The following is a 204,634-nucleotide window of genomic DNA, read 5'->3' as shown; positions in this document are numbered from 1 at the left end:
TTCTTAAGATTGTTGAAATTAAAATAAAAATGGAAATGTGAAACAGACTGGCTTACTAAATTTGTTGAACAATATTGTTGTTCAATGTTAAGAATGTCAGCCAAGGTCGGCCCCCCGACATTTTACCACATAAAATCTAGCCCCCTTGTCAAAAAGTTTGGACACCCCTGTTTTAAACAAAGGAGATTGGATGAGAGACGTTTTCAGGCCTAACCAATGAAAAACATTTTTTGACAAAAATATTCGTCATTGGTAGTGAATGGTCAGATTCCATCGGACAAATATAAACGTCAAAGATGCGATGGGGGGGGGGTATCTAAAAAGCGTATTAATTTATTTTTCCCTCCCGGTATCCAAATCTGGCGAGGCAAAAGAAGAGTTTTGAGGTCCACCTGAATTCTCAAGATGGCAGGTTGCAGGTAGCAATTTCCTGGCCGCTAATGCGACTGCTCCATTCATTCATTCACTCACTCACGCCGGCGCTTGTGGCTCTGGCCTCTAAGTTGCTTTATGTTTGATGTGAAGGCATGAAAGGACGTTGCCGCTCCTCAAAGCTGCCATTTTCTCCCCCAGACCCCCCAAAGGACAAATAATGAGTACGAGTAGCGCCGCCGAGTATTCAGGTGGACGCCGCCCCCACACTTGAAAGGGTGGCATTGCGTCCTTCAGGTGACTTCCTGTTGTTTTTCCATCACCTTGTCAGGGTTGGCCCCCAGTCAGTCTGCCCCCCCCCCCACACCCTTGAACATTTCTCAGATGGTGTTTTGCTTGCCGTAAAAGTCGAAGATGCAGGGAAATCTGCGGAAGAAATTACGGGCCGAGGGGGAGGGGGGGCGGGGGGGTGCGCTTGCTCGCAGATGACGCACCCGCCATCACCATCTCGCCGGCCTCCTACACTTTCGGCGCTTTTCCGAGTGCGTCATGAACGTTGACACATGCGAAGTCCATCACGCCCCCCCTTGAAAAACGCCTCTTCTCCTTTTTTTTTTTGTTCCAAACCCGCAGGAATCATTTGATTTGATTCTTTGTTTTTTTTTTTTTTCCTGAACGCTCCTTTCTGTTGAGTTGTGGACCAGAATGTCCCCCCCCGGGCTGCGTTTTATTTCAACGACGTTCTAATGATCCCGACTTTGTCAAAGAGCGGGACGAGCTGGATCTTCCCATGGCTGCTTCCGCATCATTTCCTCTCTGCAATCGACGTTCTTCCTCCAAAACTTGCCGAGTTCCAATTCCCTTTTTGGCAATGCCGTTCTATTTATTCCCCCCCGCGCCCCCCCTGTTCCCCTCGAGGCTGCAAATCGAACATCTTGCCGTCACATGTTTTTTTTTTTCTGGGGTAGTAAGTCATGTCGGGGAAATGTCAAGCAACGTCTGCGGCGAAGCCTCAAAACAATCGGCTCGCTTGAATCGTTTGTGCTTCCTTCGCGTGGCTTTCGGGGGGGGGCGACGTGTCACTGTCACGCCACCCCCCCCCCCCCACCAAATCCCGAGATGAAAACCAGACTTAGGACAGGAAGCAAAAGTGGAAATGTATGCAAATCCCCCCTCGGCGTCAGCGGCCGTTCACCGGCATGAGTGGGGGGGGCCCGCAGGCAACATCTGGATTTGCCCCGGCATCTGTTTGCAAGTCGAGAGAACTTTGCTGATTCACGCTATTAAACTGCAGAGCAACACGTTACTCATCTCGGCGTGCGTCGGAGAGTTCCGGACAATCAATCGGGCCTGGGAACTGTTGCCGCTTCTCTTTATTCACAGCAAATCATTTTGGGGGCCTTCTCCGCTTCATCCTCGAAAGCAGGGGTTGGTCGCACCTTTTTGTTTGGGGGGGGGGGCGCCGAGCGAAAAAATTGAAGCGTGAAAGAGTCGTTTTAAAAGGGGCTCGACTTTTTGAAGTCGGTGAAGAAAGCAGAAGCGGTGACTTGACGATCGTTTATGCGATGTTGTCGTCAAGCAGCCATCTTGCGCAAAGTGGCAGAAAAAAACTATTTTTGCCTCCAAAATGGACTCGGTTTTATTCATCTTGGTGTTGAAAGTTCCATTGGGTTATATCGTCGAATTTAGTTCGATAGTACACCTTCCCTTCTGACCATCTTTTGTTTTGTTTTTTTGACTAATCAAGTCAAATATCGTTTTTAGTGTGTGTGTGTGTGTGTGTGTGTGTGTGTGTGTGTGTTTTTATTTGGGGTCATGTTGTGAAAAAGTCGAGCTTTTAAGGCCAAATTTCCAATGGCCGCGCTTCATTTTCAGGAAGGGAGAACAGACAGACAGCCAGCAATGTCATCAGCAGCTGTCCAAACACAAAGCGGAAGGTCTCCATCACCTGCCATCAGTCACCGAGTTCCAACCGAATTGAAAAAAAAAAAAAAACGAACACGAATGAGGACGTTTACGGGCATGCGGAAATGTTTACTTTCTTTCTTTCTTTCGGCACATGTAAACATGCCGCTTTCTGTCATTCAGTCGCCGGCTGCGGCAGAAAAGCATTTTGTTGCGCTTATTGTTGCCGTTGACAAATTTATGGGCCGATAAAATACAGGTCTTGGCGCCAGGCCCTCAAACGGGAGCCGCTGTCGTTTTTCATGCGCGTCGAACGGAACCGCGGCTGCCTCGGCGCAGTTACGACTCGGCTAAGCTCGCTTTAACTCGGCGGTCGTTGAAATCCCCAAACGCAGAGACAAAATAGGCGTCGCCTTTCACTCTTTGCCGCTGACCCGGCGCTAACTCCGATGGGTCGATTGCACGCCAAGTGCTCCCGTAAGCCTTGCTCTTAGTCGACCGTGTCTGGATTGCAGGTGCGGGAGAGTCGCGCTCCGTCAAATGCAAAAGCGGGTCAATGATTTGTCAAAGCGGCCTAAGCCTTGGCTGGTAGAGTTCAAACACTCGGAATGTCAGATTGATTTGAAGAGAATTCTGTGCAGGCGTGATCAAAGTCAAGCTATTGAAGGAACATATTAGCCCATTTCGTTAAAAAAAATTGGGTTTGAAAAGGCGAAAAGGCGGATTGATTGAAGATTTGATTAGATTTTCCGCACTCTCTTCCGGTGTCATTTCTAATGAGACTTGGGGAGGAGGGGGCGGGGCGAGGCAACCTAGCTAGTTGATGTTGTGATTTTTGTGGATGGTGCTTGGTGAAGATGCAGCAAGCACATCCCATCTTCGAGATGGGTCCAGTTAGCAGCTCGGTAAGCTTCAGGAGTCATTTCCACGAAAAACGCTGACAAGTCTGACAATTGAAGCTGCGTTCTCCGAAAGCGCCACTAGGAGGCGACTCTTTGCCACTTCTTCATCTTCTCAAGGCTTTGGAAGCCAAGAGGTGGGTGGTGGGTGGGTGGTGGTGGTGGGTGGGGAGGCATCACCCTCCTTTGGATTGAAGGACTGTACATTTTTTTTTACATTACGTTTCATACGTTTCTATTTTTTTTGTACTTTGAATTATTATTTTGAAATTTCACACACACACACACACACACGCCTCCATGAAAGAAGAGGGGACTAGGAGAGAAATGCCAATGTTGAACATTTTTGCTCAGTCACCAAGTTTCTGTTTTCTTCAATTTTTTTTGGGGGGGGGGGTTATCATCTGTTTTATCTTTTACAATTCTTTAGGGTTGAATCTATCATTATTACTTCCACCCACAACCCCCGCGTGTGTGTGTGTGTGTGTGTGCGTGTACACACTTTGTACATCTCTATAATTAGGTATGTCATTGTTTTCCAAAATAAAAGCATATTTTATTATGATTCGGTCAGTCTGCTACATTGATGGAGGATGCCAGAAATGGGATCAGCATTACTGTGGAGAAGCTGAAATTCCGAGCACTGTTCTACATGAGAATTTCGGATTGGATTGAGACTTTTGATGCTGGGAAGAGGCGCTATTATAACGACGCCATTTCACATGATTGTCAATGCGATCGATGTTAGGGACCGTTTCGGACCCGTCATACAGCGTCGTTGAGGAAACCGAAAACCTTTCGGCGACACGTGTTTGTGGTTTAATTTGTGCTGTGAGATCATGACGCAGGTGCAAGCGACAGCCTCGCCGACGGCCGCCATATTGAGAGCAGTTACCGCGTCATCTGTTTATCGAGACCGCGATCACTAACGGAGGGATTTTGCTCCATTCCTCTCGTCCGAGCACATTCGCATGATATCGTTTTGTCTCTTATCACGATTTTGACCGAGCGCTTTATCGGCCGTGAGCTGCTGCTCGGCGTTGACGGGCCTTTTTGGGGAAACGTCCTGTTTGATTTTCACCAGCTGTGTTTTTTGTTTGGCGACCGCCAACTGTATAAATTTGTCTTTGACGCGCAGCCAACGGCGAAGATGAATGTGAGATAGCATCAGGTAGCGTAGCGCATGCTATTGCCACCGTAGCAAGTTGCCACCTCATCCGTGCCACACGCAAAGCGGTCTACTTACGCCTTCAACTGTGGTCGGTTAAAAAACAAACTATTAAAAAACATTCCTTGATTCACTGACTCACACCATTTATTACTTTTCAAAATATGTTTGCGCCGAATGAAGTAAATTCAAGTGTCTTAATCTGTGAGACAAAAACAAGTCAGTGTGTATGGAAGGGTTGTTGAGAAAATGTATGGTGAGTTTGAAATGAGTATAAAATGTCTTGGGATTTGAGTTTGTCATGTCCAGTATAATCTGATGTATGCGGCAAGGATGACAATTTTTTGGGAGGGTGTCAATTGCGGCACAATAGCGCAGCCTTGCTGCATCGCTCATTTTGAACAAGGTCAAGCGGGCATTCCCGGTGGTGTACTTGAGAAGGGCTGGTTGTGAACAGCAGAGGGCGCCATTTCCCCACACGCATCAACTTGCCTTTGTGCTTCAACTGTCACCCCGAGTGTGATACACTTGAGGGGTCGCTAGTTTGTCAGTTGGTACGGATGCTTTAAAACCGACGGTTTCAAACAAACCAATCGGGGGGGGGGGGGGGACACTTGATGATATTTGAGACTGGATGATATTTTTCCCCATTTGGCCCAATGCTAGTTTGGACATGCTGTGGCAAATGACCTGTTTGGTCCCTGCGGGGCCTCCGTGTCGGAAAGTGGAATATTTCTTTCATTTCCAGCATGACTAAAAAAACAGCTGTTAACACTGCGAGGGCTCACCCGAATACAACGCTTGTCCGTCAATTGTCTCAAAGCCGGCGGGCGCCGCTTCGACAAACATCCTCTTGTCACGTACTTCAGTCAATCAGCTTTTTGTCTTTGACCGCCGTTGACGGGGCTCGGACGGAAATAATGACGAGGTTGGATATTGTTTGTGAAGCCTTTTCAAACGCGGGCCGCCGTCTTGTTGTATGTGGAATGAATCTCTTGAGTCTGTGGCCGCCATCTTTGTGGGATTTTCTCATCATTTGGCTGAACTGACATACTGCCGCAGACGGTGGCAGATCTTCACCTTGTCTAGCTGCCAAGTCAGAGGCGAAGCAAGAGTGAGAAGATTATTTTGTCACATGAACGAGGAATGATTTTCATCGTCCCGAAAACGCACGGCATTAGCCCGTCCACGCGGTTTGGGCCCCCGCAGGCCGCGCATCCCCCTGTTGTTCGGGAATGTGTCTTATTCACACAGACAGCCAAGCTGTCGCTGCTTGTCTGAGTGGGACCGTGGGGGAACCCTGCGGCGCTCCGTCTCTTCCCAAACAGGATGGTCGATTATTCGCTGAAAAAGCCCGAAGGACTCAGTCTGGTGGTTTCCAAGGGCAATGCCCCAGGAAAGCAAGCGGCTAATTAGAAAAAGGGCTCATGAGTAATGCGTCATTTGTCTGCAACGAGTTGTCGAAGGTTCGTTTTCATTCACCAATGACTCAAGATGTTTCTCCTTCTTGTGATCAAATATTTGAACCCTCCTGTTGTGTCCGACGCTTCGGAACAGCAGCGATGTTCCTGGGTTACTTTGGAGATTTTTCATTTCATTAAAAAATTGTATGAATTTGACCGATGACGTCTTCACAAAAAGTTGACAATTTTGGACAGAGTTCCGCGTCTGGAGTCCAGGCGGGCGTGTGACGCTTTGTGTTGCAACTTGCAAGCATATGGTCCCAAAAACGCTGCCGTGATTCAGTGTGGACGCCGCAGCTGCGATGTGCTGTGCGATTGCAGTTGGACTTTTGTTTGTGCGCCTCTCCGTGCGGCCACTCGCACGAGTGGCTGCTTTGCGTGCGTCATTTCAAAGCGGGGAGCCTCGGAGCTCGTAAAAGGAGGTGACTTGGCGCAAGAGGTCGATGACCTTGGCTTGCTGAAATAACAGCGCTAACGTTGCAGGAGGTCCGGAGATGGCCCTAAAGCTTTGTGGATCAAGTGCCCCGGGGATTTGGGGGATTTGCAATCTTCGTAACCTCTGTCTAGGTTCATACGTCTGTTTCTGTTTGGACAGCGGTTCCTCTTGCTGAGTGCAGGACACTTACTGAAGAGGGTGCAGATGACAATTTCGAGTGCTCCATTAACCTGCCGTGCATCTTTTTGGAATGTGGGAGGATACCAGAGTACCCGGAGAAAACCCGCGCAGGCACGGACCTCTGCTGGATGATCTTGGCGAGCTTCTGTTGCTTGTTGTATTTAGACAGTCATTGACCGCGTTCCAGGTTCTTAAGTTTTCAGAGTTTTAGGCCAATCATTACCAACCGAGCAGTGTACTGAATTTAGTACCGAAAGGTTTATTAAGCGTTGCCACTCTTCGGCGACTTTGTTGATTTAGGTTAACACACTGACAAATGATGATGCGGATCATTGAGTGCGCCCACGGGCAAGTTGTGCTGACTGCTGTCTGTTTTGTCTCACTCTTGCCCAATTGGAAGTCAGCCTCTGGCGTTAAAAAAATGTTTTCAAGTCATCCATTTTCAAAGTCAACATCTAAAGAAATGCCTTGAACACCAAAAACCATGTATGTCATGATGTTGGTGGATTACGTTACATGTTTCCAGATATCCTTGTTAAGTCAGGATTTCACGAGTCCATTTTTGACGGTTGTGGAATCGGTATTGCTCTGTAGAATGTTGTCTCATGATTCCTTTCAAGTATCTGAATCTAATGAACAAAAAAAGGCCTTATCGTGCAATTAAAACCAAGCTAAGATCCAGTTTCTTTGACATTTGCAGCATTGTGACATCTCACTTGCTTACGTGCCCTCATTTTATTCAGCTTTGGAACAATCTTCAAGTCTTTCCGATCATGATCGACCCCAGACTGAGATCTGAAGGACAACCTGGCATTAAAGTCCAGAGGCTGGATTATTCCAGCGGATCCTGGATGTCCAATTGAGTTCAGTTCCTATCGTGGCCAATTTGCGCAGAAGTCGAAACGTGTCGCGGTTAAGTCAATGTTTCAATGAAAAATGTCCCTCGCCAGCCAGGACTGGCGGATTCCGAGGGGCCCCTTGTACATGATCATGCGTGTCAGCATTTGCGTCTGAACGCTCACAATTCCGATTCATGTGATGGAAACATTTGCTGAAAGGAACTTCAGATGGCTGGAATGGCCGATGTTGAGGGTCTCTGTCAACTCCTCCCAAGGGCCGCATGAGAAACCGGTCCGGACAAGAACGTGGGGCCCGCGTTACATGTGATGTCAGAGCACTTCAGACTTGAATGGCTCGTTTGGACTGTGTTGCTTTTACACCTCCGACAGCGGGAAAACATGAAAGTCATTCCACAATGAGCGTCCGTTGCAGTTGGAGTCTTGTCTTGCTTCTTAGTTGACATTTTTTACCACGTAGCTTTCAAGAGAGTGAGTCAGGGGGAACCGATGCCCCCTTTGCTTTCACAACTGAGAGCATCAGTAGTGCTGCCATAATTGGATGGTCAAAGAGCTCACTTTTCATCGCTTGGACAAAAGGAGGAGGAGTCGCGAGAGGAAACACGGTGTGGGCAGCCAATGAGGAGCACAACTCCTCCTGCTCTCTCCCCCCCTTAACTATTTTGAACGGGGTGCCCTCTTCATTGGTCTTCTCTGCCGAGCGGTGCGTGAAGAGACGCTGGCGGGTGTGTGCTCGTGTGTGCGGCTTGTGCGCGTGGAGCCGAGAGGCTGCCGGGACATGTCACGGTTGACTCGGGGAGTCTGAGGATCAGAACAGGTGGAGGTGCTCAACAGCGTAGCCGAGATGAGGACCCATTGTAACATGTTGGTTTTGTTGACCCTGTGTGTGGTCAACTCGGATGCTTGGTTTTGGTCCTGGACCGGGACCACCACTCCGGCCCCGCTAGCGGATCGCGAGGGCTCGGGCACTCCCGCGGGTAGTGGGGAAATACCAGCTGATAGTATTGCAAGTACTGGGCCGGAGATCATGGAAGACCGACGTGGACATGGTCAGGAAAGTGTCGGGAGGACTTGGCAGGAGACGACCGAAGCTCTTCAACTGCTTACAGTTGCACCCACAGCGGAGCTTGAGCGTACATCAGCCGATGGCACGACAGAGATCTCGCCCAGGACAAGTCAACCTGGCCATGAAACGTCTTCGCTAACAGGTACGCCTCTTGGGGGATCTAATCATGAAGGTCTTGAATGTCGAGCCCGCGTTTGGACTTTCGAAATCTGCTCTTGTGTCTGAATCCGAATTTGCAAAAACAGAGGGAATTTGTGAGGCGTCTGCATTGGAAAAGCCAGGCTCTTTTGTGGGAAAGCCCAAAAAGTCGTTCATATGTAGCTTTGACAGGAGTGACAGTGCACTTTCGCCAAAAGTGTCCGTACTTGAACTGAAGAAAGGAATCATTTCGCTGGCGGTAGCTTGAGTCCCGCCGTGTTGAATCGTCAACCACATACAAATGACACCAAATCAGACGCAAGACTTTTCGTCCTTACAAGCCAAGGCCGGCTCAATACTCGTGTATGAACAACGAGCCAGTCTGTCAGACCTCGCCACGCCGCGACACAAACTTCGAAACACAGTCCAACTTTTGAAGCTAACCATGCTGAGGGTGATAGATGATTGCTCAAAGCCCACATTGTTTATTGGTGGATCCTGCTCTTCCGTTCTGCTCCTCCGTGGCTGGCGAAAGCTTTGCTGTGCCTAATCATCTCAACCAGACCGGCTCGAACCAAATCCAAGACCTCCTGAAGGACTGGGCTTGGTTGTTGAGGTCAAATTGAGTTCTTCTGCCTTCTGTTGATGCCCAAGTGCGGCTCTCCGATGACGTACTGCCTTGCTGAGGCTTTTGTGAAGGTCTAAGGGACAGTTGCTGGATGCTCCTGGACGGGGGACGCCTCCCTTTGAAGTGCCAGTGACTTCCAGGGTAGGACGACGTTGGCGATCAGTACTTGTCGGTTTTTAATCGCAAAGGTAACGGCTGGCTTGACTGAACACCGATTTGGGCATTGATTTGAACCAGGTTTCAAAACCTCAACCTCCCCAGTTTGTCTGCGCTGATAACCCAATATTCACACGCTTCCCACAAGATGCTTGATGGAAACATTTTGTTGGAAGTCATTTTTGTTCTGCGGGTTCTGAGTGCAGCCGCGGGTGTCTCTGGCCGTTTGGAAGTGAGCCCGCTTGAAATATTAGCTCAGGATGAGGCGTCCGGGTTGATCTGTGGCAACTTTTCGTCATCACTCTGTTCTTTGTGGCGTAGTGCATGAATTCCATTTCTAGGTTTAGTCGATTGAAGACCCTCATTGTCACCAAATGGAAGGTATCTGCTGGTTGGGGGTCATGAGTGCCGCTCATTGCATTTTAGAGCGGCACCGTGATTCAGACCATTGATGCCAGTTGACTGATGTTGGGTTTCTTTTATTTGGGGGTAGGGGAGGGGGGGCAAATATGCATCCTACTTGAGTAGAGTCTGTTTCTGTGATGAAGATGTGCCTCCTCTGTGTGCAGTCACACAGCCCCGCCTTCCTCCTTCACTTCATATCAGTGAGTGTTCACGAGGGGCTTTTTACAGCGTCGGTATCATTGTGACGCCTCGCCGTGCTGACAGACCGAGCGGTCAGTCCGTTCCTCATATAAGACGCTCAAGTTTGGCAATACCTGTTGGTCTTGTCCGAACGGTCCGTCAACGTCATCGATGACCGAGATGGAAACGTCCGAATTCAAGTTTTGATTTTGATGGCAGGCATTGCTTCACTCTCAACAGCTGTCGTTGTCGGCTTTCGGGCCTTAATAAGCACCTAACGACACATCATTTAATTATAACCCATCATGGAAGAATGTGACCCGATAGGCGTACCTTTTTTGGGGGTCGACAATCATATTGTAGGGCCACCGAGAACAAACCTTTTTTATCAGTCAGTCTGCAGATGTGAGAGCGTTATGATCGCAACAATATTCAGCAATATGTTTAGATGGCAGTCGTAAGGAATCTGCGAATGTAATCGCTTTCCTCTTGGGGGGGCTGTAAAACAGGATCTTTAAGTAACCTGAGCTTTTAACATGATTTTTTATGTGGTGCCTCGTGTGTTTGAAAGATGGGGAGTTCCTCAGATCTTGCTCTCAAGGTACACGTTCACCTTCCTGAAGCTGAAAACTTTTATAAAAATAAGATAAGATATCCTTTATTCGTCCCACACTGGGGAAATTTACAGCCTCCAGCAGCAAGAATGTATGTAGAAAGAAGAAAGAAGAAAGACTTAAGACTGGGGATAGCTAGAGGGGGGTGGAGAAGGGTCCGGACAAGGTCGGTAAGGGCGCGCATCCGGGTGGAGCGGCCATGCTTGTCCACTCTGCACAGAGTCGGAGGGTATGGACGTGAAGCTTTGGAAGCCACGGGTAGCTACCAGCCCGGGGTTCAGTCCCCGAATGGCGCGATAGTGGGAATCTGGTGGAGAAGGAGGGGTGTCGTTTGCTCCTTCCCCGCCGAGGGAGAGTACGCGTTCATTCGTCTCACGTACAGCACTTAGGTGACCACTCACTCGACGGCTGAGCCTAAAAATGCCGCAACGTGTCCTGGAGACCTAGTCATGCGGATCCCTTCTCACTAGGTAATGTTAGTATCGGCTGAGCCTGTTAATTAAGTCTCATTATCTTGCTGAACTCAGTCGCCCGTTGTCATTTTTAGAAGGTGCATCCTATCCGGGTATATATTATGTAGCCAGGACACTCTGGATATTCACCGGGGTTGAGGGCGCACGCATGGTGCAGCGTGAACTTTTTGCTGCCAGAATCGCATCTGACCCCAGGGCTCATGTCGAAGTCATGACAAGTGATCTTGCTGATGAGAGTTGCCTTTATTTGACTGATAAATCAACTGGTTAACATCCAGCTGTTTCCTTTTGGCTCACATTTGTCGGGCAGCAAGGAATCACCAATTTTTGGTATTATCCGTGAAAGAATTATTGCCTTTACCAGCAGGTGGTCACCATATTTTCCACCATACAGAGATTCATAATTCTGAATCTGTAAACTTTGCCGCTGCCGTGAGCTTTTCCCACGGATTCGGCTCCGTTCCGACGCCGCTACGTATGCACTCTCGCGCCGCAGGCATCTTTTCTTCACTTGGTGGAGCCCCGTCTTGGAATGTTGTCAGAATAGGAAGAGGCTTTATCGCCAAGATAAACGAGCGCCATAAACTTGGCACGACCCCATTCAATGACCTTGGGCCTGTCATTGGTTAACAAAGGTTCTTGAGAATGCAAGAATGTGGTGAAAGCGCTTCTCCTCACAAGGTCGCGCCGCCCTGGAAGACGTAGATTGGGCTGAAATGTGTTTTGACTTTTGCATCTGCGTCTTAGCTGGTGCTGCGGATCCATCAATGATATATTTTCTTTTCCGGTGTCTAAAAAGAACAAAATGTCAGATAGTGCGGGCAATGGTATCGCTTGATAACAGCGGAAAGGGATTTTTTGCTCTCCTGTTCAAGCTTGACTTGATCCAAAAATTTGGTTTTGGAGCAGCACGCGAATATATTGCGACTCGTGTCGAGGGCAATTGAGCACAAAGCGGGACCCCCGGGCCGGGGCGAAGGCCTCGTGTGTTTAGGCTCTCAAAGCAAGCCCACCGCCGACTCGGCTGATCTTCCGCCCTCACAGCGGCGGGGAGGCTTTGAACCCGCCGACGGAGCTTGAAGACCAGTCAACGGGCGGTAAACCAAAGCTTGTCTTCAAAGGAGGAGACAGCCTTCAAGTGCAGCATGTTTTGGGAAAACACGGGGAGGCATCACTCCTTGTAACGAGTAATACCCGTTTGTTTGAAGTCTCGATGTCAGACACGTCCACGCCATGCTCGCTAAATATTTTGTTAGCTTAAGCCCGCTTCATTTCTGATGCCTGAAGTCACCCAGGGAGATGAAGGAATGAGGTCATGCGCGCAAGGGGCCTCCGCTGATGCACTCTGAACAATGGCGTCCTGTCGTTCAGTCAATGTTGCGCCAAATCCGGGGACTCATTTACTTAAGTCTCGAGGCAACGTGTTTGAACAAAAGTGGACTGCGGATGTCAGATGCAAGCGCTGTTTTTTCTTCGGAACTAGTCAGCCGGCAGTCTCCTGCGTTTGTTTGTTTGGACTTGAAAAGTTCCAGGAACAAAAGTCGTTTGACGTTGCGTTTCTGCGCCCCGCAATGCCGGACCGATCCAAATGTAAAACTGTCGGCTTGACTGCAGCTACCCGCGTCTCGCTCGCTCTCTCGCTGAAACCAATGCCTGATTTTGACGTGAGTCCGAACATCCTCAAACATGTCTGCAGTCTTGTTAAAATGGTTCCGGTCGTGCTTGTTCCTGCATAAATACGCGCTTTGGTTGAATTTGCAAAACCACCGACGACCTATCGTCCTGACACAATTCCACCACAATACCAAAACACCCGATCAAAGCTCGATCCTAACATTTTGCCCTGCCATGCTGCCCTCCCCTTTTAAGAAGGTTTTCGCGCAAATTGTGGTCTGACTTCGGTATTTTTAATTACATTTTATTTTATTTTTTGTAGAAGACAGCGGCGTCTCCCTGCTGCAGCTGATCGGGGACCCTCCTCCAAATGAGATTACGCGAGTTTACGGGCCCGACGGCAGTCCCGGCTACATGTTTGGCCCCGACGCCAGCACGGGCCAGTTGGCCCGCGCCCACCTGCCGAGCCCATTCTACCGGGACTTTTCGCTCATCTTCAACTTGAAACCGGCGTCGGAACGGGGCGGCGTGATCTTCTCTGTCACAGACGCCACGCAGCAGATCATGTATGTGGGCGTCAAACTGTCAGCCGTGCAGGGCGGCAACCAGAACGTGATCCTGTACTACACCGAGCCCGACTCGGAGACGTCATACGAGGCCGCCAGGTTCCTCGTACCCTCTCTGAGGGACACCTGGACCCGTTTTGCTATCGCGGTAAAGGATGACCAGGTCAAGTTCTACCTGAACTGTGCCATCGATCCTCAAGTGAAGCGCATCGAAAGGTCCCCCGATGAGATGGCGCTGGAAGCCGGCGCCGGCGTCTTTGTTGGGCAGGCTGGAGGCTCGGATCCCAGCAAGTTCCTGGTATGTATGAAAGATCTTATGTCAGAATCCGGGATTCTAAATGTGAAGGACAGTCATGCCTAAAATGTTTCTGTCATCGTCTTGAACCGGAAGCAACTTTTGGTGTCGCCGCAAGCGCCGGCGCTGGTTTACACCAATTTTCAAGCGCGCGAGACTTTGCAGCTGAATAGCTCATTTGATTTCATTGCTCAAATTGGCCCGATCCAAAGCATCAGACCACAGTTCTAAATCACCCCAGCAGCCCCCACTGCCGCTCCCCCTGCCCCTGAACATTGTCTGCAAGAAGTAATTGGATGTCCTCGGCTCGGGCATATAATGGACGTCTTTCATTTGTCTGGAGCAAATCACCTCATTTGACCCGGCCATGCGCATGAACTCAGTTGTTGGGCAGTTACTCTTCCGTTGCGCACCCAAAGGTGGACTTTCAGCGAGTTCAGTTCAAGTTCATTTCTATGAAAAATGAATGGCTGAACGAGAGTCAGGTTCTATTCAGATTCCCAATATCCTCAGTAGAAAGTCAGAGTGTTACAAAGTCGCTTTTTATTTGTATTTTTTTTACTCTGTTGATTATTTCGGGTACATCAGCCCCGGAGCTTTGCCAAAACTGTACATGTCATGTGATCAGCGATCGAGTCTGCTGATCACATGACATGTACAGTTTTTTTTTGTAGCCATGCGTGACGGAGTGTGCCATGGATTTCCTTTTTCGGTCCTCGTTTTAGTCATCTGTGATATTCTGCTGTGACTCAATCATCATCGAGCGTCAAGGCCTTGTGCGCCTGTCATCTTCCCAGGGCGTGATCAGCGAGCTGAGGGTGGTGGGAGACCCCCGTGCCGCCGAAAGGCACTGCGAAGACGCCGACGACGACGACGACTCGGACATGGTGAGCGTTAACGCCAGCCGACTATTTCATGTGCCATTCTGTATAACATTTCCAAATCCTCGTCAAAGCGGTTTGCCGCATGTATTTGGACGAGTAAGCCACGGAAGTGAAAATAACGAGGCCAGAGTGTAGCCAAACATTGGACTTTCTCAATAGGCTATTTCGTCTTAACAGTATTTTTATAGCAACACTGCCACCTCGTATGCAGCCAGAGAACATAACAAAGTGCCTACGGACACCCATTTCGCTCACGATCGATCCAGCCGATGAAGAAAGCTGGCTACGTTTCTCAGGACCCGCCCAACATGCTGATGGCTAGGACTTTGAATGGTTTTTATGATAATTATCTTGGTAACTATTTTTGTGTTGTGCAATACGAATGTTAATTGCTTATCACTAAGACGTTAAAAATATAAAGAAACAGTGATGTCAGTTTTGTTTGATTCATGGCCAGTCTTATCTGCAAGTTCTCAGCCATTAGCAGCAACGTTTGCAGCATCCTAGTCGGCGTTGACCACCCAGACTCAAACACAGGTGCCTCACTGCAGGCTGCCAATGAGCTTGTTTGATCAAACTGTTGATGAAACACACACACACACGCCATTTGGAGCACTAAACACAGCACTTGAAGGTCTAAGGAAGGGCACGTTGAGCGAGCTTCACATGTTGTTTGTATTAGATCGCGTGGGGGTGGGTGGGGGGTAATCACATTCCGAGAGGAAATGACAGGCTTGGGATTTACAGGATGTTTCTTTCATTGACTCCCAGCTGTTTTCCAGGAGAAGTTCCACATCGTGACTTTCAAAACTCTCTCCTGTCTGGCAGGAGCGTCTTATCGCAGCAGTCTGCTCGCGCATCATTTTAGAAGCAGTTGGGAGTGACAGTGGCAGCTTCCATTTTAGCATTATGAAGAAAAACTGCTCGCTATCTTCATGGGGAAAAATGCATAAGCATAGAACCTACCAAAAGAAGTATTTCACCCTCTTCTTTGATCAAGGAAATAAAAGCACAATTCTACTTTTTACAAATTCTTGAGTAAACAGCAGTTGAGCAATGGTAAACTCGTTTCCAAGGAAAAGCCTGAGAAGAGCTTTTTGTGAAAGGATCCATTTCGGGCAGAACTTTCACTTTGATGCTATTGTTTTGCATTTGTGATACCACGAAGATCTAAATAATGCTTTGCTCCTAAATAACAACATAAACAAATCACGTTTTTTTTCAAGGACGTTATCCATTTTCTCACCACCACACTGCTTTCGCACGCCACCTGGCAGCGTAGGATCGGTGCTGGATAACACACTCACACACACCATATGTGGACCAAGATCCGATCAAAGCCGCGTCTGCCATCTAGTGGTGATTTATCATACTTCCCACAGCCTGGATGTGTGAAGCCCTTTTTTTTTTTTTATTTAAAAAATGTACGCTTGTTTTTCTCAGACTTCAGGAGAGGGAAGTGGTGATGCGGAAAGCAGACCTTCTAAACCAGCCGTAGAAAAACGCACATGGACGGTAAGGGCCCATTTTCATTTGGTATGGAGACGAGATGAATTTGATAACCGTGGTCATCTCGACTGTGAATTTTTCGCAAGCGCTTTTGTATTTTATATTGATATTGTCAGTGAGTTCAAAAAGGCTTTGCAAATGTGGTGGGCGGGGCTTGCTGTGCCGCCAGAAATTTTCCAGTCTGGACATTAATGACTGGGAATTGATGTTCTGTCACTTTTACAGGTGGGGTTTCCCTCCGTCCAACATGTGTTTATTCGCGTCATAATCAGCACAGGTTGTGTTCAAGGCAACAGCTGGTACCAAATACCTGGCCAGAAATGTTTCCACACATCTGTTCACAGGCATTAGAACCGATCCAGTCTGTACAACTCAGACGTGTCGGGGCAAAATGCAAAGTCGAGAGGGCAGTCAAGTGAAACTTTCCATTTTGGCATGCAGGTATTTGTTGGGAGGATCGCTCGCTTGTGACATCTTTGACAATGTTGTTGAAGTGTCCACCGCAAGAGGAAGCCCCCCCCCCCCCCATCCTCTGCCCCCATTTTTATAAGGGCCGCAGGGGGTGAATGAAATGAGACATATTATGAAGAAAAAAAACACACTGAATGTGAGCATGTTTTCATGCCTCATGAGGACCACCACATCTTCATGATTTGCCTTGAGATTCGAAAACCTCCACTAAGGCCAAACCGGGATTTCTGTCACCAAGGAAACCGGATGTGTGCTTTTAAACTTTGAAGGTCATAAGGGTCAGTTCTGCCAGTCGGCACATCGAAGGGCCCCCCCTCTGACCGCATGAGGAATGCATGAATGAGTCGCTTATCGTGTTAGTAATTGTATGTCAAGCTTTGTCATTAATTGTTCTGTGGAATTCTTAGTGTAGCCATTGCTACGCGACTCGTGGGGGGTTGGGGGGGGGGGTGCAGCCTCTGAGAAGACAACTGGTTAATTATCAACTTGGTGTTGCCGCCTTGGGCTGCATGCGCATTCTTTGCAGGTGACACTCAACTGTGTCATCGGTCAAGAATGAGCTGTCTGTCTGTGTTTGGGAGGCGGGGGGCCAGGGGCAAGGGGGCCCGTGGGGCTCCATAATTTCCACAAAGGAGCCAAAATGAGTCATCGGTTGCTTCTGTTGCTGGCAGGCTTGTTTACATGAGGCTGATTTAAATTTCTGCAAAAAGTTTGGTTTTTTTTGGGCGGGGGCTGTCGTTTTTTGTGTTTTTGTGGTTGCTGCAGCAAAGTGTACATGTACGAAATTGTCACTGGAGGGACTTTATTGCATTGCAATGATGGGGAAAAAGAAACTTCATGAAGCACTAGTGATATTTTTTGACTCATCGAGATGGTGCTCTTGTTTTATACATAAAGGTTAGTGCGAATATTCCGCCGCATCTTTACACCCAGAGTGCCATCTAGAGGACTCAAAAACTATCACAAGTACTTCATGACGCTTCAGTTGGCCAGCACTATTGGTTTAGTGTACCCTGACTGTATGCGAGTTGTATGAGGCATTAGTCTCGTCGGGTGAACGGTGATGCGTTTGTTTGATTGCAGCAAGGCTTCCTAATATTTATAGTTAAGGCTTAGCTTTAGCAACAGGTGGATTTTTTTTTTTTTCTGAAACGCTAAAGCTATGAATGACAACGCATCTGCATTGCGAAAGCTTTCACAGGTCAAACTTAAAGACAAATAAAAAAAAGATAGAGAGAGAATATCTGAAAATCCGGTCGATCTACCTTTAGGGACACATGAAGCCATGTCTGATTCAAATGACGTCCTTTATTCAAATCGAGGGAACTGAGAAGACGCTCCTCAGAATGAATCGTCATTGCTCGATGGAAGGCCTGATCCCGTTTATCTGTTGTCACCAGACGGCTCCGCCTCCTTTGAGGCCCATTCAGCAACCACCGGTCGCCAGGCAAGAGGAGACGTCGACTGTGAGACACACAGGTGAAGCGCGTCCTCGCACGACCACGCCCAAACCTTCACGAGAAGGCAGAACGCCACTTTTCACATTGACCCTCGCGGCGCAAGCTAGTGGCAAATCTCTCCATCTAGTGGGCAAGACGATTATTGCATGTAACCCTGAGCAGATTTTTCAAACACTGGGCCAAAATATTTGCCAGGATCGGGCTGAGCCCTGCTACAATAAGTGAGTCAACCCTTAAAATGTTTCGAATGGCATATTTTCACAGTTTACGCCACAAACTGTGATTCCAAAGCATTTGAATCTGACTCTGCACCCGGCTTGCAACATTACCGCTGAAAATAAAACAGACTACTTTGAAAGAAACGCTTCTCCATCTTGTTTTCTGCTGGATTATAGCAACATCTTTTTTTCCCCTCAATATCTTGGGCAGCCCAAGTTGACAGTGTGCGATGTGATTGTCCCATTAGCATCCGTCGGGGCCAAAGGAGAGAAAGGAGAGCGAGGAGAGAAAGGGGACCGCGGCGTGGCGGGCCCAAAAGGAGAGACTGGTTACAGCACGGCAGGGAGCTCGCAGGGCGGTGCTCGAGGGGGGAAGGTGGGACCATGCCATCATTTGTGCACTCTTTGATATATGTGTGTGTGTGTGGAGGGGGGGGGCTGCAATTTGATGACTTCAAATATGAACATTGAAAAACGAAGGAAGCCCTCAAAGTCCAAGCTTGTGTGTGATGAAGAGACTCAACAGCGCCCCCTACTCACATTTAGAAGATTGACCGTAGTTGATCGTTATTGTCATCGTGATGATTTTCTACACGTGCTTCAAACCAACGACAGTGTTTTGAATGTGAATGCTTGGTAAAAGTGTTGGATGGAATTGAGGATGAAACATTTTCAAGCGTGATGCAGTACATATTGCAAAGAATCCATCCAAAGCAACGACTATTCCGTATATTTGCGTCAACGTCAATGCTGTTTTATTCTTCTTTTTTTTTCAGGGGGAACCTGGAGAAAAGGGAGCGAAGGTGAGTCGAATCTCCGCTCCATACCACCTTTCCTTCTCACGTGTCTCAGGTTCTTTGTCTCCTCACCACAATAAGTATTTCTCGTTTACTCTGTAGGGCAACGCTGGTTTTGGCTACCAAGGAAAGAAGGGAGAACCGGGCCCCCCCGGACCGCCGGGGCCCCCCGGGTCTGCAGGACTGCCGTCAGACGTCTCGGTGTGCCAAGAGGGCTCCGATGCTTCCTGCGTTCCGGGTGCTCGAGGACCACCCGGGCCGCCGGGTGTCCCTGGTGCCCAGGGACCGCCGGGAGAGGACGGAGAACCAGTTAGTGCGCCGTCTCCTGAATATTTCTCAAGAGAGTCAATTTGGGGGGGACGCGAGGGGAAATCCTCTGCTTTGCAGTCCAACAATGTACCAAAAAGCAGTTGAACACAGATCAATAGGAGTTGTGGAACGGAAGGATAAAATTGCTCCAAGCGGACACTAGAAAGCTGCTCCGTCAGTGCGACCTGTTAAACAGAAGTGGGCGAGTCCAGTCCTGGAGGGCCGCCGCCGTCTTGCATGTTTTCCATCTCTCCCTGTCGCAACACACCCAATTCAAATGAGAACAAACCATTTGCAGACACGCAATGAAAGACTCATTTTTGTCATCAGCTCTCCACTTTCATGTTCTTTTTATCGGGCCAAATGATCCGCAGCTCGGAAAATGATCTGGACCGCTATGTTTTGTGTCATTGCGCAGGGCGATCCCGGTGAAGATGGCAAACGAGTGAGTTGCTTTGTCCAAGGCGTGCGGCATATTTCGCCCCTCGCTTTACATGGATTGACTCCACCCCCCGACCCCCCTTTGAACTTTGAATCCCCTTTTCGCCACGCAGGGTGTTGATGGACCCCCGGGCTTCCCAGGAACCCCCGGAAATCCCGGACCGAAAGGAGAGAAGGTGAGATCGAGTGGACCTGGCGTCCGCGCCGTCGGTAATAAAGTTGAGTGGAAACTGGACAACTAATGGGAGCGATGCATGCAGGGAGAGCGCGGCGATGGTCAGCCCGGTGCCAGAGGGCCACCGGGTCCTCCCGGACCGCCGGGACCAGGAAGCAGATCTGTGAGTCAAGCTCCAGTTTTATTCTGAGGAAGTGACAATTGGTTGGACGGAACTGTGTGCCATGGATGTTTTACTTTGTTCAGACTTATGTGGACATGGAGGGCTCAGGATTCCCTGATCTGGAATCAGTTCGGGTAAGTGCGGTACCAGCGCAATACGTGAAAGGGTTGTTGTTTTTCCTGACATGTTTCACTTTGTTGTTTGGTGTTTGTTTTTGTTTTAGGGCCTGCCAGGGCCACCGGGCCCACCAGGTCCACCTGGGGTTCCCGGTCCTGCTCCACCAAACACAGCTTCGAGCTTAGGAGCAGTCGGACCACCGGGACAAGATGGGGCGCCTGGTCAACCTGTAAGTGGCAACGTGACGCTTTCATAATTGGTTTCCACTTTGGTTATGATGATCCACGCGTGACCTGAACTTCTGGCCCGCAGGGCTTGCCCGGTCTACCGGGTATCGATGGCCAACCGGGAGCGCCTGGCCCGAGGGGAGAAAAGGTCATTTCCTACACGTTTACATTGATGCCTCCATTTTTAGCACATTCGAGCTCATGGTAGCAAGTCGCCACTGCATTCAACCCACTTTTTTTTAAAATTCAACATCTCATACAAAGTGATCACTTGAACAAGATTTGTTATATTTTGTCTTATTCTAGGGTGACTCCGGTGTGCTTGGTCACCCAGGACCAGTTGGACAGAAGGTGACAATTTCGCCTTTTTTATGCATGAGTAATTGCATGTTTCCTTTTCTTATTTTTTCATTTCCCATTTCCTTTTGTCCACCGCAAAGGGCGCTCAAGGAGATTCCGGCTTACCCGGACCGACGGGTGAGCCCGGATTGGCTGGTTTGCCCGGACCAATGGGACCGGCAGGGCCGCCCGGACCTCCCGGGCCTCCTGGTCCAAGATACCGTGTTGGATTTGTAAGTTGTCGCCGAACAATACTTGGTGCTTGTATTACTGCAGCTCATTGATTCAGATCAAAATATGATTTTGAATTCATTCCATATCCCAGCGGCTGCCACATGACACAATATGTCCCTTCACTTCTTGCTGGTTTTCGTTGCACTATGCATCGTTCAATATTTTAGAAAACACGGAAATCAGACAATCAATACCTGATCGTGACTTCTTGGACTACGCTCAATGTGCAAGAAGGAACGCTTCAAGGTTTTGTTGCGGTTTGCAGGATGACATGGAGGGATCTGGTGAGATTTTCTCCAACGGGCTCCCTGGCGTCCGAGGACCTGAAGGAAGACAGGTTAGTCGCTTGATGCGTTTCAAAAAGGCATAAAAAGTCTACGAATTGAGCGGCGCGCCATCGGCCCAGTGTGCCCACTCCCAGTCGGGCTAATTTGGCTGAATCATACTCCAAGCTTACAAGCCCGGGAATCGGCTCATAGTGACTGCGTCGATCAACTTATTCACTGCACGAAAATGGACAGCCTCGATGCAAGGTGGAATGTTTTCCGGTCTGTCTAACTCAATCAAACGTGTGCTCTTAGGGTCCACCTGGCTTCCCTGGACTTCCAGTAAGTAACCGAGCATCTGATGCAGTCATCACATAACTGGGATGGACAGCATGCCGTCCTAAAGTGTTGCCGCATTCTAAATTGAAGGCATGAATCCCCGCAGGGTAAACCAGGCTTGCCCGGCCTTGCCGGTCAGAAGGGCAGCGAGGGTCCTGAAGGAAGAGACGGGCAACCGGGATTGGACGGATTCCCCGGAGTTCAGGTCTGGAATCCTTTTGATTGCTCTCGCGCTAGCTTGCACCTGCGTGGACATGCTACGAAATGTATCGTTTGTTCCGAATTGCCTCCAATTTAGACCGTCGTGACAAGCTTATCCAAACAGTCGCTCCCATGAATCTTCTCAATTTGAGAACCACATTGCTCAACGCGCCCTGCTTCCAAGTGGTAACGACGAGGAGATCAGAAGCCAACAATCAGCGAATCCAAACTGTGCTAACGATGCAGCTCTGCTTACCTTTTGGGTTTGAACGAGAATTGCTTTTTGACGTCTGCTGTCTGATTCTTGGATGTTACAGGGACCAAAGGGAGAAAGAGGGGACAGAGGAGAGAGGGTGAATATCATTTTCACATGCTATTCGTATCTTGATTTTGATCAATGCCAAATAGATCCCGCATGTTGTTTGGATTCTTCATTAGGTTGACTAGTCATGATATTGTTTTGAATCGAACGCATTCTAATCATTTCACACGCATGCTTTGTTTAAGGGTGAACCAGGCCGCGATGGAACCGGAGTCCCCGGACCGCCGGGCCCACCTGGACCACCAGGACAAATCGTCTACCAACCATCGAACAACGTATTGTAGATTCCCCAAATGTTGCTGGCAAATACGCAGGACATTTTCATCCTTATCTTACCTTTATTCTTTTTTTTTCTGCTGCTACAGTTTGATGGTGTTGTTGGCAGTGTTGGACATCAGGTGTGTATTCAAAATGTTCACAAGAGTGACTGGAGGTGGTCCTAACATTGGTTGATAATCAGTCCAGGGTATACCTCATCTAATCAAATATTTATTATTTTTTTCTGGCAAGGGAGGACCTGGTGTGCCGGGTAGAGCTGGATTCCCTGTAAGTCCCTTCAGTCACGACTAATTGGCTTCTTCCCAGCACTCCTCCCTTCCTCTATTATGGCGCACCTGCAGAAGGGATGTGGTGGCGCCCTGTTGGCTGTTGATGCATGCCTGTTTGCTGAAGGGAGGGGGGGTCTGTCAAATCCAAACTGCGCTCCCATTCCAGGAGCCCAGTCTGGGCATGAATGACTGTTTCAACGTGCTCTTGAGGAAGGAGAGATTTGACTTTTGCCAGCGAATAAAGTGACAGTGATTCTCACTCTGATGTCAAAACACACTAATTGTATTTCTGTGGTCCCGTTAGGGTCCTATGGGTCCAAAGGGCGACACGGGACATCCCGGACCTCCAGGTTTTGGCATCAAGGTGCAGTCAAAGCTTAATGCTGCGCTTAGCCTTGGTTGTGGAGCTAATGGCGGTTCTCTCCGCAGGGCGAGAAAGGCGAGCCTGGTCTGATCATTGGCCCCGATGGGGGGCCCCTCTTTTCGGCGGGACTAACAGCTTTCAAAGTAAGCATCGGTGCATTTGACAGGCTGCATTTGTCTCGAGTGAGTTTTTGCTTTGCTTTTCTGACATTTCTACTGTGCCGTTAGGGAGATCGAGGCCCTCCTGGACCTGTGGGACCCCCTGTAAGTATTTTCAAATATCAACAACAATCCTTTCCAAAATGGCGAAAGTTTGTTTTACAAGCCAGCAATAAGTCACGTCTCTGGATATGTTTTCCACGTAGGGACAATATGGACCTCACGGAATCAAGGGTGAAATTGGAATGCCTGGGAGACCTGTAAGTAAAGTCCAGTGGTTTTGGTTTTTGTTTTGAATGCCATCTGAACACAGCCATTCAAATAAAAAAAATGTCACTTCCGTTAGGGTCGGCCTGGTGTAAACGGTTACAAGGGGGAGAAAGGAGAGCCAGGCTCTGGCTTTGGCTACCCAGTAAGTCACTTTTCAAGCCATCTCATGAAGATTTCTCCGGTTGAGATCGACAGTCTGACTCTTTTCAGCATTCTCAAGTCTAATCCATTCAGCACATATATTGGCCCCAGTTAGCTCAGTTGTTAGACTTGTTACATACAACGTATGAGTCTCCTTCTTCCATCAGGGGGTTCCTGGCCCACCGGGACCACCAGGGCCACCAGGACCGGCCGGACCCTACGATCGCTTCAGCGTGAGTTGACCAAACCCGTTGAAGCTACAACCGGCTCACTAACTCGGCTGTCTAAGGTCAATCTTGCGCTGTGTGTCGTTCACAGCACACCGATGGAACCTCCAGGAACTATCCAGGTACCGGATGAGCCCTTTGCCAGACACGCATGTGAACTTTCAAAATGATCAAGTTCAAAATGAGCAGGTTCTCTCATTAGGCAGGCGTAAATGCTCCTGTCAAAGAAGTAAGATTTAAGAAAGCTTTAAAGTTTCTGGAGACAAAGACGTTCCTCATTTCAGCTTCTTTCAGGTAGCTTCGCCTGAGGCGAGGGAGGAGGTAGGGGAGGTGGGGGAGTCACCATTGTCGCAAGATTAATCCGTCGAGTCTTACTAGATTTGAGAAGGGAGCTGATAAAACACAAAGTATGTGACGCTGGGAAATGGCAATTCCAAAGTCACGCTTCTCTCATGCTGCAGTGTTTCTGTCTTGTTTTACGACAGCAATCAAAGGAGAAAAGGGTGAACGCGGCCTTCCGGGCGCGCCCGGTAAATCCTTGATTTTATATGCAGATTAGAACATTCTTGATGACTGCCTCTTGAGCTCGTTGGTGTGTTCACCAAAATGCATTCTTGTTCTTAGGAACGGGCTCCAATTTTGACATTCACACACTCAGGGTAAGCGCACAAAGTCAAGGTTTGGGATCTGAGCCATCGACCACATTCATCAACAGGTCGGCATTCAAGGCAGCGCTGTGAGAATGCTAAACTCGTTTATTTTATTTTTTTAACAGAATGACCTAAAGGGACAGCATGGCGACCCGGGAGTGAAGGGAGAAAAGGGGGAACCCGGTGGCTATTATGACCCTCGATTTGGAGGACCTCTTGGCCCACAAGGGCCTCCTGGCAAACCGGGTTTACCTGTGAGTTGTAGAATAGGACGTGAACGTCCCCCATGTCACGCTCGAGACAGGTTGCTCAGGTGCTTTCTTTGCATTAGGGTCCAAAAGGAGATTCTGTCATGGGTCCACCCGGACCTCAAGGTCCAACTGGTCCAGCAGGGATTGGTTATGATGGCCGCCCAGGTCCTCCGGGACCGCCCGGACCACCCGGACCGGCGTCATCCCCTTCGCAGCCCGGCGCCTTTTGGCCCAGTCAAAGTGAGTCGCTTTGGTTCTGCGCCTCAGTGTATCAAAATGAAGCAGAGGTGTGAAAGTGATGCAGTCGAACCTCTTTTCAACGTACGCGGTTTACGTTTCCGCCTCTCGATGAAGTCGGAACACTACTCCAACACTATGTCTTCTAAAATCTTTTTTTTGTCTTCATATACACAAATTTGAGATTGACATGTTTATATTTGATTTTCTGGTCTGATTTTCAATTGAAGCTGCCAATGTACCCGGACCTCCTGGTCCTCCTGGCCCACCTGGAAGTCCTGGACACTCATCTGGAGTAAGTCTTTTATCTTTTTTTTTTTTCTTTTGCCTGCGTGAAGCAGCTCATTCGGTAGCATACCAAAGCCACTGCTTGGTTCGCCTTGCACAGGTCACAGTTCTCAGGTCCTACGACACCATGATCGCGACCGCCAGACGGCAGGCAGAAGGCAGCCTCATCTACGTCATCGACAAAGCCGACCTGTATTTAAGAGTCCGCGAAGGACTGCGGCAAGTCATGGTAAAGTTCTTTTGCTGTCTCTCCAATCCTGTTCAAAAAGCGTTTCTCGAAAGGTCAACTGTGAACTAATTTGAGAAAATGTCAAACATATTTTTACGTCACAAGTAAAGTAAAAATGTTGCCCGGATCGGCCGGACATGGAGTGGAGACGAGAGCCATGGGGATTGGAAGAACTGTAAACTCACAAATCCAAATCGTTTTTTTTTCCTTTCGCCACAGCTCGGAGATTACACCCCCTTCTTCCGAGATTTGGTGAGTCCAATGACCCAGAATGGACCGAGCTTAATGGCCCTCTTGAAACTCAGTCGATCGTTGTTTATGTTTCTTTCAAGGAAAACGAGGTGGCCGAGGTTCAGCCTCCGCCTGTCATCTTGTACCCGCAGTCCCACGACAACAACGGAGCCGGCCACTACTCCCAGAGCGTTTCCGACGTGCGGCCCGTCGAGCCGCCGTCACGCCCGCCCGCGGAGTCCCCGCACCCTTCGCGGTATGATCCCAGGTTCCCGGACTGGAGGCAGTCGGGTCAGACGGACGGCAGACGGGCGACGGGACAGGCTGAGAACAGATACCCCGTCACTCCCCAACGACGACCCAGCCCACCTTTAGTGCAACCTGCGGTCCACGCCGACAAGTCGGGATCGGGTGTAAATGCCGCCGAGTAACCGGAGGGCAATCGTTTGTTTCTTTTCAAGGTCTTTGACCAACCCGCGGATGGTTCTCTCTTTCGGCCGTTGTAGCTCCATCTCATCGCCCTGAACGCCCCTCAAAGTGGGAACATGCGAGGAATTCGTGGGGCCGACTTCCTGTGTTTCCAGCAGGCCCGTAGCGTGGGCCTGAAGGGGACCTTCAGAGCCTTCCTATCCTCCAAGCTCCAAGACCTTTACACCATTGTCCGCAGGTCGGACAGGGACACCTTGCCCATTGTCAACCTTAAGGTGAGACACTTGAAGGCAGCCCGTGTCCAAACCTTTGGCCACTCCAAAAACCCCGGGGGGAAGAAATCTTTTCAACGACCTTGCCACCTTGAACAGAAAGCTAAAGAAATTAAACAGACAACACAAACAATCTAGAATTGCTTTCTCGTCCGACTTTAGCCTGTTCTTAAGGTGGCCCTTTCATCCTTGCATTTTTTTTTTGGTAGGTGGCCCTCAAACAAAAAAGTTTTAAGGTCATATCAAACCCGTCTTACGGCATTATCCTTACCCACTCGTGGCTTACAGTCAATTTGTTTTGGATTAAAAAAAACGCATAAGCTGTCAAATACAAATGCAATTTTTGGTGGTGGGGTGGGGGCGCTAAATCCAAATCTGCTGTCATTTTTTTTTTCTCTCACAGATCAGATTTTGAAAGTATTTTGACTTCACTATTTTCAGTTTTTAGTCATAAAAATAGGTTCCCAACAGGCACTTGTTGTTTTTTTGCCTCTTCCAGTACAACCAAAAAACAGCTCAAACTTCTTGTCCGTTACACCCGACCACTGTTCACCAATTGCTAGAATGTTTTCTGAAACCTCAGAACTATAAATTACAATGCACGGCAAGGTCCGGATTGCGCAAGATTTTATAGGGCCAAAAGTCAAACCTGATGTGCTTGAAAAATAGTCTTTTTTTTCTTCTTTTTTTAATTAGCTTCAAAAATATGTTGAGGGCCCGGTGGTCCAGTGGTTAGCACATCGGCTTCACAGTGCAGAGGTACCGGGTTCGATTCCAGCTCCGGCCTCCCTGTGTGAAGTTTGCATGTTCTCCCCGGGCCTGCGTGGGTTTTCCCCGGGTGCTCCGGTTTCCTCCCGCATTCCAAAAACATGCGTGGCAGGCTGATTGAACACTCTAAATTGTTCCTAGGTGTGAGTGTGAGTGCGAATGGTTGTTCGTTTCTGTGTGCCCTGCGATTGGCTGGCAACCGATTCAGGGTATCCCCCGCCTACTGCCCGAAGACAGCTGGGATAGGCTCCAGCACCCCCCGCGACCCTAGTGAGCTCGGAAGATGAATGAATGAATGAATATGTTGAGGCACGCACACAAAGCCATTAAAATTCTTCCGATTTCGGTAAAAGTTGCCGAGAGCGGGCAGAAAGTGTCCCAATGTAATCGGTACAATTCGGCACTCCCGACATTTTTGTTTCTTTCTCTCCCACGCAGGATCAAGTTCTATTTGACAGTTGGGAATCCATCTTTGATGACAACGCCAGAGAAATGAGGAGCGGCGTACCAATTTACTCCTTCGATGGCAGGGACGTTCTCAGGGACAGCACGTGGTGAGTGTTCCGACGTCGACGGACGGCGAATGTCCCGCACGTCCTCACGCGCGTGGCGCCATCTGCCCCCCCCCCCCCCCCCCCGCCCCCCGTGCGCTTCACCAGGCCCCACAAAATGCTGTGGCACGGCTCCAGCGAGAAAGGTCACCGGCAAACGGACCACTACTGCGAAACGTGGCGGGCGGGCGAGCAGGCCGTGACGGGGCTGGCGTCGGACCTGCAGAGCGGCCACCTCCTGCGGCGCCACTCCCGCAGCTGCTCCAACGCCCACGTCGTCCTGTGCATCGAGAACGCCTCCACGTCGCACTAACAAAAATAAGGACCATTCTCCAGGTTGTCGTTTTTGTTTTTTTTTTTTGGTATCATTTTAATTCTCACCTAATATTCTTTGGCGTCCAATGAACTTGCCCAGCAGCTTTTTTTTTTTGGCCTTTGCGTGGCATGCTTCTTCCCTCCACGAAGGCCAAAGAGGTTGGGTTGGACGGAGGGTTCCTTTTGTCTCGAGGGCACATTTTATTTTCTTCTAAGGGTTGAACGAGCGTTTAAAAAAAAAAAACGTTCACAATCTGTATCCCTTTTTTGTTTCACTCGCCATTCTCATTTATGCTGTGAGTGATTTACTTTAATGTATTGATCATTTCCACTTTTTTTTTTTTCGGGGTGGGGGGTGGGGGTACTTTTGGGTACAGCAAAGACTATTTGAAATCTAAAGAAAATATTTATTTTTAGATGAAGTTATATTAGGACAAACATAGAGTTGAGTGAAAATACAGCTTGCCCAAATACTCCCAATTTATTGAGAATGTTTTTTTTTTTAATTCCAAAGGGGCTTTCCACTCCCGTGCCTTAGAATAAAAGCAGGCTGCTTTCCATGACGCAACGGACCGCTTCCCTCTTGATGTCGATTTCTATTGTAGCCGCGTGCTGTGCTGCTCCAAGTGCTTTCTCGGGCGGCGTTGGCCTTCATTGTCCACCGCGCGCGGACAAAAACGAGACCGAGGACCGTATTTCTTCAGTGAGATTTAACCACCCAAATCATTGACTTAGCTGAGAGTGTACGGCAAGTGATTGACTCTAATCTGCGTTGAGATTTTGTATAAAGAAGTTTTAAACATTTAAAAAGGAAAAAAAATCCAAGCAATATTTTGTTTATAAGCCGACTTTAGTGCAACGGATGCCTGACTGAACCTGCGGTTTTCCTTCTTCCTTTTCATCTTGAGCTGTACTGATCTTCAAGGCACTGAATAAATGTCTTTTTAAACGCCACTGTAACAATTTGATCTCACTCGACATTACTAAGCACAGATTTTGGGGGTGGGGGAGTCACGTCGCGGGCCGCTGAAAAAGGGATGGCGAGCCGCAAACGGCCTGCGGGCTCTAATTTCGACACACTGCTACTTAGCTTAACTTGCGGCGAAACAACTTTGCGTGCTGATTTCATGGCGAGCAAATTCCTAGCGAAGACGGCAACAGCAGCGGCAACGCGCTCGTCAATTTGTCTGTAAATCTCTCCAGTGATCGGAAAGGGCCGCCCGTCTTCAAAATGAAGCGGATTTTCAAAGAGAACTGAATTAGGTCACTAGTCATTGGCGAACGCCGACGAAATCCCCTTAAATCTCCACTTAAAAGTTGCTAGGGCTTCCGTGATCATATTTGATTAAGAAGATTAATTTGAATTATTCAGAGGTGGCCTCATTTGCCGGAAAACTGGAAGACGACGTCGGCCGTCACGGCGGCGCATTCACGTGATTACCGGACTTCTCGGCTGCTTTGGCTTTGACGCCAGACCCCATCCAAGCGATTTCTGGAGACGAATGCCAGGGAACGCTCGCTGACGTTGACGTCTCACGAAGAACAAAGGAACTTAGCAAAATACCGAGTCGGGTGGCGTTGATGAAGACGTGACTCTCCGTCTCAAGGAGCCCACGGGCAGCAGCGAACCACAAAATGGGGACTATCGAACAGTTTTTCCAGCTTTGCCATCCGATGTGGGGTGAAAATTGAGACCCGGCTGATCGTTTTGAGGCTGCGCCGTGAAGAAGAAGGCGCGCACTAGCTCAGCCGAGGCTCCGGTTTCACGCTCCCCGTCACGGGATGGTCCGGCGTGCGCTAAAATAAATCGGTCGATAGGCTTGCCAGTTCATTCGACGTGCCGATCAAAAATCTCCGGCCGGCGGAAAACCCGATCAAAGCGGCGTGGCTTATATTAATCGAGTCGGGGTCTCAGTGTCACAGCAGCATCGCAACTTCTGGAGCAGTTCTTGAACGTCTTTGCTTACTTCAATCTTGAGGAGACGCAGCACTCGCCGAGTGGCGTCTTTTAGCTTTTGACATGGTCTCAACCGGCTGGGGTGAGAGAGCGGCCCCCGGAGGCTGCCGTGTAATCGCCCACATCTGGCTTTAGTGGCAAGCGTGATCATGCCGGCAGCCTGGGGGAAAGCTATATTTAGCCCCCGCTAAGTAATAACTAAGTAGAGAGAGAGAGGGTGGAAAAAAAGGCCACCATAGCACAAGGTGACGAGCAGATACTGGGGGAGTTAATTACAGTAACGGAGGAAGCCAAAAGACGAGCTTGTCAGTGCTGCGCTTTGTGATTTACTCTCACCCCAAATAGAAAAGGCAAAAACATGACTCCTGAAGCCATTTTGTAGAGGTGTGTGTTTGGAGGGGGGTGGGCCCAGGGGGGTGGGGGGGGGGGGGTACAGAATGGAAAATTCACTTTTTGTGGGCTTGATTATAAACACGGGCGGCCCGGTAATCCAGTGGTTAGCACGTGGGCTTCACAGTGCAGAGGTACCGGGTTCGATTCCAGCTCCGGCCTCCCTGTGTGGAGTTTGCATGTTCTCCCCGGGCCTGCGTGGGTTTTCTGCGGGTGCTCCGGTTTCCTCCCACATTCCAAAAACATGCGTGGCAGGCTGATTGAACACTCGAAATTGTCCCTAGGTGTGAGTGTGAGTGCGAATGGTTGTTCGTCTCTGTGTGCCCTGCGATTGGCTGGCAACCGATTCAGGGTGTCCCCCGCCTACTGCCCGAAGACAGCTGGGATAGGCTCCAGCACGCCCGCGACGCTAGTGAGGATCAAGCGGCTCGGAAGATGAATGAATGAATGAATGATTATAAACACAGCAGTGCCCTAAGATAGGCTTTAAATTGATTCCATGAACATTTCCACTCAAAAGATTGAAAGAGTGCCCCAACCCCCCGCGCCATTCATCTTCCATGGATACAGTAATCTGCAGTAATAGTAGTTGGGGGGGGGGGGGGGGGTCGCAGGAAATAAAAAAAATATTTTCCTGTGGTGGGTATTATGTTGCCTGTCTACATGTGTTGATGCCCCGTTTGTGTCCGTATAGCTCTTGCTTAAAACTATTGATGGGAAACGGAAGCGCTTGTGATATATTTTTTTTAATCCTTGAGATTATAGGTCTTGGTTTAAAGATCACGGCGTTTAAAGATAACCTACTCCATTTCCACTGCTACTTTAATCATCAAGATGAGGCAAAAAGGATCACAAAGCGCTTCGCGAAGCTTCATTTGGCCAACGATGTCACCACACCGCAAAGAAATGGGAAAACGGGCTCATTTTGGCAATCATCATTCTTGAGCCTACAATTATTTTGGAAATGGGTTGATTTGTGGAAAATTTGCAGGATTTGCGTTAATTACGTGTAGAATCCTGACCTTACGATGAATAAAAATAACCTTTAGCAAATGGCCTTCTGGGTGACTTCCAACTGGCCCGACGTGTGTTTGGACAGCGCGTGGATTGTTTGGGATCGGCGAGGCGTGCACGTTTCGCTGACATTTCGATAGATAACGAGTAACGCTCGCCCGCTCGTTAAATGCGTACGTGATCTTCTGGCATTTAAGAGCCTTTTATTTCTCTCTCTCTCTCTCTCTCCTACCTTTAAATATTTGATTAGCCGAGTGTTACGGAGACGAGATATTTCCGGCAATGTGAAGAGAGGCTATGAGGTGAGAAGAATGTGAAAATAAATCAATGGATCGATTTGATAGAAAAGCAGAGGATCCTCTTAAGTGGACCTTATTTGATTGACGGATTTTCTAATTCCCTGAAGATCAATATCTTGAGCTTTTATCTGGGAATGAAGAAATTTGTGGCTTGCACTTTTTGAAAATTACTTATCTTAAAATTGTTTTTTGTAACTTTGCAGGACAATTGCATACGATTCTGGTCATTTGATCGCAAAATCTCAAGATTTGTCATTTGTAATGCAGAATTTGATGGTCATGACATTTTGTTTTGTTTTTTTACATGAGGAAAATCATAATAATAAGCTTTTTCTTTTTAGAGGGGTGGTCACTTGTTTTAGCTGTTATTCGAGACTCGCGATACAGTGTCGCTCAGTCTTTGTAAAGGAAAGAAACTAGATTGGGTTCTAATCCGGAAGCAGCTCCTTAACCTTCCACGGCTCACTAGCCGCGCTCATCAGCGCGGCCAGCAACATATTGGATGTGACGTGTGCCTCTATCGCGCCATGAATTTTTGATGACTCTCGCCGTGGCACTCGCACGCCAACGGGGCGCGTATCAGCGGCAGGCTGTAAAAACCGCGACGCTGGAAATGACAGAGAAGCTCTCTGACCCTTCCGCCGCCGCGTTACCACGTTGGCTTGTGCCTCCGCGACGTCTCTTGGCAGCACTTTGCTAAACGAGAAGCCGGCGGGGTGGGGGTGGGGGGCTCTGCTATGCGCGCTTTGTGTACAAGTATTGGGGACAATTGGTGAGAAAAACAAAACAGAGCTTTGGACACAGAAGAAGAAGATATTGAAGCCAAACTGCACCAAAGGCTTCCGCAGCCCCCTGCTGAGAATATTAACCGTTTGCGTTGCTCTTAATAGCAAGCTATCATTGACTGCTCATGAGTTTGGAAGCTTTCCGGCGGCGCGGGTACCCGCAGCGGCTCCTCTCTCTCTCTCGCTCTCTCTCTTGTGGTTGCAGTGTGGAAAGAAATTCATACCCGTCAACTCATACGGTTTAGCCATAGTTCATACGGATTTTGTGGTGAATCTTACGTATATGGCCGTATCGCACAAATCATACGGATTCTGAAAATTTCCGGATTTTTTCCCCCTAACAGGTAGTTGCGTTTGCTTTTGCCCAGAATGGTGCTAGTCTACTCAAATGCTTTCATTTTCGGTAACTTTCCAGTAAATCACGTCTATATTGGAGATCTACAATAAATATCATTGAAAATTTCGTGGGTTTTTTTTTTCCTGCCGTTACATTGACATATAAAATGCTTTGGTATGTTATAAGGATTTTTGGGGGGTAGTTTATACAGGTTGGCGCTCGGAAAAGTTGACAGGTATGGAAATGTCCTCTTTGCTTTATGGGGCACGTACGGCATATTTGACAATGGAGCTGACTTGACTTTCCAGGTTTCTTTCTTCTCCAAAGTGCTGTACGCGGAGCAAAAAAGCTCTTTCTTATTCCTATTGAACCTTAAAATAAAAGCTCTCTGACATGTTTTTGTCTGTCAAAATGCACAAAGGAGACGCTACGGCACAAATGGTATGTAACGGTAAACAAACAAATAAATAGATATAACCATAGATAGATAAATAACTTGTTCTTTCTGCTTTTTGGGGTTTTTTTTTTTGTGAAACCAATTCATGATCTCAGTAAGAATGAAAAAAAAACCTGGCCGTGCGTTCCATCCGGGTTTGCACAAGAGAAGGACTTGCTTTCACTCGCATTGTGCTGGAGTGACAAAAGTTATTTGAACGCAAAACGGGGCCGCGTTTGATGAAACGATGCAAAGTTCTCTAACTTGGCTTTGTCAGAATTCACATTTATTCGATGATTCGGCACAATTGGATCGGAGCTTTTCATGGGCACAAAGTTTTTGTTTTTTGCATTTCTGAAAAGAAAAGAATCAGAATGGAATACAATAGTAATTGTATTGCAAAGGACTTTGTGAACCACCGAGGACCACTGAGGACCCCACTTTGAGATCCGTTGTTCAAAATGATTCCGCTCGGTGATCAATGCTGGAAGGGGAAGCGCGCGTGACCCCCGTCCATCACGCCGACGGCTCCCCGTCTGGATGCGAGCCGGCTATCGCCCGCTCTCATTGGCTACATGAGGGACGACTCTGCGCCCGCTCCCATTGGCTGCCCGGAGGTGAGAGGGAGGCGGAGCTCGCCCCATCCTTCCCCCCCACACTCCCCCCGTGGCTGCGTGCGTAAATGTAAAGAATCTTGTCGGTTGCCAGTGATGTGAGCGACTCTGAGCGCGGAGATCGAGCGCAAGAGGGAGAGAAAGAGAAGAGGAAAGAGAAGCCACCGCCGCGTCTTCACCCCCCCTTCCGTCTCCCCGCTCCTCGTCACCCCCATCCTTCTTCCCCTGGCGCGGAGCCGCTTCGAGGCCAGAGCGGCAAAACCTCCGCGCCCCCCCCCCCACCCTTCCCGCCTCTCCTACTGCCCCAGGACCCTTTGACTCTCCTCACTTCTTTCCCACAAAGTGTCACTTTGGGCAAAGGTAAGATCCTGCTTTTTATTCCAACAACTCTTTTTCAATCTTTCCGTCCCCCCAAAGTGGTTGAATGAAGTTTTGCGGGCGATTTTTCTTTCGCCACTCCTTTCTCGACTTTGTAATCCGTTTGTCTGATCCGGTCGCTCCCGGGCAAAGCGGTCCGTCTTTGATTCTTATCCGGGAACGCGGGTGAACAAAGACGGCGTGTTCTTTCCGCAAGAAAATGGATTTGTTATGCTTCAGAGGTAGTTGCTGAAGGCTATTTATAGATGCTGACAGGCCAGCCCCCGCCCCCCCTCGACCCAGCGGTCACTTCCTCCCCAAATGCCGGTTCAGGACAGAAGCACATCCACTGAGTGTAGAAAGCATGACATTGCAGCAAGTGCTGATGACTTGACAAGACATGGACGAGCTTGATTGAATCACGGGAAAGGAAAGTCGGCACGGCCCATCGAGCATTCCTGGCAATGGCGGAGGGGAAAACTGCTTAGTCCTCCATCCGCACATCCTGTACTTTACCAGGAAATGTGTGTGTGTATGTGTGTGTGTGTGTGTGTGTGTTAGCGTTCTGCTAAAGTGGTTGAGACATCAATACCGCCTTGCCTGCACAGAGCTTGAACGCCGTTCTGTCAAACATTTGGAGCTCACCGCATGTCAACAACTCGGGAAAATGATTTTTTTTTTTAGTACGAAAGTAGAAATGCTGTATCAAACCCCCACACCCCACCCCCTCTACCAAATTTGAAACAAAAACCCCATCTGTGGAAATATCCTTTGGGAATTTATAAGCAGCATCCAGTCTCGTCAATGAGTTCCAAAGCCGGCACTCCCCTGACACGTTTCGAAAGTACGCAGGGTCGACCGTACTGTAAAAAACTGTCGTCTTCGTTTACCAAGCATGAACCGAGGCCTCTAAATGATCCAAAGGTCACTCCTTTTTTTTTTTTTTACATAGCGGCTCTGATTTTCGAATCATAATCATCAGCTGCTATTTGACAGATTCTCGAACGCACTTACTTAACACAACTAAGCTTTGAAGAATGTACCAAAAATCTCAGTCAAAAAGTTGACGCATTTGCGCTCTGCTGCTTGTGCCTTTTGGTGCTCGCAAAATCTACCGCGTTACACGTATACGTGTGAAGTGACTGGAACAAAATGAATGCAAACACATCACACGTGCACAACACGTGTGTTGTCAGCGTGTCAAATGAAAGTCGACCTCAGCCTGCACCCCCACCTCCCCGCAAACAATCGTGACAATTATTTTGCGCTTCTTTACACATTTAGTGTATTTCCACGCGTTCTACGGCCACGTTCGCTGAAAATTTAGCACAAAGACTAGCGGAGAGGTTGCTGGATCAATCCCCGGCCATTGCCACAGTGTTGAAGTGTCCTACGAATGTTGGCCAAAGAGGAGAACGAATTGGTTGAAACTGGACAAGGTTGAATCTCACCCCCCCCACCCCCCGCCTATTGCTTCCCTGGGCCGCTTAAGTGCGCTCATAAATAGGGCAGCCGGTTGACCCCTGCGCGAGAGCTATTTTTATAGCCGCTAATACACGCTGGCGCGTGCTAAAGTGACATGTCAATGTTATTGTTGCTTCCAAGATGAGATCAAAGAGCCGGACGAGTGCGTTCCGCGGCAGAACCACCGACGCATATTAGGGCCTCCGGTCGAACAAAAATGCATCCGAACGCAGCACTCCACAAATTGAGTGTGCACGTTTTCTATTTTTTTTCCGCCGATGGCCAAACCGGTGCAGGTCGGTACCAGTGTTAAGGCTCGCTGCCCATCTTTAAAGCCCTCCTCCAAACTCACTTGTATTCTTTGGCGTTCGACTCAGCATGACTTAGATTTGTTCTTGATTTTACTGCTTGGTGCTTTCTACCGCCTTTATTACGGATTCGACTTACTGTTTGTGGTGCATGTTGGATCGCTCCGTGTACAGCACTTTGTATGCAGCGATGGCTGTTTGAAAGTGCTCGAGAAATACTCTTGACTTGACTTGACTCAAACACGGTTACCTTCGTTGAAATTAATCCAAGGTAATTATACACGTTTACTGTATATTTAGTTGAAAACGAAGTAGCGTCATATCGTCGTTCCAGCATTTCTCCTGGAAACAGATTTAGCTAAAGACGCAGTGTTAAGTGGGGGGGGGGGTCTTGAGCGTTCAACGACACTTTCAAATAGCTCTTCTACCTTTCTGTGTAAAGTTCAAGTCAAGTCAAGTCAAGAGTATTTCTCGAGCACTTTCAAACAGCCATAAGATAAGATAAGATAAGATATCCTTTATTCGTCCCACACTGGGGAAATTTACATGCCATGGCTGCATACAAAGTGCTGTACACGGAGCGATTTAACATACACAATAAACAGTAAGACGAATCGGTAATAAAGGCGGTAGAAAGCACCAAGCAGTAAAATCAAGAACAAATCTAAGTCTAAATAGCGACTGTGTTGATGATGAGTTGTGTGGACTGAAACTAAAAATACAATCAGGCCACTTAATTAGGACTAAAACTTGAATTAATTGTCGTCTAAACACTATAGCGAGAAAAAAATGTGTCATTTATTTGTCAAAATCAACACCGGTTGGGGACTAGCTTGAAACGTGAGATTTAAGACTTTTAAATTGATGAGCAGGCAGTAGTAACCCCCCCCTCACCCCCCCCCCCCCCCCCCCAACAGCGGGCACATTGTTAATCATACAAATTGTTCATCTGAGTCGTCTCCCAAAAAAAAAATCCAGGAGCCAAAAGCGATGATTCACGAGTAACAAAACTGGGAATGTTAGCGCGCGCGCGCGTGTGTCTGTTAGCTGCTGACTGTTAGTCAAATCGTGTCTGATGATGTCAGGAAAAAAAAAAAAAAAGAGATTGAATATGTCGGCTCTTGGCACCCGCCGCTGCCGCTCTGCATTTCCACTTGATTAAAAAGCGTCCGGGAGTTTGTAAGCGAGCGGTAGGTGAGCGCGCGCGTACGCCCCGGCGGCTTAACGTACTGCTTCATTCGTCAAGCCTCTTAGGCTAAGCCGCGGCGCTCGGGCGAGGAGCGCCGTCTCCGCTTCCTTCGCCGTTCCTCTCGCTTTCTCCTTCATTCCGTCTCTCAAAGAGCGGCGGGCCCGCTGACAGCTCGCGCGAGGCAAACCTGTTGTCTGGCGAAGCAGAGACGGGGGGGGGGGGGGGGGGGGGATCAGTGACACAGTGATTCCGACGGCGCAGCCCGGGGGGCTTAATTTCCACGTAATCCGCCCAGCCTCGCCTTCTCGACTTCTTTGACGGACTTTCAGAACAGTAGCCGGAGTGCCGTTGTCCGAGACCGCCGTCGTGTTCTGTTTGTTTTGTTTCCCGGTTCCGGCTCGGTAAGCGTTCCCTTCAGAGGCGCACCTGTCTTGCGTCATGACGGGCTCACTACTTAAGGACCGCCAAACAGGCAACCCGGCGTCGGATAATTCGACTTTGTTCCCAAGTGCAATTCTCGAAACGCTCCGTGTTTTTTTTTTGCTCCGGAGCTTTCTTGTCACGTTTTGTAGTGGGGGGGGGGGGGGGGGGGGGGGGTTCCCCCCTCATGTGAGTGTTGTCTTAGTTTCTATTATTATCCTCGATTGCGTGTTTTGGGTACTCTTGTCCTTTTGAGACGAGCTATTTCCATTGATCTACTTCTTGCCTCTCGCAAGGGTTTTTGGTTGCTCCCGTTTTATCCTGGTCTACTAAAACCCGATTGATCAGTTCTACTTTTCGATGTTTCCTGTCCAGGTCTCTCCAGGCATCCTGACAACCGCAAGGCGTACGACGTGTGATAGAAACGTGTCCTCGCCGATGCGGTCCCCCGCGTGTTTAGTTCTGGTTCCGGGCAAAGACGGGCAGCTCCAGCAAAACCCCAAAACACCGTTTCATGAGGCCCTCTGCCATCTCGTGGAAGCGCACCCGACACGTCAGCCAGTCGAAACATTCCTTGTGGTAAATGCTCATCATTTGCGGTTGATTTTCAAGCCGCCCCCCCCCCCCCCCCCCCTCCTTCGTCCATGTGTTTGGGAGTCCTCTCAGCACGCCGGCCAGGTTGCGGAGGCGAGCGGCGCACGAACAACAGATTGGCCCCAGCAGGTCCTCGAGAAAGCGAGCCACAAAATTTGGCGGCAGCGCACGCGACGGACGCTTTCTTGTCCACCTTTTCACGCATCTCTGCGACGTCCCAATTTAGAATTTAGTCATCACGGACTGGCAAAATGCAAACGTTTGGCTATTTTTCCTGATCGTCGTCGCATCTCGCCGGCCAAAGACACGTCCTGAATCGCTGAACCGGAAAGAAAAAAAAAATCGCCCTCTTATTTTTAGCCGCCAAGTCAGCAAGAGTGCAGCCGCGTGTGCTTAAGCAGACGTCATAAAAAGCCGCATGTGTACTTTGGGGAGGGGGGGGGGGCCTTGAGAAAAACCGCCTCTGCTGTGTAGTCAGCGAAGGGGAGCTTAAAATCCCATTAGCCTCCCCCCCCTCACCCCCTGTGTGCGTGGTCTAATTCATTAATCACTAAAAAATTTCTGCGACGTGTCTCTGGGGTGCGTTTAAGAAATGTTGTGCGATTAGGAGCGCGGTTTGAATGACGGGATTGGCCGAAAATCCTGCAGAAAAAGCCCGCCGACTTCTCGTGGTACCGTTTTCTGGTTTTCCTGCATGGTTCTTCTCCACCTGCTTGCTCTCATCTCTTCTGTTGTACTTGGCAAAATAGAAGCTTTTTTTTTTTTTTTGTAGCCACCAGCCGTTGCGCATGATTAATTGAAGAGGCAGAAAGTGTGTCAGAGCTGCCAGCGAGCTATTGCACAGGACCTTGCCGTGCAACGCTGGAATTTTGCTTTTCTACACCGGTGCCATTGTCCACTTTATCAAATGTGTCCCAAAATATAACTTGAGAAAATAAAATGGAGTCAATTTCCGTCGCGGCGGCCCGGTAGTCCAGTGGTTAGCACGTGGGCTTCACAGTGCAGAGGTACCGGGTTCGATTCCAGCTCCGGCCTCCCTGTGTGGAGTTTGCATGTTCTCCCCGGGCCTGCGTGGGTTTTCTCCGGGTGCTCCGGTTTCCTCCCACATTCCAAAAACATGCATGGCAGGCTGATTGAACACTCTAAATTGTCCCTAGGTGGGAGTGTGAGTGCGAATGGTTGTTCGTCTCTGTGTGCCCTGTGATTGGCTGGCAACCGATTCAGGGTGTCCCCCGCCTACTGCCCGAAGACAGCTGGGATGGGCTCCAGCACCCCCCGCGACCCTAGTGAGGATCAAGCGGCTCGGAAGATGAATGAATGAATGAATTTCCGTTGCTTGCTTTCCGACCTCGGGTACTCAACGCGCTTCAGCACTGTTAGGTCATTCGCCTAGCGATGACGCAGCATCAGGAGCGACTGGGGGTTCGCTCTCTTGCTCGCGGCTGATCCACGCCGCCCCAAAAGGCCATAACACGGGTGTCCAAACTTTAGTTTGAGGTCCGCCGACAGAAATTTTTTGGGGTTGGGTTGCAGAAAAATGGATGGCGGGCCACAAATGGTCCCACGGGCCGTGGTTTGGATAACACCGTCTATAACCTGAGTCCATCCTGTGAAAATAACACATTTGCATGTAGGAGGTTGCTCATTGCTCCCCCCCACCCCCCCTACCCGTCTTTGGGATTAAGGGATTCTAAGACTGAGACTTCAAAGCCGAGTCGTCTCTTTACTGAAGGTGTGAGGATGTCAAACGCTGCTTAGTCGAAAGGCGATATCAGGTTTTCCCTGACGCGCGCACGCACATGCACACCGAAACCCATCATGACTTTGTGCCATTTTCTTTTTTTTTTTTGGCGGTACATTAACGCTCAAACGGAGAAATGTTATCAATTGGAAACAGTCCGCAGGTTATCTTAGAAACGTCTCCGTTCGTGCTTTCGTCACATTAGCGCAAAGATCAAAATTCGGAGTCAACTTCATACGCCTGCCAGAACCGAAGGTGGCGTTTTTGGTTTTTTTTGTCTCCTTAAAATAAGCAAGTGCTCGTACAGCTTTCGTCACCCAGGCAACCGGGCTGAACGATGTAAGCGGCTTTTCCAGGCGTAAGGAGATATGGCGGTCGAAACAAAAAAAAAAATAAAAAAATTCCAAGTAACCATAGAAGGCAAGGAGAGCATTTTCACTTGCAGTTGCAGCACTTCATGCAAGTGTCGGTGACTGTGCGGATCTTTGCCTGCATCATGTCTGTGAAAATAGCCAACTTTTGCTTTTCGTGATATTATGAGGATTTTTTTTTTTGCGTATCTTTAATTAGGAGATAGTTTGCAGTTAGAGGTCATCATGTGGTGCAGGACAAGCATGAGTGCCGAGCATCATCTTTGCACCGCACTTAAGACCCAACCGCCCCCCCCCCCCTCCCCCAAAAAAAGAGCTTATGGGCTCACCTTTATCATGATGTCATTGGAAGATGACAGGCTACCGTGTACGACGATTTCCCAGCAGGCGCGCGCAGCGGAAGCGCAATCCCGGATGCCCGCCGCTCGCTCTTGAGCGTTAGCCGCTAGCTGCGATTAGCCGGCACAACGAGGCGGCCTATCCTGGGCAAAAATGTGTCCGGCCGGCATCAAGATATATAACTGGCAATTCCATCTACGCTTGAAGCCTGGCCGATTGCCCCGACCGGCGTAGATGTGTGGCGCTAATCAAAGGGTCACAGAAAGGAGATCAGTGTTGAAAAGGACGACATGCAGAGAATTTGGTCTCATGGCCAAGCAGGACCAACGAGTACTTCTTCTTAGAGAGAACTTTGGCGCCATCTAGGAGAATCTTGGTCTGCGACAGAGTCTGTGGCGAGCTGCAATATACATTGAGGGTAGGTTAAAAAAACAAACGAAAAAAATCCGCTACAGTTTGAACGCTGTCTAGGTCAGGCCTTTATCGTCGTTTATTGAATTGGGAGGCGGTTGTGACTTGGAAAGCAAAAAAAAAAAAAAAAAAAAAAAAAGTCCTTCAAAGCCAGCAACGTGTAAGCTGATGCATCTGAAATCCAGCATGACGAATGCCTCATCATCAGCGACGAGGCCCAGTCATCTTGTGCGCAATCAATCTCTTCACTCCCAATGACTTCAAAGCAGACCACCAGCCCGACTTGAGCGATGCCCTCTGTGCTGCGCTCAGGGTTACAATTCGAGCGGGCGCCGTTCGCTCGGCTTGATGATTCCGGCTAAGCTCCCGTCAGTGGCTTTTGTGAGCGGAAAATGGCCGTGAACTGCCGCGTGGCTACTTTGGGATGCGGCTGGTCCACGACAAGCACTTCTTTTGCCCGTTTGCTTGCCGGCTCTCAGCTTTGGCTCGGTGCGAATGTACTGCTGTGTGCGCATACGTTTCCCTGTCTGGCATGGCAGACATTTTGCACGCCGTGAATCTATTTTTTTTTTTTTTTTTGCTAAATACAGCAATCCCTCTTTCATCGCGGGGGTTGCGTTCAAGATGCCCGATGTAATGCGCGAAATCAGCCAGTTGCGCTTTGCAAGAAGAACATTGCACTTGAGCTTCGATGATGACAAATTTGTCGTGAATATTAGCAATGGCAATTTCCCGAGTTCGTCAAGTTGGGGTCAATCCATTAAAAGAAAATTTAAAAAATTCATGTGAGCATCCCACAGATGATGACAAAGGAATCGTGTTTTCTTGTACTGTGTGTCACAGTACCGAGACTGACCTTTGGGAGGCAGTGTGTTGCCACAGGGCATCCAAGATGGCAGAATAGAAGAAGAAGCAGGCTAATTATCGGCTAACTGGGATCTGGTAGCGACCGTGCATTGCAAGTTTTGCGTTTTTCACGAGAATGTGTGTTTTTGGATTGGGGGGGGTTGGGGGGGTGTGAGTGAAGGGCGCAAGAGCTTCAAGGAGACGAAATGTGAGGTGAAGATACTGTCAAGAGATTTAATGAGAGCATAAGAGCCACGCTAAGGAGAAGGAGCATTAGCCTTTTTCATCATTAAATATTCAAAAGTGTGCTGGCACCTCAGCGGGGGGGAGGGGGGGGGGGCTGGCCCTTTCCATTGACTTTCCCGCTGCGTGATAAGAGACTTTTTTTTTGGCCCAGAGGGACCTCCGCATGGAAACCACTCCTCTGCTGCAGCGCAAAAGCTGAGGGGAAATCTGATTGCTGCTTCTGAGGATTATCTTTTGCCGGGGGGGGGGGGCAAAGATTATTCTCGCCTACTGTCCTCTGCTTTTGGAGGAAAAGGTCACAGTGGACCAGGAGAAAAGCACTTCAATGCTTATTTCTGACTTGACACTGGGATTGTGTTGCGGGTCAAATTGACCCATTTAATTTAAAAAAAACTGTTTTTTTTTTCCCTCCATAGACAATGAACAATATTTTGGGAATATTTTGCTGTTTATTCCACATTTGGATTATCAAATAAGCCCCGAGGTCAAAAAGACGGGGCTAGAATGTTAGTCACATTATTGGTGTTTGTTGTCGATCTTGTAGAAATGAAAAACATTTGTCATTGTCATATTTTTTTGTTCTCCATATGACAATACGTGACGTCACAGCGTGACATATTACGTCACGATGAGGGGAAATAAAAAAGAAATCAAAGTTGCGTTTTGGTTAAAAGGCCAAAAGAGGGCAGCAAGCTGCCGCTGCAAAATGCAAAAGGCTTCCTTCCGTGTTGAGGGGGGGCGGGGGTGCCGCAGCAGCCGACACTACTGTACGTGGAGCTTGAAAGTGGCCGGCAGATGGCGCTGAGACGAAGGCATAAATTGCAAAAAGGAAGGCCTTGACTTTTTGCCAGCTGCCTAAAATGAAAGAAGGCGGATCGGACAAGGGCAAGGTTCCCTTTTCTTCATGTGGTCAAGAAAAAAAAGGCCCGAGAGCGCTGGGTGTATTGATCTGCGGAGTTCATACGGGGGGGGGGTTCTGAAAGGCCTAATGTGCAGAATCCTAAAATCCACATGGAGCTCGCCAGTCATCCATTAAATATGCGAAATTGTTGCTACGAGCATGGCTGTGTGTTTTCAGGTGACGGGCGTCAACATGGGCTGCTCGTCGACTTGAGAAGAAGAAGAAGAAGAAGAAGAGCGCCGGCGGATGGACCAGTCGTTGTGGGAGTGACATCCGGTCGCCTCTCCTCTGCTGCCCTTTATGACCTTGGAAAACGCCACCTTCGGAACATCCGGTGAGTAGCGGCGTTGCTTTGAGATCCTTTTGCGCAGCAAAGCGAAGCGACAGCGTGCAACATGGCGCACGCGGCCATCCTGTTGAATTTGACCTTTTTGGTCCCAGGTCTCTTAACGGCAAAGAAAATACGTAAGAAGAAATGAAAATTTTGTATTTCCACTGTGCCCCGTCCATCAAAAGTTTCAATTGTCGGCGGGGATGCGACCCCCCTCATTTGCTTCCCAAACGTGTGATGTTTGGCAGGTGGCCGGCTGGCGTATCCCATTTCCTTTTGAGGAGCCTCCCCCTCCTCCGCCGCCCTCGCCCCGATTCCAGCATCGTCGTCCGCTCTCGCCATGGAGTCCAACCAAGTCCAGTCGGAGGGCGGCCTCAACGTCACGCTCACCATCCGCCTCCTCATGCACGGAAAAGTAAGCAAACGCCACCGATAGGACTTTCGTCGGCGCCCGCCGCATTGCAGACCTTCGCGCTATTTGATGAGCGGATGAAGCGCCGCTACTACAAGTGAAAACGCTTTCATCGGCCGTGGCCGGCCTCTCGTTTGTGTCGTCAATTTTGCATTTGAGGCTTTCTCGTGGAGTTTCTTGTCTTTACCGTTCAGCTTCCTTCATGCAAACGAGGTGCTCGATATGCATAGCGCACGCTGACGCCGACGGGTGGGCAACGCAGGAAAGAAAGAAGCGGCAGGCGGCCGCGCACGGAGGTCAAAGGGAACGGTCGGGGGTCAAATGACCGCAGTCCGCGTCACGCCTCCGCCTTGGCGTCTTGTTCTTGAGCAGTCACTTCTCGTGTATTTGACTAAAAGCAGGATTTGCCGTTCATTATTAGCCCCGCCCCCCCAAAAAAACACGCTAATCACTTTCCATTCCAGATTAAAGAGATGGAAGATGGAAATTAAGAGCCCCCCACACACACACCCCAAAATGACTTTTTTTTGGCCCTTTTATTTCTGTTATATTTATGTTAAAAATCATTTATAGTCTATTTTACGCAAACATGTACTTGGAAATTGTGAAAGAAGCGTTTGGGGGGATTATTTTTAATGATGTTTTTGCCAGTGCGTATCAGTGTTGAGGTCCTCGCCGATGAAAAACTTTTTTTTTTCAACTGTCCCGTTAATGAACTGGCCCAGTGGCCCAGAGTAAATTCCGCTAACGCTTGTCCGGCTGAAGCTGATGGATGAGCAAAAATATTGGTCCTTCCGCGCCCGCTTGCGCCGTCGAGTCCGGCGGATCACATTGAGGATGCTACTGGTTCATCTTCCGACAACTTTAAAAAGGAGCCTGATGGCTAATTTATGAATATGAATATCGCCTCGGGGAGCGTGGTGGCCTGCGGCTTTCAAGTGAGACTGGAAATCCACAAGCCGTCGGTATGTTGACACGCAGCCGGAGCCGTTTCGCCGCCTTTACCCAGAGCTCATGGAGAGTGATTGCGTGAAAATGGCCGGGGGACCTCGGCGCCCCCCTGTGCGACCACGGCAGCAAAGCTTCAACTTCCATTTGTACTGACACTTTCTCGTTTTGTGTGTTTTTTTTGTATTTTAGGAAGTCGGAAGCATAATTGGAAAGGTACGTGTTCCTTCACGCCCCCCGTACATCCTGGACCTTTGATGCAGATCATGACTTTGTTGCTTTATTTCAACCAGAAAGGAGAAACGGTGAAAAAAATGCGCGAAGAGGTAAGTTTGGTGTCACATTTCCATTTCTCGCCATTTAGTCACGGACAAAACGTATTCACAAATTGTTCTCCTCATGCAGTCGTGCACAAATGTTTTAGGGGCCATTGTACCCAATGACTGTCATCCATCCGCACCTCCGGGATATAAAATGTATAAGTGCCCACTAAGATTAACTGTAAAATGTGTTTTTGTTTTTTTTTTAATTCAGCAAAGCGTCCTGCACACCGATCAGAGTGCAAATTTAATGGATTCAATTTAAAAGATGCAATTAAAGTATCATGAAATAACATCAGGCGACCCCCCCCCCCCCACCCCTCGCTGACTAAAATGGCATTTTGCCATTCCATTTAAATGAATGCCATTTTTGGATTTTTATTTACTTACTTTTAACTTTTTTGTGTTACTCCAATGACTTCGGAAAGCAAAGTTTTCCACGCCGATATGTTTCCAACTCTTTGAAAAACAAGCGACATAAATGCAGTCCAATCACGATTTTCTTCTTCAGGTCTTTTCACGAATGTGTGTGTTTGCATTCCATAGATCTGCTTGTGTGCACGACACTGCCCCTTAGAGGCCAAGCCCGGCACAGCGAGAACAGCACCGTCCACTGTTTATTGCACATGCAACACAAACCGGGGTGGTATAAAGCCCATTAGAATGTTGTGCGTTAATTGTGTGTGTAAAAAAAAAATAAAAAATAATAATAAAGTGTTTTAGTTTAGCTTAATGTGAACATGGTATTAGCATAATCGCTAGGTGGCTATATTTCATGGTGCCTTTGTTAAATCCAGCTCCTTTCAGCTCAGGCACCTGGCTCAGGTCAAGCCTCTCCTCTCTCAAGAACAATTTGAAACAGTCCTTCATGCCTTCATCGCATCCCATGCAATTGACTTTGGAGTCAGCCAATCCTCCATCAAGCTTGTCCAGTTGGTCCACAACGCCGTCGCTGACATCAATCCTACTCCGGCATCCCTTCACCGGCTCATTTTAGAGTTCTTTTGAAGATTCTTTGATTTCTTTTCAAATCTTGAATTGGCCCCGCCCCACCTGACGTCTCGGAGCTCCTCATTCATTTTTGGGACGATACGTCTGACCGTTTTTTCAGTGGATGGAAGCGGCATGATGCAACGCACTGTTTTTTTTTTTCCAGAGTGGCGCGCGAATCAACATCTCCGAAGGCAACTGCCCGGAAAGGATCGTCACCATTACCGGACCGACGGACACGATCTTCAAGGCTTTTGCCATGATTGCCTACAAATTTGAGGAGGTGAGCGTGTCGTGGCTCAAGCGAGACACTTGACGCCCGCTGTCGATCGATCAGGTGTGAAAATGTCGATTGTTCCATCCATTCATCCATCCATCATCTACCGCTTATCCGGGGCCGGGTCGCGGGGGCAACAGCTTTAGCAGGGAACCCCAGACTTCCCTCTCCCTAGCTACTTCTTCCAGCTCTCCCCGGGGGATCCCGAGTCGTTCCCAGGCAAGCTGGGTGACATAGTCTCTCCAGCGTGTCCTGGGTCTTCCTCGGGGTCTCCTCCGGTGGGACATGACCGGAACACCTCACCGGGGAGGCGCTCAGGAGGCATCCGAATCAGATGCCCAAGCCACCTCATCTGGCTCCTCTCGATGTGGAGGAGAAGTGGCTCGACTCTGAGCCCCTCCCGGATGACTGAGCTTCTCACCTTATCTCTAAGGGAGAGCCCGGACACCCTGCGGAGAAAACTCATTTCAGCCGCTTGTATCTGGGATCTCGTTCTTTCGGTCACGACCCATAGCTCGTGACCATAGGTGAGGTTTGGGACGTAGATCGACCGGTAAATTGAGAGCTTCGCCTTTTGGCTCAGCTCCTTCTTCACCACGACAGACCGATACAACGTCCGCATCACAGCAGACGCTGCACCGATCCGCCTGTCGATCTCCCGCTCCCTCCTACCCCCACTCGTGAACAAGACCCCAAGATACTTGAACTCATCCACTTGGGGTAAGATCTCCTCCCCGACCCGATTGTTGTTTCCAGGATATCATCAATTCCATGAGCAACAGCCCGGCAACCAGCAAGCCTCCGGTCACCTTACGGCTCGTCGTGCCAGCCAGCCAGTGCGGCTCCCTCATCGGAAAAGGAGGTTCCAAAATCAAAGAAATGAGAGAGGTAGGAGACTCTTTCTGTGCAATATGACGCTTGTTGTTGGTTTTGACGTGGTGTTTGTCAACATTAAAAAGGCCCTCCCGGCGTCTCTAGTCCACAGGGGCTCAGGTTCAGGTGGCGGGGGACATGCTCCCCAACTCCACAGAGCGCGCCGTGACAATCTCCGGGACCCCGGAAGCCATCATCCAGTGTGTCAAACAGATATGTGTCGTCATGCTGGAGGTAAGAGAAGAGAAGAAAACCTTTGTCTCACAATGGAGAAATGTGCAATGTCCAGTAATGTCCAGTTACTTCTGCGACACCTTCTAAGATGGAAATTTGGGATTGAGCAAAGTCAATCCCAAATTTCCGCAGTCTCAATTTGGTCAAGCCTCTCACTGTGGTTCTCGCTCTCCTCTAGTCGCCGCCCAAAGGTGCCACGATTCCTTATCGCCCCAAGCCTGCTTCCACCCCTGTCATTTTTTCAGGGGGCCAGGTAAGCTCGTTGAAATGGATCGTTTCATCCCGAGACCATAAAACTATCTTAGTTGTACGTGCCGGCACAATATGGACGCCGAGCAAAAACAATTGCAGCTGCGAGGAGCAGTAAACGGGACCCTTCCACCACATTTGGAAGGGGCAGTCCTCAAACTGATCAGGACGTTCTCTGCCATTTGTTGGCAAAGGCGAGCAAAAACAAAACAAAGCGTCAGTTTGGATCCGTGTTTCAGATCGGGGAGGATTTGGACTAATTGCCTCTGCCCCGCGATTTGCCCCAAATTGCTGCTGCAAAGCAAAAATGGCCGACGTCCTGTTAAACTTTCTGCGCGGTTGGCTCCTTGAGACTTTATTCGGGTGTCCTGTTGTGACGGGCCCGTCGGCCGAATTTCATCTCGGTGGTTGAAAATGTTGCGGGTTTCCTTTGGGACCCCTTCAAGTATGGGCAAAATTTTGAATAATGACAATAAACGCAAAGGTTCCGAGAGTCCATAGTCCAGTTCAGTGGTTCTTAGACTGGAATGTAATACATCCATCCATTTTCCGAAGCGCTTGATCCTCACTAGGGTCGCGGGGGTTGCTGGAGCCTATCACAGCCGTCTCCGGGCAGTAGGGGGGGGACACCCTGAATCAGTTGCCAGCCAATCGCAGGGCACACAGAGACAAACGACCATCCACTCCCACACTCACACCCTCGGGACAATTTAGAGCGTCCAATCACGCCACGCATGTTTTTTGGAATGTGGGAGGAAACCGGAGCACCCGGAGAAAACCCACGCAGGCCCGGGGAAAACATGCAAACTCCACACAGGGAGGCCGGAGCTGGAATCGAACCCGGTACCTCTGCACTGTGAAGCCGAACGCGCTAACCACTGGGCTCCCGATGTAATACATACGTATGCAAAATACAAACGCCTGAAAAAAGAAAAATCGGCGGTTGCTAACGTTCCAAAGGCATTTGCGATTCACTCGCCTGTCTTCTTTTTCCCACGGCCTCAATTGACGACATCTCTTTTCACTCTTCCCCACAGGCCTACACCATTCAGGGACAGTATGCCATTCCACACCCAGATGTGAGTTTTGATTCTCTTCCTCGAATAAAATCGGGAAATAATCCGAAAGATTGAGGATGTGGCAACAAAAAAAGACAAAAAGTGACACCTCATCTCTGACATTCTTGAAAGGCAGTCGAAGGAAAGCGCCAGGCCTTCCTTTCCATCGTATCATATCGCGGCCCGGTCCTAATCCTCCATCCTCTTATCCTTGTCGCCGGTCCATCTCGAGAGCTCACTCGCGAGCGTTAGGTTGACTGATTCTGAGTTGGGCGCTGGTACATGCGCTTGAAGGTTCAATCGCTCAAGAGCAGACTTGACATGGTCTGTGCCCATTAAAAGTCTGTCAGGAGGGAGAATCGGAATTGAAAGCACAACACGTAGCTTATCTGCGGCGAGTGAACCAGGAAAGGCAACTCCGCACACGCCGAAAACTTTTCTTGCCTTTATGAAGTTCGCTTGTCCTCGCAGGCAACAAAATGCCAAAAAAAAAAAAAAAAAGGGATAGCCGGATGTGTGTGTTTTGGTAAAAAAGACATAAGTCTTCCAAGTATTTGGAGTCCACTCACTGCAACTTGAATTTATTTTACAGATGAGAAATATGCCAAAGATCTACTATTAAATGAGACGCTCTTACATTACTAAGAAGTCAAACGATCAACAAATACAAGAGGTCTTATTCTGACTTTTTTTTTTTGCTCCATCCACTATGAAATAGTCAATCCAAAAGCAACTTCATTCGGATCAAAGATGATCTTATTGACATCTTTTCTCTTCCCGCCAAGACGTGACACACAAGCCCTCCCACTGCCGCACCGGAACGATAACCCGGATCCGTCCGTGGAGCTCTTACTCCAATAATGAAAAGGAAAAAAAAAAAAAAAGCCTCACGACCGTTCCTGTTTTTTTTTTAAAGCCTCATGACCATTCCTGTTTTTTTAATATTTTTTTTAAATATTATGGATTAACATGTATACACCGAGTGCAGTTATCACGCAAATCCGAAATCAATGGGTTGTTGCGAGCTCCGTGGCCAAAAGCAGCCTCCTCCTTTCTCTGTCCTCCTCATGTTTATTTTTCTTCCCACCCCCCCTCGCCCCGCCCCCCCCCCCCCCCCCCACCTATCCTCACCATCTCTTCTTCTTGAATTGACTACATTCTCTTGGTGTAAAGAGTAACCTGTTAGTTGTACTTTCCCTCCTAACCCTTCAGCAGCTGACCAAGCTCCACCAGCTGGCTATGCAGCAACAAACCCCCTTTACCCCTCTCGGACAGACCACCCCCGCTTTCCCCGGTACGTACCCACGAGACCCTCGTCCTTCCCCTTCTCTCACCTCCCACCTTTTCTCCTTTCCTTTTCATTTCGGCGCGATTTGCTCTCTTTTTTTTTTGGTTTCCAGAGAACAAAAACGATAAGGCGGACGCTTCATATCGCCGCGTCATCGGCAAAGGCGACGCGTCCGTCCTTGAAAACACTTGAGCGTCTTTCGTTTGCCATATAGGATGAGGGTTTAATCGCATACTGGATCACTTAGGGTTGAAAAGTGAGGCATAATGCATACAAATTGATACGTGCCTAAAGAGCCGCTGCTTTGTGGCGAATAGCTAAACGGCGCGCGACGGCCATCTTGTAGCGCTTGCTGGAGGTCGCCGCTGTGCTCAGACCCTGATGGTTGAATTTTCTGTCGCGACATTGAGCAAATTTGTCGACGGCACCCTAACACGCTGCCGCGCACGTGGCGCCAATTTGTCACTTGCAGAAATGTGGGAAACTTTTGACCCGAGGTATGTGCATCCAAGAGGTGGCCACAGAGCGACTAATACTTGCCCACGTGCCGGGATGGCACTTTGATGTGCTCAATCATGATTGGGCGTCGCTCACTTTGAAACGTTGGCTCACGGTCGCATTTTAGGAAGTAGAAAACGAAAAAGGGGCTTGTTTCATTTCACACCGAATGCTTGCAGGCACTCCGGAGAAGCAAATAGTTTGAGCTGGAAAAAGTTTTCATCTCAAATTAAGCAAACGCCGCCAGCCTCCATTCAGACTTTCAGCAAGTGAAGCGAGAACGTCGACATCATCGAGCAAGCAAGTCGCAGGCCAGGAGCAACTTCCTCCCCGGGTTTGCGGCCTGAGCGACGTGACCTTCGTTATTCGTCAGGCTACGAGCATGTTATCCGAATGTTTGCTAATGCCTGCAAATCCAAACGGGAAGTTGACATTTTCAAGCATTTCTTGTATTTTTGTTGTTGTTGTTGTGTTTGATCGCTTCAGGTTTGGATGCCGGTCCAGCAGCCAGCACCCATGAGCTCACCATTCCTAATGATGTGAGCAAGCTCCGAATGTATTCGCTAATCCACGGGTGTTCCTTTTAATCCAGGGGTGTGCAAACTTTTTAGTTTAGTTTGTCTCGACGGCATTTCTAAATTGTTTGTATTGTCCAGTTAATTTCATCAGCTTTCTGTTCAAGACGTTAAGGCAAATCGTTGAGGATTTTGGGGAGGTTTTGGGGTGGCCACCGGCCCTCTATCTCACGGCATAGATCCGGCCCTGCACTTAACACCCAGTCGCATTCGGGCCCCAAAATGAGAACAAATTAGACCAAAGTGAGCATTTTTCAAACCGTCACTTGAGACTCGTTCCCGCGATGTCTTCAGAAATCAGCCGCGGAGCCGAAAATGGAAGAAATTCAATTTAGAATTTCTCCCGCCCGCTGTCGTTGCAGCTCATAGGCTGCATCATCGGGCGTCAAGGAACCAAAATCAACGAGATCCGACAGATGTCAGGGGCCCAGATCAAAATCGCAAATGCCACGGAAGGCTCGTCCGAGCGCCAGATCACCATCAGCGGGACGCCGGCGAACATCAGCCTGGCCCAGTATCTCATCAACGCCAGGTAACTGCCACGCACTCGCTCGGGCCCGTTTGAACAAAGCCCAAAGACGCCGAGTGTTTTGAAACACTTCTGATACTGAATTTGAATGAATATCAAGTTTTATAAAGGATCGTCGGAGATAGGCACTCAGAAATAACGACAAGACACTTCTGGCTACCAATAGGCACTTTATTGGTCCCACACAGAAATGATAACACAGTTCAAACAAGTTGTATGAAGCTAAAGAACTCTTACCGTGTGCCAGTAGGGTGGAGAGCCAACACCCTCAGCAGAGTGAGCTTCAATACGAGCTGGGCGTTCGTACGGTAACCCACAGCGGACTCTGCTGAAGTAGCATCGCTCCCCTCCTTTTATCCTCTAAAGTGTGTGCATCGGGAGGGGTGAGCGGCCATTCTCATCCCTCCCTACGCCACACTGTTTGTTGTGTAACCAAGTGGGATTGATCTCAATCAAGTTTTGACAATTCAAGTCAGACTATGAAGTCGTCAAAGCAGGCTCCAGAATCCATCTCTGAAATTGCTTAGGCAAGCAAGTCACCAAGTCATGCAATCATCTCAAAGCAGTGTTTCACTGAGAAGAAATACATTGATTAAAGAAAACATCACAAAATATCTTAATATACCACCGAGTGATTCTTTTTGGAACCTCATCGAGCAAAATAAAAACGGCTCACGCCATGATGTCATTGGATTCGTCAGACAATGACAATGTTTCAAGGGATCGCATATTTCAGTTCAAAGATATCGGGGGGTGGGGAGGGGTGTTGTCAACGCTGACATCCGAGAGGCTGCAATTTTATTTTTTCTTGGCGTGACCAATAAAATGTTCAAAACAACCCGAAAAGACAATTGGCCAATCTGCTTTCCAAACTTGTCGTGCAAAAGTGATCCGATCGCAGATCAGGCGATCGCAAGAGGAAACGGGTTCCAAGTCCCGACGGCCCTCCGAGGGAAACCGCCACAAAAATGCGCCCTGACGCCTTTGGATAAGCCAAATGACTGCGGGTCAATTTGACCCAGTGACATGATTGCTCTCTTGTGAAATGAATACGACGGTGGGGGGGGGGGGTGTGAAGGAAGCACAGAATGAGCATCTGTATCATTATTTTCTCCTCCACTGCACACCTTTTTCTTCCGTTGCACTTGTTTTCTTTTCTTGAATTTCTTTTGTACTCTTCTAGGTTGACATCGGAAGTCACCGGAATGGCCGCACTCTAATTTGCACCCACCTGGCCATCGCGTGACTCACCTTGAGATGCACCCGTCGACCGGCTCCTCTGTATTAGCTCGTCTTGATATTTCCAGTGAGTGATGTTCCAACGTTTGCCGTCGACGCCGCTCGACTCGACTCCTCTTTTCTTTCTATCGCCACTTGAGGATGACAAGATTCACGGCCGCGATCCCTTTTGCCTTGGATTTCACCTTTTTTTCTTCTTGACGTGCACAAAGAGCCGTTTGCGGTTTGAGAGCTTTTATTCGCTCTTTTCCTTTCTGGATTTGCATTCAAAAATGATTTGATAGTGCGTAGCTGCAGATTTATTTTTTCTTTTTATATTGAATGGTTATTGTGTTGTAGCCGTGCACTTTTTCAAGAGGTCGCTTTGCCTCGCGACACAACGGCAGAGAGAAATCTCGGCGCACGTCGACAAGAGCCATTTTGTTCAGCCAAGAACACAAAACAACACCGAGTCGTGTTGCGGATGACGTGAGGCGAAAACAGGGCCGCGTACGTTCCAACATTGAAAGAACTCCATCTGCTGTCAAGAGATGGAATTGCAGGCGAAAACGTTTTTTTGTACATTTTCAGGTGTTCGTATTTGACAAGCCATTCGCCAGTTTTCAACCGCAGGCGACGCCAGACTTCTATGCAAGACTGTAGCAAGCGTTTCAATTGGCTTATTTTTTTTTTTTGCACCCCTGTGGATCCCCCTTGATTGCTTTTTCAAAATCCCCGAGGCTGGATTGACACGGCGGGTCCAAGTGCCCAATTGCCATCCAACATCTGACAAGACGAGGATGTGGCGAAATGTTTACGCGGGAGGTCTTGATATCGGAATCGATATCGGAGATCTCCGTTGGCTTTTCACGTTCACATATATGCAACACCCGCGCTGCTTTTGTCACGTTAGCCGGGACGCGTTCAGTCAAAGCGAGCACGAGCCAAGCGACCGCGTTTGAGTCAACGTTGAAGGTCTTTGTATTGAGGTTGACGGTGGATTGTTTCGTAAAAAGAAAATAAAGTTTCAGATCCTTTGCTGTTCCTCTTATGTCCTTGTGATGTTTGCGCAACACGGAAATGATTCAAGGTACACCCACAAAAAAGCAACCAAAAAAAACCCAGGACAGATGACGTACGGATGAAGTCTTTGTCAAAGTAATTCCACATCACAGGGACGTCCAAACACGAGAGAAAAAGCTTCCGTATGCACCCAAGGCCAATCGTCCTCAATGGCACCCAACGTTGAAATAAATGAAGAAATAAATAAGCGTCCTTCTGCAAAAACAAAAAAAAAGGAAAGCTATTTATCTCCTGTTTGCCTCGCCATCACCCGGCACTTTTCTGAAAATGCTTCAAGCTTGGCAACGTTCACCCGCGTCCCCATTTTGCAAAGCATTTCATTAGCGGGCTCCGAACAACAAAAGGCGGCCTTTCCCCGTAGACCGCCGTCAAAGGGGCTGCGCGTCGCGCGTCGGTCCGGAATGGAATAGAAATTGCCGTCGCTCGCGATTGCGGATTTGGACGTCGGCGAGCCGAGGGCTCGAGCGACGCGGCAACTCGGGAAGCCTTAGCATCGCGCGGGTCACCTTGCGCGGCCGCTCTGGTTGAATGGCAACGCAGTCGCGCGTATACCGCCGGGCTCCGTGATTGCATTTAGTCACAAAGCGCCGCATGATGGAAGAGGACGCGCAATCGAATCAAGTTTGGATTTCAGAGCCGCGCAGTTGAAGCGCACAACCCAAGGAATGCTCTGCAGACATTTTACAGGTCAGGAAAAACCTACAGAAGAGGCGCCAAACGACGGCTTTTTCATGGAGAAATTCCGCATTTTGGTGACGCGCGGAGCAAATGTGGCAAAGGAAAAGCTTCCGCTTGCCTCAATTTGACCTACTTGAATAAGAACCAGGGCGGCCCGGTAGTCCAGTGGTTAGCACGTCGGCTTCACAGTGCAGAGGTACCGGGTTCGATTCCAGCTCCGGCCTCCCTGTGTGGAGTTTGCATGTTCTCCCTGCGTGGGTGTTCTCCGGGTGCTCCGGTTTCCTCCCACATTCCAAAAACATGCGTGGCAGGCTGATTGAACACTCTAAATTGTCCCTAGGTGTGAGTGTGGGTGCGAATGGTTGTTTGTTTCTGTGTGCCCTGCGATTGGCTGGCAACCGATTCAGGGTGTCCCCCGCCTACTGCCCGGAGACAGCTGGGATAGGCTCCAGCACCCCCCGCGACCCTAGTGAGGATCAAGCGGCTCGGAAGATGAATGAATGAATGAATAAGAACCGACCCCAGCATGAAGAAAAAATCGCCATTTTCAGCTAGAGCGGTCAGACCGCTCGGTTGAAATAAGACTTGGGCAATCGTGCCATGTGGTTAACGATACACACGCACGTATTTCTTGAAAATGCTTTCATCACAAAGGGAATTTATGGACGAGCAAATTCGTGAGCGAGTCTTTCTTTCCCGGCTAATGATGTGACTTTTTGTGGGCAGCTTTTGCTTTCCTCGATGCAATACAATACAATACAATGCATGCTGATTTATGGAGCGCTTTCACAAACAAAGCGCTTAACAAAACAGTTAACATCAAGTCAAATAATAATAATAATAAACACAACACATTACATAAGCGTCACTTTTATGGCCACATAATCACCTCTGCGTCACCTCTGTAATCATTACTTGTTGCACGCTACATTTCCGGAGACAAAACAGCCTTTTGTCACCATATATAGTTTTCAGCCCCCCCCCCCCCAAAAAAAAATTAGTGGACTGGTTAAATGTTGCCTTTTGAGAGCCAAGCGCGTGAATTATTAATTAATGGACGTTAGCACTCGGCTAGATAGCATTTGGGAGAAAAAAGTATGAATCTTACTTGTGTCTCAACAAAGCAAAATCGTGTCCGACTGGCTCAATTCTTCATGTTTGCGGGGGAAGCAATGTTGCTCCATCAACAGCATTTTGCTCCTTGTCGGTTTCCGTCTACACATGAGTATATTTTAACGAAAGAGAGAGAGAGCGGGAGGCTTTATTAGGGCGGCCTAATTCGATTTTTGCGCCTCATTACAGAGATGAATCACTGGCATTGTTTTCAGGTCAAGGAGAAGCGGGAAGTGTGACGCCGCCTTTGATGTGTGGATCGCTTCTCTTATGACATGCCAAATACAAAACATCCGGGAAATACGATTCACAGCTGTCCGTCCATTGGAACGAATGAATTCATTTATTTCATTCACGGTCACTTTTGCTCCGGATGCTTCTCCCGAGTTGTCAAGCTGACCATCGCGAGCTTGTGGGATTCAAATCGCGTGGCCGTCCGCGATTGGTCGCACGGTGACCAATCCCCGGGTGACCTTCCGTCCACCCCAAGTCAGCTGACTTGGGCTCCAGCTGCCCAGCGCTACGGAAAAAAAAAAAACAAGTGACGGATGCGGATTGAGTGCCATCTTCGGTGTTTGACGGCTTGCGGCTCCGGGACATCGGCGGCTATTTGTAGTTGCGCGCGGCGCAGCGGTGCATCGATACACGGGAGGGACGCGTCCATTCTTTCTTTGGAAGCAGCTGGCCCCTTTCGGCTGCCGGGGAGCATTTCGTACGAATGTTTTTTAAAAAAATGCCGCGACAAATGAAAGATGAGTTTGCATGCATTCATTTTCCTCTCGTATTTATTTGAGGTACGTAGCAGTCGAAGGAGTAGAACAAAAAGCTAAGAGAGAAATAGAAATCGACAAGGTGCGGTTGGCTCATATGAAGTCCAGCTACACGGTGAAAATTTTGTGGTGAATCTGACGTATATGGCCGTACCGCACAAATCATACGGATTCTGAACATTTCCGGATTTTATTTTTTTCCCCCTAACAGGTAGCTCCGTTGGCTTTTGCCCAGAATGGTGCTAGTCTACTCGAATGCTTTCATTTCTGGTAACTTTCCAGTAAATCATGTGGTTCCTAGGTGAATTTCGTGAGGGCGGGGGGGGGGGGGGGGGGGGGGTCTGCCATTATTTTGACATATAAAATACTTTATAAGGATTTTTTTGGTAGTTTATACAGGTTGGCGCTCCGAAAAGTTGACAGGTATGCATTCTAAAGAGCTGCGGAGTGCGCATGCTAACCCTCCCCGTTCATGGTGCCGCCCCCTTCGGTGGACATCAACGCGACAACATGTTGATGCGGTCGGTCGGTCATTCATCAGTGGCTGAGCCCCCCCCCCAATCCGACTCCCCACTCCTGAGTTGGATGAATGTGTTTATCAGTTTGGTGCCGTTGTTCGTCGTCCTTGTGGGGACCAGCCGAGTGTGTTCTTAAACGGAGCATTAATAGAAACAAATTGGGGGCGTTCAGGCATTCGGCGAGGAAGTTTAATTACGTGACACGCGCGGAAAGTACAAGCCACAGAAAGGCGACGGTCGTGGAGGAGGCGCGAGTATAAAAGAATCCCTCCGCACCGCTGCGGTCCAAACAAGCCACTGAATGAATGTCAATAAACGAAAGCGGCCGTGCGCTCGGTGCTGCCCGGCATCCTAGATGCAACCTTGGGCCCTTTTGTTCGTCGCCTTGAAACGGACTGAAGAGAGTTTGGCCCACGCCGCCGACGCCCGAGGTCGCACCATGTCGTTGGCGGCCAATGCAAAGTATTTATATGCGCGCCACTTGTCCGACCTCGGCAAAGCGCCGACTTCCCGTTGCGCGTGTTCTGCCGTCAGATCAAACAATCTTGGCCGGTTTTACCCTGAGAGAAAATTCATTTGGGATTTTTTTTTCTATTTGTGAGGATTTGTGCGTTCCTTGGAGTACCGTATTTTGTGCGATCCGTTCATTGGGCGCCGAGCCCCCGAGGAGGGGCGCTGGCAGCGGGGGCCACGTGGGAGAGAGCTTTGGGTGAGGGAGGGAGGGAGGACACGCTCCCTCCATCCAGATGCGGATGCGCGCCGGTGAGACGTTCGGCACCTCCACCACCTCCTCGCCCCCCCCGAGCAGCAGGCTCCTCATCTTCACCAGACAGGAGGAACAACTTACGGCATATCCCACCCGGCTTTTTACTTTCTATTTCTGAGTCAGCTGCACTTTAGCCAATCTCGTTTTGCCCCCCCACCCACCCCGAAGACGAGCTCCTCCCCGCCTCTTTCCGCGTGTGATCTGTTGAACTTCTTGAACAGCCTCGTTCGACGTGAGTAGACGCGAGTGTCTCATTCATTCCTAAAGGGGGTGAAAAAAAATGTCCAGATGTGAAGTGCTTTGATGAATCGATGGAAAAAGCCCATCGCGGTCCATCGCAGGAATCATTTGGACACCTGTACGCCAATGCTGAATTCGCCATCGTTTTCTTCTTTCTTTGGTTTCCCATCTATGAAGACGCAGATCTTTTTTGGGAGGGGGGGGGGGGATGTTTCTAATGGGATTTTAATGACGCCACAAGCTCCGGGCGACGTGTGAGTCCTGCTGAGCTGCCGAGAACACAAACGCCTTATTTGTCATCACACGTCTGTGAAGGTCGCGGTGGGCGACCTCACCCCGGCGAGTCCTACCAGAGTGTGTTTTTGTGTGTGATATAGAGTCCACCAGAAGGTGAGCAGACCCCCAAGTGTTTGTCAGATCGGGGGTGGTCAGACCACTAAATCCAGACCTTTTTGCTACTCGCAAAGCGAACGGCGCCGTGTTTGGTGGCGATGAATTGTAAAATCAGTTGAAAGGAGGAGCGCTTTGAGGACCTGCGAGCGATGAACCCCTTTGGGGGCTCGTCCGGGCCTGGCGGGTCCGGCACATCTCTCAAAGGCTCAGCGGCGGGGGCGGCGCGGGCTTTGCTCTTCGGAATACTTTTGGCAAGCGCCTCATGCTGTCCCACCGGCTGCCAATGCACGGAAAAGAGCGGCACGACGACGGTCCGGTGCACCTCCGGGAACTTGGAGGCCATCCCGTCGGACCTCCCGAGAGACACCGTGGCTCTCCTGTTGGCCTCCAACCACATCACCAAGATCCCAAACTACGCCTTCCGACGGCTCGGCCGCCTCCAGGAGTTGGACCTGTCCGACAACGACATCGAGACGGTGGAGGCGGCGGCCTTCCACGGCCTGGCCGACAGCCTGCAGGCGCTGGACTTGGCCAACAATCGCATCCGAAGCGTCCCCAAGGAGGCCTTCGCTCACCTGCGAGCCAAAATCAACCTCTCCGACAACCCCTGGCACTGCGAGTGCGTCCTGCAGGAGGTTCTGCGGGAGCTGCGGCTGGACCCGCAGTCGGCGAAGGACGTGGTGTGCCGCACGGCCGTGCAGGAGGAATACGCCGGCCGCTCGCTTATCCAAGTCCTGGACTCGGGGATCAACTTCTGCAACTTTCACCGCAAGACCACCGACGTGGCCATGTTCGTCACCATGTTCGGCTGGTTCGGCATGGTCATCGCCTACGTCGTTTACTACGTCAGGCACAACCGGGAGGACGCCAGGCGCCACCTCGAGTACCTCAAATCTTTGCCCGGCGGAGCTCGCGTGGCAAAGGATTTGGACACCGTCAGTACTGTTCTCTAGCGGGACGCTTGGATTGCCTGTCGAGTCAAAGTGACGGAAACATTTCTTTTGAAGGCTTTTTATGCGTTTTTTAAAGTGAAGACGACATTTCCCTGACCGGCTGCTCGTCGCCGTCGCAGAAGCGGCTTCGGCTATCACCTTTATAATGGTTGCCTTTTATCGTTGCGGTCCGTGGCAGGCAGATTTTGTCCTTTGTGTGGCGATCCCAAACCAGACTGTTTTCAAGGAACACAGGACTGATTTGGCTTTCTCTCTTTCCACCAGATGGCAATGACAACATTTGACTGACTTTGTCTTCCTCTAGTGGTGCAAACGAGGCGTTGCAAGTCATTTACTTGAGTTTCGATTTTGTGATGTGGGTCTAAATTCGGCTTCCTATCTTGTTCAACCGCGTCCACGGGAGAGAATATGCGCACATATTTTGTTCATGTAACAATATGACAAGAAGAAAAATGGCGCAAACCTCAAAATCAACACCTTGATACTAAATTTTCTCAATGGGAATGAAGACAATAGCGGAACACGACCAACAGACTGTAATTGTTGATGATGATAAAACGACCGCAGTACAGGAACCGAATGAAAATAGAATTCAAGTGAAATAGAAAACGTCCTCGCGAAGCCTCGAGGGGCTGAGTGCTAATGTAAGCTTATGTTATATTATTAATTATCATTTTATGTTAGAGCATCATATTATTTCATGTTAAGCATACCTAAATTATATTCTGTTGTTTAATAATTGCTTAGACATTTTTTTTATGTTGATAGGTTCTGATTGGTTGGTAAAGTCAGAGAAGCCGGAAGTGATTTTGGTTAGACATTTTTTTTATGTTGATAGATTCTGATTGGCTGGTAAAGTCAGAGAAGCAGGAAGTGATTTTAGTTACGGGGGGTTGTGTTCTCGAACATGCTGCGGTGCAGACGTTTCCCCCCCCCCCTTTTATGAAACTGCATTGAAGGATTCCATCCATCCATCTGTCATTCGTAAAGAAGAGCCATCCACTGAAAAACAACGAACCCCTCAACTTAAACTAATGACGCCCCCGAGACTCACACACACAAACACACGCACACACGCCCCCTCCTTCCCTCGGTTGCGTCCCAAGCGAAGCTGACAGCGAAGAAGATGAATGCCCCACGGAGAAGTTACTGAGGACGCTTGTGGGTTCGTTTTGTGGCTGAAAGCATTTGCTTTTCTCCGTCTTCTTGTTCGTGTTTTTCTTTTTCTTTTTCACCAAAACATGTTGGTGTCGTTTTTGCTCTCTGCTGTGATTTTATGCGAGAGCGAAGCTTCGGGCGAGTTCGCCCCCACCGGAGCCGGGGCGAGAGTGCCAACATCTCGCCTGCATGTCGATGAGGAGGAGGACGCCGGAAACTTTTCCGCACGGCGAGTCGTCGAGCCCTCTGCAGGTTCGTGTTGGAAAATTTCCCACAATTGTTCGATGACAGTGTATTTACTTCCATTGACGAATGTTTCTTCATTCATCCCATTAAATCGTTCATTCATTCATTCATTGTGAATCCAAGATTTGACAAACGGACACATTAAATCATAGTCTCATGAACGAATGAGTTGCAATTAGTACAATCTTAAACTGATTTTTAAAAAAATGTTGTCAGCTAATTCCCCCCCCCCCCCCCCACACACACACACATTCGGGTCAGGTGATGGACGCGGCCATTGCGTAACACGCCGCTTCTCTGCCTTGAAAAGCTCTCCCGGTGGCTTGTTTGCCTCGGGTTGTTTTCTATCTGCAGCGCCAAGTGCCGTCCACCGAGTTCTGAGGCGTTTGGCCGAGTATAAGCAGAGAATCGGGCTGGCTCAAACACTTCCGGCGCAGTCGCACTTGGAAGTGCACCAAATGCAATCCACCCCCTTGACTCGCTTCCATCCTCGACCTCCTCTGGCGCTCAGCCTTTTCTCACCAGAGTTTCAATGGAACCGGTTCAAAAAGGAACCTTTGTATTGGCTCAAAAGGTCACGTGTTTTTGCTTTGGTTTGACTTTCTGAAGAGTTGCAAGTTGCCACGAGATGGCGCCAAATCTTCCCCTAAAATCGGGTCTAAACCGGTCCCTTGGGTACACGCCCACATTTAGCGATTTTTTTTCTTTCGCTCGGCAAAAATATAGCATTTTATAAAATGAGGCTTCAAAATGGTTGTCGTCATTCCCAGTTAGCGTTTACCATCAAATTCAACATGAAACAAAGTCGTATTTAGAACGTTGCCTTTTGCTACCTTAATGCTAACATACAGTTTCATTGAACGCGCCAGTTACATGCTGACAACATGTGTCGGTAGTTTAAACACAGACTAATCCACACATATTAAAATTAGCTACTCAACTTTGCCTTCTGCTTGCTTCATGCTAACATGATGTAACATGCCATTCGCATGCTAACAGTTACCATCCATTGTATCAAACACAGTTGGTGGAGCGATAGATGTTGACCAACAGTTCAACCATACTCACAGGCAAATTTTCTTTATCCTCTGCCCCCCCAAAAAAGGGTTTTCAGTTTACTGAGTTATTTAAAAAAAAAAAAGATATTCCAAATGATTGTTAAAAAAAAAAAAGCAGACTGATTGATTGACGTTACGGGGTTTTGAGACATTTTGGTGCCTTCAGTTATGGTAGACACGCCCACTTAATTTCATACCACTCGATCAAGGGGTTTTCTTTTTTTTCCTTTTTATTTCTCATGGGTCCGACTGGTGTTCCCCATCCCATGCATGTTGTGAGGCCCCCTTAGAAAGGTTTCTAATTTGTCAAAGAAATAAAAGTAAACGGCAATAGCCTCCCAAATATTCAGCCCATTTCCTCACAATTACTTTGGCCAAACACGGGTGGAGCCTCTGCAGCGATACGCTTAAAACAGATTTGGCTATGGCCTGCGTTTTTCCTCTTTCTGCGGAATGTATGACCTAATTCCGACACAAACAAGGCTGTCCATGTTTATATCAGCAGGAGATGGCGAGCTAAGTCGCTTGAGGCCCATCTGTTAGGAGCGTCTGGTGGTCGCATAGAAGCCCCCAATCTTTAATAGTGTTTGTGAAAATGGCTTTGCTGGTTCTCGGTCCTGCCTTCCTGAACGTTTCAGACCATTTGGGCCCCTGCAAATGCACAAATGCGCGTGTCGAAGCTCGAACATGCAACACAACGCGAGGATCCATTCCCGATCCACATCGTTGGCCTTACATGTCCCGTTTCAATCCACATTATAAACCGCTTTGCTGCGTGCGCCGCTTTGGCCAAATGGGGGAGATTATCGTAATCTGGCACGGGACACCCCCCGTTTCACATTTATCCCCCCCCCACCCCACCCCAAGAACCTCCTTATGTTGATACACAGGATAATGATCACAGCATGCATCAACTTCTCTGCAGGTTCAAAGTTCAACCTGAGAGTGCAGGTCGCCGACAGGCTAACCCGTCAGTACCTGAGCCAGGCAGAGGTGGCGCTTTACGTCAACTACACCAGAACCAAGACGCTTTTTACGGGGGAGGACGGCGGCGTTTTGCTGCGAGTGCCTTTTCAAAGCGGCTCAGCGGTCACAGTCACGGCGTGCAGAGACGGCTACGTTTGCGCCGTGCTTCCCTACGGAGCTATCAAAGCACCAAGTAAGATTAAGATAAGATAAGATAAGATATCCTTTATTCGTCCCACGCTGGGGAAATTTAGCGCTCAAATCGGGCCCAGTCGATCTCCGACGGCGACGTTTCGCTCTGTCTCAGTCTTTTCCTCAGTGACCGCGCCGCTGGTGCGTCTGACGCAAGGAAACATCTGGCTTTTTGAAGACTCTCTGCTGATGACGGACAAAGCATCATCCGGTCAGGTCGCGTTGTCGGCGCCGTTTCGCGATTGCCGTCGGTTCACGACGTGACGAAAGCGTTTTCCTTGACGGCGCCGCAGATGCGTCGGGAGAGCCCGCGGTCCGCTTCCCTCGGAGCCTGCTGAACATGACCGAGGGCGGTGACGTGGCTTCTTTGAAAGCCTACTTGACCATCCTGAAGCCGGCTTCAGGCGAGAGAGGCTTTCCCAAGACGGTGGGCGTCACGAGGAGCGCGGCAGGTATTGACGAGACGCGTGTTGGGTTTGAAGGACGGCCGTTTTCGCAAAGCCTGGCGTTCGGTTGCATCAACGCTTTTACTTTTTTTTTTACTTTTGCTGCTTGGTGCTTTCTACCGCCTTTATTACTGATTTGTCTTACGGGCCGAGAGGCTTTCCCAAGACGGTGGGCGTCACGAGGGGCGCGGCAGGTATTGACGAAACGTGCGTTGGGTTTGAAGGGCGGCCCTTTTCGCAAAGCCTGGCGTTCGGTTGCATCAACGCTTTTACTTTTTTTTTTTACTTTTGCTGCTTGGTGCTTTCTACCGCCTTTATTACCGATTTGTCCTACTGTTTGTGGTGTATGTACAGCACTTTGTATGCAGCGATGGCTGTTTGAAAGTGCTCGAGAAATACTCTTGACTTGACTTTCCCCTGACAATGTGGATGCTAACCACCTAGCGCCAGCATCCGCGTGATCGCCGCTGTGTTTTTGTGCTTCCCAAGGACACACCGGCGTGGAGTTGAATCCGGCGGCGGCCGTGAGCGTGCGACTGTTCTCCGGAGACGCGGAGCTGCGTGTCCGCGGTCCCATCAGGATCAGCCTAACTCTCCCCGACAACTGCGGAGTGCGGCCTTCGAACGCGCTGCCGGCGTGGTTATATAACAGCACCACTGGTGGGTAGAGCGAGCCGAGATCACGTCACGTCTCCTCGCATTCAACTCGGTCTCGGGAGATGCGATCTCAACAGATAACCCGGACTCGGAAGTCATCGTTCATCTGGAGTCACGGGGGGCCGAAGAACCACTTCCGTCGTATGACTTCATGGATTGTTGGGTTGTTGTCCTTTAGGTGGCTGGATGAGACGGGCATTAGGGACGGTGGCCTCAGACGGTGGAAAACTCAGTTGGACATTCATCGCTCCTGAACTCGGCGACTGGATCGCTGCGCCGGTGCCAAGCCCCGGAGGTAAAGCGTCACCGGAATGAGAAACTCCCAACCTCTACATCTCTCACCTGTGTCGATCTTCAGGTGTCTTTGGACCCGCCGAGTTGCGTGACTTCTTTGTCTGGAATTGCTCTTTGCTGCTGGTCATCCTCGGAGGAACGCTTTGTGTGGTTGCTTGCCTTCTCGCCGGATTCCTGTCTTGTCACAGGTAAGAAGGGCTCGTTGTCGCCGAGTTTCTGATATTTGAGGGATCGTCGTCGCCGAGTTTCCGATCTTTGAGCGCTTCTCTTGTAGGCGAACGAAGGCCACGCTACCGCTGACAAGAAAGGACCAATCCACCACCACCGGCAGCAATGAAGACTTTGAAGGATCGTCTGCGTCTCAACACTTCTTGGCCCAAAGGAGGTTCGACCAACGCAACGTCACCGTTTCCATATTGAACGGCAACGGGGTTCTCGCCAATCCCAAGGCGCCGGCCGCCGGCGCTGAACCCGAGCACGCGGTTCTTCCCCCGAGCAGCGTTCCCGCGTCTCCGACAGTCGCTCTGCTCTATTACGACCGGCCTGTTGCCATTCCGCACCCGTCGGCGTTTTTCCAAGCGGACGACCGATCGCAGCGCTTGTATGCCGGTGGCGCAGAGAAACCGAGGGAAGAAGGCTCCGGTCTAAAGGTGTCGCGAGGCTCCTCGGACACTGGGAACCGGGAAGGGACTACGATAGGACACGCCGACAGCTCCGGAAATGCTCCGCTACCGGGAACCCGAGGCCAGCGCGGTCTCCTTGGATCCGCGTCGGTTCCGGAAACATTAAGCAAAAATGGGAGCGGTCGCCATTCGATGGACGCCGCGACCGAACTTTCAAAGGTGCCCTCGTCGCAGCCCCTCCCCCGGGCCTGGTTTGTGAGTCTCGAAGGTCAACCCGCGGCCGAGATCCGTTACGCCGTGGCGGAGCAACGGCAAAGAAGAAGAGTGGCGGAAAGTCGAGAGACCAGCCTGGATTCGGGCGTGGATCTGATCGAGATGAACCAGGCTGGCGGGAGGAGAGCCCTCGCTCTCCAACGCAGTGCCACTTTTGTGAAGAGCGCATCAGGCGGCAAACCCACGCCGCCGTGAGATCCGTCCGGGGAGCCTTGAAGTCAAACATCGCCTCACAAGTGATTCCTTTTTCTCCGTTTGATTTATTACTTCGTTATCCTAATTTTTGTGGTCTAATAAATGAAATGTGTGCAATTAAAGTGCTGCGCTTGGTTTCTCTTTTGACATTTTTTTTTTAACTTTTCTTAGTCGGCTCGCGTCACCATAGGGTTTGGATGTGCGCTGCGTGTTGGACGAGTGACCACTAGAGGTCAGACTTTCACCAACTTTCTTTCTTGTGTCAGAAGTTGTTGATCGTCAGTAGGACCACTTGGAACGAAACGCCCACGTGTGGTCTCTGGAGGAAAGGTATGACAAGATCAGAAGTATTTATTCATTCATTCATTCATTCATTCATCTTATTTAAATTTAATTTTAAAGTGCGTGTTTAATTAAAGTTGAAGGACGGTGGAGGAACGGAGTCCTTCTTGAGTAATTAAATAGTCGCAGCTGCAGGAGATCATCCCCCCCCCCTCTGATACCGACATCGACATCTTCACATGATTATGCAAATACTCACCAAGCACAGGAGGAAGTTGAGTCCTACGAGAGACGAAATTCCGCCCGTACACTCTTTCTGAATGTGCAACCACGAAACAAACTGTACAGACGGGCGCGTGCGCGCCTGCGCTTGCTGTTGAAAATAGAACGGCTCGTTGTGAATGGGTTCAGAAATAGCTTGCGCTTGAAAGGCGCTTGGCTGGCGATGCCCAGGCCCGATTCTCTTCCTCCTCAAGTGACATGTCATTGGCCACACTTTGTTGATGTACCTCGTTATAGCGACGCGGGCCTGACGCCTCCTCGGTTTCTTGCAGACGGCACAGATTGCGTGTCGGATTTCAAGTTCACGTTCAAGTCAAATGTGCTCCCAGCGCAATGCATTGTGGGTCTGCGGCAACAACAATCAAGAGCCCGGAGGAGGATTTGTTGCAGCTGAGAGGAGGCGGGGAACATTTGCGACTCACAACTTCGGGATTCACCTTTCTGCATATTTATAGGACATTTCTTGAACTGCCAATCCTCCATGCAGCGTCTCCAGTTGGTCCAGAATGCTGCTGCTGATCTCTCGATCGGTTCTCGGAGCACGTGACTCGTACTTCCGGCATCCCTTCACTGGCTTCCCGATACATTTTCAAGTTCTTTTGAAGATGCTCTGATTTGTTTTCCAATTTTGAAATGGCCTGGCCCCACCTTCCCTCTCTGAGCTCCTCCGCCACGACGCCTCAGGTCTGCAGACCAGATGCCGTTCGAGACATCGGGAACTAAGCGGAGGCTCAGAGGCGATGGAGTCTTTTCCCGTTGGAACGGGAACTTGGCCAATTCGGTTTGATGCGGCCATTTCAGGTGAATTCTTGCGCTCAAAAGTTGAATTCAAGGAATTGGACCTCCTGATTGTTGGACGTTTTGTCCTGCATCCTGATCATTTCCAAATTGGAGGTCAGCATTCCGGACCGAGCCTGAGAAGCCTTTTATGTGCAATGAAAAGAAAAAACAAACGTGACACAAAGGCACAATGATGTCACAGCGCGCCCTGGTGCGTACGACGCAAGACAACCGTTGCTCATAAAGTTGGAATGTCTTTTCCGCTCGGCCTGCAAATGCGGAGCAGCTGTTCCCCGCGCCGCTTCGACTTGAATGTATGTCACACTGAATGCAAGCGAAGGCGTCCGACTTTCAACTTTGTCGTTTGTGGGCTGCGCTAGATTCCGTTATGTGATATTCGTTTAGCTTTTGGTGCTTGACGTGAACTTGTTTTTTTTGTGTTTGTTGGTTTTGGGAACTAAAGGAGATGCGTGTGTGTGTGTGTGTGTTGCTGTTGAAAGCGAGTTAGTGAGGGAATGCAACAGCAGCGCCCGGCTGAAAGCACAGCAAGCCGAAGACCGTCGCGGTTCGTTTGACTGCGTTTTCCCAGGCTGCGGAGGTCTCGTATGTCCCGGTGAGCCGAGTGCACCGCCGCTGCCCCCTGGAGACGAGGTGACCCGGCTAGTCTCAGCTGCGCAAATAAAAGGAAGCGCTTTCCACGCCGCGTTCCCGCGTTGGAGTTGCCGTGTTCGTGCTTCGCCACCTGTACGCCGAGAGATAAGGGTCAGCCTTTGACAACGTCGGCTTAACGCGTTTGCTTGAAAGGGGATGGAAACGGCAGAAAAAAACAAATCGACTTGAAGAAAGAAATGTCGAAAAAGGCTCTGGGAGTGAAGCGCTAATTGGGATCTTTGGCCGCACGCAGCCCCTTTTGGACATGGCACGGGAGACTGCGGCAAATGTTCAAATGTCATCTTAATCCAGGCAAATAATCTTTGTTGAGGTCGCGGCGAGGTCAGGAAGACGGAGGGGCAGGGGGGTGGGGGGTGGTTGTCTATCTTTAGCGCTCGCTAATGGAATAGCGGTGGAGGGACTTGGATGCGGTCGGGGCCTCGAGGAAGCATTTGCTGGAAATTCAAAAAGAGAACCGGGCTGTCGGAGCAGCGCAAGGGCACGCGCGTGTTTGGAATCGCTTTCTACGCGACGAGAGAAAGAAGACGCTGCTATTTGACATCGAAACCAGCAGTGATGATCACTTTCACTTAGTAAGTCAGGAACTAAGCTAATGCTCAGTCAAACGGCCGCGGGCAGCGAGCGATCGCGGGAGAGAACGAAAAGCAACCCAAAATGAACGTGCAATACTTTATTTGCATGACCCCCCCCCCGAGGCCCCGATGTGGGTTCTTGGCCCGGGCGCACGTTTCCCTCTGCCGTCTTGTCTGTTTTCATCATGGCCACCTGGCGCACAAACGCGCCTCCTTATGTAACGCCGTTGTTGGCCACTGCGCGGCGCTCATCAAGCGTGTCAGCCTTTTGACCCGCCCACTCAGCCTTTCCATCCATGCGCGGTAATACGATCCAAAGCAATACATCCTGATTTAAAGAGTAGCTTTCACAACAGCTGCGGCTGCAACAAAGGAAAAGAAATCAGGCCGCGTGCTGGTGTCGCTCGAGCCTGCCGTGCCGTTGGCTTGAAAAGCAAAAGAGGCCGGCTTCTGACTTTGAGCGCCTCGTCCGCCGCCCTCCTCCGACAGTATGAGGTCTACGAAAGGAAGAAGACAAGCATGCAAGATGGATTCCCGTTTTTTGCCAAAATTTTGAGCCGAAAAAAACGACCATGTACAGTAAGTGTTTTTCGCCGAAAAAAACCTCACCAGGTATAGTAAGGCATTTTTGGCTTAAAAAAACGACCATGTATAGTAAGGCGTTTTTAGCCGAAAAAAACGACCATGTATAGTAAGGCGTTTTTAGCCGAAAAAAAATGACCATGTATAGTAAGGCGTTTTTAGCCGAAAAAAAAACGACCATGTATAGTAAGGCATTTTTAGACGAAATAAAACGACCCAAAAAAATGACCATGTATAGTAAGGCGTTTTTAGCCGAAAAAAACGACCATGTATAGTAAGGCGTTTTTAGCCGAAAAAAACGTCCAAGTATAGTAAGACGTTTTTAGCCGAAATTTTTTGCCCAAAAAAACGACCATGTATAGTAAGGCATTTTTAGACGAAATAAAACGACCCAAAAAAATGACCATGTATAGTAAGGCGTTTTTAGCCGAAAAAAACGACCATGTATAGTAAGGCGTTTTTAGCCGAAAAAAACAACCATGTACAGTAAGACTTTTTTAGCCAAACAAAATGACCATGTATAGTAAGGCGTTTTTAGATGAAAAAAACATCTGTGTATAGTAAGGCGTTTTTAGCTGAAAAAAACCTCCATGTATAGAAAGGCGTTTTTAGCCGAAATTTTTTGCCGACAAAAACGACCATGTATAGTAAGGCGTTTTTAGCCGAAAAAAACGTCCATGTATAGTAAGACGTTTTTAGCCGAAAAAAACCGACTATGTATAGTAAGGCGTTTTTAGACGAAAAAAAACGACCATGTATAGTAAGACGTTTTTAGCCGAATTTTTTTGCAGAAAAAAACAACCATGTATAGTAAGGCGTTTTTAGCCGAAATTTTTTGCCGAAAAAAACAACCATGTATAGTAAGGCGTTTTTGGACAAAAAAACGACCATGTATAGTAAGGCGTTTTTAGATGAAAAAAAACAACCATGTATAGTAAGGCATTTTTAGACGAAAAAAACGACCCAAAAAAAACTGACCATGTGTATAGTAAGGCGTTTTTAGCCGAACAAAACGACCATGTGTAGTAAGGCGTTTTTAGCCGGAAAAAACGTCCATGTATAGTAAGGCATTTTTAGACGAAAAAACGTCCATGTATAGTAAGGCGTTTTTAGTTGAAAAAAAACGACCATGTATAGTAAGGCGTTTTTAGATGAAAAAAACATCCATGTATAGTATAGTAAAGCGTTTTTAGTTGAAAAAAAACCGACCATTTATAGTAAGGCGTTTTTGGACAAAAAAACGACCATGTATAGTAAGGCGTTTTTAGATGAAAAAAACATCCATGTATAGTAAGGCGTTTTTAGTTGAAAAAAAACGACCATGTATAGTAAGGCGTTTTTGGACAAAAAAACGACCATGTATAGTAAGGCGTTTTTAGATGAAAAAAACATCCATGTATAGTAAGGCGTTTTTGGCCGGAAAAAACCCGACCATGTATCGTAAGGCGTTTTTAGCCGAAAAAAACGACCATGTATAGTAAGGCCAATTTTTTTTTGCCAAAATTTTGAGCAAAAAATATATAGTAAGCTGTTTTTCGCTGAACCCCCCCCCCCCCCCCCCACCCACCACCACCAACCTTATCGTAAGGTGATTTTAGCGTCATTGACAGGATTTTTCCTCAGTCATTTCCTTTCAGTGCCAACCACATCCCGCTTTGCAGGTTGCCTTGAGAATACCTGCACTTGTTGCGTTATTCGTCTATGCAGAGAGATGCAAATGAACTGGAGGACAGGTGTGTGGTTGTGGCGTTATGGGGGCACAGTCCAAGACAAAGCAAGGGACTGGTGTTGCGCGCACCCATACGCACACACTGCTCGAATGGCTGCGCCCGCGGGGCAGGAGTGGGGTTACTTTCCATACCGCACTTACAGCTGCCTTTACCACCGCGGTATAAAATGGCAAGCACGTCGGACAGAAATAGCCCCAGAGTGAGACTCCAAAGTGGAAGCGGAGGACGCATAGCAAACACCGGCAATGTCACGAGCGTGCGCAGACGCCGGACCCGAGCGTGGCTGGAAGTCATCCAACCGGGTGAACCGCGAGACCCGATGCCATTCCGTGCAGGAAACGGGATTTCCCCATCAAATGAGCGCCGAGTTCAAACGTCAGCACGATGATCAGAGCTAAGACGGCCAAAGACGTGGAGAAAATGACGGCAAAGCCGTCCCGAATGTGCGACATCTCTGTCATCGGTGACCCACTTGTAACCCTTCCCCAAATCATAACAACATGGCTTCCTTCCTGCGCCGAACTTTTCCTCAGACCGGGTCGCAAGATAACACATGTTGCAGCTGCTGTTGTTGATGACTGGCTTCATAAAAAATAAAAAAAAAAGACAAAAGAAAAAAAAGAAAAGAAAGCAGTATTGTTGAGATCCTTCTTGGTTTGCAAGCCAAAAGTTTGTTTTTTTGGGGGTTCTAAATTTCCCCAGATGGATCCAATAACTCCCCAGATTCCATGCTGCTTGTTTGATATAAAGGTGTACCTCAGGGATCATTACGAAGCCATTTCAGAAACTAGCGATGAAACATTCCCATCCGAACTTGCAATATAGCAAATGGAAATCTTCACGTCGCTCGCCGTCCCAACCTCGGCCCCAAATGGATTTTGTGCACCGATCTCGTTTGTCGTGTATTTCAAATGAACTTTCAAACATGGGTCGCGTCTTGTCTTTACCGAAGCATATGACGACTCGGGCTTACGGGTTTCACGTGGCTTTTGGCGCACTTGATGGCGAAACTGGGGACGAACATGACCCCGTGTCGAAAAACAAACGAGTCTCTGGGCACCGAGCTCTTCCGTTTCAGGAAATGAGTGCTGCAGAGCCGAAGCTTTCCAGAACCCCCCCAAACTTTCCAATTCTTTCGTCACCATTGGAATCCATTCTCAAAATGCAGATTTAGCGTTACGCTGGCTCGGCTTGAAATAGAAGTCAGGCCGAAGAGATTTGCAGCCATTTGTGTCGTTGCCATTCCTTTTGTTTCCTTCACCGATTCATCCATCCGAGGTGGGATTGTTTTATCCAGATGCAAAAAATAGCTCGGAATGGTTCGAGGCGTTCTGTGGCACGATATTAATACATCTGGTCGCGTAAACAAATCTTCAGGCCTTCAGGATCCGGTGCGGTGCCCTTTTGTTCTTCATATTGTGCGGCGCGTAACGTGTTCCTAGGCCCTCCTCGACCCCGAACGCTTGACAGGAAGCGGCGTGACAAAAGGTTCGGCAAACGGATGCCGGGAGGCGCTCAGCTGTTCCGCAAGGCTCAAGTTCAGCAGCCGGCCGCGTGTGCCGTTGCGTGCGGACGCTGCAGTTGCGATGGACCGGCCCGCGTAGGCGGCCGCGCTTCCGTCTGGGATTCGTTTGTTCGGAATGCTCTTCGATCACAGGCCGGACATTTCCCCTTGCAGGAGTGGGTGACAAACTGGCTGGTGAAAATGTCCTCCCGGTCAGGTTACACGCCGTCTTCATCAGAAAGCGCTTCGCACCGTTGGCTCGTTCGCCGACTGATGACGCGCATCTGGGGGTTCAGAATTTTGCTCAAGGCCGCAAAGCCGCCCCACCCCGGCGTAGAGTTTGTGTGTACAATGCAAAATGGAACGCGAACAAAACTACAGGTTGGCAACTTGGAGGACAGCCAATAGCTACTTTCCTAACTGAGGAGTTGACAACACTAGGCGGCCCACAAAAACGATCGGCCCCGCAAAATGATCTAAGCACGGTGAACCAAACAACACATTTCCAGGTAATTGGTTAAATCTGAGGGGCCAAAAAGGGGCTGCTGCCCTTTTTCCTGGCATTCTCGTCCCCTCACTTGACGCCATTCAAGTCATTTTGTGAAGGTGAAAACATTGACCGGCGACAACTCTCATTTGAGGCTAATCGGGTTTGCTAATTGGATTATCGATGGCAGGGATCTCCGCTCAACTCGATGACTTGGGGAGCCGGCCAGGAAGACGGCCGCCACCGCGACTTCCTTCCTCTCTCTGTGGGCTGGGCCCTTTTGACTGCAACCGTGATCGATGGGACTGGAGCGACCGGCTGAGCAGATGTCGACTGAGGGTCGTCGCTGGCATGCTGCAGTCCAACTTTTGCCGGTTTCGTGGCGCTCCGATGCAAATGAAACAAAGTTCCATCCATCCATTTTCTCATCCGCTACTCCTTGCGGGCGTGCTCCCAGCTTTTTTGGGACAACAGGCCCTGAATGCATATATGTGCAGTGTAACCTCAGAAATAAGACCACCTATGTTACTGCTCAAGGTGGTCTTATTTTCGGGGTGGTCTGATTTCTGAAGTGGCATGCAGTAATGATAATGCAGAAGTAATGTGGCTCACATGCAACAATATACTGTAGCGTCATGTACACACAATGAGTAATAAATGATGGATTGTACATGCAACTGTATTGTACACAAAAGAAATTTAAGCATTTGAATAGTCTATGTATGTATAAGGCAAGAGAAAAAAAACTACATATCACCGCTGGCCCGCTCTCCTGACAGCTTAGCGCCTCCAATGTTGTGCCTTGTTTTGAAACGATCCAGCCAACCGTTGGACGCTTTAAAGACTTCGTCCTTTTTAAGCTCCTTGGCGTATTCTCGTGCCTGTTCCTGGATCATCTGTCCGCTGATAGGGATATTCTGGCTGCGCGCTTTCTGAAACCATCGCCAAGTTAGCTCGTCCACGTCGTCCTATTCACTTCGGTAGCACAGGAGCTCCCGTTTCTTCTTCAAAATGGTTTGGATTTGAGTTTTTCCAACTCCAAACCGCTCAGCCAATGTTCGCTGGCTCGATCCTGGCTGCTCACTGGCTCGAATAACTTCAATTTTCTGTTGTAGGGTCAAATCAATTCTCTTCTTGCTTGCTGCCATTTTCACACCTGGTCGCAATTATGAGGCGATAGCTTCCTGGGACCGGATATCGCGGTCGCAATTCTGAATTCCGGGGTGGTCTCATTTCTAGGGTTTCAATACAATACAATACATAGGCGTTCTATTTGGGACTGTACAAAACCGGTCGTATTTTTAAGGTGGTCGTTTAAATGAGGTGGTCGCATAACGGGGTTTCACTGTACTGTATATGGATATACTATAACGCAAATGATGACGTCGCCGGGAGTGGAGAAGAGTCCCCGCCCCCCCCCCCCCCACCCGCAGCCTGTGTTGACTCGACACGTAGGTGGCTGCTGCTTTTTATATCATCTCTCCAAATGTTGTTTTGTGCGAGTCGACCGTCACTTGAAGTGGGCTCAGAGGTCATGTGACTCACTGTTGTGATGACTCATCCGTGCCGACCGGCGTTGCGAGCGCACAGGACAAAAGAGCTCGGCCTCCGAGTTGACTCCTATTTTTAGAGCGCCGACCCTCCGTCCTCGAGCGAGCGCAACGCTCGCACTTTAGCTCGCTGATTGGAAGATGGACGGCGGGCGTTTTGAGTTAGAGAGCTGTCTGTGACATGCCTGAAATACCCCAAGGATCAACAATTAGTGGACATTTCGCCTTCCTTATTCCATCTTGGGGGTGGGGGGGGGCGGTCTCCGCAAGGGTGGATTGCACCATAGCGACGAGATAGAGATAGCGACGTTGAGTGGAAAGACGGTATTTTCTGTCACGGATGCCAGGCTGGTCCTTTTTGTCAAGAGGATTTCTGAAAGCTTTCAAAGAAGACGTGATGGAATTTTCCCCAGTGGGTCCTTCGAACGGCTCCCTGGACTGGGAAGCTTGGAGCTCGTTCTGCGGAGGGGAGGGGGGGGGGCTATCTTCCAATGGAATGTTTGGAAGCTGGGCGACCGTTGACTTTGCTCGCGTGTTTTTCTTCCAATGCACTCTGGATGACAGAGCGCTTTGAGTTCGGTTTGGGCGGAGAAGCTCCAGCAAACGTTGAAAATCTCCAAGACAATTGCAGGAAGACGTCCGAGCGGCCGTCGGAGCCTCTTAGTCATTAGCCGAGCCGAGCCGAGCCGGCCAGACGTTTCCTCCAATGATAGCGGCGGCTCGCCTTGACGTTTTGTTTTGACGCGCCGAACGCCGGGCTCCGTCAACAGGCCGCCTCTTCCCCGACGGGAAGCTTTTGAGGCTACGCCGCCTTGAGTGGCTCCCTGGTGCTGACGGAGAGAGATGATTCGTCACACCTCGCCAAGGTTTGAAGGAGCGGCCGCAAGCCTCGACCGACATCTGGCAACTTTGGCAGAATGTTGAAGGAAAATCAGGATTCTTCATCCGTTCGGCAAACATACACGTTTATGGATCCGAGTCGCTCAGGTGCCCGAGCAATCCAAAGGGGGGGGGGGGAGATGCTGGTGTTGCGGTTCCTTGGGCGACCTCAAGCGCTTTTTCACGGAAACCCGCGATTGCTTTTTTGCGTGCGGAACAAGTGCAAGTGATTGGAACCCCCTAAACTGTAATTGTGAATGTAATTGTGGTTTCAGCCAACATTTTCCATGACTTGCTTCACGGGCGTGGGACAGAAAAGCCGCACGGACATTTCTATTCCCAAAGAACAACAGGAAACATCTTCATTGACCCCTTTTCACCAGGCCCCCCGCCCCCAACTACTCCTTGGGCCTCTTCCCTCCCAGCCGCATTGCTTAACAGCGAGATAAGGGTCAGAGGAAATTCCGCATGGGGACGAAGCGGTGGCGGGAGGCTCTGTTGGAGGTGCGTGAACAGCTGAACCCCGGAAAGCAGCTTCAACTATGACGACCTTTCGTTGCCTTGCACTTGGGAGCGGAGAGTACGTAAACTCGTAAATTGCTTCCAAAAGGATGAAAAAAAGTCACGTGGAGCAAAGACTGTGTGCAAGAGTGCCAAAGAACGACAAGAAGAAACATCTCTTGGAGTTGACCTTTTATTCGGTCAGTGTAAGAAAGTGGTGCCGCGTGATATTCCTTCACAATAAAGTCAAGAAGCGAGACAAAATCTTCATTGCTAATTCTGCTCGGAACAACAAACACGTCGTGTGCTATACAGTTCAGTGGAATCGGAATTAAAAAAAAAAAAAAACACACTGTGGATGCAAATCTACATTTTTTTGTCACGTCACAGAATTCGCCGCCAGTTACATTCAAAAAGCAGAATGGCCTCCTCACTTCAAGTCCAATACAGTACAGTATACCCCCCCCACCCCCCCCCAAAAAAAATGTACGACAGACCGGATGGTTCCAAATGCTTTTTTTTCTCGCCATCATATCAGAAGAGTCGCCGGGACATCGTAACCCCTTTGTCGTGTCATATAAAAGCGCGATATGTAGCCCCAAATTGACTAAACATCTAGCGACCAATGAATTGTCATCCTTTGGGCAGCACAGGTCAAAAACTCGTTTTTGTTTTCATTGAACACTTGAAGCATGACTCTTTTGTTTTCGAATCGTGTCCAAAATAATACATTAAAATCTCTCTTGCGGTGAAAGTTTGGGATAAGTGACAGGTGTGAAACTCAAGGTCCAGGGTGGGGGTGCCAGATTATTTTTCAAGCGAGTCGTTTTGTACCGATCGGGGTACAAAATGAGTGCAAAAGCTCAATGGTATTCATTGACATGATAATTTGAAATCTTTTTTCAGCGAGATTCAAAGCAAGTTGACAGATATGATTTGCTTTTGCGGGCCACACAAAATGACGCTGCGGGCTCCGATCTGGCCCTCGGGCCTCCACTTGGACACCCGTGACTTTGAGGATGTTGCCCGAGAAAATGGCGGCCCACGGAGAAGCGGCGAGAGGCCCTCCGTTCAACATGCGAAGGCCGTGGCAAAAGCACGCGGCGGGTGCCCTCGTCCCATCGCACTCGCCGCTGCCTGCAAGACTTCACTTGGAAATACCGCAAGTGTAAACCACAAACACACGAAAACACACACATATCCGCGCTTCCATAGAATATGAACGCTCGCTTTTCTTCTTTCTTGTACGACGTCAAATATAAAAGGACATTCTGCGATCCAAAAGTCACGTGTATGGCAAGCTATTTACAAGCGCCTCTTTCATCATACGGCGCCCCAGTGCGGCCTTCGACAAAAGAATCACAAACTTTTGTCTCATTCCAACATGGCGACTTCCTGCGAGCGTGCATGAGCGCGTGAATTCAGTGGCACATTTTTGTCCCTCTCCGGTCATCAAACCGAGATGACGAGGCAAGCGTTGCTTTGCGCGCAAAACTTTGGCGATGAGCATCGGTCCCTAGCCGACCTTCAACATGACCGCTACTTCGGCTTCTGAGCCAATACTCGTGACAAAATCCGGCCGCTTCGTAAGCGTCGATGCTGAAGAAGGTAGGCCGTATACCGTCGAAAATGAGAAAGCTTATCGACAGCGCAAATAAATACAGTAATGCTATTTGTATCGACAAGAATAACCGGGGATAAATTAACATGAATATATTGATATCATACGAATATATTATGACATGGAACATCTGTTCCGTGCGGTGCGCGGGAAAGCAAAAGAAGAGCCAAATGGTGAATCCTTGAAATGACACCACAAAACGACACCCAAAATGGCAGCGTCACACCAAAAGGGCCGACTTTCTCTTCGGTTTCATGGATGGGACAATGAGACTTTTTCTCTGCATCTTGTTCGGGGAGAAATTCCTCATGGGAAAATGAAGCTTGAAATTTGCTTCATGAAGCAGTTGTTGGCATTTATGACCAAGCTTGAAATTTGCTTCATGAAGCAGTTGTTGGCATTTTTGACCACGCGAGATGGCACGCTCTCTTCACTTTCCATTTCTTCTTTACTTAAAGCAACAGTGCCATGAAGAGGAGTCTGAAATAAAATACAACAGCCTGTTCATGAAGCAAAGTTGAAGCTTCACTTTCCCCTCTCTACTAGAAATGCCCACTCCATCGGTCCTATGTCGTCAGGGGATTTTTTTTTTCTTTCTATTTTTTGGAGTTGTGTGCGATATGCTCCACTTTCTGTGGCAGTAAATTGTTGAGCTCGCACCGTGGAATATGTCTGCTGCAGGCAACAAATGGCGCCCAGCCCATCTGTCCAATTGGGCAGGCGAATTCCCTCGTAGGAGTTTGTCACAGGACGAGCCGAGAAATTTCTCTCATGCACGGCAAAATGGCCGACTTCCTGTTCCATCTCCCGCAAGGGCTCTTGAGTCTTTGACACGTGTCGTTGATGATGGACACGCGCAGCCAATTTCACGCCGATTCGTGAAACTGATGTCAGGGGTTTTGGTTTTTTACTCTTGCAACAACACAAGATGAGCGATTTGTCGGAAGAAGTCGATTCAACAGCGAGGACCTTCGCACTGGAGGCAGGCAAAGGTTTGGCACTATCCAGGTCAAAAGCATTCACGGCCATCGATGCAATGTCAGCCAAGGCTTTGTGGAAATGACATGACTGTAAATGGGCCCGGGAGCGGCGAGTAGAATGTCGGGGTTTTCCTCCCCCCCCCCTCCCTTCATCTCCGAACAAGGTCCCGTCTCAGCGGTCGCAGGCGAGGCGCCGTCAGAGCCGCAGCGGCAAGACGCGTGGCGGTCAGGCAAAGGTGTTTTCTGACCTGAGGACGGCGGCGTCGGCGTCGTGGCTTCCTTTGCCGTTCATGTAATCCGAGTGGCCGTCGATGCTGTAGCAGCCTTGCACCTCGGTGATGGACGAAGCCGTGTAGGAGGCCGAGCGCAGGGCGTCCGAGTGGTTTCCCACGCTGCTGCTGAACTGCAGGTTGTACTGGTTCCAGTGCCGCCGTAGAACCGCTTGGACCTTGCCGGACAAATGCGGTAAGGAATCGGTTTGGTGAATTTTTTTTTTTTGGTGATATTCGGTAGGATACAAGAAAAGGGGTCAACTCTTACTTCTCCGTTGAAAAAGCAGAAGATGGTGGCGACCAGCAGACCCTGAAACACAAACAAACGAAAAGGCCATGAGAGGACCGGTAGGATAAACACAACGTCGGCCGCGATAACAATCGAGATCTCCGGCAGAGACTTTGTTTAGGCCATTAAGCTTCTTGCATACGAGGCGCTTCCTGCACCGCCCCGACCGTCCTGGAAACGCTCGAGGCGATCAGATAACGAGTCGGCCCGGAGCCCGCCGACTTCGACGCTTCTCGGCTCGCGTAATTTCGACCTTCCTTCCTGCTGCCCATGACAGAAACAAAGGACATGCTCGACGTGTACTTTGAGCCCAAAGTACGATCGGCAAATGCAAAGGCGAAAATAAATAAATAAAGAAGCTTTCGCAAACGAGGTCGGGTCGCGTGACCCCCGCCTATTTTCGGTTTTAGAGGAGACTCTACTGTGCGGTTCTCCAACCCAAGGCCCGCGGGCCACATCTGGCCCGCAGCGTCATATGATGCGACCCACAAAAGCAAATTACAACGTGTGCATCAAGTTTACGTTTCTTGCTAAAATAGCATCAGACTACGATGCGGCCCTCGAAAGAAACGAGTTTGCCGCCTCTGCTCTACGGCCATGCAACACAGTGCAGAGAAATCCACGGCATTCGAGCAAAAGACGTTTGAAGAAGCCAAGAGCGACGCAAAGCCTTTCTCTTGCGGGCTCTCTTCAGCGCTCTCACCTGGTAGTGCATCAGGATGTGCATGACGTAGTCGTAGATCTCCGAGGAGACCCGCCCGTCGGGCTTGTAGGGAAGCAGGACGTATTGGATGCCCAGAAGCGGAACCAGGATGAGGGTGGCCCTCACCGCCTTCATGTAGAGGCTGGACTCGGCTTGGTGGGTCACCTTGAGCTTGGTGATGAGCACTCTCACGATGTTCAGCAGAAAGAACAAATTGACCTGGGGGAGCAAAAGCCCGCTCCGCCAGCGTCAGTCGCCGGCCGATTCGGACCGCTCGGCCCCATCAAATCAATAATACGCATCCGTTTGGGTGGACGGATCACTTGTTGTTGTCTGCGGTTTTGCGATCGAGACGATTAATCGACGAGGTCCTTACCAGGAGAGCGGCGCAGATGGGACCGTGGATGATATAGAGGAGTGATGTTTTGGAGCTGATCCAACAGCTAATGTGCACAAGACACACACAACAAGGGAAGGGGAAGCATCATTCACAATTGGCGCGGCGGGCGGCGTGCGAAGCCGCCCGGCATGTCGTCGGCTTTGAGGCAAATGCGATTTCGCGAGATGCTTCGAAGGAGGAGCATTTTTTTTTCATGGCTGTTATAAAAATAGGCAAGAGCCCCGAGGTTAAAAAACAGAAGACAAAAAAAAAAAAACCTCTGACTATTCATTCATTCATTCATTCATCTTCCGAGCCGCTTGATCCTCACTAGGGTCGCGGGGGGTGCTGGAGCCTATCCCAGCTGTCTCCGGGCAGTAGGCGGGGGACACCCTGAATCGGTTGCCAGCCAATCGCAGGGCACACAGAGACGAACAACCATTCGCACTCACACTCACACCTAGGGACAATTTCGAGTGTTCAATCAGCCTGCCACGCATGTTTTTGGAATGTGGGAGGAAACCGGAGCACCCGGAGAAAACCCACGCAGGCCCGGGGAGAACATGCAAACTCCACACAGGGAGGCCGGAGCTGGAATCGAACCCGGTACCTCTGCACTGTGAAGCCCACGTGCTAACCACTGGACTACCGGGCCGCCCCCTCCGACTATCCGTCTGTTTTATTTGTTTTGTTTTTCAATGGCCATTTGGGATCCCGAAGACAACCCCCCCACCCCCCTCCCAACCCAATGGGAAAATGTATTTTAGACACATCCGCCGCTATCTCAGGGCACTTTGGTGGACTGTTACAGCTCATCAGCGGTGCCAGGGGAAAGGCTCCGGTTTGAGCGAATGAATCCAAAAAGCAGCGCCTTGTTTTCTCTGGTCAATTTATCCACGTCGGCGACGTATCGTGACGGGCAGAATAGCGGCGATGCTATTTCATTTTCATCTCACGCAAAGCACAAATTGTGCAGCTACGAAAGAAACCAAAGCTTCCTCCCTTACTTGTCGTTGTAGTAGTAACTTCTGGCAATGGCGTGGATGGAAGTGGGAATAAGAGGGAAACCTGGGGGGGCAGGAGGGGGGAGGACAACAGTTGTTGCAGTAGCAGTTTCAGCAGCAGGCGACGAGGCAAAAAAGCGTGCGCGGCGACGTACCCCAGCCCAGCAGATAGTACCACATGAGGTGTTGCTTCTCGGCAAACACGGCCACCACGATGAGCGTGTGCAGATAAATGCCCTCGCACAGCATCCAGAAGTAATTGCAACCGAAGAGGTAGAGATGAATGAACAGGGACACTTTGCAGCTCGTCTGACGGGAGAAAAGCAAACGCCGCGCAAACCACGTCATTCTCTTTGGGAGTCTTTGCGCAAAAAAAGGCTCCGGCGTGAAGAACGCGGCGAGTACAGCTTGGATTCTAAATATCGGGATTCCAAATCTCGCTCGCTCTCTCAGCAGTGTCTTGGGAAGGAATCTGGGCCAAGTCCACTCAAGCGACTGCCGGAATCCGAAAGCGAGCAAAGCCGCGTTGTACGCCGGTGTGGGCTTGCTGCCGAAGTGCAGCCCCCGCCAGTGAAAATCCGGCGGCTTCCTGCTCATGAAGACGGTCTCCAAAAGGCACCGCAAAAAGTCGCAAGATTTATCGCGAGCCACTTGTGGGCCAGGTGGGGAGACGTGGTCTCTCCGCCGCATATGCCTGAAACACCTCACCGAGGAGGCAGATGCCCGAGCCACCTCATCTAACGAGGTGGATGAGGAGCGGCTCCCCTCCGCACTCTATCACGCCTTCACGTTTTGACGCTTCGCAATATTCACGATTTTATTCGACATCATTTTATCGGAAACGGTGACGATGGTCGATCGTTGTAACGTATGCATTCGTCATGTCCCTCGAGGAACGTTGTAACCAGGTTTGACTGCTTTGTCACAACACCCTTGCTCTGCCCCCCCCCTTCTCCTCCGTTGTCAAGGTAACAAAAGTTGACTTTCACATGAGATGGAACCGCCCCCATCCCCTGAGTGCGACATGAGCATGCAGGCTGGACCGGAATTCATAAAATGGAAAAGTCGTTTTGCAAAAAGACACCCTGGATTTGTTTTCCATCGTGTAAACATTGCGTAATAAGCCATCTTGAAATACGGCGCCCACATAGAGCACAGTTGCTGAGGGGGTGGTGGGGGGGGAATGTGACGCAAACGCCCGTTTGAAGATAACCGTGAGTGCCGCGTTTCACTCACCGGATTCCTCTGCACCAGTTCCTGGTTGTTCGCCACAGCCGTCAACCAAATGATGGTGATGACGGAGTTGAGGACAAAGGAGAAGAAGAGGTTTTTGTGAAGCGTGATCCTCTGGCAACTCAGACTCCTGCGGGGGAGTGCACAAAAAAAAAAGAAAGGGGTTTCGGTTCATTCCATGCGCGCGGCGGTTGAGTCCGAAGAACCGAAGAAACGATGACACACTTGAAGTGGAAGAAGATCCCGAGAGAGACAAAGAGGGAGGTCAGGGAGAGCCCGTGTCCGATGAGAGCCAAGTAGAAAAGATTCATCGCCGTCTGCAAGGGGGGGGGAGGGAGGCAAAACGGTTACTTTCAACGCGACCCGCCGACATTCAAATGGATTCGGATATTATATTCACCCGCGAAAAACAAAACAAAGCTTTTGTTTTCTTTCGAGACGCCTTTCACAAAAAAACCCCAAAAACCTGAAGAAACGGCTTTTGCTCGCAAAATAAATCATGACACGCATTGGGAATGTTACTCATCCATTGCATCGCTGGAGCGGGATATCTGCGGGATGAACTACATCATGACCTTTCCTCACACCCGGGGACGGTGTCTTAAGCTCGTCCGACTTGCAACGCGTCGGATTTTCCTCCCTCGCAATCAATCAATGTGACGAGGCGAGACTGGCCCTAATCTTTCTCTTCCACTCAAAAGCTGTGCCAAATGAATGTCCACACCCGAATTTCACAAACGAGCTCTTCCATGACATGACTACCCGTTGAAAAACGCCCCCGAGGACACGTTACATGGGTGGTCCTGGACCCATAAGATGGCGGACCTTTGCAATCGAGTGGATTTTGGATCGATTTTTTTTGTCCTGCCTACCACTCTTCCTTCGCTGGTGTGTTCATTGCAGCGCGTGTAGTTGGTCCACGTGCGGTTGCTCTCTGGGTGCAGGAACCACTGGCCGCTGTCGGTGCAAATCTTTGTCACCATCTCTGCAGACAAAAAGAGGAAACCACATCACTATCTGCCCCTCCTCAGTGTCCATGGAACCAGAAGAAAAAAACGCCGACGACTAACCGGAAGGATCAAAATCCTGGAAGTAGTCCGGGCAGTGCTGCTCCGAAATGACGCCAGCCTTGGTGTCATCCCAACACAACCAGCCGTCCCAAGTGCGGTTGCAGGTGGGCTCTGAAAATCACAAGGGAAGACGAAAAAAGCCGAGGTTGGGCTCCGCGCCGTCCCTCGGTTGGAAAACGGCCGGTTACCTTGTTGGTCGGAAGGGTTGTCCTTCATGATCTTTTGGTAGCACTCAAACTGGGCCGTGACGATCTTGTTCCTGGTGTGTCCCATGTCGTGGTACACGTTGGTCGGCTGCTGCTGCTGCTGCTGACTTTCGTTGACCTCCAGACTTGCCGTCACGCGTACCTGCAAGGAGATGAAAGCGCGGCGCGCGTTCCGGCGCTGGATGAGGGACACGCACGACAATGACCGGGAATAATTCCATGCGCATCCGCGTGAGGCCGGGCTGTCGTCGGGTCTGCTTTGATCCGGTCCAAGTCAAGCCGGGTCCACTCGGTCCGAGCCGCCAGTACATTTGATTCATCGGATGTGGCGGAAATTAGCGCGGCGCTAGCAAACGGGCAGCTCGACGCGCAGCAAAGATGACGCTATTTGCCGCACGAGAGCAGTTCCTCTCCCAGGCGACGTGGAAGACGAAGCCGTCGCGCATGCATTGACGATTCAAGGAAGCCGTTCAATCGTTTGAAGACGTCGCACCCGAGTGATGAAACGGAAAGCGTGAAAAATTGCCCTACCGCCGTGAGAGCGCACAGGAGCACCAGGGCCGCCAGGCCCTTCTTCCCGACGCTCGCCTCCTTCCTGTCGGCCATATTGAACGATTTAACAGCCGCCGACCTGGAAGAGAAGATCGCAAATTCAAAAATTGAGCTAAAAAAAAACGTACGGACCATTTGGGAAGAGGCCAAGTTTAAAACGGGAGACTTCCAGCAGCCACGCGTTGCATATTTCTTTTAGCGACACAAAGAAACATGTCGATGGGAGTCTTGTTCTATAAAGTTGTCAACATCAAACAACAGCGATTCGACGCTTGCTAGCAGTTGATCATTTCGTTGCATCGCTTTTGCAAGACGTTCCAATGAGAATAATTGGAAAGCAAATATGGTTGCGCACCGCCGTGTCCAAACTGTGGCTCAGGGGGCCATTTGTGGCCCGTCATCTATGAACTATGAAATGATTTCTCCCAAACGAGTCAACATTTTTCTCCATCAAACTGCTGCGAGGAAAGACAATTCATTCATTTTTACAAACAAAATGCTTTCCTCATTTGTCTCCGTGCCAGCCAAGGTCCTAATTGATCTCAAATCCACAGCGATGCAACACTGCCTCCGCTGGCAACCGTTTGTCATGACGGTGGTTTCCATTTGCTCTCAGCTTCACACTTGATTGTTGTTCTAACACACACACACACACACACACACGGGCTTGGCTGGTTTCATTTGATGTCTCATCACACCTGCAACTCAACCCAAATCTTTTTTTGAATCGGGAGAATAATCCACGTTTCAAATGTCAAAGGCTTCACGCTGAGCCGTTGAGCTTTTTATCTGACGTGGTCAGACCGAAATGTTTTCCAAATGCCGCAAAAAAAAAGGACTCGGCCTCATCGTTCCAAAACTTTTGAACGGGGAATTTCGCTCTCGGGCGCGGGATGTCGTCATTTCCGAAGGACCAAAATGGATTCTTCATGAAAGCGGATTCCAGAATTGAACTCCGGCAAACCAGCCCCTCCCGGTTGCAATTCACTTGAGTCAAGTCAAAGTCCACCAAAACATCACTCGAGAGACGATGCGAGCGCACAAAAGCGCAAATAGAGCGGCGGGATTCGATCCAAACAAAAGATGAGTGTCCTCAATTCAAACAAAGGCAAATCCCACGCACGCCGAGCGAAGCCCCGAAAAGTCCGAGAGCCGCGCTCGTACCAGAACGTTGATCTTTCGGGGTCAAGTAAAGCCAAGCGCGACGCGCCGGCAACCGCGGGCCCGCCGCGCTGGATTTTGGATCTCAAGTGACGAAACCGCTTTGAAGCAACGGCAAGGAACAGTCAGGGATATGGTAAGGAAACCATCGCAAGGTTTTGGGGTGGCTTGACTTCCAAGTACAAGTTGAGCTTGGAACTCGATCTCGTCTTCTCTGAAATGGCAACGGGTGCCGGGCCGGCCGTCGGGCGCAGCGCGTTTTGAAGCTCGCCTTTCCCTCCCGATTTCCAGGACAAAGAGATCAACGAGCAATTGGGAAAAACTCACAACACGCGGCGGAAAAGCGAAAGAGGAAGGATCGGCTCGGAAACAGCTTCCCCTCCGAGCGTTTCCTCTCCGCCAAACATACCAAATATAGCGAGCGGACTGTTCCCCCGGGGTCGGCCGCACATGTGCTCGTCCCTCCCGCATGCCTGCGAAAAGGCTAAACAAACGAAAAGTATATCGGCATCCGCCGCGTTCCAAACGCCACGAGGACACGTGAGAACGGAGCCGCCAGATGCCTCGGGGAAACAAAAGCCTTCCCGAGCAGATGCGAGAGCCACGCCTCCTTCAACCGTCCGACGGCCCGTCAAAGATGGCGGCCATGCGATCGATCGTGGAGCAAACTTGCTCGAGCACGCGTTCCCAACGTGCACGCCACCGTGGAAAGACAAGAGCGGAAAGTCCGCACCGGGGGTCTGCGGCGCTGACGGGAAAAGCCGCGGGATCGGGCGGCGCCGGGTGATAAATCTTCTCTCTGGAGGAGAGGGGGTCCCCCAAGAAACCGTTTGATTCCTCCCCCAAAACGAGATGGAATTGCAATCACGTTTTTCACATCAACCGTGAACACTTTAACCACGTCAAAAAGTCAGCACAAAATTACGAGTGGGCGGCATTTAATCGCAGGCGATCGCTCGCCAAGGACGATCGCTCGCCAAGGACGATCGCTCGCCAAGGACGATTTTTCAGCGGACGCCACTTCGCGCTTCAAGTTTTCACCTGAACATCGAGCGAGAGGACGTCATCGGATTTGGACGGCGCTAAAATTTTGCCACCTGTCGGATTTTAGCCCGTTGGGTGGAAATGGCATCGGACACCAAATGGGCGTGGCCGGAAGGAAGTCCTGATCTAGCGATCGCAATCATTTGTCGCTGGATATCGCAAAGCCTTAACAGGTGCGCCAGTTCTAAATTGTTGCCAAAACTTCTCAGTGCCGTGGATGATTTCTCTCTTTGAATGAGACCGTCGCGGTCGTCGCGCCGCGTGATGTCACCGGGGTGCACGTTTCCCGGCCCGTAGTTCCGCAGTCCGTATCGAGAGTTGACTTTGGAGGGCTTAAGAGTCCCAGGATTTTTCAAGGGCCAAGGGATCCTGTTCCCGGGGCCCCCCTCGTCTGCGCAAGGGAAAAATTATACAAACGGCTTGATAAAAATACGCCGGTTAAAAATAAACCCGGCCCCATCGCGCGCTGCACCCGCAAAGTGGCTCGTCGCGCGGATAGAAGATGGCTTGAAGTGGTTTTAGGCCGTCCTGGCCGTGTTGAAAACGGCGTCACGCATCACCGGATGTCGTAAGCGCTCAGGGGTGTGTGATCGCAACTTGCGCAGTGCTTCTAAACCTCCTTGGAGGTGTGCAACCCAACCACTTCAAATGCAGACTCATTCAACCCTTCAGGAGCGAAAACTAAAAATGTTTTCACAAACTCAAGACATAAAATTAAACGCATTCATTAAAACCTGAAAAAAAATCAACCACGTTTCAAGACATAAGGATACTTTTTTTTTTTAATTCTGCACAAAATGAAGCGTGCATGACGTCCTGTCCCGACAGTCGCACGTTGACTACGGAGCGAACTCAATTTCCCGCAGCATTACTTGGACAAGCGATGTCATGTGATCACCTGCTGCCACCATCCAGATTTCTCTCTTATTTTTATTCTCATTCAAAGTTTGTTTTGTGTACAAAAATCTCCGATTTGGCAAAGAATGTCAATCTGGAGTGCCGGGAGAAGCATTTTCAACCAATGCTGATCTTGCACTGAAGATGCTGCAAAGGGAACGGCTCGATCTCGGGAGGTCGTTTGCTTGAAAAATAGATTTTTGGTCAAAACAGGGTTACCCCCCCAACCCCCTCTCTGTTTTAGGCCATGCACAACCCTCCCATTCCACATTCATATGGAATTAAGTCAAAAAGAAGAACAGGCCGGCTTCCTATCTGTTGATTCCATCCACCCGGTTTGGGCTTCATTATCAGCCGTTTGTCTCCGGGCTCTGAACATTTCCTGGAAGCCAAAACAAACACCCTCATCCACTCCCCCCTCGGAATGTTCCAGCTCAAACGGGACCAAAAAAAAAAAAAAAAAGAAAAGAGAAGTTCCCCCCGAAAAGCGTGCGAGGTAACACCAAGCCGTTATTGAACCCGATTTCTCTCAAGCCATCCAATGTGATTGGGAATCCGTCCCAATATAGATGGGGCTGTGGGGGGGTGGTGCGGGGGGCTGTTTGTTCAGCTTCAAACCAATTCAAAGCAGTCCCTTTGAGCCAGGCATGTCTCGCCCATCGAGGCGTGAAAATCATATTTTTACACTGGGCTACCTTAGCTAATTGGGACCCCAACTGAGACTGCAGACAGGGTTTTTCGCTCCCACCCCCCTGCATTCTAATGACCGTCAATTCTCTGCAAAGGTTAGCGATTGCTGGCCTGGTCCAGTGCCAGTCTCCCAAAACTTTCAATTTCGACTTGCCGGCAGTCTGCTGCAAAAACTAAAGAAATAATTGGGCCGGCTATACTTTACGTTACATTTTGCGAACCGAAGGCAAAACGAGCTGGACGCCACCCAGCCACAAAGCAATATTTGCATCCAAGCAGCACCGCAAGTTCCCTTTTCGGAGGACAGATGCATTGGGGGCAGGCGAGGGGGGGTGGGGGGGGGGTACATTTTTTTTTTTCTATGTGCTCTCTCTGCCAGGTGACCCCTCCCACGCCGTAAATCAGGAAGCCCGTGTCAAAGCCGGCTGCTTTGTTTAGCTCTCACAAACACAGAACACTCGGAGAGAGTTCACGGCCCCTTTCCACAAAGCCCCACTTGCCCGTGACGCACCTTGCGTGCCCGAATTCAAACACGGATGAGTGGAAATATTCACCTCAACGACTTGCACAAGCGCAATCTCTCTCTCTCTCTCTCTCTCCGTCTCTCTCTCACATTAAAGAGTAAGACTTGCGTGCTCGCTCTTACGAGTAGCAGTCAAGAAGGTGAGCGGCGGCATTCTGGAGCAACTGGGGACCCTTCGTGGAGGATTGGCTGACTCCAAAGTCAAGTCCGAAAACAAACGATTGTTAAAAAAAGTTGCTTAATGTTAGGCTGGGCGGCCCGGTAGTCCAGTGGTTAGCACGTGGGCTTCACAGTGCAGAGGTACCGGGTTCGATTCCAGCTCCGGCCTCCCTGTGCGTGGGTTTTCTCCGGGTGCTCCGGTTTCCTCCCACATTCCAAAAATATGCATGGCAGGCTGATTGAACACTCTAAATTGTCCCGAGGTGTGAGTGTGAGTGCGAATGGTTGTTCGTTTCTGTGTGCCCTGCGATTGGCTGGCAACCGATACAGGGCCTACTGCCCGAAGACGGCTGGGATAGGCTCCAGCAGCCCCCGCGACCCTAGTGAGGATCAAGCGGCTCGGAAGATGAATGAATGTTAGGCTGCCTCGAATGAAAGACGCTTGGACTTGAAAAGGGTTTGACGGTCCCGTTTAAGAGCCGACGTCAAGAGCGTTGGCTGAAGATAAGAGCCAGGGGGGCCCCAAGTCGGCAGGATGGGATGTGCGAGGGCCACTGGGGCCAAACACCAACACATTGAAATTCAAGAAATTTGTCGCCATCCACGTCTTGATTCCCTCCAGACAGGATCAAAAATTTGAAAGCCAAAGGGAGCAGAAGCCCCGAAGTCGTCGTCCTTGCCATCTTTTCCCTTCGCACGCGTGTTGCGGGCCGCCGAGTTGCAAACGTGCAGCTTATGTAACGGCGCAGCCGGGTTAGCAAAGCGCGACCCAAAAAAGCCATCAAAGCCGGCTGAGCTCCGTCACTCGCTGACATTCGGCTTCAGCGGCCCTCCGCGAAAAAACAGCCGAGCTGCACGTTATATTTTTGTCTTATTGCCTGGTTACTGCACCTGCGGAAAACAATGTTGCCATTCCTGCACGTCGTTTTTTTTATATTTCAAGAAATTGTCATTTTTGACCTGGGGTAAACCACGTTGCTTGTAACCGATGTGATAAACAAAACCGAGTTATTCAACGACACCACTGAAGATAATGAAAAAAAAACAGACATTCACGATCATTATTCATTTCACTATTTCCAACATACAGTACAAAAAAAAACTTAAAAAAAATAAAAACAATCCAAATAAGAAGCATTCACGTCCGTCAATTGACTTTTCCCTCCCAACACTTGAGTCCATTCAATATCAGCAAATTGCTTCTTTCAGACTTTGAGCCAAGTCATAAGACTCCACAAGGTGACTTGAACTTCTTTTGGTCTTCACACGCTCGTTGTTTTCCTCGCGGATCAGCCAACGCGACGTGAGAGAAACGATGCGCTCCATCACATTTCCGAGCGGATCTTTCATCTGGTTTATAAAAAACGCAGCCCCCCCCCCCCCCCCTCTGAACGGGGCGCGCGTTCTAACCCCGAAACGAGCAGTCTCGCGATATCGCCATCAAATCCCAGCCCCCAAAGTAAGCACGAAGGCAACATCGAGCATGCAGGCAAGCGCAATACGGCGTTGGCCATTTGTGAGCCACCCACCCAGTGCGCATGTCGAGACTCGGTATGAAAAGCGGAATGCCTGGACGAGTGCGAAGCCCAGCTGCGCGTTGCCATGTTGTCATTAGACGTTGGCGTGATTGCTAATGGATGGAGGGCCCGGCGCGGCGCGGCAGGCGGACGTGCTGGCCAGCCGGCCGGCTGGTGCCGTCCTTGCATTACGCATCAACACGCACGGCTGAGCAAACTGCAACGACGCGCGTTCCATTCCGCTCTGCATCACTGCGATGCTCCTGCCGCCGCCGCTGCACGATCGCGCGCGCGCACGCACGCACGCCGCTCGCTCACTCACTCCAGCGCTGCCTTACCGGGAACGTTCCGTCCGAAGAGAATCCCGTTGGAAGTCCAAGGCGTCCGGCTTTTGGGTGCAGTCCAGGCAAGAGAGAGGGGAGATGCGGACCCTCGCTGAGCGCCGCAGAGTAGAAGAAGACTGCCTGCCTGTCGTCGTCGCCGCTGTCAGGTTGGCGTTGGGACTCAACCCACCGCTTCCTGTGACGTCACAGCTAGCCCGCAGCTGCCGCGTACTCACGGCGTGAACGCGCACTCGTGTGCTCATTCATAAATAACGCGCACGCTTTGCCGTGCTTTTTCCATTAAAGAAGACGGTCAAACGTTTGAAAATATTTACATATAGAGCAGCTTGCTAGCTAGCTAGCTAGCTAGCTAGAGAGGGAGAGAAAGCGATAGATCGCTAGCCAGACAGAAATTGGTAGATTGTAAGCTTATCTTCAATTATTATTTTCATTTTATAGTTGAGCATTATATTATTTTGCGTTACAGTTCCCTAGGTTATATTCCGTTTAATAATTGCTTAAACAAGTTTATCTTGATATTGTCTGATTGGTTGAAGGAAACCAGGAAGTTCGTTCGGAGGTGCAGGCGCTGGAAAAATTTTTAAAAAAAGGATTCCATCTCTTTTTTTGCCCGTTCTTAAAGTAGCGCTATCCACTACAAATCTACCAAGCCCTCAACTTACAAGATCATGCAATGAAGCGCTGCCTGTGTTCATTCGCTCGAGTAATCACATTTTCGGGGTCCTCGGCGTGCCTGCAAATTAATTTTTATTTTTATTTTTTTTGCAAACGGGCGCACCTGGGTGGCCATGTATGTAACCTACTTGACAAATCATTTGGGCGATTTGATATGTTTGAACTGATCAGCACTTTGAGTTGTATTTTTTATGTATGAAAAGGGCTGTATCAATAAAGTTTGATTGGTTCGATTGACACGAAAAAGCGGGCGCCAAAAGGTCATTGGTGAACACTTACCAGCCCGCCCCTGAGACCGACACTCGTGTCACGATGCCAACTTTGAGCAACACTGCCCTCTTCTGCGCTTTTTAAGAACTTCACCAGACTGGTTCGGAAGCAAGCAGACGCGGAAATTGTTTTGGAAAAATGTATTCCATGATAATTTGTGCCTTAAATGCAAAGTATTCCAGTTTACTGCTGAACCGTCACGCACTATGTTAATCCTCTTAAATTGTGCGTCAAATTGAAATAGTAGGAAGAAAAAAAAAATCGATATTTTTAATCAGGACTAAGTCTTTAAGAAACTCACAGCGGAAGGGTAAAAATAGATGATTATTTAATCTGTCAAATGAAAAAAAAAAAAACAAAAGTCAACGTGAACCTGTGAGATCTGTTCAATTAGATCATGCTGCCAAAAGGACTGAATGAAATTGCATGCGGTGACGACGAAGCAAAAGCTGAACACTTATTTTCCCAAATAGCCTACAGGGTCAAAAACCTCCACCACAATACGAGCAGATAAACAGCGGCGACTTTCCCCAAGTTGCAAATGTGGCCGACGTCTTCAGACTGAACCATGAAGAATGCTGGGGATATTTTTCTTCCGTATTCGAATCATCTTCATGCCACGATCTGCAGAACACGCACACACACACACACACAAAAGTATGTCCAATTCAAACAAACAAAATGTATGCAATTCAGCTTTTGAGAGGAAGCACAAACGTCACATTTTCCACAGTGAAATGTGACTTTTTGGATGCTCGGACGTCGTTGGCTTCCTGGAGTGTTTAGCTCGCCCATCAAATGTGCAATTTAACAACCGCGTCAATCTTTTATGCGCTGCTTATTTCTGAAATGTTGCGATGATTTGGATAAATTCACATCCGAACCACCCACACAAAAAGATTTTTTTTTCTGGGGAGCCAAAAGATGGCGCCAAATCCCTGGTAAATAGGAACATTGAAATTGTGTAAAGGAAGGAGAGAGGAAAAAAAATACCCTTTTGACTTTTAATGCACTTCCTGATACACTGTCGCCGGTGCTTGAAGTTGTTGTTGTTCCCTCCACAGCCGCTGTACAGGAACTCTTGACACCTCCTGGCCTCGGCATGGTAGGCAAACCTGCGCACGCCGCCGTCGCACGTTCCTTTCTCCACGGGAGCCGAGCACGCATCGGGCAGCTTCGCATCTGGAAATCATCAAATTTCACCCCGAGATCAAGTATTCTTCACTCTCATTTGATCAAGGAGTGCAAACCGAAAAAATAATAATAATAATAATCACGAATATGGCTGATGGCTTCAATTTGCGCGTGTAGTTGTTCAAACCACCGCAAGAGGTCAGTGCAAATCGAAAAAAAAAATAATAAAATCACGAATATGGCTGATGGCTTCAATTTGCGCGTGTAGTTCTTATAACCACCGCAAGAGGTCAGTGTTCGACGTCAGCTGACGATGACGACGACGACAGGCTTGGCTGGCTCACGTGTTTTGGAGCCCCATGAGACCATTCAGAGCTCCGATATGATTGGGGCTTTTCATCACGTCAATTGGACATCCATTTTTCTCACAAAAGGACTTATTCGGAACGGAATCAAGTGCTACACGTGCTGGCTGCGACTCAATTGCCATTGGGATTATGAGGGGAGGCAAAAAGAGCAATTAATTATATATATAATATATATATGTAGACTCCCTCTTCAGAATCTTCCCTTTCGCGCGACGTGACGCCGGGTCTGAGTCTTACCGGTCAAGGCGGTTGATGGCACGTCAACGATTTCTCCGGAACCGGTCTGGACTTGGACTTGGCTTTCTAAAACAGCCCAAAGCATGAAAAAGCACACGAACAAAAGAAGAAGCAAGCTGCAAAAGGAAGCAGGGCATTGCAACGGTGCCACGAACCAAAATCGGGAAAGCCCACCTGGCTGGCGACATTTGGCCTGGCACTCCGCCATGCTGCGGAAATTGTTGGCGTTGCCAAAGCAGCCGCCATAATAGAAGCGCTTGCACTGCTGAGTGCTGTTGTCGAAGAAGTAACGCGTCAGCAGGCCGCGGCAGGGACCTTCCGCTTCGGGTAAATGACACGGGTTTTTATCCTCTGCAAAGATAAAAAAAAGACCAATAAGTAGAAACAGAGAGAGAGAAGGCGAGATGGTCACAACAGAGACACCTGGAAGGAATGACTGGATGATTTTTTAAAATATTATTTATTTTAGGTTCCGAGGGGATGCGGGCTTTGCCGGAATGACCTCCCGCTGAACCTTGAGCAAGCCCCGCCCCCTCCGCCGCCCATCTTTCAAAGTCGTCATTTTGATTCTTTGGCTTTCGAGTCGGCACCAGACTTGATGTTTCCATTGAGTGTTTTCCATTGGTGGTTCATTTACTCTTCCATCGTTTGCTGTCGTACGAATTCTTCTTGCTGCACGTGCGGCGCTTTGTCGACCGTTTGAAAGCGCTTGAGAAACACGCCGGACTTGAGAATATTCCCTTTCTTCCGGCGTTGTTGCCTCTCCACTTTGTGGCCGGCGTCGTCGGCACGCGTTTCAGGCTCGCGTCGCGCACAAATCAAATGAATAAGGGGGAGGGGCAAAGGGTTTGCAGCCTGCACAAAATGAATTGCAGCCCCCCCCCCAGGCCTCCGCTTGACCCACTTCTCGGCCACCGACCAGCCGGTCACAGCAAGGCCATTTCCCGTCGCCGCAGCGATAGCATCGCGTTTCCGCATCCACGCCCCGCATATGGAAAGCTCAACAAATCCCCCGTCTTTACGGCACTCAGGTCGTCCGAATGAAACGTGTCCGTCTCGGTATTTCTCATTTTGAGTTCTTTCATGGCAAATATCTTCTCAAGTTGTGATTTGCACAACCCCGCCGGGTGCGTTTTTGCGCAGGTAAACTTTGTCGCCATCGCTGCCCAAACTGATTTGTATGTAAATTCTTCAACGTGCCTCTGGTCTCTTTCCGATGGAAATCGACACAACGCGGCAGAGCGCAATCAGTCTGACGAGCGAGCGCTTTAGAAGAACGCACAATCTTCAAAAAAAAAACAACAAACCCCCCCCAAAAAAATGTGAAGAGCCGCACGTGTGCGAATTTATGCGGATCAAAGACGCCCGAGTGCCGACGGGGGTGTCCCATTTGCATATTTTACGCTGAACCAGGCAGAAAACAGTACATCCTGTTGGTAACTGTTTAGGGGGTGTGGGGGGGGGGCAAAGCTTTTCAAGCTTTTCAACCCGCGTTTCCCGCAGCGCGACGAGCGGCATGGCGTAACCCGTCGCGGCCGCTCTCGTCGCACGGATGGTGTCAAAATCAAGGCCCGCGGGCCGGATGTGGCACACCGCCTCATTTTATATGGCCCGCGAAAGCAAATAAAGCATGTGAAGTTGCATGATGCATGACATGCAACATTGACAACAGTCATTATTCTTGACTTCTGATTTGAAAACGAGTTAGTCATCCATTTGTTGCGTGTGTCACATCTGGAGGGGTTTCAACATGGAGATGGTTTTCCAAACTTCACAACGGCACTCCCAGGCAAAGCGGAACCACCATGCGGCCCGCGACAAAAAAATGAGTTGACCTAAACCCTCTGGAATTGCTCCACCCCGTGGTCCCTTTTTACGAGCGGTCGGGCAGCGCTGACCTGAGACCAGGCACGTTTCTCTGCAGGCCTCCAGCGTTTCAAAGTTGTTGGCGTTCCCTCCGCAGCCGCCGTATTCAAACAGCTCACAGCGACCCGTGTCCACGTTGAAGAAGTACTTGTCCCGCAGGGCCCTGCAAGGCCCCGGATCCTCCTTCAGGGCGCACAGCTCATCGAAGATGAAAAGCTCCGGTTGAGCTCCCGCCTCTGAAAAGCAGATACACAAATAAACGTATACGTTATATGTATAGAGGACACAGAATCGTCATGGGAATCCTTCCCCTCCAGACCAAGAAATGTCACACGTGGAATCAAAAGTAAGAAAAGACGGCGCATCAGCAGAGAACGTGCGCCTCGGCAGTCGTGACGGGATGATGACGATGGCGCTTTCTATAATTGTTCTCATTGTGCAAATAAGCAGGATCAGGATCCGGATCAGGATCAGGATCAGGATCAGGATCATTGTGCAAAATCCGTTGCTGCGATTGGGCGGCGCCGAACAGATTTGTGAGGCAAGAGGCGCCTTTTTCGTAACTGGCCCCAAATTAGCCCCCCGGCAATGACTCATTCAGCATATTTATGAAATTATACCCGTCAACTCATACGGTTTAGCCATAGTTCATACGGATTTTGTGGTGAAACTTACGTATATGACCGTATCGCACAAATCATACGGATTCTGAAAATTCATTTTTAATCGGCACCCGAATGCGGACGTGAGTGGTGAGCGAACAAAAACGATCAATCGTGGCGGCTCCGATCCAGAGTCCACCTCCGGACATTTGTTCACGTCAAGACAGATTTAAGGCTTTGTTGTTTTGACTCCCGCGAGCCACGGGAGAGTCTTATCTTGTTCTTATTGCAAAAAGTCAACAAGAGCCTCTCCCTTTGCGGCAGAGAAACGACAAAACGGCAAGAGCAAGAACTTTGTGGGCTCTCACAGTGGGTTGCCCTGAAGCCAATAGGTCATCTTTTCTTCGATTTATCTCTTCTTTAACAGAGTTTCTCTCTGGTATGCAGTTTTTTTTAATTTTACACATGCGCAAATGAAGAAGCCTGATCGAGATCCTGATCATTTGAATGCAGCATTGAGCGGAAACATGACCATCCGCGCATACAGCGTACACGCGGGTTGTTTTTTTTCCCCCACTGCGCAGCTACTTTGACAACAAACACTGACGACATATCGATGACATAAAGCCACTCACTGCTGTGGAGACAAGAGTTCAAATTGAGCAAAATACGCAAGTGATGCCATTGTTGGCCGTTTCCAGAGAAAATGCGACAAACTGTTATCGTTCACCCGTCGAGTATCCCGTGACGTTTAGCACTTCCTGAAAGGGCTTCCCTTCGGGCCAAAGTTGGGACTCGTGCCAGAAATGTCGACGTTGAACTAGTAAGGGATTCTTATTTCGGTTCAGCGGGGGGAAAAGAAAAAAGAGAGAGCGAAAGAGAGAGACACACACACACACACACACACACACACACACACACACACACACACACACACACACACACATTCAGGTTTAACCAAAATGCTGCTACTTTCACCAACCGATTTGAGTGGAATGAATGGTAAGGGCACAAATTTTGGCGGTGGGGTTTTGTGTAGAAAAGCGTCTCTCTGAAAAATGTTTGCCAAAGGCAGGGCAATTTCGTATAGCAGAGACCGAGACTTTGCCCTCTGTTCCCGCGAACGACATAAATCTCGTGCGGCGTATCCCCGGCAGGCAAGCGCAACGCCGGCGCATGTGAGAGAAGGGGGGCCTGCGCCGCTGTGGCGGTGCTCACAACCGGCTTCAATGACGCATCTCACATCTATTTTGCATCCCCGTGAATATTTAGGCAACGAAAGATTGCTCGACAACCCCAAAGCGTTTCCTTTCGCACGCTTGCCGTCTCTCTCTCTCGCTGCGACAAGCCTGTGCGGACGAGCGATCTCCCCCCGCGGCGCTATTATCCGCCGCGTCTTGCCATGCAGCCAGCCTTTGATCCGGAGCCCGAAGAACAAATTTCATGGCCGTAACCAATTTCCCCTGCAGCTGCTCTGCTGATACACCTGCGTGCCGAACGTGATGAATTAATAAGATAGTCTAGGAAAACGTGCTGTGCGCTATTTTGAATGGCTGTGCTTCCAAAACATCTTTACTCATTCGTCACGCTAACTACTGAAAAATGTTTTAGTCACAAACGGTCCTCTGTTGCAGTCAATTCCAAAAATTGCCTCCTGACCAACCGTGTCACATGAGGTTCAATCATGCCCCCCCCCCACACCCCCACCCCATTTTCATTAGTTGCAAAGAAATGGTTCATGGTTTGCTAGCACAGTGTGCTAAATGATTTGGTCTGAATTTAGCTCCAGGATGATGATCTGGTGTCATACGAAGAAAAGTTTCGGGCGTGGCGCCGAATCACCGCGCTCTCATTTCAGCGGCCGTGTTCAAACAGGCAGAATGAAAGGTCGGGCCAAGCGATCCGCAAGGTTTGGCAACATCTTGATCCATACGCGGAACAAAAATGGGAGGAAATAAAGCAATAAAAATAGCCGTGACAACTTCAGTGGCCTCCAACCTTTTGTGTGTCACGGACCAGTTGAGACAAGTACGTGTTGTTTGCGGACCGGCAACTTTTTTTTTTCCCGTCCATCGCTTTTATTGACAGTTTTAAAGCACCGCCAAAGAACACCATAGAGTCATTTAACAGTTTAGTGACATTTTTTTTCCATTCCTTTCTAAACGGTTTAAGTCAACCGTACAAATTCGGGTTGGACTCCAGTGGTCAGCTTTTTGGGGAGCTTCCGGCAGGGCACACGAGGTGGAGGGTGCAGGCCGGAAGCCCCTCGCCCAACATGAGGCTGCGATGTCCTCAACGGAGTCATTTCCCAAAGCCAGGACAGCACCCATCCGTGACATAAATAGCACGTTTCCAAGGCTACGCTAATTAGCTTTCGACAGCATGGCGAGGATACGCATTGTGATTCGGAGTTTCCGGGTCACAGTACCCGTTTTATGAAGATTCGAACGCTTGACATCCCACGCGCAGTATCTGAATTTTGAGACGGGCAAAAGTCAACCACCCGCGGCAAAGGAAGGCCCGCACGACGTTCAACCGGCCGCGGCAAAGGAACGCCCGCACCATGTCCGCCTCGACTGCGATTGCGCGTACGCGTGTGCCAAGAAGCGTTTGCCTGATATCGCGTGCCGTCGTTAATCATCCGGCTAACAATACGAGCGGTCACGCCCAACGGCAAGCGCGGAAAAGCTCCAACACGCATGGCTCCGAGCGCTAAAGCTAGGATTACATTTCATGAAAACGGCACTTTTTGCCAAACATCGGGCGGGGGCATCTACTCGATGATTGAAATATTCTTGCGTACTAGGAGTGGTAATGACAATTTGGCGTCAGCGGATGAAAACAAGAAGCAAAGGCAAAACGGCGGCAAAGCTTATTCATGTCGGATGATTTCCATTTGACCGCTTGTCGCAAATAGCGAGTGAATACATGACAAGTGCGGCCCGAGACTTCCAATTCGATGTCTTGACGAAACGGGACGTGACGGCGTACGTCCCGCGAGAGCGCAGATTAGCATCTGAGGAGCAACGCAACCGACGCAAACAGCAAAGTAAAAACAAGTTGTTGGAAAGTGAGGAGCACAAAGCAAAGCGCTTCGTCTTGAATTTTATGCCACAGGAGAAAAATGGATATAATAAACTATTTTGACGTGCATTCGTTCGTTTCACCAAATGATAAGCAATGATTTGTTTTGTTTTGAATGATGTCAAAAGGAACTGGGGCAGGTGAGGTGCGTCAACAAGTCACGGATGATGAAATGAATCGGCGAGTATTTTTCAGCCTCTCAACGGCAACTATTGCGCAATTTCGGTCGTCGTCCAATAAAGCCAACCGGTGATCAAAATATACATTTCGGCCGATTCTCAGAAGTGGTCCGGAGCAAACCGCAAACCATTTGATGTCCAATCTGAAATGATGCGCGGCTGTTGATTAAGTGTCGCACTTCCATTTTTCTGCAGACGACCCGGAAAAAGTTTGGACACCCCTGATTAAATCTTTCCCGTCTGACCGGCGGCTGTTCCCTTCTTTTATGTTTATATGTTGTTCGCGCGTGAGCTGATATGAAGCCACAACGGCCGCACAACTTCCTTGCAAGTCAAAGCTGTTTGCGGAAAGTGAACTTTGGAACAATAAGCGGCCGTCAACGTGGGCTCACGAAGTCGCGCGCTGACAAGTCCGGTCTTGCGGTGCGTCGTCTTACCTTGCGCGGCCGCGCCGCGGGTCCCCAAAAGGCAGACGCAGAAGAGCCGAAAGGCGCACAGAAGCTGGCGGGGAAGCATGCCTCCAGCTGGTCAACGGCAGGCAGCCTGATCCGCGGCGAGTGTTGGGAAGTTTGGAAGCGGGATGGGCCCGGGTGGGGGGGGGGGTGGTTTGACTTGACGCGTATTGACGCGCTGGAAACTTGTCAGGCGCTGTGGGCGGATGATAGTGGAACAAGTGCTGGGTCATTTCCTGTCCGCCGTGTGCAATGAAAACACACCGTTGAAGTCTACAAGTGCAGCGTGGGGGGTCAGGAGTGTGGGGGGGGGGTAAACAAAACCAATAAAAAGACATTTCAAAGTAGCAAACCTTTCGAACGGCGCCGTATCCAAAACAAAAACAAAAAAAGCCTCGACCGAGCGGATCCAGGATCGCCTTTTGTCAATCCAAAAAGTGTGTTGCAGCAAATGAGTTACGTGGAAATGTTCCATCAGATGCAAGTGAATCACACCCTGAGCAAACTTTGACCAGGACACGTCACCATTGAAAGGCTGGATCCAATCCAGCCTTTCTGTCAGGCTCTCGTGGAGATGCCGGATCCTTCGAATGACTTCCGAAAAGGTTGCAACTACCGTATTTTTCGGATTATACGTCGCTCCGGATTATAAGTCGCACCAGCCAAAAAAGTGCATAATTAAGAAGGAAAAGTCACATTTTTGTGGGGGGGAATCGATTTGATCAAATCCATCACCAAAAACATCCATGTCATCTTGAAAGGCCATTTAAAATCTACGAAGAACAGGCTGAATAAGTGGACGGTATACTAACGTTACATGACTGAACATGCCCGGTAATGTCAGTGACGATGTAACATATTAAGAGCTATTCAGATCGCTCTAGCATCAAGAACACGCCAACAAGTTGACCAAACTATCAGTTTCACTCCAAATCACTTAAATCCAATGAAATCTTCATCCTCGGTGTCACTTTTAAACAAGTCGGCCAACTCGGGAGGGCGACCTCTTGTGGTTTAATGTGAAAACAACACGTGAAATGACATGATCATGTGTTAATAATTCCACACATAAGTCGCTCCAGAGTATAAATCGCAGGCCAGGCCAAACTATGCAAAAAATGAGCGACTTATAGTCCGGAAAATACGGTAAAAACAGGGGACTGGTAAAATCCACTCGGACTACAACCGAATAAACGGGATTGTGAAAGCACACGGCATTGTCATAGGCGTGTGTGACGTACTCGCGGGAGGGTTGTCAGCAGACAAGAATGCGCCTGCCGGTACGATCATTCAAGCCGCAGTCTTACTCACGTTGTTCAGGGAAACGGCGGCCCGGTAATGTGGACAGTCATCGCTTGACACGTGATGGAAGTCAACCTTTGGCATTTGCACACGACAAGCGTGGGGGAATGCGGGCAATCTGCAAACATGGAGTTTCACTACATGGACAAAACTAGCGGCGCCAGGAAAAGAGAGAGAAGCCAAAACTGGAGTTCGGCACTTGCCGAGGTGCGGTCGAGTTCAATCGGGAACGCTTTTAATCGGAAAGCCTGCGAAGTGAGAGAAAAAAAATTGTAAAATTGATGAATATTTATCACACCTGCCTTGCGGTTATCCGTGGACCGGATCGGGGTCTCGTCTGCCTTGGTCCCAAGCGCCCCGTGGCTGGCTGACGTGTCTTTCAACCTCGACCCACGATTGGGCAACGCATTTTGTATGCTCAAATTTCTTCCGCCCTCCACAATAACACTCAAATTCACGCTGGCAGGATTTCAAAAGCAGCAGGCAGCCATTTCAGGCTTGAGAGTCATCCAAAGCCAAAACAAAGGCTTAGCTATCAGATCCAAATTCCAGCAGGCCTGTTCAAAAAGCTGCCTCCTCCTCTCGGCTACACTTTCAGCATGCAGGTGCTGCCGTGTCAAAGTTTAGTTCAACGAGAGGCTCTTTTTGCACCAAATTCCCCCAGAAAACTCAAGCGCAACAACCACGTCATCCACGCGATGACAGGAAAGTCTCCTGGAACCGCAAGAGAACGGATCTATGTGTGGAGATGATGCCGAAGCTCGAAGAACTCCACCTGCGACTTCATACAGAAAGATTCAAAAGGCCGTGCTGCGATGAGAGCTGCTGTTGCGTGAAGATCCTCTTTTGGTTGGAGGCTACGATGGATCAGTCGGGGAAAACTGCAAGTGGCCGACAAACGCTCCCTGGGGTACCCCGCCTCCCATCCAAAGAGGCTCACGCAAGTGACGGAAAATGGGCGGATGGAAGTGAGACGATAAAAAGGCCAATCGTCCGCGCAAGCTTCTGTTGCTTTTTGGAAACGAGCAGATTGACCTCATTGCGGGGGCCAGGGTAAAACCGTACTCGCTGCTCCAGTCCCACGATAAAGCCCTCATCTGATCTTAACAGCAGTTGAGGATTTTGCTGGGTTTTTTTTTTGTGCGAGTGGGTGTCAGACAGGCGCTATTAGCGAGTCTTGTCTCATTTCCATATTTGACTGAGTGATTCTGTTTGGGTGCGGCACGTTCACGCCGACGACGGGGCTCGTTTTATGAATAGTCTGACTCCGTGGGCCCTGAAGGTGTACGTTTATTTCTTAACCAAGGACAAAACGACAGCGTGACTTTGGTTGTGGGAATGCAATTTTCTTGAAATAAAGAGAAATAAAGAAATAAATTGAGCTCTCTCTTTCTTACTCAAAAGACCCACAAAAAAACCATTCAGCAAACATGCAGTCGAAAATACCGTCTGAACAAATCTTTGCGGGGTTTTTTTTCTTTTCTTTTGAATCTGTTTCCGGATCCCCAAGGAGAAATTCTATTTCCTCAACCTCGACGGATGTGAGAGGCAACGCGGCTGTTCCTCGCCCCAAAACGCAGTTGGGGATTCAGTGCAATTTTGCTGACTTTTCTCGCTCCACAGCAAGTCCGAAACCTCCCACAAGCCGAGATGAGCCGGCGTGCTCGGGAATGTCTCCTCAAACGCATTTGACCTTCACACACTCACCAAAGTGGAATCCCCCCCACCCCACCCCCACCTCCCACACACACACCCCCGTGCCCTCATTTTACAACGATTTCTCTGACATTCCTTGCCCAAAATACACAAAGGATGCGGAAATTGCGAAGGCAAAAAAGGTTCATTTCCCACTTTAAAGGCAGGCAGGCGCTCCAGACAAAAAGCGCTAGCGGTCTCAAGGTGCCGCTCAGAGGCCTGTGCCTGCGCCAACGTGCCACACCCCACCGTGGCACTCATGGCAGCCATGTTGTTCTGAACCCCCTACCCCCCCCCCCCCCCGCCCCCCCCGACGGACTCGCAAACAAAACCGGCTTGCTGTAAAACAGATGTCACTGAAATATTGATTGAGGCTGAGCTAAGCGACCCTCTGGTGGCTCAACATCTGCATGACAAGCGTGATGCAGAAACAGATCCGGGGTAGCCTCGGACGGGTTGCACTCCATGTTGGAGACTGTCGTCTGCTGTACGCTGGTGCTTTCTGTCCGTTTCTCAAGTTCGCTTTCAGAGATAACACGGTGTGTCAGACCCGGGCCGTGCTATGTGGTCATTGGGAAACGCAGAGAGAGACTGCCCCCTCCCCCACCCCCCCCAAAAAATAAAGATCGGAGCGTGCTTGGCCTCAGATGATAGGGAGTGCTAACGGCTACATGGTTACTTCGAGCAAGAGGCGAGGCAGGAAGAAGCGAGTTGGGATCTGGAAAATATCACAGCACACCCGCAGAAAAAAAAATGTACGAAAGCAAAAGTTCGAACCTGAAACAATGAGAATTCCGATGAATCATAACATGTACTGCCGATACGCGGGCAACTTTCAAGTGCGTGCGTCTGCCCTCTGCACATTTCTTTTTCTCATAGGTTAGAGGAGGCCCAAATACTATTTCACGCTTGACCGCAAACCTTTGGTGGATTTGGGGAGTACAGACCACAAAAATGATTTTCTGGCAAGGTCTTTTTGCAAGGCACTGATTTTTCCTTCACCAGGCATAAACATGGTCACTTGCCTAACAATGTGGAACGCCCCCGCCTCTCCTCCCCTCAAGTCATTTCCATTTCATTAGGTGCAGCTGGGAAAGTCATTTTCAAACCTGATTGAAATTTACATCAGTGATCTAAACAGACAATGCAAAAGCATCCCAATTAAGTTTAGGGTCAAATTCAACATCAAAGAGAATGACACGTTCTGTTTAAATAAATGCAAACAAACTGGTACAGAGGGGCAAACAAAGAGCATCCGTGTAGTGTCGGCATAAGCCTTCAATTAGTGGCTACTTGACCACAAAGGGTGGAGCAACGCAAGTAGACTCACAGGCATATCTTCTTTATCTCTTGCAAAGAACTACGACTATGACTGTGACATACTGAGGAGTTTTGACCCTTTCCATGAATATTCCACATGTCCGTACTATACTGCCACCAGCTGGCCACTGAATTGTGTGTGTCCGAATAATGGATCAAGTACGCCGAAATGCTGAATGGCACACGTCATGCACCTCTCATGCGGGTTAAGCGAATGCTTGGGGCTGCACGCCCATCATCAGCCATCATCAACTGACCGACAGGGAGGAAATCATATAGGATTTTTGATTTCCTCCCTGGAGGTTTTCATTATGGCGTCAAAAGCGTTGCCGAAGCCCCCCACCCCCTCTGCCCTCCCCCCACCGTTCCCTCCTCCTCCATTCCTTTCTGCCTTCATGAGCACATATTTCGTTTTGATTAAGTCGGACACGCTGATTACTCCTAATGAGACAATCCGCTGGCAGAGGGGGGAAAAAATGGCAGTTGATAATGCGAAGCACATTTTGGCTCTTGCCGAGCTGGAGGCCACACTGAAGTGTTTGAATATGAGCTGGCTAATATTTTTATGTCACCGTGCAATTTAAGAGCAAGAAGCGATTCAACGATTTTTCTCGTGTGATCCCCCCCGCCCCCCACTTTGACTGGAAGCTTTGACCACATGCTATGCATTTCATATCTCGACTGTGTGCTTGTTATGACAATGGCCGTGTTTTTGTTTTTTTGGTCTCGTGTTCTGATATGATTCCAGCGGAGTCAATTTGAGTGTCAAAATGATTTTATTTTCCGACGCGTGCGCATGAAATGACATGAGATTCGTGTTTCTACACAGCTCTCTTCGGCCACATCCAGAGCGAGAGTGCAGAAAACAAAACAAACACAGCATCATGTACAATATAAAATCATACCTGCCTCCACAGAATTCCACGAGACGGGTGTTTTACTCGGATGGTCTGGCTGGCTCTCCTGTGGAGCGGAAACAAGATGATTATTATGTTGCGGGCTCATCGACGTTAGCGACATTAGCTTCGGCGGCTCCAAACGTTACTCAGCAACAACGACCCCTGCCCCAAATCACCCAGGCAGGCTATCTTCAACAAAGTGTTTGTACCCATAGCTGGACACGTATGCCGTAACGCCGAGTTTTATTCCTCCAATTGGCGCGGCAACTTTTGTAAGTGTCTTACCTAATAAAAACATACCCCAAACGCAGACCCGTCTTTGCTTTTGACCCGCTTTTAAACGTCGTCATTGTCCGCCCAAAAGAAAAGCAACTTGTCGTCATTGACCTCCCTGTGCTCATTACGTAACATGGCAGCGCTCAATCTCCACAAGCCCCATCTCATAATTCCGCTGCGTGGATTCGAAATCCAATTACTGCGGCGGCACATCACAGGACTCGTGAATTCCTTAAACCTGCAAATGCAACTCAAACAGGGGCGGATGTAAGCCGATTAAAACACCTCCGACAAACGTTATATGCTTCAAAACGTCCCAAAAGGGATGGCAGCCGCATGCATGTTGATGTGCCTCATTCAGGAGTGATCACGTGGAAAAAAAAGACGGGCGGTCAGTTTGGAAATGAGGAAGATTCTCAATGGGTACTCCGGAGTGGCCTGCCTGCAGTCCAGACCTGTCTCCCATTGAACAAAGCTTCAACAATTAATGTCCTCAGTTCCTCCCCCCACAAACCTTGATTGAATGTTGTTCAAAGATAAGATGATGGAGCAGCGGTAAAAATGACCCCGGCCCATCTTTTTTGAACGCGTGTCATGTGACGGACAGAATCGGACTCTCAAAATGTGGAGAAAAAGAGTTTACTGACAAAAATGCGCACGAGAAAATGCCTTCTCCGAGTCCACGAAGCACATGTAGAGCGGTTGGGCGAAGTCCCATGCGCCCTCGAGGACCCCGCCACGGGTCTGGAGCGAGTCCACTCTTCCGCGGCCGGATGATAACCACGCTGCAACTGCGGAATCACGTATTTTGCATCAGATAGAAATGTCAGGCGGGGTTGATTGGTCACGTTCATAATAAAAAGCGACTGTCATGTTGCTCTCAGACGCGATGTGAATAAGTGGAAGGGGCGGGCAAACGACAAACGATTCCTCGGAATGGAATTGCTGGCAACTGGTGCCGTTTTCGATCGCCGTCCCGCACAAGCTGATCAAGTCACCGGAGGCTGCGGATCGCACGGGCTCACAAATCTTCACCGACGTAACGAGATTGCAGCGGCAAGCGAAATGAAGTCACAAGTCTTCATTAAAAACAAAGCGCCAAGCAAACTCATCGCGGGGAGCCAAAATGTGGTAGGAGTTCCTTTATGCTGACGTGAATCAACTCATTGATGCTCCCGTTTTGCCTGCCCAAAATTGAAAACTCGTCAGGAAACGTACATCGGCACGCCGCATCATTTTGTGCGGTTTCCCCCGGTCCAACCGTTTGAAACTGAGGGACATGCCAGATGCTGGCGATCGCTCTGAGCGATTCTCCGTCTCGTCTCGGGTTGAAAACGGCCGGATTCAAAAACAAAAGGCCTCGGTGTCCCGATAACGTTTTGCAGGGCAGCGTTTGAGATCAGGCAACATCAATCTGAAAGCGCGGCGTCAGCGGAATTCTTTCCGAGGATGGCCGGCTTGGTGACAACAGTCGGTTGGTCGGCGCGATCGTCAAGCAAACCACAAGCAAGTGACGATCAAACGGCGTCCTCGAGGGAAGGAGACTCTGCGGTCCCATGCGGATATTTCAAATGATCATCTGCCTCTTTCAATAGAATAATGAAGTCGTACGCAAGCACACGTAGTAAACGACCAATAAATCACGTGAACAAAATAAGAATTTCAGTCTGCTGGCAACTTACGATGAGCTACGAACATATCGATTTAAAATGGGATGTCGGCAAGTGGCAAAAGGGCTTGAGCACCACTTTGTGCCTATGCCTGCATGCGCCCGGGTGGATGGTTGGTTGAATGCAAGGATGGATGGATGGATGGATGACTTTGCAGTGCGGAACGTGCCCTGAGCGGAACAACAGATTGATTTCCAGATAGTTGCAAACAAACACATCGAGATCGCTGACCCGAAGCAGCAGGTTGATATCCTTGCCGCGCCGTTGTTGGCCGAGTGACGTCACGAGCCGCCAGCGCAGGAGCGAGAGGGAGGAGAGAGAAAGAAAAAGAGGAGGAGGAGGAGAGTGACGAGAGAGACACTGTCGGTTGGATGTGCCTGCCCGGCGAGCAGGGGCGGCAGACGCCGGACCGGACCGGACCCGAGAGGCTCGCTGGGTTTTGACCGCCAGGGGATACTCGATCGGGCTCGTCTGCGTTGCAGCCCAAGTAAGTCGCGAGTCAGACGAGCCGCGCGGAGGCGAAAGATGAAAAAGTTGCGCTCGCTGCCTGCGAGCTGGAGCGGTGACCTCCTTGGCGGAACCGGGGGGAAAGTTTTCTTGCGCAAGTCCGGCGGGGGTGGACCACAGCGGATTTTTCCTCTTTCACGCGCTGTCGAATTGCGGCTTTGCGGTTCGACCGCTTATTGTGGAAAGCGCTTGGAGCGTGTCGCTCTCCCTCTCGCTTCTCTCCGATTGTGTTTTTGTCGAACTTGCAAAGCGAATCTCGTCTGTGTGATCACCCCCACAACCCCACCCCCGCAAAAAAAGGCTATGCATTTTGCCCCTTGTTATATTTTCCATTTGCTAGGCTCGAGGGTGAGCTGGAATTGATCCCAGCCGAGATTCGGTCAGGGGAGAGGCGTACACCCTAGATTGGTCGCCGGCCAATCGCAGGGCACATCAAGATAAGCAATCATTTCCACTCACGCGCACACACGGGCAATAGAGTCCGAAAGAACACAAGAACCGTCATGCTAGGTTTTTTTTTTTCAGTTGGGAAAACTAGCACTCAAATAATTTCCTTTGTAGAAAACAATGAAGAAAGAATGTGAGGTCGAAGCAGATCATGATTTGATGTCGCAGTTCCACCAAAGGGTCACTTTTCACTGCTGAAAACATATCAAGAAAGAAAGTATCCTTTGAAAGTACCTCCGATGAAGCTCAAATCCGTAGAAGCTGTTCTAGTGGGCTTTTTCTGACACTTGGATCTGGCCCCAGCGTGGGAAGCAACAAGAATCCAAGCGAGATGCCGCCGCCGCCGCCGCCGCTGTGCCGTTGCTTGGCGTGTTGTTCTTTTGGTGCTGTGGAATTATGAGCAACCAGAATGCATTTTGGGAGATTTTCAACGATGCAGTTAGAACGCAGCCTCAGCCTGATAAATAAAGGATATCTTATGATACCCGTGGCTTCGTGATGGGTTCCGATCGCCGTTTCCCGTTGCCGGCTGACTTCACCCGTCAACGATCGCACAGTGACTGATGACATTGTTGGCAAGGAGCCCGCGTTCACCATTTCGTCACTGTCACCCGAAGCTCCGTCGCAACGGCGACGGCGTTCCAGCCCGAAGCGGTTTGATGTCGGCCCACTGAAGCCGCCGCCGTGTGTCGAAACGGCGACATGAAAGAGCTTTTAATCCCCTCGGATTTTGCATCTCGTTACTTGTGGAAAATTAAAACGTCAAGATTAGAGGCGGGCTGATTACTGCCTCCGTTGCTTCAAGTCTAATCGTGGTTGATGTCAAACGGCAACCCGCTTTCCCCCCCAAGTGAAACGCCCCGCCCGCGTCTGGCCCAAGTCAAGATAATGAATTTTTGTGCAAATTCTCTTGCTTGTCATCTGAATTATGCCAGCTAGCGCCGCCAAATTGTCAGAGGGTGGCGCTGACTCAGCATGGCCGCTGACATTGTGTTGGAGCTTTGCATGCGCCGGCCCTTCTCTGGGCGTTGAACAAAGGCCATGTTTAAATGGACCTGCGCGGTGCCATCCGCTAATCCCAGGATGGCGCGTGGTTCATCTTCCAAGGCAATCTGCGTAAATGGTCGAGGGAATGGGCTTCGTGTCAGGCTGGCTTCCCGTCCCAAAGCGTGGCTCTTTCCAGAGGGTTTTTGAAAGCAAGTGACTGGACGTGACCATTAGAACCATGTGACCATTAGACCTTCCCTCACCTCCTCTGCTGTTCCACAGGGTTCAATCGCGGGGCCTCTGTTGTTCTCACTGTATCCGCTCCCTTTGGCTTGCATCTTAAGGAAACGGGGTCATTTCCTTCGACTGCTATTTGGATGACTGTCAGATCATTCATTCATTCATTCATCTTCCGTACCGCTTGATCCTCACTAGGGTCGCGGGGGGTGCTGGAGCCCATCCCAGCCGTCTCCGGGCAGTAGGCGGGGGACACCCTGAATCGGTTGCCAGCCAATCGCAGGGCACACAGAAACGAACAACCATTCGCACTCACACTCACACCTAGGGACAATTTAGAGTGTTCAATCAGCCTGCCACGCATGTTTTTGGAATGTGGGAGGAAACCGGAGCACCCGGAGAAAACCCACGCCGGCCCGGGGAGAACATGCAAACTCCACACAGGGAGGCCGGAGCTGGAATCGAACCCAGTACCTCTGCACTGTGAAGCCGACGTGCTAACCACTTGGCTACCGGGCCGCCCGACTCTCAGATCAAAAAAAGACAATTTCCACTTTGATCTTAATTCTTTCCATCTAGTTTGTAGCCACATTTACCGCCGCCGCTGTCGACGATGCATTGCGTTGTTCTTTCTGCTGGGTTGTACAGAAAGTGTGTCCGTATATCTTTTCAACGTTGTTATTCTCTTTGGTGTCACGTCAAGCGGAGTCGCTAAGCGTACTTGCTTTTTACAAGATTGGTGTCACTATTTTTTATGCTGGCATCTTCACGAGACCTCTTCAAAGTAAATCACTGTTTCAACCTTGTCCAACATGTTCCCCGTTCACTTCCTGTCGCGGCTGCTAACAGACTGCGTTTGATAGCTCGTGGGCTTGATTTGTCAGTTCAAAGGAGCTCGTCTAGTCAGCTGGAAACTCAAGATGACCGCGACCGCCTTATCATCCCCGTAGCGAACCCTTCAGGGTTCCACTGGATTATTACTCAGATTATACCGAAGCGTATCCGCGTCCTTATTGGCTCGAACTGTTTTCAAGTGAAGCGGCCCGGTAGTCCAGTGGTTAGCACGTCGGCTTCACAGTGCAGAGGTGCCGGGTTTGATTCCAGCTCCGGCCTCCCTGTGTGGAGTTTGCATGTTCTCCCCGTGCCTCGTGGGTTTTCTCCGGGTGCTCCGGTTTCCTCCCACATTCCAAAAATATGCATGGCAGGCTGTTGAACACTCTAAATTGTCCCTAGGTGTGAGTGTGGATGGTTGTTCGTTTCTGTGTGCCCTGCGATTGGCTGGCAACCGATTCAGGGTGTCCCCCGCCTACTGCCCGGAGACGGCTGGGATAGGCTCCAGCACCCCCCGCGACCCTAGTGAGGATCAAGCGGTTAGGAAGATGAATGAATGAATGTTTTCAAGTGTTATTTGATTGGTTAGCGATACGGCGTATTCATTGTGCTAGCTATCAGAAGGAGCTGCCGCATGCACCTCAAGCTGGACGGTGAAACGCGAGCGAGCGTCCCAATTGTACTTTTTGCGTCGTGCAGTTTCGAGGCTGTTACCTGTTTTGTGAACCTGTTCAGCTTTCACCGGTGCGGGCGCTCGATCGCTAACACACTCAACAGCGAGAAGTAAGACCTTTGCCCGAGGTATGTATTTCCTATTCTTGCTGACCTTTAAAAAAAAAATGGTTGCACGTGTTTCAGTCGACTGGGCGGGACGAGCTGCCTCGCGGCCTCTCCGGCTTTTGCTGCCTCGCTTTGCCATTTCAGCCACGACGGTGCGCAATTCATCTGTCACGGTTGCCCCTGCAGTCTGGGAGGAGCGGACAGTGATGGATGCTAATCACTTTGCCTTTGCGAGTCCATCCAACCTCAGCTCAAAACAAGGCTTTTTAGATAGCGCTGAATCTTAGTGTGCAATCGTGCAGAGTTAACAACAATCCCCTGGAAATGCCATCTTCATTCACTCGGATAGGAATGACGAAAAGGACATTTTTGGGAAGATTAAACGGTTCATATCACATACCAGCAGATTGGTACGCATAAGTTTGTGCATTAAAAAAAAAATCAAATCAAATCACAAACAGACAGACGGAGGCCACTTCAATCCAATCCACTCCGAACAGAGCTTGGCGTACGTTAACTGCTACTTGCCAACCAGCGGTGTTTGTTTACCAGCCCCGAAAGCCGTTTTCAACTTCCGGCAGATCATCAACACATGAAACTTGTTGGGCATTGCGCAATGATAATGAGGATACTGATACATTTGTATCAGTATAGATTGAGTCGTTGCTTTGAAGTAGCCGTGGCTCCTCGCGAGTTACTTGGATGAGAAAATCAAACGCGCCTTGTTTCAAAGTTGAAGGCATCATGAAAAGCTCGGCGCTGCAAGGAGCCAGCGTCGGCGGGAGACAATGGAAACCTTTTTGTCATAATATCACGACGAAAACATCAAAAACGTCAGATGCAATCATTTCTTCATCAGCTTTTTGAAGGCACCGACCGTTTAGATCAGTGAGACGCCAATTTGTCAAGTCAAGTCGAGAGTATTTCTCGAGCACTTTCAAAACAGCCACCGCTGCATACAAAGTGCTGTACATGGAGCAAGTTAACATGCACAATAAACAGTAAGTGGGGGCGGCCCGGTAGTCCAGTGGTTAGCACGTCGGCTTCACAGTGCAGAGGTACCGGGTTCGGTTCCAGCTCCGGCCTCCCTGTGTGGAGTTTGCATGTTCTCCCCGGGCCTGCGTGGGTTTTCTCCGGGTGCTCCGGTTTCCTCCCACATTCCCAAAAACATGAAGGTGCGCTCCATTTGTTTCCCACCTCGTCTGATAAGGATCGGCGCTACTTTTTGTGGACACTCTAATGATGCCAAAATAGTCATCGGTGGGTGGGCACAAAATAGTAATTAATCATCCAGAAACCCGTTTTCGAGAATGCACTGTGCCGGCCGACGTCCTTTCGATATTAGGCCACTCCGTTTTTTTCTGAACTTTGTAATTTTGTGGCAAAGTTCGAAGTAGTAATGAATACGGACTTCAAATGCAGACGACAGAGGATGGCATCTCGTACCAAAGCATTTCCATAAGCCGCCCCGGGTGTGTTTAGCGGAGACGTGAGACTCGCCGTTGCTTTTTCGAGGAAAAGAAACGTGGTTCGTCCTTTACACAAGTGCCCGTACCGAGCAAATTTTGTATTCCGTCGCTTTTCGGCCCCGTCGTTAGTTTGAGCTATTTGTACAAGTGCAAGGCTCCCGACCTCTGCGCTGAACCACTTCATCAAAATGAGCCCCGGGGGAGTCTGAAAATGCGTTTGGCTCGCTTAGTTCCTCGCATGGCTATTTGTCTGTCACAAGTGTGACAAAGAAGGATGGCCCCTCGCTAAAATTGTTTTGGCCCGTGTCCCGTACATGAGCGCGAGTGCAAAGCCGGTTAAGCTCCAACCGAGGGAAGTGGCAGTATAGATCCGACAAGGCATCCCGCAAGGCGCAAACGTAGGACCTCGATCCATCCATAACGTCACTTTCCAAACACTCGGCCGGCAGGCGTGTCTTTGGCTGTCGCAGCTAGCGCCTCAATCGATGCTAACTTGGTGTTTTGAAACACTTCTGATACTCAATTTGAATGAATATCAAGTTTTATAAAGGATCGTCGGAGATAGGCACTCAGAAATAACGACAAGACACTTCTGGCTACCAACAATAGGCACTTTATTGGTCCCACACAGAAATGATAACACAGTTCAAACAAGTTGTATGAAGCTAAAGAACTCTTACCGTATGCCATTAGGGTGGAGAGCCAACACCCTCAGCAGAGTGAGCTTCAATACGAGCTGGGCGTTCGTACGTTAACCCACAGCGGACTCTGCTGAGGAGCATGGCTCCCCTCCTTTTATAATCAAGTGGCATTGATCTCAATCAAGTTTTGACAATTCAAACAAAGCAGACTATGAAGTCGTCAAGGCAGGCTAAATAGTTTATCTCTGAAGTCGCCAAAGCAGGCTCCAGAGTCCATCTCTGAAATTGCTTAGGCAAGCAAGTCACCAAGTCATGCAATCATCTCAAAGCAGTTTTTCACTGAGAAGAAATACATTGATTAAAGAAAACATCACAAAATATCTTAATATACCACTTGGCCAAGTGAATGCGCGCTCTTACGAGGAATGAGGCATCCAACAAGAAACGAGGCATCCGGGCAAAGCAAAACGGAAGGCGTTGGCGTGCCGCTCACTTTTAAGGCCACGTTCGCGCAGAACCAACGCAAAGAAGCCTACTTGTCCGCTCAATCAAAACCCTCAAACGGCAAAGCAAAAAGCCAATTCCACTTCAGTGCGTGTGATGGTGGCCTATTTCCCAAAGATGCCTTTTGGCCAAAGGAGCTTCCGAATTCTTTTTAATCAACATTTAGCCCCGAGGAAAATCATTGACGAGGCAGGTAACGACTATCAGTGCAATGATTGACGCGAATGACCGATCCTGCTGACCGAGTGGACGGCCATTTAAGCAGGAGAAAGAGCCTCAAAAGAAATGATTGACGAAAACTCGGGCCATCCGAAAAGCTCTTTCATTTTTCTGTCGATAAAAAGACCGCATCCGCCAAGCCGGCGTCACACGGCCAACTCGCTTGAAATCACGTTGGGGAACGTTCAAAAACACGTTTCATTAATCCACACCAAATGTGATCAAACATGATGTAAGTAGGACGGATGTCTACCTTTTTTTTTTTTTTTTTTTAAATGAAATAAAGACCAAAGTGGGCGGCCCGGTAGTCCAGTGGTTAGCACGTTGGCTTCACAGTGCAGAGGTACCGTGTTCGATTCCAGCTCCGGCCTCCCTGTGTGGAGTTTGCATGTTCTCCCCGGGCCTGCGTGGGTTTTCTCCGGGTACTCCGCTTTCCTCCCACATTCCAAAAACATGCATGGCTGGGTGATTGAACACTCTAAATTGTCCCAAGGTGTGAGTGTGAGTGCGAATGGTTGTTCGTTTCTGTGTGCCCTGCGATTGGCTGGCAACCGATTCAGGGTGTCCCCCGCCTACTGCCCGAAGACGGCTGGGATAGGCTCCAGCACCCCTGCGACCCTAGTGAGGATCAAGCGGCTCGGAAGATGAATGAATGAATGAATAAAGACCAAAGTGTTTTCTTTTCCAAAAATAAAAAAACGGAGACGACGTCTTCCGTTAATAAAGCTAACGTGAATCGTTGCCGTTTCACGTGTGACGGCGCAGTCCGTTGTGTCTTTCTTCCTCGTTTTTCATTGACTGTACTGTGATGTACGCACAGCGCTTTGAGGCGGATTCAAGCATAGGTCAGCCAAGCTGGGCCGACATAGCTCTCGCCACTCTCGGTGGTTGCCTAGGAAAGAAGGGGCGGGGGGGGGGGGGGGGGGGGGTTTGAGGGGGGAAGCATTCTTTCCACTCAGAAGATCCTTTTGTGGAACGGAGCTCGCATGAAGGACAGCCTTGTCACGAAAACAATGCGTACGCTGTGTGCGCTCAACTGTCAGGTCAGTTGGGCCGCGCGAAGAACCCCCCCCCCCCCCACCAAGTTGTGATATTGATGCGATGTGGCGGGATCAATATCAGGTAGCAAGGACAGCAGAGAAGTTTTCACAAAACTGTCGTTTGATCCCTCCTCCAAACTCACTTGTATTCTTTGGCGTTCCACTCAGCATGACTTGGATTTGTTCTTGATTTTACTGCACGGTGCTTTCTACCGCCTTTATTACCGATTCGTCTTACTGTTCATTGTGTATGTTAAATCGCTCCATGTACAGCACTTTGTATGCAGCCATGGCATGTAAATTTCCCCAGTGTGGGACGAATAAAGGATATCTTATCCTATCTTATCTTATCTTATCTTATTGCTGTTTGAAAGTGCTCGAGAAATACTCTGGACTTGACTTGACTTGATGGTCGGTTTAGCTGGCAGCGCTCTACAAAATGACCCCGGAAACGCTGTCTGTTAAAAGAATGTATCGAGGCTAAGGTTTAGCCTACAAATGGCTCCTCGGGTAGCGGGCGATGGCTGCGATCACGCCATCGTTGTTGTAAGGCGCGAAGGAGACGACAGCAGCGGTGATGGAGGTTTTTTTTTTCCCTACCGGTACAACCGCTGTCATGTGGAGAACGTGCGCTGCCCTCTAAACTGGAGTGATGGCTTGTTGGTTTTTTTTTTTCCTCTCGCTTGTACGCTGCGCCTGAAATTGAAAGACAAATCGTCCCGCCGGTGACATTTATGTCTCGGGGGAACGGCTTCAGATTGCCACAAGACATTTCCACCACCGCAGACTAATCGGACAGGAAATGCATCACGACCACGCCGGGCTTCTTTTCAGTTTTCTCGGAAACGACGCGGATGGATGGATGGATGGATGGATATTCTTCTGACATTCTATTCTACTCATCAAACGAGCTTGCAAATAGAACCCGTCGTCGCTTTGTTTTTTTTTTAAAGTTCCTTCGCACCTGCCAGAAGCTGTGAAATACGCGTTTGGATTTGGATGTGAAAGCTCCACGTGGATTTGGGCCATGGAAACCAACGACTTTGTCACAATAATTGAAGTGGCATTTATATTGCCTGTGAATCGGAGGCCATTGCGAGCGTAAATCATGACATTGCGTCGACCCCCCCCCACCCAGACAGCTCGAGTTAGCCTCTGTCGGACAACAAATTGGTTCGTACAATGATCGAAGCCTTTGAACTCATTCAGCGGCGGCCATTTTCATTCCCTTCCGCGTCGGTTATTATGATGACATGTACTTTACACTCGACCCTCGTGACAGCGTACCTCGAGAGACGGAACGAATACGAGCGTTTGAATGCTCGTTCGTCGTAACCGTTTCCGATTCAATGGCCGCCAACTCCGATGTAGATGACGCCAATAATGTAGCCAAGTCAATCAAGAGCGTTGCTAAGCAACAGCGGGGAATCCCGCGCCCTACGTTTTGTTGGGAAGCAAGGTCGCGGCGGCAGTTCGTCGTCACGAAGGCCTTTTTTGCTCTTCGGTGGGGAAAAATCTGGTCGTGATGATGAAGTTCACATGATCAAGGTGTTCGTTGTCACCAAGTTCGGCAAATGGAAAATTAATGAGGTGAAATCGGGACTTTGCCATGTGAACGTTATAGCGGTGAATACGAGGGTCCGTGTAGTGGTACTTAAAAGATGTACCTGGGATGAAATCAGAAAAAAAACGTCTTTGGCATTGAATGAGTTATTCTGGAGTCAGATTGGCAGGTGCAGAAGCAGACGTGGGAGTAAATCACATTTGCTGTCCCCACAGAAAAAAAAAATGTCATCGGTATTTGGCTTTCAGGTGAAATTCCACGCTTGAGCGCTCAATGCGCCTTAACCTTGATAGGTCAACTTCATTTGACCTTCTCCGAGCTGCGTTTAATGTTGCATCTGACTAACTAACCCGAACAAAGCAGACGTTGTTTTTGCAAGGATCAGCTAATGTTTGATTGGAGGCTCCAAAGTCCAATTTTTAGGTGACTCAAGTGAACGGAGCAAAATGGGAAAAAGCAGACTTGACACTTGGGAAGATGACATGACAATTGACGTGCTTTTGTGCTGCCATTTTTTGACGCTATCACTTGTGACCGCTGGTTCCTGGCCAAGCATGGGGAAGAGAACAAATGAGATGAGAGGTGTCGAGGCAACTTGTGAAAACGCTTTGATTTCCTCTCCGCGGAGCGCAACCCTCACGGCCATTGAGCGCTTTGCCTCCAGCCAACCAACGCATCTCCTGCCAACTCGCGTCCTTATCTGCTAGCATCCAACGGGCATCTTGACTGAGCTGCATCCGCCCCGATTTTGCATGTTAACATCCTGGTGGCCGCTTTGAGTCATATTGTGGAAAGCCCATTGAAGGTACCGCATTAATAATAATAAGAATAATAATCAGAATGGGGCGGCCCGGTAGCCCAGTGGTTAGCACGTCGGCTTCACAGTGCAGAGGCACCGTGTTCGATTCCAGCTCCGGCCTCCCTGTGTGGAGTTTGCATGTTCTCCCCGGGCCTGCGTGGGTTTTCTCCGGGTGCTCCGGTTTCCTCCCACATTCCAAAAACATGCGTGGCAGGCTGATTGAACACGCTAAATTGTCCCTAGGTGTGAGTGGGAATGGTTGTTCGTCTCTGTGTGCCCTGCGATTGGCTGGCAACCGATTTCAGGGTGTCCCCCGCCTACTGCCCGAAGACAGCTGGGGTAGGCTCCAGCACCCTCCGCGACCCTAGTGAGGATCAAGCGGTTAGGAAGATGAACATTGATTTTGGTGTTTTGTTTTTTTTAACCTGCGTTTTATTTGCATGCATTCATAGCGAACTGGATCGCAAGGGAGAACGAGATGGATTTCCAAAGGCCATTTTCATTTGCAATGGACCCGAGAGGGCACAATGTGAATGTGGCTCCTGAATCCACTGTAAATCTCCTTGCAATAACGACCCGACGCCATTGTATCGTAAAACACGCCACTGCGTGGGATCCGCAGACGAGGGAGAAAGCCATACGGCCGGGACTTTTAGGCTAATTTATTTTGGACCCGATTCCCATGCGAGAGCGTTGCTGTGAAACGCAGCGTTGCGTTTATCTGACCTCTGGTGAGCCGATCTTTTTATGTCCCCCAGGTTCCCGTTGCTAAGAGACTTGAGTTGAAAACAGATGCATTTAAAAAAAAGAAAAGAAAAATAGTGAATTCACATTAGCCGTGCGCGCAAAAGGCTTAGTGTAGCGTGGTGGGTTGTGCAAGCGGGCGAACGCTACGTCCTGATGCCCTCCTTCATTCTTTTTGTACCTTTTGATGTTTCCTTTAGTTGTCGCTTTTGATTATCTACTACAAAAAGAAAAACTGCATATTGCGTACTGAATAATTTCATTTCATCATATTTTGATGGAGAAGACAGCCGGAGACTCTCTCAGTAAACTTAAAGTCAAAGGGGGACGTTGCCCCCCGCAAATCGTCTAGCTCCGCCCCTGGTTGACAATTCGGACGGCTCTTACCCTTCATCCTCTTTTATCACTGATTGTTTGAGGGATCAAACGATGGACTTCTTTGGTCGTATACAAGGCGAATGCATTTTTCCCCGTGCCCACCAACACGTGCGCAGGCCCAGCAAGAAGTCCAAATAATTGGCGCTGGAATTTGTGTAAACATGACAAAAATCAAACGTCCCCGGCTGATTTGCGAGGGTACATATTCATCAGGAGTCTTTTGAAATTGTGCGTCCTTCACAATCAAAATCGTAATCAAAGCGTTTCATGCGACAAACCAATTGGCACGTTTTCTGATTATATTAGTTCAGCGGATGGGGGGAGGGGGGGGAAGGGTGTAGTTAAAATAACTCGTGGTGGCTTTTGCACAAAGCGGCGTTCAAACGCTGTCTGGACGTCAGCTCTCAGCAAAAGTCTCCACTAAAAGTCATTCAATAGATTTATTTTATTTTTTTTGGGGGGGGGGGGTGGAACCAAAAAACAAACCCAACAAAACTGGCCTTTGGCAATGCCGAGTGTCCCCCCACCGCATAAAACAAACGAGGTGTGCCGCCTTTTGACTGCGCGCTAAGGAGCTGGCCTCGCCAAAGCTGCGCAAACACGTTTCAAATGGGCAATGATAGCGGGCAGAGCTGCCAAGAAAAAAAAAAGCTCAGCTAAGTGCGAACGGACGCAGCAGTCGCCGCATTGAAACGCTTCCTCGTGCAGAAATCAACGTCAAGCGTGCCAAGCAAAGCGCGGCGACGCCCAATCCCAAAGCCACGCCCAAGAACTGCGTTGCAAAGTACTTGCCGCCGGTGTTTCTCACGCGGTGATTGGACGCCATCCACTCACATTCGATTTCCAAAATATGGCCAAGGGGCCATTTGCGGACCGTCGAAATTTTTTCAGCGGCCCGCGATGTGAACCCCGCCACCCCAAAAAAGACATGTGACATAGGCTAATTAAAAAAAGTGAAGGTGGCTGAGTGAGAAGGGAGGATGGTAAAATTTGAAAATGGACGGCTGGATGGAAGGACAACGGACAGCCGGGTCGAGATGCAATTTTTGTTCTAGTTGTTTCTGTCAAAATGGAGGTCATGTTAAAAAAAATAACAAAAAAAAGCTCATCGTTGCAATGATGGCCCAAAAGCAAGTCGATTGAACGTGATCATCACTCCGAACGTGTTTGGGATGGTGCAAAAGATGTTGCCAAAGAGCTGCTGCCGTGGAGTGGAAAGAGGAATCACTCTCGGGAACAAAACCAAAACAAGTCAGAGCGCAACCTTTGGCACGTTGGCTTTTATAGGTCAGGTCTCAGGGAAAGGGGGGTCGCTCTCTTTTTTTTCGCACATGCGGAACTCCACAAGAATTCTGGAGCCAGAGTGGGCGGAGGAAGCGCCACGCAAAGTATCGCGTGTCTGGCCAAACGTTTCTTGTTGAGTTTGCAAAGCCCGTCCCGTTCCTTCGCGCGCCGGCATCTGGCCAACAGCTGAAAGGCATTAGCTTCGCTTCCTCTGCGCTCCTCCGCCCGCGTTTCCAGGCACGTAAGTTACTTCGCCGGCTTGTTTTGTTGTTTGCCAGGTTTTGGTGCCGTCTGCGTCTCCGTCACGTTTCCACCGGTCAGGTGCTGCGGGTGACCTGGTGCCATCCCGTCCTGTCGAGAGAAAGTCACGTTCTTATCCGAAGCCATTCGCGTTCCTTCGGAGAGAACGGAAAACAAAAAGGACCTTTGTTGACTTTGTCCTCCCCCGCTTAGAATGATGTCACAACCTCAGCGCATGTTGTTGATGTTTGGACGTCCTGTTAGTGGGCGGGATCTCCTCCAGATTGCAAACGTTGGACTCACTGGACTTGAATTGTTGGACTTTTCCTTTTTTTGTTGTTGTTGTTGACATATCAGTCATGTTGGGAGTGCGAAAGTGATTCATGATCGGTCATCGTTTTGCGCTTAACTCCGACGGCACAGTTCATGTACGAGTGGATGTCGTGGTAGGCGCGGAGCCGCCACGAAGCGGCTCGGCGAATGCCGTCCACCCAGTTCAACGCTGCGATTTTCTTCAGCGGCTTCAGAAGAATCAAAGCCATTCCAGAGTCGCTCCTGACGGGAGGTCCGTCCGTCCGTCTGTCTGTCCGTCATTGACGACGCCCGTTTTGCCGCTCGCAAAGGCGAAAGCTTGTCTGTGAAGCGAGTCCGCCGGCACCCATCCGTCCGTTTTCTCATCGGCTTCTCCTCACAGGGGTCGCGGGGCGAGCCAAAGCCCATCCCTTCTGTCTTTCGGCAGTAGGCGGAGGACTCTCTCGCTCGCCTCTGATAGCTTATTAGGGTTAAAAACTAAATCTGAAGAGAGGATGGACAATGTAGTCCAAAAAAATAAAGAAACGTCCATCGGCGATCTGGCGTTCAGCACTCGAGAGCACGTGGAGGGTGCGGAGGGGACAGCCCGGTCAAGTCAAATCTGTTCTGAACATGCAGACGGGGAATTATTCTGAACACCAAAACGGGAAGAGCAGATGTTGATCCAACTTGACAGTCCTGCCCCGTGCATACCTCGAGGCCGCAGGGACACTTGAATATCCGTTTTCGGGATCGGCAACGACTGACACGGATTCAAGATCTTTCAGCCGAGCAAAGTCCGTCGGCGCGCCGCTTTCTTTGGGCTGACCCTTCCTTGCCGAATGCCTCCGAGGAGCCAGCGGGATCCGGAAACGGTGACAGTTAGTTTGATTGGAAATGCTTTCAACAAACGACTGTAATAAGAGACGGGTTCGTGATATCCCTCGAGGTAAATGCGAGTAAGATTTTCGGCAAGCAGGAAATGACCGAGTTGGCCCTTTCTGACTTTTTCCCGGTAAATTGGACCCGTTAATAACTGAGACCGCGCCTGACAAATTGCAAATGCCAGTCAATGCTGAAAACACATTAGCATTTTTTTCTTTTTGAAATTGCCAGGGCGAAAGCTCAGATCGGCGTGACGCGGCCGGCTCGGGAATATTTCCCCGCAGTCAAAGGATCGACAACATTGACCGCAGGCGACACGCGGCGGCCGACGGCCACCCGAACTCGTCCTGCGCACTCGGTCCCCTGCAGTCGCCGAGATCATAGAGCCGTCGTGATCATTGCTGGCAAGATCTGAAATGGTTTGATTGAAAGAGATGCCAACGTCGACGGACATTCAAAAGAACATCAGCGTCCACATTTATGACGCAGGAGTTCTGAAGTGCCACCTTCGGATCTTTTACTTTTGAGTGAGGGTTAGGGTGAGGCCAACCCTTACCCTGATTTCAAGTGAATTTTCAGGGGGTTGTGTTCAGGGTGGTTCGTCTCTGTGCGCCCTGCGATTGGCTGGCAACAGATTCAGGGTGTCCCCCGCCTACTGCCCGGAGACGGCTGGGATGGGCTCCAGCACCCCCCGCGACCCTAGTGAGGATCAAGCGGTACGGAAGATGAATGAATGAATGAATGTGTTCAGTGTGTCAAACACATTCATCCTTAGCAGGACAGCCAAAAGTCTCAAAGAATGAGCCAAGTTTCCTTTTGCACAGTCTCATCAGCATCAACTTTCTATTTTCGGGGGCAGCAAAGTGCTAGTACGGTGTGCTAGATGGGAAAGCTGACAAACTGTGTTTCCCTTGCGCTCTCCTCTGCTAGGTGGAAGATCTGAATCCATCCGGAAAGGAACGGCGGCGCGCACTTTCCACGATGAATCGTGCCTTCAACAGGAAAAAAGGTGAGTGGCCACGGCCAGCCAAGTTTGAAACGCGCTCGCTGGTCTCAAGTGAATCTCGCATGGCCAACTTTGGAAACCGCTCGGTTTACAAGACCTCGCTGAACAATTCATCTTGCTTGCCTCATAGCGTGACTCACAATTGAGACCAAACCAAAGACGGCAGCCGAAATGATCAAGCAACATTAAAAGTACCCAATCCGGGCTGATTGTGAGTCACGCAGTTACGAGGTGACCCTGCCCAAGGGCACAGCCAAGGAAAATTGGGGGACTCCACTTTGGGCAAAACAGCTCGATGCGTTTACCGCCATCTGCTCCTCAGCTGGAACTCATCAGGCCAGGAGGATTTTTGGAGAGCGTTGTCGAAATTGCGCAGGGCCCAGGTGGACCGCCAGGATATAATGATGTTTTGGGCGTCAGGATTCACACACCGCCCCCCCCGCCCCGGCACCTTCCACCCAAGTTTCCCCATTCCTCATCGACATAATGAGTTAGCAAGTTTTCATCAGCGCCATTTTGTACTTTGTCAGAACTCACATATGGGCGCTTCCAACAGGAGGGTCAAACGCTGAACCACTTTGAAAGTCCCCCCCCCTCCCCACACCCCCAAAGGTGACCTCAACCAAAGGCATCACGAAGGGCAGATAGTAATTCAGGAAGCCGAATGCCACAGGGCACAGAGGGAGGTCAGTGAGTCTGGAACAAAAATACAAACAAAGACTTCAACCCCGGGAACTACACTGAGGAAATCAAAGGATCCGCACGGGAGTCCGACCGGAACAGCAAATTGCCGCAACAAACTCGTTATAACGTCGATAGGACCGTTTCTCAGCTCTGTTGATTGCCGTGCGAGAGGAGACGGCGTGGTCGATGCGCGAGTGCGTCCCTGCTGCCCTCTTCTCCTGATTGCTACACAGTACTTGGCCTTTACCCAAGATGGAAGTCAACGAGGAAAAACACGTGGAGTCCCACTGTGACCTTTCCATTTTTATTTTTTTAAACGGTCTTGTTTGGTTGCTGAGTCATGCCTAGGGTGGATCGGTGTGGCTTTTTTCATGCCGCAACAGGAGGAAGACGTATCGAAAGAAAGGCCTCCGTGCCATCGAGTATTCAAAAGGTCTGGATAACGGCTGGCCCTGCCGTCCAACCAGCACCAAGTTTTCTTTGGGGTGGGAAAGGGGTACCGAAGGCCATTCATCTGGATTTTGCCAACTTGCATCGGCGAGGACAATAAAGTTGCAATTTTCCCATTGCCGTTGCGCTTTGACGTCAGCTAAACGGTTGCCAATGTCAACTCCGCATGTGTTTTTGTGTTCAGAAAAATCATGGATGCACACACCCGAGGCGCTGGCCAAGCATTACATAGCCTACAACGCCAAGGTACGTCTCACACTTACTTGCGTTCCTTTTACACGGCACGCAAAACTTAAACGACAATAATTTGCTTACATTTCACAACTTCAAACTGAGATTTGGACAACGTTTCGAGCCTGTCTTGAGTACACTGATCTCCCGTCCCTTCACATGGCATTTTTCCCGGTGACGCTCCAAACTTTGACTCAGATAAAAGTTTTGACAACAAATATTTATTTCCACAAAAAAAAAAAAACGAGAGGAATCAAGACTGCTTGCTAAAGGCGAGGAATAGATCAACGAAACTAGCCTGTCTCAAAAGGACAAGAGGACCCAAAACACATAACCAAGGACGATACCAGACACCAAAACACGACTTTCATGAGCGCCGTGAGTGGAAGTGATAGTATTTTTGCCACAGGTGCATGCATGCCCATGTGCACTATTGAAGCGCCGTCTAAAGTGTTTGGGCTGTATTTTTATCGGATTATTGTGTGGGGGGAAAAATGTGGGCGGTTGAATGTACTCCATTTTATTTTGGTTGCACGTCATAATAATCAGTGGATACAGGACAAAACATCGAACTTAAAAAAATCAAATATAATTATCCACAGCACGTGTTTCGGTACACTCACACGTTTTTGCCCCCCCCCCCCCCCTCGTGACCAAATCACTCGTTTGTGGGTACGAGATGGCAAAATTTGGCTCCTACTTCAATTGCCGATGACTCTAATCTAACAGGGACCAGAGGACACCATAAAACGCTCGCAATTAAGCAGCGCGAAGGCCATGACAACGTTTTAATGGGCCGTTAAATAATTTCCGCCTCATTGGTGCGTTGATAGCAGGCGATCGCGAGCTGTTGGCCGTGACGATGTGCAGTCAGGGACGCTTTTTATTTTATTTTATTTTTTTTTTGCTGCTGGATGAGGCAGTGACGGATGAGCCTCTCGTCTGGGTTTTGCCCCCCTCTCCACGCCACCCCCTTGAACCAACCTCAGTTGTCGACAGCCGCCGCTTCTCCTTTTCTATTCTGGGCATTTGTCATAGCTTCCTGCCATTTATTTTTCTTGATTTGTGCAACGCGTGCGGTTTTTGTGGATAAAAAGTCTTTGCAGGAAGATGTTGCCAATGCGCGTTTATGACGTGGCCGGCTTAATTCGATCTCTTAGACCAGGGGGGTCAAACTCAATTTTGGAGTGGGCCACATTGTAGTTAGCGTTTCCTTTCGAGGGCCGTTATGACTGAAACCAAACAAAAATAATAACGATTTATTATTTGTTTTACTGTAATGAGGGCTTTGGTTACAAGAAAATGCTGACAAGATGTCTCTTATTTATTACAGATGAGAATTTCCGTATGGATTTTAGCAAGCATCATGCTTGATTTGCTACTGCGGGCCACATAAAATGACGTGGCGGGCCGGATCTGGCCCCCGGGCCTTGAGTTTGACACCCGTCTTCGACCGTGGCCTCGGGCAAGAATGAGGAATTACTGTCGGAATGAAAACAACACGCGTTTGGCAAGGGCGCGGAGGCATCTTTTTTTTGCGTGAAATGGGTCACGCAAGACTAGAATCCGCATCAAGACTGTGCGGCTCCATGCCGCACGAGCGCGGGATCATGAGTCGGCAAGCTGAGCAGCAAACGAAAACAAAGCCTCCTCGTGATTCATGTGGATTGCGAAGCACGGACCCGAGCAATCCTCGTTTCCTTAACGGGCCGATGCCGGCGTTTATGATGCCTGATATTGGAAGGGAGCGAGCGGTCGGGCTCCAGTGTTTGCTGCTCCCCCTGCCCGGTATGCGTTTTGTGGCTCCATCTGTTGGAGAATGATTGAACTGCTGCAGAAGTTTCTCTTTGGTCTCTTTCGCGCTTCGGGATGTTTTCCGAGCGGCGCGTCGAAAATGAGATCCGGTCTAAAGCAGAGCCCCCGGGGACAGGACGGATGCGACCGCCGCTCGCGTCTGTGCTCGCATCCACCCCGCCCTTCGTTTTCTTGCTCATTCAGGTCGCGGGTGAGTTTGAAGGTGCCGGCTAACGTTGGGCGACGAGCGCCGGACAACAGAGCATCCGGATACAAAAGTTATACGGGGAAGCGACGCAGGAAGTTAAGGTCACAGGCGGACACTTCAGGACAGAACTTTGAAAGTTTTGGGTTTGAAATGGATCGTTGGTGACACCGGCTCAGGTCCGCCCAGTCCAAAATGCTCATGTAAAATTCAACAGGCTCTTCATCACGCGCGGCGATAACTCACAAGGCGCGCTATCCGGCAAAGTGTCGGGAATGAAAATGATCCGGAAAAAGAAAGCAGAGAGGTTTTTCCATTTATGACTTCATAAACGACTTGTAAACGGGACCGTTTCAGCGTAACTTAGGTGGTGGTTAATGTGACATGTGTTGTCTTCCAGTTTCTTGGTAACGCTGAAGTGGAGACCCCAAAAGGAACGGAGGTTGTCAAGGATGCCGTGAGAAAGCTCAAGGTAAAAGCGCAAACTCCAGACCAGAAGAAACTTATCCGGATGCAATGAAAACTACGGTCGAGATTAAAAACTCAGAGCAGACGCTTGCCGTAATAAATATTAGCCCGTCAGCCGCTGGCAAGGTGCCTTTGCACTTTAAATCGCAGCCACAGATGATATTTCGCAACTCGATTAAAGTCACGATTTATCTACTACCGTCAAACTGTCTTCACATTCTCAACTTGGACCCCAAAGTGAGTTTAAAAAAGTTACGGAGCGCACCGTCGAGACAACCGATCCAACGGGTGAAGCTACGTTGCTACGTGCTTGACGGAAAAGTGTTTTGGTAGCGCTCACTACTCGGCATGCTTTCGTCCAAACGGTAGAGAGTTCTCTTCTGGAGAGCACACTCAAACTCGGCGTCGGTTCTTTCACGCTGTCGTTAGCGTACAGCGGGGAAAGTGTGAACCAGCCGTTCCGAGGGCCGCGACAACCGATTTGACTTTGTCTTATTTCCACCGCTGCTAGCTAACGCGGGTCATTCACCTCCTTTAAAGTTTCAGAGGCACATCAAGAAGTCAGAGGGACAGAAAACCCCAAAGGTCGAGTTGCAGATTTCCATTTACGGCGTGAAAATTCTCGATCCCAAGACAAAAGTAAGTGCTTGAAGGTGGATTTTTTTAATCTCGCCGTTGTACTCGTCTTGTTTTGGCTTTTGCATCGGTTGAGCAGTCTTCTTTAACAGAAGACTGCGTTGACGTAGCGCTCCATGGTCGCCTAATCTGTGAAAGACTTGCAACAGTTGGGCCTTTCTTGGCTTGGATTGGAGATATGAAGTCGCGTGGCCCCCTTTGCTAACCTGTAACGCCTTGCCATCCATTTTTCCAGGACGTGCAGCACAACTGTCAGTTACACAGAATATCCTTCTGTGCGGATGACAAAACGGATAAACGGATCTTCACCTTCATTTACAAGGACTCCGAGTCCAACAAACACCTGTGCTACGTGTTTGACAGTGAAAAGTGTGTAAGTGGCCGAGCCGTTGCCAAGCGGTTCGTCTTGGCTTCTTGCCCGATTGCCCGTCGACATTTAGCTGAATGTCGCCTTGCAGGCCGAGGAGATCACGCTGACCATCGGCCAGGCTTTCGACTTGGCCTACAAGAAGTTCCTGGAGTCGGGAGGCAAAGACGTGGAGACCAGGAAGCAGATTGGAAGTCTGCAGAAGAGAGTGCGTCTCCCGTCGCCATTTGCCGCCATTCAACTCATTCGCTCCCAAAGACGCTCGGAAACGTCTTTTCAGACTTGGTCTAGAATGGCCTGCTACTGAATGAGTTGAAAGAGTCGAGGTTGTCCTTGTGTCTCAACTATTTTCTACGGATGATTTGGTTGGGCACCGCGATTTCCTGAAGCGCCGCCCGCCCGTTGACGCACGATGTGCTTTTCGTCCAGATTCAAGAGCTGGAAACCGAAAATTCAGAGTTGAAGCAGCAGCTCCAAGATCTGGAACAGCAGTTGATGATGGCACACGTGCCCCCAGTAAGGACATCATCGCCCCCGAAAAAGTTCACGTGACTCCCGTTCGGCGTCCGGCAATGTTTTTGCATCTCTCGACTAATCCGACCTTGCGTCTGCCGTCTTCTCTCTCAGCCGTTCTATCTCAACGAAGCTAACGACGCGTACGCGCTGCGGAGGCCTTCTTCTCTCTTCTGGTGTCACGACCTCAACTCCTGTCTGGAGATCTCCTCTGTCACCCTCACGCCTATGAGCTCGCCAGAGTCCAACCTGTCTGCCGGCCTACTAACCCCGCCGCCTGCCAAATGCACTTTCCTTCCTCCCAAAGCGCCCGAGGGATGCGGCGTCCCGCGACCTCGCGTAAAGCCGGCCCTCCATTCTCGCGGTTTCGCCCTCACGCCTTCTGCGCCTCCCATCGCGATCTCGATTGACGGGCTGACACTTGTCTCCGCCACTTTCGACAGACGGGGAGCGTCTCGGTGCAAGCGCGGTCGACAGACGTTTTCGACATGGTGCCCTTCTCCCCGGGGACCGTGCTGGTGCCCACGCAAGCCAGCAACGGCTGCCCGGTACCTCCAACCGCACTGCCGCCAAACATAGGTGCCCACGTGCTTCCTTGTTGTGTGTGTTCGTGGGTTTTTTTCAAGTTCACGTTGCAGTGGATGAATGTGTCCGTGTGTCAAGTCGCAGTGTTGTCTGAAGGGAAAGACCTGTTTGGGGCCGAGCCATTTGATCCCTTCACCTGCGGGTCGGCTGACTTCCCTCCAGATATTCAGTCGAAGCTGGATGAAATGCAGGTGAGCGGCAATATTGACGCGAGCTACTTTGTTGAAATGAGAATACGGTGAGAGGGTGTCGATCTTTCATAACACCCTTTGATGCCACAAGATTGGGCCAAGTCGAAAAGCAATCGGGCTCCAGGGGAAATGCTAAAATCATAATAGTTTGAGATGTATTTAGAGCTCGAACCATTAGCATTGACTTCAGTCACTCAATTAATCCGCCCAGTTTAGTGTCGATGTGTTCGACGGGTGAGCGGAGGTGGAATTTGTTCTTCTCAAGTTTACTATCAAGCTCAAGGTCTGGGGTGGTGGACCCCAGTCCTTGATGTTCTGCTTCAAAGCAAAATGGCCAACTTCCTGTTCAATTTCAGAAGCGCCCCCCTTGCACATCTGAGAAACGTCACTTTTATTTGTAGACATTTGCTGGTCAGAATCAGATCCTTGCCATGCGTTGTTTATGTCCCCAATCTGGGATTTATCAGGCAGGAATATAATAATAAGCACAGAAATGTTGAAACGATAAACAGCACTGGAGCGGATTTCAGGGAAGCAAAACGAGCGCACGATTCATGGAACGACGGTTAAGTGCGGCCACATTCAAAGCAGCTGCCAGCAATGCGCACTGAGTTCAACCGGGACGTTTTTCTCGCCCTTTTTTTTTTTTTTTTTTTTTTTTGCTAGATGCTCTTCTGTGATTGTCTGTCAGGCTAAGTAACCGACCCACCAACCATAATTAGCTCGTGATCGGCCAGAACTCTCAGAACTCAAGCAGCACACAAACCAAAGAGCCATCGGTTTCCCGAGCCGAAAATTGCTTTCGTGCCGACAATTTCCACAAGGTGGCGACATTTTAACGCGTTTCTTCCCAAGGCAGCCTTTCCTCTGAACGATCGCTTCCTCATTCTTTTGACTTTTGACCGTTTTTACAACGTTTAAACATTTGTCTTTGTCTTCTTTGCTTGCAGTGTCAAAGATGGTTTGTACTCTTCACTCTTTGCCTTCGTGTCATCTGCGTTGTCTTTTTTTATACATGATGCTTGACGGCCGCACAATGTGACTGTTGCACTTTCAATGCAGGGCATTACATTGGACTTTTTTTTTTTAAACGAGCACCCCCTCCAAATACTAACTCCCATCTGTCTCGTTATATGCCATAGGAAGGAAAAAGTTGCCAATTTACAAGATAAAAAGGCGAAACGAGAATAAAGTATTCTCCCAAGATGAAATCGTCATGGGATATTTGAGTCAAACTATTATTTGGATTATTTTTAATATTATAAAGTCTTTTGTTGGCCTTGTTTTGTTACTATTAGGTGTTTAATATATTCACCCTGAAACGTATGTTTTAGGTTGGGAAATAACTTGACAAGAGGACCAGATTCAGAGTAACAACGAGTCAATCTTTTACGGTGTCTCTCCCAGGCAAACCCGGCATATCACGTGACTATTGTATCCGGGTCCCTTACATTACGGGTGCTCTATTAGCTCAAGACCAAGAGGGGGCAGTGTTGCTGTGTTTTTTTTTTTACCCATTCGCATTATTGCCATATCTGAAAAACAAACGTATCCGAGGGCTTGATTCTTCCTGCATGAAGACAGTATTTACGTTTCCAGTTTCTGCTAGCTGCATCTTTCATTTGAATGCATGATTAAGTCGTACAGACTTTTTTTTTGTCAAGTCATTCCCGTGTTATTTCAGTTCCATTTGCATGAGCCCCAAACGTTCTTTCCATCCCGTGACACACGTCCATGTGTATTACAGGAGGGGTTCAAAATGGGACTGACCCTAGAGGGCGCCGTCTTCTCCCCGGACCCGCTCGATGGCCGCTGCTGATTTCCCCAGAAGAGGGTTTGGGGGGGTTTTGGGTTATTTTCTTTGAGCCCGTTTATACGATTTTTGTACAAGTGCCAAAATCCACTCCCATGTTCGAGTGGGGATGTCACACCCTTTTTGTTTGCCCCCCCCCCCATCTTGAAATTTATATACGCATTTACATTTACATTGTTTTGCTGTGTTCTAATTTTTCAGGTCCGCAGCATTGTGGGAAGAGACATATTTTTCTAAAAACTGGAAATGATAGTTTTGACGACATTTGCTTTTGTACAGTGCATGAGAGTTGTGTGGGGGTCATTCAGTCACACGGCACAATTTCAATTGTGTTTTCCAAATGCCAGGTATGAAATACGAGGAATGCAGTGGCGGGCCGTGCATTTCAACCTTCGGCCTTCAGTGACGTCACATACATGAACAGAATATAGGCTCGTCAGGCAGCATTTAATTTCAGGAGCATTTAAAGTATGCATTCACAAGTAAGAGCAGGAAACTCAATTGACAGATAGTCAAAAATAAAAAGATTTTAAAAATACTAAATAAAATGCCACCCAAATTATGCTGTGTGATCATAAACAAGTCTGTCCAATAAATTGCGCAATGTCGCAGTTTCATACAAGACACCAAACACACAGTAACAAAACAAACTATTCTTGAAAATAAAATGAACAGATCATTTGCATTTTGAGACTGGGCTATACAACAGCAAATAACTGCAAATGTTGAGCAGCTGAGATTGAACGAATTTTAGTGCACAAAGCTGACGACAATGCGCCATTATAAGTTGCAGGTGAGCTGATTTATTTGATACATTTTTGTATGTTTGTCATTTTATTTCGTGACCATTAATACTAACGAAATAAAATAACAAGAAGAAATGTAAAATAAAATTCATTTACTCACCATGGAAGTGTCTGTTCACTGAGCTGCAGATCTATGCGAGTGTCCCCAAACGTTTTGAAACTCCCCGTAGCTTGTAAGTGTCCGGCCGCGCTCTGATGTTTCCTTGCTGCCTTGGTAAAACAACTTAAATCGGCAAATCCAGTGGAAGGTCCGTCTTGAAAATTGTGTGGAAAGTAGTCCTGCAAACAGATCAACGTCTTCTCTTTCGGCCATTTTGGATTCAAAATGCAGCAAACAGCTCCCCCTAGCAGGTGCTAATCCAATCACCGAACGCACACGTCCAGTGACGACTTAAAGCCGGGGCAGACTCGTGATCTGATTGGCTATTACAAGCTGACATTTACAGCGCACAGGGACCTGCTATGTTTAATCTGAAGGCTCCGAGCAAGTTTAGTTTGCCTGGCAACACAAGCTATCTGAAATAGGATTGGTTAAAAACTCTAACATAAAAAATAAGTAATTTATCGATGTTATTTCAAATAACATTGAAAGCCACTCGACTTAGTGGAAATAATATGACGTAAATAATACAGAGAATAATTTTGTTTACATATTTATGAAAATAAAATAACATCAATTAAATTAGTTATTCTCGGAAAAGTAAATTTATTAAATTGTGCCAACTTTCGAGGTTTTTTGTTTGTTTGTTTTCTACTAGTATTCCTGAATGCTGACAACTGTCCTGTCATGATGTCGGCCAGTTGAGCTGTTTAAAAATCTACAAAAATGATGTTTCTATCGTTTGAATTAGAAATGATTACGATGACATGGTATAAAAACTACTGGCGGTCTGTGGAATCCCTCCTGTGGCACTCAAAATAATCATTGACTTTCATCTTCAAACTCTGCATAATGTTGAGGTGTCTTCAACTTTTTGTTTGTTTTCCTTGTTGTTGTTTTTTTTTTTCAAATCAGTTGAGTAGATTTTTCCAGGTCAATGACATTTAACACTTCAGGAGAAGAATTTTGCATTTGATTATTCACAATTGTTTGTTTTCAAACATTTATCCGGGTACAATTTGTATTTTTATGTGCAATACATTTTGAACCGTTATTTAACACAGTCATTATTTTCCTATAATTAAGTGCATTCCAACTGTCCGTAATGTCACAGTGGCAACACACACACAAAAAGGGAGAATAAACATACTTTTTAGGAACACACATTATGCCTGTTTTTTGAAGAACACTTGGACCTGCTACGCAACTGTATTTTAATTGTGTTGCCTTTTTGCGTGTTACGCATAGTTTGAGAACTACTGAGCTAGATTATATTGAGATTTGACCACTGATTAAAGACAAACAACAGGAAGGTTAACTTGTCACATCAACCGAACTCAAATTTTGCGAAATACGACTCACAGATGTCGATGCGCTCAAAAATGACATGCTGGGCTATGTTGGAGGCGATCTCCAAACATGCATTTCGACTCATGACGAAGACACACACTCTCGCCGTCCTCACAAAGTCTTTGTCGCATTGCAACAAGTCTGTTCCAATTCAAACGTGGCAGGTGGTCATGGATAATATCGCAAAGGCTTTGCCATCCCAAACAACAACAGGCAGAGTGAATGAGTTGCACTGTTTATTTCAAAGGATGAAAACTCAAATGCATCCAGTGTGGGGGGGGAGGGAAGGTGGATGGTTTCGTCCTCCTTTCGCCTTTACTGCCTTTGGGATCGATCGGGCAGTCAAGCCTGACAAACGTTTTAAAAAAATAATAATCATAAACTATAATAAATATACTCGGAATGAGCACCAGATGATCACAAAAGAATGATTTAAAGGCACATTCAGCAGCTCGAGTCACAAAAAAGTCCAACTATTGTACTAAATACAAATTGGCATCAACACAGTTGGTCAATTTGTGTGCAATCAAACAAAATGAACATTTCAACAACAAACTTGCTATTCGGAAATTAACATGACAAGAGCTTGGGGGGGGATTAACAAGCGTTTTGTTTAATTTGTTGCATAGCAGGAGATACAAAGCAAACAGTCACTCAACAGCCACCTCTGTCTATAAAAAACAAAAATAGAAATAATGATTTCAAGGTAATATATGAACCCAGGATACTGAAAAAGGAGAATTGACATGCATTAAAAAAAAAGAATAATCTGTGCTACCTTTTACTGTTTCAGTATTGCAAAAAGAATGAGGTGTAAACAAACAAAGGAAAACATGACAAAGCACCGCGCGACGCACTCACATCGACATCATTTTCATCATCTCTCCGATTTTTGATTGCCTGCGCCGTGAGAGTTTGGAGGAGCTGGCGTCATGCTACGTTACAAAACAGCACCAACATGTGAAAGAAAGAACCTGATACACGTCGCCTCATGTATGCACGGATGGATGGCGGTCTCTGTGACGAGGTAGCTAACAAGAAAACGTTTCGGCTGGAGTATTTTAAAGAGCTACTTTTTAAATTCAAATGGAGGGGGAAAAAAAAATAAAATGGACGCGCATGTTAGCATCAGCCTCTGATGCTCGATGAAGGGAGTGGGAAACGTATGCATGAAACTTCCGAGCGCAATCGACAAGGCGCATGAAGTGCTGCCTCGGTGAGTGAAAATGCTCTTCATTCCACGGGCGGTCACTAACCCCCCAACCCTAATACTGGGCCCTGCTTCCGGAAGTAGAAGTCGGTTGCCACGTCCGAACACCCCCCACCCAACCCCCCCTCGACCCACCCCTGGATAACGAAAGCTTTTCACCACATTGGTTTGGCAGTATTTCACGAGACAGGACCGCCCCCTCAAAACAGGCGAACTTGTGAGACGTTTGTTGGCTGTGATTCTCGATGCATGAGCTATTTTGAGGAAAAGCAAACCCCGGGCACTCCTTTAAGGCGGCCCCGCTGCATATCTTATATCTACGTTGTGATAAACAAGGTAAACATTTCAAATTGGTAAATCTTTATTTAGACATTGACGTTTGAGTGGAGGGGAAAAACGTTGGACCTCAGTGAGGCCGAAAAGCAAGACATACATCGTGAAACAAACAAAAGAAAGGGGGAAAAAAAAACGGAATGAGTTGTGTTTTGAATGAGGTCCAATTTCAAACATTTGACGTGTCACTTTGAAATGTTTGGGTGGGGTGTGAGTTGAAAGGCATAATAAATATTTCGCCACAGGGCCAGAAAAGTCCTCAGTACTGCTCTGTACAAGGTGGCTGCTCGCGGTCAGCTGTCAGTTCAATAGTCTCGGGATGTGCATCTTCCCGCTGACCTTTGGGTTTCTTTCTTTCTTTATTTTATAAGAAGCACACGGGGCCGATATCGATGCCAAACTCTTGATTGGGGCCGCCAATGTCCACGGGGGCGAGATCCACAATGGGAAGTCGCGCAGTTTTCTGTGTCCTGTACTCAAACACTGTCTTGCCCCAGTTGCCATTTGCTTGCTGTAAAAAGACAAGAAAAGGGTCATAAAGGCTGCGCGGGCTTTTTTTAAAGTAACATGAATGCAACACAGGGCAAACACGATCGTCATTATTTGGAGCTCCTAGCAAATACTCATTTGAAACACAGTTGTACACTTTCCAACAAAATGAAAGGATCAATTAAATAATCCACCATATTTTTAAAAAAAGTATTGCATCCATCCGGTTGATTTCAGTTCAAAAAGCAAATGTTTGGTTGTTTTCATTACTGTGACTTCAAATCAAGCTTGCCTTTCAGAAACTCTGAAAAAATCTGTTATTCATGAAAAAAATATTTTCATTTCCATTTGCTGCAAATTTACCAAACTGGGTTTTTTTGGTGCTCTTTATGTAATGACCTAAAAGGCCACAAGATGGCCCCAAATCTCTAACTTAACATCCAATCCAAAATTGACAGTAGAGGAAAAAACCTCTTTGTATTTATTTCGAGTCTTGCGTGTACTGCACATCACACTTCCCGTGAAATGTTTTCAAAACTGAAATTCTCAGTAGCCCAATTATTTGATGATACTCAAGTGTCATTTAGAACAAACATTTTTAGGGGTTGTCAATTACTCGCAGTTATTGACTTTGGCAATCGGGTGTTTTCCCTCCCATTTACTGGAATTAAACCCTGGGTTAAAATTCGACTTGAATTGCGATTCATAGGACTTGGCAGTATGGGGACACCGAATAAAATTTCAATGCGATGAGGAAAACTTACAGCGCAGGAGTCTTCCACCACGGTGTATCTGAAGCGGTTGTTTCCCTCGGCCTTGAGCTCCAGGTCGTTGGAGGCTTTGAGGATGACGGCCTTCTTCAGGTTGCCCGCCTTCTGGTCTTTGTAGCCCACCGAGTTCTTGCAGTGGTAGGTGATGGTCTGAGACGCTTCTTTGGACAGCAGGCGGATGAAGGTCATCTGCACTCTCAGCGCGTTTGCCAGTTGGTCTTTGTTGCCGTAGGTGAACTGCAAACATTCGCCACAGCACAAGGAATCGATTGCGGGCCTACAGCACGAACATTTTAACTGGAGGCTGAAGGAAATAGAGACAGGGTCTGCCCCATCAAAACGGGCTCATGTCCACAATGCTAAATCCTTGGGATACTTTGACGAAGGCGATCCGAAAAAAACAAAAGGCAAGATAAGCCTCCTTTCAAACATAAACACTCACTTGCGTTCCTCTGTTGATGTCAGCTCCAAACCACACAGGTTTGTTCTTGGAAGAGCTCCACCAGTTTTTGCGAGGTAGGCTGGCCGGGTTGGCGGAGATGCACGTCTCCCCGGTGTCCAGGTTGCAGTACACTTTGATGGCGTCTTCGGCACTGCCTTGGTTGGGGTCCACCCAGAATTCCCCTGCATCACAGAGAGACACCAATGGTAACATGCAGTAAGTGGCATTTCAGGAAAGTTTCACTTTAGTGTAGCTTCCGTCAAACCACAAACACCAGTCTGCAGAAAAATATGTGAGGGAGGTGAAACTCTAAAATGAGTCTTTTGATTTGGCTTTTTTTTACTTTGCCGGTTTACCAACACATCATCTCAAATCATCTTTTCCCATTGAAATGAATGGAAATGCCCTTAATCCGTTCCAGCCTTCAGCCCCACAAAAAACACAAACAGTTTGTTGGGAGTCCACTCTTGGCTAACTCACCGCTCTTTTTGGCGGGGTAGCATCTCTTGAGGTCATCGCAGGTCCTGGCGGGGTGCTTGCGACTGCCGTCGGGGCTCTTCATGCTCTCAATCTGGCTGCTTAGGGCTTTCAGGGTGGCCTGCACGCCAGGGTCCACCGGTGGGAGGGTGGAGGAGTTGGTGTTGGGTAGAGCCTCGTCCTCACTGAACTCTGGTGGAGGAGGGGGGGCATCATCGTAATCATGAGGGCCTCCAAACAGATCGTCCATAGCTGCCACGGGAGGTCCCGGTGGTCCAGGAAGGCCTGGGGGTCCAGGTTCTCCTGGTGGGCCCTGCGTATCAAGAAAGTATCATGTTATTTCTATTTTTTCTTTTTGAATAAGTGAAAGACGCACACAAAAAAAACAACTAACATCTGTCAAAAAGATGTTCAGTGATTGAATGTGTTTTGAGGCTTTGTTTTCATTATTTGCCCCCAGCACCAAATGCAAGCTGGGCCACCTCTCTTTCTTGACTTTCTAATGAGACAATACCTCTGGTCCAATTTCTCCTGAGATTCCACGTGTTCCGGGGGGTCCCATAGGCCCGGGCTGTCCAATGTATCCTTCTTTGCCAGGGGGCCCGATAGGGCCAGGTGGCCCCTGAAATATTATTCAAGAGCAAACTGTTATTATTGATTTTTTTTGCACTAATATATAAAACAAAGACAAGAGCACAACACTTGCAAATACTATAAGAAATTAGAGAAAGTGTGGCATTTACCCGTGCACCATTTGGTCCAATGATTCCGGAAGCCCCCTGTTCACCTGTTGTACCCTAAAAAGAGAAAGCACAATGTTTTTGTTGGCTTGCTTTGAACATTTTTTTTGTAGATACACATCTCAAATGGACACGATCCAAATGACTGCATGTGTAATCGGTAGATACATTTTGCCTCTTGCGGTTGTCTTCAAACACTTGGCATCACTGCGTTTATCAACAGATTGAGTGTGATGACTGCAGTGGGCTCTGACTTACGGGAGGTCCAGGAAGACCCTGTAAACCAGTAAATCCACGATGACCCTTCTGCCCTCTCTCTCCATGATCACCCAAATCACCCTTGTCTCCCCGTGGTCCTTGGGGTCCCTGCGATACAGGGCAACAAGTTATGGCTGCTTGAAATCCGCAACGCTACGGATCCTCAGAGGTGTCGTTCAACCTCCATCCAAGGTCAGGGAAGAACTCACCACTAGTCCTCTCTTTCCAGCTGATCCGGGGGGACCAACCGGTCCTCTGGAACCCTGCAAAACAAAGAAAAAGGACTCAGGGACCAAACGTGTCTGCCAACGCCTCCACTCTTCTATCTTTAGTGGCCAAGCCCTTTCAGCGTGCGGCGTTAAGTTCCTTCAGGCTCCAACATGTCCACAGAAAGTCATTATTTCATTGAAAAGGTTGTCAGGCTCATAACATGCCACATTTCGATCGTGCTGTGGATGAAAAATGATTACCCTACGGCAAGGCAAACAAGATACATGAAAGGCCAGCTTACAGCATGTCCTCGTTTCCCAGCTTCTCCGGCGACACCAACGGGACCAGGAGGCCCAGGAAGTCCCTGAGGACCAGCCAAACCCTCTGGACCGTGATCCCCTCTATCTCCCTGGAACGGTATCAACAATTGGTTTCGTACCACGTTTACAGCCGTTTAGAAACTCCGTCCTTACCCGTTGTCCAAGAACACCTTCTTTCCCTGGCGGACCGTCAGAGCCGGCAGGGCCCTGACGAACAAAGAGACGCGCATTAGAAAGACGCTCGGCGTGAAATGCATTGGCAAGCACAGACGCAGATTTAAAAATGACTAACATCAGGACCGGGATCGCCACGCGGTCCATTGGCACCTGGAACGCCAACTGGCCCTGGGGGCCCTTTGTCTCCAGTTGATCCAGTAGATCCCTGTTTTCCTGGTGGTCCCTAAAAGCAAAGAGGGCTCTTACAAAAAATATGGAATGCAGTGGGCAATTTCGATGTGTAAGGTCAATGCATGGAAGAGTCGCAGCTAAAAAGGAGACTGACCGCTGGCCCTGGGAGACCTGGCATTCCTCGTTCACCTCGCATACCTGGAAGCCCCACAATACCTCTCTGGCCTGTAGTTCCCGGTGGGCCCGGAGGACCGTCAGGGCCCTAAACCAAAGTTGACAAAACCGATATTTAATACTGAGGATCTACAAACTTAGCTCAAATCTTGGATGGCATAAAGATTTAAAATAAAACATGTGAAGCTAATCTGTCCATCTCTCAAGAGCATTTTCTGAAAAACAGAGTCACTACAACCGTTGGGCCGTCTTCTCCAGAATCGCCCTTGTCTCCCGGGCTTCCTGGAGGTCCCGGTGGCCCTCGCTCTCCCTGTCTTCCATTTGCTCCATGGTCACCACGAAGACCGGGAGGACCCTCCTTTCCAGGGGCCCCTAGTGGTCCAGGTTCACCAATTGGACCCTGAGCGGAACAATTGCGGTCATGAAGGGAAACATATTCACGATTGCATCATCAGAATGTCTCTCTCTCTCTCTCTCGCTCTGTCTTTATACATATCATCGTGCTTTACACACAATTTAAATGGAGTTTTCTACCATTTAAAATCATAACCATGATCTTTGTGCCCTTGGAATTAGTATCAAGAAAATCATATGCGCTATACAATAAAAAGTTCTATACACCCCCACTAGTCTAACACTGGCATTCTGATGAGTATCGTGTTTGAGGAATATGAGTCAAGTAGCAAAATACACCCTTTTTTTGTCCATGCTAGGAGACGGCCATTTTGCCAGCTGCTGTCGACTGAATATGACATCACAGTTGCTCAATGCTGATCTAGGGTGTCTGAAATATGGAAGATTGATGACAATACTTACAGTTGGACCTGGTGGACCAACTCTTCCTGCAGATCCAGGGAAACCGGTGGGCCCCTGGCAACAAAACCTGACATCAAATCATGCTTCCACAGGGTAATTGTTTTTAACTTGGTTTTAAACGTGTTCCATAATATTCATCCATCCATTTTCTAAGACCCTTTATCCTGACAAGGGTCACGGGGCGTTCTGGAGTCCATCCCAGCCAGCTTCGGACAGTCAGCGGGGTAAACCGTCAACCGGTTGCCGGCCAATCGCAGGGCACACCTCGACCAACAACCATCCGCGTTCAGACTCACACCGAGGGACAATTTTGAGTGTTCCATTAACCCGCCATGCATGTTTTTGGAATGCGGGGGGAAACCGGAGTACATGGAGAAAACCCACTAAGGCATGGAGACAACACTGTGCCGCGTGTTAAATAATAAATTGCTCATTGATGGCTTGATGTTCTCTCAACAGTCACATGATCAAAGCATTTCTGTCATTATGAAATTCCCATACCGGTGCACCCTGTGTTCCTCTTCCGCCTTTTAGTCCAGCAACACCAATAGGCCCCTATATGGAGAAACAAAATGAGCTCTCTCCTCTCCATAAATGCTTTAGTTAACATTAAGAAACGCTTTTGCAAGACAGTTTTCCTGCAACCTATTCCTTATTACAACATACAGGAGGACCGTGAGCTCCAGCTAAGCCTTGAGGTCCAGGGGATCCGGCATCTCCTTTCTGGCCAGGTTCCCCGGTCTCTCCTTTGACTCCAGGTTGGCCATCAGGACCCTGTGATGGAATAGTAGAAAATGTGTCACAAATAATTGAAAAAACAAAGCATTCATAGATTGCTCATGGGGTTACGTCCCTGTATTATTGGTGCAACAAATGAGGACTTACAGGCGGTCCAGCAAAACCAACGGAACCGATGGGGCCAGGGTCACCTCTTGCTCCCTGCAGAAGATGATCAAATAATCAGTCATGATTGTCTTTAATAATGAGGACTATCCGGTATATTGCAATTCAAACATTGGCCAGGTATACTCACATGCACTCCTCTCGAGCCCGCAGGTCCAGCGGGTCCTTTTGGTCCAGGCTCTCCCTGAAATGTGTCACGCACTTACTCTTGATTACTCTTGATATGTTGTTGTTTGAAAAGAAGTCTCGGGTTGTAAAATGCCCCACCTTTTCACCACTGGGCCCCGCGGGTCCTAGCGGGCCAACAGGTCCAGGTGCACCCTGGAAACACAGGAAGCACACAGACCTTTAGGTTGAATTCTTTGGTGGTGAAACTCTGGCATGGCTTGTGCTTGTATGGTTTCTTCTGGGATGGGCTTGCAAAGGTTCCATTTATGGGAGCAGCAAAATGAACTCTGAAGTCGACAAAATTATGCCGTCTGCCAATTTAAACTACGATGGAACCAAATTGATTGGTAGCTCCTTGATCGTGTCGCAATTTCACTTGTCAAGCGATAAAGGAGTTCTTCGGTGTTATGTGGGCCGAGAAGCCAACTACTCACCCTTGCGCCGTCATTTCCAGGTGTACCTTCTGATCCTTTCTCGCCAATGGATCCCTGCATAAAAGACACCGCAAAGTTAGCACTGACCATGTTGCGTTGCACACTCACAAGATTGATTCGAACAGACTTCAACACTTGTAAAATTGCTTCTTCCAATTTCACTAGGGAAATCAAACCTAGAGAAGGACAACCCCCCCCCTGCAAAAAAAAAAACTTACCCTGTCACCTTTTGGTCCAGATGGACCAGAGATGCCCCTTTCTCCTGGCATTCCCTGAAGACCTGGAGGACCCACATCACCAACGGCACCGGGAGGACCAGGACTGCCCTTCAGGGACAAGCAGAGATTGTTACTTATTTGTGTGTTTGAGCTCAAGGAAGGACAAGGGCTCTTTCCATATCTGATCCCAATGACCCTTGCTCAAATGTAGGTTTTAAACTTGTTCCTACAATGCCCCCCCCTGCCCCCGAAGATTTTATCCCTTCACTCAGAACTCCACTATATTGACGACGCCCCTCTTCAGCAACTTGACTTTGCATTTTGAGAGCGTTGAAGTTGTGTTACCTTCGGCCCATCTGGCCCAGGAGCTCCGGGGATTCCCTTGGGTCCCTGCAGACCAATTGGACCCAGTTCGCCTCTCTCTCCTGGAATTCCACGTTCACCCTGCGGAAGAAACCCCACAAGCTCTAATATTCATAGTCTACCCCGGATCAACGTCATTCGTAAAAGTGCACTCCACCTACCCGAGGTCCAATTTGACCAACGGCACCGAGCTCTCCAGGGATGCCCTGAAAAAAAAAGACCATGTGCTCGCTCAACAATCCCATTCATCACTCAAGCTGAAATCATTTTATTTTCAGAACCACTATTAAGGTAAGGAATGGGGTGCATCAATTTCTAACTTAAATTATACTCACAAGGTCACCGGGTTTCCCGGATTCTCCAGGAGGACCTTGATTTCCTGGTAAACCCTGATAAAAAATAGATGCATCAAACTTGAAGATCCCAATATCTGTTCTGAATTATAACATACACCTGTATCTTTGGACATGCAGCGCCGTCATAAGCCCGTGTGATGTCTCCTGCAGATAAATGTGGTATTTGGACCAGTATAATGACACACCTGGAATCCATTTACACCTGGAGGTCCCTGTTCTCCTCTGTCACCAGCAACACCCTGTTGATTGAGTTAGCCCTTTAGTCAGTTATGATGCCGGTGGAGAAATCAAATATTTGATCATATTAAAGGTGATGGCTCTTACGGATGGGCCAGGTGGGCCAGCAGGCCCAACCTCTCCATCTTTTCCAGGAGGACCCTAGCGTACAAAAAGAGAGATCATATCACTCCTACAAAAATCTGAATTGAAGACTGAAGTTCTGGTTTCGAGTCGGGCAAAAAAGCAAAATGCGACCCAGTCATTCCGGGTCACTCACCCTTTGACCAGGTACTCCTGCAGAGCCTTGTTCCCCTGTCTTTCCCGGATCACCCTTTTCAAGGCAAGACGCATTTGGAATTAGAGACCAATGTGTGGGTGTCGAGCGGGTAGTTGCAAAAGGGAACTTACATTAAATCCCTTGGGGCCAGGTATTCCCATTGTTCCTGCGGGACCCCTGTTACCGATGGAGCCTGCGGGGCCTGGGCGACCATCTTCACCGGGCGCACCCTGAACGACGCGCAAAGCCAGACCTTGACTTAAGCCGATTCATGTATTTTATGTCAAAATAGGTCAAGGAGTTTCACATACCAGTGGCCCTGGCTTTCCCTCTGCCCCCTGTACTCCAGGAGTACCAGTGAGGCCCTTGGAGAGCAGATTCAAAGGTTAGCGAAAGACGCATTTGAGATAGCAGTGCATGAGCTCATGGAAATTGAAAAGTTAGAAAGTTGAATGCCAAATGTGTCAGTGTTACCCTTGCACCTGGTAGACCAGGTTCTCCTGTACGTCCCGGGTCACCCAGTGAACCTTTTGGTCCTGATGGCCCTGATATTCCACGGTCTCCTTGAGAACCCTTCAGGGATTAACACAGTTTGGTTGGTATATTATACTTGGAAAATACACCGCACGGACTCTTATCCAAGTGTGTGAGTAAAGCATCTTGTAGTGAAGCCATACGATAAAAGAAAAATTAACTCTACCTTTGGTCCGGGCAGACCATCAGCACCGGGGAATCCTCGATTGCCTGGGGCTCCCTGTAAACACAGCCAAAATCACATGACTTTTGCTCCTCAAGTCGTTTCCAGGTTTCAGATGTTTCCCCCCTCCAAAACAAGACCTGAGTCAAATGATCAGTGTTGGGGGAGGGAAATATCTAAAACAAGCAGGAAGCCGGCCCTCAAGGGTCAATGCTTTCTTAGGTCATGAACGATGTGGTGGGATATTTACTTGGGAGTAACAATACAGGTCCCTAATATACAGACTTTGAAATGTCAAAAGTTACAGTTTGAGGTGGAACGCTGACTCACTCTCTCACCAACGGCACCAGGGGGGCCAACGGTTCCTGGGTCTCCTCGCGGGCCCCTCTTTCCTTCCTCACCCTGAGGTCCAATTACTCCCTGGGATCCTGGGGGACCCTAGAAATGTGACACATGGGAGAAAATGAATGACAGAAACTTACTTCTCAAACAATGTACTTGTCAAAACAATGCAAATAATGTTTTGATCTTACAACTTCTCCTTTGGGTCCAGCTTCACCCTTAAATCCTGGTACGCCAACATCTCCCTTTCACAAAAAAAAACAAAACAAAACAAAACCCCCCAATGTGAATCAACTGTGACTGGCAACAATAGCGAAACTGCAAAATCCAAAGTGATGGAGCCAAGGTACCAGTTGTCCTTTGATGCCAGGCTGGCCGGTGCTTCCCTGAGGTCCTGGAGGGCCAGCGGGTCCAAGATGCCCACCCGGGCCTTGTGGACCAAGGTTTCCCTATAGTCATTCAGCCTCGTAAGCCAAGCGTATTCCCACTTTTTATTTCAACTGTCTTATTTTACATACCACTGGTCCTTTGGCTCCGAGGCCACCATCTGTACCCGTGGGTCCCTTTGGATGCAGAAAATGATGATGTGACAGTATTGTACATTCATTGACAGTATATCTTTATCGTTGACTAAATCATAGGATATTAGCAAATTTTTACAGCGATGTGAATCAGCTGTGTGACATGATTACCCTGAGGCCAACTGGTCCAGGTCTCCCGAGATGACCGGTCTCGCCTCTTTGCCCCTGAGGACCCTCCGGACCCCGAACACCTGTGGGGCCTTGTTGTCCCTATGATACCCGAGCACAGATAAAATACACATACATGTGTAGAGTTATTTGTTGTTGTTGGGGGTGTTTTGAAACCAAAAATCGAATCTCCTCAGGCATGTTGTTTGAGAGACACTTGAACCATACTTGCCTTCATGCCTGGCGTTCCCGGATATCCAGGAGGGCCACTGAGACCCAAGGGACCCTGGAAACCAACAAAAATCGCAAACAAGGTGATTTGATCTCCTTAAGTGTGATCTATCAGGCATGGTGATCATTCATTCCGATAAAAATGAAAACCCCGCTGTGAAAGCTTTTCTTTGTTATCAGCTTCCTCAATTTATTCGTTTTAGCTGTTTGTAAATTCAAACGGGTGAATGGTGACTTACAATTGGACCTGGTTTTCCAATGTTACCGGGTACACCACGTTTACCCTAAGGCCAAAGAAAAACAGAATACAGACAGAAGAACAAAAACTCTTAGAATTGTCAAATTCTTTTGGCCTCATAGTCAGTAAGGCCCTGGCGTTTTCATGACAGTAAAACTTTTCCCAGGAATGATTTGTCGCATACCGCTGTACCACCAGGCCCAGAGCGGCCCCTTTCCCCGGGCATCCCGGCAGGGCCCTGTAAACACACAGCGTGATTGGTGATAACGTCCTCCAAATCCTACGCACGCTTTCAAAAAGGGCGGGGAAAATTAATCGCGCAAAATTTGAGCAGGAATCATCACCAATTCATAAGATCAGTTTTTTTATCGCAACTACAAATATCGATTGCCTGAGGTTCTCAGACAACTGAATCGAGCACAACTCGACCGTTGGCGCTTGCCTCCGAAGACCAGACAGCCAGAGCTGTCCAACCGTGATCAATTCAACGCGAGAACACAGTGACCTGGACGAATGAGAATATTCACAGGCTATTCCACTCCAGAAATTCCACATTTGAGGACGGAATTGCTAGTTCCCGTAATAATGCTCAGCATGAGCAAATTGATTCAAAACCAAATTATTTGTCTATCCGGAGGGGACTTTGTCACAAACTCCGACGGTCAGGTAGATGACAGAGAAACGCATGTATCGTCAGTCAAATGAGTAAATCGAATCATTTCGAGAAAATACTGACCATTGGTCCAGGTCCTCCCATTTGACCTGGTGGGCCTGTGGCGCCCTGGGGAAGGAAGCATTGGAAAAATATCTCTCATGCTGTTGTGGCAGTGGAACTGAACTTTTAAAAGCTAACACCACCACCAGCCTCGTCTTACCTTGGACCCAACGGCTCCGCGTTCTCCTTTTAGTCCCAGAGGTCCTCCGTGTCCCTAATAAAAAATGGTGATACATTGTCTTACTTGAGAAACACACAAAAGCACAACACATATAGCAAAATGTTAATTTTGCATTGAATTAAGTGCTCACCCTGTGACCTTTTAGCCCAGGAGGCCCCGGCGTACCCGGAAACCCTCTTCCTCCCTTAAATGCAAATCCGCTGCAGTTAGAAAGGATCCTCCAACAAGACCACGCCACCGGACAAATGATCTTACTTGGGAACCTGGGAATCCAACTTCTCCAGGATTTCCTGCCTTGCCCGCTTCACCCTATGTGAGGACATCACAGTTCAACAATTACCGGCGACCCTGCTGCACTTTGCAGTGAGATCTTGCATAGCCACGGGCCAGGCTTCACGTACGTCTTCTCCTGGTTTCCCCGGGGGACCCTCGGGTCCTCTTTGACCAGCAGGCCCCTGAAAATGCACAATGTCATTCTTAACATCTGGACAATTGCATAGCTGGTCATGCAAAATGCAGACGACGTCGTACCATATGCCCTGGATCGCCCACGTCTCCGGGAGGTCCTTGTACTCCAGACTGACCCTTTCAGAAGCAAGACAAACAAAGTTTCACAAAAGCTGCAAGCAACCAATGAACATTTTTCACGGGAAATCCTGGAAGATGCTCATCATCTGTAAAATGACTTTGTCACAGGTTGGCATCGACTTGGTGTCTACGAGATTGCATGAGGCTCCTATTGTGGTTCCTCATGAAAATGCCAAACTCTGAATTTGAAATTTGAGACAAAAGTGGCCGAACTCCTGTTTATCCGTTTTTTCGAATGTGGGTCCTTGAGATTTTTTCCACGTGCCCAGTTAACATTCATTCATTTGGTGAAACAAGCGTCGGTGGCTCTTGTCTTTTAACCTTGAAAACTTCCAGGGGGTGCTCATGGGTTTCAGGTGTGTTGTGTTTGACACTCCCAGAAGAGCTATGTCACCAGGACACATTTGAAACAGGCGTGCGGAGGTCCTGAAAGCCATTCGTTAGACTTACAGGGGAACCGGTCGGCCCAGGAGGTCCTCTTGCTCCAGATTCACCCTAGAACCAAGAATACACCGATCTGAACTTGATGCGAAAGCAATCTTTCAGTTTCAGTGTAGATGCTCGACAGTTTCAAAACATGCCGAATTAGTTTGTCGACACCTTACCCTCGTTCCACTTAACATGCTTTGAGGTGCATTTTTTCCTTCCAACACTCCGGCCATCTGCGCCCCAAGACCCTGCGATTGAAGCGGGTAACGTGTTTGAACTTGCCAAGAATAAGGGGGACACAAATACGGCTTCTCGGAAGCGTTCTCATTGGCGGTGGCGGTGATCACTTACTCCGGGATGGGTTGGGTGTCCCGGGGGTCCGGGCTCACCGGGTTGACCCGGAACTCCCGGCTCTCCGTCATAACCCGGAGAGCCTCGCTGTCCCTGGAAGCGAAAGAAAGACTGTGCTTACACTGTTTGAAGTGGTGCCATTTCGTGTGCAACGGACTTTCTGGTCTGTGATTGCCGATGACCAGTCCAGGGCACAACACCCCCACCAGCACTCGCCGTCCACACGCAACATTGCCCGGTGTTTTCAGGACAAAGGTGTCAAAGGCGATGGAGAATCAACTTGGCCAATAACGATGAATGTGATTCTGAAAAGGGAGGGCGGAGTTTCCCTGTGTTAAATGAGGCAGTTGGGGTTCAAGCCTTAACGGATAAGTGGTATCGACCATACGTAAATGGATGGGTCGCTGACGAGCCAGGGTTTTACACAACTTATTAGTTATCGATCTCTCTGAAGCGTTGGCCTTTGATTGACTGAGTGTCAGCCGTTCCAGTAGACGAGGGATGGAATGAAGTGGGCGCAACTTACGGGCCTTCCTTTGTTTCCTCTGGGTCCTCTTCCTCCCGGGGAACCAGGAGGCCCCTATGAAAACCAAAGACATCAACATGAACGAGCCGATGATGACCATTGAGCAAAAGAAAGGCGTCGCACGACGCAGTGTGCGTAGAACGCAATGCCAATCTGTCGCCAGGTCATCAAAATGCTCACCGACGGTCCGGGACGGCCTCGAATGCCAGTCACCTGTAGATACAGCCAGTTAGATTGTGCTTTTCTTTTTTTTTCTCTTTCAGGAGTTCTGATGTAACCGAGCATACTCACAATCGGGACATCGCCAGGCTCTCCCTTCGGACCCTGGAGTCGCAGATAGATGGATGAGACAAATCAATCAAACCAAATTTGTGCTATGCTCGTGTCGATGCGGTCGCCTACCTTGTAAATTCTGGCCCCGCCTAGCAAAAAAAAAACAAAAAAAGGATCATTAGTTTTCCATGAATGCATTGTTAGTCTGGATGTGGAATTAAAAAAGTAAATCGGTGGGGCATAGCGACCCATTAGTTTATGAATTGAAACTGACCCAAAAACGACCAAATAAAATAAAAATAAGAATCACTTGCCGTGAAAATGGAATGCGTCGCTGTTTGAACAAGAAAAAAGCAGCTGAGGGTTCTTCAAAAGTCGTTATGTCTCCGGGTCAACTAGACAAATTTAGATTTTTTTTTTTTAATGAGTTTGACCCCTGGGATGGGGGCGGGGGCGCACTGGGTGTGCGTGTGGATTTGTATTTGCACATGGTGTCAAGACTCTCCGCAACGTCGCCTGACAACCCAAGCTGAACTTCTGCCTTCTCCAACATACAAAGTTTGTCTTTCAATTGACCACGTCATCATACTTCCTTGACACCGATAGCAGCTTTCCGATTAGACGCGACTTTGGCGCTTTCTTCTGGCATCTTTGGGCATTGCCGAAAGAAAAGCAGAATCATTTTGTTTGAAGGGATTAGTTGAAGGTTCTTTAATGCTCACCATAAGAGCCGCCGCCACCGCCACCGCCGCCGCCTCCGCCGCCTCCGCCGCCGCCGGTTGAGGTATAGGTCTGACAAATGGGGCAGCACTCTCCTTCGGGGACGACCACCTTCTCACAGTTGGTCAGCTCTTCGCAATGGATGCTGTCGCAGAGGACCTGGCCGTTGTCGCACACGCAGAGTCGGCACGGCGACGGCTTCCAGATGTCCCTGTTGGGGTACACTTGGCCGTCTGCCTTGCAGCTGCCATCGCCTCCTAAAAAGCGGACGAAAGTCATCGTTTATCAGCCGGCAAGAGAGAGGAGGACTACTTTGATCTCTGGGGTGCATTCCTTCCATTCCACAAGTGAAATTAATTCACCACAGAGTATTTGCCTGTTGTGCCAACTTGTGTCTAATTTGGACTTCACAACTGAGCACTAGAAATCAAACCACAGCCACTTCAAGAGTTTCCGTCCATGACTTTGTCATCATGTCGATATCAAGCGGTGCGTTTAATGGGCACATACCCAAATGTTTTGGGAAATTGTCAGCGGTGGGTTCGCATTCGGGGACACGTCTGCTGCTTGCACCACATGCATGAATGATTTACACTAGTTGAAGGTGGCTCGGTGATGAAGTGCTGCCTCCACGAATGAAAATTGACTTCTATTTCTGATTGGCCTTTCTCTTCAGCTGTTGGAGAAGTAGGAGTCGCTCGCGTGGTTTCGCAAAGGTTCGTTTTGGCATCGATGGAAACCCACCCACCCCTGTCAAAAAAAAAAAAACCCAAAACAAATCATTTCAAGATGAGGATCACAAGTTGATGTTCGGTGTGCTATAACTGGCGCGCTGAGTGTTTGCTACTCAATTACAGAAAGTCAAGACTGATGCAACATCGCTAATAAATGTTTTACAATTGGAAAATGATCACAACTGACAAAATGACACCGATGAGGATGTGTTCTAGTTTTCTATTCTGACTCATTTCAGGTTGGTATCGGATGAAGAGCAAAAAGTTCAAAAACAGAAACAAATGGTGGACAGATTTGACCGCTGATGCTCAGCTCAGACAAACCAGACGGAACCCGGCTGCAGTCCGCAACGCCACAAACATGACAGAAAAAAAGTTCTGGAAAATGTGATACTTTGTTTCAGCAAAGTCTCCAGGCGTTAGACATGACATCATTTCCTCCCGAGGCTTCGTCTCGAAACTGATTTGATTGAAGACCACAAGAGAAAACTTGCTGAGGCGTCCGCAAGTTCACAACTTCACATCACCGTCGTCAAAGAAAATAGACATTTTCTTTGTATTTCCAACGAAAAGACTAAGGCAAGTTATGCAGTGCACACACACACACATACAGCTAAGTACAACAGACTCCTCTCATGACAAAAATGCAGACATTCTGACCTAGTCGGACTGGTACAATGCATCCAAAACTTGGAAATGTTTCCAAGTAATTGTACTCAACTTCAAATCTTGACCAAAATGAGCGAGTAATGGTGTTGATGAGATTGGGATTTTTTTTTTGAATTGGTGCAGACACTTTTGGATCACGGGTCAAAATGACCCGAGAGAATTCTTCTTGTTTACGAGGCAAGATGATGTGAAAACCTACATCAGACTTGAACTTGGGTTTGCTATGTTTTGACATTGAAAATAAGAAACAGCTCGCTGAGGAATGCAAACGTTTTTTTCTGTGTTTGTTGTTTTTTTTAACCCCCGAAGACCAGATTGATTTTGCTAAATCAATCCCACTTAACTTGTTTGTTGTTGTCGGTCATTATTTAATACGCGCTACATATTCCCACAGATATGTCACAAATGCCTTTGGTTGGCAAGGCGGGCCCTCTCAATTGACAAAATGAAACATTTCCGACACAAAGCACGTGTCACAAGCAAACCTCCAAGCAGTCGCAAACACAACCGTGAACGACATTCCGAAGCAAAGCAGAGAAACCCAAAGTCAGGTCATGTCAAGTCACATTGCTTTCTGCATAACAAACGGCCCCAAAGGGTTTCGCATGGCCACAGTTGACAAATATTCACGACATCCCATGACGTGAAGCCCCAGGAGGGCAAGGAAAAAATAAAGAAACCTTGAGAAGGGGCCGCAGATGGGAGAATCCCCCCTTTACTGGATGAGCAGGCTGCAATGGATCCTCAGTGGACAAACATTTGACACAATATTCATTCATTCATTCATTCATCTTCCTAACCGCTTGATCCTCACTAGGGTCGCGGGGGGTGCTGGATCCTATCCCAGCTGTCTCCGGGCAGTAGGCGGGGGACACCCTGAACCGGTTGCCAGCCAATCGCAGGGCACACAGAGACGAACAACCATTCACGCTCACACCTAGGGACAATTTAGAGTGTCCAATCAGCCTGCCACGCATGTTTTTGGAATGTGGGAGGAAACCGGAGCACCCGGAGAAAACCCACGCAGGCCCGGGGAGAACATGCAAACTCCACACAGGGAGGCCGGAGCTGGACTGGAACCCGGTACCTCTGCACTGTGAAGCCAACGTGCTAACCACTGGACTACCGGGCCGCCCTAAACAAACAATGTTAGCTCAAATGCCGTCAGAGAGCCTGGTCAATGAAAAACATCTTTGCAGCCAGCAGTGCCTTCGAGTGTTCGACCCAACTCTTGTCCGGCGGCGAATCATGTCCACATCGATCGGAGCGGAATCGGTAGAGCGAAATCACGCTCATTACTTCAGTAACTTAAATGACAACATTTCAACCCACGAACAGAAAACGACGTTGATCTTCCCATATCAAATGGACTCCCTTTAGCTTCAAATTGTGAAAGCGAAACGTCAAAAGAATAAATCGGCTGAACATTTGTTTTTAAATGACATATGCGACTCGATTTCCATTGACAAAAGGCGGGTGGGTCAGCGTGACCCAGGAACCTTTTTAGTGTACCAAAGAAACGCAGAACAGGCCCAAATATTTGTCTGCTATCCCCCCAAACGTCAGGATTGTCCGATCCAATTGTGGCAGGTGTGGGAATGTTTTCTTTGTTTTAATCGAATCACCTTGATCAACCTCACGCAAGAGATGTCTCAGCGCACAGTCGCAAAGAGATTTTTCCTTTTGGCTTTTGAGCGATTGCTCACCATTCCATGGCAGTTGAGATTTCATGGAAGAGTTGCGCAGTTTTCGGTGGGGGGTCGCAAAAACCCGACCGCAAGTCTGGAGGGATGAGACGTTAACCCCACCACACTCCCCCCACCCCTTCCCTCACTTTTCCATAACCGAAGGAAGCCCAGCTCGCTAATGACAAAGAGCAAAACCCGTCCTCCTTCCCGTGCGTTGGCATGATGCGGATTTTCCGCAGTCGGCTCACACAGCGGCCATTTTCCTCTCCAAACATGGAGTCTGCAACATTTCTGCGTGACGTGGCGTCTCGCTACTTTCCATGAGTGTTGAGACGCTATTTACGGTGCACGTCAGGGCGGGGTGGCCATCACGAATTTCGGGAAAAATATAATGATTGTACGGATGTTGCGGCGACCGGTTAGCATGTCCGCCTCCCAGGGTTCAATTCTGGCTTCGGCCTTCCTGTGCGGAGTTTGCGTTTTCTGCCCATGTCAGCGTGGGTTTTGTCCGGGTACGACGCTTTCCTCCCACATTCCAAACACATGCAGGGCAGGTTAATGGAACGAATGCTTCTAGGTCGTGATTGGCTGGCAACCCAGTTGAGGTTGTCCCGCGCCTACTGCCTGAAGACGGTGGAGATCGGCTCCGGCACGCCTGCGACCCTTGTCAGGATAGAGCGTCTCGGAAAACGGACGGATGTTGCATATCGACTCTTCGGAGGTCCACATTTGGTTGTGAACTTGAAGTGGATTTTCACCTTCTCACATTAACGTGCCAGATACGATTGATTCGACTTCTTGCAATCATATTCTCGAGTCAATTTGACCGGGGGTATGATGAAGTCTCCATAAGTTTCATAAACGTTAGGGGAAAAAAAATCCTCATCCCCATCACCAACCGCAGTCCAAATTCTTCTTTGTGGCGAGCTCAACGTTCCCCGATGACCCCGATGGAAAAGCGCAAGGCGCACAGCGTGATTCCGATGACTTACAGCTGTTGCCGGGTGGCTTTGCACCAGCTGCTCCTTCCTGCTCTTCGCCGACCCGAGGTGTCAGGGCCACACGTAAATCTTTTCCTCTGGCAGGGAAAGATTCCTCGGGTGGTCGACTCCCTCCAAGCTTTCATTGCAGACAAGGACGTTTACCCCGAGGCGAAGTCGCCACGGGTCAAAACCAGCTTGTAGCAAAGTCAGCTGTTGCTGACATTTGCTCACCTCACTGCTTTGTTTTGAAACAAGAAAAGCTGCCGTCCGTTTCGGTCGCTAATGCGTTCGGGATTTGCCGCATTACCGTGTGTTGATGAGGCTTAGAAGCTAAAGGGATGGCTCGTCTCCTTGGCTTCTTTTCAAACAAAAGCTCTGAATTTGAAGGAAGAGAGGAGCTCCGTCCGGGAAAGTTGAAATGGTGGCCCGCTGACATGTGCGGCCATTTCCACATCGTAACCCGAGGGTCATAACGGATCTGTACGTTACAACGGTCATTCGTCGTAACCTTTTCCAATAAAATGGCCGCCCACTACGACGAATAATAGAGTAAGAACATTTATCACCGTAAAAACATGAACACGTAACGCAGTCCAAACATGTCAATGCCAAATACGTGCACAGGAAGACAAAATGATCTAAGACATGAAACAAGCAACCGTAGCGTTCCGACTCCGAAAACATTCCGCCGGCGAAGCTAACTGTCGTCAGTGCGCCGCGTCTCCGGGAGTTACGGCAGGAAGTATGACAATGTACCGAGCCGATCTATAAGCAGTGGCGGGGAATCGCGCGCTGGACATTTTATTCGGAAACAAGGCTTCAGCGAAGCTTCGCTTGCCGCCACAAAGGTCTTTGCCCTATTTTGTGGGGAAAATCGGGTCCTAATAATGACCTTGACGTTATCCTGCCATCAATCCAACCACGATCACCCATCCACACATCCGATGGAACCACAAACATTAAGACCGGACGCTCGACGAACGTAGATTTCCGATCCCTCGCGCCTTGACGCGGTTCCGTTTCACCAGGACCGTTCCTACTCTTTCCCTTTTCTGTTCGCCTTGCACCACAGCTTCATTCCTTTCTTCTCCTTTTTTTCTTGAAAGAATCGTTTTCGTTTTTGGAGGAAGAAAGATAAAAGCCACCGAGCGATCAAGACTAAGTGGGGGAGGAGATGCTTGTCCGTGAACTCTTAAGTGTGTGAACGGCCTGAAACCCGGTGGGCACATCTGGCCTAACAGGGATGCACAAAAAGTCTCAAGCACCGAAAAATGTCATCAAAAAGTCGTCTGCTTTGAGAACGTTAAACAATTAAACTCCGTCGGCACGCCCGTGAAAAAAACAAAACAAAACTGAAAGAGATGTCGGTCTCCTGAACATGCCGGAACAGCAACAGGGAACACAGCCAGAAGCGAAAACTTGAAGCGAAAGATTCCTTCCACGTCAAAGTTGCGCAACATCCTTTGTCGGAAAGGAGACGCACATCGCAAAGTACGACGAACGACGATGAGACAAATAAGAAAGAGCGAAAGACCATGATATGCCTCGAAAAGAACAAATCCCAAAAACCGCATTTGGGGAAAAAAAGCCATCCGCCTATTCTGGAAAGGCGACCCAACATTTCCCATGCCAAACACTGGATCCATAATTGTATTTTTTTTTTTGCAAAGAAGAGCCAAACTGTCGTTTTCTTGTATTCTTTTAATAGAATAACGCAAATCAAAGCAAATGAAAAGGTGCAAGCAGTAATGAGTGCGTCGCTGCAGCCGTTTTTCATGGCGATTCCTTCAGTTGACGGCACATGCGCAACAAACGTGAGCAATCCGCGTTTCCAGGATACGTTTTCATACAAATCCAAAAAGCAAAATGGCTGACTTCCTGTTTCATTTCTTGCATGGATCCTCTTGTGAGCTTCCTGTGATGAAACTGCCCATCTCATCGGGTTCCGCCGTGTTGGAACTCGTCAAAGGCCCCCGACGCGCTACATCTTTAGCTAGCGTCAGTTTTCGGTATTCTGAGTCCTTTTTACCAGTTGGGAAGATGATCCCCCGAGGCTTGCGCATTTCAGCTGACCTCACTGCTACATTTTGCTTTTTGTCCGCGTCGCCATCAATCTTCCAGAACTTTCAGTATTCCAACACTCATCCCCCCCACACCTCCGCCCCGCACGAGAGTGCCTTTCACCGCTCATTTTCCCCTTGCTGTTTCTGTCTCCCATTTTGTTATTCTTCCAGTTCTGAGAAAGAAAGGCAGCCGCTGGGATTTAGTGCTTCTATGCACCGCGTGGTATATAAAAGGCCAGGAATGTTGTCGGTGACGATCTGTCCTTGGGAAGCGGGAGATTACATTGGCGTGGCGGACGTTGGTATTTGGCCTTTTACCGAGCAGTTTGCCATTGACGTCGTAAAGCCACAATTAGTACTAGACAACCCCCCCCCAAAAAAAAGCAAGGACCACAATAAATGAGAGTCCATCTCCTCTAAAAGTCAAGCTCAGCGTTTGCCACGCTTGTACAATGTTTGTCCGAAGCCCCCGATGATCCGACAATGTTTAGACAATTATCCCAGCTCAGGCAGGACATGAATTTGAAAGATTCCCCAAAAACACAGCCTTGCGATCAACAAAAGCTCATGCGCTTGAAGGGATTCCGTTTCCGCAAAAGAAAACAGCGAGTGGATGCTTTGGCTTGAGTCGACGGGATCATCCCTCAAATGGAAACGCTCAATGAGAATTTGATCGGGTTTGAAGTTCACAAGCATCCATCGTAAATTTTCTTGGGAGCAAGAGTCCAACGACAACTGAACTATAAAAAAAAAACAGAACTTGGAATGATCTCGTGATCCCATTCGGCAGTCAATAAAGGGGCTTGGGCGTCCCAGGGCCCGTTTCTTAAACCCGGCTTGCAATTTGTTGTCAAAGCCGACGACAACATGGGTGACTCGCGTAAACAATGGACTTGGCTCAATACGAACAGCACAGGCAAGCTTCCACCTGACATTTCAACGCCATTTTTGTGATCAGAATGTTTTGGTGGTTCGTTGTGATCAAGACCGCACGGGTCTCTCGCACACACACACACACACAAAGTATAGAAAATCCACTAGCAGGTCACGCGGCCTCGTATTTCTTGCAAGCCCCTCCCCCTATCCTTGCATACTTGACACAACACGTCATCCGCATCTGCGAGCGCCGCAGCGGCGCTTGAATCTCTCTCCAGAATCAAAGCCAAGTGGGCGCAATCGGCCAGAATATTTTGCAATATTTATGAATGAAGAGCTAATGCAGCAATAGCGGATGTTTTGTCTTAAACGTCTTTGCGACAAAGGGCGCAGGACAAGGCATGTTAAAATCAGCATCCGAGTCCAAAACAACATTTTGTTTTTCCAATCGGTGTGAAAAAATCCGTTTCTGGAGCCATCTAGCCATCTGCGCTTCCAACGTGCCGTTCACCGGTGCCGTCGAACCGAGCGACTAACAACCAACCGACCGGCTATCAAAGCAAGCGACCACCCGAGCAACTCACTCACTCACTCACTCACTCACTCACTCACTCGCGACCGTAAAACAAGTGAGCAAGTCAGAAACCAACTTAGCCCAGCCACTGACCTATCGACCTATCGACCATCCGACCAACTGACAGACAAAGCAACCAACCCAGTGACCAATCCAGAAACCGAAATCAAGTACAGTCCTGAAACTAGTTCACTGCAAAATGTCCAACTACATTTTAGAACATGCAATTGAATGACGATGGGAAACATTTCTGGTTCGGAGCGCGCTCCGCTTTGGCGCGCCGTTCGCGTTCCAACTGGGACAAGCATTGAGGCGAAGCTTTTGGATTCGTCTGCTCTTTGCGTCGATCGTCTTGCAAAGACGTCGGCAGGAAACGAGGAAATCCTTCGTTTGAACGCCGCCCCAATGGCTTTTGCACGTGTCGGTTGGACGCTGGAACATGTGCAATCTGACGGTGGCGCCGTGACAGAAAGGGAAACGCGGTAAAGGCTGACTTTTTATGCCTTCTCTGAAGAAATATGAAACTCTGGGGGATGCTGCGACGCGTGCTCCACTTCTGTCAAGCAAAACTAAAAAAATCAATCCAATTCAGTTCCACATCTCTGCAGCGCACACACACAAAAGCGGAACGGTACGGATCTGTTTCAACATGTTGTTGTCGTTCCGCGTTTGAGACTTCGAAAGGGACTAATGGTCACTCCTTGATGAGGTGTTTGTACAATTTTACTCGCTATTCTGCGTTCTGGTACGCCGGTGACCCTCGTGAGGAGAAGCCTGATCATGCGCTAGAACACTCAACACTCATGCGCTAGAAAATTGCAGAAAACAACACAATAAGAAACATTTTAATCATCCGATCGTAGGAAAAAAATGAACTGAATGCAAGAAATAGGCCTGGATGAAAGAAGAGAAAAGTTCCAAGCCGTTGTCTACCACCACCGATGCCTTCCCCAGGGACAAACTTTGCTCAAAAGATAAACACGGGGCGGGCCAAAAACACACCTCTTCACTTTCCTAAATAGTTTGTCCAACAAGCCGCAAAGACACGGCCGCATGGCAAACCCTCGCCGGCCGCCGACACCCCGCCCGCCGCTCTGGTTCAGCCTCCGCAGCGGCCTGGCCACAACCTAGAATCGAACGTTGGCCGCAACCTGCAATTATGGCCGCCGCTCACCATTCTGCGGCGTTCGGTAAAGCCGGCTCGATGTCTTCAGTGACCGCCGGCGGGACTTGAGGACTGAGTACCTCAAAAGGCCTTTACGTCTGATTGTCAGCTCGGGATTTTTTTGCAACAACAAGATCGCGAAACAAAACCCCACCAAACGATTCCATTAATCAGAATCAGAATGATCTTTATTGGCCAAGTATGTAGAACACACAAGGAATTTGTCTCCGGTATAACCCGCTGCACTAGTATCATCGTAAACAACAAAATCATTGAACCAGTTTAGAGTAACCAGTAGTTTTGTAGTACCATTTTGTGGTGCAAGAAGAGTGACCATGTCAGTGACTGTTTAAGGACTTAATGGCTAGAGGGAAGAAGCTGTTTAAGTGTCTACTGGATTTGGTGCGCATGGATCTGTAGCGTCTGCCTGAAAAAGGTGGTGGGCAGGGTGCGGGGGATCCAGGAGGATTTTCCGTGCCCTTGTCTTGATTCTTGCAGTGTGCAAGTCCCCAAGAGTGGGTAGGGCGGTGCCAACGATTTTTTCTGCCGTCCTAACTGTTAAGTGATTAGTGGCAGTAAGATTTCCCCAGGTGGAACATGACCTCTTGTGAGATGGAAAGGTTGAGAGCAATTGGAGCAGCAACGTGCAGCGAAGGGAGTGCAGGATTACAGGAAGAGCGAGCAGACCTACGGAGGATAAACTGCAGAGGGCAAAAGCCGCGACATGACCTGGCCTAGCAGAGCCAGCTGTCTCAACGGCCATTAGGCGCAGAAAAAAACAAAACAGGGCACGTGTTCAACTAGCTTGTTTTATGAGTTCCGCGGAGTATGAGGTGAAGGTGACGTCAGTTTGACGCACCACCTGCAACGTTGACTGCACTCGTTCTCGGAGGCTACCATTTGCATTTAGATGGGTTGGCAAGCGCTCCGTTGACGCCTCGGCTGGTATCTGAGCGGGTTTCATCCATTTGGGCGACAAGGCTCGGTCGGGACTGCGCCAGAACCGTCCTGTCGCAACGCCCTTGGATGGAAACGAGACGGACCAATGAGAACGTTGGCAAGCATCCTCGTCTCTGCTTTGAGAGCGGCTGGACCAAAAGTGCGACGACTCCTTATTGAAGCCGGGGTGGCACGAGAGCCCGTTAAGGCCAAACTAAACGATCAACGGACATTATAAGATGAGCGAGAAACAACATCCTGCAAATTGTGAGCTCAACTTCTGCTCAGTCAGTCACGTGGGCTGAAATCGTCCATTTCGAGTCGCCCTTCTGCATATCAGCCGGCGACGGGGGCCCATTCCGCAATATTTTCCGAACAGGGCCAAAGCGATGAGTTCTAACATCTGGAAAGCATCGCCACCCCCCCTTCTCGCAACCCCCCCGTCCCTCCTCCCCTTCCACGGGCCTCCATTTGCTGACTGCAATCCATTTCATTCCCGAGTGGTTCCCATGAAGCCGCGCTCGTCACCGTCGACCGATCGCTGGCGCCGCCGCGATCGTGGACGCGACCGTGGACGCCTTTGGGTGACGTGGCGCCCGATGTGAAAGTATGCACCAAGACCCCCTTCGAGACACGTGAAAACCAGTCACGGCTAAAAAATGCAGCACGTGGTTCTAATGGAAGCCGTCTTTGAGTTCTCCCGCTTGGACGCGATCGCTGGTGTAAAGCGGCCCAGTTTTGTTGCCATGTCGCCGATGTGGCGAAAACAAAACAACAATCTGCGAGTCCAAGTGAGCTCATGCGCAGTTGCTTGATTTGGAAAAGCGGTTGCGAGCCTATTGGCGCTTTCGGGGTTTTTCTCGGGCGGCTTTTCAGGTAGCAGGTGATGCTGAGACCCGCCAAAGGAGGCCACGAGTTGAAGCCGACACTTCAAACCTTGTGAATCACTGTGTAAATCAGTTACCAATAATAACAATAATGATAATTTTTTTTTACAAGGGTGGCACAGCCTGGGGGGGGGGGGGGGGGTAGGCAGGAAAATGATCAGGTGCGGGAGGCTATCTCCGCTACACTGAAATAGAATGAGAAAAGCCGCTTTGTTTGACTCAGACGAGAGTTGGCTGTGACCACTCCCACAGCAGCGCAGACCTCCTCATGTGCAAAATGACCAAGGCCGAATTGAAGCCAACATCTTTGGCAACGTATAAATATTAAAAAAAACGAACACATTTCATTTGGTCGAGCTCTTTGATACGCAAAAGGTCATGGATATTGAAAGTTCATCGATTTTACTGAAGTGGCAGAGAAAATAAGTTTCTCCCCCAAATTTGCGGTGTCTTTTTCTCCCGTGAGCTTTGAAGTCTTTAGTGTGATGCCACTTTTCCACGTGCCTTGCCGCAAAAGGAACAAAAAAAAACCCAACAAAAAAATGCAACAATAACAAACGGCTCACGTGCACATCAAGTGTCCACACGTGTGTTGACACATCTGACTTTCATCCGGCGCTTCGTACGTGTACATGTTCTGAGCCTTTAAAGCATTTCGCTCACATTCCACCGGCTCCCTCGCAAATCTTTCCAGCAAACCCGTTGCCCTCCAGAAAACTTTTTTTTTTTTTAATGACATTTCTGTCAAAAGTGATTCGTACAGAGATACAATAACTTTAGTCACGATTGATCCTAGTAGCAAGGTTGCCATCCCATAAGAAGCGTCCACCATTTAGAAGAGCCTCCACTAAAAAAAATGAAATACATTTTCCTTTTGGAGAAAAAAAAAAAAAAAGGCATGAGGGAGATTTCAATGCTTCTGGCCACAAAGCAAATTTCCAACAAGCAGAGACGGAGGCAGTTGTGCTACAATGTTGGAAAAAGAACATAAGAGCGATCACGTCGGCCATCTTCAATTCACCCAAATCTAAAGTCTCAACACAAATGGACATTTTTTTTCTTATTTCTCCATGAAGGTGTTGCGTCATCACTTTGCCATTCAAATATGCCCGTGACCGCGCCTCCTCCGGAGAATATTTCCATTTCCACGTAGGTCAAGGCCCCAAAACGACCACTTTTCAGAAACAATTTTGCTGAACAAGAGCTTTCTGATACTTCAGGTCAAGAGTTCAGGAATTTATTCACAGAGCAGACAACAGGATGGATCACTTCAAAGAAATGTTGAAACTGACCACTTTTAGAGGTTTTTGTGTTTCGGGTTACCAATTGGCAAACTGAAGAAGAGGGTTAATTGAACGGAAAAGTCGTCTCATTTTAGAGTCTACATTTACCACCAGGTGGCGCTCTATCTGCCGTGTCCAACAACTCGACTGAAATCAACGCGTCAGCTTAACGAAAAGACAGTGGGAGCCATCAAATGAGCCGCGGTACTCGGAGAGAGCAGTGACATCATCTGCGATGGCTGACGTCCGTCGGGAGATCAGAAAAAATAAATAAAAGAAACAACAGGGGAAGTCCGGGTCAACTAAAACAAGACCGCTCAGGTGTTCCACCGTCTCGGATAGCCAGCTGAAGACTTTAGCAGTCCCCCCGCAACCCCCACCCCTGAGTCCTCCCCGTGACTCACAGACTCCATCAGGCAGGCGTGCTGCCCCCACCCCTCCCCCCCCCAATTCCCAAGTCTCTTCACATCTGCCCCAAATTAACATAGCAGTGAGTCCGTATTCCCTCTCAGCCGCCTGAGCAATGAAATTGTCTTTGCAGATGTACAATGTAGCGCAACGCAGTCAAACATCATGCAGCTTCCATTGGAAGTTGCGTTGGAATCATGGAAAAGCGCAAAGGTGCCCCCCCCAACCCCTTCCCCGCATCGCTTTGCACTTCTTTTCAATGCCTGACGATGACATCACTGGAAATCATTGACAGATGTCCGTCCGCATCTGCTTACATGCACAAAAGTGGGATCCTTCACTGCCATTCATTTGTTCCTCTTGTCCAACATGCAGCAAAAAAAAAAAAAAGCCAACAATCGTGCTCCTTTGTACACACAACTTGAGCCCAAGCATCCCTCACAGTTGAGATGCCTCATTCCAAATGAAAACAAGCGCACGCTCGCCGAGTTCAAAGAGCCACCAAAGAGCTTTTTCAGTCAAACAGCAATCAGGCGTGCCAATAAACAGCAAAAAAAAAGAGGAAGGACGGGAGAATGACGGGCGGTGGGGGGGGGGGGGGGGTGAATGGGGGTCCACTTACCATCATCCTGGCATGTAACAACCAAAACCTGAGCGATGGAGACCAGCAAAAAAAGGAAAATCCTTAAATGCGCAAAGTCCATCATGTCTACAAGAAAGACATGAGACTGCCTTGGGAACGAGAAGGGGGGGAAAAAGGGATGGAAAGAAAAAGAAGAGGGGAGAAAAAGCTCAGGCTATCACTGCATGAATAGCAACCAGCTTCTCCTTGTAAGCAGCAAGCGGACCCAGCCCAGACTGCCGGAGTGTTTCTCTCCTTCCTTTTTTTTTTTTTTTTTTTTTTTGGGTGTAGTTACAGCTTTAAATGAGAAGAATGCCGGCCAGCCTCATTTTCCTCCCCCTTTTTGTCAGCCCTCTCCCATCCCTCTCACAGAGGCTGCGAAAACTACACCCATGTTCGCAACTCCAGGCGTTTTTTTTTTTTTTTTTTGGTGCGAACACGTGCGCCTTCACCCGTCATGACAATTGGTGCTTCAAATGGATCCTTTTACTCAATGAAAAATCCGTAGCACATAATAGTCGGGATTATTATTTTTTTCAATATGAAACGTGTGCTGTATGGAGCAACGAAAGTAGTTAATGTCACTTTTTTACATTAAAAAGGCAATTACAGTCAAACCTCGGTTTTCGAACGTCTCTGTTCTCGAGCAAATCGGTTTTCGACCCAAAATTTGGAGCTTTTTATGCCTCGGATTACGACCGAAAATCGGTTCTCGACCAAACTGAGCGCACTTGAATGCGCCACTCGACTCCTCTCGCCTTTCCTCGCACGAGGAAGTGACGCTTCCTCGTGTAGCGTTCTGTTTCTGCTCCGTTTGTCGGTTTCTGAGATAGATATTAGGCTTCGCACCTTTTTTAAGGTTTGATTCTGACAAATTCGGAGAGCTCAAGTGACCCGGTCACATTATGGTCGATCGCGACAAACCAATGTAAGCAGACATGAAAGGTTTTCAAAAGGAATGATGGAGCCGACTTTGAATTCAGACTACCCGACAAACAAAGTGTCTCTCGCTGATGAAACCAAACTTATATTAATCATTAATGATGGACGCGAGAAATTCTGACTCTTGCCAGAAGGAGCTTCTACACGAGACCAGACGAGAACTTTTCCATCGGAGTTAATGGCTGCACCAAACAACCGGCAATGAGCGTTTTGTTCTCTCTCCTCTAGGCGGTCATAAAACAACGAATACGGTTTACAAGGCACCATCTTGTCACCAACAAGAACTGCGCTTCCGTGCTGACCATCCTGGGTGTCGTTGAGTCGGACTGACAGAGGCAAACCTCCAAGTGACAAGAGGTGCAATAAACACGTGGGTGGCCATCAGGGTAGGTGGTCAAGACGAAGGAATCCGGAGCAAAGTCCCCTCTTGACTTGAGAGGAATGGAGAAGTGGAATCTGCTTCCAATGACATGTTGACACGAGGAAACGCCAAATCTATTCGTGACGTGCTATGAACCTACAACACCAAATTCCTTGTTTTAGTTGAAAATATTCTGAGAGTTAAGACATAAGCTGTTTATCGCACCACCTGGACTGATGAGGCAGTTGTGGCAAGCATGTCACGGCTTGCCAAATTGAACTTGGTTCCTCTTTGCTTGCACGACCGAAAACTGTTGAGACAAGCGGGACTTGACCAGAGGTGGGACGAAGTCACATGTCGTATGCGTGAGTCGGAAGCGCGAGTCGGAAGCGGCTCTCCGGCGTTATCCTTCATGTTGAAAGAAAGTCTGGTGCGAGTGCGGCAAATATCAAGCAAGTCCAGTCAAGTTGCCGCGAAATCTCAAACAAGTCTAGTCAAGAGATTTACTTGGGCGAAGGAAGCACAATAAACGTGACGCCATCTTGAAAGTGCAGTCTCAGTCAAGTATCGCGGATACCACATCTGCATAGTCAAGTCTTTTCGGGAGTTTTCGACAAGCACGTCATGAAAATTGGAGACTCAAGTCTGACTCAGGTCGAGTCACGTGACTGGAGTCCCCCACAATGGGGTTCTGTCGAGGGATCCAGCGATTCATCTGACATCGATCCAAACAATACAAACGTCTCATCAAAAACTTCTTGTTGGATCTTCCACACTTGTGCCCGTCGACAGGAAACAACTCTTTGCAGGACTGCAATAAGATGGGGGCGTGGGGTCGGTGTTTGTCCCCCCCCCTCCAAAAAAAAGAGGAGGGGCTTGAAGCAAACTCCTGAGAATGACAGCTGTTTCTCTCGTCTGCCCAACCCACAGCGGCCAAAAGTGAGCCAAGGCAGAGATCAATGTCTCCGTTTTCATCAGAAAGAAGATGCAATCAGCAGGGAAAGCACCCGGACATGACCCAGTTTCACAAATTGCCCCAAAGCTTCTTTGGAAAACATTTGCGACCCACGTCGTGCCTACGGGCAGTCATTTCCGACTCAAATGACGTGTTTACGCAAAGGGGGGGAGCACAAAGTTCACGCCGACAGCCCGAGTCGGCCCCAGGACAGTCCAGAGAGTCAGCCATGAGCAGGAAGGAACTGGAACCACCTGCAACTGAACGTGATTGGCAAAAGCTCTGCTCCAATCCAGAAAAGAAATCCTACCAAAGGGGGGAGGGGAGGAGGGTGGGGGCAGTAGGGGGTCTGTTCCCTATCTGTTTGCTTGAGGCATGCGGGGGCCAGACTGCCGTGTTTAGCCCCGTTTTAAACAACTGCCTTTTCCAGCCGTATCCGATCAAAGCATCCGTTACCTGGACCGTATTTCACTCCCGGTTTTGGTTGACAGTCACTCTTCCAGCGGCCAAGACCAAACGAGGGGCAAGTCTGGTCAAAGGCACGCCGGCATGCGCTCGAGAGAATGTAAGCTGTGACTTCCTCCTGGAAACTCTCTGCCGTGTGTGTGCGCTCTCTTTCCCACTGGTGCGATCCTGCCTCCAACTTACATGCTACGCGCAGGTTGCGCTGCCAAGGACGGGATTTCTGAACAAGCAGGTTCTTTCCCCTCATCTGCCGGAGTCATCTCGCTCCCGTTCGCCATCTTCCTTCGACGCAACATGACATCCGAGGCCCGTAAAATCGGGACACTCGCAAAGCACAACTTGGGGAAACGAGAAACGAGCAGTCGCTTGGAATGCGCAACGCAAATCTAACATGTTTCCACTTGCGGGTCGTAGCTTTGACACCAACCCCCCGTGGCTAGAGTGAACGCGTCCAATCGGAGCGATCGGTGTCAACATCGTAACTTCAACCTAGAAACAAAGCACTCGGGCTGCACGCCGCGGCTTTTGCACGAAAGAGATGAGATGAGAATCGGACTTCAGATACAATTCTGTTCTTGGTTTTGGGCGGCGAGTCCCTTGGGTCCCCTCTCGAGCTGGTAGAAGGCATAGAAAATACGTGGCGAGAAATAACTTTTTAAAGACGCTAGGTAACGAGACCAGATTGGTGCCGGTTGCGGCTCGTGGGTAAACGCACGACACAGTTGAGCTTGTATGTCGGCACAATCCTTTTCCGGTCCAAAACTTTGGACTTTCAGTGACTTTTTTCAAGGTTCGTCTCATCAAACCATAAAATCTCGATGCTCCACTTCTGGAAGTCTGCGCTTCCGAGCAATCTCAAGCCTGCCCCTTCCCGTTCTTCGTTTGGCTAACAAGTGGTTTTCATCTTCTGGTGTTGCCCGTGTACTTTTGTTCAGGTCTCTGGGGGAGGAAGATGTCTTGATCCCATCGGAAGCACCAAATTCATATAATTGTTGCTCAAGGCGATCCGCTTCCTGTCAGTTTTTGTGGGGTTAAAGTCTGAGCGTCCTCTTCCCCCCCTTGAAAATGTAGCTCCGAGGAGCCGCTCACAAACTCATTTTCGTCAACTCCCATAAAAAGACATTTGCATGCAGCTCGCCCCCGTTTGCTTGGCCCCCTTCCCATTCCCAACGCTCGGAGCTTCATCTGGAACACAGAGAACGTTAACAGAACAAGTCCCAGCATACTTCCCACTCACGGCAACAAATAGGAATGCCGGGTGACAAATGGTAAAACAAAGCCAGACCGTAGTCCTCGTTCACGGACTTGGGAAGCTCCTCCAAGCCAGAAGCAAATCGACATTGGAATGGATTTGCTCCGCAGTGAGGGAAATGACCAAAAGAGCCCATTGCTCCATTTTGGGTGTCAAACTCATGACGCTAAGAAGCATTTTGTTGCGGCGATGAAGGTCGTAGCACTCCGGCGCATTACATTGAGAGCTGCGTCTTCTCTTCCGCCCGTGCAACAACAATTAGGAAAGCGCAATTAGCCGAGGGTCTTCCTGCTCTTTGGGTTGGTGAGTGGATGAAAAGTCGAGTATATGGCCACTTTGGTAGCAAAAATCGTCAAACGCTTTGACGAATGCGTAAGCACGTGTAGGTTTGTCTTTACATGGTCGAGAGGAAATGATTTTCCACCTTGTGGAAAAAGTGAGGCGCACTGCGGCCACAGAGCGTGAGTCATCGGCCAGCTATCTTTTGAGGGGGGGGGACGGGAGGGGGCGGGAGTCTTGCGCTGGCGAGCTGGATTTGTTTACTTTTCAGACAGAAGACTTGGGAGGCACGAGAAGGGAAGAAAGCGTGGGGTCGAAACCAAAGTCCTTCTAGTGGGATGGTGTCGCATCGGAGGACTTTGGGAGAGCAACATGATGACATTGCCGCTTTCAGTACATGCAGATACGTATCGAGCTGGTCCTTTGTGTCGTAAAACCAAACATAGAAGGACAGCTTCGGAAATCCCGGAAGCGGGAACGGAAGCGCTTTCAAAGGATGAGGACGGGCATGGACGGAGGACGATTAGTGTCTGAATAAGGTTACCCAGGTCGCGGAGTGGCAAAATAGGGTCAAGTGGCCATCTCCGCTCATTTGTGCAGCGGCATGAGGCACAATCAACCCAATCGCAGACTTATTGCTTTCTTTTCATGGCTTAGGAACGTTTTGTTGAAGGACCAATTCCTGTTGCCTTGTTCACAAGTCCACCACGGGTGCAAGAGGCCACCATAAAGCAAGGACCACTTCGGCCATACCAAAACCTGCCATCCAGTCTACCCAAATTTCAGCTTTCACTCACTTGAATTCAACCCCTTTCCCAAACACTCCAACAGCTTCTGCAACGAGACACTTTGGCGCTACGCTGGTCCAATTAGTTGAAAATGGCGGCGCAGAAAAGGCAGAACTCATGCGAGCTCTTTCAACCACAAACTTGGAAGCAATTCTGCAAACGGAGGCAGAAAAAGTCCAGGCCTCATGGAGCTTTAGCAATAACGGCGTCTCGTCTTACAGCGCATTGGGGATGAGCTCAAACCAAGTCTGAAATTTTTGCTAATGTATGCACTGGATGTGCAATTTCAAGCAAACGCTCCAGTTCAGCGGACTGAAAACAAATGACACAAAAACACACCGCAGTTTTTCAGGTGACTCAAAACGTGGCCGGCTAACAAAATTGAGTCCTCCGCCGATGTCATGAATTTGTTGGTTGGTTGTGTATGATTCCGGAAGGAAAGGTTCTTCAAATCCGCCATTGCTCAATGCAAAAATACAAAGCGCCTTCTGTACAAAAAAAACAAAAACAAAACTATTTGGCATAATTATGCTCTGTCATTGGCAGAGACTCAAAAAGAAAGTTGAAACGGCTTCCGAGCCACTGAATGCTCGTTAATCCAAAAGAATGTCGAGCAATTTGACATTAATCTCTTGCGTCTGTCGCAACAACGGTACACACATCAACATTTGAACGGAAACGGCCTTCGTTTCCCGTTCAGACCTCCATGCGGGTCTGAAAGCTCCCTTGGTCATAAAACCGACAGGTACTGTTGCAAATAGCCGAGAGATGAGTCATGACAGCTCCTCGCAGAGGCATTAGCTTAACCCCGCTGGGGTGCAGTTGCCACAGGTAAGCGGCGTGAGCAGCGCCTGCACTGACGGATGCGTGCGGCTCACCGTTTTTGTTTCACTGGTGTGGCACTGACAGTTGACAAGAATTCTCGGAGCTCAGCTCCCTGTTAGGACTTGTTAGCCGCATAAGGAAAAGCTAACGTGAGTCGAAGTAGCACATTAGCTTGTTCGGTTTCCATAGCCGCATTTCATTTTATTTATTTATTTGGAAGTCAGGAGCTTCGCCCTGCAGTGGCTGTTTTAGAGAGCCCCGTTGTCGTGGCGCGGAAAAAGCCCCCGTCGGAATATTCACAGCATTTGCCTCGTGCTTCTGAACGCTCTTCTTGGTGGTGTGTCAGATTTCAAATACGTTTCACTTTACAAGGGCTTTGATCTTCAGGTACAAAAACTGAACCCTTGCATGACTATACGGCCCAATGTAGAGCAGACACTGCGCTGTCAACGGTGATTAAAAGCAAACGCTATCGCGGCTGTCGTCCGCTGAAGCTCAAGTCAAACAATGAGCTCATTGCTGAGAGCCGCTCGCCACATTCGACTGGGAAGGCAGAGTCATTAGCGCCGTTTCCTGTCGATGCAACTGGCCTGGAATCCCCCAGACTGCTCAGATGGAATCGCTTTAACCCTTCAAACTGCTGAGTCATGCCCACGAGCGGTGGCCGAACGCGAGCCCAATGTCGTGGAGATCTACACGCCCGCAATTCAACTCCAGACACCACCGGTCACAAATACAAACTCATCCGGACGCCCGGTTTCCTCACATCTACGACACTCCCATTCGGGATCACAACGTAGTCACCTTTACATTGTGGAACTGTTCCTTTAAGAAGTTAAAAATCAGTTGAGGTGAGCTCCCGCGTGTTGGGAGATTCATCATTCGAACACTCGTGTTCTCCGGCTTGCCGACTTCTCTTCAAAATGTCTGCTTTGGCTTCGGCCTGCGCCCTTTTCCAGCACGGGCGTGTTGACTTTCAACGTATTAGCTTCAAATGGTTTCGCCGTGAAAGCTGGAATTAACTCATTCAAAGGCAAAACATAAAAATAGCTTTGGAAAAAGACAATCGTGTGGTGTCAAAATGTATACATAAGCTATTGTGTTTTTTTATTTCAAAAAATGAGTGACATGATCTTTATGCACCTCTTCAGTCAGCGTCGAGGCTGTGGGAATGATTTCAGTATGATGAATCACCACTAGATGGCACATGTGGTTTTGATCAGATCTTAGTTGCGTCACGAGGTGACGTGGGGAAGAACAGGGATCAATACCGGCAGCTAGCTCTACAACAGAGTTTTTTCTAAAGCAAAAAAAAGAGAATCGAGTCCCGTCGTCACCCTTGACGAAAACACGCATACGCACGCAGGCACGGCACACAAACACGCACAAAGTTCAGGGTGAAAACTTTTGGTATGTTGCATACTTTGCAGCGGCAGAACTCCATATTCTGCAGGCCTTGAAAAATGAGTCAACATGGTGAAAAACGGCCGGCCCCGGCTCTCCCAATTTGAGAAAAAGGGCTGGCATTAAATGAGCTTAAAAGAGATTTCAAAGCAGCCCATACCACAAAAGAAAAGTTCCCAGAGCCTGCAAGAAGAGCGTGTGGCGCGGGCCAGCGTTGAACCTTCGGCTCGGTCCAAACATTTTCATGAGAAACAGCTGCCGTCGTCTTCGGGGTGCCAGCTAATCAAACCAGCTCGCGAGAACCACACGAAAAGGAAGCTGCGCCATCGACTCAGAGCCGGAGGGAAGAAAGTCTGGACGCCGACAATGCAACGGAGGCCATTTTGCGAGCCAGTGAGACACGTTACATTACGACGCAACGCAAAACATAATTGGCCATTTGCAAAATTGACATTCGGGAAAACATATTCATTTCGATGGAAACCTCCTAGCCTATCATAAAGGGATTTGATTTGAATCCAAGATTATCCTCATGGCCGGTTAGGGGACCAGAAGAGACAAATGGGATCAGAAGAGGGCGTTGCTGCACTGGCAAATTCTTTTCTAAAAAGGCCATTTTTGACACTAAACAAATTCATCGTGTTCAAAGTAATCGCGCTATATTGTGTTGAATAAATATTTAGGTTCGCCTGCCACAGGCACTCAATCAATATCTGAACTGCGGTTGACTGTTGTGTTTTGTTTCACGGTGTGTCGTCATCTGTTGACGGGTAAAAAAGTTGCGAGCCTGTGTTGACAAAGTACAGACAGGAAGTAAATGTCAAAAAGTCATCAGAAACATACTTGAGTTAACTCACGTTAAGTACGGATGGCAGAAAAATGCACACACTCGTCAAGTATTTGCCCGAGCAAGATCGCCAGAACCGGAAGTGGTTTAAAGATGAACAGCACTTGTTTCTTATTCTAGTTTGCGAAAAAAAAACAGTGACGAGAAAACGTGGCTCCCATCTGGATGGCGATCCAGCTGGGGATGGATGTGTTTGCTCTGCTTTTAAACAGCGCCGGGCTTTGAACAAAAACATGTTTTCCGCACCAACGGACATGTACCTACATCGGTTCGAAGTTGTTGTTGTTTCAAAGTGTGTAATTCCAGGAATTCTGTCGAAATTCTTCGCGGTTGCTGGACTGCAGATTCGATGAAACATTTTCAGGTTAAATCTATTTGTGAAGTTAGGCTGCCCTCCAGTGGAAGCATGAGGAACTGTCACATGTAGTAACAAGGAATCAAGTGTTTGAACTGCGCTAACGCAAATACGGGAACTTTGTGAACACCGCAGCTCTGCTTACCCGCTTTATAATAAGATGATGGTTTCGTTAGTCATAGGTGTCAAAGTCAGGTCCTGGAGGGCCGCTGTCCTCCATGTTTTCCGCATCTCCATGTTGCAACACACCTGATTCAAATGATCAGATCATCAGCAAGCTCTGCGCAAGGCTGACATTGAACCTGGTCATTTGAATCAGATTTTTTTTTTTTGCCTGAATACTGAAGGATGGTATGAAGAAAAAGAATGTGTTCAGAAATTCAGAATTCAACCTGCGATGAGAGCCGAATTCCATAAACATCCAACATGGCGGCATGGTGAGTATGAAATAAGCAATTGTTGGACGTTTATTATGATACCGTCGTCGCTCTGATGCACTCGAGTGATTTGTGCTGTCGTGTACTTGCATGCGCGTTGTCGAGCAGGTTGTGCTCCACAGTCACGTGGTCACGAGGAGAATATATATATATATATATTTTTTTTATTTTTTTGCAAACCCGTCCAAAAACAGCCGCGTGCACGGGGGTGATTTTTCGGAGCGGGAGGTCTCCATTCTTCAATTTCCGTTTTCCCTCCGGATTGGCCCGCAACGACCCCAGGTTTGAAGGCGAACGCATCTTGTCGTGTTTTGTCTCGTGTGCACGCTGGACGATCTTTACAATGCTGAGTCGCGCTTTTTTTTCCTCCCTCGATGGGTGGCGGGGGTGTGTGTGTGGCGGAGGGCGTGGGGGGGAAATGATGAACAATCCAATGTCAGATTAAAAATGTATCATCAGTGCGATCGCCCTTGCGCGTTTGTCTCTTGTGGAGCTCGCTCACAATGAAGAAAGCGCCATCGCGCGTCGTTATTGTTCGGCGGAGGCTCCCAAAAGGCGGTGGCGGTCTCGTTTTCGTACGTTTATCACAGCTGGGGGGGCGAGGCGAGCAGCCTGCTGTTTACTCATGCAGATGAGCGCCAGCCCGCAAGCTCCCCAACAGGAGCGGGTGACTCGGCGCCAAGGAAGATGTTGTCGGAGTGATGCTGCGAGGCAGGATGCGGCGGTGGCGCCGAAACTTCCAGAAGGAATTGGCACGGTGACGCCACCTGTCGTCGTGGGATGTGTCGAGCTAATGCCCGATATCTGACCTCACATTTGCCGTATCGGCGTGGCTGTTGATTTCCGGTCTCTTGTTTTCCGCGCATAACGCCGTGATGGATTGCAAGTCAAGAAATTAGCGACACAAAAAACAACGTGAAGGGTGATATGGCGAGGCAGCGATCGTCATGGTAACAAAAAGATGTGCTCTTCATTTGCTTGGGACGGCGGGAAAACAAAACCCGAGCGTGACAAATCGGCAGGCTGCATGCGGGCGACTGTTTTCATTTGTGAAAACAAAAGGTCTTGACAAATAAAATCGTCAGAGAGCGAATTCTTTTTTGGTTCTTTCAAGCCAGCTCAAAGTGGGTCGACATGTTTGGTTTGACCCGGCGTCTTGTTTGCCTCATGTGCCATCAAGTGACGCCAGGTCTCAGCACATCCATGGAATATTTCATCATATTTGGCTTTAAATCTTGTATTCGGCCTTTATTTTCTTGTGTTGCGACGCAGGTGATGCCAGCCCAAAAGCTTCCTGGGTGGCCGGCTGTGAAAGAGAAGGGCTGAACGGCGCCGTCCTCCCGTGCTTGCCCACCCCCACCCCAGCCCAGCCCAGCGCCGCTTCCCTACCCATCAACTGCGCCGTTTCCCCCGCAGCAGTCGTCAACTTGGTCCCCAACCGGCCCCGCCCCCTTTGGTTGAGCGCCACATCCGATGGCTGCAGGTGGCCACGCCCCTGAGATTGACGTTTTGATCAACCCGCATCAGGTAAAATTCAAGTTCTCCTGAAATACGTTTGGGAACAACTCTTGCCATTTGGTTCGCTGACAAAGCGCAATCGAAATTCGGAATGAATCCTGACAAGCTGAGACCGGACTCAAATGTTGAGGGCGCCACATTGGGCTTAACGACAGATTTTTTGACAAAAAGACATTAAAAAATAAATAAATCAAATGGCATGGTGAGAGAAAGAGATGCTTCTGCTGGTCTTTTTCACTTTGTGATGAAAATGTCAAAAAGGAACAGATGGCTTTTCACAGTAGGTGGTGCTAGCGCGCTAAATGTTCAGGCTCAACTTGATTTGAACGTATTTACTCCCCAGGCCAGGGAGGATGAAGACATCGAGGAAGAATCCTTGGCCGTCAACCAGAAAGAAGGGAAGGAGGAGGAGGAGGACTGGGAGACGGAGCTTTCCGTCACGTACTTTGCCGACATCCTGCGTGGCTCGGCATCCACCGGTGGGGGCCAGATGGGCCCAAACTACACAGAAAAAGATTTTGAGTGTAGGTGCACACGACTGCGTCCTTCGGTTTTTTCCTCGTTCGGCTGCCATTGGCTTCGGCGCGTTCAAATCTGATTTACGATATGAGAGGAAATGGGCGCAGGGATCATTTGGATGACGTCTGGCCTAATACGCGTTTGTCGTTCCTCCGAATCCAGATCACAGGCACACAATTCATCACATCCACCACCCGCTGTCCACCCGCTTGCCCGTAACGCAGTGCTCCCGCAGGAGGGCGCACGGCCCTGAGCGCAGGCGCAAAAAGAAGCGAAAGAAAAGGAAGACGTCCCTGCCGCCCTCCGACGGGACGCCCACCATCCACGAAGTCGACGAGGAGGAGGCCCAGTCTGAAATCGAAAGGCAGGCGGACGCCGAGGTGGACGCCGAGTTGCCCGGCAAGCAAGCGCAGGTAATAGAAGATGAAAAAAACGCAAGGAGATTTTGTGTAGCCGGGGCTCCCGAGCCACGTTTGATCCACGGTCATTCGTTAATCAAGTCCAAAATGTCAATGCCAAACATGTAAACGGAGGTGTCCAACCTATGGCCCGGGGGCCATGTTGCCGCCGGTCGTCCATTTTTGATCGATTAAAAATGACGTTTGACATGGCTCGTTAAAAAAATAATAATAATGTCAAGGTCCGATTCGTGATAATGTGAGATCCATGGCCGGGGGCTACCCTCAAATCAAGAAAAAAATGCCTTATCACCTAGAACAGAAAAAGTTTGGACACTCCCGATGCAAAGGTGGTTTGTGTTTCTTAGCTCCAAGGTTCACTTCCTGGGTCGGTCTGTAACGTATCAGAAAAGAAGACCCCCCAAAAAACCCCACATTTGGCTGTTTTCCAAAGTAAAAGCATCTATTTGCCAATCTGTTGTCTTGCTTCGACGCAAAGGACCGGTCGCAGATGCACAGCACTTTCAAAACCACCCCAAAATGGCTCCAAGCGATTCACGATCTAAAATAGCTGCTTATGAAGCAATGAATTGCCGCGCCTCAAAAACAGAAGCTCCTTGACTGACCGCAACTGAACTTGTGCGGATGAGTTCATTTGGCCCCCGTCGCACCCCTCTCACCTCCATCTCGTCCTTGTTCTCAGTTTAGTTTGGAGAGCCAAGAGCGCTTGGAAGAAGCTCTTCCGATCGCCACCGTCCGCACGGAAAATGAAGAGCGGCGCCGGGCCCGGAAACACATTCCGACTCGCAACGGGGATCTCTGCTCTGGACAAAATGACGTCATCGAACAGCGTGAGGACGAGGAAAAGGAATCCCGCGACAGGTCGGCTCACGTACCGTTCTTGTGCTGTTGGCTTGGCGCCGAAGGCTGCCGTGGTCATTTGAACTCATTCGCAGTCAAAATGGATGTCGAGAGCCGTCAACGGCAGCGAATGAGATCATAATGGCGACGACGACGAGACATTGCCGTTTCTGTCAAAAATACCGGTGAGTCCGTCACTCCGTCTCTTCTGAAATCGTTTTCCTTGTCGGCATCAGCCCAGGACGCCCGCCCCCCGCCACCTCCGCCGCGACGCTGAGCTGGTTCTGTCGAAAGCCCGCCCACCACCGCGCCGCAGGCGCCCAGCGGTGCAACTACGACCTGAGGGAGCGGATTTGCATCGGCAGCATGACGGCAGCGGAGACCGCCGTCTATCGACGGGTGCCGACCGACGAAGCCGAGGCCCGGATGTTGGCCACCGTCGACTTGGATGGCATGAAAAGTGAGTGCGGCGGAACAGAGGCCCGTTTGTTTGGGGATCGTCCGACCCAGTGTTACCCGACCTTCCAAACCCAAAGAGATAAAAATGATCTGCTCTCCATTTCGTCACATTTACCTCGTTTTGGTGGACGACGGAGAACATTGCAGCTGCACCACAAGCTCGGATGTTTTTTTTTTTTTTACCTTTTAGGCATGCGTCTGTCACATACCAACAAACTAAAACAACAATAATGGTACACAGAGTAAAAATCTGTGTGGTTCAAAAATTCCTATTCAGAGCACAATTGCAGTTTATTGATTTCTACTCGTCAAAGGTCAAATGACAGCTGCTGGTTTGGATTTTAAGAAGCAAAGTGAATTGGTAGTAAATTTTCACTTCATCACCAAAGTCTTTATTCTGCTATTGCTGAAAGATGAAACAGTGATCTCTACAGGTCATATTCAGTATTACATTCATTTCATTTTGGGATTTCTTTCTGTCTTTTCGTTTTTTTTTCAGCTCTGACATGACTTCATTTCCTCAAGCATTACAAAATGCATCATAGTTGTTTTGATTGGACAATATTTAATATGCATGGTGGTTCCAATGATACAGACTCGCGGCTTTAATTGGAGAGTACTTTGAAAAACAGAATAAATGATCTGATAATAATCATAATCATGGTAGGGAGGCACAATGGATGACGAGTTAACACCTCCATCTCACAGTGAAGGGGTTTTGAGTTTAAATCCGGCGCCGGCCTTCCTCGGTGTAGTTTGCATGTTCTCCCCGTGCGTATGCGGCTTTTCTCCGGGTACTGACAATTTGTGGGGGATCACTGCAGTGTAAATCCAAACATGTTGTATCATTAATGGTTGATGTAAATAATGATCTTTAAAAAAATCACACCAACTCGATATGGAATGAATCCAGCATTAAACCACAAAGCAAGTTTAGTGACAAAAGCAAGAGAGCGTGAGAAAGTAGAAAGCTGCATTGACATTACACCGACAAACAAAGAAAACAGATGAAAGCGGAGTGGGGGGGGGGGGCGTTAGCGGCGTACTCGGTAAAGGGGGCGGTCATTAACTCAGCCTGCAGTCGATTCCCCTTCACCGGCGACCCTGCCTCTGGCCTTTCCTGCTTTACCAGACTGGAGTAATCATTGACTGCGTAGAAACACAAAACAGGCCTACTAAAATCACAGCTGCCGGCGAGTGATGCTTCACGGTGACAGGCCGTGCATGCCGCTGGAACCGGGGCTTTCCTTTCTACGGCGAATTCAAGTCCTTCCAGAAGGTCGGACCAAAGGTGCAGGTGAAAAGTTCACAACATCCACAATGCACCATCCAGGAAATCCAGAAAACCAATGGCCGCAAATTGTCGCGACACCCTTTGCAGACGTTTTTGTGGTATGTTTGGCAAAAGGAGGAACGATGGATCACCGAATGGACCCGGCAAACCAAGTGCAATCCAGTAGGAGTTGTGGAGCCAAACCTGCACGCGAACGTGAAGCGTTCAAGAACTTAATCCCGAGAAAATAACACGACCGCAAAAGGCCATCCCGAAATAACAACTCCGTGCACAGAGGTAACCGAGCCGGACAAAAAGAGGTGGACAGAACCACCGTGGAAGGAAACAAACAAAACAAAATCAAGGGAGAAGTGCACAAAACCAAGGAAAGGTTCCGCCCACCAGCGCCCCAGAAATCAACGATGGAGAGAAGAGAAAATGACGTCATAAGCAGGGAGAAAGACGCAACGTGTCAGGAGGATTTTCCAGATTTTAAGAGACAGGAAGTCACGCCTTGGAGCAATTTTGGGTTGTCCTGCGTGTGAGGTGTATCTCAGGGGGGAAAGAAAACCACACACTTCAAGATGGTGTTCCTCTACCAATCTCCAACCTTCTCTCTCTCTCTCCCCCTCGAACGGTAATGCAGTCTACCAATGGCAACATTACATCTTCTACTCCTTTTTTTTTTTTTTTTTTTTTTTTTTTTTTTTTTTTTTTTTTTTTTTTTTTTTTTTTTTTTCCCAAGATGGCGCCCGAGTAGGCAGCCTTCGGCAAGTGCTCTTCAAGAGCCTTGCTTTTTTGTTCTTTTTTGCTGTTTTTGTCTTTTGTTTTGTCACATGTTGTTTGTTGTTTGATCGTGTGGACCTGATATGGACTGTTTTCAGCGCTTTTTGGCCACGACATTCGTCAAAGGAGCAGTATCTGTGCTTGGTGGTTGCGCCTTCTCGGCAGCACGCCTGTACCAGCACAGATTTTGATTGGGACGAATGTCGGCGCCATTGACTGTCGGTGCTGGACAGACCTGGGGCGCTTGTGTTTTTTGCGCCAGTAATGGGCAGCATTTTTCACAACCCCGATTTGTTCAGTGGCTATGTCAGCGCTGTTGGACAGTTGGCGTCGGTGCGGCTGGATGGATGGCCGCTGAAGTTGAGGATGAGGAGAGAGGAGCGTTGGCGAAGAGCACCGATGCGTATTTGGAACCGTGAGTCGCCGCTTGGAATTGAAGTGGATTTCCATGGGACAGGAGAAGTGAACCAATCTCTTTTTTCGTCAATGGATGCTACAGCTTCTTGTTGACTTTGAAACTTAGCTTGTAGCCGACGTGTGCTCATTTTGAGCATGACGTCTCTGATCCACTGGTTAAAGGACACTTTGATTCTCTCCTCTTTCATCTCAAACCGCTTCAAACAACAAAGCGTGTGACGGAAAAGTGGTTAGGACTGCACGACTGTTTGTGTTTTATGTTATGTGTTGTGTTTATTATTTTACTTTATGTTAACTGTTTTGTAAAGCGCTTTGTTACAGCTGCCGCTGTTGTGAAAGCGCTATATAAATCAGAATGTATTGTATTGTATTGTATTGTACTCCGATTCACTCTGCATCGATCATTGTAGCACAGCCTCAAAATCAATCGCCTGTGGACGAAACCCAAAACAGGAGTGGCAGGCAGTGCAATTGAGTTGTCACAAAGAAGACCTCGCCTGTTCTGCCCTTTGCCGCCGTGGCCAAAGTAAACGTTGACAGCGTTGCTCGCTCTCCTCGCCCTCCTCTGACCGTGTCTTCCACCTCCCAGATTTGACTTTGCTTCGCTTTGCTTTTATGGTGCATCCGATGTGGACTCGTGACTTGCGATCCAGGCAAGGCACCGCAGTTGAAAAGAGTTGGCAGCCCCTGGATGAGCAGTGAGCCCACCGGGAGAGGGGAGGACAGGAGGAGGTACCAGCCGCGGAGATGACGGATCTCGACGGACAAGACAAGCGGGCCGACGAGGAGCGCGATGGCGCCGCACTCCGGAGTAGCGTCCGTCGAGGCTCGGGCACTCCGGAGCGGCGCCAAACCGAGCGCCGCGGCTCGCCGTACGTCGTGGAAGGCATGGAAGACTTTGAGGAGTTTGTTTTTGATTTTGACGACTACGACTTGCTCGAGTCCATCCACACTCAACTGGGTTCTCCGGAAGAGTCGATCCGTAAGTAGTTGGGAGAACTTTTCACGCCGTTAGTTCTCAACCTAACATTTTTTTGGGGATTTCTATGCACATAAGCAGCAGGTGTGATTTTCCATTGCTTCTCCATAATGCGATGGGGCAGTTGTCAAAGAGGACCCCGTCGGCACGTGCGATTTATTGAGTGCATTGACAAGCCGCTGGAGCGCCGATGCTGTTTCCTGTGTTTCCATTGATCTGGTGGCCTCCATTTGGCTTTGGGCTCAGCTACAGCTGGAGCGGAAAGACATTTCATTGACAATCACTCTGGCCACTTCTGCTGTTTCTGTCCACATTTTTGGTTGCCCTTTCCGGCCTGATTTAGATGTGCCCCTCTTCCAACGCACCCAATGATCAGGATTGTTCTCTTAGAACTTGCTGATCATTGGAATCGGGTGTGTTTTCTCCCACATTCCCAAAACATGCAAGGCAGGTTAATGGAAGTCGAGCGCTAATGCTTGTTTGTCTCTGCGTGTCTCGCGATGGGCAGCCAAACAGTTGAGGGCGTCCCCCGCCTTCTGCCCGAAGACGGCTGCGATAGGCTCGTCAGGATAAGCGGATCCGATGGTGGATGGATGGATGGATCATAAGAACCCCGTTGGCAAGATGATATGCTGATGAAAAGGTGTCGGCTTCCTGCAGGTCACAGATTTGAAGACAACCCCGGAGTGCGACGCCACTTGGTGAAGAAGTCGTCCCGCTTTCAGGTTGGCCGAAGCAGCAACACTTCCACGCCACTGTCCAGCCTGAAGAAGAAGAAACGAGCGTCGGACAAGAAGACTCATGAGGTTTGTGGCACTCTCACTATCGGTCTTTTTGTGTGTGTGTGCATACTTTGCTGGCAAGTACAGACACGGACGCCAATACGAAGGATTTATCCGACTTTATTTCTGACTTGCATCAACCATCGTGATTTGAACTTGCTCGGGGGTGGTGACGGGGTACTCGACTTGATATGTTTCAGACTTGAACATACTGCATGTGATCTAATGTCCAGCCATGTCATGTGTACTGATGACATCTCCTCTTGGCTTCACCTCCAGCTGTTTGTGGAGCTCAACGAGCTGATTGTGGAGAAGGACCATGAAATGCGCTGGAAAGAGCGCGCCCGCTGGATCAAGTTCGAGGAAGATGTCGAGGAGGAGACGGAGCGCTGGGGCAAGCCTCACGTGGCTTCGCTCTCTTTTCGCAGCCTACTGGAGCTTCGTCGCACGATCACGCACGGTAAAGGGACTTTTGCAGCATCCGTCCAAATCACAGCTCATTGTGTCATTAAAATCGACAAGGCTTGGTTCAAATAAAAATTCCATACAAGTAAAGAAACTCACTGGCAGCATGGTGGACAAGTAGAGTATTTGAGTTCCGAGTTTGGGAGTTGCATGTTCAGGTCAGTGAAGACTAAACGGTCTGTAAGTATGAATGTAGATGTGCAAGAGTTAATCGATTCGTTGACATCTAATCGTCCATCCATCCATCCATTTTTCCGAACCGCTTGATCCTCACTCGGGTCGCGGGACATCTAATCAATGATCAAATAACTCGATAACAATGTACAGATATATGACCCGGAAGTGCTGAATGGCCTAACTAGTGCTTCAGCGTCGGTGGGCAATAGCCTCGGTCACATTCCACCTCCTCCACTGCCGCCATTGGAGAACCCCAGAACATCATATCTGACACGAATGTTTCCAAGGTGCAATCCTTCTGGACCTGGAGCAGAACTCTCTTCCGGGAATTGCCCATTTGGTGGTGGAGACCATGATCATCTCAGATCAAATTCGAGCTGAAGACAGATCCTGCGTTCTGAGGGCTCTGCTGCTCAAACACAGGTTGGTTACCAAGCCCTTTCTACGATCCTGTAGTTCTGGCTAATGCTGGACTTGGAACAGTTGTGAAAAATCATAACGAGGTCTGGCACCCTCAGCGACTGCAAGTGCAGCCGATGGGCATTTGTTCCCGAGTGAAGTCAACCGTCTCGAGATTGACATTGTAATCGTGTTCCAATACCGCAGTACTACTTGAAGCGCGAGCAGCCGAAAATGGATGTTCCTTGGCAAGCGTGTTGGTCTTGGCTTTGTTCACGACACCTTGAACAGCTTCCCATCATAAGCAATCAGTGCGCCGTGAGTCTCGCTGAGAATCTGATCCCGAAACTTCAATCATAATCCCCACCCGCAGCGTCCATCTGTGTTCTTCCAGCCTTGGCCCGCCAGAAGCGTTCATTGGATGGCAGCCTTAATGTCCAACTTTCATCTGGATGATTTTTATTTTTTTTCATTTTTCTTTGACTCTTTCAATGGCAGCGGTTAACGTATGTACGACGACACACGACAAGATCCAAGCTCCCGTCTTCCTTATTCTTCTGGTTTTGGTGTTCGAAAAAGGCTGACACAGGGAAGCCGCAGAGGGAATTTCCAGAATGTTAGCGTTTAACAAGACTTGGCTCATCATCTGAACTTTCCTGCGGCCGACAAGGCTGCAGATGTTGAAGCTGTACCGTGCTTGTGCCCGGTTAGAAAAGCCAACGCCATTCTCGATGGGGCTTGGCTAAAGGCAGCCGTGGCCTCGTGATACTCGTTAATTCTGAACACGCCAACGTACTTTGCAATCCAATAGACATCGCCCGCCCCCCAACAAAAAAAGAATGTACCCACTCTAATGTTCCTTCACATTTTCCATGTGTGTGAGTGTTAATACTCGCACACAAACTCCCCGAGCGTCCCTTGGGCCACGTCGTGCAACATCAGACATGCAGAAAACAGATTCACCCTTGTCCAAAACCCACAAGATCAAAAAAGCCCATAAATAACAACATTCTAGAAATTTGTGACTGGAAGAAATACCAACCCTAGTTTGTCATTTGTGCATGTACAATGGAGTCTCCATGAAATCAGGAACAAGATGATCCCACATTGCCCACGCGTAAATCATGTAATGGCAAATTTCACAAATTGTCATCTGAAAACTAAACCGCATCTTACGTTCGTAAAACTAGCTAAAACCGTCTGTCATGGCGGAAATATCTTAAAACCAATACAACCTCAAATGAGACAAAGCGTTTTTGAAAAATTAAAAAAAAATTAAAAACCTACTCATAAAAACTAAGTGAATTTAAAAAAAAGTCAAAACTAAACAAACACGAGCTCTACTGAAAAATCTCAAACAATCATCACGTTGATTCTGACTTAGCCAATGAGCCGGCACAAATTTGGGCATAGGAAGGTAATTTCGGTCTGAAATTTCTCAGTGGGGGTGGCCCGGTAGTCCAGTGGTTAGCACGTGGGCTTCACAGTGCAGAGGTACCGGGTTCGATTCCAGCTCCGGCCTCCCTGTGTGGAGTTTGCATGTTCTCCCCGGGCCTGCGTGGGTTTTCTCCGGGTGCTCCGGTTTCCTCCCGCATTCCAAAAATATGCATGGCAGGCTGATCTAAATTGTCCCTAGGTGTGAGTGCGAATGGTTGTTCGTTTCTGTGTGCCCCGTGATTGGCTGGCAACCGATTCAGGGTGTCCCCCGCCTGCTGCCCGAAGACTGCTGGGATAGGCTCCAGCACCCTCCGCGACCCTAGTGAGGATCAAGCGGCTCGGAAGATGAATGAATGAATGAATTTCTCAGTGGATGGTCGCATGCCGTTTGGCAGGACATGATGGCTTGTTAACGTGTGTCGCTAATGTCATCAACGCGACAGTCCTGAGCTCTCCCAAAGGCCCTGGAGGCTGCCTTTTGACTTCGACCTATGCCGCTCAAAGAAATAAGAAAAAAAAACAACCCGCAGGGGAAATTGATTCGATGTATAGATTTAAAGGATTACGTAATAAAAATACATTAGCCACATGGATGCTGTCAAAAGGAACGAGCGGGGACGGAAACGACACACGCCCGTCCAAATGCAACAGCTGAGTTAAGGGGAACATGTCACTTGTGTCGTACAAAACGCAGGCCTTTTGCTTGCCAACTATTTCCTGGACGCGTGCCCCGAGTGGCTCATTCAGAAAGGACTTTAGGAGAATTGGCGTTGTCCTAATTGAGCTGAGCGCAACGCGCAAAGCGGCAGCGCGACCAACGCGACTCCAATGAAGCCAAAAATTCCAAGTGGGCCGTCGTGCGGTCATTGTCGGCCTTTCCACGTAAATTCCCGGCATAGCGCTGGCGGCGTCCGCGGGCAAAGCAAGCCTCCGTCATTACGCTCATTATGAGACTGACATCAGATTTACAACGTGGAAAGAAACTCATCGAGATGCCGTTAGCGTTTGGCCGCTCGCGCGCTCGCTCGGGCCACTTGAAAGAGTCGTCAGGAACGGCTCGGCCGCCGTTTCTCTTTGACAGTTCCGCCTCCTTTTCATCAAGACCTTGTTTTGTTCAAGTCTGGTACCATCACAGCGGACCATGTGGTCCTCATGAGTCGGGGTGGCTGATGTCAACATTGGAAACGGCGGATGGCAATCAATTTGAGATGACATGGGAGGGAGGGAAGGAAACATTCTTGTGACATTTGCGGTTCACTATTCACACGAAACACTATTTGTCAGTTTTGTTTTTATTTTATCTTGCTGGAGATCTTATCCCCTCGCTTCTTCCCCCCCCCCAAAAAAAAATCTCAGCTTTTGGTTGCTTTTTATGAAATGCTCTGCGAAACCATCAAAGCACCGTCTGACAAGGAAACAAGGAATCGGTGCCAAGGAAGTATGTTGAAGTGATACATCTCGACTGAGTTGTCAGTGACTCATCTTGTGCATTTTTCTTTCTTCCCAAATCGAACCATCTGTAAATTGTTCATAAAGGCACCGCAAACGGCTAACTCCCGACCCCCATCTTTTTTTTCCCCCCCCAAGTCATCCAAGTGACATGAAGCATCGCTTTCACCGGCACCACTCAACGAGCAGTCTTCACGGCAGCGTCAATCCCGCCCGCGTCCAGGACACCAGCCTGCCCCTCGTAGCCGAAGAAATGGAAGAGCACCAGGATGGCAAAGGACCCCTCTACGACCCCAAACAAGACGTCTTTGTCAGCCTGTTTGTAAGTTGCCTCGACATGGGACTCTCTAGATCTCTGGTGACCAAACTATGGCCCGGGGGTCATTTTTGGACCTCTGTCCGTCTTTCAGCGGCCCGGCACCATTGGTCGAAGAACACCAATGCAATTATTTCATATTGCATACAGCATACAATATACATACTGCGTATATAGCTTCCGGAATAGATTGTATATGCTGTAGTAGCCATATATGGTCTCTGCGTATGTTCTAATAGGCTCACAGCCCGACGTTTGAGCCAACTCGAAAGTCACCTCGAAATGCTCGCATGTTGCTGAGGTACCCGCCGAAAAAGTCAGACGGCCCGTTTGCCCACATCCGTTGAATTATTTTACGAGTCGACACACCGGCACTCGTTTGAAGGCCTCTTGACGCGGAGACTGCAAATTTGGAAAGCTCTCCACTGTTGCCGTTTATTCGTCGGAATGTGTTTTAAATTCACAGAGGCTGGACCTGTTGCTCGGAACATTCATGCAGCTAATCTTTGTCTCCAACTGTTCTTGCCCCAAGAAATCTCTCCATCCCGTATCTCCCGAGAGCCATCCGGCGGCCGCCAGATCTTTGAAACTTCTGGCCAAGATACCAAGAGATGCCGAAGCTGTCATTGTTTTAGTCGGTAAGCGTTTGGACCAAAAATGCCGCTTCATTTGTTTTTTTGGCCTTTCATATTGCCTGAAAGAAAGAAAAAGATGATTCAACGCATTACTTCATTATTAACGGTCGACGTCAGCTTGGATTTATTCAGACCAGCTTTTGCTGCATTCTGTCTAGTTTTTTTTTATAAACTCAAGATTTTCTTCAGCGGATTCTTTTATTGAAAGGTTCAATAGAATAATGGATTAAAAAATAGTGGCCAGCTGCAGTTGTATCCATTCTCTCACACTTATCCGGGGTGGGGTCGCAGGGGCAAGAGCCTTAGCAGAGAAGCCCAGCATTTCCTCTCCCCAGCCACTTCTTCCAGCTCGTCCCAGGAAGGCGTTCCCAGGCCAGCCGGGAAACATGATCTCCCCGGCGTGTCCCGGGACGTCCCCATCGCCTCCTGTCGGTGGGACGTGCCCGGAACACCTCACCAGGGAGGCATCCTCATTAAATGCCCGAGCCACCTCAGCTGGGGAGGAAAAGCGGCCGGACTGTGAACCCCTCCCGAAATTCCGAGCTTCTCGCCTTCTCTCTCAGGCAGAGCCTGTGGAGAAAACGCATTTCGGCCGCTCGTATCCGAGATCTCCTTCTTTCGGTCACGCCCCCCCAGCTCACGGCCAGAAGTGAGAGTAGATAAACCGCTAAATCGAGAGCTTTCCCTTCAGTTGAATTGTAAATTGATGTTATCTATTTATTTATTTTTCATTTAAAGCAAAAGAACACAAGGCTGGCAGAATACGCAGGTATTTGAAACGAGAGCTTCAGACCTCAAGAACAACAAAACATCCAAGTTGGATAGGATTTGAAGTCACAGCAAAGCCAAGTAAATAGACAAAGAATCTTGCTGGAACATGCATTTTGTGTCCTGGCAGGCTGCGTTGAATTCCTGGAGCAGCCGGCCATGGCTTTTGTACGGCTGAACGAAGCCGTGCTTCTGGAGTCGGTTTTAGAGGTCCCGGTTCCAGTTCGCTTTATTTTCGTCCTGCTCGGACCCAGTCAGTCCAACGTGGACTACCACGAGATTGGACGCTCCTTCTCAACGCTCATGTCTGACAAGGTGTGAAACATTCCCAGATTCTCACGCTTTTCAGTCCAGACACTGCGGTAAACGAAGGATCTCATTTTCCCAGAGATTCAAGAAAAACAGTATTTCAGAGAGTCAGTCGAAATACCTCATCATTTCATGTTCTTTTGTGATCGAATGGCCTTGTATTTTTGTGCATTTCAGAACTTCCACGAAGTGGCTTATTTCGCCGACAACAGACAAGATCTCCTCAACGGTATCAACGAATTCCTGGACTGCAGCATCGTCATTCCGCCCTCCGACGTGGAGGGCAAAGACCTGCTGAAGACCGTGGCCGACTTCCAGAAGCAGATGATGCGCAAGCGCAAGGAAAGGGAGCTGAAGAAGCACCACTCGTCGTCCGGCATGGAGCAGAACAACAAAGGTAAGCTATCAAATGTCATCTGTCAGAAGACACGCCGATGGGGAAGAAAATAAAACAAAACAACTCGCCGCGTGTTCCATCCAGACATGATTCAAGAGGAGGAGGAGGAGGGCGACCAAGAGATTGACCCACTCATGCGTTCCGGGATTCCTTTCGGAGGGTTGATCCATGATATTCGACGTCGCTACCCCAACTACGTCAGCGACTTAAAAGATGCTGTGGACATGCAATGCGTCGCTGCCGTTATCTTCATTTACTTTGCTGCGCTGTCGCCCACCATAACCTTTGGAGGCTTGCTAGGTGAGGCACCTTTACAACACATTGGACGAGTCCCGAATCAACTCGAATGCGGTACTAATTGTGCAAAAAAAACACATCATAGTCCACAAAAATGAAAAGGCCAATTCGATTATACTGGCAGGTGGAGTGCACTTAATTACCAGGGCGCCCCATATTTGTTTCTTTTGAAAATTTGAATGTGCATAGTGGATTGACCAAAATGTATTCAACACAAAATACACACAGCAGTACAATGGGAAAAAAAACACACAGTCAAAGCACTGAAAAAAATGCCTGGAAATCACAAACCAAACGACAACAGGAAACAAAACATGATAGGAGCACACATATGCTCACATACTCCCAACAGAGGCTGACAGAAACTCGGGGAACTAAATACAAGCTAAGTGACGAAACAACGAGAACCACCTGGACAACACACAAAGGCTTGAGGGAGCTAATTGGCTACATACAAGGAGCGCTGATACAGAGAACAGGTGGTGAAAAAAGCCCACATGAGGAATCAAAACCAAACGTGACCAGATCGAAACATAACACACTCCCTCGCTGTATGTATGCAGACTGGCAGCAGAACTCCGGAGGGTTTTTCGCTTTTTGTCCAGTTTTTAATCCGTCCGCGATCTGTCATAGCAGCTGGCTAGCGCTACGCTAACCCCTTCGTGCTGGGGCAGAGGCCAGCAACCAAAGTAATAGCAAAGGCGTTCATACACTGCATAGATGGGGATTTAGGAACTGATTGCCGCCGTTTCAGACATTTTTGGGATCATACGACATGTCGGTTTGTTCCAGAGAGACATCATTGCCGTTCTTGAGAAACAAACCTAGCAGGAGTTGAACAGGTGTTATGCATCCTTTGCGCCTTCCCATGCAGGGGAGAAAACGGAGGGCATGATGGGAGTGACCGAGCTGATTGTTTCCACCGCGACGCTCGGAGTTATCTTCTCGCTCCTGGCTGGTCAGCCTCTTCTCATCATCGGATTCTCTGGACCTTTACTGGTGTTTGAGGAAGCGTTTTACAAGGTAGCACACACCACCATCAATCCTCTGCAAAAACTCAAGTGGGGAGGTCTTTTCCAAAATCAGAAGAAAGACAAATCAGCTGTGTGAGGAATTGCTAGACGACACCCCCACGAATGCGAGTGCCCCGCGGCCTCGTCAAGGGAAAATACCCGCAGAGGAATTCCCCCAACCAATGTGATGTGGCCGGCTCTGATTTATGTCCCGTTTTTCTCACTAGGGAGGGCGGATGGCGCAGGGGGGTCGAGGGGGTGGAAGTATTGCCTCACGCGAGCTATTGCGATTGTTAGCATCTCACTGCACTGCCCGGTTTGCTTCCACCGGGCGCCTAACGGCCAATGATGTTGTCGCTCAGTTCTGTCAGGCCTACGATTTTGAGTACATGACCGGCCGGGTGTGGATCGGCTTCTGGCTCGTCTTCATCGTCCTGCTGATCGTGGCGGCGGAGGGCAGCTTCCTTGTTCGCTTCATCTCACCCTTTACTCAAGAGATCTTTGCTTTCCTGATCTCCCTCATCTTCATCTACGAGACCTTCTCCAAGCTCATCAAGGTCGTGATGGAGATGGCCGTCGGCTTGTGTATGTGTGTTTTTCACGCGAATTGCTTGTTTTCCAGGTGTTTCGAGAACATCCGTTGATGGCGTGGTACCCCGGGGACGCCACCCCTCCGTCTGAACTTCAGGACGTCCAGAACCAACCCAACACCGCCCTGCTGTCTCTCGTCCTCATGATGGGCACCTTCTTTGTGGCTTTCTTCCTCAGGAAGTTCAGAAACAGTCGATTTTTAGGTGGCAAGGTAATCGTGGGGAATCCAGCGCTCCATTCATTGGTCAGCAACACCATGAATGAATATTCCTCGGTCAGTCCAACCAGCTTTTTTTCAGATTTAGCCAAGCAGAAGATGGTTGAATCCATACGTTTTGAAAAAAAAAAAATGATTGTCCGTGGTACCACCTCTGCCTCAATTTGAGCCAGGAAAAACTCTGCATGGAGTAGCATGAACTAAATCCGTTTGTCTTCTTTTATTGATTTCTGTTTTTCTCCCCTCCCCGCAGGCAAGAAGAATCATTGGGGACTTCGGTATCCCCATTTCAATTTTAGTTTCGGTGCTGGTGGATTACTGCATCACCGACACGTACACGCAGGTAAAACAACCGTACTCATTGATGCTTGCATCACTCAAATCTCAATTGTGACACTTTAGCAAGGCGGCGTACGAGAAATGCGGCCCAAGTGGCCTTTGGCAGTTTTCCGCTGGGACGCGGAGGCGTTCTTTCATCCCTCGCGTTGTGTTTGGTCTCCTTGTAGAAACTGGACGTGCCGTCCGGCTTCTCAGTCACTTCCCCGAACAAGAGAGGCTGGTTCATCAGTCCCTTTGGTGACAAGCGGCCTTTTCCCACCTGGATGATGGGAGCGTCCATTGTACCCGCACTTCTTGTATTTATCCTCATTTTTATGGAAACGCAGATCACTTCGTAAGTGCAGCATTTTCCTCTTTGTGTGTTGTTGGTTTTTCCTGTGGAATCTTTCTTCAGGTTGTCAGCGGTCATGCGGAATTGCAGCGAACTCCCGAATATTGGCGGGTTGGCATACACAATTTCGCAGATTTGGGGGGTGGGTTTTGGTCCGGTGACAATGACGTGCTGATTTCAAGCCTTTTACGGCAGGGCGTCGAACAGTTGATGATGAGAATCGTGTACATGCGTTTCCTGGAAAGGAGGATAATCTGTGGCGCGATCTTCTGATTCGCCTCTTTCAGCCTGATTGTCAGTAAGAAGGAGCGTCGGCTGGTGAAAGGCTCGGGGTTCCACCTGGACTTGCTGCTCATTGTCATTCTCGGCGCCTTCTGCCCGCTCTTTGGCCTGCCGTGGCTGACGGCGGCCACGGTGCGCTCGGTCACTCACGTCAACGCCCTGACCGTCATGAGCAAAGCCACGGCGCCTGGAGAGAAGCCCATGATCCAGGAAGTCAAAGAGCAGAGGCTGACGGGACTTCTTGTGGCCGTGCTTGTGGGTAAGAAGTTCTGAAAAACGCCGGCCGATGCACTTTTCACACCCCAGAAAACATGCTGTCAACAAGTTATATGGAACGGGACGGACCAGTACCGATAGCCGGTATCCTATGGCTCACATACTATTCTTACGTCAATGTATTGAGTGGAAGTGAAGGCTGCTACAAGCCACCGATACTTATGGCCATTCTACCGTCATGTGATGATCCAAATTGGCTTCCGTCCGGCCCGACCAGGTATGTCCATCGTGATGACCGATGTGCTGCGTCTCATCCCTCTGGCCGTGCTCTTTGGCATCTTCCTGTACATGGGGGTGACCTCTTTGACGGGGATCCAGCTGTACGAACGCATCACGCTCATGGTCACGCCGGCCAAGCACCACCCCGACCACATTTATGTCACTAAGGTAACGCACATGACGGGCGGGAGTCGTAACCTCTGAAATGATCCTCGAGAGGATGAAGTTAGCTGTTGTGGTTGTTCTGTCCTTTAGTTTTGAGGTGCAAAGCTTGCGTGTTGTCGTTCTATTTGAATCCCTCCAAATTGGAGCGTCTCCTGGATGAATCGACAATTAGCAGATTAATGGCCAATGACAATCGGTGGATGTTTCGGAGAGCTTATTGAACGTAAAATTGTCCATCCCCTCTCAACTTTCTGCGTTGCTCCTTGAAAACGGAGGAACGGAGGAAATGCCTCATTTTCAATCAAACTGAGGCATTTTCAAACTTGCGCTTTGCCCATATCAAACAATTGTCCTCATTTTGGCTGATTTTCCGACACGTCGCCGGCCAAACGAGTCACGTCTTGTTTCTTTGAGTATTTTCTGCAACGATAATTTCAAATCATGTCTTGATTTTGAAGAAAGGGATTACAAATCGACTTTTTTTTTTGTGCGTATTGAAATAAGATCGATCTGTCTTTCCAATACAAAAGAAATGACTCACTGAAAGGCCGATTCTTAAATGTAAACAGGGCAGACTCGCCAAATCTTGGCCAAGTCCTAAAATTGAGTCCAACCGGAGTCGCACGCACTTGCGATATTCGACTGATGCGCGCAGACAACAGCACGAACATCGGCAGTCCCTGCGCGACTGCAGCCCAAAGCCAACGCGGGTCCATCTTGCCAGGTCATGTTGCTTCGCTAGCTGCGGAAATGACAGCCTTGCGGCGTTTTGGGATGTTACGGATTCCAGCACTGACGCAGATGCTCAGAAGCCCGAGTAATGACAGAGTCATGCGCGCAAGCTTGGGGCTTCCCCCGACTAAAGGACAGCTCTCCGCGCTGACGTCCATTTGCCTGAGTTCATCGGAATGATTTATTTGAGGAAGCCGGGTTCTCAAACCGGGGTCATCGGACTCAAAGGGCTCCGGGGTCCCCACAATTAATTGGAACCCGACTCCTTGCAGAAGGATTTGAAGCACACTTTCTTCACCCTGAACATGAGACTGTCGAACACATCCGGTCCAGTATCAGCCGCGACCCGCGAACCGCTACCGGAATGTCATCAGTGCCCCTATCAAAATCCGCCGCTAAAACCGAGAATATTGGCGTTGGTGGTTCTGCTTGATTTGCATCATCGCATCCAAAACGAATATTCTCCATTTTCAGGAAGAAACGGCAGCATTTTGTAAAACCTTCTTCTATCCTACTGCTGACTACTAAAGGACAGAACAGGTCGAGCCAAACTTGATTCCTGGGGTTGTCTATTCTTTGGTTGAGTAAATAAGGTGAATATTTCCTCTGGGGGCGGCCCGGTAGTCCAGTGGCTAGCACGTTGGCTTCACAGTGCAGAGGTACCGGGTTCGATTCCAGCTCCGGTCTCCCTGTGTGGAGTTTGCATGTTCTCCCCGGGCCTGCGTAGGTTTTCTCCGGGTGCTCCGGTTTCCTCCCACATTCCAAAAACATGCGTGGCAGGCTGATTGAACACTCTAAATTGTCCCTAGGTGTGAGTGTGAGTGCGAATGGTTGTTCGTCTCTGTGTGCCCTGCGATTGGCTGGCAACCGATTCAGGGTGTCCCCCGCCTACTGCCCGGAGACAGCTGGGATCGGCTCCAGCACCCCCCGCGACCCTAGTGAGGATCAAGCGGTTCGGAAGATGAATGAATGAATGAATATTTCATCTGGGTCAAAATGCTCTGGTCAGATGTCAACATGAGTTGGGGCTTTTTGAAAAGGGACGGCTGGAAGAGCAGTCCTTGTCCACAAGATGGAGCCAAAAACAGGAGCCACCCGCTCGAAGTCTTTTGTCGAAGCGGAAGGTCCGGGTGTCGGCCGTTGACCGCCTTTGTCTTGTCGGCAGGTGAAGACGTGGCGCATGAACATGTTCACCCTCATCCAGCTGGGCTGCATTGCGGCCCTGTGGGTCGTCAAGTCCACCGCCGCCTCCCTGGCATTCCCCTTCGTCCTCATCATGACGGTGCCGTTGCGCCGCGTCATCCTCTCCAGGGTTTTTGAGGAACGTGAGCTCCAGGCGGTAGGTGCCGCGTCGCGGCGGGGGCTTTCCAGTAACGCGCTCGTCCATCTTTGCCACGTCACTCCATCGGATGGACGTAGACCCCTTTTGGCTGCCGTACTCACTCCTCCAAATGCAAATATTGAGCTTTGAATTCCTGACAAATGTCAGTGGCTCATGTTTCTCTCTGGAAATGTTCACGTTTGGGACTGCGTCATGTTTTTCTGGTTGGCTCAAAACGCTCAGGCTTATTTATTTTGTTCCTTTTTTTTAGGGAGGCAGGATACTTTTGTCCATCTCAAAGTGAGATTTTAGAGAATATTCTTCCCGACAAAGTATTGTATTACATGCAACAAAAAAAACGCAATTGGACTTCATCACTACAGTACATGTTTCGGTGTTAACACAAACCGCAATTTAGTACGTCTATTAAATTTCAGGTCAAAGGGAAATGGCCATGAAGTCATTTCCAACTCTACGGCTAGAATTACACTGCCGCTTCAAGTGTTCCATTTTTAGTGACTTGTTTTGGAGCCTTTACACAAATTTCATAAAATTGCAATTGATGCGCACTCATAAAGTTTTTCTCCCAATATCATTTAAAACTCCACCCAAAATCATCATTTGGCTTATGAATTATTTGAGTCTGTTCAAAACACTCGCCAATTACGACTTTCCTGTGAGACAAGCATTGGCCACAATCTGGTGACATCTTTTGGCCTTTTAAAAAGACCCACAAAAAAAGTAATAATAATCTGCCTCACTTTAGTTTTTTGAACTGAAATGTTGTTCAGCCACCAGTACACAATCCTGAAAAAAACCACCCAACCTAAGTGAAGCTCTTCATCTTCACAGCTGGATTGCGATGAAGACTCGCCCAACTTTGATGAGGATGGCCGGGATGAGTACAACGAGATTCACATGCTCGTTTGAAGTTGAGCCAGCCAAAAAGACAACCTGCTTCTTCTTCTTCTTCTTCTCCTCCTCCTCCGCCTCCTTCTTCTTATTCTTCATGTTCCTGATCTCTTGAGAGTTGACAAGGATAAGTGTCATAAGGCGAAAAAAAACATGGGCAAATATGTTACATCAATAGATAATATATATGTATTTATTTTTTTCCTCAAGTTAAAAAAAAAAATCTAAAAGCAAAAACATGTAGAGAAAGGGTCTGGGCCTCGCATAGGTGGCGCGGGTTGACCTTCAATGAAATCGTATGCGAGTCTCTAGCCTGAAGTCAGGAAACACAATGACGACGTCCATCCCTTTAATTACTTGGCAGACTTTGGGCAATTGTGCAATGCTGGTGTTCAACCTCTGAGACAAACGGTGAGAGGTTGGTGGGTGAGTGCCAGGAAGTCGTCGGAAAATCTGTAGACTTCATGAATAGGTGATTTTTTTTTGCCCCAAAAGCAAATATGATATTTAATGCTTAGAATAGCTCCCTCTTAGACAAAATGTCAGATCTTCTAAATGGATATGCAAAAGGCCTTCCGTACAGTTGCGATCAGCTCTTTACTTGGACTCCTCGCTAATGTTTTGGTACCGACTGCACTTGTGTGAATGCAGAATGCTAGGACATAGGAAGGCCATTTGTCAAAGTATCAAGAAAAGGAATACATAAGACGACAAGATCCATTGAGGTTCATCTTCACCCAAAAGGCATATTGTGCCTTGGGGGCGGGGCATCCATCCATCCATTAGCGAATCCGGTTTATCCTCAGGAGGGTCGCGGGTGTGCTGGAGCCTATCCCAGCGGCCTTCGGGCAGTAGGTCCACCCTGAAATGGTTGCCAGCGCATGGCAGAACACACATGGACCAAGGACCATTCGCGCTCACACAATTTAGTGTTCCATCCATCTGTCATAGATGTTTTTCGAGTGTCGGAGAAACCCAGAGAAAAGCCAAGCAAGCACGGGAGAACACGCAAACTGCAAATTTAGAAAAACATTCAAATGAAAAAAAAACAATCTTGGTAACAACTCTTGCCCACGGGATTATAACAGCTGATGCCAGATATCAATTTCAAAATAAAATTCTTCAGCGTTACTGATTGAATCGTATGAAAATGAACCCTGCCACTCCAGAGAGACGACAACTTGTATCTGAGAAATTCCAAATTTCCATGATGTCCTCTGTGAAGGTTTATGTAACGATTGCAGCCTGGAATAAGAAACCTTCGAGGAGCCCAGATGAAAAAGACGTGGCGAGTGAATGTCAACTTGTCAGCACTACGCTCCGCGGGCCCTTTTGGGCAGATTTCAAGCACTTTGACCGGCAGGCAGCGTGCCCCTGCCAAGCAAACGAGCTCCATGGCTCCAAGACGTAAACAGCCATTGAAGCCAAACTTTTGTACTTTTGTTGGGCACAAGTACCCGACACAAAAGGCCACTCGCAAATAAGTCACTTGTGTTGTCCCTTCTTTGTTTTGTCAACCTCATTTTGTTTTCCCCATTTCGACTCGATGCAAAAGCTCTTAATTCGTCTTGTCGAAACTTTATCAGCAAATAAGGTGTTGGCCCGGAGTTAAAAGGACATTGAGTCATTTGCTTCATTTTTCATATTGGCTCTTTCATCTTCTCAACAAGATTTCCAGTTACACATTACACATATGTCATGAATAATATAACAAAACACGTCAGCTGAAAAGGCCGAGAAACTAAGCAAACACACGTGTTGCCAACACGCCAGGGAGCACTTGAACCAACGTTGGCAGGGTGCGTGAATGATGTATACGATGACTGGGAATTCCAAATGTAGCATCTGTCTTGGGTCATTTTTGAGCCCACTGACTTTTGCCAGCTCACGATAGAACGATCGAGCATTCGAACATTTCCGGCGGTGCGATTCAATAGAAATGCAGTTGGAGCTTTGGAGCGTGGATTTGGGTTTCAGAAAATGGATGGATGGATGGATGACACCCCCAGCGAAAGAATTCGGCCAGCTAGCGTGACCGCGACAAAGATAAACTTGAACTGGCTTGGGCGTTTGGTGAGCTAGGAGCTTGACATTTACTTGATTATTTGAACAACCGTTGTCGGGTTCCAAGTCTAGCATTAGCCAGAACTCCGGTATCAACCATACGGTCCTCGTGGCTGGTTGCAAAATGGCCGACATCTAGCGGGCGAAGCTCCGCGCGAATGAAGTCGCCGCGTCAACCAGCGACTCCCGCCGTCAAACCCGAACAAATGAAGCGAGGCGGAACCTTGCCAACGGATTTGCTGTGCGCCTAGCATTAGTCATTACCGTCGTTTCCAAGCCTTGAGCTCGACACGCAAGCTGTGTTCGACGCTCTTCCGTTCTGCGCCGTTGAAAAACAGATTTGGCGAATATATTTGTGGGTGGCAGGAAGCGATTGGAGTCCAGTTGACGAATAGAAACGAGCATAATTTGCAACGCAAGTGTTCCGATTATTTTTTTTTATTGTTCTAAATCCCTTTTTCTGGAGTTTTTCTGGAATTCTGGAGTATATTTTGATGAGATAGCGATTGAACTTGCTTCTTGGTGCAATGGGCTTTTTTGACAAAGCAATCCATGCATTTGTTAAGAGTTGGCGTGTAGCTAAAGATCGCCGATTCTTATTCTTTTCATGGATTGGTTTTCGTTTTCTAGCTGCAGAAATACAATCAAGAACCGCCCCCGCCCCCTCCACACACCCCTTTCCGCACCCTCCGCTCCCCTTGAAGTGCTTGAAAGTGAAGAGCCGATCTTTTCAAGAATCGGCAGTGAGTGTACAGTATTCAAATATTTGCTAGCCTCAAAGAATGACGATGCGCATTTACACAAACATGTCCGGCCTACAAAGCGAGCCATAGAAGAATTCTCTCAGGGTAAACTGACCTTTGAACTGTAAATTCCCAGCCTTTAGTTAGCCGAGACATGTTTGTACAAAAAAAATAAGATATCGCTTGAACGATATTGTTGAACGACGCATGCTAGGTCAAGAGGAAGTGATGAATGGTTTGCTGAATGATTAGGAATTTTTCCACTTCTTTATGAATCAGCCCAAAAATTTCATTCGGCAGCCCCACGCTGAATCCGTTTTTTTTTTTTGACCGTTTCTTTCATTCGGGCTTTGCTGGGAAGGTTTCGGAGTCTCTCCGGCTCAACGTGGAATAGCACAACACAAAGGTTTGAGTGCAAGCACACGCTGGTCCGCGCAGGATTGCCGTTGAGGAAAGTTCACCAACAACACAGACAACCCCAAATTGTACATTTCTCCCCAAAGGTCCCGCAACATGACTCCCACGTTTGACATGTTGACACAGTGCCGCGCTTGGGCAATTTGTGTTGGGATCGGTTGCGCACAGTCGCCCGGTGGCACATTTCTGTCCACAAAAATCGGGTTTGATGTGGGCAGCCGGACGGAAGCAAACGCTACAATTTCAGGCCCAAACGGCAAACAACGGATTCCATCGCTACGACCACGACCAAATGCTCCGCCGGTGGCGTGTCGTATGGTCACGGGAAACAGGGTTCAGTGTTTTGTTCACGATTTCTGTTTTCTCGACCGGTAGACCGTCAGGTTGTCTGTTGCGCACGTCCACGCGCTCTTGTAATTGTTCCGTGTACAATTGTGCGACCGGAGCCACGAGCTAACGGCGAAGCGCGTATCGGCCTCTGTTGACACAAGGAGCGAGGAGCAATTGCGGCTGCGGTTGAAGACAATAAAATCTCGGAGTGCCGCAAATCTGTCCCGTCTGGCTGTTTGATGTCGAAGCGCGCAGGTTGAAAAGAGAAAGGCTTGCCTTTTGCTTTCTCCAAAAATGCCAGCCCCGTCGACAGTCTTTTGTTTGGCTCTCTTTGTCGCCTCCATTAGTGCAGACCACCCACATTCGCTTCTTTCATGGAGTGGGGCCCAACCATTTTTGACCCAAGAAATACTTTTCAAATTCCATAATGAGCAACGGCCATAACGGCCTCCAACGTGAACGAAACGGAAACATTTAGTCGTAGTTTGTGAAAAAAAAAACTCTCAAGTCAGCTCAACTGTATTTCTAGAGCACTTTCAAGCAGCCACCCAGCGTTTGTTTAACCTCTACCGCGAGTTCACATGTCTTGTCGTGCACCACAAACAATGCGAGGGCAACGAGGCCAGTCCGTTTGTGTATTGTTGTGCAAGTTTGGCTTTGTCCGTCCGCGAGATGAGAGAAATGTTTGACTTTGGTCGATTCGGGCCGCTCCCTTTCCCAATTTCTTTTTTACTGCAACAGACAGATTCTAAGAATTTGGAATGTACGCGGGACAATGGCATCATGTTCTCTTTATAGCGAGTCGCCGTGTCGGGGGAAGAAAAAAAAATGGAATGAGAAGCTTGCAGTGTTTCATGAGCTGTGACAAATCCAAAATATTAGCAGCCAGAATACAAAAAATTATTATTATAATATATATATAATATATTATAATATTTCGCCTGCCGCTTGCACAAAATTAAATTACTTGGGTCTGGATCCTTTTTTTTCTTTTTTAAGTCGATGTATAGCCTTAAAAAGATGTATCTGGATCTACATGATTTTATTTCATTCGACCACTTGACGAAATAAAACGGAGTCAATTCAAGAAGAGCTTTTTGCAGTGTACATCAGTTTGCTGTTCTGCCAAACAAACCAAAAAGTGCACAGCATGATTGTTGTCCGAAATAAACGCGTTTCAAACATTCCCGGCATGAGAAGGCTTCTCCTCCAGCGTCGCACCTGTTGGTCATCATGCCATTCGCTTTTTCCGGATGCTTGTTTCCCTGTCCTGGGTTTTTGGTTTGTTGTTCCTTTGGTTGATGTCAAATTGTTTTCTTGTGTGTTTCAGCCATTGCAGGACGGGAAGGTTCATCATTGGGCAGCTTTTCTTTGATCCCACTCACAGTCAATATCACACCAAGCAATAAATCACACGTCGAAAGAGTTCAGAGCTCACCGCCAAAAAATAAATAAAATAATAATACAACGAAACGTTTTGTGAAAAGCAAAAACACTTCCAGGCATCTTTTAAGTTCTGGATGGTCTCGAGGCTTGGGGAGATGTTTGGCTTTTCATTACAGCGACTATAAAAAGTTGTGCCAAATTTAAAAGTACAGTTATTACGCCGATGTACAGAATGACACACCCAGCCATGAGGAAATGTTTGACGTCTTTAAAAAAAAAAAGCGTCAAACTCGAGCCAGGAATAAATGGCCCGCCTGGATTTTACCCCCGAAGAAACGTCAAAAGCGTCACGCACGGCCGCTTGATGTATGCCACTGACACAAGCCAAACAAAAGGGGAAGCGAGACACAAAAACGCTTGCCGCATGTGTCATCCCGGGCACAAACAAAAACAAAACAAAACCCCAAACCCAAATGAACTATTGCGCCGCTTCTGAAAAGCTTCCATTCTCAATAGCGCCTGGTTCTTGTCATTTGACTCACTTGGCCGAACCCGCAGACCCCGGAGCCGTCGCGCTTTTGACACTTGATTTACGCATGCGGAATGTCAACAAAATCCCTGCTGAGGAGGACGCTAAATGTTCGGCGACAACCATCTGGGTGGTACGGCGTTCAAATGAAGCCGCAGTGTGTTGGCGTCAAGGCGGCGTCTTTGTCGTGTGACGTGACGTCCCAGATGCCAGATGGTGCCACCTTCTCGCTCCGTTTCGCCGCCTTTCTGACCCCTCGAGCGACTCCGATTCAAAAAAAGCCACGAGCGACAAATCCAGCAACTTCTTCCGGCTCCATTCGAGACTCTGACGTGTTCTCGACGTGCGGCGGGCGCTTCCGTCGGCCTCTCATCCGTCCCAGAGCACTCACACCAATTGCCGCCCAACAAAACTTGGTGCCGCTTCAGCGCTAGGGCCGACGCGGTGCTTCGTCGCTGCCTAACAAGACTATACCGGGGTTGTTCGAGTTGCCGGAATATATAACCGCAATCGGCATTTTCTAAAAATTAGAGCAGAGAGCAAGTCACAGTCTATGAAGTGTGTCCCGAAGGGATGAAGTGAATGAGGAAGGCGCTTGTCCCGAGCCACTGATGTGGAACACAAGCAGTGCGGTGAGTCATTGTTGTGCACGCCGCTTCTTAGTTGCCTACAATAAATCCAAAAGAAAAAAAATCAGTATATATATATTTTTTTAATAGTTTGAGGCGTTGGAAAACAAAACAAATCTGAGCATCAAAGTTCTGCCGAACATGACGAAAAGCTCATTTTCACGTTGTGATGGGACACGATTTTCTCTGCAGGCCTCGGAACATCGGGTCCAAGTGCTGTCAAGTGGCTCGCAATGGAAGGAGGAGCTGCTGGTGAAGGAGTCCCATCGTCATGTTCAGCCAGATCAATCAGGGTCATGATTTCATACAGAAACGCTCGAGGCAGGAAAGGGAGAGAGAGCAATGCCACTCGAAACATATCTCGGGATCCGCTTCAGCCTACCGGGCGGACGTCGATGCCCGTGTTCCACGTGGCCAGTTTGACCAACAGAAACGGCATCAGGACTGTGGCCAGGACGACCGGCGCGATCAGAGCGACCAGGCCGCCGACCGCCGGGTCCCGGACCTGCCCGCAGGAAGCAAAGTACTTGCCATGCACTTCCCTGAAGAGGTCGTCCACGAGAGAGCCGCGACTCTGACACAAAGACGCGGCGGCCCAGTGATCCACGCAGAGCTTCAGATCGTAGTAGACGCTGCGGAAGAAGACGAGGTCCATGGAAACGTGACAAACTGGCGCTGGCCGGGTGCCCGTCAACTGTCCCCCTCGGATGTCCACGTTACCGTTTGACAGCCGGCCACGCGCATCCTCGCCGGTAGCCGCTGGTTTCCATGCTCTGGTTGAAAGCCGACCGGCAGATGTGGACGTTGTTCTCAAAGGTCCTCTTGTCGCACGGGTGGATCGTTGTCTGCGATGACCCCGGAGAATGCGAGAAAACTTTGGAAAAGCACAAAACACAAAGACGCCGGATGTCATCGGCGGCGAAAAGCAATGTGCGCGTTCCTCCTTGGCGTCGTCTTACCTGTCCAGAAGAAGACCAACGCCAGCGTGCGGGAAGTCAACGTCCTCTGCCGGCAGAAGCGAAAGTACCGGACGTTAAAAGCGAACGTCGTATACCTGAGAAAAAACTCTTACCTGGTTGACATGAGGACAGTTAAGTTCGAAACGGACGACCGGGTTGGGAAACCCTCCAAATAAGGCAGACGGTGCCCATGAAGGCTCGAGCCACGAAAATTTTTTTTTAAATGACAACCGTCTGGGGAAAAGAAGAAACCTTTCGCCTAATTGAACCAGAAGTCGCCGACAAGATGAATGTTGGGCGTCTGTTTTTATTTCTCTTCCCGTCCCAACCGCACTCCACTGCTGAACCTGTTCCGTGGTGCCGAGCCAGAGAGAGGCGTTGCACCATCGATTCGCTTCAAAGATCCTCCTCCTTAAACATGCCGGACGTTTGTTATCTAAACACGCCGTCGGGATAGAAACCGCATCTGCAATCATTTGGAAGACTGTCGATAGGAATCGTGGCCCTTCCTGGAAATTGGCAAGGATTCATCAACATATCCACTGGGAAGCCGACAGTCAAAGCGTATGCGATGGACAAAAGGGTTAAGGAAACAAACGCTACACGCCAGTTGTTTCAAACTGTGAGCGGATGCACCTTCCCCAGTGACGGAGTCGCAGTGGTTCCAGTCTCTGGAGCAAAACAAAACAAAGCCCGTGTTTGGCGCGCACGTCATTGCTCGGAAGCGTGTCGATTCCGTTCGGGTTGCACGTGTGAAAGTACGGCCGCGGACAAGAAATGGGATTCACCACGCCTCAAAGACAAATGACAAATGTTTCCCTTTTGCTTTTTGGACGGGCTAAATCCGAGAATCTGGTGGCGATTGCAAGTCGAGGTGCCACAACGAATTCCTTTTTGAGAAGCGATTCATCATTAACGTCCAACCGTCCAAACGATCTTGATTCTTAGCCCCTCAAGGGTGAGCTGACTGAACAAAAATATAGGTGGCGTCGTCGTAGCACGCTTCATGTTCATCCGCGTCGTTGCGCCCTGCCCGTTTGGAAGTGGCCGGCATTCGAGACGTCAAGACATCGTGATCTTCATTTGACATGTCCCGCAGCAAAAGTAGACTTGGAAAAATCCTCCGGTTGGTGAAAATGGAAGAAAAGTACCTACCATTTGCGGTGTCGTTTTCGCGTGCAACTGCGATGTATCGATGCGTCCTTCAAGGAACGGCGACAGATGTCCGAGCGGTCGCAGCCCGTGTGCTCCTCCGCTCTTATCGCTGCACCTCGGAGCTGATTTGATTGCGCAACAGCAACGGACGGCCCGCTTCCGTTCCCAGACCGGGCCCGACTGTTCCCATGCTACCCAAAGTCATGTTCCATATGCGCTCCCTTCCACACGCCCTCCCAGCCCCCCCACCCCAGAGACACTTGAGTGTCAACAAGCCAGCGCGATCCCATCTCGTGAATGGAATTACGTCTCGGGTTGGGGCCTATTGGCCTCGTCTTTCCCACCGGACACAGATTTAGCCGCCGAGTCCCGGAGGATATCTCGCTGGCATCGCAGTTCGGAGGTTCGGGGTTCAAATCTTGCCATCTGGCTCCTCCAACCACCAAAATCCAATCTTAGCCACGTGGTCGCGGAAAACAGTTTGACGGGGAATGAGACAAATCTCAAGCATTTCATGCAACCAGTTCAGGGTGTCCCCTGCCTCATGTCCGATGACAGCTGGGAAAGACTCCCCGGCATAGAAAATGCATGCATAGGATGGATGGATAGATGGACGGACACGTAAACGGCTACGTCCTGGCGTTGTTCCTTAATTTGGTTCTTATCCTCTGATTCTTTTGAAAATTGGTGAGAAGCTTTTGCAGGCGGACGTCCCGATCAAGAACCGTGATCTGGACCGTCCGAGGTCGCATGACCCTCATCAGTATGATATTCGGCAGTTTCTAAAACAAATTAGCCTTTGCGTGTTTCTGATCAAGAATCCGGTAACCAAAGTTATGCGATCGCACAAATCGCTAGCAGATAGATGGCCCCGATGTTCTTTGAGTCTTGCCAACACCACCGCAGGCCATGGCGTTGTATAATAATGATGCCGGCAAAAAGGATTGCTTTGGATCACACCCCTTCCCATCGAGAGGGAGGACACTTACTGTTTATAAGGACCTCAGTCGGGAAATTGTGAAAAAAAACAGCCTGCTTATCTCTTGGTGTGTATTCATACGCCAAAATCATCAGACACTCAAAAAGCTTCTTTCTCCTCGCTAGGAGCGTCATAAACAGTCGACAGTGCTTCGTGACACATTGGTCATTTGTCATTGTCCTATGATGAATAAATTCATTCCTGGAGCATTGACACTTTGCCCTCAGTTTCCGCACCTCTCTTGTGCCAATTAATGATTTCGATTGCAAGGGAAGGAGAAGAAACAGACACTCTGAGAAAAAAGCAAGTTTTATACCGCTATCGGGAAGTCAGGAAGTCAACACTTTCTGGTCCCAACTCTAAGAAAAACCACAGCGTAATCACTTTGTTTTTCCACACGCTTTTGGTGGAGCACATCAATCTCAGGCAAAACAATATTTCATGCGCTGGTGCTACAATAGTCCAAAAGTAGCAATTGTAGTCGTCGTCGTTGAAATAGCCAAAGAGGTTGGCGGTTTTCCCTTGTGTAATTTGATGAAGAAATGCTGAGTCGGCTTTCGGCAATTATTACGGTCTCCAATAACACTGAATATTGTCAAAGCAAGGCCAGTTTCTTTCAGGCGCAATCCAAACCCAAAAATCTGATTTGACAGAAGGCAAAAGTGAGGGCGATCCAGTGCAAAGGCCAATAATGTTGCTGAAGCACGGCAACGTGAGCCGTGCGGGCGGCCAGGACGCAGTCGCAGCGGTCAGGATGTTTCCCTTCAAGCAGAGCATCCCCAAGTTCTAACTGGACTGTCCTTCCAGAGGGCGCCGCTCTCCAATGAAAATTCCTTAGCGGCAACCTCACTCGGGCGCTCGGCCTTCCGATGTCTTTTGGATGCGTGTCCCGAGGTGACGGAATTCGTGCCCGACCGGAAAGGGAGCCGCGTGAGGTCTACGCACCGAGGTGTTCCGGTGGCCTCAGGTGCTACCTGAGCACTCGGGCTGACACGCCGTTGCGGCAACTGCTTCCAGGCTTGGGACGGTGTGGACAACAAACGGATACAGACTTTCCAGAGAATCAGGTTACCCCAGGATACACATGCTAAATACTTGGTGCAAGACCCGTGCAAGAAATCCGACAGAATTCAAAGCAATTTCTTTGACAGACTGCTTCCTGGAGATTCACCCAAAGGATCCCCCTCGTGCAAAACTGTCTTTGCATGTGCTCAACTGGACGTGTCTCGCCTGATCTCCACCGATCAAGCGGATGTCCATTTAGCCAGGCATCTGGTTCTCATAGAAACCGGGCTAACTCTTGAGTCCATTGATTGGCTGGTGAGAGAACAAGGACTTTGATGTCCTCAAATACCCCTAATATCTTTCGGCGGCGGGCCCGGCTGTGAGAAGTTTCACGCTTGTGGTCAAAGGTACTTGTTGGCACAAGTCCGAGGGCATGTTCCATGTCATGTTTCGGTTTGTGACCAACAGGTGGCACTGTGGGTCTTTTCCCCAGCAGCTGCACACCTGTTGGTCATTAGATAAGTAGTGGTTTTAAAAGGACTCCCAGCCCGAGCGCTCATCATCGGGTCATTGTCTTGGCTACTGTCATGTTGGTTTGTTGCTGTTTGTTCCTGTCAGGTTTGTTTCGCTCATGTTTCTGTTATTGAGTTTTTTTGCTTCTGCCGTAGTTTTGTTGGTTACTTTGGATTCGTTTTGTTCTTGGGACTTTGTTTTGGATTTAGTTTTCTGTTTGAATACAATTCATCAAGGACAACCTGCTCCTCCCTCCCGCCTGCTCTTTGGGGTCCACCGTGTGGGACCATTTAATGTTGCCGTTCGGTTTTCTGATCTTGTGTCAAACATCTTTCAAATCCTTCACGTTTGGCTTGGCTTTCTCAAAATGAGCCCGTTATATTTTTACAAACTGAGACTGTCTGGTCCGAAAACAAGAAAAAAGAAAAAAACGGACTGGTGAGGTGTACTTTTGGCAATCGTTGCATGTTTTGATACTTTGTGCACAGCATTTGCAAAGCTCGGTCGACCACTGGGAGGCGCTGCTAGGAAGAATTATTTTCATCGACCAACCGGAGGGGGACCCGCCTCTCCTCCGAAGGTGTCTCCCTGGAGCGTTTTCATCTGGTTCACTGGACTTTGATGTCATTCCAACCAACGCTGTATCGTACAAGATTGTGTCCAATGTTTGCCTACTGGGCATCCATTGCAGCCTGTTCAGCTTCCCGTCTGTGGCCCCTTCTCAAGTTTTCTCATTATTCCCCAGATGGGGTTTTCGGAGGTTTTCCCTGCCCTCGGGTCAGAGGATGTCATGATTTGTCCACTGCGGGCATGCCAAGTCCTTTGAGACTGTGTGTGATTCAGGACTCGAGAAGTAAAGGTGACTTGAGCGGACGCGACGATGGTCGCGCCTTGTTTTTGAACGCTAGCTAGCTCTTAAGCGGCAGGGATTTTTCTTCGTCTCACTGTGATCTCTGTTAATACGCTCGAAAACCGTGAAGTTGTTTCTTGGTTTTACACAAATGCGCAGCCAATTGTCCGAACGCATCATGTTTGTTGGTCACGTGCCACATCTCCGCGTCCACTCGCATGCGCCCACAGCGCAAATGTCAATCGGAGAGAGGGGGAAAAAACGGCAGCGAAGTCGGGACCTCGGCTAACCTCGCAGCTGGCGTCGCCGATTGACGCTTGCCAGCGTTGAAAACGGTCCCGAGCGAGCAAAACTGGGATATCGCTTGAGAGAAAGCGCGGTTTGTCCTCAGTTCACTTTATTTGATTTGGCTACGCCAGCGAGTAAGCGCCGATATCGCGTTCAATTTGAGGTTGCCGTCTGTTGTGCGGGCCGACACGCCGTTCGCCTCAAAGCTGCGCTGCGCTTGAAAGCCGCGCGCTCTCCGGTTGAGCTCGCGGTTTTCCTATTTTGAGCAGACTTGCGCGCAAAACGCAATTCTTCGGAACGGCGGGCTTTGAGTTCACGCTGTACAGCTGCTTGCCAGTGTAATCACTGCGGGATCGTCCACCTCCACCAAATTATCAAACCGTTCTATTTTCGCCGCAAACTTTTTCCTCTACTTGATTTATGATGGTCCTTGAACGAAGGTGAAGCCCATCTTGGAAGTGCTTTTTGGAAGGCCTCAACATGCTAAGAAAACTCGGCAGATTTTGCAAGCGTGCGTATTTCTGCGAAAGGCCTTCTCGACGCTGTTTTTGCTGGTCATCGTGAAATTCGGAGGACATGACATGATGCACGGGACCAAATGCCATGTTTCATCGAAACTCCCGGTCTTGATTACATTTCGACAGGATCAAAGTACCGGTAGTCATCCTGACATGACCCAAGCCAAAATCTGGGCAGGACACATGCTCGGGAACCCACCCACTAAGTAAAGCCCCCGTCGGAAGCAGATATCCGCTTCTATCACGTGAGCATGCCGAGGCGTCACAGTCTGGGACAAACTTTGGAAAGCTGAGAAAAATGAGCCCCTCTGTCACCCTTCACAATTTGGCTGGGCGACCTCTCCGACCAGGATGCGCCGTTTTCATGCATCGACAGAGTTTGAACAGGAAGTCGTACGTGCCGGCTCGAAGCGGCTTTTGGGGGTGAATTCGAGAGCTCATTATTATTATTATTTTTCTCTTTGTTGGCCGTTTGGGTTCGAAGCTCAACTTTTTGTCAAATCAATGGCATGATGACCCCCCCCCCCTCCACCCCACCCCAAGTGTGAGAAGCAGCTTCAGTCCCACGTCAACGACTTGCGATTCCTGGTAATTCATTCATTCATTCATCTTCCGAACCGCTTGATCCTCACTAGGGTCGCGGGGGCTGCTGGAGCCGATCCCAGCCGTCTCCGGGCAGTAGGCGGGGGACACCCTGAATCGGTTGCCAGCCAATCGCAGGGCACACAGAGACGAACAACCATTCGCACTCACACTCACACCTAGGGACAATTTAGAGCGTTCAATCAGCCTGCCACGCATGTTTTTGGAATGTGGGAGGAAACCGGAGCACCCGGAGAAAACCCACGCAGACCCGGGGAGAACATGCAAACCCCACACAGGGAGGCCGGAGCTGGAATCGAACCCGGTACCTCTGCACTGTGAAGCCAACGTGCTAACCACTGGACTACCGGGCCGCCCCTCCTGGTAATTCATTCAGTTGTATTTCGGAATCCCATCTTATTCCGAGTACTGCCGTGGCAGAGTATGTTTTGATATCTTGTCAGTCTCTCGATCTTTCCACGTCTGTGCTTCCTTTACTGCCGCGGTGTCGGAAGGAGCGCGAGGTCGGCCGTCGCCCTTCAGCTCGAACCCCTGCTCAGACTCGCTTCATCGTCGGCGACGGGCGACATTGACTTTTCACTCATGAGGATGAGTTCACGTTTGTGTCTGCGATTCTGGGAAAACTCTCCCCGAGGGGCGGAGAGCGAAGCCCTCCTCCTTTTTCACCCCATCGGTCATTAAAAACAAAAGCAAAACAAGCTGCACAATTTGTTCGCAACATCAAGCCACAGGGCTTCGTTGTACTCAAATGGAGGCTCCAAGTGACACAAATTATTCCGCTCAGTGGGTGATCAAATTCATGGTTGTTGGGGGAGAAGACATGTGTTCTTTGTAATCCAGATATTCCAACCGCCCGCCCCCCGCAAAAAAAAAATAAATAAAATTTGCGGACAAATTCAACCAGAGCAGCTGAGCATGAAAGCGATTCGACACTCGAACGTTGCCAAGAGGCGATGGAAGAATTCAGGAAAAACGGGTCAATTCCTTGAAGTCAATGACGCAACATGACATGTTGATCTAAGCGCACGATTATGACACACGACTAATACGTACCAGCGGTATTTTGTCAGTAACGATCATGTGAAGAACGACTTGAGAAGCGACACCGCATACAGCTCAAGACTTGTTTCTCATCTTCAGGCCCCGGAAGCTTGTTAGCTGGCATGCTAACGCCTCTGGTTGCGGTAGACTCCCGCCACCAGAGGCTCCGAGCGCATATCTTCTTCTGGCTCCAACATGCAACGATGCCTTGGTCCAAGAAAAACGCCCAGCCTTCACGGGCGGGCTTCTGTTTTTTTTTGTTTGTATGTTGTTTCACCATTTGAAGGCCTCATCTCACAGAGGTCATTGAGTTTTTACTTCTTTCACTTCACTGGGGATGTTTTGACTGGTGCGTGCTGTATTTCTATGGAGTCAAAACACCGTGAGCAAAGAACGCATTGGCTTACGTGGGCATTTACTCAAGAGCGCCGAATGCGCCGTTAGCATCTGCTAGACAATTTAGCCTGTCACCTGTCACCTGTCACCTGTCACCTATCCCTTGACCTCGGTTGTGGTCGTTGGGGCGCCCGTGAAGACCCTTTCACCGTTTCTTTCCAACCGTCTCTGTTTTCTGCCTCTCTCTGGGACTTTGCGAAATCCAGGTTGGTCCACTCTCTGATGTTGTCCTCCCACCTCTTTTTCTGCCTTCCTCGTTTGCGAGATCCTTGTACAGTTCCTTGTAGCACCGTCTTTGCAAGGCCTGATGATCTCGTAACATGGCCGTACCACCGTAACTTCCGTCTTTTTACGATGGTGAGTAGGTTGTCATGGTGCCCGATAGCTTGTTGTATCCTATTTTGAACTTCCTCGTTTGTTACATGATCGGTGTAAGGGATGTTTAATATCTTCCTGTAGCATCTCATCTCCATTGCAAGGATCTTTCTTTGGAGATCTGCTGTTAGTGTCCAGGTTTCACATGCATATAGGAAGATTGACATGACAAGGGAGCGTAGAAGGTGGATCTTTGAGCGCAGAGCTATGTTCTAATTTAGCCTAGCATCCATTATATTTGTATGGAGTATATTAACAGTCAATCAGCAAATGCTTCTCGTTCCTCGTTGTCATAGATAAACACGAGACCGGCCAAGTCGGAGATCGCATGCTAGCCGGGCAACATTAGCCATCGCTATTCGGGCAGGGCAACAACGGTGCCCGAGTTGAGCGCTCAACACTATCGCCGGGACACTGGGCCAGCTTCAGCACCGGTTTCAAGCGCCAGAGCTGGAGCTGGTGCGAAGGCAACTTCCACTTCCTCGACAGCTTGCAAGCAGCCACTTGCAGCCGAATCCACACACGAGCGTGTTTCAGTTCACGTTTGGGTTGCCATAGCTCAGCGGTTGCTTGTCCCGCTGAGGCTTGTTCAATTTACAACCCAAGATGATTGCCTCTGTTTTTGCGGGCCTAATTACAGACACACACGCACACGCGCACGCACATTGCACATAGCCGGCGGCAGATAGCTTTGGTTGCTTTGTCAGCATCG

General features: G+C 49.0%; 10 protein-coding genes and 1 long non-coding RNA gene across 30 annotated transcripts; 6 read left to right on the top strand and 5 right to left on the bottom strand.

The window, feature by feature from the left end:
• Positions 1-7,960: 7,960 nt before the first annotated feature.
• col18a1a (collagen type XVIII alpha 1 chain a) lies at positions 7,961-28,770 on the top strand. 3 transcript variants are annotated; one of them, XM_052081979.1, is made up of 42 exons: positions 7,961-8,488; positions 12,877-13,418; positions 14,213-14,308; positions 15,743-15,814; positions 17,680-17,758; positions 18,206-18,333; positions 18,734-18,760; positions 18,857-19,063; positions 19,482-19,508; positions 19,618-19,680; positions 19,765-19,842; positions 19,926-19,976; positions 20,066-20,188; positions 20,272-20,334; positions 20,493-20,537; positions 20,627-20,758; positions 21,025-21,096; positions 21,341-21,367; positions 21,471-21,569; positions 21,883-21,918; positions 22,073-22,162; positions 22,253-22,285; positions 22,398-22,433; positions 22,740-22,799; positions 22,865-22,942; positions 23,027-23,062; positions 23,164-23,217; positions 23,304-23,369; positions 23,536-23,601; positions 23,687-23,717; positions 24,081-24,125; positions 24,220-24,254; positions 24,371-24,499; positions 24,577-24,736; positions 24,964-25,028; positions 25,122-25,250; positions 25,470-25,502; positions 25,583-25,894; positions 25,988-26,185; positions 27,389-27,504; positions 27,610-27,837; positions 28,331-28,770. In XM_052081979.1, the coding sequence occupies exons 1-41, from the start codon at positions 8,125-8,127 to the stop codon at positions 27,812-27,814; spliced, it is 4,308 nt and encodes a 1,435-aa protein (XP_051937939.1). In that variant the 5' UTR covers positions 7,961-8,124; the 3' UTR covers positions 27,815-27,837; positions 28,331-28,770. The 3 variants fall into 3 exon arrangements, with proteins under 3 accessions (XP_051937939.1, XP_051937940.1, XP_051937938.1); XM_052081980.1 differs by having other exon boundaries at positions 14,213-14,302; positions 27,610-28,770; XM_052081978.1 differs by having other exon boundaries at positions 27,610-28,770.
• Positions 28,771-43,012: 14,242 nt separating this feature from the next.
• Positions 43,013-53,122, top strand: LOC127611487 (poly(rC)-binding protein 3). Of its 2 annotated transcripts, none has more exons than XM_052082044.1 (13): positions 43,013-43,169; positions 43,415-43,581; positions 44,719-44,742; positions 44,820-44,852; positions 46,003-46,119; positions 46,870-47,001; positions 47,092-47,220; positions 47,399-47,473; positions 48,507-48,548; positions 49,743-49,821; positions 50,800-50,852; positions 51,251-51,420; positions 52,601-53,122. In XM_052082044.1, exons 2-13 carry the CDS (start codon positions 43,507-43,509, stop codon positions 52,635-52,637), a joined length of 966 nt encoding a protein of 321 aa, XP_051938004.1. In that variant the 5' UTR covers positions 43,013-43,169; positions 43,415-43,506; the 3' UTR covers positions 52,638-53,122. The 2 variants fall into 2 exon arrangements, with proteins under 2 accessions (XP_051938004.1, XP_051938003.1); XM_052082043.1 differs by having other exon boundaries at positions 49,740-49,821.
• On the bottom strand, positions 49,235-49,733 carry LOC127611511 (uncharacterized). The gene is made up of 2 exons (XR_007965352.1): positions 49,336-49,733; positions 49,235-49,300 (listed from the first exon to the last, which is right to left on the bottom strand). It is a non-coding gene; the product is annotated as an uncharacterized LOC127611511 (long non-coding RNA).
• Positions 53,123-58,177: 5,055 nt separating the features above from the next.
• Positions 58,178-61,458, top strand: lrrc3 (leucine rich repeat containing 3). Its single transcript, XM_052082053.1, has 2 exons — positions 58,178-60,559; positions 60,908-61,458. The coding sequence occupies exon 1, from the start codon at positions 58,346-58,348 to the stop codon at positions 59,147-59,149; it is 804 nt and encodes a 267-aa protein (XP_051938013.1). The 5' UTR covers positions 58,178-58,345; the 3' UTR covers positions 59,150-60,559; positions 60,908-61,458.
• Positions 61,459-62,505: 1,047 nt separating this feature from the next.
• Positions 62,506-65,342, top strand: LOC127611373 (protein FAM171B-like). The gene is made up of 7 exons (XM_052081881.1): positions 62,506-62,672; positions 62,832-62,980; positions 63,063-63,221; positions 63,705-63,875; positions 64,051-64,167; positions 64,231-64,354; positions 64,441-65,342. The coding sequence occupies exons 1-7, from the start codon at positions 62,506-62,508 to the stop codon at positions 65,255-65,257; spliced, it is 1,704 nt and encodes a 567-aa protein (XP_051937841.1). The 3' UTR covers positions 65,258-65,342.
• A 9,915-nt stretch (positions 65,343-75,257) lies between these two features.
• calcrla (calcitonin receptor-like a) lies at positions 75,258-89,964 on the bottom strand. 2 transcript variants are annotated; one of them, XR_007965333.1, is made up of 14 exons: positions 89,717-89,964; positions 83,367-83,466; positions 82,818-82,977; positions 82,630-82,740; positions 82,432-82,544; positions 81,785-81,876; positions 81,563-81,689; positions 80,482-80,635; positions 80,330-80,390; positions 79,320-79,386; positions 78,944-79,162; positions 78,220-78,261; positions 77,111-78,127; positions 75,258-77,066 (listed from the first exon to the last, which is right to left on the bottom strand). XR_007965333.1 is itself a non-coding variant. In XM_052082015.1 (13 exons), exons 1-13 carry the CDS (start codon positions 89,962-89,964, stop codon positions 77,906-77,908), a joined length of 1,716 nt encoding a protein of 571 aa, XP_051937975.1. In that variant the 3' UTR covers positions 75,258-77,905. The 2 variants fall into 2 exon arrangements, 1 of the variants encoding a protein (XP_051937975.1); XM_052082015.1 differs by having other exon boundaries at positions 75,258-78,127.
• A 1,014-nt stretch (positions 89,965-90,978) lies between these two features.
• On the bottom strand, positions 90,979-98,764 carry tfpia (tissue factor pathway inhibitor a). The gene is made up of 6 exons (XM_052082048.1): positions 98,575-98,764; positions 94,305-94,508; positions 92,407-92,757; positions 91,661-91,849; positions 91,186-91,291; positions 90,979-91,148 (listed from the first exon to the last, which is right to left on the bottom strand). The coding sequence occupies exons 1-5, from the start codon at positions 98,651-98,653 to the stop codon at positions 91,224-91,226; spliced, it is 891 nt and encodes a 296-aa protein (XP_051938008.1). The 5' UTR covers positions 98,654-98,764; the 3' UTR covers positions 90,979-91,148; positions 91,186-91,223.
• A 7,301-nt stretch (positions 98,765-106,065) lies between these two features.
• Positions 106,066-129,449, top strand: gulp1a (GULP PTB domain containing engulfment adaptor 1a). Of its 14 annotated transcripts, none has more exons than XM_052082030.1 (13): positions 106,066-106,238; positions 120,529-120,607; positions 121,923-121,984; positions 124,369-124,440; positions 124,977-125,075; positions 125,308-125,445; positions 125,531-125,647; positions 125,869-125,955; positions 126,067-126,291; positions 126,396-126,531; positions 126,634-126,728; positions 127,679-127,689; positions 128,476-129,449. In XM_052082030.1, exons 2-13 carry the CDS (start codon positions 120,580-120,582, stop codon positions 128,495-128,497), a joined length of 1,092 nt encoding a protein of 363 aa, XP_051937990.1. In that variant the 5' UTR covers positions 106,066-106,238; positions 120,529-120,579; the 3' UTR covers positions 128,498-129,449. The 14 variants fall into 14 exon arrangements, with proteins under 14 accessions (XP_051937990.1, XP_051937988.1, XP_051937986.1 ...); XM_052082028.1 differs by having other exon boundaries at positions 126,616-126,728; XM_052082026.1 differs by lacking the exon at positions 127,679-127,689.
• Positions 129,450-131,389: 1,940 nt separating this feature from the next.
• Positions 131,390-159,486, bottom strand: col5a2a (collagen, type V, alpha 2a). The gene is made up of 54 exons (XM_052081976.1): positions 159,194-159,486; positions 146,305-146,559; positions 145,712-145,731; positions 145,601-145,633; positions 145,490-145,522; positions 145,310-145,363; positions 144,784-144,876; positions 144,609-144,680; positions 144,454-144,498; positions 143,947-144,000; positions 143,817-143,870; positions 143,671-143,724; positions 143,546-143,599; positions 143,395-143,448; positions 143,256-143,300; positions 142,704-142,757; positions 142,521-142,565; positions 142,283-142,336; positions 142,054-142,152; positions 141,880-141,924; positions 141,712-141,810; positions 141,553-141,606; positions 141,350-141,457; positions 141,023-141,076; positions 140,797-140,895; positions 140,634-140,687; positions 140,454-140,552; positions 140,323-140,376; positions 140,151-140,204; positions 140,012-140,065; positions 139,806-139,859; positions 139,632-139,676; positions 139,453-139,551; positions 139,108-139,215; positions 138,890-138,943; positions 138,555-138,608; positions 138,418-138,471; positions 138,270-138,323; positions 138,051-138,158; positions 137,886-137,939; positions 137,385-137,438; positions 136,807-136,968; positions 136,549-136,656; positions 136,339-136,446; positions 136,200-136,253; positions 136,028-136,135; positions 135,726-135,779; positions 135,517-135,624; positions 135,262-135,315; positions 135,033-135,140; positions 134,522-134,831; positions 134,042-134,223; positions 133,594-133,836; positions 131,390-132,851 (listed from the first exon to the last, which is right to left on the bottom strand). The coding sequence occupies exons 1-54, from the start codon at positions 159,276-159,278 to the stop codon at positions 132,705-132,707; spliced, it is 4,515 nt and encodes a 1,504-aa protein (XP_051937936.1). The 5' UTR covers positions 159,279-159,486; the 3' UTR covers positions 131,390-132,704.
• Positions 159,487-168,244: 8,758 nt separating this feature from the next.
• slc4a3 (solute carrier family 4 member 3) lies at positions 168,245-189,635 on the top strand. 3 transcript variants are annotated; one of them, XM_052081991.1, is made up of 23 exons: positions 168,245-168,385; positions 169,376-169,630; positions 169,965-170,145; positions 170,303-170,504; positions 171,247-171,420; positions 171,636-171,859; positions 175,974-176,119; positions 176,375-176,555; positions 177,025-177,160; positions 180,161-180,344; positions 180,871-180,976; positions 181,872-182,056; positions 182,228-182,447; positions 182,532-182,747; positions 183,619-183,767; positions 184,120-184,314; positions 184,380-184,559; positions 184,819-184,908; positions 185,072-185,238; positions 185,523-185,776; positions 186,011-186,180; positions 188,075-188,248; positions 189,083-189,635. In XM_052081991.1, the coding sequence occupies exons 2-23, from the start codon at positions 169,577-169,579 to the stop codon at positions 189,158-189,160; spliced, it is 3,666 nt and encodes a 1,221-aa protein (XP_051937951.1). In that variant the 5' UTR covers positions 168,245-168,385; positions 169,376-169,576; the 3' UTR covers positions 189,161-189,635. The 3 variants fall into 3 exon arrangements, with proteins under 3 accessions (XP_051937951.1, XP_051937949.1, XP_051937950.1); XM_052081989.1 differs by having other exon boundaries at positions 170,303-170,553; positions 171,242-171,420; XM_052081990.1 differs by lacking the exon at positions 168,245-168,385 and adding an exon at positions 168,723-168,860 and having other exon boundaries at positions 170,303-170,553; positions 171,242-171,420.
• A 4,334-nt stretch (positions 189,636-193,969) lies between these two features.
• LOC127611501 (receptor activity-modifying protein 1-like) lies at positions 193,970-197,554 on the bottom strand. The gene is made up of 4 exons (XM_052082056.1): positions 197,355-197,554; positions 196,200-196,245; positions 195,961-196,114; positions 193,970-195,872 (listed from the first exon to the last, which is right to left on the bottom strand). The coding sequence occupies exons 1-4, from the start codon at positions 197,355-197,357 to the stop codon at positions 195,614-195,616; spliced, it is 462 nt and encodes a 153-aa protein (XP_051938016.1). The 5' UTR covers positions 197,358-197,554; the 3' UTR covers positions 193,970-195,613.
• Between the last annotated feature and the right edge of the window lie 7,080 nt (positions 197,555-204,634).

Source organism: Hippocampus zosterae, chromosome 12 (assembly GCF_025434085.1).
Source record: "Hippocampus zosterae strain Florida chromosome 12, ASM2543408v3, whole genome shotgun sequence".
Taxonomy (NCBI): Eukaryota; Metazoa; Chordata; class Actinopteri; order Syngnathiformes; family Syngnathidae; genus Hippocampus; species Hippocampus zosterae.
Note: the sequence above shows the minus strand (reverse complement) of the source record. Positions and strands in the feature narration are given on the sequence as shown.

Bases quoted from the DNA above. Each gene is read 5' to 3' on its own strand.
- col18a1a (XM_052081979.1), top strand. From the start codon at position 8,125: ATGAGGACCCATTGTAACATGTTGGTTTTGTTGACCCTGTGTGTGGTC. The intron at 23,370-23,535 runs GTAAGTCACTTT...TTCTTCCATCAG, and splicing joins GCTCTGGCTTTGGCTACCCA to GGGGTTCCTGGCCCACCGGG. The intron at 23,602-23,686 runs GTGAGTTGACCA...TGTCGTTCACAG, and splicing joins GACCCTACGATCGCTTCAGC to CACACCGATGGAACCTCCAG.
- LOC127611487 (XM_052082043.1), top strand. From the start codon at position 43,507: ATGGAGTCCAACCAAGTCCAGTCGGAGGGCGGCCTCAACGTCACGCTC. The intron at 43,582-44,718 runs GTAAGCAAACGC...TTTGTATTTTAG, and splicing joins GCCTCCTCATGCACGGAAAA to GAAGTCGGAAGCATAATTGG. The intron at 48,549-49,739 runs GTGAGTTTTGAT...CTAACCCTTCAG, and splicing joins ATGCCATTCCACACCCAGAT to CAGCTGACCAAGCTCCACCA.
- lrrc3 (XM_052082053.1), top strand. From the start codon at position 58,346: ATGAACCCCTTTGGGGGCTCGTCCGGGCCTGGCGGGTCCGGCACATCT.
- LOC127611373 (XM_052081881.1), top strand. From the start codon at position 62,506: ATGATCACAGCATGCATCAACTTCTCTGCAGGTTCAAAGTTCAACCTG. The intron at 62,673-62,831 runs GCGAGTGCCTTT...GGGGAAATTTAG, and splicing joins GAGGACGGCGGCGTTTTGCT to CGCTCAAATCGGGCCCAGTC. The intron at 63,876-64,050 runs GTGGGTAGAGCG...GTTGTCCTTTAG, and splicing joins GTTATATAACAGCACCACTG to GTGGCTGGATGAGACGGGCA.
- calcrla (XM_052082015.1), bottom strand. From the start codon at position 89,964: ATGAGCACACGAGTGCGCGTTCACGCCGTGAGTACGCGGCAGCTGCGG. The intron at 82,545-82,629 runs GTTAGTCGTCGG...TTTTGTCTGCAG, and splicing joins CCAGGATTTTGATCCTTCCG to AGATGGTGACAAAGATTTGC. The intron at 78,128-78,219 runs GTAAGAGTTGAC...TTGTCCGGCAAG, and splicing joins TCTGCTTTTTCAACGGAGAA to GTCCAAGCGGTTCTACGGCG.
- tfpia (XM_052082048.1), bottom strand. From the start codon at position 98,653: ATGCTTCCCCGCCAGCTTCTGTGCGCCTTTCGGCTCTTCTGCGTCTGC. The intron at 92,758-94,304 runs GTCAGCGCTGCC...TTATCTTTGCAG, and splicing joins AGAAACGTGCCTGGTCTCAG to AGGATAAAAACCCGTGTCAT. The intron at 91,292-91,660 runs GTATTTTTTTTC...CGTGTTCTGCAG, and splicing joins GTGCATTAAAAGTCAAAAGG to ATCGTGGCATGAAGATGATT.
- gulp1a (XM_052082035.1), top strand. From the start codon at position 120,580: ATGAATCGTGCCTTCAACAGGAAAAAAG. The intron at 121,985-124,368 runs GTACGTCTCACA...GTTGTCTTCCAG, and splicing joins ACATAGCCTACAACGCCAAG to TTTCTTGGTAACGCTGAAGT. The intron at 126,729-128,475 runs GTGAGCGGCAAT...TGTGTATTACAG, and splicing joins CGAAGCTGGATGAAATGCAG to GAGGGGTTCAAAATGGGACT.
- col5a2a (XM_052081976.1), bottom strand. From the start codon at position 159,278: ATGATGGACTTTGCGCATTTAAGGATTTTCCTTTTTTTGCTGGTCTCC. The intron at 142,566-142,703 runs GTATGCGACAAA...CTTTGGCCTTAG, and splicing joins CTGGGCCTGGTGGTACAGCG to GGTAAACGTGGTGTACCCGG. The intron at 134,832-135,032 runs GTATTGTCTCAT...CTTGATACGCAG, and splicing joins CAGGAGAAATTGGACCAGAG to GGCCCACCAGGAGAACCTGG.
- slc4a3 (XM_052081989.1), top strand. From the start codon at position 169,577: ATGGCTGCAGGTGGCCACGCCCCTGAGATTGACGTTTTGATCAACCCG. The intron at 180,345-180,870 runs GTAAGTTGCCTC...TCTTGCCCCAAG, and splicing joins ACGTCTTTGTCAGCCTGTTT to AAATCTCTCCATCCCGTATC. The intron at 186,181-188,074 runs GTAACGCACATG...TCTTGTCGGCAG, and splicing joins ACCACATTTATGTCACTAAG to GTGAAGACGTGGCGCATGAA.
- LOC127611501 (XM_052082056.1), bottom strand. The intron at 196,115-196,199 runs GTAAGACGACGC...GCTTTTCCAAAG, and splicing joins GTTGGTCTTCTTCTGGACAG to TTTTCTCGCATTCTCCGGGG. The intron at 195,873-195,960 runs GTAACGTGGACA...CTTCTTCCGCAG, and splicing joins GCGTGGCCGGCTGTCAAACG to CGTCTACTACGATCTGAAGC.